Below are 288,358 nucleotides of genomic sequence, written 5' to 3' on the forward strand. Positions count from 1 at the left end.
CTGCTACATAGCAGCGATCAGCAGATCGCTGCTATGTAGCAGAGCCGATCGAGTTGTGCCTGCTTCTAGCCTCTCATGGAGGCTATTGAAGCATGGCAAAAGTTAAAAAAAAAAGTTTAAAAAAATGTGAAAAAAATAAAAAAAAATAAAAGTTTAAATCACCCCCCTTTCGCCCCAATCAAAATAAATCAATAAAAAAAATATCAAATCTACGCATATTTGGTATCGCAGCGCTCAGAATCGCCCGATCTATCAATTAAAAAAAAGCATTAACCTGATCGCTAAACAGCGTAGCGGGAAAAAAATTCGAAACGCCAGAATTACGTTTTTTTGGTCGCCGCGACATTGCATTAAAATGCAATAACGGGCGATCAAAAGAACGTATCTGCACCGAAATGCTATCATTAAAAACGTCATCTCGGCACGCAAAAAATAAGCCCTCAACCGCCCCCAGATGATGAAAAATGGAGACGCTACGAGTATCGGAAAATGGCGCAATTTTTTTTTTTTTTTTTTTTTTTAGCAAAGTTTGGAATTTTTTTTCACCACTTAGATAAAAAATAACCTAGTCATGTTTGGTGTCTATGAACTCGTAATGACCTGGAGAATCATAATGGCAGGTCATTTTTAGCATTTAGTGAACCTAGCAAAAAAGCCAAACAAAAAACCAATGTGGGATTGCACTTTTTTTGCAATTTCACCGCACTTGGAATTTTTTTCCCGTTTTCTAGTACACGACATGCTAAAACCAATGATGTCGTTCAAAAGTACAACTCGTCCCGCAAAAAATAAGCCCTCACATGGCCAAATTGACGGAAAAATAAAAAAGTTATGGCTCTGGGAAGGAGGGGAGCGAAAAACGAACACGGAAAAACGAAAAATCCCCCGGTCATGAAGGGGTTAAAGGTTTTTGTTGCAATTTAGTTCATTTTTGAGAAGTGGGCTTACCCTTGAAAATGGGTTTTTGGTATTATTTGGGCAGTAAGTTAAACTAGCATTATAGTGACTGGCAGGCAATCTCCAAACATGCGGGCTCGGGATTCAAGCTTCAAGTCTGATCACCAGCTAATGCTTGTAGAGTGCGGAGCATATCTGAGCACCCAGATACTCGAGTGATATCTGAGTATCATCGAGCACATTTGCTCATCCTTAATGCTGACGTAAAGTAGACCTGGCAAATGTTACTTGTTAACTAGTTTTGTCTGGAATTACTGTGTTTTAGAGATTATGCAGAAGAGTATATAAATCAGACGTGTGTTGTCCTATATTTTAATTGAACAGCACATTAACTCATATTATTCAATAGGGCTGTTCAGATGAATGATTTTTTTTTCTCAGTCCGAATGTCTATGAGAGACAAATTTGCAGCAAGCATTACTTTCTTCCAAGCTTCGGATGATGACTGTCATTCAAGTCTGAGCAGCTTAAAAAAAAAAAGATCCACTTGGAACATCTGAATGGCATTCAATTTTTACAGATGCATATCTATTGCAAAACTAGCAAACTGTAATAGATCATGTACATTTTCTATATGAAAACGAATCCAACATGGACGTAAAAAGCGGACAAGAATGGAAATTTAGAAAAAAATCGTTTGAATTTTCTAGATGAAATTCGGACAATTTATCATATGTTTATCTGCAGCCACCCTTAACCCCTTAATGACCACCGATACACCTTCTAACGGCGGTAGCTAAGGGTACTTAAACCACAGCGCCGTTATTTAACAGCGCTGTGGAAAGTGTATACCCCCAGATTCGGATTTTCTCTGGGGTCTCGGCTGTCGGGATAGCAGAGAACATGATTCGGGTCGGTTTTTAATGACCCCGGGGTTGCGATCGCTGTTATTAACCATATAACGGCGACAGCAGAAAAAAGTGCAATTTGCCATTTAATTTCTCCTCTGACGTGATTGCACATCAGAGGAGAGAGAAATAGAGTCCCTGATTCTCCCAGTACCTCCATTGTCCCTCCATAGCCCCCTGAATTCCACCGGGCCTCCAGCTTCTTCTGGGAGAAAATAGTGGGCGCAGTGCGCCCACCGAGATCTGCCAACCGGCACCCAACCACAATAGGGAGATTCCTATTGGTTCACTTTGGTCACTGTGATAGACCCTATCACAGTGATCAAAATTAAAAAAATAGTAAACAAACTGCCCCTCCTTTATCGCCCCCTTAGTTAGGGAAAAATAATAAAATAAAGAAAATATGTTTATTTCCATTTTCCCATTAGGGTTAGAGTTGGGCTAAAGTTAGGGTTGGGGCTAAAGTTAAGGTTAGGGTTGGGATAAAGGTTAAGGTTGAGAATTAGGGTTAGGGATTAGGGTTAGGGGTGTGTTGGGGTCGGAGCTAGAATTGGGGGGTTTCCACTGTTTAGGTACATCAGAGGGTCTCCAAACACGACATGGCACCACCATTGATTCCAGCCAATTTTGCGTTCAAAAAGTCAAATAGTGCTCCCTCCTTTCTGAGCCCTGCCATGCGCACAAACAGTGGTTTACCCCCACATGTGGAGCATCAGTGTACTTGGGACAAATTGGTCAACAACTTTTGCGTCCAATTTCTCCTGTTACCCTTGGGAAAATAAAAAATTGTGGGCAAAAAAATCATTTTTATGGAAAAAATGTGATTTTTTTATTTTCACGGCTCTACGTTATAAACTTCTGTGAAGCACTTGGGGGATCAAAGTGCTCATCACACATCTAGATAAGCTCCTTGGGGGTCTTGTTTCCAAAATGGGGTCACTTGTGGGGGGTTTCTACTGTTTAGGTACATCAGAGATGTTGCAAATGCAACATGATGCCCGCTGACCATTCCATCAAAGACTGTTTTAAAACGTCACTATTTTCCTTCCGAGCCCCAACATCTGCCCAAACAGTGGTTCCCCCTCCACATATGGGGTACCAATGTACTCAGGACAAACTGGAAAACAATTTTTGGGGTCCAATTTCTCCTGTTACCCTTGGGAAAATAAAAATTTGCGGGATAAAATTCATTTGTGAGGAAAATTATTTTTTATTTTCACGGCTCTTCATTTTAAACTTCTGTGAAGCACTTGGGGGATCAATGTGCTCACCACAGATCTAGATAAGTTCCATAAGGGGTCTAGTTTCCAGAATGGGGGGTGGGGGGTTTCCACTGTTTATGCACATCAGGGGCTCTCCAAACGCAACATGGCCTTCGATCTCAATTCCATCCAATTCTGCATTGAAAAAGTCAAACGGCGCTCCTTCCTTTCCAACCTCTGCCGTACACCCAAACAGTGGTTTACCCTCACATATGGGATATTGGCGTTATCAGGACAAATTGCACAACAACTTTAGGGGTCTAATTTCTCCTGTTACCCTTGTGAAAATAAAAATTTGGGTCCGAAATGATCATTTTTGTGGAAAAAATGTGATTTTTTTTTTATTTTCACGGATCTACGTTATAAACTTCTGTGAAGCACTTGGGGGTTCAAAGTGCTCACCCCACATCTAGATAAGTTCCTTAAGGGTACCGTCACACAGTGGCACTTTTGTCGCTACAACGGTACGATCCGTGACGTTCCAGCGATATCCATACGATATCGCTGTGTCTGACATGCAGCAGCGATCAGGGACCCTGCTGAGAATCGTACGTCGTAGCAGATCGTTTGGAACTTTCTTTTGTCGCTGGATCTCCCGCTGTCATCGCTGGATTGGTGTGTGTGACACCGATCCAGCGATGCGTTCGCTTGTAACCAGGGTAAACATCGGGTTACTAAGCGCAGGGCCGCGCTTAGTAACCTGATGTTTATCCTGGTTACCATCGTAAATGTAAAAAAAAAAAAACAGTACATACTTACATTCCAGTGTCCGTCAGGTTCCTTTCCGTCTGCTTCCCGCACTGACTTGACTGCCGGCCGTAAAGTGAAAGCAGAGCACAGCGTGCGAGAAGCTGAGCACCGGGGACAGACACCGGAATGTAAGTATGTAGTGTTTTTTTTTTTTTACACTGGTAACCAGGGTAAACATTGGGTTACTAAGCGTGGCCCTGCGCTTAGTAACCCGATGTTTACCCTGGTTACCCGGTGACCTCGGCATCGTTGGCCGCTGGAGAGCTGTCTGTGTGACAGCTCTCCAGCGACCACACAACGACTTACCAACGATCACGGCCAGGTCGTATCGCTGGTCGTGATCGTTGGTAAATCGTATAGTGTAACGGTACCCTTAGGAGACTAGTTTCCAAAATGGTGTTACTTGTGGGGGGTTTCCACTGTTTATGCACATCAGGGGCTCTCCAAACGCGACATGGCAATCGATCTCAATTCCATCCAATTCTGCATTGAAAAAGTCAAATGGCGCTCCTTCCTTCCAAGCTCTGCTGTGCGCCCAAACAGTGGTTAACCCCACAGATCAGGTTTTGGCGTATTCAGGAGAAATTGCACAACACATTTTCTCTTTTTGCACTTGTGAAAATTAAAAAAATTGGTTCTGAAGTAAAATGTTTTGAAAAAAAAAAAAAAAGTTAAATGTTAATTTTTTCCTTCCACATTGCTTCATTTCGTGTGAACCACGTAAGGGGTTAATTAACTTCCTGAATGTGGTTTTGAGCACGTTGAGGGGTGCAGTTTTAGAATGGTGTCACTTTTGGGTATTTTCTGTCATGTACACTCCTCAAAGTGACTTTAAATGTGAGATGGTCCCTAAAAAAAATGGTTTTGTAAATTTTGTTGTAAAAATGAGAAATCGCTGGTCAACTTTTAACCCTTATAACTTCCTAACAAAAAAAATATTTACAAAATTGTACTCTATGTAAAGTAGACATGTGGGAAATGTTAACTATTTTGTGTGACATCTCTGATTTAAGGGCATAAAAATTAAGTTTGAAAATTGGAAAATTTTACCAAATTTTGCTATATTTCCATTTTTTTCATAAATACACGCAAGTAATAAAGTAATACTGCACTTTACGATAACGGTAAATTCGATATGTCACAAAAAAAAAACAATCTTAATGAGCAGGATCCTCTAAAGCGTTCCAGAGTTATAACCTCATAAAGTGATAGTGGTCAGAATTGTAAAAATTGGCCTGGCCATTAAGCTGCAAATTGGCTCTGTCATTAAGGGGTTAAAGGAATAGAACTTATCAGTTTAAAAATTGTGAATTTTCAAAATTTTCACAACATTTACAATATTATAATAAACACACATAAAATACAATGATTCACAAAAAAAGCAGTCTCAGAATCACTAGGATATGGAGAGGAATACCAACTGTATTACCTTATCAAATGACACATGACCTTTCAAAATTTTGCACTGATTGGGAAATTGAAAACTGGTTTAGGCAGGAATCGGTAAGCTCATCCTAGATAGGACCTTAATTGTAACAGTGTATCCAACGCTTGCTCAATAATACTTTGACCCTGATTCATCTTTGCTTTCCTGCTTTTTTTTCTGGAATAAAAATGGTTCTAATAGTGACTTTTCTGTTTTCGAATTATTCACGATTTAGGTTGTGACTTATATTTTTTTAAAAGTTACTTTTTTGCTTGGCATTATGGAAGTGGTTTTGAATAGCAAGATGTTTTGACCTTAATTCATCATATTCAACTTATTAAAATGTTATAAAGGTTTCTGTAATTGTACTTCAATATCCTGTGGTTTACAAAATCTAATTTTATTTTTGCACTGTTGAAAGAGTAACATCCAACATTTTAATGGATCATGCAACTTTTTGCTCTAAAAGGTGTGAAGCAAAAGAAAAATATATATAATTTTGCTCAAAATTAAGCCACATGCACCATTGTGAAGAATTTGGCATAAAATCAGTAATGAAGACCACAAGACAAAAAGTAACTTAAAAAAATATTACATGTAAATGATGAATCTGATACTTTGTGTAAAATGGATAAATATTGGCCAAAACTGAATGTTAAAGGGAACCTGTCATGAGCTGATCAGACATATATATATACATTTTTGTAGTAAAACTTTCAATAAAACTTACATTTTATTTGCTGAAATCCCAAGTATTTGTAGCCTGTGTGTCAAGTGGGCAGTCCTACTCGGTGATTGACAGCCTTCCCTGTATAACCTAGCATGAACATATAGCTTCCAATCACTGAGTAGGACTAGAATCTGCATACTAACACCAGGGATTTCACTGAATTAATACAAGTTGCACTGAATCTTTTCAAATCACACCATATATCATTTTGCTCAGCTTCTCCCCTATACTATACTGTCTCTGCGATTTGTTGGTAAAACAGCTGTTTCCTTGCAAGATAAAGTGAAATCCTTGATTTGGCACAGGACTATTGTGGTTTTCAGCCTCAGCAAGACAGCTGCTTGTTAGCATAGCCATTGAAATAACTTGATCTTGAGTAAGAGAAGGATCTGTTGTGTTGGGTTTCTATGTCAGCTATTTTTGTTCTTCTGGATAGGAAACATCGGTTCAGTCAGTTGAGCAGTCCTGTGAATAGAGGCGGCAGGAGGGAATCTGTCAGCCAAATGTTCGTTCAAACAACTGCTAACAGTAAGTATGTGAAGGCCTTTAATTTTGGTTCTTCTCAACTGACTGATTAATAAAGAGTAGAGTAAGAATAAGGGCTCATACTCACTTGCGCGAGACTCGGATGAGTCTTGCACGGCAATACCCGGCACTGCACCTGGCACAGAGGAGCAGAGCGTGTGGCTGCATGTATTCCTATGCGGCTGCACGCTCCGATCTGAGTGCCAGCAGCAGCGGTGGTTATTGCCGTGCGAGAATAATCAGAGTCTCGCGCAAGTGAGTATGAGCCCTTAGGCTAGGTCTACATGGTGACTTTGCCAGCAACACCAGTGATGCAATCAAAGATTGCTAGGTATCGCTATATCACAACACACTTCAATTTAACCCCTTCACGACCTGCACCTTACTAGTACGGCGCATGTCATGTCTCCCCCCTTTGATGTGGGCTCCGGTGCTGAGCCCACATCAAAGCCGGGACATGTGAGCTGTTTTGAACAGCTGACATGTGCGCTCAATAGCAACAGGTGGAATTGCGATCCACCCGCCGCTATTCACTACATAAATGCCACTGTCAAACGCTGACAGCGGCATTTAACTACCGCTTCCGACAACCTGACGTCTCCTAGAGACCTCTATGGTTGTTGATGCCGGATTGCTATGAGCACCACCCTGTGGTCGGCGCTCATAGCAATAAAGTAAATCTACTACATAGGGGTGATCCGACGATCGCTCCTATGTAGCAGAGCTGATCGAGTTGTGACAGCTTCTAGCCTCCCATGGAGGGTATTGAAGCATGGCAAATGTAAAAAAGTTTTTAAAAATAAAAAAAAATATAAAATTGTAAATCACCCCCCTTTCGCCCCATTAAAAATAAAACCGTAAAAAAAAAATTCAAACATGCACATATTTGGTATCGCGCATTCAGAATCGCCCGGTCTATCAAGAAAAAAAAAAGGATTAACCTGATTGCTTAACGGCATAGCGAGAAAAAAAAAATCAAAATGCCAGAATTACGTTTCTTTGGTCGCTACGACATTGCATTAAAATGCAATAACGGGTGATCAAAAGAACAACACATCTGCACAAACGTGGTATCATTAAAAACGTCAGCTCGGCATGCAAAAAATAAGCCCTCACCCGACCTGAGATCCCAAAAAATGGAAGCGCTACGGGTATCGGAAAATTGTGAGTTTTTTGGGGGGTTTTTTAGCGGAGTTTGGAATTTTTTTTCACCACTTAGATAAAAAATAACCTAGACATATTTGGTGTCTATGAACTCGTAATGACGTGGAGAATCACAATCGTGGGTCAGTTTTGGCTTTTTTGCTAGGTTCACAAAATGCTAAACAAAAACAAGTGTGGGATTGCACTTTTTTTCCAATTTCACCACACTTGGAATTTTTTTCCCGTTTTCTAGTTCAAGACATGGTAAAACCAATTGTGTCGTTCAAAAGTACAAGTCCCGCAAAAAAATAAGCCCTCATATGGCCATATTGACTGAAAAATAAAAAAGTTATGGCTCTGGGAAGGAGGAGAGTGAAAATGAAAACGCAAAAACGAAAAAGGGCTGCGTCTTGAAGGGGTTAAAGGGAATCTGTCACCTCAAATTGGCGGGTTATGAAAATGCCCTGTGTCCTGTCCGATGGGTGGTGTTCCGTCGTCTTTTCTCCACCCCATCCTTCCCTTCTGTCTGCAGTATTTTCATGAATTTGTGTAGGTGTCCTCCATAGTTCACGCGTGCACAATCTTGCCTCACGCACGCACAGTATGCTTTGCCCAACTGCGGGCAAAGCCAAAATGCATTACTATGCATGCGCCGGCGCACTGTCCCGGAACACAGCGAAATACTTCCGGGACATAGCGTGCCAGTGCATGCGCAGTAATGCACATGAATGCACAAAAATATTGCGGACAGCTGGGAAGGATGGGGTGGAGAAAAGAAGACAAAACACCACGCATCGGACCGGACACAGGGCATTTACATCGCCCGCCAATTTGAGGTGACAGATTCCCTTTAAGGGTGCCTCATTCCAACCACAAGGATACCGGGTCGAGCAAGTCGCTAAAAATCTGACATGATAAAAAAAATTTTACTTGCTTGCTGTGGGCGCAGTACCCTCATGGTCATAGTGTGACCCCCCATTCCTTTGTATTGCACTGCGATGTACCAGCGACACCTAGTACTCTTTGGCAGAGTGAAAGTCGCCGTGTAGCCCAAGCCTAAGGCTATGTGCACACTTTGCAGATTCCACTGCGGATTTTTCCGCAGCAGAATTCCTAAATCCGCAGTGAAAACCCGTCGCGGTTTTTACTGCGGATTTATCGTGGTTTTTACTGCGGTTTCTTCTGCGGATTTTCATCTGCAGTTTTCTATTGGAGCAGGTGAAAATCCGCAGAAAAGAAGTGACATGCTGCGGAATGTAATCTGCAGCGTTTCCGCGCGGTTTTTTCCGCAGCATGTGCACTGCGTTTTTTGTTTCCCATAGGTTTACATTGTTCTGTAAACTCATGGGAAACTGCTGCGGATCCGCAGCGGTCAAATTCGCTGCGGATCCGCAGCAAAATCCGCAAAGTGTGAATATAGCCTAAAAGTTTCCATTGTAGGATGTAGCTGTTAAGCTGATGAAGTAATTAAGATAACCACATATTGCACTCACAGTTCTACCCAACTTTATTTAGTAATATGCTATTGGCATTTTACTCAGGGATTAATGCAGAACACAATTTTCAAAATTACTTTGGGTATTATATTTGCAATATGAAAGCAGCTGCAAAATAATTAAAGGGATCACAACAACATCTGGTCTTTAGGAACACCAGAATAATTTTAACTTTCAATATGATTTCTCCCAGTCATTAATATGGTGTCTGGGGTCTTCTCTTTATCCATGCAGCAATCTTTGGTAGCTCCTTCACCCTTTTCTTCAGAGACAGAAGATTTGGGTAATCTTTGAAATATCCAGGTTGGAAATACTCAATGCTATCACTGCTGACGTCCCAATAAAGATCAGCCCAGGTTACCTGATGAGAAACATAAATTCCAAGAATTAGAAGAATTTAGATATTTCGTGTACATATATTTAACATATATCTATATAAAGGTTGGCAATTATTGTGGAATGCATTAAATTCATATACACTATATAGAAAGTTATTTCTATTGTTTCATTTATAGCTGCTCTTTGTTTTTGCTTTAGTGTAAAAGAAGTTACCTTTTCAAATTAAAGTTTGCATTTTATAAGAAATCTTTTTTTATTTCCTTTTGTTCTAGTCCCATAGGTGGATTTAAAATGTTGATTATTTTCTTTTACTCTAAAACGATGGCATTTAGCAAGTATAGAGTGTGGTGGATGTGACTGCACCCTTAACACTGACTGACAGCAGGCTCAGCTGTCAGTCAGTGCTAGGGGCGCTCTCGTAGCTGCTGTTTTCTATGCACAGAGCGGTGACTGAAACTGTGTTGGCTCTACTCCTATGACTGAAAGAGTGAGTCTATCAGGGGGAATAAAGTTAATTTCCTCCTGGCAGTTGCACTCTTAGGCCGGGATCACACATGCGAGAGACACGTCCGTGTCTTGCATGTGAAATCCAAGCTCTGGTGCCGGCACTGTGGAGCGGAGACTGCAGCCACATAGCAACACATGGAGCCGCACGCTCCGCTCCCAAGTGCCGGCGCCAGAGCTTGGATTTCACATGCGAGACACGGACGTGTTTCTCACATGTGTGATCCCAGCCTTAATATCAGAATGCTATTAAACCTGTAGATTAACCTCAGATTAACCTGTGCTTGCCGCTTGAAGGACTAGAAGTACTATCTACTCCAAGCGAGGGCTTCTGAGCTGAGAAAGGGCTGTCTTTAAGTACAGAGCTGCAAGTAAGTACATAGTTAAAACACAATCATAGTTTAACGCAAGAGCATAGTTTGGTGTATTTTCTGCTTTTATCTGTATGGTTTATCCCCATTGAATAATAGCTCCATGGTAAATGCTACTCTGTTTGCTTCTATGAGATTTATGCATGCCTTGAACAGCCATGTGAGGGTGAATATGTCTGCACTCAATGTCAGCGAGTTACATGTTTGGAAGCCCAGGTAATGGATCTAAATGTGCCTTAGTCAGGAGCATTGCAAACTTGGAGAGGAGTTTAGAGCTCACTGAACTTGGGCAGGCTGGGGCTAGCGATATGGAGGAGGGTGGAGGTGGGGAAGATCAAAACAAAAAAGTATGCAGCTGAGTAAATGTTGCAATAAGCAGTAGGGGGAAAAGTGTTAGGGAGCTCAGTCCTGATCTGGCACAACCCAGTAAATATGCCTGTTTGGCTGATATTCGGAATGCAAGCCAAGGACTGTTATTACTACAGCAGGAAAACGATTGGTCTTTGCAGCACTCCTACGTCCCTTTTTCCTGCAGCAAACAGATGTTGGTGGCAGGGGACTCTATAGGGTCATCTGCCGCCAAGACCATGAATGCCAAACACCTTAGTAATATGAAATGAAACCTGGCACTCAACTTGTACGTGCAAGCGGTTTTATTTACCAGGAACATAAAAACGTTTCGGTCGTTAATCTGACCTTCATCAGTTACGTATAGATAGTGTTGTTTATAGTGAGTGTACGCTCCTGTGAGCGAAGGGCTATGTTTTCCCTGTTATGAGAAGAGACCGGGTATGTGACCGGTAACCGCTGGCTTGTGATGTGACGAGACACATGGGGCATGTTTAAGGATATACCACTAGAATCCTGTAGAAAACTTATACCCTCAGGTAATAAAATGTCCAGAAATAAAAAGAAACCATTGTGGATAAATAAGACACTACAAAGTTTAATCAGACTAAAACAAAGGGGATTCAAAATCTTGAAGGCAGAGAATGCAGAAATACATTTCAGGAGTATAAAGATCTACCGTATATACTCGAGTATAAGCCGACCCGAGTATAAGCCGACCCCCCTAATTTTGCCACAAAAAACTGGGAAAACTTATTGACTCGAGTATAAGCCTAGGGTGGAAATGCAGCATTTACCGGTGAATTTCAAAAATAAAAATAGATCATTATTTCCCCATAGCTGTGCTATAGTGCTCTGCACCGTTCATATTTCCCCATAGGTGTGAACCATATAGTGCTCTGCACCGTTCATTGTGCCCCCTAGCTGTGCCATATACGGTGCTCTGCACCGTTCATTGTGCCCCATAGATGTGCCATATACGGTGCTCTGCACCGTTCACTGTGCCCCATAGCTGTGCCATATACGGTGCTCTGCACCGTTCACTGTGCCCCATACATAGCTGTGCTGTGCCATATACGGTGCTCTGCACCGTTCACTGTGCCCCATAGCTGTGCCATATACGGTGCTCTGCACCGTTCATTGTGCCCCATAGATGTGCCATATACGGTGCTCTGCACCGTTCACTGTGCCCCATAGCTGTGCCATATACGGTGCTCTGCACCGTTCACTGTGCCCCATACATAGCTGTGCTGTGCCATATACGGTGCTCTGCACCGTTCACTGTGCCCCATAGCTGTGCCATATACGGTGCTCTGCACCGTTCATTGTGCCCCATAGATGTGCCATATACGGTGCTCTGCACCGTTCACTGTGCCCCATAGCTGTGCCATATACGGTGCTCTGCACCGTTCACTGTGCCCCATACATAGCTGTGCTGTGCCATATACGGTGCTCTGCACCGTTCACTGTGCCCCATAGCTGTGCTGTGCCATATACGGTGCTCTGCACCGTTCACTGTGCCCCATAGCTGTGCTGTGCCATATACGGTGCTCTGCACCGTTCACTGTGCCCCATAGCTGTGCTGTGCCATATACGGTGCTCTGCACCGTTCACTGTGCCCCATAGCTGTGCTGTGCCATATACGGTGCTCTGCACCGTTCACTGTGCCCCATAGATGTGCTCCATATACGGTGCTCTGCACCGTTCACTGTGCCCCATAGCTGTGCTGTGCCATATACGGTGCTCTGCACCGTTCACTGTGCCCCATAGCTGTGCTGTGCCATATACGGTGCTCTGCACCGTTCACTGTGCCCCATACATAGCTGTGCTGTGCCATATACGGTGCTCTGCACCGTTCACTGTGCCCCATAGCTGTGCCATATACGGTGCTCTGCACCGTTCACTGTGCCCCATAGATGTGCTCCATATACGGTGCTCTGCACCGTTCACTGTGCCCCATAGCTGTGCTGTGCCATATACGGTGCTCTGCACCGTTCACTGTGCCCCATAGATGTTCCACATAAATTTGTGCCGCCGCTGCCGCAATAAAGAAAAAAAAACACATACTCACCTCCCTTGATTGCAGCTCCCGGCGTCTCGTTCCGGCGCCTCCATCTTCCCGGCGTCTCTGCTCTGACTGATCAGGCAGAGGGCGCCGCGCACACTGTATGCGTCATCGCGCCCTCTGCCTGAACAGTCAGAGAGCAGAGACGCCGGGAAGATGGAGGCGCCGGCCGGGAAGATGGATCGGCGCCCGGCGGCTGGAACGAGGACAGGTGAATATGCTATACTCACCTAGTCCTGGCGATCCTCGCGCTGTCCCCTCCTGTCTTCGGTGCCGCAGCTTCTTTCTCTATCAGCGGTCACCGGCACCGCTGATTAGAGAAATGAATAAGCGGCTCCGCCCCTATGGGAGGTGGAGCCGCTTATTCATTTCTGTAATGAGCGGTCCCACGTGACCGCTGAAGAGAGGAAGAAGCTGCAGCGCGGAAGCCCGTGGGACGGCAGGGACAGCGCGAGGATCGCTGGGACTAGGTAAGTATACCCCAGCGCCCTCAGCCCCTCACCTGCCGACCCCACCACTACCGTGACTCGAGTATAAGCCGAGGGGGGCACTTTCAGCCCAAAAATTTGGGCTGAAAATCTCGGCTTATACTCGAGTATATACGGTAATTAAGAAATGCAAAAAAATAAATCAAGCTAGCAAAGTTATCCACAGAGAAACAAATTGCCAGTGACATTAAAATAAGTCCCCAAATATGTTATAAATACAGCAATGCCGAAAAAAAAAAGATGATAATAACAAGATAATAGAGGACAAAGAAAAGGCTGAGATATTACACAGGCACTTTTCATCCGTGTTCCCCAAGAACTAACTGTTCCAGGGATCATTCAACAAGGCAAAAATTAAAGTTGACCATGTGATATACGTAATTAGTTTAACACAAGAAGTACGCCTGAGTCTGAGCAAATAAAACATTGACATATCCCCTGGCCCATATGGCATTCATCCATGGATACTGTGGGGAATTGAGCTCAGTAATTGACAGACCGCTGTATCTTATATTCTTAGACTCTCTTGTAACAGGGGTGGTGTCACAGGATTGGAGAATTGTTGATGTCATACCGATATTTAAGAAAGGTAAGAACGTAGAGCCAGGCAACTATCATCCAGTAAGCTTAACATCAGTCGTGTGCAACATTTTTGAGGGCATTATAAGAGATGACCTGCAGCAATATATTGTACATAACAATATAATAGCTGAAAACCAGCATGGATACGTGAGGAATACGTCATGTCTAATTAACATGTTGGGGTTCTATGTTCTGGATGTTGGTAATGCAGCTGATGTAATTTATCTGGACTTTGCAAAGACATTTGATACTGTTCCACATAACAGCTTTATACTGAAGCTACAGAAGCAAGGACAGGGGGAAACTATATGCAGATGAATAAAGAATTGGCTAAGTGACAGGAAAAAAGTCAGCATAAATGGTACATTCTCTAAATGGGATATAGTGAGCAGTGGGGTAAAACGGATCTATGCTAGGGCCGATTCTTTTTAACTTCTTTATTAATAAGCTTTTGGATGGGATCAGTAGCATAGCTACCGGGGGGCAGAGGGTGCGGGCTCATTCACTGTTTAGGACATATATGCCATTATTACTCATGGCAGATGTTTATATACGGATCTTGTTTCCATCTTAGCTGTTACATCCATTTTCTCTGTTTGTTATAATTCTATAACGGCTTAGTGCTATTGGTTGATAACCTTATATGTGCTGTTCAATTGATTGTTCAAAAACATGAGTTATTCACAAAATCTTTATGCTAGTTTTTTCCATGCATTGGGAACATTGCACACTGTTTCGAATTATTTTCTCGCTACGCTGTTTAGCGATTAGGTTAAAGGGAACCTGTCACCTGAATTTGGCGGGACTGGTTTTGGGTCATATGGGCGGAGTTTTTGGGTGTTTGATTCACCCTTTCCTTACCCGCTGGCTGCATGCTGGCTGCAATATTGGATTGAAGTTCATTCTCTGTCCTCCATAGTACACGCCTGCACAAGGCAAGATTGCTTTGCCCAAGCGTGTACTATGGAGGACAGAGAATGAACTTTAATCCAATATTGCAGCCAGCATGCAGCCAGCGGGTAAGGAAAGGGTGAATCAAACACCCAAAAACTCCGCCCATATGACCCAAAACCAGTCCCGCCAAATTCAGGTGACAGAGTCCCTTTAATGCTTTTTTTTATTGTTAGTTTGGGCGATTCTGAACGCGGCAATACCAAATATGTGTATGTTTGATTTTTTTTTTATTGTTTTATTTTGGATGGGGCGAAAGGGGGGTAATTTAAACTTTTATATATTTTTTATTTTTTTCATGTTTTTTAACCCCTTCATCCCATTGGACGTAGTATCCCTTCGAGGTGACCTGGGACTTAATTCCCAGTGACTGGATAGTACGTCCAGCGCGATCAGCCGCTGACGTCCGGCACTATGTGCCAGGAGCGGTCACGGACCGCTCCTGGCACATTAACCCCCGAAACACTGCAATCAAACATGATCGCAGCATTCCGGTGTTACAGGGAAGCATCGCCTAGGGAGGGGGCTCCCTGCGTGCTTCCCTGAGACTCTTGGTATAAGGTGAAGTGCTCACCTTGTACCGAGCGTCTCCTGACTGCAGGCCCCGGATCCGAAATGGCTGCGTGGCTACTTCCGGGTCCTGCAGGGAGGTGGCTTACCAGCGAGTGCTCAGAGCAAGCGCTGGTAAGCCTGCAGCCCTGCATGTCAGATCGCTGATCTGACACAGTGCTCTGCAAAGTGTCAGATCAGCGATCTGACCCTAGAACCTGATGCCCCCCCTGGGGCAATGTTATAAAGTAAAAAAAAAAAATCATATGTGTTACAAAAATATAAAAATTCCTAAATAAAGAAAAAAAAACGCATGCGCGGTCGTAAATGGAGGACCGTCGGCAGCAAAAAACGTTACATGGAACGTTTTTTTGCTCCCGGCGGTCCACCAAAACACGGCGCAACCATCGCACGACGGTTGCGACGTGTGCCAATGCGTCACAAATGTTAGTCTATGGGGCAAAAACACATCCTGCAGACAACTTTGCAAAATGTGTTTTTTCCCATAAACGACGCATTGCGACGTATTGAAAAAAACGCTAGTGTGAAAGTAGCTTAAGGAGGTCTTTTAATTTTTGCTTTTTGGCTGTAAGTTCTAGGAGAGTTTGTGGTAGTAATGTTTTTTATGTTGAGTTTCTAGGCGAATTATTTCTCCATGAAGAGAGTCTAGTTCTTCATTTTTTATTCTATTTAAGTGGGACGCAATGGATGTGAGTTCTCCTCGTATCGCTGTTTTATGGGCTTCCCATAGTTGACATTACAGATTGAAAAACAATTTCTTGTCATTTTAGAATTCACCATGACTGTAACCTCAAAATCTTTAAAGTGCAAGATATGATATAATCCACACTGGATGAGATATAAAGAAACTTTTGGCACAATTTGAGCTAGATGGACTGATTCTCTTGGTACCCTGACCCCCTTCGGTCTAAATGAAATGCAGAGTTTCTCAGCTTTTCTGTAATAAGAAATTGACATCACCTTCCTATCTTTTAAATGTTGTTACTTTTTTATGTATGTTTCTGATTTTGTCTATTAAAACTTGGGGAGTAGAAGCCTGAAATAATCTTTTTTGGATCATGCTACATATGAAATCATGATTCAACTGATAATATATATAGCAGAAAATCTTGATTAAGATATCGGGGATAATGTTTGATATACGTGTAGTAGCTGCTAGATATAATTTTTTGCTTTTTCCTCTATGCTTCCTCCAGGCACCCTGGATAGAGAATTAGCGCCTTTCATTCTCCTTTCTGCAGTCCCGTCAATGTCCCGGCATCTCTGTGCTGTTTTGCACATGTCTGGGAGCCATAGCAATGTGTCCTCACTCCTCCACATGTACATTGACAGCTTGATGGCTTGGGGTGAATGAGGGGAGTGCTTAGCGATCTGCGCATGCACCGCTAGTCCGATCACATTGGTTGGCCAGTGGCCGTGTGATCAGGCTTACGGGGTTATAAGGTCCTGCAGGGCATATTCTTTAGTCACTGTCCCTTAAGAAAGCCATGAGATAAGAAGCGAAAAACACGTTAGGGGATGCGCAGCGCACATATTTGTGGCACCATATTTTTGGGACCATCTAGCAAAATGGGTAAGAATTGCCAAAAACTCTGGCAATACTTGGATGCTTAGTGAGACTTTTATGAGTTTTATGAGGAGATATAAATGCCAACGTGGTATATAGATCACTTATTTTGAGTCTCTCCTCCATACCTACCCACCCTTAGTAAAAAGGTCCTTATGACTCCCTCTTTTTTGTCTGTCTATTTTATAACCTATTTGGTTGTTTTAAAGTTTTTTTTATACATAAAGAAATTTTTTAGCCTTAAAACTCCATTTTGTTCTTCTTTATTCTCATGCTTAAGCAGTTGCTCTAATATATATTTGCTGATATACTTATGGTCAACTATGGGGTGAAATTTACTTACTAATATATTATTGAAAAAAAAAAATCAGAAATTTGTAAGAAAAAAAAAGTGCTTATGTCGCCATTTTCCAAGACCTGTAGAATCTCCATTTTTTTGTGGTCTGGGAGTGGATGAGGGCTTATTTTTTGCGACCTGAGCTGACACTTTTATTGATACTATTTTGGGGTAGATGCAATGTTTTCATCACCCGTTACTGCATTTTATTGCAATGTGGCGACGGTCCAAAAAACTCTGCAATTCTGGCATTTTCATTTTTTTCTTGTTACACCGTTTACCAAACCGATTACCGTATTTTTAGATTGTAAGAAGCTCCAGATTATAAGATGCACCCCAAATTTGGAGGAGAAAAATAGGAAAAAAACTTTACTAAAATGGTGGTGCTTCTTATAATCCATGCATCTTGTTGCTTACCAGGGTGGTGGCTGTGGTGAAGTGGGGTCCAGAGTCGCTGCTGGCCGAGGCTAGAGTGGAGCGTTGGTGCAGGCAGCGATGAGGGGGTGTGCAGGTGTCCTGTGCTGCGGGGGGGCTCCTGTGCTGCAGGGTTGTCTCTGGTGATGCTGGCATCTCCGGTGCTGTGGAGGGGGCTCTGCCGACATCTTGTGAAAGGCCAGAGCCCCCTAGCAGTTTGTCCATGCTTTCCTGTGTGGTGGACTTTGGAAAAATGGCCATCAGGAGGCTGCCCATGCACAGATAGAGACCTCGGCACCAAGATCTCGGGAGATGAGATTTCAGTGCTGAGATCTCATCTCTTGAGATCTTGGTCCCTAGATCTCCATCTGCGCATGCGCCGCCTCTGGCAGTCATTTTCCCACAACTACCGCATAGGAGGAAACCACAGAACTGCCGTGGGGATATGGCCTTTCACGAAATGTTGGCAGAGCCCCCCTCAGCGGCAGACATCCTGTGTAGCGGCAGACACCCTGGGCAGCAGCGATGGACACCCCCTAATCCCAGCCTGCAACGGTATCGGTAAGCGGTATATCTGCATTGTAAGATGCACCCCCATTTCTCCCCAAATTTGGAGGAAAAAAAGTGCATCTTACAAAGCGAAAAATACGGTAATTTACTTTATATTTTGATAGATTGGACATTACTGAATGCAGTGATACAATTGGGGCAAAAGGGGGTTGATTTTAACTTCTGTTTTTTTTGTAAAACTTTTTATTGTCTTCAAAAGTCCCCTTAGGAGAATTGAAGCTGTGATCATCCGATGTCTGTGCTACACATAGCAGAGCTTCAGCAAAAATCACAACCTATGAATGACAGCCCCAAATCAATGTTCATAGGAGATTCACAATGATAGGTATAGTGGTCTTGTGCAGACCTCCAGATGCTATGTGGACAGCAAGGACAGTTTTATGAGACCCCTGTATTCTTATAGCAATGTTGTACAAGTTGAAAGATTTTAGGTTCCTCACTAAAGTTATCATACTCTTACTACTTTTAACATTTTAATAGTTGTACACATTTGTTTTTTAGAACTAGACACATACTAAAATTATACTTACATATTCACCAGCAAACCACTTATTTTCTCCCAGTTCCTTCTCCAAGGCAGATATCACACTACCATTTTTATCCAGGTACTCCTTTATCGCCTAAAGAATTGAAAAATATTTCTCCATTTCAAGAACATATACATGTAATAAATAGTAATGAGAAGTATGAGATAATTGCAGTTTGTGGTTGAAAAAAGCAAAAATAAGACTATATTTATCTGGGAGGCAGAAACTAGTTAAAATTTGGTCAGAATTCTCTCATTGAATGCACACACAGGAGAGCCCTATCAGTCACTCAGAGCAAGATGAGGAGAAGCCAGAGAGACAAATGAGCCATAAATCATCTGCCATGTTCCTTTAAGTTGATTGAAAAAGTTGGAGGCAAATCAAAATGCAAGATTGTACCCAGGTGCCTCATCTAAAACAGTCATGGCCAAAAGTCTTGGTATGTTTTGTTACACACGTTTATTTCCTTTGCGTGTATTGATACAATACAAAAAAAGAGAAAAAAAAGGAAAATTGGACATAAATTCACACAAAAACCAAAAATTGGCTGGACAGAATTGTGGGCACCCTCTACTTAATATTTGGTTGCACACCCTTTGGAGTAAATAACTTCAATCAATCACTTCCTAACCATCAACAAGCATATTACACCTCTTAACTGGAATTTTGGACGACTCTTCTTTTGCAAACAACTCCAGGTCTCTCATATTTGAAGGGTGTCTTCTCCCAAGAGAAATTTTAAGATCTCTCACAGATGTTCAATGGGTTTTAGATCTAGACTCATTGCTGGCCACCTCAGAGCTCTCCAATGTTTTGATTCTATCCATTTCTGGGTGTTTCTTGAAGTATGTTTGTTATCATTGTCCTGCTGGAAGACCCATGAACTAGGATGTAAACCCACCTTTCTGACACTGCATTGCAAACCAAAATCCATTTGTAATTTTTAGATTTCATGATGCCTTGCATACTGTCAAGACACCCACCATATTTGACTGTATATACTGTGGTGTTTTTGGCAAGCAATAGTATGATGTGCTTTCCAAAAAAAAAATCTATCTTTGTCTCATCTATTCACAAGATGCTTTCCCAGAAGGATTTTAGTCTACATACATTTTGGCAAACTGCAGTCTAGCTTTTTTACAGTATGTATCTCTGGCATCAGTGGGGTCCTCCTGGGTCTCCTGGCACAGCATGTCATTTCAATCAAATGTTGATGGATAGTACGAGCTGACACTGATGCACCCTGAGCCTGCAGGATAGCTTGAATTTCTTTGGAACTTGATTTGGGCTGCTTGTCCATCATCCGGACTATCCTGTGTTGCAACCTTTCATTAGTTTTTCTTTGTCGTCCACATCCAGGGAGATTAGCTACAGAGCCATGAGTTGTAAACTTCTTGATTATGTTGCGCACCATGGACAAAGGAACATCAAGATATCTGGCGATGGACTTCTAACATTGAGATTGTCAATATTTTTCTGCTATTTTGATTCTCAAGTCCTCAGACAGTTCTCTTTCTGGTCTCCCTGCTTAGTGTGGCACACACAGACATGATGCAAAGATTGTCAACGTCTCCTTTTTATCTGGTTGCAGGTGTGATTTTCATATTGCCCACACCTGTTTCTTGCCACAGGTGAGTTTTAATGAGTATTACATGCATGAAACAAAGTTGTTTAACCACAATTTTGGAAAGGTGACAACAATTTTGGGGTTGTGTGAACTTATGTCTAATTAGCCATTTTTTTCTGGGGGCTTGTTTGTGTTCCAATATATCCAAAGGAAATAAACTTGCATAACAAAACAAGTGTAACTGCAATAATTTTCTGTGAGAAATAGTTCAATTTCTGGAACAATTTCAAGGGTGCCAACACTTTCGGCCATGACTGTATAGAGTTGTGCTTGAAAATTTGTGAACGCTTCAGAACTTTCCATATTTCCACAAATATTTCACATAAGTCCTAAAAGTAGATAAAAGATAACCAATTCAAATGTCTATGATTGGCAAAGGTATGAACCTTTAGGACAGTACATAATGTCATGATCCGCTTCTGGTAACTCCTTTTGCAATTGCCAACCAATGATGTCTCAGATGTGCTGAATGGGGCACAAGTCCAGAGACGATGCAGGCCATGGTAGCACATTTATGACCCACAGGCTGCTCACAGCAGCAAGAGCATCAGAGTTGAAAAATGGGCCACTTTGGAGATATGGTCATATCACTGATTCATTGATTGATATATTTTATGCTGCAAGTGAAATTGGATATCTGGCTCAGAAATGGCAGCAACTAGTGGGATCCGTCTACTGTTTGGAGAAATCTGGCCAAAAAAGGTCTTCATGGAAGAAGAGTGGCCACAAACTATACCTTCAACATGGAAACAAGACCAAGCGACTCAACTATGCACAAAAATAAGTGAAGAGCAGAAAAATGGCAGTAAAATGAATAAGAGCCCTATTGATATTCCTGAGCCAAAGAATAAGTCTGTGTTTAATTATTTCTATACCTTTTCATCTCCACTCCATGGAAACAATGATACAAAATCATCAATGGTGTCTAATAAGGCATCAATGCGAAGGTCATCCAAATCAGTCTTTCCTGTCAGACCTAGGGAACAAATCAGCCAAACATTTTAGGTACACATGTACTTTATATCTCCATATATTATAAGTACAGGGCTTTGAGTCTAGTTTATCTACAAGGTCCAATATACCAGCTCATTCTACAGTATAATAATAATCTTTATTTTTATATAGCGCTAACATATTCCGCAGCGCTTTACATTTTTGCACATATCATCACTGTCCCCGATGGGGCTCACAATCTAAATTCCCTATCAGTATGTCTTTGGAATGTGGGAGGAAACCGGAGTGCCCGGAGGAAACACACGCAAACACGGAGAGAACATACAAACTCTTTGCAGATGTTGTCCTTTGTGGGGTTTGAACCCAGGACCCCAGCGCTGCAAGGCTGCTGTGCTAACCACACAATATATAATACACAAAAACAGTATACATATTTATTAGGCATACCAAACAACCAGAACACAACAGGCAAAATAAAGAAGCATTTACTTTTTCACTAACTTTCTAAGAAAGATACAGATTTGTACATTTTTTTACAAGTGCAAAATTGCTAAGTTATATATTGATATAAATCCTTTATGTATCACTTGTCCATAATACTAGAGTGTGGGTGTTATATTGTCATTCATACACTATTGTAAACAATTACTTACATAAATTAAAACATCAATGGGAATCACAAATTGCAAAACACATCTGCAAATACAGGAAAATGTATACTTGGGATATGTCAAATATCAACTAAAAAAGAAGTGATGTCTTCTATATAAAAGAAGTACAGAGGTGATAAAAAAAATATATGAGCAAAATTATGGTTTACACTGACATGGAATATGTTCAAAAATGTAAGTACTTTCCTTGTATGAGTCTGACCCTTGTTGGAAAAAAGAGGAAAGAAAGGAGGGTTTTTATAAATGCATATATCTGCACGGTTAGTGCTTGTGAGAGTCAACGTATTTAACCCCTAATAAAGGTATAATTTTTCAATAGTAGTACATATATAGAGACTGATTCATTACCAGGGATAAACTAATTGATATTTATCAGACATATTCCATTATTACGATTATTTCTCCCAATATAAATATATGGAAAGTAGCCTAATCCTCACTAAAGGTAATGCACACAGATTTTTGCCTCAAAGATGCAGATTATACTAGAAGTATAGTTGGCAATGCTCAAAGATTCCAAATGGAGTTAAAGGGACACTGTCACCTGAATTTGGAGGGAACAATCTTCAGCCATGGAGGCGGGGTTTTCGGTTGTTTGATTCACCCTTTCCTTACCCGCTGGCTGCATGCTGGCTGCAATATTGGATTGAAGTTCATTCTCTGTCCTCCATAGTACACGCCTGCACAAGGCAAGATTGCAGATTGTGCAGGTACAGTATGTACTACGGAGGACAGAGAATGAGCTTCAATCCAATATTGCAGCCAGCATGCAGCCAGCGGGTAAGGAAAGGGTGAATCAAACAACCGAAAACCCCGCCTCCATGGCTGAAGATTGTTCCCTCCAAATTCAGGTGACAGTGCCCCTTTAATGACAACAACTAGTATTTGGGATTAATCCCATTGTATCAGAGACATGCATAGTACTAAAGTGTATTGTGCTGTTAGAAATGCCATCTATTCAAGTGAATGGTGAGGAAAAGCAGGGAGACATTTCATAATTACAATTATTGCTCATGAAATGAATGTATAGAGCAGCCTAATCCTCACTGAAAGGTAAGGCTAGGTTCACATTGCGTTAGGGCAATCCGTTTAGCGCATAGGCTAACGGACTGCGCTAACGCAATGTCCCAAAAGGGATCGCGTTTGCCGATCTTGCTAGCGCAGACGCCTGATCTGCGCTAGCGAGGAACGGACCTCGAACGCTGCAAGCAGCGTTCGAGGTCCGTCACTCAAATAACGGCACATCGCTAGCGCACGCCCATTGTGGGCGTGCGATAGCGATGCATTCGCCATTGCAAGCAATGGTGGCGTTAATGGACTACGTTACCCCGCATTATGCCGCGGTGTACCGTAGTCTGTTTAACGGGTTCACACAACGCAGTGTGAACCTAGCCTTATGCACACAGTTTTTTGTGACTCAAAAAATGCAAGTTATAATAGAAATACAGTTTACAATGCTCAAGGATTCCAAATGGAGTTAATGGCAACAACTAGTATCTGGCATTACTCCCATAGTACTAGAGACATGCATAGTACTAAAGTGCATTGTGCTGTTAGGCCAGGTTCACATTGCGTTAACAGCAGCCCATTCAACACATGCGTTAACGGGCTGCTGTTAACGCAAGTGCCAATATGTCAGCGCGCTAGCGCAGATAGAGCTAGCAGATGCTCTATATGCGCTAGCAGTGACGGACACGGAAATGCTGCAGCCTGCGTCCCAGGGTCCGTCACTCAATGATGGCACATCGCTAGCGCACACCCATTGTGGGCGTGCGCTAGCGATGCATCAGACATTGGACTCAATGGCGGCATTAATGGACTGCGTACACCGCGTTATGCCATGGTGTAATGTAGTCCGTCTAACATTCGCCAGTAACGTAATGTGAACCCAGCCTTAAGCATCCATCCAAGTGAATAGTGAGGAAAAACAGGGGGCTCTTAGAAACAAAAAGGGATACATGACTTGATTGCAGAGAGGGCACTATTGAAACATTGTACCTTTATTATGGGTTATATACGTTGACTCTCACAAGCACTAACTGTGCAAATATATGCATTTTTTTAAAAAACTCCTCCTTTCTTTCCCCTTTTTTTCAAAGGAAAAAGGGTCAGACTCATACAAGGGAAGTACTTACATTTTTGAACATATTCCATGTCAGTGTAAACCCTTTTTTGCTCATATATATTCTTTTATCACCTATGTACTTCTTTCATATAGAAGACATCACTTCTTTTTTAGGTGATATTTAACCCCTTTACCCCCAAGGGTTGTTTGCACTTTAAAGGGAAGGTGCCATCAAAAAAATTTTTTTTTCAGAAATTGTAAAAATGTAAAGAATTAATGATTACATTTTCTTAAAAAATATCATTTGTTTATAATTTAGTAAAATATGAAAAATAATTTGAAAAGTTTTGGAATTTCCACTTTTAAACACTAGGGGGAGCAGCTGCTGAAATTTCAGAAAAACCTAGTGTACAACTAGCTCACATTACTGCACTGCAGTAATTATGGGCGGAGTCTGCTGACGTGTGTGATGTCTCATCTCCTCCCCTTCTGGGTGTTTGCTAAGGGATAAGAGAGGATGATATTCAGGAACCCAGTGAGCAGCCATTTTGTTGGTGACTGCAGAGTATGGCTGCCGTCACACTAGCAGTATTTGGTCAGTATTTTACCTCAGTATTTGTAAGCCAAAACCAGGAGTGGAACAATTAGAGGAAAAGTATAATAGAAACATCTGTTCCACTTCTGTATTTATCACCCACTCCTGGTTTTAGCTACAAATACTGAGGTAAAATACTGACCAAATACTGATAGTGGACGGCAGCCTTAGGCTACTTTCACACTAGCGTTTTTGGCTGTACGTTGCAATGCGTCGTTCAGGAGAAAAAACACATCCTGCAAAGTTGTCTGCAGGATGCGTTTTTCCCCATAGATTAACATTATCGACGTATTGCCACACGTCGCAACTGTCGTGCGACGGTTGCATCATGTTTTGGTGGACCGCCGCCACAAAAAAAGTTACATGTAACGTTTGTTTGTGCGTCGAGTCCACCATTTTTGACCGCGCATGCACGGCAGAAACTCCGCCCCATCCTCCCCAGACCTTACAATGGGGCAGCGGAAGCGTCGTAAGACTGCTTCTGCTGCCCACGTCGGACATTTCTTTCACAGCATACGTCGGTACATCGGCCCGTACCGACGCTAGTGTGAAAGCAGCCTTATACTGACAAGTAGACAGTCACCGGGGATGGCAGGCAGCAAGGATTCTGGGAGATATGTGGTGGAGGGAGCAGGGTGACAGCAGCACAGAGTATTTCAGGAGAGCAGTGTGCTGGTCTATAGGGGCCCCCTGTTTGGTGCGCGGAGCAGCCAGGGATTATACATAGAGCGCTGTCTTTTATACACATGGATGGACCGTCTGCTCCACAGAAATCCAGGAAACATTTCTGCGGATTGATGGCCTGTTCTGATCCAGACTTTGCATGCAGACCCCATTCCCCTCCTCAGATCCTGTCTTCTCCATCCTGTCCATGTGTGAAAGCGAGGCGACAGGCGCAGTCTGGGGTGACGCTGGGAAGGAAATGTAGCCATATAGTAACAATAAAAATGAGACCCATCTCTTCAGCTACCTCACCAGCCTTCCCCTGACTACACCTAACTGGAGGTCATGCTTTACCCTCTATTACCCCAGACCCGCGTGCAGGTGCTCAGCCAAAACCACCATAGAATGGGTCCGCTTTCTGAAGATAATACTGCCATAGTGTTCTCACATAATACCGCCATATAGATCACACATAATACTGCCAGTGTTCTCACACAATACCACCAGTGTTCTCACATACCGCCATATAGATCACACATAATACTGCCAGTGTTCTCACATAATACCGCCATATAGATCACACATAATACTGCCAGTGTTCTCACATAATACCGCCATATAGATCACACAATACCACCAGTGTTCTCACATACCGCCATATAGATCACACATACCACCAGTGTTCACATACTGCCATATAGATCACACATAATACTGCCAGTGTTTTCACAATACCGCCATATAATTCTCACAATACTGATCAAGCATAATACCACCATACAGATCACATAATACCGTCATATAGATCTCACGTAATGCCATTACACAGCATGACGCCCGCAGCTCCTGTTATCGCACACATTGAGTTGTGTGTGCAATGGGGAAAGACATGCAGGGGGGAGAGGAGTGCATAGGAGAGGATTAGATACACGGTTCACCAGACAGTATCACACAGGAGAGGATTAGATACACGGCTCAGCATATCACACAGTATAGGATTAGATACACAGCTCAGCAGACAGTTTCACATAGGATAGGATTAGATACACGGCTCAGCAGACAGTATCACACAGGAGAGGATTAGATACACGGCTCAGCATAATATCACACAGTATAGGATTAGATACACGGCTCAGCAGACAGTATTACACAGGAGAGGATTAGATACACGGCTCAGCATAATATCACACAGGAGAGGATTAGATACACGGCTCAGCAGACAGTATTACACAGGAGAGGATTAGATACATGGCTCAGCATAATATCACACAGGAGAGGATTAGATACACGGCTCAGCAGACAGTATCACACAGGAGAGGATTAGATACATGGCCCAGCAGACAGTATCACACAGAAGATTAGATACACGGCTCAGCATAATATCACACAGTATAGGATTAGATGCATGGCTCAGCATAGTATCACACAGGAGAGGATTAGATGCATGGCTCAGCATAATATCACACAGGATAGGATTAGATACACGGCTCAGCATATCATCACAGGAGAGGATTAGATACATGGCTCAGCAGACAGTATCACACAGTATAGGATTAGATACACGGCTTAGCATAATATCACAGGAGAGGATTAGATACACGGCTCAGCATAATATCACAGGAGAGGATTAGATACACGGCTCAGCAGACAGTATCACACAGGAGATGATTAGATACACGGCTCAGCAGACAGTATCACACAGGAGAAGATTAGATACACGGCTCAGCATAATATCACACAGTATAGGATTAGATGCATGGCTCAGCATAGTATCACACAGGAGAGGATTAGATGCATGGCTCAGCATAGTATCACACAGGAGAGGATTAGATGCATGGCTCAGCATAATATCACACAGGATAGGATTAGATACACGGCTCAGCATAATATCACAGGAGAGGATTAGATACACGGCTCAGCATAATATCACAGGAGAGGATTAGATACACGGCTCAGCAGACTATCACACAGGAGATGATTAGATACACGGCTCAGCAGACAGTATCACACAGGAGAGGATTAGATACACGGCTCAGCATAATATCACACAGTATAGGATTAGATACACGGCTCAGTATAATATCACACAGGAGAGGATTAGATACATGGCTCAGCAGACAGTATCACACAGGATAGGATTAGATACACTTCTCAGCAGACAGTATCACACAGGAGAGGATTAGATACACGGCTCAGCATAATATCACAGGAGAGGATTAGATACACGGCTCAGCATAATATCACAGGAGAGGATTAGATACACGGCTCAGCAGACAGTATCACACAGGAGATGATTAGATACACGGCTCAGCAGACAGTATCACACAGGAGAAGATTAGATACACGGCTCAGCATAATATCACACAGTATAGGATTAGATGCATGGCTCAGCATAGTATCACACAGGAGAGGATTAGATGCATGGCTCAGCATAGTATCACACAGGAGAGGATTAGATGCATGGCTCAGCATAATATCACACAGGATAGGATTAGATACACGGCTCAGCATAATATCACAGGAGAGGATTAGATACACGGCTCAGCATAATATCACAGGAGAGGATTAGATACACGGCTCAGCAGACTATCACACAGGAGATGATTAGATACACGGCTCAGCAGACAGTATCACACAGGAGAGGATTAGATACACGGCTCAGCATAATATCACACAGTATAGGATTAGATACACGGCTCAGTATAATATCACACAGGAGAGGATTAGATACATGGCTCAGTATAATATCACACAGTATAGGATTAGATACACGGCTCAGTATAATATCACACAGTATAGGATTAGATACACGGCTCAGTATAATATCACACAGTATAGGATTAGATACACGGCTCAGCATAATATCACACAGTATAGGATTAGATACACGGCTCAGTATAATATCACACAGGAGAGGATTAGATACATGGCTCAGCAGACAGTATCACACAGGATAGGATTAGATACACTTCTCAGCAGACAGTATCACACAGGAGAGGATTAGATACACTTCTCAGCAGACAGTATCACACAGGAGAGGATTAGATACATGGCTCAGCACAGTATCACACAGGAGAGGATTAGATACAGGGGCCAGCAGACAGTATTACACAGGAGAGGATTAGATACTTGGCTCAGCACAGTGTAGTGATAGATGCACGGTCTGATGTCCTGTGAGGAGCTACAGTGAGGTCGAGCAGCACAGAGCCTCCCATCCCCCTCTGTTACCTCTCTGCAGCTCCTGATAGAGGACATCAGATGGCAGCACTCCTTCACCCTCTCAAGGGATTACAGCCACACACCAGGCAGCAGAGGACAGGGAACGCCGCTGAGTGTGAGGGGAGACAGATGGAGCTGCCCCTCTAACAGCACAGCTCTCAGTCACAGTGGAGCTCACAGATATACTCCACTGTAGGCTGAAGCAAGATGGCGCCGATCTCCTGCCTCTGCTGTGATGTGGAGACCGCCCAGGGGGCGTGGCCACATCAGAGCAGAGAGAAGCTGAGCTTATAATTGTAGCTAATGGGTCGCCTCCCGACCGCAGCCTCCTATGTCCAGGGCAGCCGTAATTTGCACAGTGTAAGTGTCGTGCTGGGACTCTTACACTGCTGCAAAGCAAAATGGCGGCGCCCAGTGGCTGCAAAAATAATTAATAATAAAAAAGATATTAAAGTTAAAAAAAATAATTTTGTATTAAAAATAATTGTTTATGTAAACAATTATTTTTAATACAAAAACAAAATTGCGGCACCTTCCCTTTAATGACCGGGCCAATTTTTATAATTCTGACCACTGTCCCTTTATGAGGTTATAACTCTGGAACGCTTCAACGGATCCTGATTATTCTGACATTGTTTTCTCGTGACATATTGTACTTCATGACAGTGGTAAAATTTCTTTGATAGTACCTGCATTTATTTGTGAAAAAAAAGGAAATTTGGCAAAAATTTTGAACATTTTGCAATTTTCCAAATTTGAATGTTTATGCCCTTAAATCAGAGATATATCACACAAAATACTTAATAAGTAACATTTCCCACATGTCTACTTTACATCAGAACAGTTTTGGAACCCAAATTTTTTTTGTTAGGGAGTTATAAGGGTTAAAAGTTGACCAGCAATTTTTCATTTTTACAACACCATTTTTTTTAGGGACCACATCTCATTTGAAGTCATTTTGAGGGGTCAATATGATAGAAAATAACCAAGTGTGACACCATTCTAAAAACTGCACTCCTCAAGGTGCTCAAAACCACATTCAAGAGGTTTATTAACCCTTCAAGTGTTTCAAAGGAATTTTTGGAATGTTTAACAAAAAATGAACATTTAACTTTTTTTCACAAAAAATTTACTTCAGCTCCAATTTGTTTTATTTTACCAAGGGTAACAGGAGAAATTGGACCCCAAAAGTTGTTATGCAATTTCTCCTGAGTATGCTGATACCCCATATGTGAGGGTAAAACACTGTTTGGGCGCATGGCAGAGCTCGGAAGGGAAGGAGCGCCATTTGACTTTTCAATGCAAAATTGGAATTGAGAGAGGATGCCATGTCACGTTTGGAGAGCCCCTGATGTGCCTAAACATTGAAACCCCACAAGTGACACCATTTTGGAAAGTAGACCCCCTAAGGAACTTATCTAGATGTGTGGTGAGCACCTTGACCCACCAAGTGCTTCACAGAAGTTTATAATGTAGAGCCGTAAAAATAAAAAAAATCATATTTTTTCACAAAAATGATCTTTTCGCCCCCAATTTTTTACAAAAGAAATTGGACCCCAAAAGGTGATGTGACTAAACAGTGGAAACCCCCCAATTCTAACTGAAACCCTAACACACCCCTATCCCTATTCCCAACCCTAACATAACTCTAACCACACCCCTAACCCGAACATGCCCCTAATCCCAACCATACCCCTAACTCCAACACACCCCTAACCCTAATCCCAATTCTAACCACACCCCTAACTCCAACACACCCCTAATCCTGACCATAACCCTAACCACACCCCTAACCCTGACACACCCCTAACCCTAATCCAACCGTAAATGTAATCCAAACCCTATCCCTAACTTTAGCCCCATCCCTAACTTTAGCCCTAACCTTAAATTTAGCTCCACCCCTAACCCTAACTTTAGCCCTAACCCTAACTTTAGCCCCAACCCTAACCTTAGCCCTATCCCTAACTTTAGCCCCTATCCTAACCCTAACCGAAAAATAGAAATAAATACATTTTTTAATTTTATTATTTTTCCCTAACTAACGGGGTGATGAAGGGGGGTTTGATTTACTATTTATAGTAGCTATAATTTTACCATATTTTGATCCACAGAGTCATTTGAGGTCTTGTTTTTTGCGGGACGAGTTGAATTTATTGGTACCATTTTCGGGCACATGACATTTTTTGATCGCTTTTTATTCCGATTTTTGTGAGGCAGAATGACCAAAAACCAGCAATTCATGAATTTCTTTTTTGGGGGGGGGGTGTTTATACCATTCCACTTTTGGTAAAATTTATAAACCAGTTTAATTTTTCGGGTCAGTACGATTACAGCGATACCTCATTTATATCATTTTTTATGTTTTGCCGCTTTTATACGATAAAAATTATTTTATATAAAAAATTATTATTTTTACATCGCTTTATTCTGAGGACTAGAACTTTTTTAAAACCACTCAGTTGGTTGCACTGCAGCTTTGCAGCGCTGGAGTCCTGGGTTCTAATCCCACCTTGGACAACATCTGCAAGGAGTTGGTATGTTCTCCCCGTGTTTCCTCCGGGTACTCCAGTTTCCTCCCACTTTCCAAAGACATACTGATAGGGAATTTAGATTGTGAGCCCCATCGGGGACAGTGATGATAATGTGTGCAAACTGTAAAGTGCTGCGGAATATATTAACGCTATATAAAAATAAAGATTATTATTAGTTTTATTTTTTCGCTTATGACGCTGTATGGTGGCTCGCTTTTTGCGGGACAAGATGACATTTTCAGCGGTACCATGCTTTTTTATATCCCTCTTTTTGATCGCGTGTTATTCCACATTTTTCACGGTGTTCACTGAAGGGGTTAATTAGTGGGACAGTTTTATAGGTCGGGTCGTTACGGACTCGGGAATGCTAAATATGTTTACTTTTATTGTTTTTTTTATTTAGATATAGAAATGTATTTATTGGAACAATTTTTTTTTCTTTATTTAGGTTTTTTTTTTTTTTTACACTTCTAAATATTTTTTTTTACTTGTATACATTGCCCCAGCGGGGGACATGACTATAAAGTGTCAGATCACTGATCTGACACTTTGCAGTGCACTGTGTCAGATCAGCGATCTCACAGGCACTGCAGGGAGGAGGAGGTAGGAGACCCCCGGAGTAACGCGATCCGTGGGTCTCAGAGAAGCATGCAGGAAGCCCCCTCCCTGCGCGATGCTTCCCTATGCCGCCGGAACGCTGCGATCATGTTTGATCCGAGTGTTCCGGGGGTTAATGTGCCGTGACCGCTCCTGGCACATAGTGCTAGATGTCAGCTGCGATAGTCAGCTGACAGCCGGCCCCAATCAGCTGCGCGCCCCCCATGAGCGTGGCTGATCGGTGATTACACACTATCCCGTCAGTGGTCATACGGGTCCATACCACCTCGACGGGATAGTACGTCATATTTCAGAAAGGGGTTAACACATCCCAAGTATACATTTCCCTGTATTTGCAGATCTGTTTTGCAATTTGTGTTTCCCATTGATGTTGTAATTTTATGTAAGCAATTGTTTAATAAAGATATTTTGTACTTTAAAAAAAACACTTTGCATTTGCTTCTCTATATTTATAGGTAAATAATTAATTGTAGAAGTGCCATTTAACCCCTTCATGACCTATTTTGACCTTAAAGACCTTGCTGTTTTTTGCAATTCTGACCAGTGTCCCTTTATGAGGTAATAACTCAGGAACGCTTCAATGGATCCTAGCGGTTCTGAGATTGTTTTTTCGTGACATATTGGGCTTCATGTTAGTGGTAAAATTAGGTCAATAAATTCTGTGTTTATTTGTGATAAAAACGGAAATTTGGCGAAAATTTTGAAAATTTCGCAATTTTCACATTTTGAATTTTTATTCTGTTAAACCAGAGAGGTATGTGACAGAAAATAGTTAATAAATAACATTTCCCACACGTCTACTTTACATCAGCACAATTTTGGAAACAAAATTTTTGTTTGCTAGGAAGTTATAAGGGTTAAAATTTGACCAGCGATTTCTCATTTTTACAACGAAATTTACAAAACCATTTTTTTTAGGGACCACCTCACATTTGAAGTCAGTTTGAGGGGTCTATATGGCTGAAAATACCCCAAAGTGACACCATTCTAAAAACTGCACCCCTCAAGGTACTCAAAACCACATTCAAGAAGTTTATTAACCCTTCAGGTGCTTCACAGCAGCAGAAGCAACATGGAAGGAAAAAATGAACATTTAACTTTTTAGTCACAAAAATGATTTTTCAGCAACAATTTTTGTATTTTCCCAATGGTAAAAGGAGAAACTGAACCACGAAAGTTGTTGTCCAATTTGTCCTGAATACGCTGATACCTCATATGTGGGGGTAAAACACTGTTTGGGCGCACGGCAGGGCTTGGAAGGGAAGGAGCGCCATTTGACTTTTTGAATGAAAAATTGGCTGCACTCTTTAGCGGACACCATGTCAAGTTTGGAGAGCCCCCGTGTGCCTAAAAATTGGAGCTCCCCCACAAGTGACCCCATTTTGGAAACTAGACGCCCCAAGGAACTTATCTAGATGCATAGTGAGCCCTTTAAACCCCCAGCTGCTTCACAAATTGATCTGTAAAAATGAAAAAGTACTATTTTTTCACAAAAAAAATTCTTTTAGCCTCAATTTTTTCATTTTCACATGGACAACAGGATAAAATGGATCCTAAAATTTGTTTGGCAATTTCTCCTGAGCACACCGATACCTCACATGTGGGGGTAAACCACTGTTTGGGCACATGGTAAGGCTCGGAAGGGAAGGAGCGCCATTTGACTTTTTGAATGAAAAATTATCTCCATCGTTAGCGGACACCATGTCGCGTTTGGAGAGACCCTGTGTGCTTAAACATTGGAGCTCCCCAACAAGTGACCCCATTTTGGAAACTGGACCCCCCAAGGAACTTATCTAGATGCCTAGTGAGCACTTTAAACCCTCAGGTGCTTCACAAATTGATCCGTAAAAATGAAAAAGTACTTTTTTTCACAAAAAATTTATTTTCACCTCAATTTTTTCATTTTCACATGGGCAATAGGATAAAATGGATCCTCAAATTTGTTGAGCAATTTCTCCCGAGTACGCCGATACCTCATATGTGGGGGTAAACCACTGTTTGGGCACACGGCAGGGCTCAGAAGGGAAGGCGCGCCTTTTGACTTTTTGAATGGAAAATTAGCTCCATTTGTTAGCGGACACCATGTCGTATTTGGAGAGCCCCTGTGTGCCTATGCAATGGAGCTCCCCCACAAGTGACCCCATTTTGGAAACTAGACCCCCCAAGGAACTTATCTAGATGCATACTGAGCACTTTAAACCCCCAGGTGCTTCACAGAAGTTTATAATGCAGGGCCAAGAAAATAAAAAATAATTTTTCTTTTCTCAAAAATGATTTTTTAGCCTGGAATTTCCTATTTTGCCAATGGTAATAGGAGAAATTGGACCACAAGTGTTGTTGTTCAGTTTGTCCTGAGTATGCAGATACCCCAAATGTGGGGGTAAACCACTGTTTGGGCGCACGGCAGGGCTCAGAAGGGAAGGCACGCCATTTGGCTTTTTAAATGGAAAATTAGCTCCAATCATTAGCGGACACCATGTCGCGTTTGGAGAGCCCCTGTGTGCCTAAACATTAGAGATCCCCCACAAATGACCCCATTTTGGAAACTAGACCCCCAAAGGAACTAATCTAGATGTGTGGTGAGCACTTTGAACCCTCAAGTGCTTCACAGAAGTTTATAACGCAGAGCCATGAAAATAAAAAATAAAAATTCTTTTCTCAAAAATGATTTTTTAGCCCGCAATTTTTTATTTTCCCAAGGGTAACAGGAGAAATTTGACCCCAAAAGTTGTTGTCCAGTTTCTCCTGAGTACGCTGATACCCAATATGTGGGGGTAAACCACTGTTTAGGCACATGCTGGGGCTCGGAAGTGAAGTAGTGACGTTTTGAAATGCAGACTTTGATGGAATGCTTTGCGGGCGTCACGTTGCGTTTGCAGAGCCCCTGATGTGGCTAAACAGTAGAAACCCACCACAAGTGACCCCATTTTGGAAACTAGACCCCGAAAGGAACTTATCTAGATGTGAGGTGAGCACTTTGAACCCCCAAATGCTTCACAGAAGTTCATAACACAGAGCAATGAAAATAATAAATACGTTTTCTTTCCTCAAAAATAATTTTTTAGCCCAGAATTTTTTATTTTCCCAAGGGTTACAGGAGAAATTGGACCACAAATATTGTTGTCCAGTTTCTCCTGAGTACGCTAATACCCCATGTGTGGGGGTAAACCACTGTTTGGGCACACGTGGGGGCTCAGAAGGGAAGTAGTGACTTTTGAAATGCAGACTTTGATGGAATGGTCTGCGGGCGTCACATTGCGTTTGCAGAGCCCCTGGTGTGCCTAAACAGTAGAAACCCCACACAAGTGACCCCATTTTGGAAACTAGACCCCCAAAGGAACTTATCTAGATATGTGGTGAGCACTTTCAACCCCCAAGTGCTTTACAAAAGTTTATAACACAGAGCCGTGAAAATAATAAATACGTTTTCTTTCCTCAAAAATAATTTTTTAGCCCAGAATTTTTTATTTTCTTAAAGGTTACAGGAGAAATTCGACCCCAAAAGTTGTTGTCCAGTTTCTCCTGAGTACGCTGATACCCCATGTGTGGGGGTAAACCACTGTTTGGGCACACGTCGGGGCTCAGAAGGGAAGTAGTGACTTTTGAAATGCAGACTTTGATGGAATGGTCTGCGGACGTCATGTTGCGTTTCCAGAGCCCCTGGTGTGCCTAATCAGTAGAAACCCCCCACAAGTGACCCCATTTTGGAAACTAGACCCCCCAAGGAACTTATCTAGATATGTGGTGAACACTTTGAACCCCCAAGTGCTTCACAGACGTTTACAACACAGAGCCGTGAAAATAAAAAATCATTTTTCTTTCCTCAAAAATGATGTTTTAGCAAGCAATTTTTTATTTTCTCAAGGGTAACAGGAGAAATTGGACCCCAGTAATTGTTGCGCAGTTTGTCCTGAGTATGCTGGTACCCCATATGTGGGGGTAAACCACTGTTTGGGCACACGTCGGGGCTCGGAATTGAGGGAGCACCATTTGACTTTTTGAATACAAGATTGGCTGGAATCAATGGTGGCGCCATGTTGCGTTTGGAGACCCCATGATGTGCCTAAACAGTGGAAACCCCTCAATTCTAACTCCAACACTAACCCCAACACACCCCTAACTCTAATCCCAACTGTAGCCATAACCCTAATCACAACCCTAACCCCAACACACCCGTAACCCCAACACACCCCTAACCACAACCCTAATTCCAACCCAACCCTAGCCCTAAGGCTATGTGCCCACGTTGCGGATTCGTATGAGATTTTTCAGCACCATTTTTGAAAAATCCACGGGTAAAAGGCACTGCATTTTACCTGCGGATTTACCGCGGATTTCCAGTGTTTTTTGTCCGGATTTCACCTGCGGATTCCTATTGAGGAACAGGTGTAAAACGCTGCGGAATCCGCACAAAGAATTGACATGCTGCGGAAAATACAACGCAGCGTTCCCGCGCGGTATTTTCCGCACCATGGGCACAGCGGATTTGGCTTTCCATATGTTTACATGGTACTGTAAACCTGATGGAACACTGCTGCGAATCCGCAGCGGCCAATCCGCTGCGGATCCGCAGCGGCCAATCCGCACCGTGTGCACATAGCCTAATTCTAAAGGTATGTGCACACGCTGCGGAAAACGCTGCGGATCCGCAGCAGTTTCCCATGAGTTTACAGTTCAATGCAAACCTATGGGAAACAAAAATCGCTGTACACATGCTGCAGAAAAACTGCACGGAAACGCAGCGGTTTACATTCCGCAGCATGTCACTTCTTTCTGCGGATTCCGCAGCGGTTTTACAACTGCTCAAATAGAAAATCGCTGTTGTAAAACCGCATTGAAATGCGCAGAAAAAACGCGGTAAATCCGCCATAAATCCGCAGCGGTTTAGCACTGCGGATTTATCAAATCCGCAGCGGAAAAATCCGCAGAGGACCAGAATACGTGTGCACATACCGAAACCCTACCCCTAACCCTACCCCTAACCCTACCCCTAACCCTAACCCTACCCCTAACCCTAACCCTACCCCTAACCCTAACCCTAGTTCTTACCCCAACCTTAGTGGAAAAAAAAAATATTTTTTTTATTGTCCCTACCTATGGGGGTGACAAAGGGGGGGGGGTCATTTACTTTTTTTTATTTTGATCACTGAGATAGGTTATATCTCAGTGATCAAAATTCACTCTGGAACGAATCTGCCGGCCGACAGATTCGGCGGGCGCACTGCACATGCGCCCGCCATTTTGGAAGATGGCGGCGCCCAGGAAAGAAGACAGACGGTCCCCAGGAGGCCAGGTAAGTATAAGGGGGGGAGATCAGGGCACGGGGGGGGGGCGTCGGAGCACGGGGGAGTGGATCGGAACACGGGGGGTGGATTGGAGCACGGAGTGGGGGATCGCTGTGCGGGCGGGTGGATCGGAGCACGGGGGGGGATCGCTGTGCGGGGGGATCGCTGTGCGGGGGGGATCGGAGTGCGGGGGGGTTTGATTGGAGCACGGGGGGTGTGATTGGAGCATGGGGGGAGCGGGCAGGAGGACGGGGGAGCGGAGCACAGGACCGAGGGGAGCGGACCACAGATCGGGGGGCTGGGAGGCGATCGGAGGGGTGGGGTGGGTGCACATTAGTGTGTCCAGCCATGGCCGATGATATTGCAGCATCGGCCATGGCTGGATTGTAATATTTCACCATTTTTTTAGGTGAAATATTACAAATCGCTCTGATTGGCAGTTTCACTTTCAACAGCCAATCAGAGCGATCGTAGCCACGAGGGGGTGAAGCCACCCCCCCTCTGCTAAACTACCACTCCCCCTGTCCCTGCAGATCGGGTGAAATGGGAGTTAACCCTTTCACCCGATCTGCAGGGACGCGATCTTTCCATGACGCATATGCTGCGTCATGGGTCGGAATGGCACCGACTTTCATGACGCAGCGTATGCGTCAAAGGTCGGGAAGGGGTTAAAAAAGCTAGGTAATTTTTTCGCTTGGTTGTACATTTTTCTACAAAGCCTCCTCATTTCAGGGACTCTAAAGTAATTGGGCAGATTAACTTTGCCATAAATAAAATGTTCATTGTTAATTTTGTAGAGAATCCTTTGCAGGCAATAACTGTTTGAAGTCTGGAAGCCATGGACGTTACCAAAGGCTGGGTCTCCTCCTTTTGTGATGCTTTGCCAGGCCTTTACTGCAGCTGACTTCAGATGTTGCTTGTTGATCTTTCTACCTTAGCATGAAATGCATACTGGATGAGGTTGAGATCCAGTGCTTGACTCAACCATTGCAGAATATCCCACTTCTTTGCCTTAAATAACTCCTGGGTTGCTTTTGCAGTATGTTTGGGGTCATTGACTATCTGTACTGTGAAGTGCCATCCAATCAACTCTGCTGCATGTGGTTGAATCTGAGCAGAAGGTATAGCCCTGTACACTTCAGAATGTATCCAGCTGCTTCTGTTTTCAGTCACATCATCATGAACACTAGTGACTAAGTGCCATTAGAAGCCATGCATGCCCAAGCCATCACACTGCCTTCACCATGTTTTACAGAAGATGTGATGTGCTTAGGATCATGAGCCATTCCAAGCCTTCTCCATACTTTCTTCTTCCCATCATTCTAGTACATGTTGATCTTAGTTATATCTGTCCAAAGAAAGCTTTTCCAAAACTGGGTCTGCTTCTTTAGATGTTTTTCGGCACACTTTAACCTGGCCTTTCTATTTTTAAGGCTGAATAATGGTACGGACATTATGATGAACCGTCTGTATTTGCTCTCTTGAAGTATTTTCTTTATGATATACTTAAACACTTCAACACCTACTTCCTGGAGCATGTTCTTCAAGTGGGTGAATATTGTGAAGGGGTTTTTCTTCATCATGGAAATGATTCTGTGATCATCCACCGCTGTTATCTTCCATGGACTTCCTGGCTTTTTTGAGATCCCAAGCTCACAAGAGCTCTTTTTTTTGCAGAATGCACTTTAAACAGTTGATTTGGCCACTCCTAACATTTCTGATTTCTCTCTGATAGATTTCTTCTTTTTATCTGCCTAATGATGTCCTTTCGGTTTCACTTCTATTGAGAGCTTATTTGATTGCATGTTGTGGGTTCAGAGCAACAGCTTTCAAATGCAAATGCCCTCTGGAATCAGACCTTTTACTTGCTTAATTGATAATCGATTAAGCTAGGTTCACATTGCATTAGCTTATCCGCTAAACGGATTGCACTAACGGATTACGCTAACGCAATGTCCAAAAAGGGATTGCATTCGGCAATCCCGCTAGCACAGATGCCCGATCTGCGCTAGCGAAGAACGGACCCTGAACGCTGCAAGCAGCGTTCGAGGTCCGTCCGAAACTAACGGCACATCGCAGACGCATGCCAAAAATGGCATATGTTTGTGATGCGTTAGGGATCCGTTAGCACGTTGCAGTCAATGGGTGCGCTAACGGATCCGTTACATAGCGTTAATTGCGACAATTGCGCCATGTAACGGAGTCCGTTAACGGACAGCCACTAACGCAATGTGAACCTAGCCTTAATGAGGGAAAGCCCATTAAAGAGCTTTTGAGATAATTGTCCAATTACATTTGGTCCTTTGAAAAAGAGACAGCTACATATTAAAGAGCTGTAATTTCTAAACCCTTACTTAAGCTAGGATGTGAGTACCCTCAAATTAAAGCTGAGAGTCTGCACTTTAAGCCGATATTGATTACATAACTGTATTTTGATTGGGTTTTATTACACATCTAAAATGCCAAAATTTGTCACTGTCCAAATATTTCTGGACTTCAACTGTAAGTATTGGTTGGGGGTTACACTAAATTGCATGTCAATGTCTAATGCAGATTACAAAATGAATTTGCAGGTCAATGGATAAAAAAGTATAATGGGGGTAATAATAATAATAATAATTTTATTGATATAGCGCCAACATATTCCGCAGCGCTTTACAAATTATAGAGGGGATTTGTACAGACAATAAACATTACAGCATAACAGAAATCACAGTTCAAAATAGATTCCAAGAGGAATGAGGGCCCTGCTCACAAGCTTACAAACTGAGGAAAAGGGGAGACACGAGAGGTGGATGGTAACAATTGCTTTAGTTATTTGGGGTAGCTAAATTGTCAGTAGCTTACATTAAATACTTTACTGAGGTTCATGGAAAAACAGTATTGTAAGTTATCTAGGTCATTTGTACTCATCTATTCTGGAACATCTGTTTCTATGGTGGTAATAGTAAGATTTACCCACTTCATTGATCCTGGACAGTCATACTAGCAATAGGTGATAAAGGTTCTATGAAATTCTTAACTTTTACCTATGATTTGTGCCTAATAGTACATTGCATGTCTATGCTTAATACAGATTACAAAATGAATTTGCAGATCAGTGGGCAAAAACATTGTTAAAAGGGGTAGCCAAACTGTCAGGTCTCATAGTCAAATCTAATATAACCAGAAATCTAAATAACTAAAAATGAAAAATAACTAAATAACTAGCTTTCTGATCAATAAAATGAATATAACAATTGTATATCAGTGATTATATGGTGATCTTATGGGGTACATGTTCTGTATGATCTCAGATACACACACACACACACACACACACACACACACACACACACACACACACACACACACACACATATATATATATATACATACATACACATATACATGAAAAGGATCTGTTACCAGATGTCAAAATATAAGGTGCATACATAATGAAACATCTCTTAAAACAGATGAGGCTGAAGTACTTACTTTAGTATTCCATTTCAGAATGGTTGCAAAATTGTTATTGAAATATATACCTAATTTCCCATCCGCATAACCTGATTAACAGCTCCTCAATGTCCCTTCTCCCTGCTGTCGCTGTACAAGCTGCAGATGTCAATAGGAATGGGGGGCTGGAAATGTAATACACTTGGACTCCTGAGTTTTGTCATTCTCTATATGGATTCATAAAATTCCTATTTTAATATCAATATTTACAGCCATTCTGCATTTTCAGAGTAAGTACACCAGCCTCATAAGGTCCGAGAGATTAATTCAATAATGTATGCAGTTTTTATTGTGGAATCTGGTGACAGATCAAATTAATGGTCAGCTATACACTAATCCTTTATATTTTCCAATCACAAATGTTTAGCATTATGTGCTAAAAGTTCTCCACAGAAACGTGAGCAAAAATATATTTGACCTCTCATGAAACTAAATCCAAAATCACTTCCTTTTCTCGGTATATATCAAGTCTTCCAAACCCTTTTCTGTCCATCAGAGACAGATTTTCCCATCAGCGTATTTTAATGCTTAAGTAAAGATGGTAAAGTGCAGAAATCTCTCCGGTGCTCTTTTCACTTTCCCGTTTCCTTACGCCTTTGCTACTTCTGACTTTAGAGCTGTGTTTCTACTTCACCAGTTTCAAGGTTAAACTAATTTTTTACATTTTACACCCACTTGTTACATTGTAGTCTGCGCATTTTCCTTGTGTCATTTTCCAGCGTGACATCAGAGATGTGACTTAAAACCCCTCTGTCCCAATGTAAAGTCTCTAACAAAGCCACGGGTGAAACCTTGATGTCTTCCTATGTCGTAGAGGAACTTTTGGATCCACACAGCCCCCGAGTGCAATTGCCGCTACTTCTATGACCCTTGACCACCATACACAACCATATATATGCATAGTAAATTATATTACCTGCTTTTTTGGCTAGAAATCTCCCAATGGCAAGGCTTTGATAGTACACAGTTCCATCAATTTCTAAAACTGGAAGTTTTCCAAATGGGTATTCTGAGGGGGGAAAAAAAAAAGGTTAAGGTGAATTCTAATGGAATTTATGCAACTATTAAAAGCTCTTACACACATTATTCATTAACCCTGCTGATGGCAATTTCTTTACTGTATGAAAAGCAGGCTTATCTTCCATTCACTGGTCCAGTGTTTTATATCAATTGCAGCAATGGTGTTCATGTAAAGTTGCCATGTAAATGAAGCATGTTTAGCCACAACAGAAAATAAGCAGCAATTTCACTGTATGAAATCTATTGTTAAGAAAATGCAGTCAGTATAAGCTAAATAATGGTGGCCGAGAATAGAAACGCAAGCTATGATTATGTAAGACAAAGCCTGACAACAAGTTAGCTTTGTCACTTGTTCTTATTGTGCCATTACTTCAGCTAATGAAAGTCAAAGGTAACATAGTCTGATAGTATGAGACAAATGGAAAGAGAGAAACAGTGAGACAGTAAGACAGAAAGAAAGTAGGAAAGTGAGCAAGAAGTAGTGATGGGCGAACCCATGGATGTTTGGGTCCAGCAAGTTCGGACAAACATCAAAAATTGTCTGATTCGGGTACCAGAATAGTAGCCGAACCCAGACCCTATTCAGGTGAATTTGGATTAGGATTAGGCATAAGGTGAGTATAACTGTGCTCTTTTATTTTTATTTTTTTTTAAAAAAAAAGGAGTCGTGTCTTTCTTTCAAATAAAATATTTTATTCTGGCTGTGTCTTTTTTACAATTTAACTATGGGGTTAATAATGGGGGTGTCTTATAGACGTGTCTCCATCTCTAACCCTTGGGCTTGATGTCAGTTGACAATACAAAGCTGACATCAACCTTACAAATATTACCCCACTTGCCACCGCACCACGACATGTGGGAAGAGTGAGGCTAAGTGCTAGATTTGGTGCATCTTGTTAATGCAACATTTCTATGAGGCTAAGTTGATATTTTTAGTGTGGGAGGGGGACAATAATCTTGGCCCTTTCCTAGGCTATTAACAGCATCCCCCAGCTGTCTGTTTAGAATTTGCTGGTTATTAAATATAGAGGATCCCCCCACATTATTTTTGAGGGGTTTCAGCCCACAGCTGTCAGTTTTGCTGTTCTGGTTATCAAGAATAGAAGAGACCCCATTTTCTTTTTTTAAATTTAGTGTGGCGGCCAGAGACACAAGGCAGGCAGTTTCCCCAGAGCTGCAACATGGGTTAAGTTTCCAAGCCAAGGGTTATGTGTTCACGAGTCTGACGCTTTTTTGAAAGACAGTCTAATTAATAAAAAAAGGCAATTTGCAACATCTGCCATACCAGCATCAGCAGGGGCAGCACAACTACCACCCTGTCCACCACCAGCATGCTCAGGTAAACGCAAGCAAAGCACTTGACTACTTTGGCTGAATGCCAGGGTCCTGAAACTGCGAGTGACACCACTGACTCTTCCTCTATTCTATGGGCTCACCAGTCCCTTGTCCATGATATAGGCGAAGATGACTCCCACCCTGTACCTGTGTTTGCACACTTGCAACCACCGTCAGCAACTATCTCCTTGTCCCAGCACAGCGTTCAGTTGTCCATACCCCAGTCCTTGGAACATAAGCGTAAATATGCAGCCACCCACCCACAGGCTACAATACTAAATGGCCAAATTTCCAGACTGCTTGCCCTGGAAATGTTGCTATTTAGGCTTCTGGAGACAAAACCTTTCTGCAACCTCATGTTGGCAGCCATCCCTCAGTAGTCGGTCCCCAGCTGCCACTATTTCTCCTGGTCTGCCATCCCTGTCTTACACAAGCACATGTCCCATAACATCAGCCGTGCCCTGAACAATGCAGTGACTTGGAAGGTCCACTTAACCACCGACATCTGGACATGAGGGTTCTGGTTCAATCAGGGTTGCTCCCACTTTCTACAGCATTTTTGGCACCTCCTCCTCCTCCTCCATTCCATAAATATGAACATCAGTCTCAAGCTGGAAGCACTGCAGGACTGCCTCAGCCAAGGGGCAACAGGCTCTGCTGAGGATAATCTGCTTAGGTGACAAACCGCACACCTCCAGAGTTGTTGAAACGTCTAACAGACCAGACTGATATGTGGTTCTCACCCCATAACCTATAATCAGGCATGGTCGTGTGTGACAATGTCTGTAACCTGGTGGTGGCTCTGAAGCTTGGCATCCTTGCACACGCACCATGACTGGCCCACGTGCTCAACATAATGGTTCAGCATTTACTCAAAACCTACCCAGATCTGCATGAGCTACATGTGAAAGTATGCCACTTTTGTGTCCATTTCATCAAGTCAGCTACAGCTGTCGCCACCCTAGCAGTGCTGCAGCGTTTCCATCACACCGACTGATGTGGGATGTCAACACGCGTTGGAACTCAATGTTATATATGTTGGCAAGGCTTTGTGAGCAGCAGAGAGCAGTAGTTGAATATCAGCTACACCATGCCCGTCGGTATTCCGGTCAGCCTCTGCATATTAGAGCTGATGAGTGGGCATGGATGTCTAACATCTGTGCTGTTCTCCAAAACTTTTTGGACTCAAACTCAACCAAGATGGTAAGCGGCAATTACACCATAATCAGCGTCACCATCCTGCTTCTCTGGCTATTAAAACATTCGCTGATCACAAAAAACATGAGGCTTTGCAGGCAGAGCAAGTTTGGATGAAGCAAGAAACTATACTGGGTGATGCTACACAGCCCAACCTCATCTCATCTTCTCAACGTGGATTGGGTGATAATGAGGAGGAGGAACAGGAGCTCGTTGTCTACTCTTCATAAGGTACTACCCTCACCACCTTCATCCCGTCTCATCAGCGTGTATGGCCTGAAGAGGAGAGGGAGAAGGACTTGGAAAACAACATGGACCATTGTCCTTTTGGTGGGGACAGGGAAGTGTAAGCTGTTGGTAGTCTGCCATACATGGCTGAGTTCACGTTCCACTGTCTTTCCCATGACCCTCACGTTCTACATATTTTGGCCAACACTAATTATTGATTGGTTACCCTTCTAGACCCATGCTTTAAGGAGAACTTTACATCTCTTCTTCTCATGGCGGAGAGGTCTAATAAAACGTTGCAGTACAAAAAGGCCCAAGTTGAAGAATTATTAAAAAAATCCCACGTGACAATGCTGGCAACAGAGGTCACAGTTAGACAACCAAGGAAGTGGAGACTAGGGAGACACACCAGATGCAAAAAAGACAGAGGAACACTCTCAAAGGTCTGGGACAGTTTTCTCAGACCCTCCCAGCACCCTGGCCCTGATGCACGGGGTACCCTGTGAATCCTCTGTGCCTTACAACTATTGGAAATCCAAGCAAGACACGTGGAATGAACTGTCTCTCTATGCCTTTGAGGTCCTGGCCTGCCCTGCCGCTAGCATTGTGTCAGAGTGGGTTTTTAGAGCCACCAGGTGTATTATAACTGATAGGTGCATCTGCCTGTCAACTGAAAATGCTGACAGGCTGACTCATCAAAATGAAGGGCTGGATTGACTTCTTTACACCACCAGATGACAGCAGTGGAACATAAACTCAAATTCAGTGTTTTTTTTTCTGGTCTATTCCCATGCACCTCTTCCCAGCCAAACATTGGTATACACTTCAGTATTTCAGCTTTTTTGTGTCCTCCTTCTCCACCACCACCATATCAACATGCTACCCTCGCTATAAATTTTGAAGGGTGTTTATGATACTTGCATTGACAATTTTTAGAGGCCTACCTTGAACATTCTTTTATATACATGTATACCCATCAGGGGCAAGTGTTTTTCACCCCATGCACTTAGTGCATGGGCATTAGCAGTCTAGGATACCCACTCCTTAACCCCTTCACGATATGGGCCGTACATATATGGTGCATGTCGGGTCTCCCCCATTGAGGTGGGCATCAGCAGACATGTGCCCCTAACAGCCGCGGATGGAATCACGATCCACCCATGGCTGTTACCATGTTAAGTGCCGCTGTCAAATGCCAACAGCGGTCTGTAAAAGTGCCGTAATACTCGGACAACATTGTTCTCAGCAACGTCATGGGACTCAGAGATGCTTTTTTTTGGAGTATTATATATTTTCAGTTTTTCATTCTCATCTCTTGTTTTGTGTCTTTTATGCCATTGCTTTCATTGCATTTAGATGTTTGTTTTAAATGTCATGTGATTCCTGAACCCAATTGAAATAAGTACCTCATGTATGTAAGATTTGTGGGTAATCCATTCTCATCAGGCCTTGAGGAAGAATAATGTCTGTGTTCGAAATGCGTCGACATGTTGTTTTCCTTTTCCTTTCTCCCCCGTTTGTGTGGTGCCCCAGTCACCACAGAGGTACTGCACCTCAGCCAGAGGTGTGGTACTCTGCTCTTGGGTAAGGAGGGGACACTACCCAGGACCCACACACTAGCATGCAACACCAGACCTCAATAGGCCTGGAGAGAACTAGAAGGGTATGGGTGGAGGAAGTAGAGAGGGGAGGAGTCAGTGACAAGATTGAGTGACAGTGACAGTGAGAGGGGTTGTCATGGAAACTAGAGGGAGGAGTTAGGGAGTTGGTGAGGAGAACAGACGGAGACAGTAGCTCCTGACAGAAAGAGAGAGAAGGGGTCCTAGGGGCACGGATAGTGAGGAATCCATCCATGGGGCCCGTATTCACGTCGACTGTAGTTGGGAGGTAGGGACCAGGTCGCAGTGGGGAAACCGGCCCTCAGACTAGTGGAGAACTACAAGACTCAGCTAGCATGCTGGAGGCTGTAGTATCTGTACGTGCCACAGCCACAACCACACACACACTCGTTGAAAAGGCAGCCACATAGGATCAAGGGGACCAGGAGGACGTTGTTCGACAGGATCTAAGGCTGCTGGCTTGGGACACTGTGCGTGAAGGTTTAGGGCAGGAGAGGCAGAAGCCAGCGCAGTGAGACGGCAAGGGAAGGCACATAAGAAGGGGGTTCTGGCAAAGTGGACCCCAAATTACCTGAGAGCTTGCTGGTCCACAGAACCAGAGGACACAGCACCTGGCTGGGAGAGCATTTAAGAACTGTGAGTAAAAGTGTGGAAACTGCACCCTGCTGTGTCCTCTGAATTATTACTGCATCACCTGCCCTGCATCACAACATTCACCATCATTGACTTTAACTATTTAACTGCCCTGGGGCCTAGCTCTACCTGTGGAGAGCTGAAACATCTCTGCTTTGTCACCATCTGCCCCAGTAGACCTGAACCAGTGTCTTGGCCATTTCCCTATTGCCGAGCACCACTGGTGGTGTCATGAACTAATCCCCTATAAACGTTATTCCCATTCAATTTCACTTTTATTGGACACCCAGGGCCACGGACTGGGTCACTGCTGCTGTGACTACCCGCCTTAAGAACTGCCCGGCCCGGGTAACCCACAGCCCTAGCGGGTGCTCCATTTGCACCTACATGTATTTTTTAATTGTTCGAATAAACTTGGATTAATTTTATTGAACAAGAAACTGGAATTCCCTTCTTCCTTTCTACATTGCCTGTTATGCCAGTCCCTGCTTCTTGGACCTGCATATACGGCGAGCTGGCTTTTCCTTTCCATACATTAGCAGAGTAGTACTACTGACTCCAATTAGGGCCTGTGCTGAGATTGACTAAACAACGACGATGAAGAGTATGAGACTGACTGTGGCACACTATGGACCAGAGTATTAGGAACAAGATGTTATACCCAACAATATTTTTTGTTGAAAAAGAAAGTAAAAAGCACTGGCGCTCCTGATAGTCCCTAGTGGGGAAACAAAATTGCTGAATGTAGCGTGCTGCTGGTGATTGTGACAGGTTCTGTGTAGACCTGTAAAGTATATAAAATGAAAAAGAGTGGTATTCACCTGCGCTGTCTACAAAAACGAACAATAAAATGAAAAATAGATGAATAAATGAATAAGAGAGCACTTACTTAATGAGTAATCATTGGTTATGCAGTGGATGTTGCAATGGGTCCTTAAAGTACTATCAGAATCTTAGGGGAATGAGGAGAGAGAAGAAAAAAAATAAAAAATAAAAAGGGGGTAAATGTTTGTATTGGTGAATATAGTGAGACTAAATAGATTTATAATATATACTCACTCAGATATTAAATGGAAATGTGCAATGAAGAGACGTGATCCCTGTGTATCTGCAATTGATGCGGGTATTGTGATGACCACGGTTGCTTAATCTTCAGAGGTTTATAGTAGATGCCCCTGCTTAGATAAATGTACAACCTTTATAGGTAATGGTGGTTTTAAATAAATGTGGTCTAGTTTTCCCAGTACACAATAAACTTACTGCTGGTGGGAGTAGCGCAGGATTCCGTTAGGTTAAGGTAGTAAGATGACCATCAGGTGCTGGCTGACAAGGATTACTGTGATTAGAATTGATTGCCCATATGTTGAGATGAGGAGAAATGCTCCCCTAGTATGTTGGAGCACTAATATGCCACAATTGCTATGTGCACATAAAATATGCTATACTCACTGTGGTGCTGAGTGCGGAGGGAAGCGGTTCCGGAAAGTCTGAGCCACCGCTAGGTGTACCACTATGACAGAGCAGTGGGTTAAGGAGAGAGTGGCGGCAGAAGCCGTGCGACCGCGAAACCTTGCGTGCCCCGGCCGGATGCAGCGCTGAGGTAGCGGTCGGAGAGGGTGGGCAGAACTGCTGGTGACGTCACCACGCTACGGGGCTAAAGAGGACAGGTGTGCTAGTATAGCTAGTCAGCAAACCAATGCATTTCAAGGGCTCAGGCCCTCTTCATCAGGGTTAAGCATCATCAGACTTTCCGGAACCGCTTCCCTCCGCACTCAGCATCACAGTGAGTATAGCATATTTTATGTGCACATAGCAATTGTGGCATATTAGTGCTCCAACATACTAGGGGAGCATTTCTCCTCATCTCAACATATGGGCAATCAATTCTAATCACAGTAATCCTTGTCAGCCAGCACCTGATGGTCATCTTACTACCTTAACCTAACGGAATCCTGCGCTACTCCCACCAGCAGTAAGTTTATTGTGTACTGGGAAAACTAGACCACATTTATTTAAAACCACCATTACCTATAAAGGTTGTACATTTATCTAAGCAGGGGCATCTACTATAAACCTCTGAAGATTAAGCAACCGTGGTCATCACAATACCCGCATCAATTGCAGATACACAGGGATCACGTCTCTTCATTGCACATTTCCATTTAATATCTGAGTGAGTATATATTATAAATCTATTTAGTCTCACTATATTCACCAATACAAACATTTACCTCCTTTTTTTTTTTTTTTTCTTCTCTCTCCTCATTCCCCTAAGATTCTGATAGTACTTTAAGGACCCATTGCAACATCCACTGCATAACCAATGATTACTCATTAAGTAAGTGCTCTCTTATTCATTTATTCATCTATTTTTCATTTTATTGTTTGTTTTTGTAGACAGCGCAGGTGAATACCAATATTTTTTGTTGCCTTGTAAGACAGAGTTTTCATTGTTAGAATTGTTATACAGTGGGAAAAAGTATTTAGTCAGCCACCAATTGTGCAAGTTCACCCACTCAAAAAGATGAGAGAGGCCTGTAATTGACATCATAGGTAGACCACAACTATGAGACTCAAAATGAGAAAACAAATCCAGAAAATCACTTTGTCTGATTTTGCAAGATTAAGCAACTCCAACCGCCAAAAAGGGTATACATTTCCATTGTAAAATACTTCTCTGCAGTCCAATAATTTGTCAATCCTTTTTAGTTCTGTATCTTAATCATCTAAACCGTTGTATTAGATTAATAAATAATCTTTGGTTAAGTTACCGTTGTGTATTCATCTTCTGCGCCATGGCATCCACGCACCTTAAGTGACGTCCAGCAAAGAATCATTTTCTTGAGTTTGTTTTTTGGTTGTAACTTCTTTATGCTCTATGTGGCTTTACTTCATTTTTCTTGCATAAAAGTTTGAACATTTTGGGATTTACAATACTAAGTGTGTTGTCTCTTTCACAAAATATGTTCTGACAAGCCAGTGAGCAAAACTAACTCCCACTGAGCATTTTGCCAGAAAATCTGGAGGAAGCAAGGCTAAAAAAAAGGCTACAAATCTATATTAAGATTGTCAACATAGTTCATAATACTTATGGCCATATGAGCAAGTTCTTAGATAAAGAGGCTTCTATATACTGTATAACAAGCTTCACATTCTGCAAGCATCTGTGAAAAAGTAATGCAACACAGTCAAAGAAGCCTTCATAGTGCAGGATGAGGGAGCACAGGCAGTTCTCTGTTCCATGGCTTCGGATTTCTTTCTTTGTACGTGGCATGCATACAACAGCCAGCCTGAGTTTGGTTTTAAGTTTGTTCTTTATCCTGTTGACTGCATTATGCTTCTTAGTTCAGATGGGAAAGTTTAATGTCCAACCCTATATACAATAAAGCAGCTGAATATTATGAATTCCTAATAACTACTGTGGCAATCAAAATGTCTTTTTATGGTTATAGTGGATTTTCTCTAAGGAACTAGTATTGTATGTTCATGAATAAGCATTTTTGTGTAGAGCTCTGCAGACTTATGAATCCAACCAATGAAGGTAACCCAGATATACTTACTTTTGCAGGCATTGAGAGGGTTATGTCACGTAGACAAGGAGGGGATTTGCACAAATTACTTCTCCAACAGGAAGCTAAGTGGATCATGAAAACACGAGCAACAGGACCGGCAGGTCTTAATGATAGGATTGACATGTCCGTCTTCCTATGAATGAGGTTGTACAAGTACCTATGCGTAATATATGGGCTCCCTTCTTGAATAGGTTTGAACATATTTGCATATTCTTGGTAAGAGGACTCTTTAATATTTTAAGATTCCTCTGATACCAAATAAATGCGCTATGAAGATATTGGTGAAAAATAATATTAATCTGGGTCTTGATCTTCTTTTCTGTATTTTTACATTGCTAGACATTATTGATTTCTCTTTATGTGCCTTGTGATAATTTGAAACTTATGTAGTCTCTGTATTGGTTTTCGGAATAAGGATTTCTTTCATTTATAATTTTTTTCCAGTTATTGTTTTTGTTAATTTGCTATTGTGTGCGATATTTGTGTGTTCATACATGGTTTTTTATGTTTTTCGTTTTCCTCTTCTTTGGTAATTTGGCTAATGTTCGGTCCATTTATAGGTGTTTCCTATCTAGCTGTTCGCCCGATTTATGTGGGAAATAATTTAAGCAATATACTATAGTGTCAAAAGAAAAAAAGAAAAAATGGATGTGATTTGGATCTGTGTGCACAGTCCTGTGTTTACCATTTAATATCGATGACAGCTCACTTCTTGCACTATTTTTGGTCAGATACATAGAGATCGTTATCGATACGTTTGTTTTTAATTATGTTTTAAGATGCAACTGTTATCTTTTGCACGCTGATTGGATCTGGTGCTGGAGGGGGCGGTGGTTTTCCACTTTTCTCCCTGGACACCACTTCCTTTCAGCATGGACCCGTAGAAGCGCTGGTTGTAGCGTGAAACGGCCGTCGTCCTTCTCTGCTCACTGTATCCTCCGTTTCTCTCCCCCGTGCCGTGAAGATGTTGTACTGGATGTTGCAATAAAGATAAGTCCCCCTTTTTTACAGGATCGGTGAGTGTTGCCGCGTTTTTCTTTCATTATTTCATATGGTTCTCCTGTTGTTTCTACGCGAGCACCTCCCGACTAGCACTGGGCTGCGGTCTCAAAGACTGATTACAGATTTGGTCTCTAACACAGGCTGTGCTACTTTGCTTTATTCTGTTGGTCAGACTTATGAATCCCCCCAGCGTACACACTCTGCACTGTGGAGATTCGTCAGTTTCTGAGCCGAGAGCGGTAAGTACTCATGCATTATGCATACTCCTGCCAGAGCTGGACTAGTGGGCGTGGCTTGCTCCACTTGTCTTGAGTGAGGCCACACCCTAAAGTGTGACACACCCATTGGACAGGTGCATCACTAGACGGGGACTGGTCTCGCTTTAAACAAGTGTATGGAGCAAGGCTGCGCCCACTTGTCGGGTTGTGGCCGAGAGTATTCATAACTCATACATACCCGCTGCTCCCGGCTCAGAAACTGGCGAATCCCCGCAGTGCACAGTGCATGATTGAGGAGTGACTGCAGAATTAGCATTTTTGACTGAACAACCGCTTTAAATATTGTGCATCTGCAATAAGCTCCCTCTAGTGGCGAGAGGATGCAGCCTAAAAATTGACATCTTTGCTGGGAATTGAGAACTCAATATCAGAAACAAAGTTGCAGTTGTTATATATTAAGAAATTGGCAAATAATTTTAAATGAACAACTAGAGTTTAGGATAAAATGTATTATTATACCAGCAAGGGTATACAAAGGTAATAAGTCACCCATAATTCTCTTGGTAATTAATGTGTATACAGCAATAGTACCTTAAAACATAACCTTTAATCAAACCAAATAAAACCCCCAATCGGGATTCAGATTAGTTAAAAGCAGACAATACATATAACACACATGGATTTAAATATATGCAGATATAACATACAGATGCTTCTCACAAAATTAGAATATCTTCAAAAAGTTAATTTATTTCAGGCCTTCAATACAAAAAGTGAAACTTATATAGAGTCATTACAAACAGAGTTATGTATTTCACGTGTTTATGTCTGTTAATGTTGATGATTATGGCTTACAGCCAATGAAAACCCAAAATGTTCCAGAGATATATATATACAGTCATGGCCAAAAGTATTGACACCCCTGCAATTCTGTCAGATAATACTCATTTTCTTCCTGAAAATGATTGCAAACACAAATTATTTGGTATTTTTATCTTCATTTAATTTGTCTTAGGCTACTTTCACACTAGCCTCGTGCGCTGCACATCGCGATGCGATGTGCAGACGCAACAACGCTAGCGTTGTTTGCACTGCACAACGGGTGCAGCGGATGCAGATTTTCATCGCATCCGCTGCCCCATTGTGAGGTGCGGGGAGGTGAGGGCGGAGTTCCAGCCGTGCATGCGCGGTCGGAAAAAGCGGTCCGTCGGCAGCAAAAAACGTTACATGTAACGTTTTTTGCTCCCGGCGGTCCGCCACAACACGGCGCAACCGTCGCACGGCGCAACCGTCGCAGGTCAACTGCACTTTTAACCCAGCTGCACCTGATAGATTGGAGGATGGGAATGACCTCTCCCATTCATCACTTACCAGTCATTCCAGACACCTTATCCCTTTGCTGCTCTACTAAATAAAAACTCAGCACACTATCAGTGCTGGACCTATTGCAGGTGTCATATCAACGAGGCCAGGTACCTCAGGGAAAAATCACTCCATCTAGGACTTGTTGGCAGCAAATGCCATCTTGCAACCTGTCTACTCTACAATATATGCAATATATATACTGTGCATATATATATATATATATATATATATATATATATATATATGTATATATATATATATATATATATACACATACATACAGTATTTAATATATTTCACATTGACATGCTTTAGCACTACAGAGTGCAACTTTTTTTGTTTATTGTTTATGGAGGTGGCTGCTCCTAGTTGGCACCAGTTCACATTAGCTTGTCAGTCTTTTTTGTCATTGTATATTAGCTTTCTGACTGAGCACTCCGCCCTTCAGCTCCCTTGGAAGGGAGGTATTCACGTCACATTTTGATTCATTGAAAGACTTTATTCTTAATGTGTGTGTATTTTTTAACCCATTCATACAGTGGGGCAAAAAAGTATTTAGTCAGTCAGCAATAGTGCAAGTTCCACCACTTAAAAAGATGAGAGGCGTCTGTAATTTACATCATAGGTAGACCTCAACTATGGGAGACAAACTGAGAAAAAAAAATCCAGAAAATCACATTGTCTGTTTTTTTATCATTTTTTTTGCATTTTATGGTGGAAAATAAGTATTTGGTCAGAAACAAACAATCAAGATTTCTGGCTCTCACAGACCTGTAACTTCTTCTTTAAGAGTCTCCTCTTTCCTCCACTCATTACCTGTAGTAATGGCACCTGTTTAAACTTGTTATCAGTATAAAAAGACACCTGTGCACACCCTCAAACAGTCTGACTCCAAACTCCACTATGGTGAAGACAAAAGAGCTGTCAAAGGACACCAGAAACAAAATTGTAGCCCTGCACCAGGCTGGGAAGACTGAATCTGCAATAGCCAACCAGCTTGGAGTGAAGAAATCAACAGTGGGAGCAATAATTAGAAAATGGAAGACATACAAGACCACTGATAATCTCCCTCGATCTGGGGCTCCACGCAAAATCCCACCCCGTGGGGTCAGAATGATCACAAGAACGGTGAGCAAAAATCCCAGAACCACGCGGGGGGACCTAGTGAATGAACTGCAGAGAGCTGGGACCAATGTAACAAGGCCTACCATAAGTAACACACTACGCCACCATGGACTCAGATCCTGCAGTGCCAGATGTGTCCCACTGCTTAAGCCAGTACATGTCCGGCCCGTCTGAAGTTTGCTAGAGAGCATTTGGATGATCCAGAGGAGTTTTGGGAGAATGTCCTATGGTCTGATGAAACCAAACTGGAACTGTTTGGTAGAAACACAACTTGTCATGTTTGGAGGAAAAAGAATACTGAGTTGCATCCATCAAACACCATACCTACTGTAAAGCATGGTGGTGGAAACATCATGCTTTGGGGCTGTTTCTCTGCAAAGGGGCCAGGACGACTGATCCGGGTACATGAAAGAATGAATGGGGCCATGTATCGTGAGATTTTGAGTGCAAACCTCCTTCCATCAGCAAGGGCATTGAAGATGAAACGTGGCTGGGTCTTTCAACATGACAATGATCCAAAGCACACCGCCAGGGCAACAAAGGAGTGGCTTCGTAAGAAGCATTTCAAGGTCCTGGAGTGGCCTAGCCAGTCTCCAGATCTCAACCCTATAGAAAACCTTTGGAGGGAGTTGAAAGTCCGTGTTGCCAAGCGAAAAGCCAAAAACATCACTGCTCTAGAGGAGATCTGCATGGAGGAATGGGCCAACATACCAACAACAGTGTGTGGCTACCTTGTGAAGACTTACAGAAAACGTTTGACCTCTGTCGTTGCCAACAAAGGATATATTACAAAGTATTGAAATGAAATTTTGTTTCTGACCAAATACTTATTTTCCACCATAATATGCAAATAAAATGTTAAAAAAACAGACAATGTGATTTTCTGGATTTTTTTTTCTCAGTTTGTCTCCCATAGTTGAGGTCTACCTATGATGTAAATTACAGACGCCTCTCATCTTTTTAAGTGGTGGAACTTGCACTATTGCTGACTGACTAAATACTTTTTTGCCCCACTGTACTATTGGATTAATAATAGATAGGTGTCTTATTAACACCTCTCCATTATTAACCAGGCTTAATGTCACCTTACAATAGCAAAGTGACATTAACCTCTTATTACCCCATATGCCACTGCTACAGGGCAATGGGAAGAGAGACGCTAAGTGCCGGAATAGGTGCATCTTACAGGTGCGCCTTTTCTGGGGTGGCTGGGGGCAGATGTTTTTAGCCAAGGGGGGGGCAATAACAATAGTCCTTCTCTAGGCTATTAATATCTGCCCTCAGTCACTGGCTTTCCCTCTCTGGTGGACAAAATTGCATGGGAGCCCACCCCAGTTTTTTCCGTGAATTAATCCTTTAATTTAACACCTACAGCTCCAAAATTTTACACACACACACTAGTAACATTATTAGTGAGGGACATATAAAAATCTAATGGGTATGCAATGGTTTACTGTATGTAAACCATGTCCCATATCCTGTTGGGTTCGGTAATGATTTTACAGAACCCGACAATTGAATTATCAGCTATTCTGCTATCTAGCTCTGTATGAAATATAAAGATATATATATATATATATGTGTCTTACTGATATATATATATATATATATATATGTTTTCATGAATATTTGAGGCCATGGATCCATTATATGTCCATTTTGCAAACCGGTGAGAAAATCACGCTATAAGGATGACATGGATACTTCGATGAGAAAAATTGCATCCTTGCATTGCACACGGATGACATACGGATCATTGTTCGGGAACATTTGTGCGATTCTTGGCAGTGAAAAATAGACCGATTTTTTATATGTTATGTGTGGCTCCAGCCTTAGAGAGGTATTCACATTAGACATGTTAGGACCCATCAGTTTTGAGACCACCTTGTTGTTGGTTGATGGGCATGCATGAATTGGCCAAATTATGTGATAAGCGTCTCATTTTTTTCCTAGTATCCAGAAGCCGTATTGCTATACATATTTTCATATATTTCACATTAACATGCTTTAGCACTACAGAGTGCAACTTTTTTGCTTATTCCAAGTACAAAAAATTATTTGGGATATCACCATGCTCTTTAGTGTTTGGTCTAAACAATGACACCTAGAACAGCTCTACGTTGTCTAGCATAAAACAAGATTTCATATTGCAATAATTAAAATAGCAATACATGTTACCAGTTGTAAAGAAGAGTAAAGCAGGGTTAGGTAAAAAAAAATAACCCAAGCTCTGAACATCTCCTAGAGCACTGTTTAATCCATCATTCAAACATGGAAAGAGTATGGCATAACTGTAAACCTAAACGGATAGACTCATGGTCATTCTGGAAGATCTACAGAGAATCATATCTCAGGTGGGAGAATTTGTCCACAGGACAACTATTAGTCATATATTCAACAAAGTCAGGCCCTTATAGAATAGTGGCAAGAAGAAAGCGATTTTTGAAAGAAAGCCATAAGAAGTCCTGCTTACAGTTTGCAAAAAAAAAAACATGTAGGGGGCACAACTAGTATGTGGCAAAAGTTGCTTTGGTCAGCTGAGACCAAAGTCAAACTTAGTGGGCTAATATCAAACGCTATGTGTGATGAACTCACACTGCACATCAGCGTGAAACACCATCCCCACCATTAAACGTGGTGGTGGCAGCATCCTGACATTCCAATAGGGCAACTACTGTGAAGATACTGCTAGATATATAAAGGAATGGTTTAGATCAAAGCACATTCATATGTTTGAATGGTCCAGTCAAAGTCAAGACCTAAATCCCACTGAGAATGGGATGCTAGAGCTAGATGTCATCATCTAGATGTGCAAAGCTGGTAAAGGCATACCCCAAAAGACTTGCAGCAGTAATTATAGCAAAAGGTGGTCCTACAAAGTAGGGGATTATATACACATAACAATTTTCAGATTTATATTTTAAAATAATTAGAAAATAATGTATAATTTCCTTTACACTACACATGTGTGGGTGTAACGTTAAAAAATTTGGAAAAGTTTGTAGGGTATGAATACTCTCGCTCTATATACAGATTTTATACAGCATCATCATATTACATAGCAGTTTACAGTGCTGTCCCAAAATGTATGTCTTTGGAGTGTAGTAGGAAACCTACAAAAAGACAGGGAGAACATAGAAACTGCTTATGTAACACCCCAGGTAACTGGTTGTCACAGTGATGTTGCCTTCCTTTATGGGAGGGCGATATCATGCTTGGAGGCATGGAGGATTCCTTTTACCAGGTAAAGCACATACATGCAACACAGTCTGAATCCAGGCCAGAAGGGGGAGCTCTGAACCCGGATTCAGGGAAGCTTCCCTCAGATTGGTATATCCTGGTCTGGAAGAGGAGCTAGCTCAGAGAGAGTGGAGGAGAGAGGAGTGTGAGCAGAGAATGAGGCCGTGCAGCCACGTGTGAGCTTCAGCTCCAGGAAAGGAAGATAACCTGAAGGGTTAGAATGTAGTGAACATCTGAGGAATGAAGCACAGGAAAAGGAAAGGGCCTAGAGGGGAACTGTGACTGGGCACCCTCTGAGCCGAAGCGCTGGAACCGGGTACTGGGAGCCCGAGGTTGTGTACTCCAGGTCGCACAGCAGAACCGGAGGGCAAAGGACTAGTTTGCCCACACCTCAAGGTGAAGCAGTACACCAGGAGCCCAGGTCGTGATACAGACCCTATAAAAAGGCTTGCACTGCCCACCATACGGATAACTGTCCCAGGACAGGAGAGAGAGGACTTTGTCAGGAAGCCACAGGCAGCAAGGACCTCGCCTATGAGCGCGAGTAGGAAGGCTTATGGACCTCACCTGGGAGAGGGATCCACCTTTGCCTCCAGGCCGGCCGGACCATATCACCACCTGTTCCTGGTACCCTGGACTGTGGCCTGATACCACCAGTAAACCAGGTAAAGACGTTACCACCTTGTGTCCTCCGTTTATTTGCGGCATTCACCACCCTTGCCATACACATTGGGAGCCCTGGGGACCCTGCTTCACCTGTGGGAAGCGTCACCATCTTTGCTGCAGTAACATCACTCCAGAGGACCCCTTTAAACAGCGTCGGTCCCCTCTGACCGAGATCCACAGGTGGCTTCACGAACACAAACTTTATTACAACTTTATTACAACTCCCTGAAAAGACTATTCCCCTTTTACTTGGGTGCCCAGGGCCATGGACCGGATCGCTGCCACCGTGACCTCCCCTTTAATTGCCACCGGACCCGGTACCGAGTACCCCACGGCCCTGGAGGGCGACTCACAGATGTAGGATTTGAACCCAGTACCTCATCTCTATGGGGCTAATCACGAGTCACTATAATGTTCATTTCAGGAGATTGTTGCAAGTCAGATATGTTATGCATTGTATCTGACACACATTGCTGACTTCTGGCTAACACAGGTTATCAAATAGTATCCTATTGTCCTGCTCAGCTGCAGTGAGTTACAACCCTGAAGTTATATAAAATTCCTACTCTAAAACATTACTTATTCATACAAAAATGTATTAAAGTATTCTTTCTTTTCCACAGCTGCTATAACATATCTTCCCAGAGGAATTTCACTCTGTAATTTCACTCTGTACTTTTTTCCCTCGCACAGTTTGACCTTGAAGGGATACAATATTTTTGAAGCACACTGTCCAAACCTCTGAGATTTCTTTCAGCGAGCTCATCCCAAATAACTACTTTATCAGTGGCTTCTGCTTATTTTAAATACAACAGAATAAAAGACCAGGCACAGCAATCAGTTACATAGCTCTGAAGTGAGAATGTTACTCCTAATGAATATCCAATGTAAAAGTAGATTTTATACACAGTGGATTGTTTTTTACTGGCCTGCATAGTCCTAAAGAATGAAAGCATGATTATAACTAGTAAATTACAGCTGACCTAGTATTACATATAGGAAAGATATATATCTTGGTACCATGTTAGCCAGTGGATAGAAAAATATTTAGAACTAGCTGTAGTACCCGACTTCGCCTGGGTTAATAACTGCTGTTAGCAAAATAGAATGTGTTAATAAAACTTTATTCTGCACACAAAAACCACAAAACAAATAGATAGAAATGTAATTATTAAAAGGCAAAAACTAAGCTAATAGAAGCATTTCACAACATATATTTCAAAACCAGAGATATTCCACACAGATTTAACTAAAGTGTCCAAGTAATGTGAAGTAATCTTCTACTACTTATTCAATAGTCTTTTGATAAACGACATTCTTAGTTTTTTCTTCAGGTGCAAAGATGAACAGATTTTTGGCTGTTCCAACTCTTGAACAGGCCACATAAAGTTGACCATGAGAAAAGCATGGAGATTGAAAATCGATTCCAACTACTTTCAAGGACTGTCCCTGAGCCTTGTTGATGGACATAGCAAATGCCAGTCGAACAGGAAACTGTAGGCGTTTAAAATCAAAAGGCAAATCAGATGGAATGAGATGAATTGTTGGAATGAAAACATTTCCTGTGGCAGATCCTGTCAAAATAGTTGCCTCAATTACATGTGGAAACAGGTTCTTAATCAAGAGTCTTGTTCCATTACACAGCTTTGGTGGATCCAAATTTCTCAATAGCAGAATAGGTGCTCCAGATTTTAGAAAAAGGTTGTGAGGAGGAAGTCCTTGTGGCTCCAAGGAATTGAGGAACTCAGTTGGATAAAATAATGATTGAGCAGGGTCTATTACTGTATCCACTGACTTATAGGTTGTGCACACACCTGGAAGCAGATTTAGAATTTGAAGATTTATCTTGTTGACGCTGTCATTTTTGGGAGCTAGAATAGCCCTTTCACACAGCCAGCCAGAATTTTTGAAGTGGAGTTGAATGTTTGGAAAAACCTTTGCTTTCAACTCCTCAATGGAAGTCACAATGCAACAAAAGTTGCTTGGGAAGGTGATCTGTCCAGTGGTTGAGTTTACTGGTGCATTGACATCTCCAATAGTCAACAGCTGGCTCGAAAACAGTCCAGCAGAAACATTGCCTGTCATGTAGACCCTCATGTTTGTGTTCAGTGACATTTTCTTTACTTTTCTCCAAAGGTATGATGCTTTGAGACAAGCATTGAGTTCGTCTGCAGGGGTTGATCTTGGAATAACAGGTAGTTTTTGGCAGGTGACTAACAAAAGGCATGTTTCAAATCTCCAACCATTTCCTGTGCCCTGGTGGAAGAAATATAAGTTCTCTTAGTGGCAAGTCAGCCTTCTCTCTGCTGAGATGACTCATTGGCCCTTGAGGAAGCAGATCTTCTCTTATCTGCAAGCCTCGCTTCCCTCTCCTTAGAAAATTAATTGGCTCTTGAGGAAGCAGTTCTTGTTCTCTTGTCTGCAAGCCTCACTTCCCTCTCCTCAGTAAGTTCATTGGCTCTTGAGAAAGCAGCTCTTGTTTTCATGTCTGCAAGCCTCGCTTCCCTCTCCTCAGAAAGTTCATTGGCTCTTGAGGAAGCAGCTCTTGTTTTCATGTCTGCAAGCCTCGCTTCCCTCTCATCAGAAAGTTCATTGGCTCTTGAGGAAGCAGCTCTTGTTTTCTTGTCTGCAAGCCTCGCTTCCCTCTCCACAGAAAGTTCATTGGCCCTTGAGGAAGCAGCTCTTGTTCTCTTGTCTGCAAGCCTCTCTTCCCTCTGCTCAGAAAGTTCATTGACTCTTGAGGAAGCAGCTGCTGTTCTCATGTGTGTCAGCCTTGTTTCCCGGTCTTCACATTTTTCATTGGCCTTGTAATGCAGCTTTTCTTTTCGCATCAGCTGACATTCGTGCCATGGAATTCTTTTTCTTATGAGGCATTATTGTGGTAAAAATAGTCTGTAACTGGCAGTTTCTATATCCTCTCACATAGAGGTAATGTCACTGACATCAGCCTTTCCACCAACACACCCTAACTGACATGCTATTACCTCACACAAGCTTTGTTATACTGAGAATGTCCTTTGTTGCCTATATTAACCAATCAGAGCTCAGAATAATTAACTATAGCAAAATAGAAGCTGAGCTGTGATTGGTTGCTATTGGCAGCCTGATAAATCCCCAGCCAACAGGAAGCCCTCCCCCCTAGCAGTATATATTAGCTCACACATACACATAATTGACAGGTCATGTGACTGACAGCTGCCCTATTTCCTATATGGTACATTTGTTGCTCTTGTAGTTTGTCTGCCTATTAATCAGATTTTTATTTTTGAAGGATAATCCCAGACTTGCATGTGTTTTAGGGCTTGTTTCATGTGTCAAGTTGTGTGTGTTGAGTTGCGTGTGGTGACATGCATGTAGCGACTTGTGAGATGAGTTTTGTGTGGCGACATGCGTGCAGCAATTTTTTGTGTGTCGAGTTGCATGTGACAGGTTAGGCTACGTTCAGACTAGCGTTGTGCGCCGCTGCGTCGGCGACGCAACGCATGACGCACGCAAAAATGCGGCAAAACGCACGCAAAAACGCTGCTTTTTGCGACGCGTGCGTCGTTTTTTGCCGAAAATCGGACACAAGAAAAATGCAACTTGTTGCGTTTTCTTGGTCCGACGCTTGCGGCAAAAAAGACGCATGCATCGCACAACGCAACAAACAAAAACGCATGCGTCCCCCATGTTAAACATAGGGGCGCATGACGCGTGCGTCGCCGCTGCGTCGCCCGACGCTAACCCGACGCACACTAGCACAACGCTAGTCTGAACGTAGCCTTAGTGTAGCAAGTTGTGTGCAGCAAGTTTTGTGCATGGCAAGTTTTGCGCGTTTTATGTGTGGTGCGTTTTGAGTATGTGCAAGTTTTTTGTGAGGCAACTTTTGCATGTATTGCAACTTTTGTGCATGTGGCAATTTTTCCGCATGTGCAAGTTTTGCGTGTGGCGAGTTTTCCATGAGGTGAGTTTTGCACGTGTGGTGAGTTTTGCGTGAGCCTAGTTTTGCATGTGGTGAGATTTGCATATGGCGAATTTTGTGAGTGGCGAGTTTTGAGTGGCGACTTTTGTGTTTTGACTTTTATGTGGCGAGGTTGGTGTATGTGTGGTGAAATGTGTGCTGAGGGTGGTATATGTGTTCAAGCACGTGGTAGTGTGTGGCGTATTTTGTGTGTGTGTTCATATCCCCATGTGTGGTGAGTATCCCATGTCGGGGCCCCACCTTAGCAACTGTACGGTATATACTCTTTGACGCCATCGCTCTCATTCTTTAAGTCCCCCTTGTTCACATCTGGCAGCTGTCAATTTGCCCCCAACACTTTTCCTTTCACTTTTTCCCCATTATGTAGATAGGGGCAAAATTGTTTGGTGAATTGGAACGCGCATGGTTAAAATTTCACCTCACAACATAGCCTATGACGCTCTCGGGGTCCAGACGTGTGACTGCAAAATTTTGTGGCTGTAGCTGTGACGGTGCAGATGCCAATCCCGGACATACACACATACTGTACATACACACATTCAGCTTTATATATTACATTGAGAGTCCTCAGTGGATGATACCTTTTAATGGCTAACTGAAAAGATGGTAACAAATTGCAAAAAAAATATTTTTGAGACTACTCCGGTCCCTTCATCAGGCATAGACTAATACAAATTCTGAAGAATCACATATTTATGCACAGTACAGCATAGAAATAATGCCATAGGTAAGACATGTGTCGTGAAGCAGAACTTCCCTTACCACATAATGGTAGTTCTGCTTCACGTCACCTGTCTTATATGGCATCTTTTCAGTTAGCCATTAAAAGGTATCAACCACTGAGGACTCTCAATTCTAAATATTTTTCTATTATTACATAGGCATATACAGGAAATTGCAAAAATAAAAACTGTAATGTAGAGTAAACATTTGTCATATAAGGCTATATTCAAAAAACGTTTTTTAGTAGTCTTTTTGGAGCAGATATTCTGAAATAATCATCTACAAAATCTCTTGGAAAAAATTCATTTATATGGGAAATCCATTTTGGTATTTATTTGAGGAGTTTAACCTTTTTTGTCGGAATAGGTTTTGAAAAACACCAGGTGGTAAAAAGAAACTACATGTCACTTATTTGAGGAGGATCCTATAGGAAACCTCTCTAAACTAAACATTGTCTGATCAAAAAGCTGCAAAGAACATTACAGTAAAAAAAACTCTTCCAAACTGTATCAAAACTAGAGATGAGCAAGCACTAAAAATGCTCAGCTGCTCATTACTCGAACCGAGCAATTCCTAATGCTCGAGTGCTCATTTCAAGTAACGAGTATAATGGGAGTCAATGGGAAATTCGAGCATTTTTCAGACAGACCCTACAAGGAGGTCTGGAGGGCAGTGAAAATATTGAAATGTATAGGAAAAGTGTTGAATGGAAGGAGAACAGCATGGGGAAGACCCTTGGAAGCATCTCTGACTCCCACATTGCTGCTGAGAACAATGGTGTCACACTTTTACTCCACTTTAAGGATTGCCAATAAAATATAAAAAATCGAACAGGACTTGTTGCTTACAGGAAAAAAAGTGTTTAGAAACATTTTTTCCTTTATTTTGACTTGTTTATAAGGCAAAACTTAAAAAGTATTTTAAAAAAAATAATTTAAGTAAACCAAAATTGAATTTTTTATAACGTCTTTTTTTTTTAATTTTAGTGTAATTTTAGTGTAATTTATGAAAAAAGCAAGAAGTGCTAAAAATTAGGGGCTTAGATTAATCCTGTATTAGACATAAAGGAGGGCCTCATACAGTCATGACCAAAAGTATTGACACCCCTGCAATTCTGTCAGATAATACTCATTTTCTTCCTGAAAATGATTGCAAACACAAATTATTTGGTATTATTATCCTCATTTAATTTGTCTTAAATGAAAAAACACAAAAGAGAATGAAGCAAAAAGCAAAACATTGATCATTTCACACAAACTCCAAAAATGGGCCAGACAAAAGTATTGGCAACCTCAGCCTAATACTTGGTTGCACAACCTTTAGCCAAAATAACTGCGACCAACCACTTTCGGTAACCATCAATGAGTTTCTTACAATGCTCTGCTGGAATTTTAGACCATTCTTCTTTGGCAACTGCTCCAGGTCCCTGATATTTGAAGGGTGCCTTCTCCAAACTGCCATTTTTAGATCTCTCCACAGGTGTTCTGTGGGATTCAGGTCTGGACTCATTGCTGGCCACCTTAGAAGTCTCCAGTGCTTTCTCTCAAACCATTTTCTAGTGCTTTTTGAAGTGTGTTTTGGGTCATTGTCCTGCTGGAAGACCCATGACCTCTGAGGGAGATCCAGCTTTCTCACACTGGGCCCTACATTATGCTGCAAAATTTGTTGGTAGTCTTCAGACTTCATAATGCCATGCACACGGTCAAGCAGTCCAGTGCCAGAGGCAGCAAAGCAACCCCAAAACATCAGGGAACCTCCACCATGTTTGGCTGTAGGGACCGTGTTCTTTTCTTTGAATGCCTCTTTTTTTCTCCTGTAAACTCTATGTTGATGCCTTTGCCCAAAAAGCTCTACTTTTGTCTCATCTGACCAGAGAACATTCTTCCAAAACATTTTAAACTTTTTCAGGTAAGTTTTGGCAAACTCCAGTCTGGCTTTTTTATGTCTCGGGGTAAGAAGTGGGGTCTTCCTGGGTCTCCTACCATACAGTCCCTTTTCATTCAGACGCCAACAGATAGTACGGGTTGACACTGTTGTACCCTCGGACTGCAGGGCAGCTTGAACTTGTTAGGATGTTAGTCAAGGTTCTTTATCCAACATCCGCACAATCTTGCATTGAAATCTCTAGTCAATTTTTCTTTTCCATCCACATCTAGGGAGGTTAGCCACAGTGTCATGGGCGTTAAACTTCTTGATGACACTGCGCACGGTAGACACAGGAACATTCAGGTCTTTGGAGATAGACTTGTAGCCTTGAGATTGCTCATGCTTCCTCACAATTTGGTTTCTCAAGTCCTCAGACAGTTCTTTGGTCTTCTTTCTTTTCTCCATGCTCAATGTGGTACACACAAGGACACAGGACAGAGGTTGTCAACTTTAATGCATGTCAACTGGCTGCAAGTGTGATTTAGTTATTGCCAACACCTGTTAGCTGCCACAGGTAAGTTACAGGTGCTGTTAATTACACAAATTAGAGAAGCATCACATGATTTTTCGAACAGTGCCAATACTTTTGTCCACCCCCCTTTTTTATGTTTGGTGTGGAATTATATCCAATTTGGCTTTAGGACAATTCTTTTTGTGTTTTTTCATTGAAGACAAATTAAATGAAGATAATAATACCAAATAATTTGTGTTTGCAATCATTTTCAGGAAGAAAATGAGTATTATCTGACAGAATTGCAGGGGTGTCAATACTTTTGGCCATGATTGTACACTTTCTGTTCGAATTGTCATGTAGTGGTACTCCTATACTCATAAAAGCTATGCACTAAGTGAAAAGGCTGCCAAAAACTACAAGCTGGGTCATCCACACACCTTTCAAGGCACCATCTGTACTAACTCATTCAAATTTTGCTAAAAAAGTGTAGTTGTGGTACTTCTAAACTCATATCAGCTCTGCACACAGTGCCAGACCCGTAAAAATTGATAAGGGGGGTAATACAGTCATCAAAAGACTCTTGAACGCACCTACTTGTGGGTCTCATTAAAATATTTTGCATTTTGAACATATAGTTGATGTACACTTACACTCATAAAGGCTTGAACATATACAGGGTGGAGCGCGGTAATTTGCTTTTTTGCACTGCATGCTGTGGCGGCACTGTCGGTCGAAGAGAGGGGAGAGTGGGTGTGGCTTACAGTGGCTGATGGGAGATTTGTATTCCTCTGCCTTTCAGTTGCCATCATGCAGTGGACACGTGAGGAGAGGTCATTTTGTGTTGAAGCGTATTTTTCAAATGCCCACTCGATCATTGCAGTGCAGCGTGCTTTTCGTTTACAATTCGCTGTTCCTCCACGCGGACGTGTTCCTGGACGGCAATCAATTGTAAATTGGGTGAATGCATTCAGAACAGCAGGGAATGCGTCATGTGTACGAAGGGGACCTGAGAGAAGGATTACAACACCACAAAACATCGAGAGAGTTAGAGCAGCAGTACTGCAATCTCCGAAACGCTCTGCTCGGAAGCAATCATTTGCTCTTGGCATTTCAAGACGTTCTCTCCACCGGATTCTTCATGATGAACTGAATTTTCACCCGTATAAAATGTGCGTGGTCCAACATTTGTCAGCATGGGACTATTTGACACGGCGGACCTCTTGTGAAGACATGTTAGCAACGATACCCCGTGACGCAATTGTGTTTTTTTCTGATGAGGCACATTTTCACCTCATTTTCACTGTGTGGTGCGCCATATCACGAGTAGGCATCATTGGTCCTTATTTTTTTCAGGATAATGGTCGTGCCATAACTGTGAACTCCGAACGGTACTTGTCTATGATACAGGATTATTTTCAGCCGGCTCTTGAGGCAATGGAACTAGAGGATACATGGTTCCAACAGGATGGTGCCACTGCACACACAGCGAGGGTTACCATGAATTGTTTGAGGCAAATGTTTCCTGGACGGCTTATCTCTTTGAGGGGAGATGTGAACTGGCCAGCACGCTCACCAGATTTAGCCCCATGCGATTTTTTTCCTTTGGGGTTACCTGAAGTCTAAGGTGTATATCAACCGTCCCAACACCTTGGAAGACCTAAGGAACAATATTGAAGCTGAAATTGGCAGAATACCAGTGGACATGCTTGTTAGAGTTCATGAAAACTTCAGAAAACGTATGCAGCAGTGTGTGGATAGCGAAGGTCGACATTTGCCAGATACACTATTTAAAACCATGTAATTTAAAAATTCCATTACTGTTCAGTATAATTAAAATATAAAATAATTTTTTCTAATTATCATAATTTTTTTATTTAATTCCCAAATCAGCAAATTACCGCGCTCCACCCTGTAGTTGATGTACACCTACACTCATAAAGGCTTTGCACAAGGGGCAAAGCAAGTAAAAATTATAAGGCAGGTCATCCATACACCCTTGAAGGCAACATTCAAATATTGAACATTAATAACACTGCTATCATCTGGTTGGGTGGAAAAGTGAAGGCTAATCCAGGCTTTGTTAATTTTTATCAGAGTGAGCCTGTCAGCACTTTCTGTTGACAGGCAAAAGTGCCTCTCTGTTATGACCCCCAGGATGACACTAAAAACCCGCTCAGACAAGATGCTAGAGGCAGGGCAGCACAACACCTCCAAGTTATAGAGGGACAGCTCATGCCAGGTGTCATGCTTTGAGACCCAATAGCTGAAGGTCAAAGAGGAATTAAGGAGTACGTTGGTTTGGTCACTCATAGCTGATAAGCATTTTTGTTACACATAGCAAAACTGCAGTCCTTCTATGTGTAACACAAGCGATCAGAAGATTGCAGCATCTAGTATCCCATAGGTACTATTAAAGCAAGTAAAAGAAAAAGGTTTTAAAACTAATTTTTTAAAATTTAAAAAACAAAACTTCAAATCACCACACTTTTGCCCCATTCAAAATAAAACCATTTAAAAAATACACATTAACGCATTAACGCCTGCTCTATCAAGCTATAAAAAGAATTAAACCGATCGGTATATGGGCGTAGCCAAAAAAAATCAAAGCGCCAGAATTAATTTTTTTTAGGTTGCAGCAACATTGCAAGAAAATGCAATAACGAGCGATCAAAACATGGTATCTATCCCACAATGGTGCCAATAAAAATTTCACCTCGGTTCGCAAAAATTAAGCTCTCATTCAGACCCAGATCCTGAAAAATTGGGACTTTTTTGTTTTACAAACTTATACATGTTTGGTATTTACGAACTTGTAATGACCTGGGGTATCATAATGGCTAGTCCGTTTTAGTATTTAGTGAACATGGTAAGAAAAAAAAACAATTGTGGAATTCCACTTTTTTTGCAATTTCATCACATTTAGAATTTGTTCCTGTTTTCCCGTACATGATATAGTAAAACCAATGGTGTCGTTCAAAGGTAAAACTCATCCCGCAAAAAACAAGCCCTCACATGGCCATATTGATGGAAAAATAAAAAAGTTATGGCTCTGGAAAGAAGGGGAGCAATAAATGGAAATGCAAAAATGGAAATTCCCCTAATCTTTAAGGGGTTAAGTAGGCACAGTAGCAGGATAGTTGTGCCTAATATGGTGTCATCACTGCTCACCATCTTTGAGTCCTCAAAGTCTTGGAGAACCACACAAATGTCAGACACCCATGCCCACTCTTCTGTTGTTATGTGCGGAGGCTGACCAGAATACTGACGGGCGTGTTGGAGCTGGTACTCAACAACTGGCTTCTGTTGCTCACAAAGCCTTGCTCTCACGTGAAGTGTTGTGTTCTAGTGTGTGGGCACGTCGAACACCAGTCAGTGAGCTGGCACTTGCATGCGCTGCTGCAGCACTGCCAGAGGGGAGTTTGCTGAAGCTGACCAGCAGTAATGGGCGTTGACACAGCATACCTTGACCAGAAGTAAGTTTATGTTTAAGTAACTCTGCCACAGAGTGTGGTTTGTCTCCTTGAGAAATTAGCTTACGCAGTGCGTGTTCCTGCTTAGCTGAAGCAGCGCTGCAAAGCTTCCAGCTTTCGGCTAATAGGGACGACATGCTCAGAGATAATACATCGGAGATGAGGGATGAGGAGGAACAGGAGGGGGTGCAAGAACTAACGCATGATGCGGAGGAAACTCTGATAGAAATAGGTCCAGCAGTCCTCGGCGTCAGGAGCACATGTGCTGTGCCAGGGTGGAACTCGGCCCCGGCTTCCACAATGTTCACCCAGTGTGCAGTCAGTGAAATGTAGCATCCCTGACCCACAAGCACAGTTCAGATGTATGTCGTTAAGTGGACAATAACAATAACTATGTTGGTAAGGGCAAGGGTGATGTTCCTGGACACGTGTTGGTACAAGGTGAGGACTACACATAGGGGCAAAAAGTGGCAGATGGGGACTGAGTACCTAGGGACCACTGCCACCATGAGTCGGTTGAAATCCTTGTATCAACACAGCAAGCAGCCTGGAAATGTGCCCGTTTATGGTTTGTGTCTTTGGGTGGGAGCAAGCTTTCTCTTTCTTTCCAAGGCATGGGATAGGGATAGCTGAACACTGTGCTGGGACAAGGATTTGGATGGGCCTGATGATGGTGCATCAGAATATGCAAGGACAGGTGCAGGATGGGAGGCATCAGCACCAGTGTCATGGACAGGGGATTGGGAAGCACCTAGCACAGGGAAAGAGAGAGTATTTGCTGGCACCAATCGTGGACCCAGGCATTCAACCTACTGAGTCGGATGCTTAGATGACATGTGCCTGATTATGCTGGTGGTGGTTAGACTCTTAGTGGTCAGGCCCCTGCTAATCTTGGAATGGCACAGGTTACAAATGACCATTTTTATGTCTCAGAGCGCTCATTAAAAAACTCCCAGACAGGGGAACACCTAACTCTTTGACGGAGTTATGCCATTTAGCGATTGGGTTAATTCTTCATTTATATTGATAGATCAGGTGATTCTGAACGTGGCAATACCAAATATTTGATTTTTTTTATTGTTTTATTTTGAATGAGGTGAAAGGGTGGTGATTTGAACTTTTATTTTTTTTAATTTTTTAATATTTTTAAAAACATTTTTCTTTTGCTTTTTGCATGCTACAATAGTCTATATAGGAGACTAGAAGCTGCAGTATTTTGATAGCCTCTCCTAAAAACAGGCGATGATCAGATTGCAATGGCAATGACAACCACAGAGGTCTGCTGATGGGGTCACTGATGGGCAGGAAGATTGACAGCAACATTTAACCATTTAGCAGCTGCAGGTGGATCGCGATTCCACCCACGGCTGTTGCGGGCACATGTCAGCTATATAGATCAGTGGTCATGTGCCCAGAAATGTGCAGGCTCAGCACCTTAGCCTGCACCAAACAGTAGGAATACGACATGTGCGTATTATTACGGCACATGTCTGAAAGGGGTTAAACTACCAGAGGGCTGAACCACTACATGAAAGGATTGTTACCATCATCTAGTGAGCATTTTATATCAATAGCACCTTTAGAAATATATTTACTTAGAAAATTGGTGATGTGCCCAATACTTATTTCACCCTCTGTATCTATATATCTATTTGTGAAAACTTACGTAATATCTTTATTATAACTTTCACATTGAAATTTAATCCAAGTATGTATAGCTTTATAATGATACATTAGGCTTCAGAACTTACCATCTTTGTGTGCAGGCCAGTCATTAAAGTCAATTCGATGGTCTTCGAATTCAGTGTTTGTGTAGTTCAGCAGGTAACGGATAATCTCTGCTCTGCCTCTGAAATTGAAATATGTCAGCTTGTAATTCGACATGATCAATCCTGCAACAGAAAAAATACATAAACATATGAGGATTGAATCCATTTTAAATACAATATATGAGAAAGTAAGCATTTTTAAACTGTAATCACCTGTGCTCTTGGGACGTAATGCTCGTATTCAAACACTGATTGTAGGGATTTTAGCTCACAGGTAAGCGCTAATTTCAACAAAGTCAAATATCTTCATGCAAATATAAAATAATTTTTATTGCCTTTTTCTGCACTTCGACTGAAATTACTTTCTTCAGCACAAGAAGACACAACATAAACAGTCTTTTCTTCGGGCAAGGCAAAACAAAGGAATGTTGTCATTTGGCCCACTGTTAAATATGAAAGGGAGGCACTGAGACAGTTGAGTTGTAAAGACACCTATACCCGACTATCTCACTTCCCCATGAGTGCATATAAATTGGAGTTGGATAAAATTTTACAGGATGCATTTGATCAGGGAACCATCAATAAAAAGATCTTTGATGGTTTAACAGTGGAATTTCCGAAAATTCCAACATTGTATTTATTGCCAAAGATCCATAAGGATCCAAAAAATCCTCCTGGGAGACCAATTGTCTCCGGGATTGATGGCCTTTGTGACCCAATCTGTAAGTACATTGATTTCTATCTGAAATCTATGGTGGAGACATTACCCTAATATAAACGAGATACCACAGACATGTTAACCAAAATAGAGGGTATGGTTTTGGAGCAGGACATGTGGCTAGTAACAGCAGATGTCGAGTCATTATACACTTGTATTGCACATGATGATGGTATGGGGGTGGTCTGCTTCTTCCTGGAGAACGGCAACAGGGATGGCCAGACTTGTGATTTTATTGTTGTTCTGTTGCAGTTTGTTCTGACCCACAATCTGTTTATTTTTAAAGACCAGTATTACCTACAAAAATGTGGTACTGCCATGGGGCAGCTTGTGCCCCAGCCTATGCCAACCTGTTTCTCGGCCTATGGGAGAGATCCATATTCCATCAGGATGGGGTCTTTGCTGTGGACCGGGGGCAGTGTTGGCATAGGTATATTGATGATATTTTTTTCATTTGGCAGAGTAGTGAGAAGAGCATTGCCGAATTTGTGGGTCAGCTCAACTGCAATCCGTACAACATTAGGTTGACATACAAAGCACACAGACAGAAAATTGATTTTTTGGATATCTATCTTGAGGTAGATGAGAGGAGGACGTTGCACACAGATGTATTCAGGAAGGCCACTTCAGTGAATTCCTTGTTGCATGCGTCCTCCTCCCATACCACACATACTATCAAGGCCGTCCCAATTGGTCAGTTTCTCAGGATGAAGCGGATCTGCTCAACTGATCAAAAATTTGAGGCTCAATCTGAGGATCTAAAAAACAGGTTTAAAGCCCGAGGATACAGCAATCGCTGCATAAAACAAGGATACATTAGGGCCAAAAAAACAGAGAGACACCAGTTACTGTATAAAAAAGAGAAGAAGACCAGATCTGAAAATAATATCAGATTTATCTCCACATACAATTGTCATTGGAAATGTATGCAGGAGATAATTAATGCACATTGGCCTGTACTTCTCACGGATTCTCTTTTAGCATCAAATATTCCAATGAGACCATGCTTTACAGCCAAACGGGGAAAAAGCATCAAAGATCTATTAGTAAAAAGCCACTACGTGGCAAAGACCATCAATCCTCTAAATCCAACTAATTGAGGCTCAATTTGGGGATGCTATCCCTGTGGGGATTGCAAGGAAAGGAACTTGATTAGGGGCACCCATTTTATGTCATCAAACGCAGAGAAAAAATTTCAAATTCGACATCACATATGCTGTAGTAGTACGTTTGTTATATATCTGGCCACATGTCCCTGCTCCAAAATATATGTAGGGCTCACGTCACGTCAGCTCCACGTTCGTGTAAGAGAGCACGTAAGGGACATTATAAATGCACGCGAGGTTGATGACATCCGTACCCTGAATACCATCCCCAAACAATTCCATATGGTCCATGGATGCGATCCCAGGGGTCTACGGATCATTGGGATTGATCAGGTACAGTGGGGCAAAAAAGTATTTAGTCAGTCAGCAATATGGCAAGTTCCACCACTTAAAAAGATGAGAGGCGTCTGTAATTTACATCATAGGTAGACCTCAACTATGGGAGACAAACTGAGAAAAAAAATCCAGAAAATCACATTGCCTGTTTTTTTATCATTTTATTTGCATATTATGGTGGAAAATAAGTATTTGGTCAGAAACAAAATTTAATCTCAATACTTTGTAATATATCCTTTGTTGGCAATGACAGAGGTCAAACGTTTTCTGTAAGTCTTCACAAGGTTGCCACACACTGTTGTTGGTATGTTGGCCCATTCCTCCATGCAGATCTCCTCTAGAGCAGTGATGTTTTTGGCTTTTCGCTTGGCAACACGGACTTTCAACTCCCTCCAAAGGTTTTCTATAGGGTTGAGATCTGGAGACTGGCTAGGCCACTCCAGGACCTTGAAATGCTTCTTACAAAGCCACTCCTTCGTTGCCCTGGCGGTGTGCTTTGGATCATTGTCATGTTGAAAGACCCAGCCACGTTTCATCTTCAATGCCCTTGCTGATGGAAGGAGGTTTGCACTCAAAATATCACGATACATGGCCCCATTCATTCTTTCATGTACCCGGATCAGTCGTCCTGGCCCCTTTGCAGAGAAACAGCCCCAAAGCATGATGTTTCCACCACCATGCTTTACAGTAGGTATGGTGTTTGATGGATGCAACTCAGTATTCTTTTTCCTCCAAACATGACAAGTTGTGTTTCTACCAAACAGTTCCAGTTTGGTTTCATCAGACCATAGGACATTCTCCCAAAACTCCTCTGGATCATCCAAATGCTCTCGAGCAAACTTCAGACGGGCCCGGACATGTACTGGCTTAAGCAGTGGGACACGTCTGGCACTGCAGGATCTGAGTCCATGGTGGCGTAGTGTGTTACTTATGGTAGGCCTTGTTACATTGGTCCCAGCTCTCTGCAGTTCATTCACTAGGTCCCCCCGCGTGGTTCTGGGATTTTTGCTCACCGTTCTTGTGATCATTCTGACCCCACGGGGTGGGATTTTGCGTGGAGCCCCAGATCGAGGGAGATTATCAGTGGTCTTGTATGTCTTCCATTTTCTAATTATTGCTCCCACTGTTGATTTCTTCACTCCAAGCTGGTTGGCTATTGCAGATTCAGTCTTCCCAGCCTGGTGCAGGGCTACAATTTTGTTTCTGGTGTCCTTTGACAGCTCTTTGGTCTTCACCATAGTGGAGTTTGGAGTCAGACTGTTTGAGGGTGTGCACAGGTGTCTTTTTATACTGATAACAAGTTTAAACAGGTGCCAATACTACAGGTAATGAGTGGAGGAAAGAGGAGACTCTTAAAGAAGAAGTTACAGGTCTGTGAGAGCCAGAAATCTTGATAGTTTGTTTCTGACCAAATACTTATTTTCCACCATAATATGCAAAAAAAATGTTAAAAAAACAGACAATGTGATTTTCTGGATTTTTTTTTCTCAGTTTGTCTCCCATAGTTGAGGTCTACCTATGATGTAAATTACAGACGCCTCTCATCTTTTTAAGTGGTGGAACTTGCACTATTGCTGACTGACTAAATACTTTTTTGCCCCACTGTACATGGTGGTAACGGGAGGGAATGTCAAACAGTTGTTGGCACAGGTGGAATGTAAATGGATTGTGACTTTAGATTCCATGTCCCCTGTGGGATTAAATGAGAAAATAAGTTTTGCCCCCTTTCTATGAGAGCCTTTGTTCTTCTGCGTCCTTTTCTGTGCTGACTGTGATAATAATTCTTGTGAATATTTTTTTAATTCTTTTTAATAAAATTTTTTTTATTTGAGTATTTTTTCTGTCATTTATGCTTTTATTTATTTTTTGCATCCCTAGACTGGGTTTCCCACATTTGGCGTTTTGTGGCTGTTATTTGTGCTATAAAATTAAAGAAACTAAGGAAGATAACATCGTTGACTTATACCAGGGAGTTCTACTTGAAGATGATGTAAATTTATTGGAAGGAGGAATGGATGGATCTATTCCTTCTCTTGTATAATATTATTATCATTTTGGTAGGTTGTTGTTTGAAAATGTTGCCATATTATGGGTGTTCTCTAGCATGGTATTAATTAATATGTTTTGTCTATCATGTTTTACATTAAGCGCCTTCATTTGTTAGTTTATTATGTACTAGTTCACATAAAACATTATAAGTATATATTTATATATATATATATACATATATATATATATATATACATAGCATGTATTAATGGATCGTATAAATGGGTGTTATTGATTTTTCAGCATCATTTTTGCACTTTTGCACTACGCACTTTATTGTATAATATTGTCATATATCATGGTATTAATCATTAATTGTTTTTAATTCACCTGTCAAAATTCCAAACGCTTTGTTTACCATCTCTGTAGCTATCCCTGGCTATTATAGTTTCCAGCGCTGAGACAGCTGTCATGCGCATGCGCCCTACACCCGCCAGGAAGTCCTCGCATCTTCGGCTTCAGTCTCCCAAGCGCGCATGTCCTTGATGTCAGCAGGGGATTTCCCCTTGACGTGCGCTCCTGGTGAACGCTGGGGAGCGAGAATTACTTCCGGCGGAAACTGTGGTGCTCCTGCGTACTATGGAGATGCCGGAAAATAGGCGCTGCTATAAAACGCCGGGTTTGGGAGACTGTTTCATTCCCTCTTTGAGAAAGCCTGTCCGAAACGCGCGTCAGGGGGTTATCCAGGGTCCCAGGCAGTTGGTTACTCTCATCATGGGTAAGAAATCTTGCTAACTAAGGCACCTTATATGTCTTTTCTCTCTTGTTTCCTTCCCGTGTGGGTGACACTTTGTCAGTATGGAAAATTTCTATTAACTGTGCAGTTTGATTGTATGGTGCTTTATACTATATAATTATATGAATCAAGCCTGTAATATATGGGGCTTACACCATACTTCACTGCATACAGGATTGGTGCTGTTTATTAATACCATGGTGACACTATGAATATTTATCTTTTTGCCTGGGACTTATGTGCTTTTTACAAGGGTCTCTTTTTTCCTTGTATGTATTTTGTATTTAATAATTTCTTTGTGATAATTGGAATTTATTTTTGTAATAAAATATTTTGGTATTGATTTTACTATATTGTATGGAACTCCATTCTTTGCTGTTTTCTAAATTGTATTGGGAATATACTTTGCTGTCCTATCATTTACATGGGTGAAATTAGAATTTAGACATCTGCCATATGGGACTCATGTTATCTCTGTGAGTTTTCTTGTAAAACAAAGAAGTATCGTTTCTCTTTGCGGAGAGTGACATGATAACCATGTCGAGGTGAGGAGACTTAAAGCCGAAATGCTCCTCTGGGAAATATGCAAATTGTCTCTTCAGAGGCTCGCTAAAGGGTCAACATTGACTGTTAGGATTGCTTCTTCCAATAGGTGGCACTAGAGTTCTAGTCCTCTTCCTCTCTGAAGAGACAACTTGTAAAACAAAGAAACTAACAGTCTCGCCGGTCTCAGTGTCACAGGCAGGATGAACTCATGCACCTTCTGAGCTATGTAAGCTGCTTTTCATCAGGCCAGTAAGATCTGGGGGCGAGTATAGGAGTGTGGCGCCCCTTAGGGTCCAGTCGCGACAGAGGTACTGCACCTCAACCAGAGGTGTGGTGCCCTAACTCTCTGGTAAGGAGGGGACACTGTACAGAACCCTAACACTTGCACCCATCACTAGACCTCTCCAGGCCAAGGAGAGATTAGGTAGAGGGTGTGGGTGGAGAAGGAGGACAAGGGGAGGAGAGAGTTAGGAAGTCAGAGGAGTTGTTGAGGAGAAGTGGAGTAGAGCAGACGTGTGAGTCTGAAGCTCCTGAAAGTCTGAGAAGAGGTAAAGAAAGGAAAGAAGCTCTCAGAGGGAACAAAGGGGTACTAGGGGCACGGGTAGCATGGAAACCACCCGTGGGGCCCGCATCCACACTGACCATCGCCAGGTGGAGGAACCAGGTTGCAGTAGGGGAACCAGTCCCTGATCTAGTGGAGGAACTACAAGTCCCAGCTAGGAACTCGAAGGCTGTCATGTCTGCAAGTGCGACAGCCACATGCACATCTATTTTGCCTAAAAGTCAGACACAGAGGGTCCAGGGAACAGTAAAGATGTTGCCCGACAGGACCCGCGATTACCGGCTTGAGACACTGGGTGTGAAGCACAGGGCAGGAGAGGTGAGAGCCAGCGCAGTGAGTTGGCCAGGGAAGGCACATACTAAGGGGGTTTTGGACAAGTGCCCCAGGTTACTGGAGAATTGGCTGGAGTACTGACCTGGAGGACAGAGCACCACAGCTGGGGAATAACATCTGAACTGTGAGTAAAAGTGTGGAAACTGCACCCTGCTGTGTCCTCTAATTTCTCTCCTGCATCACTCGCCCTGCCCCACTACCCTCCATCAATAACTTTACCATACACTTCTTTAACTGCCCTGGGGACTAAGCTCTACCCATGGAGAGCTATAACAACTCTGCTGCATCACCATCTGCCCCAGAGGACCTGAAGTGCAGCGTAGGCTATTTCTGGCCGAATACCACAGGTGGAGTCATGAACAATCCCCTTTCCTATATACACTTTATTATCTCTTTTTTATCTTTAATTGCGTGCCCAGGGCCATGGACCGGGTCACCGCCGCCGTGACCACTCCTTTAAGACTCATCCGACCCTTTTCCGAGTACCCCATGGTCATACCAGGCATTGCAGGAACGACTTTTCCCATCTAGGCTGTCTGGTCACTTCTAAATTCTAGACCTAGAAACTAATCAAACAAGCTACTTAGTAACCTAGTGTTACTGGTACAGACTTCCTGGGACTTACATTGCCGAGAACAGCTACCTTGGTGATATGTACACACTGTCAATCACTTTAACTGACGCCTTCTTATTATGCTGTGTAGGTAACATGCCATGTATGTGTGTAATATGCCATGTTTTTAACATGCAGATTATAACTCATGCAATGCTCTCCTGGGAATTTAAATATGCAAATATCCACTTCAGAGAGGAAGAGGACTGGAACTCTCATGTCACCTAATTGTAGGAATTCTTAAAGTCAGTATTGACCACTTAAAAGGCCTTGCCACACAACATAGGATAAGAAACCAAAACCAAAACTCCAAATACAGGTATTGATGATGATTCTGTGGTGAAACTTACAAAATAATGACCCTACATTTGATAAAATAAATTTACAGCCGACTGGTACAATGATGAGAAGTAAAATGGAGCCACAATACGCAAATCTTTTCATTGCTAATCTTGAAGATTACTTTTTGTCCTTGTGCCCCAACAGGATTTTGGCCTTTTACGGTTATAATATTTCAATAATCTAACCAACCAAAGGCTAAAAACATGAAGACGCAGAAAGGTATTTCTGTACCAGAAGCCAATTGACCATTCAATATACCTCTAAAAAAACTCTATTGTCTACACAGTCAAGCCATGAGGTACAATTGAATATGTTCTAATCCTATAGACAGAAATATACACACTTTTGATTCAGGGCTATCACTCAATTTTATTTATTTTATTTTAGAGCCACTAAAATACACAGGAATCATTTCCTACAATACAAAACTGAACATGAAATCAATTGGGTGCCTTGAGAAGTCAATCCAAATCTGGAAATGTTGAGGTGAGCAGCACAGACACTATAACCACGATTACAAACAGATGCCTGATTAAAATCCCTTGTATAAGAGATGGTTCCGTCACCATTTTTCATCAGCCTGTGGTCAGAGGCCAGTAAGTAAGCACCAAATGACTTAGGCTTGGTTCACATTGCGTTAGCAGCAGCCCGTTCAGCACATACACTAACGGGCTGCTGCTAGCGCAAGTGCCAGCGCTATATCACGCTAGCGCAGATGGAGCTTCTGCTAGCTCCATCTGCGCTAGCAGTGACGGACCCAGAAACGCTGCAGCCAGCGTCTCGGGTCCGTCACTCAAATGATGGCACATTGCTAGTGCACGCCCATTGTGGGCATGTGCTAGCGATGCGTTCGCCATTGCATTCAATGGCGGCATTAACGGACTACGTTATACCGCGTTATGCCGCGGTGTAACGTAGTCCGTTTAACCTTGTCAATGAACGCAATGTGAACCTAGCCTTAAATATAGTTAATTGGTGCTCATTTAACACTGTGAAATCTGCTTGTGTAAATGCACACTAAATGTTTCTGTGTGATGGTGCAATTTGTTACCATTTGTGGCTTAATTTTAAATTTTTGCCCAGGGCTATACTTTGTCTGAAATTAGCTCTGGCAGTAGCTTCTATTGAAACAAACTCAGAAAGAGGGTAGAAAAGGTCCAATAGCTGGATGATCTAATGGATAGAAATGTCCAAGAAGGATTGGAGATTTTTCTTAATAAAATCCTCACTGCACAGTCTATAACAATCCCGAAAAGAAGGAAGAATTGTAAGCATTTAAAGAGACCAGGACGGATAAACACAGAACTTAACCCCTTTACGAAATGTGCCGTAATATTATGTACATGTCGGACTCCCCCTGTTTTATACCGTCATACAGGAACCACATCACTAATCCCGCCCATCAGTGACCTCGTCACATGATTGCGGGTCACTGATGGGTCGGCATGACAACCAGAGGTCTGCAGCTTTCCTCTGTGATTATCATTGCCAGATTGCTATGAGCGCCGTTCTGTGGTCAGCACTCATGCCAAGTGAGAATTTCTGCTACACAGGCGATTTGATCATCGCCTGTGTGTACCAGAGGCGATCAATGTACTGCAGCTACTAGTTTCACATAAAGACTATTGAAGCATGCAAAAAGTTAAAAAAAATGTTTTCAAAAATATTAAAATAAAAAAAAGCTCAGATCACCCCCTTTCGCCCCACTCAAGATAAAACAATAAAAAACAAATCAAATATACAATTATTTGGTATCGGGGTGTTCAGAATCGCCCGATATATCAATATAAAAAAGGAATTAACCCAATCGTAAAACAGCATAGCGAGAAAAAAATTAAAAACGCCAGAATTACGTTTTTTGGACACCGCTATATTACAATATAATGCAACAACGGGCAATCAAAAGATTGTATGTGCACCAAAACATCATCTTGGCATGCAAAAAAATAAGCCCTCACCCAGCCCCAGATCACTGGAATGGTACAGGTCTCGGAAATTGTACCATTTTTTTTTTTACAAATTTTGGATTTTTTTTCACCTCTTAAATAAAAAAGAACCTATACATGTTTGATGACTGTGAACTCGTAATGACCTGGGGAATCATAATGTCCGGCCAGTTTTAGCATTTAGTGAACATGGTAAAAAAAAAGACAACAACTGCGGAATTGCACTTTTTTTGCAATTTCACTGCACTTGGAATGTTTTTCCTATTTTCCAGTACAGTACACGATATGTTAAAACCAATGGTGTTGTTCAAAAGTACAACTTGTCCTACAAAAAACAAGCCCTCACATGGCCAGATTAACAGAAAAATAAAAAAAAGATGACTCTGTGAAGAAGGGGAGCAAAAAAACTAAGTGTAAAAATGGAAAATGGCCTGGGGTTTAAGGGTATGTGTCCACGTTCAGGAAACGCTGCGTATTTGATGCTGTGTAGAGCCGCAACGTCAAACACGCAGCATCCAGATATTACAGCATGGTGGAGGGGATTTCATGAAATGCCGTCTCCACTATACGGTAAATCACGCAGGCGGCAGATCCGCGTAAACGGACATGCGGCACGTCTTTTCAGAATGCAGCATGTCTGTTTACAGAGCGGCGACGCTCCGTTGCTGAGCCGTAAATTTCCCATACATAATCATTAGATGCGGTAAAACCTCATCTAATGATTAGTGAAATGCGTAGGAACTGCGTTAATACAGCTTACTACGCATGTCACATGCCGGAAGCCCCGTGTCCACTGCAGTTCTCACGATAACTTAGCTTACTGCGAGAACTGCTGTGCACGTGACCGGGAATTATCTCTGGTCACAATAGGCTGGTGCTAGAATGTAGGTGATTGCTGGAGAGTTACCTCCAGCGATCATCTACAAGCTCTGTTATGTCTGGATGTCAGGCATCCAGATGTAGAGGGGGCTGGACTTGTGTTGGGACACTCGTTATAGGATATCTGCAGACAGGGAGTATGAATTTGGTTTGTTTGTTTTTCTTGCTTTTTTGCAGGATGAGGGTCTTCAAGAGGACTGAGCCTACAATAAAAATATGGTCAAAAAATGTGTGTAATCATTTCATTAAAATACTTTATTTCTAGAGTCTGTGTTTTATTTACACTTTACTAGGATTAATAATGGATAGGCATCCCACCGCTACTCGGGAGTGGGAAGAGAGAGGCTAAGCACAGGAATTGGCGCATCTTATAGATGCGCCATTTCAGGGGTGGCTGGGGGCTGGTATTTGTAGCCGGGGGGCCAATATCCATGGTCCCTCTCTAGGCTATGAATATCAGCCCGCAGCTCTATGCGTAGCCTTTCTGGCTATAAATTATAGGGGGACTCCACATCATTTTTCTTTTGGGGTTCCCCTATTTTTATAGCCAGTAAAGGCTACGCAGACAGCTGCGGGCTGATATACATAGCCTGGGAAGCTCCATGGGTATTAACCCCTTCCCAGGCTACAAATATCAGTCCCCCAGTCGCTGGCTTTCCCTCTCTGGCGCAGAAAATTGCGCGGGAGCCCACGCCATTTTTTTTTTTCAAATTTTTTTTTAAATTAAACATATTGCATTTAAGGCCGGGGTAAATACCCGACACTGCCGCGGGCACCCAGGACCAGAGCGTTAAGCTGCATAGAAATACATGCAGCCGCACACTCTGGTCCCGAGTGCCCGCAGCACTGTAGCGAGCAGTGAAGCGAGAGACTTGTGTGAGTTTCTAGCGAGTGTGACCCCGGCCTAACGCAGATTTCATGGGTGTATGTGTCTTTATTTTAGGCCGGGATCACACATGCGAGAAACTCAGATGAGTCTCACATCTTAATTGGCACTTGGGACCAGAGCGTGCGGCTGCATAGAAATACATACAACAGCACGCTCCGCTCCCGAGTGCCGGAGACAGTGCTTGGTATTAAGATGCCCGACTCGTCCGGGTTTCTCGCATGTGTGATCCATCTATCGTAGCTATCTATCTATCGTATCAATCTATCGTATCCATCTATCGTATCCATCTATCTATCGTATCCATCTATCTATCGTATCCATCTATCTATCGTATCCATCTATCGTATCCATCTATCGTATCTATCTATTAATCTATTATCTATCTATCAATATATCTATCGATATATCTATATATAGATAGATATATTTATAGACAGATATATCAGTAGATAATAGATAGATGTATCGATAGATAGATACCATAGATAAATACGATAGACAGATAGATACGATAGATGGATATGATAGATAGATATGATAGATAGGTACGATAGATGGAATACGATAGATACATACGATAGATAGATATCTATCGTATCTATCTATCTAGCTGTGTGTGTAAACATTATTCTTCAATGGAGTATGTAAATGAAGAGGTTGGACAAGAAATGACATCACAATTTTTTTGTGTATCTTTATTTAGTTTACAAAACACACACAAATCCACATGAAAAAAACGCATGAAAAACGCATGTAAAAACGCATCAAAAACGCAGGTGACCTCAGGTGCAGATTTGGTGCAGATTTTACCTGCATCAAATCCTGAGCAAATTCTGATGCAATCCTGAAAGTGGACACAAACCCTAAGGGGTTAAACACTTGTTAATAAGGAAAAAAAAATAAACTAAATGGAATGAGGGGGCATATATAAAGAATAATGTATTGCTGTTTGCAGGGAATGCAGGGCAGGCATTAGAAGAGTAAAGCCAGTAATGAAGTGAGGCTTGCAAAGAAGATCCAAAGAAGTAAAGAAGTATTAGGGGGGTATGTCAAAAGCAATAGAAAAGTCAAATATGCTATAAGATTTTCACAGGATGAAAAGGATGAAATGGTCAAAAAGGATGTTGAGAAGGCCAAACTTTTAAATTCCTAATTGGCATCTGTGTTCTCTAAGAAACCAATTGTATCATCAACTGATCTTCACACAATCTATAAACAGAGAGATGGAGAGAGAACACTTAGCTAATTTAAATAAATTTTAAATCTCCTGGACCAGATGAATTACATCCTAGAGTACTGAAAGAGTTAGAATAGGAAATGTATGAACAACTAGTCACAATCTTTGAAAAATCCTGGAAACAGGGTAAGTCCCCGTTGATTGGAGAAGGACAAATGTTGTCCTTCTCTTTAAAAAAGAAAGAAGATGGAGCTAGGATATTACAGGCCAGTGAACCTTACTTCTATACCAGGAAAGATCTTTAAACAATATATTGAACAGCATGTAGAGTGGGGAAAAAAGTATTTAGTCAGCCACCAATTGTGCAAATTCTCCCACTTAAAAGAGGAGAGAGGCTTGTAATTGACATCATTGGAAGACCATAACTATGAGAGTCAAAATGAGAAAACAAATCCGGAAAATCAGCTTTTCTGATTTGGCAAGATTTATTTGAAAATTTTGGTGGAAAATAAGTATTTGGCCACCCAAAAACATGTAAGATTTCTGGCTCACACAGACCAGTAACTTCTTCCTTAAGAGTCTCCTCTGTCCTCATTGTCTGTAGTAATGGCACCTGTTTGAAGTTGTTATCATTATAAAAGACACCTGTACACAACCTCATACAGTCACACTCCAAACTCCACTATGTTGAAGACCAAAGACAAAATTGTAGCCCTGCACCAGGATGAGAAGACTGAATCTGCAATAGGCAAGCAGCTTGGTGTGATGAAATCAACTGTGGGAGAAATAATAAGAAAAAGGAAGACATACAAGACCACTGATAATCTCCCTCGATCTGGGGCTCCTCACAAGATCTCACCCCGTGGGCTCAAAATGATCACAAAAACAGTGAGCAAAAATCCCAAGACCACATGGGGGACCATGTAAATGATCTGCATTGAGCTAGGACAACATAACAAAGTAACTCACTACGCCGTCAGGGACTCAGATCCTGCAGTGCCAGATATGTCCCTCTGCTTAACCAGTACACGGCCCATCTGAAGTTTGCTAGAGAGCATTTGGATTATCCAGAACAAGAAAATGAGAGAATGTCATATGATCTAATGAAACCAAAGTAGAACTGATTGGTATAAACAAAATTTGTCGTGTTTGGAGGAGACAGAATGCTGAGTTGCAACCAAAGAACACCATACCTACTGTGAAGCATGGGGGTGGCAACATCATGCTTTGGGGCTGTTTCTCTGCAAAGTGAACAGGACATTGGATCCGTGTACATGAAAGAATGAATGGGGCCATGTATCGTGAGATTTTGAGTGCAAACCTCCTTCCATCAGCAAGGGCATTGGAGATGAAACATGGATGGGTCTTTCAGCATGATAATGATCCCAAGCACACCACCAGAGCAATGAAGGAGTGGCTTCATAAGAAGCATATGAAGGTCCTGGAGTGGCCTAGCCAGTCTCCAGATCTCAACCCCATAGAAAACCTTTGGAGGGAGTTGAAAGTCTGTGTTGCCCAGTGACAGGCTCAAAGCATCACTGCTTTAGAGGAGATCTGCATGGAGGAATGGGCCAACATAACACCAACAGTGTGTGCCAACCTTGTGCAGACTTACATAAAACGTTTGACCTCTGTCATTGCCAACAAAGGATATATAACAAAATATTGAGATGAACTTTTGTTCATGACCAAATACTTGTTCACCATAATTTGCAAAATAAATCTTGCCAAATCAGACAAGGTGATTTTCTCGATTTGTTTTCTCATTTTGTCTCTCATAGTTGTGGCCTACCAATGATGTCAATTAGAGGCCTCTCTCATCTTTTTAAGTGGGATAACTTGCAAAATTGGTGGCTGACTAAATACTTTTTTCCCCACTGTATGTAATTACTTGAATAAGAATACAGTATTTAACCAGAGGCAGCATGGGTTTGAAGCAAGCAAGTAATGACAGGCTAATCTAATTTCCTTTTATGATGAAATCACTGACTGCGAGGATCAGGGAAATGTGGTAGATATAGTATATCTCAACTTCAGCAAAGCATTTGATAAAGTATCTAATACTATCTTAATTGAAAATATGATGAAGCATGGGATTGACAAGACTTTGTTTAGGTGGATTCAGAACTGGCTCAGTGATTGTACCCAAAGAGTGGTAATAAATGGTTGCACATCCAATTGGAAGAGTGTTTCAAGTGGGGTACCACAAGGGTCTGTCCTGGCCCCAGGGTTGTTCAACATTTTTATAAATTATCTACATAAGGGAAAGAAGATAAACTAATCAAATTAGCAGATGATGCAAAGCTAGGAGGGATAGCTAACAATAGAGAAGAAAGATAAAGGATTCAGAAGAATGTAGATAAGCTTTAACAATGGGCAGTGACTAATAGAATGGTATTTAACAGGGAGAAATGCAAGATTCTATATCTGGGCAAGAAAAGCGAAAATTACATCTTCAGATTGGGAGGAATAGAACTAAGCAACAGCATGTGTGAAAAAAATTGGGGTATACTAATAGATCACAAACTGCACATGAGACAACAGTGTGATGCAGCACACAGTTCTAGGATGTCTTAAGAGAAGCAGAGAGTCTAGATTATGTGAAGTAATTATCCCCTTCTACTACCCCTTGGTCAGGCCTCATCTGAAATATTGTCAAGTTCCAGGCACCACATTTTAAAAAAGACATTGAAAAACTGGAGTAACATAAAAGAACAGCTACCAGGATGGTGTGCAGACTGCAAAGTATGTCCTACGAGAAACAGTTAAAGGACCTGGGAATGTTTAGCCTGTAAAAAAGAAGGCTAAGAGGAGACTTAATAGCTGTCTACAAATATCTGAAGGGCTGCCACAGTATAGTGGGATCATCCTTATTCACATATGCGCATAGAAACAAGAAAAGCAATGGAATGAAATTGTAAGGGAGTAGATACAGATTAGGTATTAAAAAAAAAACTTTTTGACAGTGAAGGTGATCAATAATTGAACAGGCTGCCATGAGAGTTGGTGAGTTTTCCTTCAATGGAAGTCTTGAAATAGAGACTGGACAGATATCTCGTTTAGTGAATCCTGTGCTGCATTGAGCAGGAGGTTGGATATGGTGACCTTTGAGGTAATTTCCAACTCTAACGTTCTATGATTCTAAACTCCTCCACTCTTATGGTGTTTTGGTAATCCCATGGTACAACAACATAAATAAACCATACAGTGAACAAATTACACTGCCCAATCATTATACCAAGGAATGTTGATGGTACATCTGGAACAACTTTCTTTGCATGGGTTCAAAACCAAGTGTTGGATTACAGATAAAGACATGGATGCCCCTTCCAAAAGTGACAACTGATGTTTCTTGTGAGACTACACTGGTTACAATCCCTCAAAGTCAGTCATGAGAATAATATTTTACATTATATAGATAATTATGACAAACAAAATTCTAACTAAATTAGAACATATTCTAATGAAAAATTCTGTGATGTTTTCACTGCATATTTTTTGTTAAATATACTGTTAGTTTGGGCTGACAGACTCAAAATAAGTCACAGATGTCACTTTTGTACCATCCATTTTGCCCTATATCAATGAATGAGGCTGGTATCACATCAAATTTTTGCCACACATCCGTGCATCTGTTGGGGCTTCCATTTGAAGCCCTGAAAAACGGGATTCACGTGTACAAGCCGATGCAGGCACTGACTTTAGCTAAGAAGTTAAAGTCACTTTGTGCTCAGTCTGACTTCATTATTTGCAGTATCTGCCTTTTTTCAGGCAAGCACAAAAATGTAGCTTAGCACATTTTTGTGCCTGCACATAAAGGTAGATCCTGCTGAAAATGATGTAAACCAGAGCAAAAAGTGACTCTGCTTCATTAAAGTCAGTGGCACCACAGGTGAATATGCCTGATTCCATTGATTTTCATGACTTTAAAAACAATCATCAAAGGAGCAGCTAATGCCATGTTGACCGAATTTGAAGTTTACCTGGCCTTACATGTATTGGACATTTTTCAATAAACATTTACACACATATGCAAGTAATTACTAAAATGTTTTGGTTTGAACTCTAAACTCAAAGACCAACTTGCTGTGTATTGAATATTTGTTCAGTGTCATGTGGGCATCTTACTGTCTGTTTGGAGTATGGGGTGTAGTGGATCATGGATACTGAGAGGATCCAAAATTCTCTCCAGTATCTCGATCTTTGAAGGGGATACAGACTCAAAAGGAAACCTGGGTTCATCTGGTCAGGGCCTTTTATTGTAAGTCTTCTGGGAAACTTGGGGTCTAGTGACCCCCTTACAAGAGGGTGTAGTGTCACGGTTCCTCTTATCAGTGTGTCTGAATGCAGTGAGGAACAGTTAAGCTGTCCAATCTAGGGCTGGGGCATGCTGGGCAGTCAGTATGGTGATGGACAGCTTAGCCGTTTAATTGGAGGCTGGGGCATGCTGAGTTGTCACAAGTGACAGTCCAGCTGCCAAATCAAGGCCGTGCCATGCAGGGTTTCCTCCATTTGTCTCCTTTTTTGACTTATTACCTGGCTATTTAGATGGCTCTCTGCTTCCAATTACTGCCAGTTGCAGCTTAGCTCAAGTGGTGTGCGTTTGTTGTGTATTCTGAGTTCTTATATTCTTGCCTGAAATTGGGTTTGCATTTGACCATTCGTTTGCCTTGTCCCTATGTCTTTATCCACTTTACCTTTTTGGAATTCTGACCCCTGACTGTGATCTGACTATGCCTTTGTCTTACCACTTTGGTTATGATGAACTCTCTTGGTGTCTGACCCCAGACCTCATGGTTTGCTCATGAATAGTGACTAGCATCACAGTAACAAATTAACATGACAATCCTAATTTGCCATAAAAAGATTAAATTATACACATATATGAAACAATGTAATCCATTTATGGCAGATTGTTGTTGTGATTTTCAGTAATTACCCCATAAAATAACTATTTTAATGTAGTACAATAAAAGTTAAGTTTTATTGACCTGCCAGAGAGAGGTCATTTCTAGTGGGACTTTTTCCCCTTTAGGGCTTATTGGATCATGCCATGATTTATTTATTTTATTGTTCTATTTTATGCATTCTGCATTTTGCATTTTTGTACATTGTTATATTTTCCTTGTGCATTGAAATTTTATCCTTGTTTGTTTACACAGTTCTGCACCGCCTTACATCTCCTCTCTCATCTCTGTCTATCGCTCTCCACGTGCCCTCCGTTCTACAAATGACCTAAGACTAACATCCCCTATAATCCGAACCTCGCACCTCCGTCTCCAAGACTTCTCTCGTGCTGCGCTAGCTCTCTGGAATGCACTTCCCCAGACTATCAGGCTGATACCTAGCCCCGACCTATTCAAGCGCGCTTTAAAAACCCATCTCTTCAAACAAGCCTACCACATCAAGAACTCTGTAAACTAACTTTGCCCTGTTCCCTCCTTCCAAATATTATTCCGAATCTGCCCCCTACTATTCATCTGTCTCCACACCCTCCATGCACATAACTGCACTTGATACTTGACTATTGCACTTAAACACACGGGCTGATGACCGGAAAAAATCCCTATTTATTATAATTGCCAGACCTGAAATAACAAGCACTTTTCACCGATTGTGTCCCCTCCCCCATTTCCTTGTAGATTGTAAGCTTGCGAGCAGGGACCTCACCCCTAATGTCACTGTTCAAATTGTCTTAACTTGTATTGAATTTATTGCCTGTACATGTCCCTGCTAATTGTAAAGTGCTGCAGAATATGTTGGCGCTATATAAATAAAAATTATTATTATTATTATTATATTACTCCCTGCCATTTTTAGATGGGGCAGCAAAAACCTGGTGACAGATTCCCTTTAAGATTTTCTTGTCTCAGATTCAATGTATAAGCAAAACTTAAGTTTGCTTCCATATGAAAAGGTTCACTGCAATATTTGATGATATGGAAAAACTTCCTCAATTGTAGACAATTTTGTAAAACAAACAACCAGGCTTGCACTCGACTTTGCCCATGTTTTTAATTTTGGCCCACTGAGTATTTGAGTTTGACATCCCTGCTCTATAATGGTGAAGTAAAGGAACTGATGCTGTTCTGAAACGAGCTCTGCTGTTGCGGTTCAAAGACATTTGATATTGTCCGCTTGGTTGTCCCTGCAAAATATCCCTGCAAACTATTTATTTCAGGACATCATTACAGTTTAAAAAAATCATTTTGCCCCTATGACATCTGAATCAATATGTAATTTCCATTTTAGCATAAGGAATAAGGTTCCAGGTGAAATCATTGTGGTTTATACTGCTGAGTTTTAGAAATTGACAGTAACAGTTTAGAGTTTCTATTACAGGAGAGACTTGTGTGTGGTGTCAAAGATGAGGAAGGAAGTTATTGGCTATGCAAAACATAACCTGCACTATAGCACAACAGGAAGCCCGAGCCTATGATTCGGCATCTTGTCATTCGAGGGAAATGTTGACATCTAGTGCAGTGCAAGCATCAGTTGTAAATCTGCTGCATGATAAGATCATGTTCACATGTTGCGAAAAATTTTGTCAGAGAGTTTGGATACAAATCTGTGACAAATCCCCAACAAATCCGCAAATGTAATCCACATGTGTTACTTGAAGATTTTGTTGCGGATTTCACCCTACTCCATTCATTAAGCATTGTGTATGATGATAGCCTCAAAGAAAATCCGCACAGAGCCAAAATACTGCAGATTTTACATCCACGCTTTAACACATTTGACATCCACATGCTTTCATTTTTATGAACATACTGACTACAGAGCTAGTTATTAACCGTACTGAATCAAGAAGTCTCATTCTTTTGATTAAAAATTATAACTTTATTAACATATATACAATACACACAATTAAAATTAGTGCCTCAAAACCAAAACAATTCATCAATAAGAGGTAAGCGTTGGCACATACAGGTATCCAGAAAAAGTCAATGTGATATATTCCCTTTCATACAATATTGCTTATGGACATTCTTAAGGATTTAATCACAAAATTCCCTTGAGGTAATTCTCTTAAAGTCTCAAAGTGACAGTGCATATCAATGGATAGTAAAACATACTACCAAAAGTGCAAATGCATATTGATTGCGAATAGCTACTAATTAAGCCGCACAGAGACTCATCGCCCTAGTACCTATCTCTACCAGACAAGACAGATTCCCACTGCAATATTTCACAGTGTGGATCGCAAAATGCTACACCATTGTCCGCCTCATAAATACCGCATATTTATCATGAAAGGAGACTTAAAGCCCCTAATAGGTACATATTTCCTGGATCCGTAGTGCTCAAAATATCCTGCCTTGTGGCACGCTACACCTCTGATACCACGACGCACGTTTTGCGACTGCTTCCTCCTCACGCCCCCAAAAGTCATGTCTATATTGAGAAAATTTACTAGCCAAATAATCTGCTGTGAACAGGTAATTCAGAACCACAATGGACATTGAAGTTCAGAGCACACAAAGTGACCTGACATTTACCAAAAACATAGGACGAGCTCTGAGACGTAGAAACTCTGCTGACCGCAATCCCTAATCCTATCACACCACACTAGAGGTAGCCGTGGATTGCGCCTAACGCTCCCTATGCAACTCGGCACAGCCTGAGAAACTAACTAGCCCTGAAGATAGAAAAATAAGCCTACCTTGCCTCAGAGAAATTCCCCAAAGGAAAAGGCAGCCCCCACATATAATGACTGTGAGTAAAGATGAAATACAAACACAGAGATGAAATAGATTTAGCAAAGTGAGGCCCGACTTACTGAATAGACCGAGGATAGGAAAGATAGCTTTGCGGTCAACACAAAAACCTACAAACAACCACGCAGAGGGGCAAAAAGACCCTCCGCACCGACTAACGGTACGGAGGTGCTTCCTCTGCATCTCAGAGCTTCCAGCAAGCAAGAAAAACCAATATAGCAAGCTGGACAGAAAAAATAGCAAACAAAAAACAACACAAGCAAAACTTAGCTTATGCAGGATAGACAGGCCACAGGAACGATCCAGGAGGAAGCAAGACCAATACTAGAACATTGACTGGAGGCCAGGATCAAAGCACCAGGTGGAGTTAAATAGAGCAGCACCTAACGACTTAACCTCATCACCTGAAGAAGGAAACTCAGAAGCCGCAGTACCACTCTCATCCACAGGAGGGAGCTTGGCCACAGAATTCACAACAGTACCCCCCCCTTGAGGAGGGGTCACCGAACCCTCACCAGAGCCCCCAGGCCGACCAGGATGAGCCACATGAAAGGCACGAACCAGATCGGCAGCATGGACATCAGAGGCAAAGACCCAGGAATTATCTTCCTGACCATAACCTTTCCACTTAACCAGATACTGGAGTTTCCGTCTCGAAACACGAGAATCCAAAATCTTCTCCACTATATACTCCAATTCCCCTTCAACCAAAACCGGAGCAGGAGGATCAATAGATGGAACCACAGGTGCCACATATCTCCGCAACAATGACCTATGGAACACGTTATGGATGGAAAAAGAAGCTGGAAGAGTCAAACGAAAAGACACAGGATTAAGAACCTCAGAAATCCTATATGGACCAATGAAACGAGGCTTAAATTTAGGAGAGGAAACCTTCATAGGAATATAACGAGATGACAACCAAACCAAATCCCCAACACGAAGTCGGGACCCACACAGCGCCTGCGGTTAGCGAAACGTTGAGCCTTCTCCTGGGACAAAGTCAGATTGTCCACTACATGAGTCCAAATCTGCTGCAACCTATCCACCACAGTATCCACACCAGGACAGTCAGAAGACTCAACCTGCCCTGAAGAGAAACGAGGGTGGAACCCAGAATTGCAGAAAAACGGCGAAACCAAAGTAGCCGAGCTGGCCCGATTATTAAGGGCGAACTCAGCCAAAGGCAAAAAGGACACCCAATCATCCTGATCAGCAGAAACAAAACATCTCAGATATGTTTCCAAGGTCTGATTGGTTCGTTCAGTCTGGCCATTTGTCTGAGGATGGAAAGCCGAGGAAAAAGACAAGACAAATCAATGCCCATCCTAGCACAAAAGGCTCGCCAAAACCTCGAAACAAACTGGGAACCTCTGTCAGAAACGATGTTCTCTGGAATGCCATGTAAACGAACCACATGCTGGAAAAACAACGGCACCAAATCAGAGGAGGAAGGCAATTTAGACAGGGGCACCAGATGGACCATCTTAGAGAAGCGATCACAAACCACCCAAATGACCGACATTCTTTGAGAGACGGGGAGATCCGAAATAAAATCCATAGAGATATGTGTCAAAGGCCTCTTCGGGACCGGCAAGGGCAAAAGCAACCCACTGGCACGGGAACAGCAGGGCTTAGCCCGAGCACAAATCCCACAGGACTGCACAAAAGAACGCACATCCCGCGACAGAGACGGCCACCAAAAGGATCTAGCCACCAAATCTCTGGTACCAAAGATTCCAGGATGACCAGCCAACACCGAACAATGAACCTCAGAGATTACTTTATTCGTCCACCTATCAGGGACAAACAGTTTCTCCGAAGGGCAACGGTCAGGTATATTAGCCTGAAATTTTTGCAGCACCCGCCGCAAATCGGGAGATGGCAGACAAAATTACCCCCTCTTTGAGAACACCCGCCGGCTCAGGCAAACCCGGAGAATCGGGCACAAAACTCCTAGACAGGGCATCCGCCTTCACATTTTTAGAGCCCGGAAGGTACGAAACCACAAAGTCAAAACGGGAGAAAAACAGTGACCAACGAGCCTGTCTAGGATTCAACCGTTTGGCAGACTCGAGATAAGTCAAGTTCTTATGATCAGTCAAGACCACCACGCGATGCTTAGCTCCTTCAAGCCAATGACGCCACTCCTCGAATGCCCACTTCATGGCTAGCAACTCTCGATTGCCAACATCATAATTTCGCTCAGCAGGCGAAAATTTCCTGGAAAAGAAGGCGCATGGTTTCATCACCGAGCAATCAGAACTTCTCTGCGACAAAACAGCCCCTGCTCCAATTTCGGAAGCATCAACCTCGACCTGGAACGGAAGCGAAACATCTGGTTGGCACAACACAGGGGCAGAAGAAAAACAACGCTTCAACTCCTGAAAAGCTTCCACAGCAGCAGAAGACCAATTGACCACATCAGCACCCTTCTTGGTTAAATCAGTCAACGGTTTAGCAATGCTAGAAAAATTAGCGATGAAGCGACGATAAAAATTAGCAAAGCCCAGGAACTTCTGCAGACTCTTCAGAGATGTTGGCTGAGTCCAATCATAAATAGCCTGAACTTTAACAGGGTCCATCTCGATAGTAGAAGGAGAAAAAATGAACCCCAAAAATGAAATCTTCTGAACACCAAAGAGACACTTTGACCCCTTCACAAACAAAGAATTAGCACGCAGGACCTGGAACACCATTCTGACCTGCTTCACATGAGACTCCCAATCATCCGAGAAGACCAAAATATCATCCAAGTATACAATCAGGAATTTATCCAGGTACTCTCGGAAGATGTCATGCATAAAGGACTGAAACACTGATGGAGCATTAGAAAGTCCGAATGGCATAACCAGGTACTCAAAATGGCCTTCGGGCATATTAAATGCTGTTTTCCATTCATCGCCCCGTTTAATACGCACAAGATTATACGCACCACGAAGATCTATCTTGGTAAACCAACTAGCCCCCTTAATCTGAGCAAACAAATCAGACAGCAGCGGCAAGGGGTACTGAAATTTGACCGTAATTTTATTTAGAAGGCGGTAATCAATACAAGGTCTCAGTGAACCATCCTTCTTGGCCACAAAAAAGAACCCTGCTCCCAATGGCGACGATGACGGGCGAATATGACCCTTCTCCAAAGACTCCTTCACGTAACTCCACATAGCGGCGTGCTCAGGTACAGATAAATTAAACAGTCGACCCTTAGGAAACTTACTACCAGGAATCAAATCGATAGCACAATCACAATCCCTATGCGGAGGTAGGGCATTGGACTTGGGCTCATCGAATACATCCCGGTAATCAGACAAGAACTCTGGGACCTCAGAAGGGGTGGATGATGAGATAGACAGAAATGGAACATCACCATGTACCCCCTGACAACCCCAGCTGGACACAGACATTGATTTCCAATCTAATACTGGGTTATGGACTTGTAGCCATGGCAACCCCAACACGACCACATCATGCAAATTATGCAACACCAGAAAGCGAATATCCTCCTGGTGCGCAGGAGCCATGCATATGGTCAGCTGGGTCCAATACTGAGGCTTATTCTTGGCCAAAGGCTTAGCATCAATTCCTCTCAATGGAATAGGACACTGCAAGGGCTCCAAGACAAACCCACAGCGCCTAGCAAACTCCAAGTCCATCAAATTCAGGGCAGCGCCTGAATCCACAAATGCCATGACAGAATAGGAAGACAAAGAGCAGATCAAAGTAACGGACAAAAGAAATTTCGACTGTACCGTACCAATGGTGGCAGACCTAGCGAACCGCTTAGTGCGCTTAGGACAATCGGAGATAGCATGAGTGGAATCACCACAGTGGAAACACAGCCCATTCTGACGTCTGTGTTCCTGCCTTGCAGCTCTGGTCAAAGTCCTATCGCACTGCATAGGCTCAGGTTCATGCTCAGATAATACCGCCAAATGGTGCACAGATTTATGCTCGCGCAAGCGTCGACCGATCTGAATGGCCAAAGACAGACTCATTCAGACCAGCAGGCATAGGAAATCCCACCATGACATCCTTAAGGGCTTCAGAGAGACCCTTTCTGAAAATAGCTGCCAGCGCACATTCATTCCATTGAGTGAGCACGGACCACTTTCTAAACTTCTGACAATAAATCTCTATCTCATCCTGACCCTGACACAGAGCCAGCAAATTTTTCTCTGCCTGATCCACTGAATTTGGTTCGTCGTACAGCAATCCGAGCGCCAGAAAAAACGCATCAATATTACATAATGCAGGATCTCCTGGCGCAAGGGAAAATGCCCAGTCTTGAGGGTCATCACGTAATAAAGAAATAATTATCTTAACTTGTTGAACTGGGTCACCAGAGGAGCGGGGTTTCAAAGCCAGAAATAGTTTACAATTATTTTTAAAATTCAAAAACTTAGCTCTATCTCCAGAAAATAACTCAGGAATAGGAATTTTAGGTTCTAACATAGGATTCTGAACCACTAAATCTTGAATATTCTGTACATTTATAGCGAGATTATCCATCAAAGAGAACAGACCTTGAATGTCCATGTCCACACCTGTGTTCTGAACCACCCTGATATAAAGGGGAAAAGAAAGACAGAACACAGTGCAAAGAAAAAAAAAATGGTCTCAGAACTTCTCTTTTCCCTCTATTGAGAAGCATTAGTACTTTGGGCCTCCAGTACTGTTGTGAACAGGTAATTCAGAACCACAATGGACATTGAAGTTCAGAGCACACAAAGTGACCTGACATTTACCAAAAACATAGGACGAGCTCTGAGACGTGGAAACTCTGCTGACCGCAATCCCTAATCCTATCACACCACACTAGAGGTAGCCGTGGATTGCGCCTAACGCTCCCTATGCAACTCGGCACAGCCTGAGAAACTAACTAGCCCTGAAGATCGAAAACTAAGCCTACCTTGCCTCAGAGAAATTCCCCAAAGGAAAAGGCAGCCCCCCACATATAATGACTGTGAGTAAAGATGAAATACAAACACAGAGATGAAATAGATTTAGCAAAGTGAGGCCCGACTTACTGAATAGACCGAGGATAGGAAAGATAGCTTTGCGGTCAACACAAAAACCTACAAACAACCACGCAGAGGGGCAAAAAGACCCTCCGCACCGACTAACGGTACGGAGATGCTTCCTCTGCGTCTCAGAGCTTCCAGCAAGCAAGAAAAACCAATATAGCAAGCTGGACAGAAAAAATAGCAAACAAAAAACAACACAAGCAAAACTTAGCTTATGCAGGATAGCCAGGCCACAGGAACGATCCAGGAGGAAGCAAGACCAATACTAGAACATTGACTGGAGGCCAGGATCAAAGTACCAGGTGGAGTTAAATAGAGCAGCACCTAACGACTTAACCTCATACCTGAAGAAAGAAACTCAGAAGCCGCAGTACCACTCTCATCCACAGGAGGGAGCTTGGCCACAGAATTCACAACAATAATCCCGTAAAGTTATTATTTCAATAATGTTCCTGAATTAGATGGCAGTGTATATGTCTCAGAAAATGTTAACATTTAAGAACCAAGCACATTTGGACAAAAAGAAGCATACAGAAGTGACAATGAATAGGGTGAAATGAAAACTAGTGGTAGATTCTGGAACTGAATATGCCATGATCTCTGAGGAAATCTTTCATACCTTGTGGTTAATAAATAATTCTTCTAAAGTGCCATGTGAAGTAAGACTTATAGGTTATAATAAACAGTAAGCAAAAGTATTGGCGTCTGGTTAATGGAAAGGACATGAAAAAGGAGGAGGCAAACTTGCGCCTCATCATTACTGAAGGTCAACGTGGAAGTTTACTAAGAATGGTATAATGGTTTGGGTTGAACCTCTAGCTATTCAATGAATACTAAGTGTGTGGCCATTGTGAGGTACATATATTCATGAGTTATACGCCTGACCGTGTGTACTATTAGAATGGCTGCCAAGACTGTGATATCTGTCCACCATTGGGACCCATTTTAAAGAAATGTATCCCCCATGGTATATGTTTCTTTGCAGTGGCCCTCTGTATAGGAAAGTACAGACTGCTGAGCGTTCTAATACAGTAAAATCAACAGTATGCTGACGCATACTGGCCAGATGGAGGCTGAACACACTTTAGGCCTCTGTCAATAGAATGGTCGCCTGTGATGAAAGAGCAGTATGTGTCAGTAAAGATCTCCATGTATACTGTAGGCTAGTCTGCACCGAACCTTAAGGCATACGCAATGTAAAGCCGGCCTTTCTGCAACATGTCAATAATAATAATTTTATTTATATATTGCCAACATATTCCACAGCGCTTTACAATTATAGAGGGGATTTGTACAGACAATAGACATTACAGCATAACAATAAACACAGATCAAAACAGATACCAGGAGAATACCAGGAGGGCCCTGTTCGCAAGCTTACAAACTATGAGGAAAAAGGGAGACACGAGAGGTGGATGGTAATAATTGCTTTCGTTGTTCGGACCAGCCATAGTGTAAGGCTCGGGTGTTCATGTAAAGCTGCATGAACCAGTTAACAGCTTAAATATGTAACAGTACAGACACAGAGGGCTATTAACTGCAAAAAGCGTATGAGAACATGATGCGAGGAACCTAATTATGGTTGAAGTTTTTTAAATGGGCCACACAGGGATAGTTAAGTTAATGCATTGAGGTGGTAGGCCAGTCTGAACAAATGCATTTTTAGGGCACGCTTAAAGCTGTGGGGATTGGGGATTAATCGTATTACCTGGGAAGTGCATTTCAAAGAATTGTCGCAGCATAGTGAAAAGTCTTGGAGACGGGAGTGGGAGGTTCTGATTAATGAGGATGTTAAAGAAGAAAGTTGTGTTCAAAGAAGGTCTTGACAAATTTAAAGGGGGCTATCAGGAAGGTATTGTTGAGTTAGCACACAAACAGGCGAAAGAGGCGAGTAGCTTACCCCTACTCACCACAAGGGACAAACACAACTCTGACCCTATGACAAGGCATATCGGTACCTACGATGAACAATCTAGTGAAGTCATGGAGGTCCTTAACAGACATTGGGCAATTTTGAGAGTTGACACAGACAACAGTGACTTTATCTCCCCTAGACCATCGTTCACTTTTAGAAGAGGTAGGTCCATCAAGGATTGTGTGGTACGAAGTTTTTGTCAGTTTGTCTGTCTATCTAAGAACTTCTCTAGTTCCTACTCTAAATGGGTATATAACAGGAAATGCTTTGCCAACTGCAAAACTGCAGGTAGTATACACTTGTCCAAAAAAGAAAAGAATGTCCAGCTTCACCGAGTCCGTAAAAAAGAGTTTTCTTTATTCACAAACTTTAAACATGGAGGATACAGACTTCAGCACGAACCATATGGGTAAGAATCTCAACGCGCTTCTGGAGACTAAGCTCCCTTAATCATGACAAGTATACACTTGTACCTGCAAGTGTCCCATGGACTATGTGAGCAAAACAGAACAGAAATTACGTGTTAGGATTAGTGAATATCTGGGTGACATTAGACACGTCAGGGACATCCAATTCGCATGGCATGTAAACCAGAAACATGGGGGAGACAGTAGTAATATTTCTTTCCGAGTGATCGAATAAATTCAAACCGCAGTAAGACATGGAGATTGGGACCGCAAGATTATTCAGCACGAAACACGCTGGATTTTCTGGCTGGATTCTCTCAGCCCCAAAGGTTTAAATGAACAATTAAGTTTCTCTAGCTTTATCTAACAATATGGTCGCAGACACGTCCAGCATCCTTTATGTACTGTATATGGGCTTGTTTTTTGAGCCATGATGGTAGAATTATTGCACCTATTAAGGTTGCTTCTTTCTAAATTTGTTTTTTTAATTATACTGTGTACATACTTCCTCATGCTTATGCACTATATATATGTTTTGGTGTAGGTGGTAAATACAGAAATTCTATTGATTGGGTTAATACGTTATTGTAAGAAATTTACCATCGTCAATATATACCCCTTCCCCCTTCCTTTCCTCCCCATGATCATTTTCCCAGTTTTCTACTCAATGTAGGACAAGAAGATGGCAATGAGGGGTACTTGTGCCTTGTTTTCTAATAAGCCAAGTGGTAGCACCCTTTCTTTAATCTCCAATTATGCCCGGAAGTGCTTTAGTGGAATGCAGTCTGCCCCTCGAAACCAGAAGTGGCTTCATTTCCGGCACGTGGGTATGTGGCATGCAGTCTGCGTTCCACATATCATCCCACGGCGCAGGTAATGACGATGCCAATATGGAATGGCGCTGCAGTCTATTATTTCAACATGGATGAAATGCAATATGCATTCCACGTATCGACTTGACATGCCTTGGCGGTGAAAGTGACATCTAATGGTGGCGCCTGACATATATTTGCGGCACCTACACCTCCATCTTGCCACACACAGCATTGATCTTGACCAAAGGGAATTCGTTAGAGCCCTCAACCCTGGATCTCCTGATGAACCCTTGCATCTCTTAACAGGGAAACTCTTCGGGAAAAAGAGGGAGCTAAGTACCACAACTTTATGGGATAACTCTTTATGGCAATTTAATGTTCATCTTTATCATTGTACCCATATGATCATGTTTGGTAACAAGGGGGAATTATTTTTTGGTGTCTATGCTATAGGATTGTTATCACATTGATATTTGTAAAACACTCATCTCCGTGTTATTATAACAGTTATATGAATTACATTTAGAGATGGTTTCCATCTTTAGAGAAACGGGACTTATTATCTAGGCTATTGAGACATCAATATAAGTCTTTCTTTTGCTACATCATTGAGGATAAAAGTCAATTGTTTTTTATGTAGATTACCTATAGCACTATAAGATTTCAAGATATTTATCTACCCTCTTATAAGACCATTTGGTCTCTATTATTAGGGGTACTTTGTAAGATTTTTTTCTATGTATGTGTGTGATTTTTGTGTATTTTCAGTGTTGAGTATTTCTAGGGTGTACTAGGGCCATCAGGGCTACCGACGTTGAGCGAGGACGCCATCATGTCTACAACAAGGGTGCAAACCTCCGCTGACAGGTAGGGCGATTTCTTAGGCCTCTTCTAGGGAGAGACTAGTCCTTATATTATAGGTTACTATACTTATTCCCTGCTGGCCCATATACTCTTACACTGCACCACTTTTTAAGTAAAAATTGATTTTTAATATATCAATAAAAGTTATTTAGAGGTCTTTTTTTCCTTTGGTTCCTAACAAATTTAAAGGATCACCAATTTCTTTTAAATCAGATCCACAAGCAGTGACCTCTAGTGACACTGAGTAATAATGCAATACTACTAGAATTTATAAAATATCAGAAAATGTGTATTGAAACCTACATTTTGATCTATAACGGTCTGAGCCTGCACTACAGTTATTAATGATAACACAGCCTTTTCTGCCTTCTGTCAGTTACAGTGTTATCATGGAGGCTGTGTGTAGTACCGAAAATGGCATTAAAAGGTCTCAGTATTGCCGACTTAGGCCCTAGGACTGAAACTTAAAGTGATCATATATCTAGTGAAGGTTGTTGGCATTTTTCTTCATTGATCTTTTATTTTAAAGGGAAATTGAGAGAATGGATCTCTTCTCTTATCCAATTATCACAAAAGTTTAATGTAGAAAAAAAAAATACGAATTTTCTATCATTGATAATGCACTTTAGACTAGCGAGCAGTGTTTATAATATGAGATTAGTAGTTCCTGGAGTTCTATTAATGTTTCCTTCCTTGCAATTGTTTTCTTGTTTTACAAGATATCTTTCATATATTGCAAAGCAAGTATAGTACAAAACTTTGAGCATAATCCTTTTTCTTGGAATTTTTTCCTTTTTAAATTCTTCACTTCTGAGCACAGATGATGACTTTCTATTGTTTTGGGGGTTTTTTTCAGGACATCTGGCAAAAACAAGGACAGTTCAAAATTTTTCATTTCTCACCTCTTCAAATAGATTAAATACCCCATGAAAGCCTACTGTTAGAGGTATAGACTTACGGAATATATGTCACTAAACAGCCGATTATGGAAGACATACAGTGACATTTGTTACTAAGCTGCTATATCAATACATATATCATAAATAATAAATATATGTAAAGTATTTTTTTGGTGGCCCTCTGCATAAGAAAGCACAGTCTGTTGGGCATCCCTATATGGTTGAAAAAAGATATGCCAATCAGAGACAGACATACTATTGGTGCAACCTATCCAGCTTCACTGGAGCCCGAGAGGTAAATGGGCCACTGCTACTTCCAAAACAGGTGGAGTAGTGCACTATGATGAGCTATTGGACTGCAAAGGGCCCATATAAATTATTTTTGGACAAGGGTCCTCTGTCTGTCTCCATTCTTGATACCAATGTTTGCTTGATACAGGCTAAAAGGACACTCTTTGGGACTCCAGTGATATTTTTAATGCATATGCTATGATCTTTTCCTGGTGGACATTTTTCTTGTAGTGCTCAAATGCAGTGCACTTGACCTCTTCTTTACAGATAGTGGGTGGCTTATCATAATAACAGGATAGTAAGCATGGACTGGCTATAGTGCAGCCAGAGAGAGAAGGCTCAAAGATGAAATAATTCCCATTCTCTTCTACTAATGTAATGCCCCAAAGTTGTTGTGTTTGTGCCTTTAAGGGGGTTGTAAAAAGGTCACATGGTTAGACAACATGACCGGGTCATAGACTGAGCACTGAAGGAGGAGACAATTTGTGCAGGAGTGTAGGCGTCCCAGGGAAACTAAAGGAGCATGTAAGGGAGCAGCCATAGCTCCTGTATATAAGAAACCACAACCTCCATTAAAGACAGTTGTGTAATCAGGACTACGCATATAAGCAGAAGTTGAAGCTCAGAAGTCTCTGCACCATTTATATAATCTGCATTACTATACTGGAAAGTAACTGATTGCTGCATAGGAATGGAATCTCTGTTCAATCATTGTTTATCTTGATGTACCTGTGTATTCGTGCAACAAGTAAAAGTTATCAACTGTCCTTCTGGCCTCCCTTTTTTCTAGACTATTTGGAGTACATCACATTACATCACACTACTGACCTAGATGCAGAGGTTAATTAAGTGCTCCCTGGCGTCACAAACTTTATTTTCTTTTATTTTTGTCACCACCATAGCAAAGTGATAACGTCCACACACCACATTGTGCGTGGCCTACGGCATATTACATTGCACATGCATGACACATTGTCTCCTACCCTCTACTGCTGCACCTTTAAAAGGTCTTTTAAACTAATTAATACCTCTACAACTTGAAATCACGTCTGTCAACATACAATAAGTGTTGTGACACAATGTCATGTAACTGTGAGTTTTAAGCAATCAGCAATACAGAACCTCAGTAAGTGACTGAAAAACTGAAAAAAAAAATGGAGAATATTAGCCACAGGTTCCAACTTATGGGCATTGACTTTGTTCTAACCTATTGTAATTGTCCTTTTGTTTAGACAATGTATATATGTTGGATTGTTACACTTATGCCTAAGTTAGCCTATGACTAAGGGTGTGTATACATCTGAAATGCATCAGGTATGAGGCCTCACCTTTAAGGCTATGTGCACACGTTCAGGATTTCTTGCAGAAATTTCCAGAGCAAAGCCGAACATTTTCTGCAAGAAACCCGCATGCGTTTTTCTCGTGGTTTTGTTGTGTTTTTGATGCTTTTTTTGCGCGTTTTTGATGTGGTTTTTGGCGTTTTTTTTCCGAAGCTTCCCAATGCATTAAATAGCGGGAAAAACGTGAAAAATCCGCAAGATTAATTAACAGGATGCGCTTTTTACCACGATGCGTTTTTTTTCGGAAAAAAACTCATCATCTGCACAAAAATTGTGGAATGCATTCTAAATGATGGGATGCGTATTGTATGCGTTTTAATAGCGTTTTTATAGCGAAAAAACGCGAAAAATCCGCGATGTGTGCACACAGCCTTTTTTTTGTTTTAACTGCGTTTGAATAAAGAATGCATTTTATCCCTGGATGGTTGTGCCGGAATCTTTCCCAATTTTTAGTCAGCTTTTAGTCTTATTGCTCCACATTGATTGTTAAGAGTGGCATAAAAAACCCATTCCCCATTATTTGGGCCATAATATGGGTTGAGTGTCCATATGTTGTAATGTACCTAGTGAGTTTATTGCTATCCATTGCATCATAATGTAAGTGAAGATGACAAGCAAGTTTTAGTGGCTGTGAAAAAATTCCAAAGAATCTTGTGGGAAAAAACAGTGAAGTAATTCTCAATTTGATACCACAGACAGATTGATACAAGATCGCAAGTGTCTTCCAGCTGTAGCAAGTTCATGCGTAATAATATTACCTACCATGTATGAAATAAAGTTTAATTTGCTAATGTTGAACAAGTTGTCGGAGGTAAACCATGCAATTTATAGATTGAATGTTTCCAATTGTGAAATCTCCTTGTAAATTTACAAGACCTTTGTACTCCACATTTAACCAAATAAATATGTCTTATCTTATTTTGTTGTAAACCTTTTTCTTATCCAGTTAACCTATAAAAAAATTCACTAAATGACCATTTTGTTTTATTTGTCAATTAGATTATGCCATCAACCACAGTTGTGGCAGAGTGTAGTGCGCGACTATTCACAAGGAAAGTATTATAAAGGCAGACAGTGTATAGTAAGAACTTGGCAGTGCCTTGAAAAAGAATTCTTATGCCGTGAACTTTACCACATTTTTTTTTCTCATTACACCCACCAACCTAAATTTTATTGGAACTTTATCTGATATACCAACACTAATTAGCAAGTATTTGTGAAGTATAAAGGAAATTATACATGGTTTTCTAATTACTTTAAGAATATAAATCTGAAAATTGTGATGTGCATTTGTATTATGCTCCCTGTAGTCTGATAAACCTTAAGAAAATCCTGAGTGACCAATTGCCTCCAGAAGTCACATAATTAGTAAATTGAGTTCACCTGTGTGTAATTTATTCTCAGCCTAACTACATCTGTTTTGTTGGGTTATAAAAAAATATGCCAAGCTCTAAACATCTTATGGAGCAGTCTTCAATGCATCGCCTAAAATTGGAAGGAGTATGTCACAATTCAAAACCTATCAAGACATGACAGTCCACCAAAACTGACATCCCAAACAAGGAGAGCACTATTTAGAGAAGCCACCAAGAGGCCCATGGTCATTATGGAGGAGCTGCAGAGATCTACAGCTCAGGTGGGAAAATCTGTCCAAGGGACATCTATTAGTCATAAACTCCACAAATCTGGCCTATCTGGAAGAATGTCAAGAAGAAAGCCTTAAGAAGTCCCTTTTGCAGTTTGGAAAAGGCCATGTAGGGGCACATGTAGCATGTGGAAGAAGGTGCTCTAGGCAAATGAGACCAAAGTAGAACTTTTTGGGCTAAATGCAAAATGTTATGTGTAGCAGAAAACTAGTACTACACATTATCCTGAAAATACCAGGGAAGCTGGTCAGAGTTGATGACTGCAATTGAGAATCTGTGGCAAGACTGGACAATTACTGTTCACAGACGCTCTTCATTTAATCGTACTGAGCTAGAATTAGTGTGCAAAGAAGAATCGACCAACATTTCCGCCTCTAGATGTGAAAGGCTGGCAGAGACATACTCCAAAAGACTTACAACATTAATTGCAGCCAAAGGAGGCCCTTCAAAGTATTGACTCAGGGGGGCTGAAAGCAAATGCACAATACAATTTTCAGATATATATTTTTAAAATAATTAGAAAAATATGTATTATTTTCTTTACACTTCACAAATACTTGCCACTTTGTGTTGGTATATCTCATAGAATCCCATTAAAATACATTTTAGTTTGTAGGTGTAACGTGAAAAAATTTGGAAAAGTTCACAATATTTTTTCGAGGCACTGTATGATGCAGAACTATTTTCTAAGTATTCTGTATTTCTATCATGGGTCAAGTCAAGTTCAAAATTTCCATTCTATTCTTTGTGCCAGGATAAAGAGACAAAGACAAATAATAAAGGGCAGCACACAGCTACAAAAAGTCATTTATGTGAACTCTCTATTTGCAAAGATTTGTAGACATTATGTAAACTAGTTCCATATTAACTAAACGTGAACATTTAGGCTGAGCTTCTACTGGTAAATTCTAACATATTATTAGAACCTGATCAAATTCCAAATAAACCTGCTAATGCCAACTTTTCAAAGCAGGAAATGTGATCTGAGGCAAAGCCTTAACTTCTAATTCCTGGGACTTCAGTTACAGCACCACACTTCACTTTGTAAGCAATTAATATTTTAATATTTTCATAATACTAAACATTAGAAGTGTGACCTCAAATCAACCCACTACAGGGGGAAGAGGCATACAAAGATAACCACTTGAAAAGGATTATTTTTAAAAAATAACATGCTTTATTAATTAAATGTATGCCTCTTGTGTGAGGGACTGCACGACTGAGGAAGTTACTACAAAACGTGCGATGGGGTAGAGGGAAGCACCGTCAGACCCCGTAATAATATGGAGGATCTTCATGGCTTCCTTTACCAATAGGTACAATTTACAGTCATCTTATGTTTCTTCCATTTTCTAATAATTGAGCCAACATTTGATGCCTTCTCACCAAGCTGCTTATCGATTGTCCTGTAGCCCATTCCAGCCTGGTGCAGGTCTACAATTTTGTCCCTGGTGTCCTTAGACAGCTCTTTGGTCTTGATCATGGTGGAAAGGTTGGAGTGTGATTGATTGAGTGTGTGGACGGGTATCCTTTATACGTGAAACTCATTCAAACAGGTACAATTAATACAGGTAATGAGTGCAGGGTATGAGGACTTTTTGAACAAAAAACTAACAGGTCTATGAGAGGCAGAATTCTTTCTGGTTGGTAGGTGATCAAATTCTTATTTTATGAAATAAAATGCTAAATAATTATGTAAATATCATGCAATGAGATTTTCTGTTTTTTATTTTTATATTATGTCTCTCACAGTTGAAGAGTATCTACGATAAAAATTACAGACCTCTCCATTCTTTGTAGGTGAGAAAACTTGCAAAATCAGCAGTGTATCAAATATTTATTTTCCCCACTGTATATTTGAGAACTTGAAAAAGTACTGTACTAGGTAGCAACAATACCTGGTTAAGGGTCTATTTACACTGATTAGTAATTTGGAATGACTGTTCTTAGGAATTATTGACAATTATTGGTCTATTTAAAGGGAATCTCTCACCCGCTGGAATGCTTTTGAGCTATTACTATGGGCATATCGGTGACAGCATTGTTAAACAAGTCCTACCTGTGTGTCTCATAGCTGCGGTCTTGTTGCTGAGAAATAGACTTTTAATCTTTTTTGTTAATTAGTTCTTCCAGGCTTCGGGCATTTGGTGCCTGGAAGAAAACTCTGCTTCTAGTTTTAATTAGAAGGACGGAAAAAGCAATAATAATAGCGCAAATGCAGGGCACAGGCGTAAGATTCTAGTACCACAATTGCATGTCACATGCAAAAAAAAAACACATTGCTATATTGATACTGCAGTTCTATACATCCATTTGAAGTAGGCACATTTTACTGGCATTGTAATGCAGCATTTTTATTGAGCAATGAAATCTTATACCACATTTATTGTGCTACAGTTGGGCCTCAGAACCACAAAAAACATTTTTTGTTAAATAAATCGCATTGCTATATTGATACTGCAGTCTTATGCGTCTATCTATAATGGGCAAATTTTGCTGGCATTTAAATAATGTCTGCAGCGTTTTCTCAACAGGGATATATCATATGTAATTTAAAATGGGCAAGGCATGTGGTAAGGGACGGGGACTTGATGCTGATGGTGAGAAATGAAGCCAAGGTCATGGGCAAGGAACACCAATAATACACACATTATGTCGATCTAGCTTCCAGTCCCACTTTGTAGGGGGGTGCGGAACACCACTCTTGAAACCAGACCAGTGTGAAAAGGTTGTTGGATGGATAGCAAATAATGCTTCCAGTCAATTTACCTGCACCACCCTGTCTACCACGGTCATGTCTCAGTAGCCGTGACCTTTTCTTCCTCACCCTCCATCTCACAAGCAGGAAGTACTGCAGCACTCCCTCGACCAAGCAGCAACAAGCTCTGCTTAAGCTAATCTGTTCAGGTGACAAACCAAACACCGCTGCAGAGTTGCTGAAATGACTAACAGACCAGACTGAACTGTGGCTCTCGTCCCTGACCCTACAACCAGGCAGGCATGGTCGTGTATGACACTGGCCATAACCTGGTGGTGGCCCAGAGGCTTGACAACCTTGTACACATACCATGCATGGCCCACATGCTCAACTTAGTGGTTCAGTGGTTTCTCAAAACCTTCCCAGATCTGCCTAAGCTACTTGCGAAAGTGCGCCGTGTGTGTGCCCATTTTCGCAAGTCAGCTACAGTTGCAGTCGCTCTGGCAATGCTGCAGCAGTGTTTGCAACTTCCAGCTCACCGACTGATGTGTGAAGTCACCATACATTGGAGCTCAATGTTACATATGTTAGCAAGGCTTTATGGGCAGCAGAGGGCAGTAGTTGAATACCAGCTACACCATGCCCGTCGGTATTCTGGTCAACCTCCGCACATAAGAGCTGATGAGTGGACATGGATGTCTGACATCTGTGTGGTTCTCCAAAACTTTGAAGATATGACCAAGATGGTTAGTGGCAATGACACCATAATCAGCATCACTATCCCACTTCTCTGTCTACTGAAATGCTCGCTGCTCTGAATTAAAGAGGAGGCTTTGAATGCAGAGCAAGATGAAATGCATCAAAAAACTATACTGGGTTATGCTACACAGCCCAGCCTCTTGTCATCTTCTTAACGCAGATTGGGTGATAATGAGGAGGAGGAGGAATAGGAGCTGGTTGTCTGTGCTACAGACCGTAGTACTCACACCACCTTCATCCAGTCTGTTCAGTGTGGATGGCCTGAATATCCTGAAGATATGGAGGAGAGGAATAATGCGGAGGAGGAAAACATGGACTGTTGTCCTCTTGGTGGGAACAGGAAAGTCTTGACTGTTGGCAGTGTGGCACACATGGCTGAGTTTATGTTCCACTGCCTTTCTCGTGACCCTCATGTTGTATGTATCTTGGCCAACACTAATTAATGGTTGGTTATCCTTCTAGACTCATGCTACAAGGCGAACTTTACATCTTTCCTTCCCGTGGCGGAGAGGTCAAATAAAATTGCAGTATCAAAAGGCCCTAGTTGAAGAATTATTAAAAAAAAATTCCATCTGACAATGCTAGTGCAGAGGTCACAGTTCCTTGAACAACCAAGGAGTGGAAAATAGGGAGACACACCAGATGCAGCAGAGGCATGGGAACACTCTCAAAAGTCTGGGACAGTTTTCTCAGGCCCTCCCATCGTTCAGGCCTTTATGTGTGGGGTACTACGACAAGGAGCTAAAAGTTTTAGAAGATGCTGAAGGAGTACCTTGACAACCGTACCAGCAACATCCGTGATTCCTTTATGCCTTACAACTACTGAGTGTCCAAGCTAGACACGTGGCATGAACTGTGTCTCTACACCTTGGATGCCCTGGCCTGGCATGTTGCTAATGTTTTATCAGAGCGGGTTTTTAGTGCTACTGGTGGTATTACAACCGATTGGCGGATCCACCTGCCAACTTAAAATGATGATAGGCTGGCTTATCAAAATGATCAAGGGCTGGATTGGGACAGACTGCTATATGCCACGGGATGACAGCAGCAGAACATAAACTCAAATTGAGTGTTTTTATGTTTCTTTAATGATCTATTCCCATGCAACCCTTCCCAGCCAAACATGGGTATACGCTTCAGGATTTTGTCTTTTTTGTGTCTTTCTCCTCCACCATCATATCAAAAGGGTGATTATGCAATCTTCACTATAAATATTTTAAGAGTGTTTATGATGCCCACATTGACAATTTTCTCTAATCCCCTCAATGACAGTACAAAGGAGGTTGCCTCCCAATCATAATTAGGGATGGAAATACAAGAGGTTTAAATAGCCCTCCCCTTCCCCTATCCTCTGTGTTTTCCTGTCCCTAAGGGATGAAGAGGTATTGTGTTTTTCTCCTAAGAGCTGGGCTGGCGACAGACTTTCTTGTAATATACCTTTTAAGCTGGGCAGCCTGGGTCAATCATTGTGGACCTTCCTCCCGCTGCTCCTGCCCTGGGCGGGACGCACCATCCTCCGGTGCCTGTCGGGCAATGTTGGGTGGTGAGGAGTGGTTGGGGGGCTTCAGTAGGATCTCTCCCCTCGTTCTTGTAAGCTGGCAGTGTCTTCCAGTGATTCTCCGGTAGGCGTAGGTGAACATAAGAAGTGATGACCTGTTGTATTTGCTCCACTGTTTTATCTGCCTGCTGTTGGTATGATGATGCCACAATAAAGGATTTTCTTGCATGGGACGGTATGTGCCAATCCGCTTTCTTTTCTATAGACATACAGATTCTTTTTCTTTGGAAGTGGCACCCGCAATCCCTGGTGTGTGTGCAGCTTCATTAACCCGAGGTCATACAGCTGTGCCTTTGTCCTGCTTTTCTTCTATGGTATGTGAACATAAGAAGTGACATGCACCGCCGAGTCAGAAGGCATGGTGTCACAACCGGCATGCCTTCCATGGTGGAATGCACCACCATTTTGGTGGGAAATTTGACATTTTAAATAGCGAAAGATGCCTAGAACCAGGACCTGACGCAGAGGGGCAGAGATCTCATCCTATTGGATGAGAGGAAGTGCTAGGTCTTGGTTCTTGCATTAAAGGACCCTGACTGAAGACTCCATAAGGTAAGACTAAAGTTCTAATAATGGATGTGTCTTCACTTAGATCTGCATCTGCAGAGCCCAGCACTAACCCTGGCCCAGTGAGTATAGCTGGTAAGGGTAGGTCTTTTTGGTACAGGATCCATCCCTATGGATTTCCCCTCTCCTCTCTCCTAGCGACACAAGGAGCAGGCACCAAAATCAAAGGAAAAATCTGAAAATCACAAATGTGTCATTTACAGTAAGAAATTCCCATCCAACTATAAAAAAGCTTTATGTCCACTATGTACGGAGAAAATCATCCATGAGGAACAGCCATCCCTTATGGATGAGGTTACAGGAATGGTGCGACAGGAAATCCAGTTGTCCCTAGCTACCATCGCCTAGTCCTTTTCAGGGGGTCTCTCTGTTCCAAAATATAGAAAATGTGCCCCTGAAGATAGCTCAGATTCAGAAGCTGAAATATCAGGTCCTGAAGAATGGTTGGAAGAGGGAGAGCTTACTCCAAATCATATGGAGGATAATAAAAAATTCTTCTTTTCCTCTGAGGACATGGAGGAATTATTGCTTGCGGTCAGAAAAGAGATGGTAGTTGAAAAGGAGAAACTGTCCTGCACAGTCCAAGATAAGATGTTTGGGCATCTGAAATCTAGAAGGAAGATGGTATTTTCCATCCATGACAATGTTCAGAATTGAATCCTGAATGAATGGGAATTGCCAGAAAGGAAGCTGAACATCCCAGGTGATCTGAAGGATCGCTTTCTCCTGGACTGAAATTCCCAAAGTGGATATCCAGGTGGCTAGGGTAGCCAAGAAAACTACCTTACCCTTCGAGGACTCCTCCCAACTCGAGAATCCACTTGACCACAAGATGGACAGTCTACTGAGGAAATCTTGGGAAGCATCAGCGACCTCCTTAAGGACAAATGTTCGCATCCACCTGCGTCAAAAGAGGAGAACCCTATTTCTCTGGTGACAACAGTTGGAAGACCATATTAAGGGAGGTACTCCTAGAGAAGATCTTCTGGCCTCGTTATCCCTCTTTTAGAAAGCAAGATTTCTTGCAGATGCCTCTGCTGAATTGGTCCACATTACTGGGAGAGCTTCTGTGCTCTCCAACACCACAAGATGAGCCCTATGGTTAAAGATGTGGAGCGGAGACATCCTATCCAAGTCTAAATTATGCTCTATACCCTTCAAAGGGAAATATGTTTTTGGTTCTGCCCTGAAGAGTTGTTGGAAAAAGTGGCAGACAAAAAGAAAAATCTTCCTGAACCAAAATCCCTCAAAATGAGGCTGTTTCATCCATTTCAGATGCAAAACCCAGAATACAGAGGTAAAGGTAAATCTGGGTGTTGGAGTTACCCAAAAGGAGGTAGAGGAAGAAGTATATTTCAAAACCCACGTTCAGATAGGCAATGACGCCGAATGAGTGGGGGGCAGGATTTCAAACTTCTTCCCAAAATGGCGGGAAATAACATCAGACTGCAAAACCCTGGACTCAGGAGGTAAACAAAGATGGAGTTTTTCTCCTTTCCCCCACAGAGACTAGAAATAACATCTCTTCAGTCAACAAGGATGCAAAACATCCTGTACATAGAGCTCCAACAAATGCTAACCTCTGCAGCAATATCTCCGGTTCCAGAAGCAGAGCAAGGCCAAGATCATAACTCCTGTTTGTTCCTTATAAAAAAACAAGTGGGGGCGTGGCTATGTAGCTGAAGAAGAAGGACGCACTTAGTGAGAGCTCCGTACATCCTGAACCCATCCTGCCATTAGTACCTTGCCACCGCAGGCGGTACCGACGGAGATCGGGATCCTACAATCGTGGGAGCCTTGTGGACCCTCTGAGTGACAGCTGCGGTGATCTGAGGTGCCGGGAGCTGCGAGGGCTGAGGCGGCCAGGAGACTGCATGTGTGGTGGCGGCCATCTTTAGAGCGCGCGCTCCGAGATACAGAGCGCGGCGCCAACCTCTGTGGGAGCCGGACTTGCTCCTCCCTGGAGCCGGTGATAACCGGACAACAGCGGTGAGAGCTACGCTGATGTGCAGTGACTGTGGGGCCTGAGGGGGATGGCGGTGCCTGTGGGGAGCAGCGGCCATTAATATAGCGCGCACCCTGGCAGTAGGGAAAGCGGCGCTCCTTCTTACACCTGCGGTGCTTCTGGAAAGGAGAGCACATATCTGAGAACATAAAGGGGTGGTGTAGTGTGTGTGCCCTGAGAAATTGGGCCCTGCGCCCCCCCCTATCAGATAGATACCTTAAATACCAGCACCACAATACTAGGAGGATTAACCCCTCCTCCTGCTGCTTCCCCCCCCCCTCCTCGGTGAAGATTACCAGAACTGCTTCTATAAACCCCATTATCTGCCAGGCCAGTGGCCTCTTTGGAGCACAGTCCAGTGCCTCATTATACGGGACCTGGAACCAGGGCTCAGTTTATCCATAACTACAATTGTGACTATTTGTGGGGCCCTTTTAACTGTCTACCATGCAGCACTCTAAGGGAGCAGGAGCTGCTGATAGGCTAAAGAAATATGCCAGGGACGATCCCCCTGATAACGTGCGCTCTCTCAGAAATAACTCTGCACCGACCCAACGCAAGGGCCGTCCTTCTGATAGTAATGAAGAGGGAGACCAAGATGAACTGACCCTTAAACAGGCATCCGAGCAGCTAATGCAGGCTATTACCCTCACTAGATCATCTCTCACTGAAAAAATAGAGGATGTGCATACAGAGGTGGGTCGTTTGCGTCACGACATGCAAGCTATGAGAGGGCGTATTTCGGAAGTCGAAACCAGAGTGTCTCATATAGAAGATACCATCATTCCTATGGAGGCTAAAATAACAAAAGCTGCTGGCTCTGTAAACGCTTGGAAGCAAAAGGCAGATGATTTGGAAAACAGACTACACCGCAACAATATTCGGATTATTGGTCTCCCGGAGCGCTCGGAGGGTCAGCAACCCGAACAATTCCTGGAAGAATGGCTTAAGACCTCCCTGGGGGATGGATTCTCCTCGACATTCTCGGTGGAGAGGGCCCATAGAGTCCCAACGAGACCTCTTCCCCCTGGAACTCCACCTCGACCTTTCCTGGCACACCTCCTTAACTGCAGAGATAGAGATACTACTCTTCGCCTGGCGCGACAGAAGGGCCCCATCAGATTCAATAATGCTACTATATCAATCTTTCCGGACTTCTCCATGGAACTCCAAAAGCAGCGAGCATGATTCATAGATATCAAGAAACAACTCAGGGATAAGAATATCATCTACTCCATGCTGTATCCAGCTTGGCTCCGCATTTTCCATGAGGGCTCCACCTTGTTCTTTACAGATCCAGCAGAGGCAGCAGAATGGCTGCGGTTGCACGGGGCGTCTAATGTGAAAGACTCCTAATCTAAGTTCTTTGTCTAATGGCAATATAAATAGAGCTCTTCGAATGGGTGCGAAAGGTGGCGACAATACCGGACACTGAATTCAGTGAGGGTATCCCCTTTTTTATTTGACTGTAGGAGTATGGGAACATGCTCCCCTACTGTTCTAGTTTTGTTTGGTTTGGTTTCATATACCAAGTTTGGATGTTTAATATGCACGGTTGCCGCCAATATTAACTTTTTGCTCTGTGTGATGTCTCTGAGCTACGCCCAAATAACATACTATACAATTATTTTCTCTTTTATATATATATGGGGTCTGAAATTGTATGCATGACCTGGAACATACGGGGTATTAAGACTCCTAAGAAGAAAGTCAAGGTATTCTCGCAGATTAAAAGACATCATCCCCATGTTGTGGCATTAGTGGAGACACACCTGACCAGGGATACGGTTCGATGTATGCAAAAGCCTTGGGTGCAATGGTCTCTCCATGCATTTCATACCAGTTATTCAAGAGGGGTCTCTCTGTTGATACACAGGGAGGTTAAATGGGAGGCCAGAGAAGCACGGCGGGATCCTGAAGGCCGTTTTGTCTTTGTGCATGCATTTCTTAATTCACGTGAATATGTGATATTGTGTATTTATAACCCTCCCCCCGCTAACATGTCGGTTCTCCGTATGGCATTGGGTTTCTCCCTGAAATACCCGGATGCTGGTGTTATTTGTATGGGTGACTTTAATCTGGTCATGGATCATTCCATGGACAGATTGAGATTGGATGACACAGTGTCTGGGGAGCCTCTGTCTCAGTCCCCTTCCCAACTGTCATTGTTTATGGATGGCAGCGGTTGGCTCGATTTGTGGAGAATGAGTCACCCGGGGGTTAAGGGGTATACTTGCCACTCATCTACTAAGCGAACTTTATCCCGTATTGACTATATATTTGGATCTAGTGGCTTGGCATTATGGGTGGATAATGTTGAACATGGCAATAGGGGGATTTCGGACCACAGTCCGATAACTCTTAAACTTAAATATGGGCAGCCCAATAACAATAGATCCTGGAAATTAAATCCCTTCTGGTTGAAATTAATAGATACTAGTGATAGGACGATTGAACAGTTAGATTGTTTTATTTTAACACACCCAGAACCCCAGAATCTTGGTTTATTTTGGGATACCCTTAAGGCATATTTGAGGGGGTGCTTATCCTCTACAATTTCCTATATTAAAAGGGTGACGGCGAGGGAGGATGATGAGATAGAGCAGCGATTAAAAGATTCGGAGGCCACATATATAGCAAATCAGACCAGCAGTAACAGGGCTGAATGGCTTACTTCTCAGAGGATGTATAATCAACATTTAGACGTTAAATCGAAACGCAAACTATTTTTTACCCGCCAGTCCTACTTTGAACTGGGGAACCGGGCCAGCACACTCTTGGCTTTCCTAGTGCGCCAACATAACACCGCCAATACAATATTACAGATCCGCGCACTCGATGGCTCATTAGTCTCATCTACTGATGACATACTTCAATGTTTTCATGACTACTATAAATCATTATATAAATCCAGTAGCGGTTTTGGTGTTGGTGACTGTCTAGATTACTTATCAGATATAGCATTCCCCACACTGAGCCCATCCCAACAAGCCTTCATGGAGGCCAAGTTTACTTTGGAGGAGGTGGAGCAGGCTATAGCGGATATGGCTACTGGGAAGGCCCCGGGACCGGATGGGTTTCCCATTGAGCTATACAGGAAATAACGGGATAAGTTTGCACCGCTTCTATTGAAGGTACTTAGGGGAATATGGGAAGGAGAGTCTGTGCCTGAAACGTTCTATGATGCCAACATTATTGTGCTCAGGAAGGAGGGGAAGGATCCTCTGGATTGTGGATCATACCGACCAATTTCTCTGGTGAACGTAGATTATAAAATCTTTACTAAAATTCTGGCTACCAGACTGAACACAATTATATTAGATCTTATACATCCGGACCAGACTGGCTTCATGCCTGGGAAAAGTACTTCCATCAATATTAGGCGTGTTCAGTCAGTCATCCAATATAGTTCTCTAGAGGCAGATAATAGATGGGCACTGGCTTCACTGGACGCAGCTAAAGCTTTTGACTCCCTTGAGTGGTCCTTCCTCTCTGCATGTTTGCGAAGGTATGGTTTTGGGGACAAATATCTGAGAGGGATAGGTACAATATATGCGAAGCCTAGAGCACGTATGGTTGTGAACGGCCTGATGTCTGAGCCTTTTTTGTTACATAGGGGAACTCGCCAGGGGTGCCCTCTCTCTCCTGCTCTGTTTGCCTTGGCGATAGAGGCTGTGGCAATATGAATGAGGTCTTCCATTGACATTAGGGGGATACATATAGCGGATCGGGTTGACATTATTGGCCTCTATGCAGATGATATGGTAGTGTTTATGGATCAAACAGAGGATACGTTACCAAAAGTAATAGCGATTATAGACAAATTTAGCAAATTCTCCGGTCTTTACATAAACTGGGATAAGTCTGCCCTGATGCCTCTCTCTCATACCCCAATGCCGCGTCTCAAAACTCTCTCGCCGTTGCCCATAGTCTCCAACTTCAAGTATCTGGGAATCTATATGTCTCAACATAGTCAATTTGATTTACAATTTAATATCTACCCATTATTGGATCTGGTTAAATCCAAATTTGCTACTTGGGATAAACTCCCGCTCTCTGTGGCTGGTCGTATTAATCTGATCAAAATGATACTGCTCCCCAAGTTAAGTTACTGCTTCCAACACAGTGCTGTCCCAATACCTAAATCCCTCTTTGCGACTCTAAATTCCCTAACAACATCTTTCATATGGGGGAAGACTAGGCCTAAACTTAGATTGTCTGCTCTGCAGAGACCGAAACAGGGGGGCGGGGCGGCCTTGCCGGACTTTTACTTATATTATCTTGCCGGGCAGGCAAAAATGATAAATAAATGGATGCCCAATAACTCTCTTCCTAATTCTGAGAACCATCTGCTCCACTCCGCCCAAATCGATTGTCCATTGGGGTTTCTGGAGCTGGAGAGGGTTGGTGTCCCTCGTCTATTGCCTATGCTCCTGTTGGCACGATCAATATGGAGACAAATTAAAAAAATAACTAAATCTGTTGATTTAGCAACGGAAATGCCATTGTGGAATAACAGTTATTTTCCGGGACTATTGGGCCACCCATCCACGGAATTTTGGATATCGTATGGTGTTCTCTCAGTAGGTCATATACACAACCAGGGGATTTTCATTTCCTTTGAACAATTACAAAATTCTTACAATATCCCGAGGTCTCAATTTTTCCGCTATTTACAATTAAGGTCAGCTTTTCAATCGCACATGCGGAATATGGGTACAGGTCGAGCTATTTCATCTCTACCTTTAATAGGAATTCTTAATTCGCAAGGTCCTCAAGGACTTATTTCCTCTTTATATACCTATTTGTTTTCTATAGGAGGGGGGTCTATTATAGATTCTATTAAGGGGAAATGGGAGGGGCTTCTTCCAGATACACTAGGGGAAGAATGGGAAGATATTTTGGAATCTCCAACCAGAGTTTCCCCATCGATTAATAATAAGATGACTCAATTATACATTATATACCAATCCTATTTGACCCCGATTCGCCTTTTTAAAATGGGTCGTCTCCAGTCATCAGATTGTCTAAGATGTCATTCCAGTGACTCGGACTTTATTCATATGATTTGGAGATGTCCTGTTATTTTTCATTACTGGAAAGAGGTGACAACATTGTTGACATCCTTGTTATCGATTCCTGTCCCGCTTGAACCATTGTCCTGTTTATTTGGGGTGTGGGATGCGGAAGCCTGGGATCACTACACTGGGATACTTCTGCGAGAGACACTATTTATGGCGCGAAAGGTACTGGCGCTACGATGGATGGGTGGTCCTTGCCCATCTCTTAGAGCTTGGGTTGATCTAGTAAACTCAATTATTCCGTATGAACGGACATTATATCAGAATAGAGGGTGTCCAGATAAATTTGAGAAAATATGGGGCAGATGGAACTCCTCCCATCACACTCTATAATTTAATAATAATTTAGAATACATGTGAGAAGTAGGGTTCGTGGTTTTGGGGACATTGCTTACAGAGTGAAATTTATGCGAAATTTTATTTTGGCGGCGTTTTCTTTCTCTTTCTTTCTCTTTTAGAAGTTAGTTTAGTTAAGGTTACACAATAAGATACCAGTGATCGACATACACCATTTGTTACTCTTGTAATACTCTAGAACTGATAATGTAATGTGAGTAATTGCATTTTATGATATAATGGAAAATGATGGACACAAATGCAAATGTGTGTATTGTATGATTTATTTTGCAACTAATAAACGAATTTAAAAAAAACAAAAAAAAAAACAAGTGGAGCCTGCCATATTATTATCAACTTGAAATGGCTGAATCAATACATTGTATACCGACGATTCAAAATGGAATCCGTAAAATCTACAATCTCATTGATTGGGAAGTACTTCACCATGGCCACTATAGACCTCCAGAATGCATATTAGAATGTACCCATTCATCCAAGCTAAGATCAATATCTGAGGTTTGCCATCATTCTAGGCCAGGAATTGAGTCACTTCCATTTCATGGTCCTTCCCTTCGGCATATCTTTTGCTCCTCGAACATTCACAAAGTTCATGGCAAAGGTAGGAGGCTTTACATTCCCTTATTGCCTAATTCCCTTAACCTTCTAGTTATTACAGAAACCTGGATCCAGCATTCAGACACCACCGCCGCTGCCGCACTCTCGTTTGGTGGGTTGAAATTTCCACATACCACCAGACCTGAGAACAGACAGGGTGGAGTTGTTGGTTTGCTCCTTTCATCACAATGTGCTTTCCAGGTCATCCCCCCGGTTCCTTCACTCACATTTCCTTCCTTTGAAGTCCACACCGTCAGACTCTATAAGCCCTTCTCCTTGCGAGTGGCGGTTGTTTATCGCCCTCCAGGCCCCTCCCACCAGTTTCTAGACCACTTTGCCACCTGGCTTACTCACTTTCTATCCTGTGACATCCCCGCCCTCATCATGGGAGACTTTAACATCCCCATCAATGATCCCCTCTCCCAATCTGCCTCTCATCTTCTTTCTCTAACTTCTTAATTCGGCCTCTCACAGTTTACTAATTCTCCTACGCATGAGGACGGGAATACTCTGGACCTGGTTTTCTCCTGTCCCGGCTCGCTGCACAACTTTACTAACTCCCCTCTCCCGCTCTCGGACCACACCCTTCTTTCCTTCTCTGTCAAGAATTGTCTCCTCACCCGGGACACCCCCACTTATGACACTTATCGGAATACACATACCATTAACCCCTTTACCCCCAAGGGTGGTTTGCACGTTAATGACCAGGCCAATTTTTACAATTCTGATCACTGTCCCTTTATGAGGTTATGACTCTAGAATGCTTCAGTGGATCCCCTTGATTCTAAAAATGTTTTCTCATGACATATTGTACTTCATAATATTGGTAAAATTTCTTTGATATTACCTGCGTTTATTTGTGAAAAAAATGGAAATTTTTGAATATTTATGCAATTAAATTACAGAGATATGTCACACAAAATACTTAATAAGTAACATTTCCCACATGTCTACTTTACATCAGCACAATTTTGGAACCAAAATTTTTTTTTGTTAGGGAGTCATAAGGGTTAAAATTTCACCAGCAATTTCTCATTTTTACAACACCATTTTTTTTTATGGACCACATCTCATTTGAAGTCATTTTGAGGGGTCTATATGATAGAAAATACCCAAGTGTGACACCATTCTAAAAACTGCACCCCTCAAGGTGCTCAAAACCATGTTCAAGAAGTTTATTAACCCTTCAGGTGTTTCACAGGAATTTTTGGAATGTTTAAATAAAAATAAACATTTAACTTTTTTTCACAAAAAATTTATTTCAGCTCCAATTTGTTTTATTTTACCAAGAGTAACAGGAGAAAATGGACCACAAAAGTTGTTTCACAATTTGTCCTTAGTACGCCGATACCCCATATGTGGGGGTAAACCACTGTTTGGGCGCATGGGAGAGCTCGGAAGGGAAGGAGCGCTGTTTGACTTTTCAATGCAAAATTGACAGGAATTGAGATGGGACGCCATGTTGCATTTGGAGAGCCACTGATGTGCCAAAACATTGAAACCCCTCACAGTTGACACCATTTTGTAAAGTAGACCCCCTAAGGAACTAATCTAGATGTGTGGTGAGCACTTTAAACCACCAACGGCTTCACAGAAGATTATAATGCAGAGCCGTAAAAATAAAACAAAAATTTTTTACCACAAAAATTATTTTTAGCCCCCAGTTTTGTATTTTACCGAGGGTAACAGGAAAAATTGGACCCCAAAAGTTGTTGTCCAATTTGTCCTGAGTACGCTGATACCCGATATGTGGGGGGGAACCACCGCTTGAGCGCATGGGAGGGCCATTTGGAATGCAGACTTAGATGGAATGGTCTGCAGGCGTCACATTGCGTTTGCAGAGCCCCTAATGTACCTAAACAGTAGAAACCCCCCACAAGTGACCCCATATTGGAAACTAGACCCCCCAAGGAACTTATCTAGATGTGTTTTGAGAACTTTGAACCCCCAAGTGTTTCACTACAGTTTATAACGCAGAGCCGTGAAAATAAAAAATCTTTTTTTTCCCCACAAAAATTGTTTTTTAGCCCCCAGTTTTGTATTTTCCCAAGGGTAAAAGGAGAAATTGGACCTCAAAAGTTGTTGTCCAATTTGTCCTGAGTACGCTGATACCCCATGTATTGGGGTAAACACCTGTTTGGGCACACGGGAGAGCTCTGAAGGAAAGGAGCACTGGTTTACTTTTTCAACGCAGAATTGGCTGGAATTGAGATCGGACGCCATGTTGCGTTTGGACAGCCCCTGATGTGCCTAATCAGTGGAAACCCCCCAATTATAACTGAAACCCTAATCCAAACACACCCCTAACCCTAATCCCAACGGTAACCCTAACCACACCTCTAACCCAGACACACTCCTAACCCTAATCCCAACCCTATTCCCAACCGTAAATGTAATCCAAACCCTAACCTTAACCTTAGCCCCAACCCTAACTGTAGCCTTAACCCTAGCCTCAACCCCAACCCTAGCCCTAACCCTTACCCTAACCCTAACCCTAACCCTAACCCTAGCCCTAACCCTAACCGGAAAATGGAAATAAACAATTTTTTTTATATTTTTTAATTTTTTCCTAACTAAGGGGGTAATGAAGGGGGGTTTGATTTACTTTTATAGTGGGGTTTTTAGCGGATTTTTATGATAGGCAGCCGTCACACACTGAAAGACGTTTTTTATTGCAAAAAATATTTTTTGCGTTACCACATTTTGAGAGCTATAATTTTTCCATATTTGAGTCCACAGAGTCATGTGAGGTCTTGTTTTTTGCGGGACGAGTTGATGTTTTTATTGTTAACATTTTCGGGCACGTGACTTTTTTGATCGCTTTTTATTCCGATTTTTGTGAGGCAGAATGATCAAAAACCAGCTATTCATGAATTTCTTTTGGGGGAGGCGTTTATACCGTTCCGCATTTGGTAAAATTAATAAAGCAGTTTTATTCTTCGGGTCAGTACAATTACAGCGATATCTCATTTATATAATTTTTTATGTTTTGGCGCTTTTATACGATAAAAACTATTTTATAGAAAAAAATAATTAGTTTGACATCGCTTTATTCTCAGGACTATAACTTTTTTATTTTTTTGCTGATGAGATGATGCTTTATGGCGGCTCGTTTTTTGTGGGACAAGATGACGTTTTCAGCGGTACCATGGTTATTTATATCTGTCTTTTTGATCGCGTGTTATTCCACTTTTTGTTCGGCGGTATGATAATAAAGCGTTGTTTTTGCCTTGTTTTTTTTTTCTTACGGTGTTTACTGAAGGGATTAACTAGTGGGACAGTTTTATAGGTTGGGTCGTTACGGACGCGGCGATACTAAATATGTGTACTTTTATTGTTTGTTTTTTTTAAATTTAGATAAAGAAATATATTTATGGGAATAATATTTCTTTCTTCTTCATTTAGTTTTTTTTTACACGTTTGGAAATTTTTTTTTAAACTTTTTTACTTTTCCCAGGAGGGGACATCACAGATCGCTGATCTGAGAGTTTGCACAGCACAGCGATCTGACTTAGAGCACTGCAGGCTTACCAAGCGCCTGCTCTGAGCAGGCACTTGGTAAGCCACCTCCCTCCCTGCAGGACCCGGATGCCAAGGCCATTTTGGATCCGGGCCTGCTGCAGGGAGGAAGGTAAGAGACCCTCGCAGCAACACGATCACATCACGTTGCTGCAGGGGTCTCAGGGAAGCCCGCAGGGAGCCCCTCCCTGCGCGATGCTTCCCTATACCGCCGGCACATGTTTGATCGTGGTGTGCCGGGGGTTAATGTGCCGGGGGGCGGTTCGTGACCGCTCCTGGCACATAGTGCCGGATGTCAGCTGCAATAGGCAGCTGACACCCAGCCGCGATCGGCCGCGCTCCCCCCGTGAGCACGGCCAATCGCGTATGACGTACTATCCCGTCGTTGGGCATACGGCCCACCCCACCTTGACGGGATAGTACGTCATATGTCAGAAAGGGGTTAATACCCAGCAGTTTGTGGACAATCTGCACACATCTCTAGCCCCCATCTCCTCCCTCTCCTGTCCAGACTTAGCATTGTCACACTTCAATAATACACTGAAGAATGCCCTAGATGAAGCAGCACCTTCTACATGCAGAACGACCCGACACAGACAACGGCAGCCCTGGCACACTATGCAAACACGCTTTCTTCAGCGTTGCTCAAGGTGTGCAGAGTGGCAGTGGAGAAAATCTCTCTTAGCAGAAGACTTCATCCACTATAAGTTTGGAGCGCCCCCAGACACAGGGCCACGAGTTCTCGGTACCAGGCCTCTCTGGTTCAGTTCTGAGGCTGTCACGGTGGCTAGACCCGGTCCGCGACCCTGCTAATGGGCGTCCAATAAAGGTGGTACAGTCTGTCAGGGGTTCGTGACGCCACCTGTGGTGTTTGGTCAGGGTGACCGACGCTGCTATGGGGTCCGCTGGGGTGATGGAATGGCAGCTGAATGGTATACCTTCCCACAGGTGAAGGATGTCCCCAGGGCTTCCCAGTAAGGTGGATGGTGATGGTGTGAGGTGCAGTCAATAACGAGGACACAAGGTTGCAGTCTCTTTACCTCTTTACTGAAGACTTCAGGCTCCTCAATCCAGAGCACAGTTAACAGGGCTGTCTGAGACCGGCCGGTCCGATGGGCACATCCAGAGTTTCCTTCGCAGATGGAAATCATTGCCTACCACTAGCGCCTGTGTGTTGTAGTCCTACCCTGCTGAGCATTCGGAATAGTCCTCACAACTGCTGTTCTCGTTCGCTCTTCTCTACAGCTCTCTCTCTCTTTGGTTCCAGATGTTTCTAGTTCAACGTCCCCCAGGTATGTTATGGCTAGGACGCACCCGTATGACGGGAAGGCCTGGAGGTCTTCCGGGACCCTAGAGACACCCCTCTCCCACTGTTGCCCCCTATGTCTTCGAAGGTGTAGTAAGGTAGACAGCCAACCTATGATTAACTGTCCTGCAGAGTTCGAAGTAAGGCCTAGAGTCAGTTATTCCCATGGTGTTCCGGCCACCGGCTACGCGCCTCAGTAGGATGTTGCCTCGGTCTCACGGCACGACTCCTACTGGTACTCCTTTGTGCTTGATCTTGTTTACACTGTTCCACAATATCCTTCCCTTTGTCTCTCTCTCTTGGATACCGCCACGGGGTGTGCAGGCACGGTTCCGTTACGTTCTGCTCTGTTCACTAGGCACCTGCCAGGTTCCCACGCCTGACAGGTACCCCCCTGTGTCTTCTCCCTGCAACACCCCCTGCCACGGAATGTTGCTTGAATCCAACCCAGTCAGCTTCTGACTAACTTCCTATCCAACCCCTAGTTTTACCAGTGTGAGGAGTGGCCCAATAAATAAAGCCTTTTTCTCCCCCTAGTGGCTGAAGTGTGAAGTGTAATGTGTGCTGGTGATACCTGGTCAGTAGAATTCCTTCAGTGCCATCAGACGTACCATCACTCCCTTTAGCGGCAGAGTGTCATACTGCAACGACCAGATCTCTGGGGCGCTGCAAGTTCATGCTCAAAACCTATAACTCTGCTCTTTATCTGGCCAAACAATCCTACTTCACAACCCTCATCACCTCACTATCCAACAACCCAAAATGACTTTTTGAAACCTTAAACTCCCTCCTGAAGCTTAAAGTACAGGCCTCCATCACCAACCTCAGCGGTGAGGATCTGGCCACTTATTTCTTAGAAAGCATCAACCATATTCATCAGAATATCTCAGCACAATCTCCTCAGTGCCTGGATCCCCTTCCCTGCTGCACCTCAAGCTCACTAGACATCTTTGAGCCGGTTTCAGAAGAAGAAGTTTCCAAGCTCCTCGCTTCTGCTCGGCCTACAACCTGCAACTGTGACGCCATTCCTTCACATATCCTGCAGTCTCTCTCACCAGTGGTCACCAGTCACCTGACTAAAATATTTAACCTCTCTCTTTCTTCAGGTATCTTTCTCTCCTCATTTTAACATGCCATCATAACCCCTTTACTTAAAAAGCCATCCCTGGACCAGAACTGCACTGCTAACTACAGACCTGTCTCTAACCTTTCCCTCATCTCTAAACTCCTGGAACGCTTGATCCACTCCCGTTTAATCCGCTATCTCTCGGATAACGCTCTTCTTGACCCCTTACAATCTGGTTTCCCGCTTTTTACACTCCACTGAAACTGCCCTCACTAAAGTCTCTAATGATCTAATAACCGCTAAATCCAAAGGTCATTGCTCTCTGCTGATTCTCCTGGATCTCTCTGCCGCATTTGACACTGTGGGTCACCAGCTCCTCCTCACTATGCTCCGCTCTATAGGCCTCAAGGACACAGCCCTCTCCTGGTTCTCCTCCTATGCCTCTGACCGCTCCTTCACTGTATCTTTTGCCGGCTCCTCTTCCTCTCTTTGTCCCATTACTATCGGAGTTCCGCAAGGCTCAGTCCTAGGCCCTCTCCTCTTCTCTCTTTACACGGCCCCTATTGGACAAACAATCAGCAAATTTGGGTTAGAGTATCATCTCTATGCTGATGACACCCAATTATACACTTCTTCCCCCGACATCACCCCTACCCTTATTCAAAATACCAAGGATTGTCTGTCTGCTGTCTCTAACATCATATCCTCCGTCTACCTGAAACTACATTTCTCCAAAACGGAACTTCTTGTCTTTCTCCCTTCTTCTAACCTCACTCTACCCAACATCGAAATTACCCTGGAGGATTCAACCATAACTCCCAAGCAGCATGCCCGCTGTCTTGGGGTCATATTCGACACCGAACTTTCCTTTACTCCCTATATCCGATCACTCACTCGCTCTTATCACCTGCATCTTAAAAACATCTCCAGAATTTGACCTTTTCTCACCTTTGAAACTGCTAAGACTCTTACTGTCGCTCTTATTCATTCTCGTCTGGACTACTGCAACTCTCTTCTGATCGGTCTCCCTTTTACCAAACTTTCTCCTCTCCAATCCATCTTGAATGCTGCAGCCAGAGTCACCGATGCCTCCATCTTTTGCCAGTCATTACACTGGCTACCCATTCGCTACAGGGTCCAGTATAAACTCATCTCTCTCACCCACAAAGCTCTCCACAGTTCTGCACCACCTTATATCTCCTCTCTCCAGAGACGTAGCTAGGCTTTCAACTTAGGGGGGGTGAAACATCTGAGTGGGCCCCTAACCAGCTAACCCTGATTACAGTTACGGTTGCGCACTCTAATTGTGAATATAGTGGAACCTCAGAATATGACCGCTCTGTTATTGAAAATAAATCTATATACAAAAACGAACATTGATTTTACTGCCATATTGTGACCATATAGTGGTAGATACCAGTTCTGCAGACCATATAACAGATTACACTACAGTCATAGATGGTGACTTTCAGCTGACATTTTCTCTGATGGAATCATTCACTTTCCCATCTGGCCCACACTGACATGACAACAACACATCTGACTCTTCACATTTCCTGCACTGTCCCCATCTTTCACCAATCTGCACAAACTCCTCATCCTGCTGATATCCCAATACTGAGCCGCTGCTGCCGTATGTCTCCCTATTACTGCACCTACTGTGTGGTACAATAACGGCTCCTCTTACTGCCCCACATAATAATGCCACCACTGTGTGCCCCTTACATAGTAATAGTAATAATGACTCCTTTGTGCTCTCTAGAGAGTAAAATTGCCTCCTAGAAAATATTAATGCCCTTTGCTAGTGCCCTCCACATTTTTGACCTAGAAAGTAATAATACCCCATATGCAACTTTGATGGTCATAATTAGGGTTGAGCGAAACGGATCGTTCATTTTCAAAAGTCGCCGACTTTTGGCAAAGTCGGGTTTCATGAAACCCGACCCGATCCCTGTGTGGGGTCGGCCATGCGGTACGCGACTTTCGCGCCAAAGTCGCGTTTCGTATGACGCGCTTGGCGCCATTTTTTTCAGCCAATGAAGGGGCGTGGGCAGAGTGATGACATAGGTCCTAGGGGCGTGGACGCCTATCGCCATGTTGTCGCTTGTGCGCTGTAGCGATTTGCACTGTGTAACACCAGCTTTTCAGTTCAGGGACGGACGGACGAACGGAAGGGGGAGAGAGAGAGAGAGAGAGAGAGAGAGAAAAAACAAAACAAAAAAAAAACCATTGCCTTTGCATTGGGTTTCGTGTTTCAGTCGATCCTCGACTTTTCGCCATAATCGGCCGATTTCACTCGACTCGACTTTTGAGATAGTCGGGTTTCGCGAAACCCGGCTCGACCCTAAAAAAGTCAAGGTCGCTCAACCCTAGTCATAATACTCTGAGTGCCCCTATAACAATAATGCTTAAGTGCCCACTTAACATTTAATAATGTCCCCTAAGTTCCCCATGTACTGCTCCATTATACACAGTATGGTGAGCTCAAAGCTTCCATATACACAGTATAAGGTACCCACAGCTCCTCTATGCACATTATGCTGATTCTACAACTCCCCTATACACCGTATGATGTTCCCACTGCTCCCCTATAGAAAGTATAAGCCCAATGCTCCCCTTTACACAGTATAATGCTGACAGAGCTCCACTATAGAAAGTATAATGACCCCCAGAGCCCCACTATATACAGCATAATGGGCCAACAGCTCCCATATGCACAATTTAATGCCTTCACAGTTCACTATACAAAGTATGGTGGGTGTTGTGAATTCTGTGGCAGAGCTCCCTCCTGTGGTCACAAGTGGTACTTCGGCTGATTCTCTCTGTGAGCTTCCGTTGGTGGAGGAAAGTGGTACTGCGGCTTCTGAGTTTCCTTCCTCAGGTGATGTGGTGAAGTCGTTAGGTGCTGCTCTATTTAACTCCACCTTGTGCTTTGATCCTGGCCTCCAGTCAATGTTCTAGTATTGGACCTGTTTCCTCCTGGATCGTTCCTGTGGCCTGCTGCTCTGCATAGCTAAGTTCCGCTTTGCTATTTTGTTTGCTGTTTTTTTCTGTCCAGCTTGTCTATTTGTTTTTTCCTGCTTGCTGGGAGCTCTGGGACGCAGAGGGTGTACCTCCGTGCCGTTAGTTCGGTACGGAGGGTCTTTTTGCCCCCTTTGCGTGGTTTTTGTAGGGTTTTGTGTTGACCGCAAAGTTACCTTTCCTATCCTCGCTCTGTTCAGAAAGTCGGGCCTCACTTTGCTAAATCTATTTCATCTCTACGTTTGTCTTTTCATCTTTACTCACAGTCATTATATGTGGGGGCTGCCTTTTCCTTTGGGTATTTTTCTGAGGCAAGGTAGGCTTATTTTCTATCTTCAGGCTAGCTAGTTTCTCAGGCTGTGTTGAGTTGCATAGGGAGCGTTAGGCGCAATCCACGGCTGCCTTTAGTGTGTTGGTGAGGATTAGGGATTGCGGTCAGCAGAGTTTCCACGTCTCAGAGTTCGTTCTATGTTTTTGGGTTATTCAGGTCACTGTATGTGCTCTGACCTCAATGTCCATTGTGGTACTGAATTACCTTATCATGACAGTACTGGAGGCCTAAAGTACTAATGATTCTCAATAGAGGGAAAAAAGAAGTTCTGAGACCATTTTTTTTCTCTGCAATGTGTTTTGCCTTTTTTTCCCACTAGACATTTGGGTGTTTCAGGACACAGGTGTAGCGATGGACATTAAGGGTCTGTCTTCATGTGTGGATCAGCTCACGGCAAGAGTACAAAATATTCAAGACTTTGTGGTTCAGAATTCTATGTTAGAACCGAGAATTCCTATTCCTGATTTGTTTTTTGGAGATAGAACTAAATTTCTGAGTTTCAAAAATAATTGTAAACTATTTCTGGCTTTGAAACCTCGCTCCTCTGGTGACCCAGTTCAACAAGTGAGAATTATTATTTCTTTTTTGCGTGGCGACCCTCAGGACTGGGCATTTTCTCTTGCGTCAGGAGATCCTGCATTAAGTAATATCGATGCGTTTTTCCTGGCGCTCGGATTGCTGTACGATGAACCTAATTCAGTGGATCAGGCAGAGAAAAATTTGCTGGCTCTGTGTCAGGGTCAGGATGAGATAGAGGTACATTGTCAGAAATTTAGAAAGTGGTCCGTACTCACTCAATGGAATGAAGGTGCGCTCGCAGCTATTTTCAGAAAAGGTCTCTCTGAAGCCCTTAAGGATGTCATGGTGGGATTTCCTATGCCTGCTGGTCTGAATGAGTCTATGTCTTTGGCCATTCAGATCGGTCGACGCTTGCGTGAGCGTAAATCTGTGCACCATTTGGCGGTATTACCTGAGCTTAAATCTGAGCCTATGCAGTGCGATAGGACTTTGACCAGAGTTGAACAGCAAGAACAGAGACGTCTGAATGGGCTGTGTTTCTACTGTGGTGATTCCACTCATGCTATCTCTGATTGTCCTAAGCGCACTAAGCGGTTCGCTAGGTCTGCCACCATTGGTACGGTACAGTCAAAATTTCTTCTGTCCGTTACCTTGATCTGCCCTTTGTCATCGTATTCTGTCATGGCATTTGTGGATTCAGGTGCTGCCCTGAATTTGATGGACTTGGAGTATGCTAGGCGTTGTGGGATTTTTTTGGAGCCCTTGCAGTGTCCTATTCCATTGAGAGGAATTGATGCTACGCCTTTGGCCAAGAATAAGCCTCAGTACTGGACCCAGCTGACCATGTGCATGGCTCCTGCACATCAGGAGGTTATTCGCTTTCTGGTGTTGCATAATATGCATGATGTGGTCGTGTTGGGGTTGCCATGGCTACAAGTCCATAATCCAGTATTAGATTGGAAATCCATGTCTGTGTCCAGCTGGGGTTGTCAGGGGTTACCTGGTGATGTCCCATTTCTGACTATTTCGTCATCCACCCCTTCTGAGGTTCCAGAGTTCTTGTCTGATTACCGGGATGTATTTGATGAGCCCAAGTCCGATACCCTACCTCCGCATAGGGATTGTGATTGTGCTATCGATTTGATTCCTGGTAGTAAATTCCCAAAAGGTCGACTGTTTAATTTATCTGTGCCTGAGCACGCCGCTATGCGGAGTTATGTGAAGGAGTCCTTGGAGAAGGGGCATATTCGCCCGTCATCGTCGCCATTAGGAGCAGGTTTCTTTTTTGTGGCCAAGAAGGATGGTTCACTGAGACCTTGTATAGATTACCGCCTTCTAAATAAGATCACGGTTAAATTTCAGTACCCTTTGCCGTTGTTATCTGATTTGTTTGCTCGGATTAAGGGGGCTAGTTGGTTCACCAAGATAGATCTTCGTGGTGCGTATAATCTTGTGCGTATTAAGCGAGGCGATGAATGGAAAACTGCATTTAATACGCCCGAGGGCCATTTTGAGTATCTAGTAATGCCATTCGGACTTGCCAATGCTCCATCAGTGTTTCAGTCCTTTATGCATGACATCTTCCGAGAGTACCTGGATAAATTCCTGATTGTGTACTTGGATGACATTTTGATCTTCTCGGATGATTGGTAGTCTCATGTGAAGCAGGTCAGAACGGTGTTTCAGGTCCTGCGTGCTAATTCTTTGTTTGTGAAGGGATCAAAGTGTCTCTTTGGTGTTCAGAAGGTTTCATTTTTGGGGTTCATCTTTTCCCCTTCTACTATCGAGATGGACCCTGTTAAGGTCCAAGCCATCCATGATTGGACTCAGCCGACATCTCTGAAAAGTCTGCAAAAGTTCCTGGGCTTTGCTAATTTTTATCGTCGCTTCATCTGCAATTTTTCTAGTATTGCTAAACCATTGACCGATTTGACCAAGAAGGGTGCTGATGTGGTCAATTGGTCTTCTGCTGCTGTGGAAGTTTTTCAAGAGTTGAAGCGTCGTTTTTCTTCTGCCCCTGTGTTGTGTCAACCAGATGTTTCACTTCCGTTCCAGGTCGAGGTTGATGCTTCTGAGATTGGAGCAGGGGCTGTTTTGTCGCAGAGAAGTTCTGATTGCTCGGTGATGAAACCATGCACCTTCTTTTCCAGGAAGTTTTCGCCTGCTGAGCGAAATTATGATGTGGGCAATCGAGAGTTGCTGGCCATGAAGTGGGCATTCGAGGAGTGGCGTCATTGGCTTGAAGGAGCTAAGCATCGCGTGGTGGTCTTGACTGATCATAAGAACTTGACTTATCTCGAGTCTGCCAAGCGGTTGAATCCTAGACAGGCTCATTGGTCGCTGTTTTTTGCCCGTTTTGACTTTGTGATTTCGTACCTTCCGGGCTCTAAAAATGTGAAGGCGGATGCTCTGTCTAGTAGTTTTGTGCCCGACTCTCCGGGTTTATCTGAGCCGGCGGGTATCCTCAAAGAGGGAGTAATTGTGTCTGCCATCTCCCCTGATTTGCGGCGGGTGCTGCAAAAATTTCAGGCTAATAAACCTGATCGTTGCCCAGCGGAGAAACTGTTTGTCCCTGATAGGTGGACGAATAAAGTTATCTCTGAGGTTCATTGTTCGGTGTTGGCTGGTCATCCTGGAATCTATGGTACCAGAGATTTGGTGGCTAGATCCTTTTGGTGGCCATCTCTGTCGCGGGATGTGCGTACTTTTGTGCAGTCCTGTGGGATTTGTGCTCGGGCTAAGCCCTGCTGTTCTCGTGCCAGTGGGTTGCTTTTGCCCTTGCCGATCCCGAAGAGGCCTTGGACACATATCTCTATGGATTTTATTTCAGATCTTCCCGTCTCTCAAAAGATGTCAGTCATTTGGGTGGTCTGTGATCGCTACTCTAAGATGGTCCATTTGGTACCCTTGTCTAAATTACCTTCCTCCTCTGATTTGGTGCCATTGTTCTTCCAGCATGTGGTTCGTTTACATGGCATTCCAGAGAATATCGTTTCTGACAGAGGTTCCCAGTTTGTTTCGAGGTTTTGGCGAGCCTTTTGTGGTAGGATGGGCATTGACTTGTCTTTTTCCTCGGCTTTCCATCCTCAGACTAATGGCCAGACCGAACGAACCAATCAGACCTTGCAAACATATCTGAGATGCTTTGTTTCTGCTGATCAGGATGACTGGGTGTCCTTTTTGCCTTTGGCTGAGTTCGCCCTCAATAATCGGGCCATCTCGGCTACCTTGGTTTCGCCTTTTTTCTGCAACTCTGGGTTCCATCCTCGTTTCTCTTCAGGGCAGGTTGAGTCTTCGGACTGTCCTGGTGTGGATACTGTGGTGGACAGGTTGCAGCAGATTTGGACTCATGTAGTGGACAATTTGACCTTATCCCAGGAGAAGGCTCAACGTTTCGCTAATCGCAGACGCTGTGTGGGTCCCCGACTTCGTGTTGGGGATTTGGTTTGGTTATCTTCTCGTCATATTCCTATGAAGGTTCCCTCTCCTAAGTTTAAACCTCGTTTCATTGGTCCGTATAGGATTTCTGAGGTTCTTAATCCTGTGTCTTTTTGTCTGACCCTTCCAGATTCTTTTTCCGTACATAACGTATTCCATAGGTCATTGTTGCGGAGATACGTGGCACCTATGGTTCCATCTGTTGATCCTCCTGCCCCGGTTTTGGTGGAGGGGGAGTTGGAGTATATTGTGGAGAAGATTTTGGATTCTCGTGTTTCAAGACGGAAACTCCAGTATCTGGTTAAGTGGAAGGGTTATGCTCAGGAAGATAATTCCTGGGTCTTAGCCTCTGATGTCCATGCTCCCGATCTTGTTCGTGCCTTTCATATGGCTCATCCTGGTCGTCCTGGGGGCTCTGGTGAGGGTTCGGTGACCCCTCCTCAAGGGGGGGTACTGTTGTGAATTCTGTGGCAGAGCTCCCTCCTGTGGTCACAAGTGGTACTTCGGCTGATTCTCTCTGTGAGCTTCCGTTGGTGGAGGAAAGTGGTACTGCGGCTTCTGAGTTTCCTTCCTCAGGTGATGTGGTGAAGTCGTTAGGTGCTGCTCTATTTAACTCCACCTTGTGCTTTGATCCTGGCCTCCAGTCAATGTTCTAGTATTGGACCTGTTTCCTCCTGGATCGTTCCTGTGGCCTGCTGCTCTGCATAGCTAAGTTCCGCTTTGCTATTTTGTTTGCTGTTTTTTTCTGTCCAGCTTGTCTATTTGTTTTTTCCTGCTTGCTGGGAGCTCTGGGACGCAGAGGGTGTACCTCCGTGCCGTTAGTTCGGTACGGAGGGTCTTTTTGCCCCCTTTGCGTGGTTTTTGTAGGGTTTTGTGTTGACCGCAAAGTTACCTTTCCTATCCTCGCTCTGTTCAGAAAGTCGGGCCTCACATTGCTAAATCTATTTCATCTCTACGTTTGTCTTTTCATCTTTACTCACAGTCATTACATGTGGGGGCTGCCTTTTCCTTTGGGGTATTTCTCTGAGGCAAGGTAGGCTTATTTTCTATCTTCAGGCTAGATAGTTTCTCAGGCTGTGTCGAGTTGCATAGGGAGCGTTAGGCGCAATCCACGGCTGCCTTTAGTGTGTTGGTGAGGATTAGGGATTGTGGTCAGCAGAGTTTCCACGTCTCAGAGTTCGTTCTATGTTTTTGGGTTATTCAGGTCACTGTATGTGCTCTGACCTCAATGTCCATTGTGGTACTGAATTACCTTATCATGACAGGTGGGCCCACAGCTCCCTTATACACAGTATGATTGGCCAGCAGCTCCCTTATACACAGTATGATTGGCCAGCAGCTCCCGTATACTCAGTATGATGGGCCCGCAGCTCCCTTATACACAGTATGATGGGCCCGCAGCTCCCTTATACACAGTATGATTGGCCAGCAGCTCCCTTATACACAGTATGATTGGCCCGCAGCTCCCTTATACACAGTATGATTGGCCCGCAGCTCCCTTATACACAGTATGATTGGCCCACAGCTCTCTTATACACAGTATGATTGGCCCACAGCTCCCTTATACACGGTATGATGGGCACACAGCTCCCTTATACACAGTATGATTGGCCCGCAGCTCCCTTATGCACAGTATGATTGGCCCGCAGCTCCCTTATACACAGTATGATTGGCCCGCAGCTCTCTTATACACAGTATGATTGGCCTGCAGCTCCCTTTGTTATGACCTGGTGGTTAGGAGCACCCGACCTGATAGTTAAACTGATACAGGAGGAGCTCTGGGATGTGGGAGCTCTGCTGACCGCAACCCCTAATCCTATCGCACACACTAGAAATAGCCGTGGAGCGCTCCTGACGCTCCCTATGCACCTCGTCACAGCCTAAGAGCTAGCTAGCCCTAGAGAAGAAAATAAAGCCTACCTTGCCTCAGAGAAATTCCCCAAAGGAATAGGCAGCCCCCCACATGTAATGACTGTGAGTAAAGATGAAAGTCACAAACGCAGAAATTATTATTATTATTATTATTTATTTATATAGCACCATTGATTCCATGGTGCTGTACATGAGAAGGGGTTACATACAAGTTACAAATATCACATACAGTAAACAAACTAACAATGACGGACTGATACAGAGGGGCGAGGACCCTGCCCTTGCGGGCTTACATTCTACAGGATTATGGGGAAGGAGACAGTAGGTTGAGGGTTGCAGGAGCTCCGGTGTTGATGAGGCGGTAGTTCCGGTGTTGGTGAGGCGGTAGCTTTGATAGTGATGAGGCAGCAGCGGTGTCAGTGCAGGCCGTAGGCTTTCCTGAAGAGATGAGTTTTCAGATAGGTTTCAGCAAAGGGAGGCACGACTTACTAAATAGACAGAGGATAGGAAAGGAATCTTTGCGGTCAGCACAAAAACCTACAAAAGACCACGCAGAGTGTGCAAAAGGGTCCTCCACACCGACTCACGGTGCGGGGGTGCCACCCTGCATCCCAGAGCTTCCAGCTAGCAAGACAAAATCATGATAACCAGCTGGACAAAGATACAAGAACAATAATAACAATCAGGAACTTAGCTTCTGCAGGAGAAGACAGGACACCAGACAGATCCAGGAGCGAACTGAACCAATGCTAAAACATTGACAGCTGGCATGGAGAAACGATCTGAGTGGAGTTAAATAGAGAAGCCAACCAAAGGATAAACCACGTCACCTGTGTAAGGAACCTCAGAAGCAGCAGCTCCACTCACAGCCACCAGAGGGAGCCCACGGACCGAACTCACCGAAGTACCATTTATGACCACAGGAGGGAGCTCGACAACAGAATTCACAACATCCCTTATACACAGTTTGATTGGCCCGCAGCTCCCTTATGCACAGTTTGATTGGCCAGCAGCTCCCATATGCACAGTATGATTGGCCCACAGCTCCCTTATACACAGTGTGATGAGCCCACAGCTCCCTTATACACAGTATGTTTGGCCTGCAGCTCCCTTATACAGTACATAGTATGATTGGCCCACAGCTTCCATATGCATAGTATGATTGGCCCGCAGCTCCCTTATACACAGTTTGATTGTCCCGCAGCTCCCTTATACACAGTATGATTGGCCCGCAGCTCCCTTATACACAGTTTGATTGTCCCGCAGCTCCCATATGCACAGTTTGATTGGCCCGCAGCTCCCGTATACACAGTATGATTGGCCCACAGCTCCCTTATAAACAGTATGATTGGATACACCAAAAAAGACTACCTTCACATAAGGGCCAGTAATTAAAATATAACTTTTATTAATAAACAATAAATGTTAAAAAATTACATTGGTGAGAGAACACCTAAAACACAGGACAAAAAGGTGGGTAGTCCAGAGAGGCTCCAAGAGTAGCAGTCAATATACAACAAATTAAGCATATCCAGACATGTGTCCATGTGCAAGTAATCATGTACCAATGTATAACAATATACAGCAATTTATGAAAGAGTAGACAATAGGTACAACATGATAGGTATAGTTACCAAATAGGAGCGCTCCTGGGGACCCACCACACCCGACGCGCGTTTCGCTTGACGAAGACGAAGCATTTCAAGCGAAGCGTGCGTCGGGTGTGGTGGGTCCCCAGGAGCGCTCCTATTTGGTAATCGGTTATACACAGTATGATTGGCCCGCAGCTCCCTTATACACAGTATGATTGGCCCACAGCTACCATATGCACAGTATGATTGGCCCGCAGCTCCCTTATACACAGTTTGATTGGCCCGCAGCTCCCTTATACACAGTTTGATTGGCCAGCAGCTCCCATATGCACAGTATGATTGGCCCACAGCTCCCTTATACACAGTGTGATGAGCCCACAGCTCCCTTATACACAGTATGTTTGGCCCGCAGCTCCCTTATACAAAGTTGGATTGGCCAGCAGCTCCCGTATACACAGTATGATTGGCCCGCAGCTCCCTTATACACAGTATGATAGCCCGCAGCTACCGTATACACAGTGTGATTGGCCCACAGCTCCCTTATACACAGTATGATTGGCTTACAGCTCCCTTATACACAGTATGATTGGCCAGCAGCTCCCTTATACACAGTATGATTGGCCCGCAACTCCCTTATACACAGTTTGATCTTTGAAGCTTCCCCAGCATTGCCTAATCATCGACGTTGCAACAAGGTGGAACTCCACACTGCACATGCTTCCGAGGCTGTGCAAACAGAGGCGTGCTGTTATGTATTTGTGGGAGGATACACATACACGGGCAAGCAGTTGGATGGCAGACATGGAGTTGTCAGGTGTGCAGTGGTCGAAGCTACAAGACCTGTGTCAAGTCATTCAGTGTTTTGAGGAATGCACATGGCTGGTTAGTGCAGACAACGCCATAATAAGCATGAGCATCCCCTAATACGTCTGCTGATGCAAAGTTTGACGCACATAAAGGATCAGGCGTCTGCAGCCGAGGACGAGGGAAGCCTTGATGACAGTCAGCCATTGTCTGGTCAGGGAAGTCTACTGGACGAGGTGGCGGGCGAAGAGGAGGAGGACGAGGAGGATGATGGGGATGAATATTTTTTGGATGAGGAAGCTTCTCAGGGGGCAATACAAACTGGTGGCGTTGCAAGGCTAGGTTCAGGGTTTTTGAGGGAGACAAGTGACGTTGATTTGCCCGAAAGTGCTCCTCAACCCAGCACAAGCAGTGAATTGACAACTGGAACATTGGCCCACATGACGGATTATGCCTTGCGTATCCTAAAAAGGGACTCCCGCATTATAAAAATGATGACCGATGACGATTACTGGTTGGCCTGCCTCCTGGATCCACGCTATAAAGAGAAATTGTAAAATATCATGCCACATGAGAACCTTGAACAAATATTGGCAACCAAACTAGAAACTCTTGTAGACCGTTTGATTCAGGCATTCCCAGCACACAGCGCCGGTGATGGCTCTCACACGAGCTGCAGGGGGCAACAGGGCAGAGGTGTTAGAGGTGCACAAATCAGAAGTGGCGTTGGACAGAGGGGTTTTCTCACCAGGTTGTGGAGTGATTTCGCAATGACCGCAGACAGGACAGGTACTGCAGTATCAATTCAAAGTGACAGGAGACATTTGTCCAGTATGGTTACTAACTATTTTTCCTCCCTTATCGATGTTCTCCCTCACCTGTCATTCCCATTTGATTACTGGGTATCCAAAATAGACACCTGGCCTGAATTGGCCAAATATGCATTGCAGGAGCTTGCTTGCCCAGCAGATAGTGTGCTATCAGAAAGAGTATTCAGTGCTGCTGGTTCAATACTGACCAAAAAAAGGACTCGTCTGGCTACCCAAAATGTTGATGATCTAACCTTCATTAAAATGAACCACTCATGGATTTCTAATTATTTTGCCCCACCTTTCCCGGCTGACACCTAGCTTTCCTGTAAAAAGGTCTTGCTTTTGGACTGGTCTTACTGACTGTTCCAATTTCTCAATTTGCAGCTGCTGTATGTCCAGCATACGACATGTTTACACCTCCCTAAATGGGTTGACTCCCCCCACGGGGCCGTGGTCACCACTTAGCGCAAGCACCTGTGAGAGTGCCGTTTGTCTGAAGAGGTGGGTGTGCCCACTTTTGGGTGACGGCACTGGCACTGGGTCCCTCATAGTACGATAAAGTGTCTCTGGCGGTGGTGGTGCGCACCCAAGGTCAGACACACCATTGTAACATGAGGGGCCCTGGGCCAGTACCGCTGGCCACAAGAGAGTGTCCCCCCCAGCTCAAACAGTGCTCTACCACTTGCAAAATTATCTCTCAATGCTCCACCACTGTTTAGTCTATGCGGTGAAATCCTTCAATGCCTGGCACTGACAATACCAAATTGTTGACATGTATGATGCTAGGTAAAATATTCAGGGGCCCTGTCCTACATTTACACCAGTAAATACTTGGCGCCAAATAACAATGTCTGAAAGTCAGCAGAGGAGCCCACCCCTGTACCTAAGTATGCCGCCTGTTTTTTTTTGTTTGTTTGTTTTGCGAGACATTAACATCTCTTTATTATTTTGGAGTACTAACTGTGTCAGACACTCCTTCCAATTGTCCGCCGCTGACCACACCAATGCTGCCTGTGCACCCCTGCAACATAATTGAACCTGCATTGAGCCTAATTTTTTTTTTTTAGGCCTACTAAGTCTGTCTGCGGTCCTTCCTTCCAATTGTCCTCTGCTGACCACACCAATGCTGCCTGTGCACCCCTGCAACATAATTAAACCTGCATTGAGCCTAATTTTTTTTTATTTTAGGCCTACTAAGTCTGTCTGCGGTCCCTCCTTCCAATTGTTCTCCGCCGACCACACCAATGCTGCCTGTGCACCCCTGCAACATAATTGAACCTGCATTGAGCCTAATGTTTTTTTTAGGCCTACTAAGTCTGTCTACGGTCCCTTCTTCCAATTGTCCTCTGCTGACCACAGCAATGCTGCCTGTGTACCCCTGTAACCTAATAAAACCTGCATCAAGCCAACTTTTTTAATTTAAGGCCTAGTAAGTCTGTCTGCGGTCCCTCCTGCCAATTGTCCTCCACTGACCACACCAATGCTACCCGTGTACCCCTGTAACCTTTTTTAAACCTGCATCGAGCCAACTTTGTGGTGTAAGGCCTACTACCAGTGTGTCTGCCCAACTCAATACAGCTGTCCTCCTCTTAAAAAAGCTGAGCTGCAATTGTCAGGTTTTTGGAATTTGAAAACTGCATTGGGGCCACTAGTTTGGTTGGGTTCTATAAACGGTGTCTGCAGCTCCAAGGTGTTCTCCAGTTTGCCTTTCCTGAGCTTCTATCTTCAGGCTCTTGTTAAATAATTTTTAATCTAACAACTGCATTGGGGCTACTAGTTTGGTTGGGGCCTACTAACAGTGTCTGCCGCTCCAAGGTGTTCTCCAGGTTGCCTTTCCTGAGCTTCAATCTTCAGGCTCTCGTTAATTAGTTTTTAATCTAACAACTGCATTGGGGCTACTAGTTTGGTTGGGGCCTACTAACAGTGTCTGCCGCTCCAAGGTGTTCTCCAGGTTGCCTTTCCTGAGCTTCTACCTTCAGGCTCTCGTTAAATTGTTTTTAATATAACACTGCATTTGGCCTACTAGTTTTGTTGGCCCTACTAACGGTGTCTGCCGCTCCTTGCTGTTCTCCACTGAACAAAGCAGTGCCGCCTGTTTACTACTGTTACCAATTTTGAACTGCATTTAGCCTACTTACTGATTTGGGCCTACTCACTGTGTCAGCCTCTCATTACTGTTGTCCTCCACTGAACAAAGCAATGCCGCCTGTTTAGTCCTGTTACCAATTTTGAACTGCATTTAGCCCACTTTATTATTTGGGCCTATATCTGTTTCCTCCTCATCCTGCCCATTGCCCAGCCAGTGCTAGATGAGTCTGCTGGTACATAGACCCAGACCACTACATTCCCCTTGCACGCTACACAGCCAGAATGTCCTCACTCCTCCTGTACCAGTTATGACTTGTATTGTTTAAGATTATTGTACTTGTTTTTATTATGTATACCCCTCCTCACATGTAAAGCGCCATGGAATAAATGGCGCTATAACAATAAATAATAATAATAATAATAATGTGACCCTGCTGAAAGTCAGGTTCCCCTTCTCGCATACTATACCACCTTACACGGGGACAAAGAGGAAGGTGCAGATGAAAGTGCAGGTTCCTTCATCAGGTGGGGGGGAATACTCGGTGACGTCACTGGCACAGGGCCCATCATAGTATGCAAAAGTGTCGCTGCCGGTGGGAGGCGCCCCCGCCGTGCAAACACACCGCCGTACTTTGAGGGGCCCTGTGCCAGTGCGAACGAGTGGGCCACCCTGCGCGCTCACGATCACAGCACTTGCAAAGTTGAAATACCTACCTCTCCCTGCTCCACTGCCGTGACGTGGTCCACGTTTCCTGGGCCCACTAAATACTTGAACCAGCCCTACCCCCCACAACTTTAGCCAAATGACCCCCAATTTCCAATGCCTAACTATTATTATAAGGTAAATTAAGATTGACAAGCTTCAGTAACAAGAAAGGATGTTTTTGCCATTAAAATGGGCACTGGTGTTTTCCTGGCCTCCACTCACTGCCGACTATGCTTCCCCATTGACTTGCATTGGGTTTCGTGTTTCGGTCGATCCCCGACCTTTCGCGATAATCGGCCGATTTCACTCGACTCGACTTTTGAGATAGTCGGGTTTCGCGAAACCCAACTCGACCCTAAAAAAGTGAAAGTCGCTCAACCCTAGTGGCAACCATGTGAAACTATTAAAACGTGAAACATTTTAGATATACACCCTTGACACCTTACATCCACGTGGCTTAAACCGTGAGATAGATTGGCTAACCTAATTTTGTCTTCTATATAGATTCACTGACCACTTGCACAAACAACTTCTGCAACTTGCACATTTGAGCTGGTAAGACGCATACCCTATTAGTTCCTACATAAGTTTCATTTTTTAGTTATTTTCAATTTTTTCATTTGTTTAATTTTTTTTCATTTTTTTCAGTTTCCCCATTTCTTCAGTTTCCCCCTTTTTTTCATTCATTCTTTTCGTTCATTTTTTTAATTTTTTTATTTTATTTCCCCTTTTTTTTATTTCATTCATAGTAACATAGTAACATAGTTAGTAAGGCCGAAAAAAGACATTTGTCCATCCAGTTCAGCCTATATTCCATCATAATAAATCCCCAGATCTACGTCCTTCTACAGAACCTAATAATTGTATGATACAATATTGTTCTGCTCCAGGAAGACATCCAAGCCTCTCTTGAACCCCTCGACTGAGTTCGCCATCACCACCTCCTCAGGCAAGCAATTCCAGATTCTCACTGCCCTAACAGTAAAGAATCCTCTTCTATGTTGGTGGAAAAACCTTCTCTCTTCCAGACGCATTTCCATTATTTCAATTTCTCCCATTATTTCATTTCCTTCTCTTTCTTTTCTGCGAGTATTATCCTTTGTATTACTTGCCTTTTGTTTATCAGTTTGGACTCCTACCATTTATGTGTTAATGTACCATATCATGATTGTGATGGTTAACTGTATATTACCATATTGGTTGTACTTTTCCTGTAAAACATAAGTAACATCTTACATTGTGCATTTACTTTTAAACTCCATCATCTAAAACACACATAACATGTCTGGCAGCGCTCCACCACACAAGCGCTCAGTTCAGAGTCTCTGCACTCAATGCGCACGCGCCGGAGTACAACAGTTAGGGACACTTTGGCTTCTCCCTCACATGGATACACTGCGCAAGCACCAGCCATGATACACACTGCGCAAGCACCGACCTCAGTACACAGTGCGCAGGCGCCAATAGCTCAATGCCAAGGGACACTGGCAGCACCTCCTGCGCATGCGCCAGCGTCTTCCTGCATGTCTGGTCACATGACTGGCTGAAGAGCTACAAAAACTCCACAGCCATTACCGGCATTAGCCTACCCACTGCCTTGACACGTAAGGTGTCGGCTCCTTCCACTTGGCCACCAACGCTTGCTTCACGTACAGGAAAACGAGGAGACACGGATGTGAGACCCCAGCACATTTTTCAGATAAGTCAACCAATACCTTGCTCTGGTTTTCAGCCCTATACTATTCTCTTGCCCACAGCGCTATCGTCCCCTGCTCCCCCTGGGATATACCAAGCTACACAGGGACTATACAGCCTGACCTGTACCCCTGATTCTATATGCAAGACAGGTATTTTATTGATTTCCATGAGACCCCAGCACATTTTCAGATAAAACAACCAATACCTTGCTCTAGTTTTCAGCCCTATACTAATCTCTTGTCCACAGCGCTATTTTCCCCTGCTCCCCCTGGGATATACCAAGCTACACGGGGACCACACAGCCTGACCTGTACCATACCAGTTTTGGTTAGTATTTTTAGCACATAGCTCATCCCTATGGTTTCCTTAACCATGTACACCCATACCCAGGGCACTATTTTTGGCCCCCTCATTTCTGATAAATGAGGCCTTTTGTTCTAGCCAATCTACAGTATCTCCACATGACACCTCATCCCTGGGGGCGGATCGCTGGGTAGCATTCCTATAAGCACTGTCTATATATATAGTTGTTTCATTGCAATTTTACTTTGTACTATCCCTTGCAGGTTACACAACTGCGTCCTTTATCAGACTCACCAATCACACAGTGTTCTTACTTTAACAACAAATTCAGTTTGGGGTATGTTCATTCGCCTTATCCGTTTCAATACCATATACTCTGTTTCTTTAAACCACTCTCTCTGATCTCAAGTCCTTCTGAGTTCCATTTACCAGATATGATATATGTCTTTTGTTTTGGGTGGGTATGCCATACCATGGCTATTATCTTTTGACATGCATTCATTAATGTAAATATGTGAATATGTATGTGTATGTTTGTCTGTTTTTTAAATTTTGTTTGTTTCTCTGCTTGTTACAGCGATTTTGTGATCAAGGCCACGGGCTGGCCGAAACGTTAATTCTCGCCTATCGCTTTTTACCACAATTTCTGACCGAATAAACTTTTGATATAAGCAACTTTAAATATATGAGTGCAGTGATTCCTTTACTCTGATTTATGGGACTCCTGGCCCTGTTCACTGGCACCGTGAATCACAGTGATTGAGTGCTAGCTTTCTATGTTCTCCTTCTAATTTTTGGCAATCCTTGCACTTAGTGTATACGGTTTGCCAGTGTAGGAGACCTATTCATTAATAATAGGAAAAAATGCTTTTCTGTAAGTCCACCTTCTAGTTGAGGGAACATTTTTTGAAACCAAAAGAGCAGATAGGTTCTATTAGTATGTTATCCTGGGCCTTGTTGTGGGCTGTCAGGTGGTCGTCACATAGGGATTTCTCACCCTGCATACAGGATTTTACAGCGGGACAGGAGAGTTACTACATTAAGTACAGAAGATCCTAGTATACTCCATATCAAGCAGAGTAGATGTGAAACCCTCCATTACACTCCCCAGCAGGGTTGATGAAATAACAGTCTTTGATTCTGCTACATTAAAATTTGCTGGAATCATTAGTGGATGCCATGTCGCGTTTGGAGAGCCCCTGATGTGCCCAAACAGTGGAAAACCCCACACAAGTTACCTTATTTTGAAAACTAGAACCCACAAAGAATGTATCTAGATGTGTGGTAAGCACCTTGAACCCACAGGTGCTTCGCAGAATTGTGCAACGTTGATCTGTGAAAATGAAAAAATAATTTCCTGCAAAAATGTTTGTTTTGTCCCAAATTTTTCATTTTCCCAAGGGTAAGAGGTGCAAAATGGACCATACAATTTGGTGTGCAATTTCTCCAGAGTACACAGATAGCCCATAAGTGGTTGAAAACTACTTTTGAGGCACAGCACAAAGTTCAGAAGGAAAGAACTGCCATATTGGAGAAATCCCCCACCTCTCAATATCAACTACACCTCCCCCCAACATTTTTATAAACACAGTCTATTGATATAATTAGAGAATATATCCCCTAAATATACGATTGTCATGATATGTACTTTTGCCCTGTCCTGTATTTGAATAATATGCCATTTGATGTATGTAACTGTTCTCTGGTTTCTATTAGCTGTAGTGTTGAGCATTCCGATACCGCAAGTATCGGGTATCGGCCGATACTTGCGGTATCGGAATTCCGATACCGAGATCCGATATTTATGTGATATCGGGTATCGGTATCGGATCAATAGAAATGTGTAAAATAAAGAATTAAAATAAAAAATATTGATATGCTCACCTCTCCGGCGGCCCCTGGACATCACGCTGCTAACCGGGAGGCTTCTTTGTTTAAAATGCGCGCCTTTAGGACCTGCGAATGACGTCCCGGCTTCTGATTGGTCGCGTGCCGCCCATGTGACCGGCACGCGACCAATCAGAAGCTGCGACGTCATTCTCATTAACAAAAACTGCTAATTCTAGGAATTGAGGACCTGCGAATGACGTTGCGGCTTCTGATTGGTCGCGTGCCGGTCACATGGGCGGCACGCGACCAATCAGAAGCCGCAAAGTCATTCGCAGGTCCTAAAGGCACGCATTTTAAACAAAGAAGCCTCCCGGTTAGCAGCATGATGTCCAGGGGCCGCCGGAGAGGTGAGCATATCAATATTTTTTATTTTAATTCTTTATTTTGCACATCCCTATGGATCCCAGGGCCTGAAGGAGAGTTTCCTCTCCTTCAGAGCCTGGGAACCATGAGAATACCTTCCGATACTTGATGTCCCATTGACTTGTATTGGTATCGGATATCGGTATCGGCGATATCCGATATTTTTCGGGTATCGGCCGATACTATCCGATACCGATACTTTCAAGTATCGGACAGTATCGCTCAACACTAATTAGCTGTAATTTATGTATTTTCTTGGCTGGGAGTTCACCTGTAACAATGTCTCCTTCCCCCAATACTTGCAGCCCTAAGCTCTAATGTAATTAAGCTTTGTCAACATCACTAGTGAAAGAATAGCCATTCTTCCTCACAGCAGGTGGCTAGTCAAATGTACATACTACATAGATTAAGCGGAGCCCACCAGTCTAGAATCTTCTGGTGGACCCAACCATTGAATAGAAGGTGTGACCCCCTACCCCCTTCATGGGCGGATCCCAGGAGCTCAGACAATCCATTCTTATTTTGAGATCAGATGTGAGTTGATCCTTGAAGGAGAAGGAGTAGGGATTCTTAGCTGAGGCAAGACCCCACGCCCATCTAGGACTGTGGAAGCGAACGGGGCAAGACTTGAGCTGAGGACATATCTCGTCGTTCGTGAGATTGTTTTGGGATCCCTTGGACTAATTGTGGACTATTGCTTTGTTACCTGGCACAAGGATTATCGGGAGGTGCCCCGAACCTGTTCTGTTGGACTAATTGTGGACGCTGTAGATCTACCTGCATGTGTTGTTCCAGCGTTCTTTATAATAAATCTGTTGAATCATCCCTCGGCCTGTTGTCCCTTCTTGCTCTGCCGTACACCCCGTCACAAACTGGGGGCAAGCAGTGGGATCAGAGCAGAACGAATGGAGGACAATGGCCCAACATCGGGAACCAACACCGCAGAGTACAAGAACTGGACTTTGGGGAGCCTACAATCAAAGGCCCGTGAAGTAGGAGTCCGTTTTAAGGGACTCTCCAAGGAGCAGCTTATTGAGGCTTTGGAAGGAGTTTGCCTGCAAGATGACGCTGAGGAAGGACCCTCACAGCAAATGGAGGAAAGACTGCAGCCGGAGGTAAATACCCAAAAAAGTCAGTGGGTTGTGTGGTACGAGGAGGAGTTGGCATTGCTGGGAGAAGAGGCCACCATAGACGATAAGAGGGAGGCCATTCACAGAGCTCAGGAGAGGGAGGCCATTCACAGAGCCGAGGAGAGGGAGGCCATTCACAGAGCTCAGGAGAGGGAGGCCATTCACAGAGCCGAGGAGAGGAAGGCCATTCACAGAGCCGAGGACAGAGCTCAGGAGATGGCATTGCTGGAGAGGCAGATCGCTTTGGAAGCAGCTAGAAGCTCCAGACAGACTGTAACCCCAGCACCCACCATGAGGGAACTCCCCAGAGTGTCCCGCATAGACTTCAAGCCCTTTAATGAGGCTGCAGGTGACATTGAGGGCTTCTTTCAGGACTTTGAGCATCAGTGTCGATTAATGGAAGTCCCGGAAAGGGACCGAGTCCGACATCTGGTGGGGCTCTTAGAGGGTGGAGCTGCCGCAGCCTATAGAGCTATGGACCCTCAGGGGAACTGTGAGTATGCGGAGATTAAACGGACTATTCTAGAACATTATGCTGTTACCCCAGACACTTACAGGACTCAGTTCCATACTTTAGCCTGTGATGAGGAAGTGTCTTTCAAGATGTATGCCCACAGACTCAAACAGATATGTCATCGCTGGCTGGAGGCAGATGAGGCCTTAACCTGGGAGACCTTCCTCCAGGTTATCCTAAAAGAGCAGTTTTACTTCAAGTGCCCTGCTGAGATTCGGGAATGGGTGCATGAGAGGAGACCAGCCACTGTGGAGGAAGCTGCAGCTCTAGCTGATGAGGCTCTCACCATCAAGCCTCAGTGGAGGGTTCTGTTGGAGGATGGAGAGAGGCCTACCAGCTCCACAACACCGGTGGCCCCCTGTTCTTCTGTCCCCATTGTTCCCCGTTCCTCTAAGCCACCACCTCATGCTGATACCCGTGTAAATGTGCCTCCAGTTGCTTCTACTGCGTTTTCTGGAATACGACGAGGAGAGGAAGTAGCAGAGCGCAGGTGTTATGGTTGTGGGCATCCGGGGCATCTGCAGGCCTCATGCCCAGCCAGCTCATGGAGAAGTCGTCCTCAAACCCCTACAGCACCTTCAGGTGGAAGCCGGCCTCCAGGTTCCCTTACCCCTTGCCCAAGAGGACGCCTTGGATGGAGTGAGACCCAGCAGAGATGCTATCGATGTGGACAGCCGGAGCATCTACAAGCCTCCTGCCCAGCTGTTCAAATGAGGATTAATCCTGTACCCAGTCATATTATTAATTAAGTTTATGGTGTGTGACCCGCAGCTATGATGACTTCTGCTCATCGAGGTAAGCACTTGCAGGAGGTCGTGCTGGATGGACAGAGACTTATTGGATTTTGTGACTCAGGGGCTTTTCTCACACTGGCTGATCCCCGAGTGGTTCGGCCTGAGGCAATCCATCGAGGACCTGGGATTGTCATTGAACTGGCTGGTGGACAATGGAGGACTATTCCCACAGCCACTGTGGATCTGAACTTTGGTTTTGGGGTCAGGCGATGTGTGGTTGGGGTGATGGGTGGTCTGCCTGCAGATGTTCTCCTGGGCAATGATGTGGGAGAGCTAAGATGCCAATTTGTGGCTGCATGAAGCCACATGTAAGTTACGCTCTGCCTGTGTGTACTTAACCAGCGACCTGTAGAGGTCCCTGGTACATACACAAATTGGGAGGGGAAGGGATTGTCATGATATGTACTTTTGCCCTGTCCTGTATTTGAATAATATGCCATTTGATGTATGTAACTGTTCTCTGGTTTCTATTAGCTGTAATTTATGTATTTTCTTGGCTGGGAGTTCACCTGTAACAATGTCTCCTTCCCCCAATACTTGCAGCCCTAAGCTCTAATGTAATTAAGCTTTGTCAACATCACTAGTGAAAGAATAGCCATTCTTCCTCACAGCAGGTGGCTAGTCAAATGTACATACTACATAGATTAAGCTGAGCCCACCAGTCTAGAATCTTCTGGTGGACCCAACCATTGAATAGAAGGTGTGACCCCTACCCCCTTCATGGGCGGATCCCAGGAGCTCAGACAATCCATTCTTATTTTGAGATCAGATGTGAGTTGATCCTTGAAGGAGAAGGAGTGGGGATTCTTAGCTGAGGCAAGACCCCACGCCCATCTAGGACTGTGGAAGCGAACGGGGCAAGACTTGAGCTGAGGACATATCTCGTCGTTCGTGAGATTGTTTTGGGATCCCTTGGACTAATTGTGGACTATTGCTTTGTTACCTGGCACAAGGATTATCGGGAGGTGCCCCGAACCTGTTCTGTTGGACTAATTGTGGACTCTGTAGATCTACCTGCAGGTGTTGTTCCAGCGTTCTTGATAATAAATCTGTTGAATCATCCCTCGGCCTGTTGTCCCTTCTTGCTCTGCCGTACACCCCGTCACAACGATATCTACACCTCCCCAAATAATTTAATTTAGGAAAAGAGGATCCATTCCACGAATAATAAATTAACCAATATTTATTTCAATAATTTAGAAGTACAATAGTTTAAAAATTCAAGCAGGAATAACAAAAAGTGACAAATACAAGTCTATTCACTCATACTCCAGTTAAATCAATCCAAATGAATATAGGCTCATTATCATAACAATGTATGTATCAGGTATATTGAAAACTATCAACAGTAGTCCATTTTTTATTGTAAAACATAAATAAGGTACAACTAATAATCCCTATATAAAGTGCATGTGCCAAGTAATTACAGGGCTTAGTGTGCCTAGTGTGCCTGGACCTATATTGAAAATGAGATTGCTTACAAAGATAATATCTATATACGGTATTCATATTACAATCAAATCAATCCAAGTGGATATAAGCTCAAAAGAACCAGGCACTTTATGTGAGTACTTTAAAGGCACCTTACATTCACTTTTTGACCCACTATTGAAGAGTTATCTCTCTGTCTCACTATAGTTTTATGGCATACTAAGCCCTGCAATTGTTTGGCACATGCATTTTACATGGCGACCATTAGTGATACCTATACTTTCTCTATATAGTTAACAAAATAGGCTATTGGTGATTGACTTAATATGCTTGATATACAACTGTCAGGTGCTTTTGAGCTTGCATCCACTTGGATGGATTTGATTGTAATATGAATATATAGATATTATCTTTGTAAGCAATCTTCTTTTCAATATAGGTCCAGGCACACTAGGCACACTAAGCCCTGTAATTATTTGGCACATGCACTTTATATAGGGATTATTAGTTGTACCTTATTTATGTTTTACAATAAAAAATGGACTACTGTTGATAGTTTTCAATATACCTGATAAATACATTATTATGATTATGAGCCTATATTCATTTGGATTGATTTAACTGGAGTATGAGTGAATAGACTTGTATTTGTCACTTTTTGTTATTCCTGCTTGAATTTTTAAACTATTGTACTTTTAAATTATTGAAATAAATATTGGTTAATTTATTATTCAAGGAATGGATCCTCTTTCCCTAAATTAAATTATTTGGGGAGGTGTAGCTATCATATCCCCCCCCTAACATGTATATCATGAAGAAAGAGAAATTATATTTAACAGCTGGCACCCTTTTTTACATGATTGTTATTTTTCATTGAATAACGGCAATCACGTGATTGGGGACCGGATAATCTGGCCCTGATCGTGTTCACCAGGGTCACAGCTACCCATGGTAGCTGAGATGCCATAGATTTTTGACTCTGTGGGATGCTATAGGCTTATTTCCTCATTGCCGATTTAAAACGTCAATAAGGGAATAAGGCTCCTTAGCGGTCGCCATTTTAATGTGAATCGTTAAGTGGTTGAACAAAACTTTCAGGCCTTCACAGCCGTAGTTACACTGAGAAAAAATTACACACTGCTGGACACGATTTACTAAGAATTTTATTTAGGGTTATCAGACTACAAGGGGCTGAATACAAATGCACGTCACACTTTTCAGATTTATATTTTTGAAATAACTAGAAAACCAAGTATTATTTCCTTTACACTTAACAAATACTTGTTACTTTGGTATATCACATAAAATCCCTATAAAATACATTTAAATTTGTGAGTGTAATGAGAAAAAAATGTGAAAAAATTAATGAGGTTTGACTACGGTACATTTTCAAGACACTGTACTATACACATGAATACACTTACATACGTTTACCCGATACATGTACACACCTGCATTTACACTGAAATATAATCGTGAATGAGCATTTTGAAGGGTACTGGTTTCTCGATAATCTTTTATTGTAGACAGTCTGTTGAACCCTCAGTGAATGATCAAAACACTCATTCATCTGATGAAATTATGTTTTGTGAAGAACAAAAAATCATCAGTCTCAGTGGTACAACGTCTTGTGTAAACAGGACTCACACTGCCGAGACTCATAGCAGTCTGTGCGCATTGAACAATCTACTACAGATTGCTCTGTGCCTATCATTTACTGTGCTCTGCCTGTGTATATAAGCTATTAAAAGACCCCCTATCAGTAAAGATTCAACAGTTGTTTAGAGCTGCTGCTTGGCCCATTAACACTCGCTTACCATGCACAAGGACGCACTGATTACTCGCTTATCATATACATGGACACATTTTTGCTCAGTAAACACAAGGACACACTTATACACTTGCTCACCATACACGTGAATGCACTTTCAAAAACGTTCACGATACACAATAACACACATATGCAATTGCTCAACATTCACACATACAGTGCCTTGGAAAGTATTTGGCCCCCTGGAACTTTTCAACCTTTTCCCACATATCATGCTTCAAACATAAAGATACCAAATGTAAATTTTTGGTGAAGAATCAACAACAAGTGGAACACAATTGTGAAGTTGAACGAAATTTATTGGTTATTTTAAATTTTTGAGGAAATTCAAAAACTGAAAAGTGTGGCATGCAATATTATTTGGCCCCCTTAACTTAATACTTTGTTGCGCCACCTTTTGCTGCGATTACAGATGCAAGTTGCTTGGGGTATGTCTCTATCAGTTTTTTCCATCGAGAGACTGAAATTCTTGCCAATTCTTCCTTGGCAAACAGCTCAAGCTCAGTGAGGTTTGATGGAGATCGTTTGTGAATAGCAGTTCTCAGCTCTTTCCACAGATTCTCGATTGGATTGAGGTCTGGACTTTGACTTGGCCATTCTAACACCTGGATATGTTTATTTGTGAACCATTCCATTGTTGGTTTTCCTTTATGCTTGGGATCATTGTCTTGTTGGAAGACAAATCTCCGTCCCAGTCTCAGGTCTTTTTCAGACTCCAACAGGTTTCCTTCAAGAATGGTCCTGCATTTGGCTCCATCCATCTTCCCATCAATTTGAACCATCTTCCCTGTCCCTGCTGAAGAAAAGCAGGCCCAAACAATGATGCTGCCTCCACCTTGTTTGACAGTGGGGATGGTGTGTTCAGGATGATGAGCTGTGTTGCCTTTACGCCAAACATAGCCATTGGCATTATTGCCAAAAAGTTCGATTTTGGTTTCATCTGACCAGAGCACCTTCTTCCACATGTTTGGTGTGTCTCCCAGGTGGCTTGTTGCAATCTTTAAACAACACTTTTTATGGATATCTTTGAGAAATGGCTTTCTTCTTGTCACTCTTCCATAAAGGCCAGATTTGTGCAGTGTACGACTGATTGTTGTCCCACCTCAGCTGTAGATCTCTGCAGTTCATCCAGAATGATCATGGGCCTCTTGGCCTCATCTCTGACCAGTCTTCTCCTTGTTTGAGATGAAAGATTAGAGGGACGGCTGGGTCTTGGTAGATTTGCAGTGGTATGATACTCCTTCCATTTCAATATGATCAATTGCATAGTTCTCCTTGGGATGTTTTAAGTTTTGGAAATAATTTTGTATCCAAATCTGGCTTTAACCCCTTTACCCCCAAGGGTGGTTTGCATGTTATGGACTGGGCCAATTTTTACAATTCTGACCACTGTCCCTTTATGAGGTTATAACTCTGGAACGCTTCAACGGATCCCGGTGATTCTGACATTGTTTTCTCGTGACATATTGTACTTCATGATAGTGGTAAAATTTCTTTGATATTACCTGCGTTTATTTGTGAAAAAATTTCGCAATTTTCCAACTTTGAATATTTATGCAATTAAATCACAGAGATATCTCACACAAAATACTTAATAAGTAACATTTCCCACATGTCTACTTTACATCAGCAAAATTTTGGAACCAAAATTTTTTTCTGTTAGGGAGTTATAAGGGTTAAAAGTTGACCAGCAATTTCTAATTTTTACAACACCATTTTATTTTAGGGACCACATCTCATTTGAAGTCATTTTGAGGGGTCTATATGATAGAAAATACCCAAGTGTGACACCATTCTAAAAACAGCACCCCTCAAGGTTCTCAAAACCACATTCAGGAAGTTTATTAACCCTTCAGGTGTTTCACAGGAATTTTTGGAATGTTTAAGTAAAAATTAACATTTAACTTTTTTTCACAAAAAATTTACTTCAGCTCCAATTTGTTTTATTTTACCAAGAGTTACAGGAAAAAATGGACCCCAAACCTTGTTGTACAATTTGTCCTGAGTACGCCAATACCCAATAAGTGGAGGTAAACCACTGTTTGGGCGCATGACAGATCTTGGAAGCAAAGGAGCGCCATTTGACTTTTTAATGCAAAATTGACTAGAATTGAGATGGGACGCCATGTTGCGTTTGGAGAGCCCCTGATGTGCCTAAACATTGAATCCCCCCACAAGTGACACCATTTTGGAAAGTAGACCCCCTAAGGAACTTATCTAGAGGTGTGGTGAGCACTTTGACCCACCAAGTGCTTCACAGAAGTTTATAATGCAGAACTGTAAAAATAAAAAATCATTTTTTTTTCACAAAAATTATCTTTTCGCCCCCAATTTTTTATTTTCCCAATGGTAAGAGAAGAAATTGGAACCAAAAAGTTGTTGTGCAATTTGTCCTGACTGCGCTGATACCCCATATGTGGGGGGGAACCACCGTTTGGGCGCATGGGAGGGCTCGGAAGGGAAGGAGCGCAATTGGAATACAGACTTAGATGGAATGGTCTGCAGGCGTCACATTGCGTTTGCAGAGCCCCTAATGTACCTAAACAGTAGAAACCCCCCACAAGTGACCCCATATTGGAAACTAGACCCCCCAAGGAACTTATCTAGATGTGTTGTGAGAACTTTGAGCCCCCAAGTGTTTCACTACAGTTTCTAACGCAGAGCCGTGAAAAAAAAAAAAATTCCCCCCAAAATTATTTTTTAGCCCCCAGTTTTGTATTTTCTCGAGGGTAACAGGAGAAATTGGACCCCAAAAGTTGTTGTCCAATTTGTCCTGAGTGCGCTGATGCCCCATATGTGGGGGGATCCACCGTTTGGGCGCATGGGAGGGCTCGGAAGGGAAGGAGCGCCATTTGGAATGCAGACTTAGATGGAATGGTCTGCAGGCGTCACATTGCGTTTGCAGAGCCCCTAATGTACCTAAACAGTAGAAACCCCCCACAAGTGACCCCATATTGGAAACTAGACCCCCCCACGAACTTATCTAGATGTGTTGTGAGAACTTTGAGCCCCCAAGTGTTTCACTACAGTTTATAACGCAGAGCCGTGAAAATAAAAAATCTTTTTTTTTCCCACAAAAATTATTTTTTAGCCCCCAGTTTTGTATTTTCCCAAGGGTAACAGGATAAATTGGACCCCAAAAGTTGTTGTCCAATTTGTCCTGAGTACGCTGATACCCCATATGTTGGGGTAAACTCCTGTTTGGACACACGGGAGAGCTCGGAAGGGAAGGAGCACTGTTTTACTTTTTCAACGCAGAATTGGCTGGAATTGAGATCGGACGCCATGTCGCGTTTGGAGAGCCCCTGATGTGTCTAAACAGTGGAAACCCCCAAATTATAACTGAAACCCTAATCCAAACACACCCCTAACCCTAATTCCAACGGTAACCCTAACCACACCTCTAACCAAGACACACCCCTAACCCTAATCCCAACCCTATTCCCAACCGCAAATGTAATCCAAACCCTAACCCTAACTTTAGCCCCAACCCTAACTGTAGCCTTAACCCTAACTGTAGCCTTAACCCTAACTGTAGCCTTAACCCTAGCCCTAACCCTAGCCTTAACCCTAGCCCTAACCCTAGCCCTAACCCTAGCCCTAGCCCTAACCCTAGCCCTAACCCTAGCCCTAACCCTAGCCCTAACCCTAGCCCTAGCCCTAACCCTAGCCCTAACCCTAGCCCTAACCCTAATGGGAAAATGGAAATACATTTTTTTTTATTTTTCCCTAACTAACGGGGTGATGAAGGGGGGTTTGATTTACTTTTATAGCGGGTTTTTTAGCGGATTTTTATGATTGGCAGCCGTCACACACTGAAAGATGCTTTTTATTGCAAAAAATATTTTTTGCGTTACCACAGCTTGAGAGCTATAATTTTTCCATATTTGAGTCCACAGAATCATGTAAGGTCTTGTTTTTTGCAAAACGAGTTGACGTTTTTATTGGTACCATTTTCGGGCACGTGACATTTTTTGATCGCTTTTTATTCTGATTTTTGTGAGGCAGAATTACCAAAAACCAGCTATTCATGAATTTCTTTTGGGGGAGGCGTTTATACCGTTCCGCGTTTGGTAAAATTGATAAAGCAGTTTTATTCTTCGGGTCAGTACGATTACAGCGACACCTCATTTATATCATTTTTTTTAATGTTTTGGCGCTTTTATACGATAAAAACTATTTTATAGAAAAAATAATTATTTTTTCATCGCTTTATTCTGAGGACTATAACTTTTTTATTTTTTTGTTGATGTTGCTGTATGGCGGCTCGTTTTTTGCGGGACAAGATGATGCTTTCAGCGGTATCATGGTTATTTATATCTGTCTTTTTGATCGCGTGTTATTCCAATTTTTGTTCGGCGGTATGATAATAAAGCATTGTTTTTTGTCTCTTTTTTTTTCTTACGGTGTTTACTGAAGGGGTTAACTAGTGGGACAGTTTTATAGGTCGGGTCGTTACGGACGTGGCGATACTAAATATGTGTACTTTTATTGTTTGTTTTTTTATTTAGATAAAGAAATGTATTTATGGGAATAATATATATATATTTTTTCATTATTTAGGATTTTTTTTTTTTTTACACACTTGTAAAAATTTTTTTTTAACTTTTTTACTTTGTCCCAGGGGGGGACAATACAGATCGGTGATCTGCCAGTTTGCACAGCACTCACCGATCTGTCTGAGAGCAGTGCAGCGTTACCAAGTGCCTGCTCTGAGCAGGCACTTGGTAAGCCACCTCCCTCCCTGCAGGACCCGGATCCGCGGCCATCTTGGATCCGGGACTTTCTGCAGGGAGGAAGATAGGAGACCCCCGGAGCAACGCGATCACATCGCGTTGCTGCGGGGGTCTCAGGGAAGCCCGCAGGGAGCCCCCTCCCTGCGCGATGCTTCCCTGCACCGCCGGCACATCGCGATCATGTTTGATCGCGGTGTGCCGGGGGTTAATGTGCCGGGGGCGGTCCGTGACCGCTCCTGGCACATAGTGCCGGATGTCAGCTGCGATAAGCAGCTGACACCCGGCCGCGATCGGCCGCGCTCCCCCCGTGAGCGCGGCCGATCGCCTATGACGTACTATTCCGTCCGTGGGAAGTAAAGCCCACCCCACATGGACGGAATAGTACGTCTAATGCCAGAAAGGGGTTAAACTTCTCCACAACAGTATCACGGACCTGCCTGTTGTGTTCCGTGGTCTTCATGATGTTCTCTGTGCTTCAAACAGAACCCTGAGTAACAGAACAGGTGCATTTATACGGAGACTTGATTACACACAGGTGGATTATATTTATCATCATTAGGCATTTAGGACAACATTGGATCAGTCAGATATCCTCAATGAAATTCTGGAGTTTGCTGCACTGAACGTAAAAGGGCAGAATAATATTGCACACCCCACTTTTCAGTTTTTGAATTTCCACAAAAAATGTTAAATAACCAATAAATTTCGTTCCACTTCACAATTGTGCTCCACTTGTTGTTGATTGCTCACCAAAAACTTACATTTGGTATCTTTATGTTTGAAGCATGATATGTGGGAAAAGGATGAAAAGTTCCAGGGGGCCGAATAATTTCACAAGGCACTGTATATACACTCATTCGACATACACATGGTCACATATATACACTCACTCGACATACACATGGACACACACATTTGCACACTTAGATTCCGTGCTCATTGGTGGAGGTGTTACACTGTCAAGCACTATGATTGGAGAAGTAACCACAGGTGAATAATATCTCTGTTAAAAAAGTTGTCTGGTCTGAGAAAAAAGTTTGTAATCCCTTTATGTCACCATAGATTGCTAAATAATGACAACTTTCAATGCATACATTATCACAATTCCCTTGCATTAATGTGTGGGCAGTCACATGTTGCATGTATGAGATCTGCATACTGCAGTCACGTGCTGACTAGTGAAAAAGCAAGACGTGGTCGGCACTCCAGGTTCCAGTGTAGTGTTCGTGGAGGAAGTATAAGTGGAAAGACAAAGAATCCCGGCACTCATGTATTGAGTAGTAGCTGTTTTATTGCAATCAGAACAGCTTGGGATGGGCTTAAATGTCTATGGATTTACTCTGATTGCAATAAAACAGCTACTACTCAACATATGAGTGCCAGGGTTCTTTGCTTTTCCATGTGCTGACTATTGTCACTCAGCATTTTTTAAAAGAGTAAAATTGAGAGAAGTGCAATAGTCTAGCCACTATGCGACAGCAAGTATGAAAATCGCATACATGGGGTCACGTAACCATCTACCTGCATCGGGGAATACAGAATTGTGAAAGTGTGCACATTTTGCACACTGTCATGATTTGGCAGTTTGCAATAACACGGTAACAGTGACAGCAGACTTTTTTTTCTTGTTTTCCAGGCAACCCATCAATCTCTACCTCTTCCTCATATGCGGTCACATGTCATATAAATGTGAAGAAAGGAGGAGGGTTAGACTTTCTGCAACACATCCTGTTCTTTTCACTATAGTGAAATCATAGGCCAAGTTGCAGTGACAATATGAATACAGGTGGCAGTGAATAAGTCATTTCTTTAACACTTCTGTCAAGACCTTTAACTACCGTAACCAAAGTACTAACCTGATGGTGGCCTTGGCTGTGATTCACTGTCTGCAGCATAAAATGCAACAACCAAAAGAAGAGGCATGGAGACTGGAAGAGGATTCAGGAAGTGCTTGCAGAGAAATGGCAGGGGATTGGTAAGGTGAATATGTTTGTTGTTGTTGCTTTTATTTAATTTCAGAAGTGGAAAACCCCTCAAAGCAAAACTCCCATTACAATTTTTATTAGCTAAGCTTGTGTGAATGTATACTCACTGATCACCATTAGTGATGAGCGAATATACTCATTACTCGAGATTTCCCGAGCATGCTCGGGGGTCCTCTGAGTATTTTTTTAGTGCTCGGAGATTTAATTTTTTTTTGCCGCAGCTGAATGATTTACATCTGATAGCAGCATAAGTACATGTGGGGGTTGTTTGGTTGCTAGGGAACTCCCACATGTACTTATTCTGGCTATCAGATGTAAATCATTTGAATGGGAGTACCTCTTTAAGTTCAAAGAGGTTGTCCGCTACATTCTATACTGCGCCCACAGATTTAAACATTGTAATGAAGTATTTCTGTAAATATCTCTTCTTGCCATCTCTGCCTGTGAGCGGCGCTATCGCTGACTGCTCACTTGGCATCACGTGACCCCGACCAGTATCAAGAGCTCGCTTGTGGCTAATGAAAGCAGAGGAGAGAGGGAAAGCATGTGCTGGATACTGGGCTGTGATGTGCGGTAAAACTCCGTCCACAGTCCAGTCAATCAGGAGGGGTGTGCATGACAGTGGATGTCAGCGGCGGCAGCAGCCAGGGTCACATGATGCCGAGTGAGTGGTCAGTGATAGCGCCGCTCACAGGCACAGATGGCAACAAGAGATATTTGCAAAAATACTTTGTTACAAGGTTTAAATGGGTGGGGGCATTATACAAAGTAGTGGACAACCCCTTTAAAATGCAGAACTGAAGGAAAGAGGAATGCAGATTTGATATCTACTATGATGGAGTCATATCTCCAGCCAGGCCTATACTATGTTCTTTTACTGTTAGCAGATAAACCTTGTACATTCAAATTACTAAAATGTATTTCCCTATTTCTTGTCATGTGAAATGCTATCCATTTCCTATTCCACACAACACAATTCATTCTCTGTGAAACATTGAATCATCTAATGAAAGAGATCACTGTTTTCCATCCCAAAGCACGTATAAAGTCTGTTACTGTCCATGTTTTATAGATACAGGCTAATATCTCCATATGATTAATGCTACAATGTGTCGGACAAGCTGGGATTCAGACTGATAATACTGTATGCTATGATTGCCTAATAATCTTTTGGTGTCAAACTGAAGGAAAGGAAAACAGTACATAGTACACAGATATAAACTTTTCTATTGTGACCGTTGGACTTAGAGAGACCAGTTTTGTTATGAAATCAAGTCATACAGAGGTCTAGGAGCCCACACAAGGCTTTTCAATGTGAATCCTTTAGGGCGTTTAAGTTTTGTTTATGAGGCACTAAACATCAGTGAACTGAGCTTGTAATTGCTCACATGGCATTTAGTGTGGACTACAACGAGACCATGTATCCATTAAGACCAAATGTAATAGCTTCTCTACAACTTGCCATTTGCTCTCAGTCCCTAAGGTAACCTTGGACAGAGGTGTATCTAGGTATTCTGGCACCCCGGGCAAGAATTAAATTTGGTGCCCCCTTCACTCCTCCCCCGCTCAAGTAGTTTGCGTAATTATCATGTGACCACTTATATGCAATTTGCATATTTAAAGTCACGAGCCAGGATTGGAAGAGTGAATGGTTATGTAAACGCAAGTATGCGATTTTCATACGTCAGTCACATTCCAGCTAGATGTGTCCTGCCTCACTCAATTCACTTGTATTGAATGAGTCCACGCCTGTCTAGTTGGCATATATGTGTAAGGAGGAGAGCCGGCGTCACCGCGCCTTGTCTGGGACGAGTCCGGAACCATCGGTGCTGTCACCCAAGTTGCAAGGGGGAGTTTAGTGACCTTTGAACTTGAGATCAAGGGGCGTGAAGAGTATAAGAGGGGAGCAGTGAGCGAGAACAGGAACTCGGTTGGCGGGAAGCTGTAGTGTGAGGAGGCAAAGTGAGAGCCCTCCTTCGCTGAACAGTCAGGACACAATAGGCTTAAGTCAGAGAGGCCTATGAAGACTTACCGGAGACTGTAGGAAGAGTCATCCCCTAAGAACCCTGACATCTACTCCCCCAGTGTCACTGAGTGTGAGTGAGCCCTCCCCATGACCAGACCACAGAGGCACCGTTCGAGACTCGAGATCCCGGCCATAACCGAGTGCGGCCATCGTACGTAGACTCTCCTGCCCGTATTAGCATGGTGCCAACGCTTAAAAAGAAAGGACTGTCCTCTCCATCGTGACACATCGTGGAACCAGGACCCAAGAAAGGACCATCCAGGACCCTCGCGAGTCACCAACACAGGAGCCCAGGACCCATCTCCGCCGCATTCTTCAAATGTTCAGGCTGGAACGCCACCGCTATTTTCACAGAGACTGAATGCCAGACTATTAAGTTTGATACCTTTGTACTTTCCTCAACCCTCTATTGCTCCTGCTATACCTACGTTTTAGTATCCTTATCTCCCCCATTTACTCTCTCCCTGTGTGGAGCAACACTGTTCCATTAAAATCCCGTTAACCCTTGTTCTCCCTCCGTCCGTTACTGCATCCTGATACCTGCTCACATATGCATATATGCAAATCTCAGGTTGCATGACCTCCTGCTCTAACTGCAAGGACCTGAGGCTCCTGAGAGTGTGCAGTGAGTTTGTTGTGAGAATTCAGAACAAACATGGACAAACCCTTTAATACGTCTAACATAAATACAAATGTAGTAACCCTTAACTTGCCGGACATTATGCCAGACTGCATTATACTATGTAGAGTCTCTCTATGGGGAGTGCATTATACTATATAGAGTCTGCCTATGAGGGGAGCATTATACTATATGGAATCTTCCTAAGGGGAGTGCATTATACTAAAGACAGTCAACCTATGGGGAGTGCATTATACTATATAGAGTCTGCCTATGGAGAGTACATTATACTATATGGAGGCCTATGGGGAGTGCATTATACTATATTAAGGACTATCTGGTGCATTATACTCTCTAGGGGATATTGTACGAAGTGGAGATTACAGTATGCCTTCAATTTTGAATAAATCATCAACAGTGTCACCAGCAAAGCACCCCCACACCCTCACACCTCCTCCTCCATGCTTCACGGTGGGAACCAGGCATGTAGAGTCCATCCGTTCACCTTTTCTGCGTCGCACAAAGACACGGTGGTTGAAACCAAAGATCTCAGATTTGGACTCATCAGACCAAAGCACAGATTTCCACTGGTCTAATGTCCATTCCTTGTGTTCTTTAGCCCAAACAAGTCTCTTCTGCTTGTTGCCTGTCCTTAGCAGTAGTTTCCTAGCAGCTAATTTACTATGAAGGCCTGCTGCACAAAGTCTCCTCTTAACAGTTGTTGTAGAGATGTATCTGCTGCTAGAACTCTGTGTGGCATTGACCTGGTCCCTAATCTGAGCTGCTGTTAACCTGTGATTTCTGAGGCTGGTGACTCGGATAAACTTATCCTCAGAAGCAGAGGTGACTCTGGGTCTTCCTTTCCTGGGGCGGTCCTCATGTGAACCAGTTTCTTTGTAGTGCTTGATGGTTTTTGCCACTGCACTTGGGGACACAAAGTTTTCCCAATTTTTCAGACTGACTGACCTTCATTTCTTAAAGTAATGATGGCCACTCGTTTTTCTTTACTTAGAATTTGTATTATGGCAAGAAAAAAGCAGCTAACAGTCTATTCAGTAGGACTATCAGCTGTGTTTCCACCAGACTTTTGCACAACACAACTGATGGTTCCAACCCCATTTATAAGGCAAGAAATCCCACTTATTAAACCTGACAGGGCACACCTGTGAAGTAAAAACCATTCCTGGTGACTACCTCTTGAAGTTCATCAAGAGAATGCCAAGAGTGTGCAAAGCAGTCATCAAAGCAAAAGTGGCTACTTTGAAGAACCCAGAGTATAAGACATAATTTCAGTTGTTTCACACTTTTTTGTTAAGTATATAGTTCAACGTGTTAATTCATAGTTTTGATGCCTTCAGTGTGAATGTACAATTTTCAGAGTCATGAAAATAGAGAAAAATCTTGAAATGAGAAAGTGTGTCCAAACTTTTGGTCTGTACTGTATATCTGTGTTCGGAACAACTTACTACTGTTATCAGTTCTCTACAAATCTTATCACAAAGAGTCAACTGCGCTTGATACCGACGCAAACCTGGAAAAGTAGTTTTGAGTAGCAACATCATCAATGCCACCTAATGTCTTTTGTCTCACCAAAGAGAAGCAGCTCCAGCCATCACATTAGTGATAAGTTAATTAAATGTTTTGACTATATATACCGTATTTTTTGGACTATAAGATGCATCAGACCATAAGACGCACCTAGGCTTTAGAGGAGGTAATTAGAAAAAAAAATTGAAGCAAAAAATGTGTTCAATTCTAAGCTTTATATTCTCCATCCTGATAAGCATGGCTCCCTTATCCCTATCCTGGTATGCAGGACCCCCATCTCTGTCCTGGTATGCATGTCCCCATCCTTATCCTGGTATGCACGGCCCCCTCACCATTCTGGTATGCAGGGCACCATCCCTGTCATGGTATGCATGGCCCCATCCTTATCCTGGTATGCAGGGCCTCCATCTCCATCCTGGTATGCATGGCCTAATCCTTATCCTGGTATGCAGGGACCCCATCTCCATCCTTATATACATAGCCCCGTCCTTATCCTGATATGATTGACCCCATGCCCATCCTGGTATGCATGACCCCATCTCTGTCCTGGTATACATGGCCCAATCCTTATCCTGGTGTGATTGGCCCCAATCCCTATCCTGGTATACAGGGACCCCATCTCCATCCTGGTAGGGATGGCCCCATCCATATCCTGGTATGATCGTCCCCTTTCCTATTGTGGTATGCATGGCTCCCAGCAGGAAAAAAACTAAACATTCTTACCTTCCCTGTGCGCTCTCGCAGCATCCTGCTCTGGTGCCAGCAGCTGCTTTATGCTTGTAAGCAGCGCATGGCAGTGACGTCATGCACTGCTTACAAGCTGCCGAGGACAGCTGCCGGAATACTCACTGTTCTCCATGCTGGGACTGTGTGCATGGAGTGCAGTGAGTATTTATTGCGCTTTAGCGAGCACAGTGTCAGCCACAGCTACCGGGTTCCTGCAGCTGCTGGGCTTTCACTTATGCCACTACTAAAGTGAAGGAATATTCTTTGCATTCCACGCCTATGGGAGTGGAATGCAGTGAATATTCATTGCCTTAAGCACACTCAAATGCCCGGCAACTGCAAGAAGCCGGCTGCTGCGGCTAACACTGTGCTCGCTATTAAAGAGAAATGAATATTCACTCCTTTCCACGCCCGTGGCAATGGAATAGAGTATTAATTTCTCTTCATAGTGGGCACAGGAGTTAGCCGCAGCAGCCGGCTCCTGCCTCCAGTGACTCGCTGCTCCGCCGCTGCCGCTCCTCCACCTCCCCATCACAGCCAGATTAGGGACATCCGAACTATAAGATGCACTCCCCATTTTCCTCCACATTTTTGGAGGAAAAAAGTGTGTCTTATAGTCCGAAAAATATGGTAGATACATTTCAAGTTGATAATTTTGTATGGACCCAGAATGATGTTATAAATATCCAAATAACCATTGGCAGAAAAAAAGATGTTTCCAATGACCCTGAATGAACAAGAAAAATCAGTGAACATTTGGTGTATGAATGTGGTCATAAAAATCCAATTCATAGCTACTGTATGCAACATATACCTAAAGAGATGAACTGGAATATAAGCTTTTTGCAAATAAGGGTGTGGCCTCCATTTTGTTTGAGGTGGACATTACATTTATATTGCGCTCCATGACTGGGCGTCCATTAGTCGGAATCTCAGTCCTGCTTGGCCCTTATTCACAGTTATGTCATTTAACATATGGTAAGGTTTTAACACTAGAAGTTAGGACCATACTTAACAGGGTCACCTTGATACTGTGGGATGGCAGTTACTTTTTTAAATCAAAATTATGTTAACAAAGTACCCTATGTTATTTTTATCCACTATTGCTGTCAAGTTATTTACTTATTTTGTTTTTATCTTAAGTTTTGTCTGTTTAGTTTTCAGTGTAAACATGCGCCTATACTTTGCATGCATACCAACTTATATTCCACTTCATCTCTTTAGGATTTGTTTCAGGGTTTTGCACAATATGCAAATAAGTGTGTGTCCTTCCTTTTATTTGAGGTGGACATTACTCTTATGTAGCTCCCCATGGCTAGGTGTCCATTTGTTGGTATCTCGGTCCTTCTCGACCCTTATTCACATTTATGTCATTTAACGTATCGTAAGGTTTTAACACTGGAGGCTAGGACCGTCCCGAAAAGGGTCACTTCAATGTAGTGGGATGACATTTACGTTTCTTTGATAAAACTTATGTTAACTAAGTACCTTATATCATTTTCTTGCACTTTTGCTATCTATTTACTGCAGGGTATTTGCTCATTTTGCTTTTAATCTTAGGTTTTGTCTGTTTTATGGCCAGTGTGAACATGCGCCTAAGCATTGCATGCTCATTTTGTTTTTATCTTAGGTTTTGTATGCAACATACAGTATGCATACCATACTACTCAACACAGCATTAAATGAAATACACAATTATATTGGAAATATGCATTATAACACATTTTAATTGCAAAATATAGAACATACAAAATAGTTCTATGCTGGCGCTATAAGCCAACATTTATATTTGTGAAATTGATTAGTTCAGACACTAATATATCAGAAAATTAATTCTAAATCATGACATGTCTACTGCAGATCTCAGGAGTCATAAACATTTGGCTTAACTTCAGAATATGTGTGTGATGATTGTTTAGTTACATGTTTATTTTCTGTGAAATTAGTACTTGGATTTACCATACTTCAGGTAGAAGCACTCACTATATAGATCTGTGCTCTGTGAACATCTATTAGTGTTTCATATATCTTTTCCAAATTAAAAAAGATGTTTTACAGAGCGCATCAAAGTAATATGAGTGAATACAGTAAGACTACAGAACATTCCGCTTAGGCATTAGTATTTCAGTTTACACAATCTTATCTACTGCATTAAAATCTCAAGAGAGTTATAATCCACATGTCATAAATGACCTATAGTATATGGATAGAAGGGACTAAAACAAGGAATTTTCATTTTACCTTACAGTCTGGAGTCCTCAGAAGGAAGGAGCTGCACTAAGCCTGGCCTCACAGAGTGAAGAAATGACTTTTGAACTGCTTCTTGTATTAGTACATCCCCACCCAAAGGAAAGATCTGGCAATCATTACTTAATATTGCCCCCTACGGGACAGTCTAAGGAACAATTCATTGAACATTTTAACAATAATTTGTATAATTTGATCCAAAACTAAATAGAGAGGTTAAACAAGGTAATTCTGCAAATAAATTAGAAAAATGCGTAAAAATCTATTATACAATACTTACAAACGTTCATTTCTGAAAATTAGCACTTAGCAGACACAATTTAGCCCTAGATTAAATATATAGGTAGTAATACAAACTAGAGTCTACAAACTACATTTTGTAGGTTTGTTTGTAACTCAAATATATATATGCAAGATGGAAAAGGGCCATAAAAAAGAAAATTACTGTACTCACCTCACAGCTGACAGCTCCAGTTGCTCTGCTGCTCACCACTCGCAATCCTTTTCTCTCGACCATCGCTTGCCGCATTTATGGCCTCTTCACTACAGACCAGGACCTTTGGCTGTGTCCAGGCTTCAGACATTACTGCACATTCAGCTCATTGATGTTCCGACCTTATAACATGCAGTGACCTCCAGGACCTGGACACAACCAGGAGGTCTTGGAGATACAAGACAAGATGGCGGAAAGAAAAGGACCAGAGGGCAACAACAGAGCGAATGGAGAGTCGAGCATTAGTTTATTTTTTTAACTAACGCTCACCTTTCCAGCCACACTGCTGCTCATTGTTCGACCCTCTTCTTTCCATCGTCTGCAGACTTCATCTCCAGTTTCCTCACTATAAGCCAGGACTTCTGACAATGTCTAGGCCAGAACTTATTTCTAATACACCAAAAGACCAACCTTCACACCAAGGCCATGAGATAAAAAAAATATATAATCTTTATTAAATACAATACATATAAAATCAGATAGTGGCAGGTGAAATACCCAGGGCACAGGACAAAAGGTGGGCAACCCAGAGCAAAAGTTCCATAAATAACATCACTGGTGGATACAATATGAGACAATATAAGCCAGCAAGTGCCAATGTGCAATTGATCATATACACACATACATATAATGGAATGTAAACAGTCACATATATATTTACCAAATGGAGCGCTCCTGGGGACCCACCACACCCGACGCGCGTTTCGCACCGAAATGCTTCGGCTGGGGGTGGTTAGGTGCCGGCCAGCAATCTTATTTATATCCAGATAGTCCAATAGGAGTGGTACTGACATTATAATCTGATTATCTCATGGCCTTGGTGTGAAGGTTGATCTTTTGGTGTATTATATTTTTCCTTCATGGCTGTACATTAGGGATATCTATAGGTGTTGGTTAGAACTTATTTCTAGTCATAAGATTGCTATGATATTGCGAACTTAAGATGTGCTGTGAGCTCTGCCCCAGACGCATCTGGAAAATCTGGCCTACACTAAAGTGGCCAGAGATGTGGCACATGATGGCAGAAAGAGGAGGACTGGATGGCAACTGGAGAGGACAGTGATGGGGTGAGTATTTAGTTGTTTTTTTTTAACATCAGAAATTTGTAACTAAGGGTCTACATAAGTCGGATGTTTGTAAGTCGGGGACTGCCTGTATATAGTAAGTAGGCTATGACGTAATGTTACGATCAGTGAGATTTTAACATTCAGGACCACCATTCCTAAAAATGAGGGTTTTAAAGCTCTTATTTAATCCTGTGGCCTCTTCATGGTCACCAGAGATAGGGTGAACGAGTGAGGACAGGACTAGACTGGCCATCTGGCAATTCTGGCTTTTGCTATTTGGGCTGATTCCTGCTGAGGGCCTTTCACTCTGGTGACTCCCCTTTGAGGTTATGATCGGCAACCACAGACTTTAATAATTCATCAGCAGCAGAATGAGCTGAACTCTGAGCTCAACAAGAAGTTCCCACCAGCGTGACAGTCATTGGACAATCAGAAGGGCAGGCTGACAGAAGTAAAAGTGCAGTTGTCTTCCTTGTTTCCTTGTTTGAGTTGTGGTGAATGAGGGGGTTGAAATAGAAAAAAAAAATACAGGTGGTAGATGCCCAGCATGCCTTACACTGAAAGAGGAGTAGATTCAGGGTTGCAGAATTATTCAGAAACAAAACCAGTGTTCTGGAGCTGTGTGTGCGCAATTGTTTGCAGGCTATATACTACAATCTCAGCTCTTGTATGCTGACATTATTTTCATTCAAAGCTCTGTTGACAACATTGGAGGAAAATGGGAATACATATAGAGTAACGTGAGAAAAACGTATTTATTGTACATCTATATTTATAATTGTCTAAGCGATACTTCCGTCTGTTTGTCTGCCTATAACTAACTAACTTCCGTAATCGAAATCCCACGTCGCTGATTGGTCACGGCCGGCTGGGCGCGACCAATCAGCGACAGGCTTAGTCCGGCCGCGAATTGGCCCCTCCCTACTCTCCTCAAGTCAGTGCCCCCTCCCTACTACCCCTCTAGTCAGTGCCAGTGTGTTGCCCCATCCCGGACCAACTTTTCACTATTGATGCTGCCTATGCAGCATCAATAGTAAAAAGATATGTTAAAAATAATTAAAAAAAAATAAAAAATTGTGCTATTCTCACCTTCCGCCGTACACCGATGCGCGCAATGCTGCCGCCAGCTTCTGTTCCCAGTGATGCATCGCGAGACCGCTAAGTCATCTGGGTAAATTCGCAATGCATCACTGGGAACGGAAGCTGGCGGCAGCATCGCGCGCATCGGGACAGCTTTGGTGGACGCCGGAGGGTGAGTATATAACTATTTTTTATTTCAATTTTTTTTTAACAGGGATATGGTGCCCACACTGCTATATACTATGTGGGCTGTGTTATATACTGCATGGGCTGTGTTATATACTTATTGGACTGTGTTATATACTACGTGGGCTGTGCTATATACTACATGGGCTGTGTTATATGCTGCCTGGCTGCTATATACTACGTGGGCAGTGTTATATACTGCGTGGGCTGTGTTATATACTATGTGGCCTGTGATATATACTGCGTGGGCTGTGCTATATATTACATGGGCTGTGTTATATACTACGTGGCTGCTATATACTACATGGCTGTGCTGTATACTACGTGGCTGCTATATATTACGTGGCTGCTCTATACTACGTGGCTGCTATATATTACGTGGCTGTGCTGTATACTACGTGGCTGTGCTATATACTACATGGCTGTATGTGTTATATACTACGTGGCTGTGCTATATACTACGTGGCTTAAATCTTCATAAATAAACTAAATACATATTCTAGAATACCCGATGCGTTAGAATCAAGCCACCATCAAGTATAGTTATAATTATGGTAGCTGTCTGTGTATAGCAAGCTGATGTGTGAGTGAATGTAATGTAGTGATGTGTATAATCTTGGCTAAAAAAATTCACAATTCCACTGTCTGCATATTCTGCCATGCACACATTTAACAATATAACAATAATGCTTTTTAAGTGCCCACTTAACATTTAACCCCTTTTTGATCTCGGATGGGATAGTATGTCCGAGGTCAGACCCCCTGCTTTGATGTGGGCTGCGGCGGTGAGCCCACATCAAAGCCACAACATGTCAGCTGCTTTGAACAGCTGACATATGCGCACGATAGCGGCGGGTGGAATCGCGATCCACCCACCGCTAATAACTAGTTAAATGCCGCTGTCAAACGCTGACAGCAGCATTTAACTAATGCTTCCGGCCACGCGGCCGGAAATGCGCTCAACGCCGACCCCCATCACATGACCGGAGGTCAGTGATGCATCGGCATAGTAACCAGAGGTCTCCTTGAGACATCTATGGTTCCTGAGTCCGGCTTGCTGTGAGCGCCACCCTGTGGTCGGCCCTCATAGCAAGCTTGTAATTAAGCTACATAGGAGCAGTCTAATGATCGCTGCTATGTAGCAGAGCCGATCAGGCAGTGCCAGCTTCTTGGCTCCCATGGAGGCTATTGAAGCATGGCAAAAGTAAAAAAAAAAATGTTTAAAAAAATATGAAATAAATAAAAAAAGTAAAAGTTTAAATCACCCCCCTTTCGCCCCAGTCAAAATAAAGCAATAAAAATAAAATCAAATATACACATTTGGTATCGCTGCATTCAGAATTGCCTGATCTATCAATAAAAAAAGAATTAACCTGATCGCTAAATGGCGTAGCGAGAAAAAACATTGAAACGCCAAAATTATGTTTTTTTGGTCGCCGCGACATTGCATTAAAATGCAATAATGGGTGATCAAAAGAATATCTGCACCAAAATGGTATCACTAAAAACACCAGCTCGGCACACAAAAAATAAGCCCTCACCCGACCCGAGATCACAAAAAAATGGAGATGCTACGGGTATCAGAAAATGGCACAATTTTTTTTTTAAGCAAAGTTTTGAATTTGTTTTCCCATTTAGACAAAAAAATAACTTAGACATGTTTGGTGTCTATGAACTCGTAATGACCTGGAGAACCTGGAGAATCATAGTGGCAGGTCAGTTTTAGCATTTAGTGAACCTAGCAAAAATGCCAAACAAAAACCAAGCATGGGATTACTCTTTTTTTGCAATTTCACCACACTTGGAATTTTTTTCCCATTTTCTAGTACACAACATGGTAAAAGCAATGATGTCATTCAAAAGTACAACTTGTCCCGCAAAAGATAAGCCCTCAAATAGCCATATTGACGGAAAAATAAAAATGTTATGGCTCTAGGAAGGAGGGGAGCAAAAATGAACACGGAAAAATGGAAAATCCCAAGGTGATGAAGGGGTTAATAATGTCTACTGAGTCCACCATGTACAGCTCCCCTATACACAGTATGAGGGACCAACAGCTCCACTATACACAGTATGATTGGTCCACAGCTACTCTTTGCACATTATGAAGGGCCCACAACCGGCCAATACATAGTAGGGTGGGTCTACAGCTCTCCTATGCACAGTATGAGAGACCCACAGCTGCTCTATACACTGTATGATAGGCCCATTGCTCCCTCAAAACACAGTATAATGACTAATAGTGAGCAAACTTGTTCGGAAAATGACCGGCAAACAATTCAGCACAAATATGGCACATTCAGATTCGTAATCGGAAACACAAACAACATTTTATAAATGATGGTGTATCATGAGTGTTTGGCACATATTTGATGAGGGGAGGGGGTTTGCAGACCTCAGAGACACGACGTTCTGATAAACAGTCATTTTTTTTAATTATAATTTTTACGGTTCAAAGTTATAAACTTCTGTGAAGCACCTGAGGGTTCAATGCGCTCACTACACATTTAGATCAGTTCCCTGAGGGGTCTAGTTTCCAAAATGGTGTCACTTGTGGGTAACTTTCACTGTTTAGGCACATCAGAGGCTCTCTAAATGCGACATTGCGTCCACCAATTGTTCCAACAAATTTTCCATTCAAAAAGTCAAATGGCGTTCCTTCCTTTCCGATCTCTGCAGTGCACCCAAACAGTGGTTTTCTCCCTCACATGGGGACATCTAGATCAGTTCCCTGAGTGCTATAATTTTCAAAATGGTGACACTTGTGGGGGATTTTCACTGTTTAGGCACATCAGAGGCTCTCCAAAGGCGACATGGTGTATGCCAATTGTTCCAGCTAATTTTGCTTTCAAAAAGTCAAATGGCGCTCCTTCCCTTCAGAGCTCTGCAGTGCACCCAAACAGTGGTTTTCTCCCTCATATGGGGTATGGACATGTTCAGGAGAAATTACACAACAAATATTGGGCAGCATTTTTTCCTGTTACCCTTGTCAAAATAAAAAAAATTGTATCTGAAGTAAATTTTTTGTTAAAAAAGTTAAATGTTCTCTAATTCCCTTAACCTTCTGGCTATTACAGAAGCCTTGATCCAGCATTCAGACACCACCGCCGCTGCAGCTTTCTCGTTTGGTGGGCTGAAATTTTCACATACCACCAGACCTGAGAACAGACAGGGTGGAGGTGTTGGTTTGCTCCTTTCATCACAGTGTGCTTTCCAGGTCATCCCCCCCCCCGGTTCCCTCCACATATCTTTAGCCCCCATCTCCTCCCTCTCCTGTCCAGACTTAGCACCACAATAATAGACTGAAGAATGCCCTAGATGAAGCAGCACCTTCTACACGCAGAAAGACCCGACACAGACAATGGCAATCCTGGCATACAATGCAAGCAAGCTTTCTTCAGTGCTGCTCAAGGTGTGCAGAGAGGCAGTGGAGAAAATCTCTCTTAGCAGAAGACTTCATCCACTATAAGTTCATGCTCAAAACCTATAACTCAGCCCTTCATCTGGCCAAACAATCGTACTTCACCACCCTCATCACCTCACTATCCAACAACCCAAAATGACTTTTTGAAACCTTAAACTCCCTCCTGAAACCTAAAGTACAGGCCCTATCACCAACCTCAGCGGTGAAGTTCTGGTCACTTATTTCCTAGAAAAAAAAATCAACCACATCCATCAGTGTCTGGTTCTCCTTCTCTGCCGCACCTCAAGCTCACTAGACATCTTTGAGCCTGTTTCAGAAGAAGAAGTTTCCAAGCTCCTCGCTTCTGCTCGGCCTACAACCTGCAACAGTGACCACATTCCTTCACATCTTCTGCAGTCTCTCTCACCAGTGGTCACTGCTCACCTGACTAAAATATTTAACCTCTCTCTTTCTTCAGGTATCTTTCTCTCTTCATTTAAACATGCCATCATAACTCCTTTACTTAAAAAGAAAGCCATCCCTTAACCAGAACTGCACTGCTAACTACAGACCTGTCTCTAACCTTTCCTTCATCTCTAAACTCCTGGAACACTTGGTCCACTCTCGTCTAACACGCCATCTCTCAGATAACTCTCTTCTCGACCCTTTACTATCTGGTTTCCGCTCTTTACACTCCACTGAAACTGCCCTCACTAAAGTCTCTAATGATCTAATAACAGCTAAATCCAAAGATCATTGCTCCCTGCTGATACTCCTGGATCTCTCTGCCACATTTGACACTGTGGATCACCAGCTCCTCCTCACTATGCTCTGCTCTATAGGCCTCAAGGACACAGTCCTCTCCTGGTTGTCCTCCTACCTCTCTGACCACTCCTTCACTGTATCTTTTGCCGGCTCCTCTTCCTCTCCTCGTCCCCTTACTATCGGGTTCCGCAGGGCTCAGTCCTAGGCCCCCTCCTCTTCTCTCTATACACTGCCCCTATTGGACAAACAGTCAGCAGATTTGGGTTCCAGTATCATCTCTATGCTGATGACACCCAATTATACACTTCTTCCCCTGACATCACCCCTACCCTAATTCAAAATACCAAGGATTGTCTGTCTGCTGTCCCTAACATCATGTCCTCCCTCTATCTGAAACTAAATCTCTCCAAAACTGACCTTTTCGTTCTTCTCCCCTCTACTAACCTCACTCTACCTAGCATCGAAATAACCCTGGAGGGTTCAACCATAACTTCCAAGTAGCATGCCCGCTGTCTTGGGGTCATATTCGACACCGAACTTTCCTTTACTCCTTTATTCCTTTTATCCGATCACTCACTCACTCTTGTCACCTGCATCTTAAAAACATGTCCAGTATCTGACATTTTCTCACCTTTGAAACTGCTAAGACTCTTACTGTCACTCTTATTCATTCTCGTCTGGACTACTGCAACTCTCTTCTGATTGGTCTCCCTCTTAACAAACTTTCTCCTCTCCAAAACATTTGAATGCGGCAGCCAGGGTGATATTTCTGTCCAGCCGCTTCACCGATGCCTCCATCTCGTGCCAGTCATTACACTGGCTACCCATTCGCTACAGGGTCCAGTATAAACTCATCTCTCGCACCCACAAAGCTCTCCACAGTTCTGCACCACCTTATATCTCCTCTCTCATCTCTGTCTATCGCCCTATACGTGCCTTACATTATACAAATGACCTAAGACTAACATCCCCCATAATCCGAACCTCGCACCTCCATCTCAAGGACTTCTCTCGTGCTGCGCCAGCTGTCTGGAATGCACTTCCCCAGATGATCAGACTAATACCTAGCCCCAACCTATTCAAGCGCGCTTTAAAAACCCATCTCTTCAAACAAGCCTACCACATCAACTACTCAGTAACTAACTTTGCCCTGCTCGCTCCTTCCAAATATTATTCTGAATCTGCACCCTACTATTCATCTGTCTCCACACTAGAGATGAGCGGTGTTCGAGTCGAACTGTTCGCCAATTTCAAATTTGAGCTGTTTTGGGCGGTGTTCAAGTCGTTCGACGAACCCGAACAATTTGCTTAAAATTCGGCTGTTCGAGTTTCTGTTCAATAACTGTTCGTTCACCAAAAGCCTAGCTTGGTTTGCATATTAAAACTGTTTATCATGGTTAATAGACTGTTTCAATTTATAGTGGGCCGGGGGGGCGGGGGATAGATCTGTGCGGAAATAACGGCGATCTCCATTTTTTTTTCTTTCCCGCATTTACAGTGGGGCGGTGCAGTCTCTCAGCCTATCAGCAGTGCATACACACAGCAATGTGCCTGTGATGCACACAAGCAAGGGTATGTGTCATTGGCTGTGTATGTCACATGTCCTTGCCCTATAAGAACCAGCCATTTGCCCCATCGCCACCATTTCCTCACTGCTGCAGCTAAGTGTTAGACGGCACCGATGCTGTGGGCGCTATACAGTCTAAGAGTGTATTTTTGGAGCGAATTGTCAGAGAGATAGGTTTAGGGAGTTGGGAGGAGTCAGGACTAGTTGTAATATCAGCCCTTTTCAGGCTAGGTTACAGCAGTTCATAGCACTGTTTGCCAGGCAGGTCTGTGCCAGTGCTGTGCAAGTGTTTGTCACAGAAATTGGTGTAATCTAGCTCAGCCAATCCTTTTGGGCAAGTAGCTTTGTCTGATAGTCATCTGAGTAGCCCGCCTATGAATCTAATTACACCGCCTGTGTATCTCAATTTTTACTGCATCTAACCCAGTTAATTGTTTTGGGCCTAGGAGCAGTGTCTGCACGTCAGCAGAGTGGCTCCCCCCCCCTGTAAAACAAACTATACTGCCTGTGTATCTCAATTTTCACTGCATCTAATCCAGTTATTAGTTTTGGGCCTAGGAGCAGTATCTGCACATCAGCAGAGTAGCCCGTCTGTGAAGCAAACTATACCGCCTGTGTATCTCAATTTTCACTGCATCTAATCCAGTTAATAGATTAGGGCCTAGGAGCAGTGTCTGCACGTCAGAAGAGTAGCCCACCTGTGAAACAAACTATACCGCCTGTGTATCTCAATTTTCATTGCATCTAATCCAGTTAATAGATTAGGGCGTAGGAGCAGTGTCTGCACGTCAGCAGAGTAGCCCGCCTGTGAAACTAAGGGTACCGTCACACTATAACATTTCGATCGCTACGACGGTACGATTCGTGACGTTCCAGCGATATCGTTACGATATCGCTGTGTCTGACACGCAGCAGCGATCAGGGATCCTGCTGAGAATCGTACGTCGTAGCAGATCGTATGGAACTTTCTTTCATCGCTGGATCTCCCGCTGTCATCGCTAGATCGGTGTGTGTGACACCGATCTAGCGATGCGATCCAGTGATGCGTTCGCTTGTAACCAGGGTAAACATCGGGTAACTAAGAGCAGGACCGCGCTTAGTTACCCGATGTTTACCCTGGTTACAAGCGTTAAACTAAAAAAAAACAAACAGCACATACTTACATTCTGGTGTCCGTCAGGTCCCTTGCCGTCTGCTTCCCGCACTGTGACTGCCGGCCGTAAAGTGAAAGCAGAGCACAGCGGCTGTGCTTTCACTTTCACTTTACGGCCGGCAGTCACTGAGTGCGGGAAGCAGACTGCAAGGGACCTGACGGACACCAGAATGTAAGTATGTGCTGTTTGTTTTTTTTTAGTTTAACGCTTGTAACCAGGGTAAACATCGGGTAACTAAGCGCGGTCCTGCGCTTAGTTACCCGATGTTTACCCTGGTTACCCAGGGACCTCGGCATCGTTGGTCGCTGGAGAGCTGTCTGTGTGACAGCTCCCCAGCGACCACAATACGATTTACCTACGATCACGGCCAGGTCATATCGCTGGTCGTGATCGTAGGTAAATCGTATAGTGTGACGGTACCCTAACTCAACCGCCTGTGTATCTCAATTTTCACAGCATCTAATCCAGTTAATAGATAAGGGCCTAGGAGCAGTGTCTGCATGTCAGCAGAGTAGCCCGCATGTGAAACTAACTACACTGCCTGTGTATCTCTATTTTCACTGCATCTAATCCAGTTATTAGTTTTGGGCCTAGTACCACAGTTTGGCCACTCAGTTCTGCTCGGTTTTTATCCATCGGTTGTTGTGCCAACAACTACAGATACAGAGTTGCCAATTAGTTAAGCACTAAAATGAGTGGCAAAAGGCCTGCTGCTGGTGGAAAGGGGAATAGGCATGTTGGAAAGGGAAAAAAAGGTTGTGTCCATGGGGTAGGTGGTAAAGCAACAATAACATCTTCAGAATAAAGACCATCTTCCAGCCAAAGTAAGATGTCTACTTCTTTTCGTGGACAATCTGATATGATCCCTTTCTTACGACCATCGCTACAAGCATCGCCAAAAATTCCAGATGAGGCACAAAAACAGCAGGTGCTTGAATGGATATCAAGTGCTCATTCAAGTGGGCTCTCCTCCATGTCAACTTCAACATCACAACTTCTCCAGTCCTCAGATTTGTCACCCCAATTGCACTTGCTTCTTCACAGCTCCCAAGTCTCCAGCTGCCCATCTGAGCATGGGGTAACACACATGGTTGAGTCTGTAGAGCTGTTTACGCATACCATAGCCTGGCAATCAGAGGTCTGCTCCAGAGCTTCTGTGAATCCAGACGAGGAAATGATCTGCACTGATGCCCAGAATCTTTGTGAGTCGGATCCAGGCCCAGATGAAGAAGGTTCTGAGCATAATGTAGACCCTCGTTCCCAAACTGTAACTCCTGTTGGTGGAGACAATGAGGAAGATGATAAGACTGAGATACCTGATTGGAAGCAAAACTTGACATTTCGGTCGGGGCAGGAAGAGGTTGGCTATGAGGACGATGGGTGTGAGAACACACAGGATGATGATGATGATGATGAGGTTGTAGAACCCACTTACTGTCAACCCCCAGTCCGCCAGTCCATGAGGTCAGCAGAGGAGGTGGAGAAGGAAGCTAGTGACGAGTCTGACGACGAGGTAACGGTGTGCCTTCCTGGACAGAGACGGAGTACTGGAAGCACATCAACAACTGCATCCTCAACCTCAACTGTGCCTCAGACCAGAAGTCATGGTGGCTCTTCAGTTCGCACGGGCTCTAAGCCTTGCATAGCCTGGGCATTTTTTGACATCACAAAGGATGACCCAACTCATGTTGTCTGTAAGATTTGTCAACAAAATCTCAGTAGAGGCCAAAAAAATCACTAGTTTGAGTACTTTATGCATGAACCGTCACATGGATATGAGGCATAAGTTGCAGTGGGAAGCTCACTGTGCTACAATGTGGCCTAGTGGGCTGGGTCAACCACCCTCTGCCCCATCAAGTATCCTCTTCATCCTCTGTGACTGTGGGGACAGCAGTCGCACATGGTTTTGGATGCAGACCTTCCACCTCTTTACCCACAACAGCCAGTGTGATTGGCAGGTCGTCAGGACATTTGCAAGTGGAAACACCTGCTGCTGTTGAGCGCTCTCCGACATCGACACCTCATTTTGATCAAGGCAACATAACATCTCCGCCTGCACCTTCCTCACATACCAGCAGTTTGCCGGGGACACCCTACTCAACTCCGTTTAAGCACGGCAGCCAGCCCTCAGTCCCTCAGATGTGGACAAGTAAAAGACCATTTCCTCCTAGCCATGACAAAGCTAAGAGGTTGAATTTCTCCATCTGCAAGCTGTTGGCTACAGAAATGCTGCCTTTCCGCCTGGGGGACACAGAGGATTTTCGAGATCTTATGTCCGTCGCAGTGCCCCAGTACCAGATGCCGAGTCGCCACTACTTCTCAAAGAAAGCTGTGCCTGAGCTACACCAGCATGCCGCACACAACATCACCGCTTCCTTGAGAAACTCTGTGTGTGACAGGGTGCATTTCACCACAGACACTTGGACGAGTAGACATGGACAGGGGCGTTACATGTCGGTGACTGGGCACTGGGTAACTACGGCGACATCAGGAGAAGGGGCTGCTGTCCAAGTCTTGCCATCCCCACGAGTTGCTCGTTGATCTGTATCTAGAAGTTCCTTCACTGCTTCTGCCTCCTCAACCTCCTCTCTGTCCTCCACCTGCACCCAAAGCCTGTCTGGTAATGCCACCCAAGTTGTAACAGCAAAGAAGGAATCCTGCAAACCTCCTCACTATGCTGTCACCAGGGTTCAATGGCATCAGGCAGTGTTTACATTGAAATGTCTCGGAAATGTGAGTCACACAGCAGAGGAGTTGTGGTCAGCTCTGGAGACTGAGTTTTATCAATGGTTGTCTCCACTCAACCTGCAGCCAGGGAAGGCTGTGTGCGACAATGCTGCAAACCTGGGTGCGGCCCTTCGCCGGGGCAATGTCACACACGTGCCTTGTATGGCTCACGTTTTGAATCTGGTTGTCCAGCAATTTTTATCCCATTATCCCGGACTAGATGGGCTTCTGCAGAGGGCACGGTCGCTGTGTGCTCACTTCCGCCACTCGCATCCTGCAGCTCGATGACTTGCATCTCTACAGAAGTCGTTGGGCCTGCTAGTTCACCGGCTGAAATGCAATGTGCCCACATGGTGGAATTCAACTCTGCACATGTTGCAGTGACTGTGGCAGCACCGATGAGCCCTGGTGCAATACGTTATGATGTATAGCCTGGGCCAACGAGATCAAGAGGTGGGGCAAATCACGCTGCAGGAGTGGTCTCAGATCAGGGACCTATGCACCCTTCTGCACAGCTTTTAAATAGCAACGAAGATGTTTAGTGCTGACGATGCCATTATCAGCATGACAATTCCGGTGATTTACATGCTGGAGCACACCTTACACAGTGTTCGGAGTCAGGTGGTGGAACAAGAGGAGGAGGAGGAACAGGAGGAGTCGTATGCGGAAGGGATCATATCTCCAAGGTCAAGAAGGTTGGCAGCACCAAGGCGGCTGGCATTGGAGGCTGGGGGAGAGGGATTACCGAGGGCGCATTGTAGCAGCCAAACTCTTGAGGAAGGTGCAAGAGGCAAGGAAGAAGTGGAGGATGAACTGGCGCTGGGCATGGAAGACTCATCAGATGAGGGAGACCTTGATCAAATTTCTGTTGTGCGAGGTTGGGGGGAGAGGACAGACGAAGGAAGCATGATTCTCACCTCGCCGCCACCAAGACAACAAGGACTTGGTCCTCCTGGATGCGCAAGACACATGAGTACCTTCTTGCTGCACTACCTGCAACATGACCCTCGGATTGTCAGAATCCGAAGTAATGCCGGCTACGGGGTTGCCACACTCTTAGATCCCCGGTACGAAAGCAAATTTGGCGAAATAATTCCTGCCACAGAAAGGGATTCATGCATGCAGGAGTATCAGCAGTGAACTTGATCGACTTTCACTTTTTTCGGATCGAGTCGGGTTTCGCGAAACCCGACTTTATCAAAAGTCGGGTCGGGTGAAATCGGCCAATTATTGCGTAAAGTCAGGGGCCGACTGAAACATGAAACCCAATGCAAGTCAATGCGGAATCAAAGTCGGCAGTGAGTGGAGGCCAGGAAAACACATACAGTGCCTATTTTATTGCCAAAAACATCAATTCTTACTACTTAAGCTTGTCAATTTTAATTTATTTTATAATAATAGTTAGGCATTGAAAACTGGGGGTCATTTGGCTAAAGTTGTGGGGGAGTAGGGCTGGCTTAAGATTTTCGTGGGCCCAGGAAACGCGGAATACGTCACGGCGGTGGAGCAGGGAGAGGCAAGTATTTCAGCTTTGCAAGTGCTGTGATCCTGAGCAAGCAGGGGGCCCACTCGTTGGCACTGGCACAAGGCCCCTCATAGTACGGCGGTGTGTTTGACGGCGGGTGGCGCCTCCCACTGGCAGAGACACTTTTGCATACTATGAGGGGCCCTGTGCCAGTGATGTCGCCAACGAGTATGCCCCTACCACCTGATGAAGGAACCTGCACTTTCATCTGCACCTTCCTCTTTGTCCCCGTGTAAGGTGGTATAGTATGCGGGAAGGGGAACCTGACTTTCAGCAGGGTCAGATTCTGGCTGTGTAGAATGCAAGGGGAATGTAGTGGTCTGGGTCAATGTACCAGCAGACTCATCTAGCAGTGGCTGGGAAATGGGCAGGATGAGGAGGAAACACAGATATAGGCCCAAATAATATAGTAGGCTAAATGCAGTTCAAAATTGGTAACAGGACTAAACAGGCGGCATTGCTTTGTTCAGTGGAGGACAACTGTAATGAGTGGCAGACACAGTTAGTAGGCCCAAATCTTAAAGTAGGCTAAATGCAGTTCAAAATTGGTAACAAGACTAAACAGTTGGCAGTTTGTAGGCCGAAATAATAAAGTGGGCTAAATGTCTGCCAAAAAATTGTTCATAAATAAACAGGTGGCATAGCTAGGTACAGAGGTGGGCTCCTCTGCTGAGTAGCAGACAGTGGTAGCAGGCGCAAAGTATTAACTGGTCTAAATAGAGGCCAGGGCCCCTGTATATTTTAACTATCATCTATCATTTCAACAAATTTGTATTGGCAGTGCCATTGAAGGATTTAACAGCATAGGCTACACAGTGGTGGAGCAGGGAAAGGTAAGTATTGCAAGTGGTAGAGCACTGTTTGTGCTTGGGGGGAACACTCTCTCGTGGGCAGTGGTACTGGCACAGGGCCCCTCATATTACAACGGTGTGTCTGACGTTGGTTGTGCACCACCACCATCAGAGACACTTCATTGTATTATGAGGGACCCTGTGCCAGTGCTGTCGCCCAAGAGTGGGCCCACCCACCTGTCCTGGCAAATGGCACTCGCACGGGTGCTTGCGCCAGGTGGTGACCACGGCCCTGTGGGGGGAGTCAGCCCATTTAGGGAGGTATAAAAATGGCCTATGGTGGACATTCAGCAGCTGCAAATGGAGGAATTGGACAAGTCAGTAAGAGGAGGCTAAAAGCAAGACATTTTTCAGGCAAGCTACGTGTCAGCAGGGGAAGGTGGGGCAAAATAATTTTAAATCCATGATTGGTTCATTTTAATAAAGTTAGATCATCAACATTCTGAAGAGGAGGCAAAAGAGCTAGACGCTGAGTCAGCAAGGAAAGCCAAAACTTTTTCCTGCTGCTCCGGCTTTAAAAGCGGTTTTCCTACTCCCAGATAAGGGAGCCTTCGAGGCCTTGTGTAGCCAGACGATGATGCTGGCTCAACACCTCCAGCCTTAGGTGCTATTGTGCTTTTGCCACTACCACCAGATGCACCACCACCACCACCATCAGTACCAGCTGGCAACCCCCACCCACAGGCTCTTCCACCAGACTTCCTCATTTTTTGGAAAATCTAACCAAAATAACAACCGTTATATGGTACTGTAAAACAAGGTAGAAGGTGGATATAAACTTGTTGAGAATTTAAATCTCCCTTTTTTTTGGGAGACTGAACCAAACCTCAGGCCCTGTGCATAAAACACCACAATGTAAGTGGCAGAAAGTGGCTGGAAGACATATGAAAAAATACAAGGACTGTAGTACAATTTCAATCTCCCTACAATGATCTGAGGAAAAGTATGGCAGCAATAAAAAGGATTGCTGCACACAAAAGTGTGGACAAATAAACAAGATAACTGTGCAGAAAGGAGCAACAGGATTTTTGCTATTAAAAAAAAGCAGTTGGTTTGCACAGCAGCGTGCAAACAGCAATGCAGCTATCAGGGAGCCTTATAAGGCAGCCTAATAAGCTACAGAGCTGATGCACAAAAATATAGCCTCCACTGTCCCTGCAAAGAAAAGGTGGTGCTGGACAGTGGAAATCGCTACAGCACAAGCGGTTTGGGCGTTAATCTTCCCTCCCTAACTATATCCCTTCTTCTGATGAAGCTGCAGCAACCTCTCCCTATGCTAAGATCGGCAGAAGTAAGATGGCGGCCGGTGTGCATGCCCCTTTATAGCCCCTGTGACGCCGCAGAAAGCAAGCCAATCACTGTCATACCTGTTGTGAATTCCGCTCTTGGGCTCCCTCTGGTGGTTGTAAGTGGCACTTTTGTGAGTTCTGCTCTTGGGCTCCCTCTTGCGGTTTCTAGTGGTATGGCTGCTCCTTGGAGTTAGCTGTCATCAGCTGCCTCCACTTATCTCTTCTGCTCTGCTATTTAGGCCTGGCTCTTTCTTCAGCAAGTGCAACTTGTAAATGGTTCCTGGTTGGATTCACATCTCTTTGGAGTTCCCTGTTATCCTGACCAGTTCAGCAAAGCTAAGTTTTTGCTTGCTCTTTTCTGTCCATAGATTGTGGACTTATCCATTCTGTGCTTTCTATCTTTGTCCAGCTTATCAGTGTGAATTAATTCTGTCTTGCTGGAAGCTCTGGGAGGCAGATTTGCCCTCCACACCTTTAGTCAGGTGTGGAGATTTTTTGTAAACTCTGCGTGGATTTTTGTAGTGTTTTATACTGACCGCACAGTATTCCATCCTGTCCTATCTATTTAGCTAGACTGGCCTCCTGTGCTCATCCTGGTTTCATTCTGTGTATGTCTTTTCCCTCTCCACTCACAGTCATTATTTGTGGGGGGCTAATCTATCCTTTGGGGATTTTCTCTGAGGCAAGATAGATTTCCTGCTTCTTTCTTTAGGGGTAGTTAGCTCTTAGGCTGTGACGAGATGCCTAGGGAGAGTTAGGAGCATTCCACGGCTACTTCTAGTGTTGTGTTGAGCTTAGGGACTGCGGTCAGTACAGTTACCACTTCCTTCAGAGCTCGTTCCATGTTGCTCCTAAACCACCGTATCATAACAGTACAAGTGGCCAAAAATGAATTAAATGCATCTCAAAAGAAGGAAAAGAAATTTCTGAACCATTTTTTTTTCTGTGCTCTGGTTTGTCTTTTTTTCCCTCTTGATATCTGGGTGGTTCAGGATATATGCTTTGGCATGGTTCAGGGTTTGTTTTCTCGTGTGGATCAACTTGCTGCAAGAGTACAGAGTATCCAGGACTATGTTGTCCAGACTCCGGCTTTAGAGCCTAGAATTCCTACTCCTGATTTGTTTTTTGGGGACAGATACAAGTTTTTGAACTTTAAAAATAACTGCAAATTGTTTTTTGCTTTGAACCCCTGTTCTTCTGGTGATCCCATTCAGCAAGTAAAAATCATCATATCCTTGCTGCGTGGTGACCGTCAAGACTGAGCTTTTTCTCTTGAAACAGGGGATCTGGCATTATTGAATGTAGATGCATTTTTTCAAGCGCTCGGATTATTGTATGACGAACCTAATTCTGTGGATCATGCAGAAAAAACCCTGTTGGCCTTGTGTCAAGGTCAGGAAGCGGCAGAGTTATACTGCCAGAAATTTAGAAAATGGTCTGTGCTCACTAAATGGAATGAAGACGCTCTGGCTGCTATTTTCAGAAAAGGTCTTTCTGAAACCCTTAAAGATGTTATGGTGGGCTTTCCTACGCCTGCCGGTTTGAGCGAATCTATGTCTCTAGCCATTCAGATTGATCGGTGTCTGCGCGAGCGCAAAGCTGTGCACCATATGGCAGTATCCTCTGAGCAAAGTCCTGAACCTATGCAATGTGATAGGATTTTGACTAGAATAGAACGGCAGGAATTCAGACGTCAGAATAGGCTGTGTTTTTACTGTGGTGATTCGGCTCATGTTATCTCTGATTGCCCTAAGCGTACTAAGAGTCGCTAGGTCTGTTACCATTAGTACTATACAGCCTAAATTTCTCTTATCTGTGACCCTGATTTGCTCATTGTCGTCCTTTTCTGTCATGGCATTTGTGGATTCAGGCGCTGCCCTGAACTTAATGGACTTAGAATTCGCCAGGCGCTGTGATTTTTCCTTGCAGCCTTTGCAGAGCCCTATTCCTTTGAGGGGTATTGATGCTACACCCTTGGCCAAGGATAAACCTCAGTACTGGACACAGATGACTATGTACATGGCTCCTGCACATCAGGAAGATTGCCGTTTTCTGGTGTTGCATAACCTGCATGATGTTGTTGTACTGGGATTTCCATGGTTACAGGAACATAATCCGGCGCTGGATTGGAAAACTATGTCGGTGACTAGTTGGGGTTGTCGAGGAGTACATAGTAACGTTCCTTTGATGTCAATTTCCTCTTCCCCCTCTTCTGAGGTCCCTGAGTTTTTGTCGGATTTCCAGGATGTATTTGATGAGCCCAAGTCCAGTTCCCTTCCTCCGCACAGGGACTGTGATTGTGCAATTAACTTGATTCCTGGTTGCAAGTTCCCTATGGGCCGACTTTTCAATCTGTCTGTGCCAGAGCATGCCGCCATGCGGAGTTATGTTAAGGAGTCTTTGGAGAAGGGGCATATTCGGCCCTCTTCATCACCATTGGGAGCGGGTTTCTTTTTTGTTGCTAAGAAGGATGGCTCCTTGAGACCCTGTATTGATTATCGTCTTCTTAATAAGATCATGGTCAAATTCCAATACCCCTAGCCTTTGCTTACTGATTTGTTTGCTCAGATTAAGGGGGCTAGTTGGTTTACTAAGATTGACCTCCGAGGGGCATATAATCTTGTTCGTATTAAACAGGGTGACGAATGGAAAACTGCATTTAATACGCCCGAAGGCCATTTTGAATACCTTGTGATGCCATTTGGGCTCTCTAATGCTCCATCTGTGTTCCAGTCTTTCATGCATGATATTTTCCGCAATTATCTTGATAAATTCATGGTCGTATATTTGGATGATATTTTGATTTTTTCCGATGATTGGAAGTCTCATGTGAAGCAGGTCAGGATGGTGTTCCAGATCCTTCGTGATAATGCTTTATTTGTGAAGGGGTCTAAGTGCCTATTCGGAGTTCAGAAGGTCTCTTTTTTGGGTTTTATTTTTTCTCCCTCGTCTATAGAAATGGATCCTGTTAAGGTCCAAGCTATTCATGACTGGATCCAACCCACATCTGTGAAGGATCTTCAAAAATTTTTGGGCTTTGCTAATTTCTATCGCCATTTCATTGCCAACTTTTCCAGTGTGGTTAAGCCCCTTACTGATTTGACGAAGAAAGGTGCTGATGTGACGAATTGGTCCTCTGCGGCTCTTGAGGCCTTTCAGGAGCTTAAACGCCGATTTACTTCTGCCCCTGTGTTGCGTTAGCCGGATATTTCTCTTCCTTTTCAGGTTGAGGTCGACGGTTCTGAGATTGGGGCAGGGGCCGTTTTGTCTCAGAGGGAATCTGATGGTTCTTTGATGAAACCGTGTGCTTTTTTTTCCAGAAAGTTTTCGCCTGCGGAACGCAATTATAATGTCGGCAATCGGGAGTTGTTGGCTATGAAGTGGGCGTTTGAGGAGTGGCGACATTGGCTTGAGGGAGCTAAACACCGTGTTGTGGTCCTGACCGATCATAAGAATCTGATTTACCTCGAGTCGGCCAAGCGGCTGAATCCTAGACAGGCTCGATGGTCCCTGTTTTTCTCCTGTTTTGATTTTGTGGTCTCGTATCTTCCGGGATCTAAGAATGTTAAGGCTGATGCCCTCTCTAGGAGTTTTTTGCCTGATTCTCCTGGAGTCCTTGAGCCGGTTGGCATTCTTAAGGAGGTGGTGATTCTTTCTGCTATCTCCCCTGATTTGCGGCGGGTGCTTCAGGAATTTCAGGCTGATAGGCCTGACCGCTGTCCAGTGGGGAAGCTGTTTGTTCCTGATAGATGGACAAGTAAGGTAATTTCTGAGGTTCATTGTTCAGTGTTGGCTGGTCATCCTGGGATTTTTGGTACCAGAGATTTGGTTGCTAGGTCCTTTTGGTGGCCTTCCTTGTCGCGCGATGTGCATGCTTTTGTGCAGTCCTGTGGGACTTGTGCCCGGGCCAAGCCTTGCTGTTCCCGCACTAGTGGGTTGCTTTTGCCTTTGCCGGTCCCTGAGAGGCCCTGGATGCATATTTCCATGGATTTTATTTCGGATCTTCCTGTTTCCCAGAAGATGTCTGTTATCTGGGTTGTTTGTGACCGATTCTCTAAAATGGTCCATCTGGTACCTTTGCCTAAGCTGCCTTCCTCCTCAGATCTGGTTCCATTATTTTTTCAGCATGTGGTTTGTTTGCATGGCATTCCGGAGAATATTGTGTCTGACAGAGGTTCTCAGTTTGTCTCAGATTTTGGCGGGCCTTTTGTGCTAGGATGGGCATTGATTTGTCTTTTTCTTCGGCGTTTCATCCTCAGACTAATGGCCAAACTGAGCGAACTAATCAGACCTTGGAGACCTATTTGAGATGCTTTGTGTCTGCTGATCAGGATGATTGGGTGTCTTTCTTGCCGTTGGCCGAGTTTGCCCTTAATAATCGGGCTAGTTCGGCTACTTTGGTTTCACCTTTCTTTTGTAATTTTGGTTTTCATCCTCGTTTTTCTTCTGGGCAGGTTGAGCCTTCTGATTGTCCTGGTGTTGATTCTGTGGTGGACAGGCTGCAGCAGATTTGGAATCATGTGGTGGACAATTTGACATTGTCTCAGGAAAGGGCTCAACGTTTTGCTAACCGCCGTCGGTGTGTTGGTCCCCGGCTTCGTGTGGGGGATTTGGTTTGGTTGTCTTCTCGTCATGTTCCTATGAAGGTTTCTTCTCCTAAGTTTAAGCCTCGGTTTATTGGTCCTTATAAAATTTCTGAAATTATTAATCCGGTGTCTTTTCGTTTGGCTCTTCCAGCCTCTTTTGCCATTCATAATGTTTTCCATAGATCTTTGTTGCGGAGATATGTGGTGCCCGTTGTTCCCTCGGTTGACCCTCCTGCCCCGGTGTTGGTTGAGGGAGAGTTGGAATATGAGGTTGAGAAGATTTTGGATTCTCATTTTTCGAGGCGGAGGCTTCAGTATCTTGTCAAGTGGAAGGGTTATGGCCAGGAGGATAATTCTTGGGTTGTTGCCTCCGATGTCCATGCCACCGATTTGGTTCGTGCTTTTCACTTGGTTCGTCCTGATCGGCCTGGGGGCTCTGGTGAGGGTTCGGTGACCCCTCCTCAAGGGGGGGTACTGTTGTGAATTCCGCTCTTGGGCTCCCTCTGGTGGTTGTAAGTGGCACTTTTGTGAGTTCTGCTCTTGGGCTCCCTCTTGTGGTTTCTAGTGGTATGGCTGCTCCTTGGAGTTAGCTGTCATCAGCTGCCTCCACTTATCGTCTCTTCTGCTCTGCTATTTAGGCCTGGCTCTTTCTTCAGCCAGTGCCACTTGTAAATGGTTCCTGGTTGGATTCACATCTCTTTGGAGTTCGCTGTTATCCTGACCAGTTCAGCAAAGCTAAGTTTTTGCTTGCTCTTTTCTGTCCATAGATTGTGGACTTATCCATTCTGTGCTTTCTATCTTTGTCCAGCTTATCAGTGTGAATTAATTCTGTCTTGCTGGAAGCTTTGGGAGGCAGATTTGCCCTCCACACCTTTAGTCAGGTGTGGAGATTTTTTGTAAACTCTGTGTGGATTTTTGTAGTGTTTTATACTGACCGCACAGTATTCCATCCTGTCCTATCTATTTAGCTAGACTGGCCTCCTGTGCTCATCCTGGTTTCATTCTGTGTATGTCTTTTCCCTCTCCACTCACAGTCATTATTTGTGGGGAGCTAATCTATCCTTTGGGGATTTTCTCTGAGGCAAGATAGCTTTCCTGCTTCTTTCTTTAGGGGTAGTTAGCTCTTAGGCTGTGACGAGATGCCTAGGGAGAGTTAGGAGCATTCCACGGCTACTTCTAGTGTTGTGTTGAGCTTAGGGACTGCAGTCAGTACAGTTACCACTTACTTCAGAGCTCGTTCCATGTTGCTCCTAAACCACCGTATCATAACACATACCCTTCTCTAAGATGGTGGGGACCGAGACCTACGTCATCATGCTGCCCACACTCTGCATCCTCCTTCATTGGCTGAAAAATGGCGCTGAAAACGTCATACGAAATGCGACTTTTGCGCGCAGATCGCCGACCTCATGGCCGATCCCACACTAGGATCAGGTGGGGTTTCATGAAACCCGACTTTGCCTAAAGTCGGCGATTTTGATTTTGTCCGATCCGTTTCGCTCAACCCTAATCAGCAGAGACTGTTACAGAATCTAACATCTGCTTTTCCACAAAACACCAGTGGTGCACGTAGTGAATCTCTGAGTTCTAACTTGCCAACTGTGGGACTATCGAGTCATCACTCAAACCGTAACAGTAACATCGTATCTGGTGGTAACAGCAATTTTTTCCAATCGTGTCAAGATTTTTTTAGACCATTCTTTGCAAGGCCACAGGAGACAAGAAGTCTGATGCACAGCCAATGCCTAGAGAGGATGGTACAAGAGTATCTCCAAGTTAACATCGATGCCATCATTTTGGAACTGGACCCTTGCTCATTTTGGGCTTCCAATCTTGAAAAATGGCCTGAGCTCACCACTCACGCCTTGGAGATCTTGTCGTGCCCCGCAGCCAGCGTTCTCTCTGAACGTGTGTTCAGCACTGCTGGTGGTGTGCTGACAGATAAGTGCATGCATGGACCTTCGTCAGTAACGTACTGTAGAATAATAGAATAGACCGTATGGTCATAGGGTACAAAAAAGCAGCGTCTTATGTGTGAGTCAGATAGGAGCGGTACTGAGGAGACCGAGCTGGATGGTGGTGCTGTCAGACGCGGTGTCCACCGCTAGTCTAGTACGTTACTGACGAAGGTCCATTCAAGGACCGAAACGTTTATTGGGTACTACTACGATTAAAATTGCACTAAAGCATCAGTTGAGTGCTGGGTTCTTTTTCTTTATAGTCTATGAAGGTGTGGGAACCTAACCTAGCACCATTCTTCTCCAGTAGTGCACACGGTTTTTGTATCAGATAAGTGCATGCGGCTGTCCAGTGACAATGTAGACAGACTAACGGTCATCAAGATAAACAAATCCTGAATCCGCAAGGACTTTTCTACCCCTGTGTCATCTTGGGGAGACTAAAAGCTTGATGATTTTTGAAAATCACCTCACCAACCATTTTAAAAAACTCTGGCGAAATTAATGGCACTTAAGTTGTGTCTGTGGCCGAATTTTTGGAAAAAATGGAGACTCTTTTATTTAGTCCCCTTGCTGAGTTTTACATGATGTTGCCATAATCAATTCCAGGTGGGTGGGGTCGTCTGCAGAGTTGTTTTCTCATACTATGGCCTGGGATTCAGAGGTCTGCTCCAAAGCTTCAGTGTCTGCTAGTCAGCAGGGTATCCCGGCCACCCACCGCCTGTTTACCTAAGTACTATTTTTAACGGCATCTGGCCCAGGAAATCCTTTTGGGCCTAGTATAATTTGCTGCTACTCAGCAGTGTACCCCACCCATTAAGCAAGCTACATCGCCTGTTTACCTAACTACTATTTTGTAACGGCATCTAGCCCAGGAAATCCTTTTGGGCCTAGTAGAATTTAGTGCTACTCAGCAGCGTACCCCACCCATTAAGCAAGCTACACCACCTGTTTACCAAAGTACTAATTTGTAACGGCATCTAGCCCAGGAAATCCTTTTGGGCCCAGTAGAATTTAGTGCTACTCAGCAGCGTACCCCACCCATGAAGCAAGCTACATCGCCTGTTTACCTAACTACTATTTTGTAATGGCATCTAGCCCAGGAAATCCTTTTGGGCCTAGTAGAATTTAGTGCTACTCAGCAGCGTACCCCACCCATGAAGCAAGCTACACCACCTGTTTACCTAAGTACTATTTTTTAACGGCATCTGGCCCAGGAAATCCTTTGGGGCCTAGTAGCAATTTCTGCTACTCAGCAGAGTGCCCCACCCATGAAGCAAGCTACACCACCTTCTTCCTTTCTCAATGTAACCCCTCGGCTCTGGGGTGTCCACTCTCCCTCCAGCTCTCTCTTTCTCACAGGTGGACTACCGCGTGTTTTCACAATGTTGCGAATCTTTTGGGCCCAGGCATAAGAAGTCGTCGATGTAATGGATAATATGTGCCGCCTTACAAACGTCCATGACGACACATTTGAGGAAGCAACTAAACGCCTCAAATAGTGAGCTGGATATGGAGCACCCCATGGGCAAACAGCGATCTATGTAGTATGCTCCTTCACAGAAGCAGCCCAATGGGAGGACACTATTCGGAGCCACAGGTAGTAACTGGAACGCCTTCTCAATGTCTGTTTTGGCCATTAGGGTACCCCTTACCAACTTCTTGACCCGCCTGATTGCCTCGTCAAAGGAGGTACAGTACATAGTACTGTACTTGGTTCCGCGTCGATGTTGTCATTTACTGACCTGCCCCTTGGATATGACAAATGGTGGATTAGTCTGAATGTATTGGGTTCATTTTTTGGCACAACTCCCAACGAGGGTACCACTACGTCTTCTAAGGAAAGTGTTCTGAATGGACCCGCCGCCATTCTACCTAAAGATATTTATTTTTTTATTTTTTTTGTCAAGACGTCTGGGAGTTGGTAGAGTAAGTTTAGATTTTTATTCCAGCCTTTCTTGATTTTAGAAGGGCATGACATGCCTATATCTATGTCTCCTCCTCCTTTTACTCCTCCACCTCTTTTCTTTTTGCATGACTATATGTAGTTGTGACTTTTCCATGTGTTTGTTGTGTCTTCTGAGCAGTTTGTCAGATTTTGGACACCTTTTAAGGTGTTTTCTATGTGTTTTCCATGTGTTTGTATGTGTTTGCCTGCCATTGGTTTCAATGGGGTTCGATGGTGTTCGTCGAACATTTCGTCGAGCACGTCCCTGTTCGACGAACCGAACCCGAACACTAGGGAGGTGGCTCAACACTACTCCACACCCTCCATGCACATGATAACTGCACTTCACACTTGACTATTGCACTTAAACACATGGGCTGATGACCGCATCATGCATCTATATGAAAATCCTTATTTACTATAATTGCCAGACCAGAAATAACAAGCACTTTTCACCTATTGTGTCCACCCCATTCCCTTGTAGATTGTAAGCTTGTGAGCAGGGACCTCACTCCTAATGTCACTGTTTAAATTGTCTTAACTTGTATTGAATTTATGGTCTGTACATGTCCCCGCTTAAATGTAAAGTGCTGCAGAATATGTTGGTGCTATATAAATAAAAATTATTATTATTTGTATTATTATAATGTTCATTTTTTAATTTTTTAAATTCCTGTGAAGCACCTGAAGGGTTAATAAACTTCTTGGATGTGGTTTTCTTCACCATGAGGGGTGCAGTTTTTAGAATGGTGTCACTTTTGAGTATATTCTTTCATATAGACCCCTAAAAGTGACTTCAAATGTGATGGGGTCCCTAAAAAATACGGTTTGTAAATTTTGCTGGAAAAATGAAAAATCGCTGTTAAACTTTAAACCCTTATAATTTCCGAATCAATTTTTTTTTTACCATTATTATGCTAATGTAAAGTAGACTTGTGGAAAATGTTATTTAATAACTACAGTGGGGCAAAAAAGTATTTAGTCAGTCAGCAATAGTGCAAGTTCCACAACTTAAAAAGATGACAGGTGTCTGTAATTTACATCATAGGTAGACCTCAACTATGGGAGACAAACTGAGAAAAAAAATCCAGAAAATCACATTGTCTGTTTTTTTAACAATTTATTTGCATATTATGGTGGAAAATAAGTATTTGGTCAGAAACAAACAATCAAGATTTCTGGCTCTCACAGACCTGTAACTTCTTCTTTAAGAGTCTCCTCTTTCCTCCACTCATTACCTGTAGTAATGGCACCTGTTTAAACTTGTTATCAGTATAAAAAGACACCTGTGCACACCCTCAAACAGTCTGACTCCTAACTCCACTATGGTGAAGACCAAAGAGCTGTCAAAGGACACCAGAAACAAAATTGTAGCCCTGCACCAGGCTGGGAAGACTGAATCTGCAATAGCCAACCAGCTTGGAGTGAAGAAATCAACAGTGGGAGCAATAATTAGAAAATGGAAGACATACAAGACCACTGATAATCTCCCTCGATCTGGGGCTCCACGCAAAATCCCACCCCATGGGGTCAGAATGATCACAAGAACAGTGAGCAAAAATCCCAGAACCACGCGGGGGGACCTAGTGAATGAACTGCAGAGAGCTGGGACCAATGTAACAAGGCCTACCATGAGTAACACACTACGCCACCATGGACTCAGATCCTGCAGTGCCAGACGTGTCCCACTGCTTAAACCAGTACATGTCCGGGCCCATCTGAAGTTTGCTAGAGAGCATTTGGATGATCCAGAGGAGTTTTGGGAGAATGTCCTATGGTCTGATGAAACCAAACTGGAACTGTTTGGTAGAAACACAACTTGTCGTGTTTGGAGGAAAAAGAATACTGAGTTGCATCCATCAAACACCATACCTACTGTAAAGCATGGGGGTGGAAACATCATGCTTTGGGGCTGTTTCTCTGCAAAGGGGCCAGGACGACTGATCCGGGTACATGAAAGAATGAATGGGGCCATGTATCGTGAGATTTTGAGTGCAAACCTCCTTCCATCAGCAAGGGCACTGAAGATGAAACGTGGCTGGGTCTTTCAACATGACAATGATCCAAAGCACACCGCCAGGGCAACGAAGGAGTGGCTTCGTAAGAAGCATTTCAAGGTCCTGGAGTGGCCTAGCCAGTCTTCAGATCTCAACCCTATAGAAAACCTTTGGAGGGAGTTGAAAGTCCGTGTTGCCAAGCGAAAAGCCAAAAACATCACTGCTCTAGAGGAGATCTGCATGGAGGAATGGGTCAACATACCAACAACAGTGTGTGGCAACCTTGTGAAGACTTACAGAAAACGTTTGACCTCTGTCATTGCCAACAAAGGATATATTACAAAGTATTGAGATGAAATTTTGTTTCTGACCAAATACTTATTTTCCACCATAATATACAAATAAATTGTTAAAAAAACAGACAATGTGATTTTCTGGATTTTTTTTTCTCAGTTTGTCTCCCATAGTTGAGGTCTACCTATGATGTAAATTACAGACGCCTCTCATCTTTTTAAGTGGTGGAACTTGCACTATTGCTGACTGACTAAATACTTTTTTGCCCCACTGTATTTTGTGTGACATATCTCTGTGATTTAAGGGCATGCAAATTCAACATTTGAAAATTGCGCAAATTTTCATTTTTTTCACAAATAAGCACAAATCATACCAAATAAATGTTACCACTATCATGAAGTACAATATGTGATGAAAAAACAAACTTAGAATCCACGGGATCCATTGAAACATTCCAGAGTTCTAACCTCATAAAGTGACAGTGGTGAGAATTGCAAAAATAGGCCCGGTCATTAATGTGCAAACCACCCTCGGGGGTAAAGGGGTTAATATGACAACAACTTTCATATTGTTTATGTTGTGTCCTAGACCACATAAATGTTTGGCCACCGGTAAATGTTTTTTTATCTGTAATTGTGTGGCGATAAGACCTCATCCTTGACAGAAACTGAGAGCAAGGATGAGGTCTCATCACCACACAATTCCAGATAAAAAAACATTTATCGGTGGTCAATCACTTCTGTGGTCCAGGACACAACATAAACAATATGAAAATAAGCAAAATCCTTAGAACAGAATACATAATAATCCTTCAGACCCTATACCTAGTGGTGGAGGGGGCCAAAGTAATACAGGACACACTCATAATTTGTGAAAACACAAAAAAGAATAGAGCAAATTTGTCCCAGATAAAAGATAACAAAGTTTATTCAGAAAAATATTTTTGCGCAGAAAAAAGTAGCAATAATAAAATTGCTGATAAAGTGGACAGTTTAGAACACAGGTGTAAAGCAAAGGGTCTGATACTAATTTAGTGGATGGGAACACCAATTGATAGCAGCAAATTATATAAAGTGCGAGTGCTTATAAAGTCCATCCACAAAGCACTCCATGGCTCTGCACCACCCTACATCTCCTCTCTGGTCTCAGTCTACCACCCTACCCGTGCCCTCCGCTCCGCTAATGACCTCAGGCTAGCATCCTCAATAATCAGAACCTCCCACTCCCATCTCCAAGACTTTACACGTGCTGCGCCGATTCTTTGGAATGCACTACCTAGGTTAATACGATTAATCCCCAATCCCCACAGTTTTAAGCGTACCCTAAAAACTCACTTGTTCAGACTGGCCTACCACCTCAATGCATTAACCTAACGATCCCTGTGTGGCCTATTTATATAAAAAAAAAAAAAAACAGGTTCCTCGCATCATGTTCTCATTCACTTTATGCAGTTAATAGCCCTCTGTGTCTGTACTGCTACATACTTAGGCAGTTAATTGGTTCATGCAGCTTTACATGAACACCCGAGCCTTACACTACGGCCGGTCCGAATAACTAAAGAAATTGTTACCATCCACCTCTCGTGTCTCCCCTTTTCCTCATAGTCTGTAAGCTTGCGAGCAGGGCCCTTATTCCTCCTGGTATCTGTTTTGAACTGTATTTCTGTTATGCTGTAATGTCTATTGTCTGTACAAGTCCCGTCTATAATTTGTAAAGCGCTGCGGAATATGTTGGCGCTATATAAATAAAAATTATTATTATTATTATTAAGTTAATGCTTCCATATATTTACATGTCTCCATGAAGATACTGTCACTAACTGCCTCATATACAGATAAATACAGTAGGAAAAGTAGGAGACAAAATAGGAGTATGAAATAATAATTTTAAAAATATATCAATCTTATTAAAGTATTCTTGTAAAATAGTAATTAAGTAAGATGAAAACATACAGGACAGACACATATTACAGGGTCATGTAAAATAAATATTACATATAAAGACTATCACAAATAGTATAACAATGAGAATAGAACACAGAGTATAATCTGGCAGCCAGAAATAAACATAATAATATGGACTTTTAGGAAAGTAACAGGTGTGTACCAGGGGCAGAGCTTACCAGAAAGCAAAGGCACAGACCCTGAGCCAGATGGCAGATACCCCAACTCGCGTTTCGCGTGTTTCCAGACTGCTTTCTCAAGGGGATGCAGTGGGAATGTGTGGCAAGTACCTTAAAGTAGCCATAGTAAATGATCACATGTCAAATCACAAAGTCCAAATGTAAATATAGTAAGTCAATCTTTATAGAAAGGAGGTAAAACTCAAAGACTCATTTAAGCGCTTAGAGGCCATAGTATCCAAGGTGACAATCCATTTAGTTTCTCTTTGGGCAAGAAGTCTCTTATTGCTATCCCCTCTGATCTCCATGTGCATCGTGTCAATACCCCTTACCATAAGTGATTTGGCATCACAATTATGATATGTCTTAAAATGGGGAATAGTTTTTAGATCAGAGGGATCAGCCACTGTCTTGGCTGCACAAATGTCTCTTACATGCTGGCGTACAATTTTTTTACTTTTAAAGACTCTTTTTACCATCAGAAGCGTGGCGCAGCCATGGGGGCGGCCTGTGCACCAGCCTACGCCAACCTCTTTTTGGGTTTTTGGGAGAGGTTGGTGTTTGGGGGTGCAGGGGGTGAGGCCGCTGACCATGTGCTGTGCTGGTGGAGATATATTGATGATGTTTTATTTTTGTGGCGTGGGTCAGAACAGCAGCTCGGGGATTTTATGACTGTGCTCAATTCTAATACCTTTAACATCAAACTCACCTATAAGTCTGACCCCCGTGAAATTGACTTCCTAGATATACTTCTGAGGGTAGGGGATGATCAGCTTATAGAGACAGACGTTTTTCGCAAAACTACGGCGGTTAATGCCTTGGTGCACGCCACATCTGGGCACAGTCAAGCCACGATTAGGGCCGTCCCGGTCGGACAGTTTCTCCGGGTTAGGCGGATTTGTTCGAATGATCACACTTTCAAACAACAGGCCGATGATCTTAGAGATCGGTTTGAGCAACGGGGGTACAGTCATCGGTGTGTGAGATACGGGTATAACAGGGCCAATAACACCTCACGTAATCGGCTTTTGTACTCCAAAAAACAACGTAGGACGGATGATTCAATACGTTTTATATCTGAATTTAATCATGAATGGGAGAATATACGTGCCATTTTAAGTAAACATTGGCGGATTTTGAGTACTGAGCCCTCCCTGAGCCCTTTCCTGTCGGATCGCCCTATGATGACGTCTAGGAGGGCTAAGAGCCTTAAAGATCTCCTAGTTAGGAGCCATTATGTGGCACCAAAGATCCCCCTCTTTGGTTCAATGCGTCGAACTGTTGGTTGTTATACATGTGGACACTGTGCTGCCTGCGCCAATGTCCTGCGCAGCTCCTCATTCTCCTCGGCGGATGGTAAAAGAAATTTTGATATAAGACATTATATATCCTGCAGTAGCAAAAATGTCATCTATTATGCTACTTGCAGTTGCCGCCTTATTTATGTTGGTCTAACATCACGTGAATTGAGAGTGAGGGTGAGGGAGCATGTGCGGGACATTGGCGCAGCCAGGATGGTGGAGGACATCTCCCAACTCAAGACCATACCGAGACATTTTAAAAAATGTCACGATTGTGACCCAAGTCAGTTTATGGTTAGGGGTATTGATATTGTTCATACGGGCATACGAGGGGGTAATATTAACAAACTCCTTGCCCAGCGGGAGCTCAAGTGGATCGTTACCTTGGGCACCGTTAGACCCGGAGGCCTGAATGAGTCTCTTAACTTCTCTCCGTTTCTGTAGCCCTTTGTTAGATCTTGGGTTTCCCCTCCGTTTGTAGGTGTTTGCTTCACCTTTTTAATGTTTTGTTTTTAACTTTTTGCTTTTTGTGTTTTTATAGTTTTCTCTTATGATGATCCTGATTTTCTTCAAATTCTCGTATGATGTGCCTGATATCCTGTTAATATTTGGACCACACGTTGGCATTTTGAAGCATTGGAAGGAGTCATTATATAATTGTAATATTAATGTAATTATGTATAACTTGCTGTTTTCTGATTGGTAATATGTTACTATGATATGTGATTTATTGTTGTTCTCTTATATTATTACTTCATGCCTTATTTTGGTCTCGGCTTGCAGTGCGCGCTCGGCTTTTTGCCCTTGGCTCCACCCCTCCTGTGTCCGGTCGTTCGGCGTTCCGGGCCCGTCACTGGGTGTCATGGTTACTCCATGCTCCCATTTGGCTGGCCTGGCTGCCTGTCCGGGCAGGGTGGTGGCGCCGTCGGGGGCCATTGACGTGTGCGCCGCTGATTTGCAGCCGCAGTTACTTCCGGGTCACATGTCTTTTCATGTGACCGGAAGTTTTGGATATAAGGCCACTTCGGTGGAGTTTAGACACTTCCCCTTGAAGAAGCATAGAGACGCTGGAGCGAAACGCGCGTCGGGGGTGTCGCCCAACTCATTTGATCCCTTGTTACCGGGTAAGCGGAATGTTTAGGTGATTACTCGTGCTGTTCATTACGCTATATGCATTCATTATACTGGCAGTACCAGTGGTCTCCTATGAGTGTGCCGGGGAGCATGGATGGTTATTACGGCAGCATTAACTGCTCACCTCATTTTAGGATTACTGTTTCAGCCTTAGGGGTGTAATCTATAGCTCTGTGTGCTATATATGGACATTGTCATCCATGCTGTATCTCTCTGCGGTCACACACGTTTCGTAATGGTTTACACTATTATATGACTATATTGGTTTCAAGGGATCACTTTTAGTGTTCTTGTTCCTTTCAATTATATGTTTGTATATGTCTTTTTATGGCTCTGTAATAAAGTTTATATTTTTATTATGTTTTGAACGCTCCTAGTTTGTTCTCCCGTTCATTATATCAGTCTTTTTGGAGTAGGATTTATAGTGTCCAGGACTTTATCCTTGGACACTTTGTATTATGAGTCTGGGTTTGTGTTTATTAATATATTCTTCTGTGCTTCTCACAGCAGGTCCCAGCACCACTAGTATGGATTTTCGGGCCCGCGACGGTGCATGGCTCACACAGCTTAATGAGGTTTTTAAGGACACTAATGAGTTGGGCTCGGAGGGGAGCTATATTGGGCTGCAGGATACGATAGTTAGGTTTAAGGACTTATTGAGGAAAAGAGCTAAAATATGGTGGAACCACGCCTTTCTGGACAGGTATTTAATAAAGGGATTAATCCCGAGAGGCCTTCGAATACAAGTGTTTCCTTCTTTTCCGGTGGAGGACGCTAATATCAGAGAGAGATGGGAGGACTGTGCCAATAAATGCTCTATAGGCTTTATGGAGATCCTCAAAGAGATGAACTCCGCCTCAATTAAGGAAATTGAGAGCGAAATAGACACCTTACAAAGTACGATTAAAAAGGATATGTCTAATGAAGCTCTCAACAAATTCAATAACGACGTTGAGGCTGAGGTCCAGAAGTGGGTAGAGGAGATCCAGCAAGTTAAAACTAAGAAATTCCAACGGGACGTTAATGACAAACAAACAAACAAAATGTATAAATGGAGAAGCGGGAGTGATCGGTCACGTCCGTATTATAGGAACCAATCAAGGTCAAGATCTCGATCTGTCTCTCATAAATCCTCTATACTCTCGGACGAGAGACCTACAACTAGAAGGGGTGTCCAGGATGGGGACAATGGGGATCCTCAACCCAGTACGAAAATGATGACAAGACAAAATGTTAAAAGGGGCCCGATGAATAAACAGCTGGACGGGCGGAACCATCAGGGAGGGCTTCAGGTAATTAACCTGTCTGACCATGTCCTCTCTGAGAGTCAGCTGAGGGTATTAGAGAAGGGTTTGTCATTTGCACCTACTAATGGGTTTAATTTCTTTACAGCCCTAAAAGATCTACATTTATTCTCACGGAAGCTGATACTCAAAAAATTACATTCCAGAGGTGGACATGGATCGGAGGGTCTGGACTGCACTGAGGGGGAGGCTCTCCGAATTTTGGAGGAATTATTGGAGGAGCAGGTTGCTCCTGATAAAGGTGAGTTCCCACCGGCAATACTTCCTAAGTCTACGAGGTTTCCCCCCTTGTCTCTGTGTCCTGCCGTGGAGGTGTTTACTAAATTGGTGACTGAGGATTTTAAGGAACTCTCCACGAGGAGGCGTTTTGACAACCTCACCTGGAAAGAGAGGGAAGCTATAAAACAACTTCAGTCCCTTAATGATGTGGTGATTAAGGCCGCAGACAAGGGGGGAAACATCGTGGTCTGGCCGGTGGCGATGTATGAGAAGGAGGCATTTAAGCAATTACGTAATAATACCATCTACTCTAAGCTCACTCATAGTCCGGTCGCCTCCTTCTCAGTGCAGCTACAGGCCATTCTTTATAGGGCTTTTGAAGTGGGTACTATTAACAAGAGAGTTCTGGATGGACTTATGGTTAGGTTTCCCAAAGTACCTACTTTTTATCTTCTCCCTAAAGTCCACAAAGACCGAGTCAACCCTCCAGGATGTCCCATTGTGTCGGGCATACAAGGCTTGTGTGACCCAATATGTAAATTTGTCGACTTTTATCTTAAAAAACTGGTGGAAACATTACCATCGTTTATAAAGGACACAACGGACGTCCTGACAAGGGTTGACGGAGTCTCTGTGGACCGAGATGTCCTACTAGTTACGGCAGACGTAGAGGCATTGTATACCTGTATCGATCACACCGATGGGCTGCGAGCTGTCCGTTTTTTCCTGGAGGCCTCCGACCTGGACGGCCCACTATGTGAGCTTATCCTCGAGCTGCTGGATTTCATTCTGACGCACAATTTTTTTACTTTTAAAGACTCTTTTTACCATCAGAAGCGTGGCGCAGCCATGGGGGCGGCCTGTGCACCAGCCTACGCCAACCTCTTTTTGGGTTTTTGGGAGAGGTTGGTGTTTGGGGGTGCAGGGGGTGAGGCCGCTGACCATGTGCTGTGCTGGTGGAGATATATTGATGATGTTTTATTTTTGTGGCGTGGGTCAGAACAGCAGCTCGGGGATTTTATGACTGTGCTCAATTCTAATACCTTTAACATCAAACTCACCTATAAGTCTGACCCCCGTGAAATTGACTTCCTAGATATACTTCTGAGGGTAGGGGATGATCAGCTTATAGAGACAGACGTTTTTCGCAAAACTACGGCGGTTAATGCCTTGGTGCACGCCACATCTGGGCACAGTCAAGCCACGATTAGGGCCGTCCCGGTCGGACAGTTTCTCCGGGTTAGGCGGATTTGTTCGAATGATCACACTTTCAAACAACAGGCCGATGATCTTAGAGATCGGTTTGAGCAACGGGGGTACAGTCATCGGTGTGTGAGATACGGGTATAACAGGGCCAATAACACCTCACGTAATCGGCTTTTGTACTCCAAAAAACAACGTAAGACGGATGATTCAATACGTTTTATATCTGAATTTAATCATGAATGGGAGAATATACGTGCCATTTTAAGTAAACATTGGCGGATTTTGAGTACTGGGCCCTCCCTGAGCCCTTTCCTGTCGGATCGCCCTATGATGACGTCTAGGAGGGCTAAGAGCCTTAAAGATCTCCTAGTTAGGAGCCATTATGTGGCACCAAAGATCCCCCTCTTTGGTTCAATGCGTCGAACTGTTGGTTGTTATACATGTGGACACTGTGCTGCCTGCGCCAATGTCCTGCGCAGCTCCTCATTCTCCTCGGCGGATGGTAAAAGAAATTTTGATATAAGACATTATATATCCTGCAGTAGCAAAAATGTCATCTATTATGCTACTTGCAGTTGCCGCCTTATTTATGTTGGTCTAACATCACGTGAATTGAGAGTGAGGGTGAGGGAGCATGTGCGGGACATTGGCGCAGCCAGGATGGTGGAGGACATCTCCCAACTCAAGACCATACCGAGACATTTTAAAAAATGTCACGATTGTGACCCAAGTCAGTTTATGGTTAGGGGTATTGATATTGTTCATACGGGCATACGAGGGGGTAATATTTACAAACTCCTTGCCCAGCGGGAGCTCAAGTGGATCGTTACCTTGGGCACCGTTAGACCCGGAGGCCTGAATGAGTCTCTTAACTTCTCTCCGTTTCTGTAGCCCTTTGTTAGATCTTGGGTTTCCCCTCCGTTTGTAGGTGTTTGCTTCACCTTTTTAATGTTTTGTTTTTAACTTTTTGCTTTTTGTGTTTTTATAGTTTTCTCTTATGATGATCCTGATTTTCTTCAAATTCTCGTATGATGTGCCTGATATCCTGTTAATATTTGGACCACACGTTGGCATTTTGAAGCATTGGAAGGAGTCATTATATAATTGTAATATTAATGTAATTATGTATAACTTGCTGTTTTCTGATTGGTAATATGTTACTATGATATGTGATTTATTGTTGTTCTCTTATATTATTACTTCATGCCTTATTTTGGTCTCGGCTTGCAGTGCGCGCTCGGCTTTTTGCCCTTGGCTCCGCCCCTCCTGTGTCCGGTCGTTCGGCGTTCCGGGCCCGTCACTGGGTGTCATGGTTACTCCATGCTCCCATTTGGCTGGCCTGGCTGCCTGTCCGGGCAGGGTGGTGGCGCCGTCGGGGGCCATTGACGTGTGCGCCGCTGATTTGCAGCCGCAGTTACTTCCGGGTCACATGTCTTTTCATGTGACCGGAAGTTTTGGATATAAGGCCACTTCGGTGGAGTTTAGACACTTCCCCTTGAAGAAGCATAGAGACGCTGGAGCGAAACGCGCGTCGGGGGTGTCGCCCAACTCATTTGATCCCTTGTTACCGGGTAAGCGGAATGTTTAGGTGATTACTCGTGCTGTTCATTACGCTATATGCATTCATTATACTGGCAGTACCAGTGGTCTCCTATGAGTGTGCCGGGGAGCATGGATGGTTATTACGGCAGCATTAACTGCTCACCTCATTTTAGGATTACTGTTTCAGCCTTAGGGGTGTAATCTATAGCTCTGTGTGCTATATATGGACATTGTCATCCATGCTGTATCTCTCTGCGGTCACACACGTTTCGTAATGGTTTACACTATTATATGACTATATTGGTTTCAAGGGATCACTTTTAGTGTTCTTGTTCCTTTCAATTATATGTTTGTATATGTCTTTTTATGGCTCTGTAATAAAGTTTATATTTTTATTATGTTTTGAACGCTCCTAGTTTGTTCTCCCGTTCATTATATCAGTCTTTTTGGAGTAGGATTTATAGTGCCCAGGACTTTATCCTTGGACACTTTGTATTATGAGTCTGGGTTTGTGTTTATTAATGCTGGCGTACTTGTAGTTACCTGGAGGTGAGATCAACATAAATCTTGGAGCACCCACATGTTACGTAATAAATCACATCAGTACTGCAACATGATATACTCTGTCTAATGTTGAATTGTTGGGAACCGTCTGAGATATGTGTATGGTCAAACAGAGCAGGACATTTGTGCAGGCGAGACAGTGGTCACGAGGGATGGAACCAGGAACAGGACCCCTTGTACCAAACCGGTTGGTAACTTCAGGGATAAAATGACTTTTAACCAAAAGGTCATTGAGATCTTTTGACCTCCTAGAGATTATAAATGGAAGATTACCAACTTAGGTCCCAGGAAGGGTTTGGCACTTAGGATGGCCCATTGTTTGGTGAGAATTCATCTCATGTTAACCCATGTGTGGGTTAACACAACTTAAGTGCCATTAATTTCGCCAGAGTTTTTTAAAATGGTTGGTGAGGTGATTTTCAAAAATCATCAAGCTTTTAGTCTCCCCAAGAACTGTATTTTGCACCTGTGACTATATCCACGGGTCTCAAACCGTATCTTGAGGTCCAAAGCTTGTGCTTCAAATCTGTTCTCGGAGGAGATTATCTGCTTCATCCTTAGGAACTGTCTGACCAGGACAGCCCTATTTGTGTAGGTATTGTGTGATGAATCAGCATGTATAAGAGCATTAACCGAAGTTGACTTCCTGTAGATGTTCGTCTGGATGTGCCTGTTGGCATCAATCTCCAGAGAAACATCCAGGAAGTCTATTTTATCAGGATCAAACTTGTGGGTCTGTCTGATGTTAAATGAGTTATGGCTAAGAGATGCCATAAATTCCTAAAGCTGATGCACCATCCAATCCCATAAAAACAAAATGTCATCAATATATCTAAGCCAGCACAGCACATGGGAGGCGGCCGGCATGCCCACATCACCAAAAAGGGATCTCTCCTAGAAGCCTAGGAAGAGATTAGCGTATGAGGCCACGCAGGCCAAGCCCATGGCCGTGTCGTGCTTCTGTAAATAAAAGTTGTTCTTGAAGACAAAAAAGTTGTGGCTAAGGACAAAGTGCATTAACTCAAGGATGAGGTCATACAAATGGTCATCCATGTCGGAGGTCCCCTAAGAAGAGGTGGATCGCATCCAGAACATGTGAGTGGTCAATATACGTATACAGAGTTTCTATATCTGCGGTGACAAAAAAGTATTTTTGTCCACAAGGACGGCGTCAACCCGTGCCAGGACATCCGTTGTGTCACAGAAGTACGATGGCAACATTTCAACAAGGGGTTTAAGATAAAAGTCAATAAATTTACAAACAGGATTGCAAAGTTCCTCGATGTCTGACACGATTGAATGCCGCGGGGGTGTGTGTGTGGGGGTAAAGGGCGTCCTTGTGGACTTTGGGCAAGAGATAAAAGGTATGAGTTTTAGGGGACCTGACCGTTAGACCCTATAGAACCCCCTTAATAATTTCAATCCCCTCAAAAGCTCTGATTAGGATCTATTGGAGTTCAACTGAGAAGGAGGACACTGGATTATATGGTAATTTAATATAGGCATTGAGATCCCTCAATTGGCCGATTTTAACACAACGTCCAAAAGTGACTGTAATTCCATTATAACCTATCACTACTTAACTGTTAGGTTGTCAAACTTGCGTCTTGAGGAAAGTTTTTTAAAATCCTCAAATACAAGCATGTTGAAAATTTCAATGACTGGGCTGAGGGACAAGGGGGAAAACCTCATCGATCTAGGCAGTATGGAAGGTGGAAACTTATGTTGGTGTGAAACGGTTTGTTCACCAAGGAGATCCTCTGAATTGCGTAATGACTCCCTCTCAATGTCACTCATAGATTCCTGGGACTGATTTTTGCTGTGCAATTTTCTCAGTACAAGCTTACTGGAAAAAAAGCAGGTCCTTTAGAGCTGAAAAATAATTAGAGGAATTAGTGGGGTAGCAGGTCAGGCCCCTACCCAAAACCTCCAATTGTGTGTCAGTGAGGACATGAGTCGAAAGATTCAGTACCTGAAGCGCTCCCTGGGCACCACCAGAAGCAGTCCTCCCACTAGGGGGTTTATTCTTGGAAAATTGCCTAGTAATAATCCACTTGGCAGAAGGGTCGAGAGAGGATTGCCCTCCATGTTGGGATGTCTGAGGTAATGGATCCTCATCAGTAGATTTAGTAGAGGTAGATCTTGACCTAGAATGGGAGGAGTTTCTGTACTGCTGGTGAGATCGATCATTGGGGTTACGCCATCTGTAGACTCTAGATGATATTTTATCCTGGACATCTCTTTTAAATTTTTTAGATTTAGTGGCTTGAATTTCATTGGCCCATTTTTGAAGCTCTGCATCAGTATTTTCTTTTAACTTTTTAAGGTCATCACCTGTTATGTCTCTATCAAATAGTTTGCAGGGCTCAATTTCTGTTTCAAGAGACTCCAGGGAGTTTTGATTCATTGCTTTAAGCACTTCCATAAACCATTTTGAACAGGTGTTCGGGAATTCCTCCCACTTGTTAAATAATTGGTAAATAAAGTAGTACAAAGACGGTAACTGGCATTGAGATACATAAGTGAGGAACCAACAATGGAGAAGTGTATATCACTAACAGAAGTGATCAGATGTACAGTGTGAGGTTAATAAATATTTGATCCCTTGCTGATTTTACAAGTTTGCCCACTGACAAAGACGAGAACAGTAGGGTTGAGCGAAACGGATCGGTCATTTTCATAAGTTGCCGACTTTTGGCAAAGTTGGGTTTCATGAAACCCGACCCGATCTCTGTGTGGGGTCGGCCACGCGGTACGCGACTTTCGCGCCAAAGTCGCGTTTAAATGACGTGAAAAGCGCCATTTCTCAGCCAATAAAGGTGGACGCAGAGTGTGGGCAGCGTGATGACATAGGTCTCAGTCCCCACCATCTTAGAGAAGGGCATTACAGTGATTGGCTTGCTTTCTGCGGCGTCACAGGGGCTATAAAGGGGCGTTCCCGCCGACCGCCATCTTACTGCTTCTGATTTGAGCATAGGGAGAGGTTGCTGCCGCTTCGTCAGAAGCAGGGATAGTGTTAGGCAGGGTACATTAACTCCCAAACCGCTTGTGCTGTAGCGATTTCCACTGTCCAACACCACCTTTTGTTTGCAGGGACAGTGGAGGCTACATTTTTTTTCCTCAGCGTTGTAGCTCATTGGGCTGGCCTAGAAGGCTCCCTGATAGCTGCATTGCTGTTTGTACGCCGCTGTGCAAACCAACTGCTTTATTCAAAGCACAAATCCTGTTGCTCCTTCCTTTCTGCACAGCTATCTTGTTTGTTTGTCCACACTTTTGACTTTTTTGTGCAGCAGTCCACTCCTTGTAATTGCTGCCTGCCATATTTTGCTGAGATTACTGCAGGGAGATAGTAATTGTAGGACAGTCCCTTTTTTTTTCTTTTTTCCGTTATATCTCTTCAAGCCACTTTCTGCCACAGAAAATATACTCTAATACAGTGGCCCAGATTTATTCACTAGTCTCCCTGAAGAAAAAAAAAAGGGTGCAGATTAAAATTGGCAAATCTGTATCAGTGGCAGTCCTGTGTGTGGCATCTGTGTCTCATTTTCTGGCACAGAAAACATACAGTCTAACAGTGGGCCTGATTTCTTGCCAATTCTCCCATAAATAAAAAAAAAAATAGTGGGAGATTAAGATTGGCAATTTTGCCTCAGTGCCAGTCGTGTGTGTGGCATCTGTCTTTAATTTTGTGCCACAGAAAACCTAGTGTGTAACACTGGGCCTGATTTCTTGACAATTCTCCCAGAAAAAAAAAAAAAAGTGGGAGATTAAGATTGGCAATTCTGCCTCAGTGCCAGTCGTGTGTGTGGTATCTGTCTTTCATTTTATGCCACAGAACATATACTGTATAAGAGTGGGCCACATTTCTTCAATATTCTCCCAGAAAAAATTAAAAGGGGGAGATTTTTATTGGTAGTGTCTGCATCTGCGTCAGTCCTGTTAGTGGGAAATCTGTATGACACTGAAGCTGTGTACTGTTATACATTGGGCCTGATTTTCCCTGCAGTCTCACCCACCTATAAAGGGATATATAAATCCAACAGAAGTTTGAGTTCACCTTGTAACTGGTTTTACAGTAACAAATACCGTTAGTTTGGTTACGTTTTTCAAACAATGAGGAAGTCTGGTGGAAGAGGTCGTGGCCGTGGGCGGTCATTGCCAGCTGGTAATGATGGTAGTGGTGGTGGAGCATCAGGTGGTCATGGGAAAAGCAATATAGCACCTAAGTCTCGAGTTTTGGAGCCAGGTTCGTCGTCTGGCTACACAAGGCCTCGAACGCTCCCTTTTCTGGGAGTAGGAAAACCGCTTTTAAAGCCGGAGCAGCAAGAACAAATTTTGGCTTTCCTTGCTGACTCAGCCTCTAGCTCTTTCGCCTCCTGTTCCGAAACTGCTAAATGTAAAAGCAGCGCGTCGTTAGTGGATGTTCACGGTCAGGGACAAGTCGCTTCCTTGACTTCTTCACCAAGAACAACAGAGAAGGATGCGTCAGGCGACACAACGGGTTACTCCATGGAACTCTTTACACATACCGTTCCTGGGTTAGAAAGTGAAATAGTTAACAGGCCATGCCCATTACAAGTTGAATCGGACATGGAGTGCACAGATGCACAGCCACAGCCAGATTACTATGCTGTTCCTTTGACTCAGACCAGAACATTGCCCTCGCAGTGTACTGATCCAGAATCAGACCCTGATGAGACTATGGTGCCCCGTCACGAACGCTATACCACCGGCTTACACGGTGACACAGACGAAGTTGCACACGAGATAGAAGAGGAGGTCATAGATGACCCAGTTGTTGGCCCCGATTGGCAGCCATTGGGGGAACAGGGTGCAGGTGGCAGTAGCTCTGAAGCGGAGGAGAAGGAGCCTCAGCAGGCATCAACATCTCAACAGGTTCCATCTGCCAGGCCCGTATCAGGCCAAAATCCCGTGGCAAAACCAAAACCAGTTGTAGGACAGCGTGGCCATCCGGTTAAAGAAGCTCAGTCTGCAATGCCTGAAAAGGTATCCGATAGTAGAAAGAGTGCAGTCTGGCATTTTTTTTAAACAACATCCAAATGATCAGCGCAAAGTCATCGTCAAAATATTCAACTACCTTAAGCAGAGGTCAGAATCTTAACAGTCTAAATACAAGTTGCATGCATAGACATTTAACCACCATGCATTTGCAAGCCTGGACTAACTACCAAACGTCCCTTAAGGTTGTAGCACCCTCGGCCAATGAAGCTAGTCAGCAATGCTACATCCCTTCCCTCACTGTAAGCCCACCATTTCCCGCACCACCTGCAGTAAATGTGCAGGTTTCGTCGCCAGGCCAAAGCAGTCAGGGAATCACCAGGTTCATGGTAGGAAACACTGCATGTAGGGCACCAGCAAGAATACCATCTCCAACCCTCTCTCAGTCTGCCATGTCCACCGACACCCCCGCTAGTTCCACAATCTGCAGCTCTCCAGTCCAGCTCACCCTACATGAGACTCTCGTTAGGAAAAGGAAGTACTCATCCTCGCATCCGTGTACACAGGTTTGAACACCCACATTGCTAGACTAATCTCGTTAGAGATGATGCCCTACCGGTTAGTTGAAAGCAAAGCTTTCAAAGCCCTGATGGACTACGCTGTACCACGCTACGAGCTACCCAGTCAACACTTTTCGAGAAAAGCCACCCCAGCCCTCCACCAGCATGTAAAAGACCGCATCGTCCATGCACTCAGGCAATCTGAGAGTTCAAAGGTGCACCTGACAACAGATGCATGGACCAGTAGGCATGGCCAGGGACGTTACGTGTCCATCATGGCACACTGGGTGAATGTGGTGGATGCAGGGTCCACAGGGGACAGCAATATTGGGACAGTTCTGCCTAGCCCACGGTCTAGGAAACAGTTGGCTGTAGGCGTTCACCCCCCCTCCTCCTCTTCCTCCTGCAGAAGCGAGAGCTCGTCCACAGACCGCAGTTGCACGAGCAACCCATCCACAGCTGCCACTGTTGCACACGAGGTGTCCCATTATGGGACAGCTAGTGGCAAGCGTCAGCAGGTTGTATTGGCAATGAAGTGTTTGGGCGACAACAGACACCGCGGAAGTTCTGTCCGAGTTCTTGCAGCAAGAAACTCAGTCATGGCTGGGCAGTGTACATCTTGAGGCAGGCAAGGTAGTGAGTGATAATGGAAGGAATTTTATGGCTGCCATAGCCCTTTCACAACTGAAACACATGCCTTGCCTGGCTCACACCTTAAACCTGGTGTGCAGTGCTTCCTGAAAAGTTATCCGGGGTTACCCGACCTGCTCCTCAAAGTGCGCAGACTTTGCTCGCATATTAGCCGTTCGCCCGTACACTCCAGCAGTATGCAGAACCATCAGCGGTTTTTGAACCTTCTCCAGCATCGCCTAATCATCGACATTGCAACAAGGTGGAACTCCACACTGCACATGCTGCAGAGGCTGTGCGATCAGAGGCGTGCTGTTATGTATTTGTGGGAGGATACACATACATGGGCAGGCAGTTGGATGGCAGACATGGAGTTGTCAGGTGTGCAGTGGTTGAAGGTACAAGACATGTGTCAAGTCCTTCAGTGTTTTGAGGAATGCACACGGCTGGTTAGTGCAGAAAACGCCATAATAAGCATGAGCATCCCCCTAATGCATCTGCTGATGGAAAGTATGACGCACATAAAGGAGCAGGCGTCTGCAGCCAAGGACGAGGGAAGCCTTGATGACAGTCAGCCATTGTCTGGTCAGGGCAGTCTACAGGACGAGGTAGCGGGCGAAGAGGAGGAGGACGAGGAGGATGATGGAGATGAGTATTTTTTGAATGAGGAAGCTTCTCCGGGGCCAATAGAAACTGGTGGCGTTGCAAAGCCGGGTTCAGGTTTTTTGAGGGAGATAAGTGACATAGATTTGCCTGAAACTGCCCCTCAACCCAGCACAAGCGCAGATTTGACAACTGGAAGTTTGGCCCACATGGCGGATTATGCCTTACGTATCCTTACGCATTATTAAAATGATGACCAATGACGATTACTGGTTGGCCTGCCTCCTTGATCCTCGCTATAAAGGCAAATTGCAAAATATCATGCCACATGAGAACCTCGAACAAATATTAGCAACCAAACAAGCAGCTCTTGTAGACGGTTTGATTCAGGCATTCCCAGCACACAGCGCCAGTGATGGTTCTCACACGAGCTGCAGGGGGCAACAAGGCAGAGGTGTTAGAGTTGCACAAATCAGAAGTGGCGTTGGACAGAGGGGTTTTCTGACCAGGTTGTGGAGTGATTTCGCAATGACCGCTGACAGGACAGGTACTGCAGCATCAATTCAAAGTGACAGGAGACAACATTTGTCCAGTATGGTTACTAACTATTTTTCATCCCTTATCGATGTTCTCCCTCAACCGTCATTCCCATTTGATTACTGGGCATCCAAAATAGACACCTGGCCTGAATTGGCAGAATATGCATTGCAGGAGCTTGCTTGCCTAGCAGCTAGTGTGCTATCAGAAAGAGTATTCAGTGCTGCTGGTTCAATATTGACCAAAAATAGGACTCGTCTGGCTACCCAAAATGTTGATGATCTAACCTTCATTAAAATGAACCACTCACGGATTTCTAATTATTTTGCCCCACCTTTCCCGGCTGACACCTAGCTTTCCTATAAAAAGGTCTTGCTTGTGGACTGGTCTTACTGACTGTTCCAATCTCTTAATTTGCAGCAGCTGTTTGTCCAGCATACAACATGTTTACACCTCCCTAAATGCGCTAACTCCTCCCACGGGGCCATGGTCTCGCCACTTGGCGCAAGCACCTGTGAGAGTGCCGTTTGTCTGAAGAGGTGGGTGTGCCCGCTTTTGGCCGACAGCACTGCCACTGGGTCCCTCATAGTACAATAAAGTGTCTCTGGCGGTGGTGGCGCGCACCCAACGTCAGACACACCGTTGAAACATGAGGGGCCCTGGGCCTGTACCGCCGGCCGCAAGAGAGTTTCCCCCCCAGCTCAAACAGTGCTCTACCACTTGCAAAATTATCTCTCACAGCTCCACCAATGTTTAGTCTATGCGCTGACATCCTTCAATGCCTGGCACTGACAATACCAATTTGTTGACATGTATGATGCTAGTTAAAATAGTCAGGGTCAGTGTCCTATATTGACACCAGTAAATACTTAGCGCCAAATTACTATGTCTGAAACTCAGCAGAGGAGCCCACCCCTCTACCTAAGTATGCCACCCTTTTGTTTTTTGGTTTTGTTGTTTTGCGAGACATTAACATCTATTTTTTTTGGGGGGAGTACTAACTGTGTCAGACACTCCTTCCAATCGTCCTCCGCTGACCACACCAATGCTGCCTGTGTACACCTGCCACATAATCGAAGGTGCTTTGAGCCTATTTTTTTAATTTTAGGCCTACTAAGTGTGTCTGCGGTCCCTCCTTCAAATTGTCCTCCGCAGACCACACCAATGCTGCCTGTGTACCCCTGCAAGATAATTCAAACTGCTTTGAGACAATTTTTTAAAATTTTAGGCCTACTAAGTGTGTCTGCGGTCCCTCCTTCAAATTGTCCGCCGCTGACCACACCAATGCTGCCTGTGTACCCCTGCAAGAAAATTCAAACTGCTTTGAGCCTATTTTTTTACATTTTAGGCCTACTAAGTGTGTCTGCGGTCCCTCCTTCAAATTGTCCTCCGCTGACCACACCAATGCTGCCTGTGTACCCCTGCAAGAAAATTCAAACTGGTTTGAGCCTATTTTTTAAAATTTTAGGCCTACTAAGTGTGTCTACGGTCCCTCCTTCCAATTGTCCTCCACTGAGCACACCAATGCAGACCATGTACCCATGTAACCTTTTTTAAACCTGCGTCGAGCCAAATTTGTGGTGTAAGGCCTACTAACAGTGTCTGGCAGCACCACTCAGTACAGCTGTCCTCTTTAAAAAAAGTACCTGCAATTATCAGGTTTTCAGCCTATCGGAATTTTACAACTGCAGTGGGGCTACTAGTTTGGTTGGGGCCTACTAACAGTGTCTGCCGCTCCAAGGTGTTCTCCTGGTTGCCTTTCCTGAGCTTCTATCTTCAGGCTCTTGTTAAATAGTTGTTAAATGGAACAACTGCATTTGGCTTACTAGTTGGGTTGGGGCCTACTAACGGTGTCTGCCGCTCCTTGCTGTTCTCCTGGTTTCCTGTCCTGAATTTCCATTTTCAGGCTCTCGTTAAGTAGTTGTTAATATTACACTGCATTTGGCCTACTAGTTGGGTTGGGGCCTACTAATGGTGTATGCCGCTCCTTGCTGTTCTCCTGGTTTCCTGTCCTGAACTTCCATTTTCAGGCTCTCGTTAAGTAGTTGTTGAAACAACACTGCATTAGGCCTACAAGTTGGGTCTTGGTTGTAGAGACGGTGTCTGCCGCTCCAAGATGTCCTCCAGGTTGCCTCTCCCTAGCTTCTATCTTCAAGCTCTCGTTAAGTAGTTGTTGAAACAACACTGCATTAGGCCTACAAGTTGGGTCTGGGTTGTAGAGACGGTGTCTGCCGCTCCAAGGTGTTCTCCAGGTTGCCTCTCCCTAGCTTCTATCTTCAAGCTCTCGTTAAGTAGTTGTTGAAACAACACTGTATTAGGCCTACAAGTTGGGTCTGGGTTCTACAAACGGTGTCTTCCGCTCCAAGGTGTTCTCCAGGTTGCCTTTCCCTAGCTTCTATCTTCAGGCTCTCGTTAAATTGTTTTTAATATAACACTGCATTTGGCCTACTTGTTTTGTTGGCCCTACTAACGGTGTCTGCCGCTCCTTGATGTTCTCCTACACTGAACAAACCAGTGCCGCCTGTTTACTTCTGTTACCAATTTTGAACTGCATTTAGCCTACTTACTGATTTGGGCCTACTCACTGTGTCAGCCTGTCATTACAGTTGTACTCCACTGAACAAAGCAATGCCCCCTGGTTAGTCCTGTTACCAATTTTGAACTGCATTTAGCCCACTTTATTCTTTGTGCCTATATCTGTGTTTCCTCCTCATCCTGCCCATTGCCCAAACAGTTATAGATGAGTCTGCTGGTACATTGACCCATAACGCTACATTCCCCGTGCACGCTACACAGCAAGAATGTGACCCTGCTGAAAGTCAGGTTCCCCTTCCCACATACCATACCACCTTACACGGGGACAAAGAGGAAGGTGCAGATGAAAGTGCAGGTTCCTTCATCAGGTGGGGGGGAAAACTGGTTGGCGACGTCACTGGCACAGGGCCCCTCATAGTACGCAAAAGTGTCGCTGCCGGTGGGAGGCGCCCCCCACCGTGCAAACACACCTCTGTACTTTGAGGGGCCCTGTGCCAGTGCCAATGTCAACGAGTGGGCCCCCCTTGCTTGCTCAGGATCACAGCACTTGCAAAGTTTAAATACTTACCTCTCCCTGCTCCACTGCCGTGACGTGGTCTAGATTTCCTGGGCCCACTAAATACTTGAACCAGCCCTACCCCCCACAACTTTAGCCAAATGACCCCCAATTTCCAATGCCTTACTATTATTATAAGGTAAATTAAGATTAACAAGCTTCAGTAACAAGAATGGATGTTTTTGCCATTAAAATGGGCACTGTACGTGTTTTCCTGGCCTCCACTCACTGCCGACTATGCTTCCCCATTGACTTGCATTGGGTTTCGTGTTTCGGTCGATCCCCGACTTTTCGCGATAATTGGCCGATTTCACTCGACTCGACTTTTGAGATAGTCGGGTTTCGCGAAACCCGACTCGACCCTAAAAAACTAAAAGTCGCTCAACCCTATTGAAAAGTCTATAATTTTAAGGGTAGGTTAATTTTAACATTGAGAGATAGAATATCAAAAATAAAATACAGAAAATCACATTGTATAAATTATATAAATTTATTGGCATTTCGCAGTGAGAAATAATGGTTGATAGGGGATCAAATACTTAAGAGTTCTGGATCTTACAGACCAGTTAGACACTCCTAATAAACTCGCTACTTGCATTTAAGTTAGATGTCTTACATGGTCACCTTTTTAAAAGACTCCAGTCCACAGACTCAATTAATCAGTCAGACTCTAACCTCTACAACATGGGCAAGACCACAGAGCTTTTTAAGGATGTTAAGGACAAGATCACAGACCTGCACAAAGCTGGAATGGGCTACGAAACCATAAGTAAAATGCTGGTGAGAAGGAGACAACTGTTGGTGCAATAGTAAGAAAATGGAAGAAATACAAAATGACTGACAATCAACATCGATCTGGGGCACCATGCAAATTCTCACCTCATGTGGTATCCTTGATCATGAGGAAGGTGAGAGATCAGCTTAAAACTACAAGGGGGAACTTGTTAATAATCTCAAGGTAGTTGGAATCACAGTCACCAAGAAAACTATTGGTAACACATTATTACACCGTAAAGGTTTAAAATCCTGCAGTGCCCGCAAGGTCCCCTGCTCAAGAAGGCACATGTGCAGGCCCATCTTAAGTTTGCCAATGAACACCTGGATGATTCAGTGAGTGATTAGGAGAAGATACTATGGTCAGATGAGACAAAAATTGAGGTATTTGACATTAACTCAACTCGCCGTGTTTGGCGGAAGAGAAATGCTGCCTATGACCCAAACAACACTGTGACCACTGCCAAGCATGGAGGTGGAAACATTATGTTTTAGAGGTGTTTCTCTGCTAAGGGCACAGGGCTACTTCACTGCATCAATGGGAGAATGGATGGAGCAATGTAACGTAAAATCCTGAGTGACAACCTCCTTTCCCTCCGCCAGGACATTAAAAATAAGTCCAGCAAGAAAATGACCCAAAACATACAGCTAAGGCAACAAAGGAATGGCTCAAAAAGAAGCACATTAAGGTCATGGAGTGGTCTAGCCAGTCTCCAGACTTTAATCCCATAGAAAACTTAAGGAGAGAGTTGAAGCTCCGAGTTGCCAAGTGACAGTCTCAAAATCATAATGAATTAAAGATGATCTGCAAAGAGGAGTGGATCAAAATTCCTCCTGACATGTGTGCAAACCACATAATCAACTACAAAAAATGTCTGACTGCTGTGCTTGCCAACAAGAGTTTTGGCACAAAGTATTATGTCTTGTTTGCCAGAGGGATCAAATACTTATTTCTCACTGCAAAATGCAAATAAATTTATAGAATTTATACAATGTGATTGTCTTGATTTTGCACAGAGATCCATCCTCACATCCTGCAGTCACATTGCACCCATGTACATTGGTGGCAGAATGTTATGTCACAGTAGCTTTCTAGATTGAATCTAACTTCTGCTGTTGCAAGAGCTTCAATATGTTCTATTTATAGTAAAATAGGGCTAAATTGACACGTTGCAGAAGTGTTGTGGATTTGTGATGTGGATTCTGCATTGTAAATCCATAGCAATTTATTATGCAATAAGGATAAATCAATTTTTTAAAATCCCATTCACGTACTGTGTAAAAAAAAAATCTGCATGATAATAAAAGTAAGGCGTGGATTTCAAATCTGCTGCATGCTCATTCTTTTGAGGATTTTCATTGCAGTTTTTAATCTATTTAAAGCTTTGTAAAAGAAAATATGCAAATATCAAAATATCACATGTGGATTTTGTCTACAGATTAGTCTCTAATTTGTGACCAAATCTGCAAAGGGAATTTTCCACAACATGTGAACCTGGGCAAAAGTGCACTACATAGACTGAACAAGAATATTTGGGCAACTACACATTGCAACTACATAAGTTGATAGGAAATCTAATTCAAAATCTCACTATGAATGTGGTCCACCCTTTGCGGTTTTAAAAATTCCCATACTTCTACAAGAATTTGGGGTGTGTCTGTGGGAACTTTTGGCCTTTTCATCCAGAAGAGCATTTGTGAGTTTGAGATTTTTTTTTGTGCCATTTTGGGGTACAAAACATTTTTAATTACTTCTTATTCAGACTTTCAGAGGCAGAATGAACAAAAAAACAGCAATTCAGTTATTGTTTTTATACTTCTTCTTTGCGTGGGTCACTGCGGTAAACATAATAAGACCAATTTGTTCTTTTGATCGGTACGATTACATAAGTATATTTCTTATACTTGAGTGCTTTAACACATTAAAAGCGATATTTTACAAAAATGAATTTGTTCTTGCATTGCCATATAATGTAACTTTTTACATTTTTTTGCTGAATGAGCCTTATTAGCACTTGTTTTTTGTGGGCCAGTTTGCCGTTTTCATTTATACCATTTTTTTCATATGACTTTTTGATCATTTTTTTTTTAAATTCATTTTTCATGTGTGAGGCCGCCGTCACACATGCGAGTTTTACGGACGTAAGAGCGCAGAATCTACGTCCGTAAAACTCGCAAAAAATACGGCACAATTATTCTCTATGCCCCTGCTCCTATTTGCCGTATTTTACTGATCAGTATTATACGGCTTTCTACGGCCGTACAAAATCGCAGCATGCTGCGTTTGTCACCGTACTGCGCAAGAAATACGCCAATGAAAGTCTATGGAAGCGTGAAAAATACGGATTACACACGGACAAGCAGTGTGACTTGCGAGAAATACGCAGCGCTGTTAGAGAGAAAAGCCGGTAATTCAGTGCGGTGTACAGTAAAATCACACTGACAGCTTACAGTAGAATAGGTAGAATAAATGTGTACACATAGAATAGGTATATATATATATATATGTCAGTGAAACACATATATGTATATATATTAATATTTATTCCAGCGCTAGACAGCTTGAAAGCCGGTAATTCAATTACCGGCTTTTTCCTTCTCCTTCCTAAAACCCGACATGATTTGAGACATGGTTTACATACAGTAAACCATGTCTTCTCTCCATTTTTTTTGCAGATTCCACACTACTAATGTCAGTAGTGTGTATCTGCAAAATTTGGCCGTTCTAGCTCTTAAAATAAAGGGTTAAATGGCGGAAAAAATTGGCGTGGGCTCCCGCGCAATTTTCTCCGCCAGAGTAGTAAAGCCAGTGACTGAGGGCAGATATTAATAGCCTGGAGAGGGTCCACGGTTATTGGCCCCCCCCTGGCTAAAAATATCTGCCCCCAGCCACCCCAGAAAAGGCACATCTGGAAGATGCGCCTATTCTGGCACTTGGCCACTCTCTTCCCATTCCCGTGTAGCGGTGGGATATGGGGTAATGAAGGGTTAATGCCACCTTGCTATTGTAAGGTGACATTAAGCCTAATTAATAATGGAGAGGCGTCAATTATGACACCTATCCATTATTAATCCAATACTAGTAAAGGGTTAAATAAAACACAAACACATTTTTTTAAATTATTTTAATGAAATAAAAACAATGGTTGTTGCAGTATTTTATTCAACGCCCAATCCAGTCACTGAAGACCCTCGTTCTGTGAGTAAAAAAACATAATAAACCAACAATATACTTACCCTCCGCAGATCTGTAACGTCCAACGATGTAAATCCTTCTGAAGGGGTTAAAACATTTTGCAGCAAGGAGCTGTGCTAATGCAGGCTGATCCTCGCTGCAAAACCCCAGGGAATGAGGCTAAAAATAGATCAATGATCTATATTTAGCTTCATTTGCGGTGAGGCGCCCTCTGCTGGCTGTTCATAGATCGTGGGAAATTACCTAGAAAGCTCCCTGGCTTTCTAGGTAATTTCCCACGATCTATGAACAGCCAGCAGAGGGCGCCTCACCGCAAATGAAGCTAAATATAGATCATTGATCTATTTTTAGCCTCATTCCCTGGGGTTTTGCAGCGAGGAGCAGCCTGCATTAGCACAGCTCCTTGCTGCAAAATGTTTTAACCCCTTCAGAAGGATTTACATCGTTGGACGTTACAGATCTGCGGAGGGTAAGTATATTGTTGGTTTATTATGTTTTTTTACTCACAGAACGAGGGTCTTCAGTGACTGGATTGGGCGTTGAATAAAATACTGCAACAACCATTGTTTTTATTTCATTAAAATAATTTTAAAAAATGTGTTTGTGTTTTATTTAACCCTTTACTAGTATTGGATTAATAATGGATAGGTGTCATAATTGACGCCTCTCCATTATTAATTAGGCTTAATGTCACCTTACAATAGCAAGGTGGCATTAACCCCTTCCAGATGTGCCTTTTCTGGGGTGGCTGGGGGCAGATATTTTTAGCCAGGGGGGGGCCAATAACCGTGGACCCTCTCCAGGCTATTAATATCTGCCCTCAGTCACTGGCTTTACTACTCTGGCGGAGAAAATTGCGCGGGAGCCCACGCCAATTTTTTCCGCCATTTAACCCTTTATTTTAAGAGCTAGAACGGCCAAATTTTGCAGATACACACTACTGACATTAGTAGTGTGGAATCTGCAAAAAAAATGGAGAGAAGACATGGTTTACTGTATGTAAACCATGTCTCAAATCATGTCGGGTTTTAGGAAGGAGAAGGAAAAAGCCGGTAATTGAATTACCGGCTTTCAAGCTGTCTAGCGCTGGAATAAATATTAATATATATACATATATGTGTCTCACTGACATATATATATATATATACCTATTCTATGTGTACACATTTATTCTACCTATTCTACTGTAAGCTGTCAGTGTGATTTTACTGTACACCGCACTGAATTACCGGCTTTTCTCTCTAATATATGTGTCTACTGACACACACATATATATATATATATATATATATACATATATATATATATATATATATATATATAGACAGTATATATATATTTTCTTTTCTTTTTGGGACACATGGATCACTTCTATAGCGGTATGTTGGTTTTGCTAGCCTGCGAGAAAACCACGCAGTACGGATGCCATACGGATTACATACGGAGGATGCCATGCGCAAAAAACGCTGACACACCCTGCCTACGGAGGAGCTACGGACCACTTTTTTCGGGACTTTTCAGCATATTACGGCCGTAATATACGGACCGTATTGTTTTACGCTGTGTGTGACGCCGGCCTGAGTATGTTAAGAAAGCCACATTTTGGGCTTGCATTTTATTTTTTACTTTATACACCATACGGAATAAATAACATGACAGTTTTATAGCTGAGGTTGCTCTTGATGCGGCGTTACCAATTATGTGTACTTAACTTTTTTGTGATTTGTGTGTTTTTTTTTGTATGTGCTTTTTTTTTAACTTTTTTACCCATTTAAATTTTTTTTTTTACTTTTCACTTAGTCCCAGGATTTAACAGACCACAGCACACTGGAGTTATCAAATGACTTTGGGGTATCACGGCAACAACTGGCATCCACAATTATTATTGGGCAGGGGTAATCCTGTCAAAGCGGAATATTTTAACCCCCTTTTAATTACTTAGATACCGCTATCACAAATACAAGTGGTATTTAAGGGGTTAATCGGCTCAGATTGGTTCCAAAACCATTCCAGGATGATGCAGCAGTGTGTCCGCTGTTATTTACAGCTGTTACCTGCAGGATTTTTTGCCCATTGTCGGCTGCTATTCACTTATTTCTCAGCACCGTGAAAAAGTGGTGCCTAGGAATAAGGTCCCTCATCAGTCGCCTTTAAAAGGTGTATCGGCAGTCATTGAGGAGTTAAATGTGGCCAAAAAATGCTTATAATAAACCGCTGTGAAAAAAGTTGAAAAACATGGCATACTTTTTCCAGTCATTTAAAACTGTGTGTGAAAGAGCCCTTAGGGGGTTAAAACCATTAGATCACATATTTTCAGACTCTTTCTGAACACAGCTGCAATTGATTTGATCCAATAGCCCAATGTAATTATTTTCCAGCTTGTTTCCTAGACCCACACATTGTAGGAGTGAGAAGGGGAATACTTTCACTTAATAATCTTTACAGAATATACCATATATTAACAATTCAGTGAATCAATCTGAAAGCAAAAAAAGTTTAATGTTAACAGCATGACTAGTAATCGCATTAAGAAAGCATAGGATGGTGCAGTAAGAACAAATCAGATAAATGCTACCCAATATAATGGGAACTTGCTGTATATATGAGAACATTTACATGTTATAAGGAGACAGTATGTGCACACTATTTACACATCAATGTAATGTATTTTATATCTTTATATAGCATCTGACCTTTCCGAATATCTTCCTGCTGATTAAATGCTTGACCTACTGTTGCAATGATGTCTATTAAATGAGACATAATCAATTACTAAAAAGCAGCTAGTGAAAGCTCTGGGAAGCTACACAGATCAATGGAGGCTTATGGAAAGTCAAATGAATGCTACATTACAGACTTCATAACTCCAATTAATCAGCTCATTATCACATTTCGGAGCGAGCACATTATGATCTCAAGGATGAGCAGTGATGTACAACTTACTGAACTGCATTTACCTTATCGGTTTTTATTTGTCAGAAAGTGCAAATTCCCAGTTGTCAATCTTTTCCTCTGAAAGGCTATGTTAACACATTAACATGTGTGCAATGTTTGAACTCATGAACTGAGTTAAAATGCTTAGTTTGGGGATAGTAACTGGTTAGCAGTCTGCACAGAGCTATTAGCAAATCCCTCAATAATAACTATGGCTCAATTCATTAATTAGAAGCTCAACTTAAAAAAAAAAAAATGTTATGTATAAAATAATTTAAAATGATAAATTTCATAATGTACGCAGCTCTAAAAGACAGCGCGGGGCAACGCACATCATGATGTCAGAATGCACATCAAAGCCTAGCTGGCAACTTAATTGTTGGTGAAAGTGAAGAGAAGACAGGTGCCAGAGAGGATTGACGGCCCAGAAACCAGCAGAGGACCTGCGGGAAGCTGCGGTGGCAGGGACAGGTGAATATGATTTTATAACCAACTCCTGGCTCATCCGTTTATAATGTTTTTGGAGTCAGGAAACCTAAAAGCATAATAAAGAGATTTTTTTTTTTAATGGCAATCAGCGCCCATTCAATTTGCATTGAATAACATCAATACAAATTGAATTTCCCATCCAATTTTGAGCAAATCTACCTAATTTGAATTTCAGAAGATTTGCACAGCTCTAGTGTGTATGTGTAATGTTTATATGTGCATGTGTTATGTGTAATGTGTTTGTGAAATATGGATTTCTATATAATACAACTGTAAAAACACATGGACTGCATAACCAAATATTATACACTAATCTACTGCTTTTATGCAAAACTTCCTAAAAAGAACATGGTTTTATTTAAGTTTTATTTCCAAAATTATCCAAACTCCCCTGTCATGGTTTTATTGGTAAATCATAGTAGAGGTAGGGTTTTGGGGTGGGGGACAATAAGGGCTAATATTGCAGATATTTCACCGGAGGATCGTTGATACCAGTGTCATGTGATTTAAAGAGCTGTAATAAATGTTCTTGTTCAGTAATAAAACATACGTGCCTTTTCTATGGGGACTTCAACTGTCTCTTACAGCCAGATCCCCAATTCTGCATCTACGTGATCGCGATCCTATGCAGTTGTGTTTTTATAATGTGTCACACAGTAGAAGCAGAGCTGTCGAGAAGTTTAACATCTATGGGCGGTCAGGACACAGTTGATGGGGTTATCTTTGTTAATTATTTTTTATTCATTGGTTTTATTCTGTTTCAAATGTCCTCTGCTACAGTCAATCATTATGATTAGCAGTCTGATGCAGACAACATCATTATCACCATTATAAGCTGCAGCATTTACGTAATGTATATGTGTGTAATGTGCATACTTATGTATAATGTGTATGCACTGTGCAATGTATTTGTAAGTGTAATCTGTGTTTGTAAATTGTGTATACATGTGTGAAATGTGTAATATATAAATGTGTATGTAATGCATTTACAATGTGTGGCATGTAATGCATATATTGTAACTATTACCATATATGTAGATTTTTCGAGCCCTGATCCTGCCGCCATGTTAATACTACTTAGTTACCGGAGAAGTGCACTGTGAAGCATCCATCACGTGATACATCCTCTGCATCTCTCTGATTAGACCCCGAAGCATTTATATGCTGTGAAGAAATGCACCTATGATGTTGCAGGGTCTTACTAATTAGGAGAAGCCCCGGAGATGTACGCAGTTTGTGGTTGCCTGTCCACAGCTTACTATCGATGTTGCCGCTGGACCAGGCTCCTGCAAATCTTTTTGCTCAACTCTATTTCCTTCATTACATAATGAAATATATATTTTTTTCACTTTTTTGCAGTGTTGGCACTAGCTTGAAAACTAAATTGGCTTGCAGCATGGAGAACTCAGTTCAGACACAGAGTAAGTTTAGATTTTTACATACCAGAAATGCTGTGGATTTTACCCAAGAATTTGTGCAGGTCAATTTCACAGTGACTTACAGAATATGAATGAGATTTTACAAATCTTTTAACGCCACCTCATGTAAATTTCTCTTCTACTGTGAATTCTCCCTCCCCCCCATGTACAGTATTTACACATGCAGATATTACAGCGAGCATGCTACAGATTTGCAGTAAAAATGTATTGTATGTTGTATGTTCATTTACCCTGAAGGTTCATTGCCATGTTTAAAATTTGCCCAGTCTTTTCTTCTTAACCCGCTCAGTAGCACTTGCCATTTTCTTTTCTTGAAAAGATACAATATTCATTTAAGCTACATTAAGTATAGAATTATATTTCCATTTAAAGAGGTTGTCCATTACTTTTATATTAATGACCTATCTTCAGATATGCACCTAATTTATTTAAACCACTTTTGGAAAAGATGGTTAACATCCTCTCTGAAGACCTGCTTTTTTATTGTTTGCAAATAGTATTTAACTTTGTGTTTATCTCCATGTTGGCTGTAGTTTCCTGTTAGGAAGAGACAGGGTTAACTGTAGGGCCAGCCCAGAGTTGGGGAGGAGTAATGTGTGGTAGTTCCTGGTTTTATAGGTAGTTGATAGTGAGCTACAGATAAGGAAGGACACCCTCAAAGGAGAATCTTCATCACTGGGTGTGTGTGGAGGCAACAAATTGGCAAGAGAGCAAGTTAATCAAAAAGTAATCCTACAGTGGCGGTAGTTCCTCACAAAAGGCAAGTTGAGGCGCCTAATCTGGAAGAGATTAAGAAGATTGCTGTGTTTGAGACAGACCTGGAGATCAGCCATGAAGGAATTTAGGGTCAGCCAGGCTGGAGCACATCAGTAAGGTGGTAGCTAGTTAGAGCTCCTTTACAAATGTAGTTAGAGTGCAGTGGGCACAGCGAAATATATTGACCCGTGTAGCCCTGTACCAGGAAGATGGAGTTGCCCAATTTGTCCTTTTTTTCCCTCAGCAATGTTCATCACAAGTATTGTGCTGCAGTCCAAAAATCACATTATTTCCTGCTACCATTTGTTCATAAGTTCTGTTGTCAGTAAAAAGATTTTTTTTTTTTTTACAAACTTGTCTGGTTTCTTGACCAGGAAGCAAGGCGTCTGGCGCTGAATAAATTGTACCAGTGCATAATCTGAAGGTGTTCGAACCCAAAATGCAACTGCACACACCCCCAGGGACCCGTATGTAATATGTTTAGATGCGCAAAAATAGAAGCCGTGCAATTTCCCCCCTTACACACTGTTGAAGGAGATAAGCTGATTGATGGAGGTCCCATTGTTGTACACCCACCAATATCATATTTATGAAATATCCAAGGCTATGTTTACACAGCAGTATTTTGGTAAGTATTTTTTATTTCAGTATTTGTAAGAAAAAACCAGGAGTGGGTGAAAAATACACAAGTGTTGAACATGTTGCTATTATACTCTGTTTATTCAACCTCTAATTTTGGCCTACAAATACTCATGTAAAATACTGACCAAATTACTGCCATGTGAATGTGGCCATAGGATAAAAAATAAGTAATGCACATCCTCCTATAACAATCCAGATAACATTGAGTTTTACAAAATTGTTCTTGCTGTGTCTCTCTTTTGGAACATTTTGCACTATTACACTAAAAATGTCACCTTATAGTGTCAAAGGGTTTTGGGACTTAGCTGTCTAAAATTGAAGAAGTAGTATGCTACAGGCACTATGCAACAGCTTAAAACCATGGGATTTAAAGGTGCAACATGGTAAGTTGGTAAATATGCCTGTTATTCCCTTTACGCTAAATGACCGTTATTTCAAGTTGAAGGACACTTTTTTTGGTCTCCTGCAAAAACATCCTTCAAACCAAATGAATACCATTTTTTTCCTTTTTAAATATAGTCGTAAAGGCTTAAACTTAAGGATTCTAATAGGAAGCACATATTATTTTACTTATATAGTATACATTTACTATTTACACTGTAATGGTTTAAGTGCAGCTGCTGACAAATAAGCATGTATTTCATCATACTGTAGAAGAGAGCCCTGAGATGTAAATCACTCTGGTCATAAACCCTCTCATGCAATATACTTCATTTCAGAAATTCCCATAAACCTGATGAAGCATGAAAACAACAAATTGATTTTATAACAAGCTATGACAGCAACTGAAGCCCAATGGTGTTCAGAGGTATGAGTGTCCAGTCCTGTTAGCTTCATTTCAGCAGCTCTTTTTTCCAATCAAGACTTCACTTACTAAGCCAATCACACAACAGAAACCTGAGATTATTATTTTAAATACTTTAAGAAAAATAATTATTAAATATATTCTTGATAATGGGCAGTAAAATTAAAAAATTCCCTAGACCACCCAACAAGCTTTTGAGGATTTTGGTTTCTAGATGAACTTGAATCAACTAGGTTCAAAAATAGCTATAATTTAAGATGATAAGCCCTTGAAAAATAGTCTAACTCTGTCTCTTCGTTATAACCTCTGTCTATAAATTTTATTAGGGCATTAAGATATCACAGAATAAGATCCCTTACTAGACATTCTCTACATGAGCCTGATCAGACGCCAGTCTAGTGTATAAGAGATGTCCATGAATTATAGTAAATGGACACCAATTTAATCTACTGCTTGGCAATGTCTCTTCCACCAACAGTTTACTTGAATTGCCAGCAGTCAAAAATCAAGGCAGCTCCAATATGTGAGACATTAGACATAAATACCTCCTAAGTGTCCTAAATCCAGGGCAGTCCTGAACTTTGGGAGCTATCACACTATCATAGTAGGATGAGGGCATGTCCAGACTTCAACTGAATCTGTGTATTCAGGACATAGAAACAATAGAATATAATAGTACAGCAGAGAGCCATCAGATCCCTGCTCCACTGTTCAATGTGGGTAATGACTGAAGCACTTGCAAGGATCTTCATGTCATGTAACATTTTCATGTTAAATGACTGGCAGCAGAGCCCAGCTCAACATTAACCCCTTCACTCTGAAGCCTTTTTTCACCTTACTGACCAGGCCAAATTTTACTATTCTGACCAGTGTCACTTTAAGTGATTATAATTCTGGAACATTTCAAACAGATCTCAATGATTCTGAGAAAGTTTTCTCATGACGTCTTGTACTTCATGATAGTGGTAACATTTGTTCGATATGACTTGCATTTATATGTGAAAATATTGGAAATTTGGAAACTGTTACAATATTCAAACTTTTAATTTTTATGCTCTTAAATGTTAGGTGTCGAGTTCCCGCCTCTGCACAGGGGGAACCTCGAACCATCTCCACTGCGGTCTCCCATTCTTCTCCAGCCGCAGTGGAGTCTGCTCAGCAGAGACATCGGTCCCGGCATCTGGCTCAGGCTGATACTGGGCAACTGGTTACTATTGCTCTTCCAGGCTCTGTCCTTGTAGTAAGCAATGTTCAGCAGTGAGCAGGTCTTTCTGGGACTAAGTCCTGCTTTTCCCATACAGAGCATGCCCATGGGACCACCTCCCATTGGAGGTCGGTGGTCACATGCTCAGGTCCTGTTGCGGCTCCTATTGGTCCATCTGGAAGGTCTTGTACCACTTCCTCTATAAGAGGTTTGCATGGCCACTCGGCCATGCGCTAGTGTTCATTTGAAAACATGCTTGTGTTGATGAGTGCAAGTCGTTCTTTAAACATCCCCTCCCTTGTGTATGACTGCTCGCATAAGGTGGATGTCTGCTGTCTAGCGCCCAGCAGAGCTATCAGCATTAAGCACATGCAACAGCATCTAATTGCTGTGACCGCCAGTGCTGCGACGTGCGCTATTAGAGCGCTTTCCTATCCCAAGTCTGGGTGGTTAGTGGCGTCCGCCAGAGCGGCACAGCACGCACTCTTGTGCATTTACGTTATATTTACAGTTACTCTGACACCCCAGTTGCAGTGTCGAGCGCAAGTGGTCTGAACGTACTCTAATCCTGTGTCTTGGGATAGAGTCCTGAGACACCTTGCGTGCGGTACCACGGCCCTGTGACGCAACAGTTTGCTTCCTTCACACTGGCTGAAGTTAACCCGTGTGGGTATCCACATTGTACCGCCATATAGTCCATCATTACTCAGCAGCAGGTTCCATCTCTGCACGGTGGACCCAGGGCTGCGAACGCACCTATACCATTTCTCTTATAAATTGGTGCGTTCCGCCAGCCCTAACATTAAATCTGAGAGCTATGTGGCACAAAATAGTTAATAAATAACATTTCTCACATATCTACTTTACATCAGTACACATTTTGAAACAATTTTTTTCTGGTTAAGACGTTATAGGTGTTTAAAGTTGACCAGCAATTTCTCATTTTTACATCAAAATTTACAAAACCATTTTTTTTTGAGACCACATCACATTTGAAGTCACTTTGAGGGCACTATATGACAGAAAATACACAAGTGACACCATTCTAAAAACTGTACCGCTCAAGGTGTTCAATTCCACATTCAAGAAGTTTATTAATCCTTCAGGTACTTCACAGGAATTAATGGAATGTGAACGAAAAAAAATGAACATTAACCCTTGTCCATATCGCTCACCTGTCCGTCGTTCTGTCCCACGCCATAATCCATGTCTGGGGATAAACAGTTTTCAACCTGGACGGTGCCAAAATGCAACTGTCCAGGCTGAGAACCACTGGGGAATGAGCTACTGCAAGTGCAGCATCAGTAAGCAGCATTGTCATCGAGGTCACCGCTGGTCACTGAGGCTGCATTCCTAGCCAGGCCCCTGAACTGCAGGGACCTCAGCGAGATCACCGCTAGCACATTAAGAAAGTCTAATGGTGAAGAGGTGAGTTCACTGGGAGAAATGTCACGTTAAAAAGTTCAGGGAGCGTCGGCTAGGCCAAATGGCATGCGGTTGAACTCGTATAGACCCATGGGAAGAATGAAGACAGTCTTTGCTCGATCTTGTTCAGACATGGGGACTTGTCAGTAGCCACTGCCGAGGTCCAGTGTAAAGAAGAACTTGGCTTTCCCCATAGCAGACAGGGACTCCTCAATCCGGGGCATTACTTTTCCCAAGAAACAAGCTCCCTGATGGGAGTGATTTCTCTTCGGACACCTATAGGGTGACTGAATCAGATGGGAGAGAAAATGCCCATGCTTGCGGGTCCCCTTGCAGGAGCTAGATAACAATCTCCACCCATTGCTTCTCACTAGACGCATCCAGAAATAAAGTATACAGGCCTCACGAAACACAACAAACTTGTCCCACCTGCCATGGAACCTGTCTGACAATGTGACCTTGGGCTCCACAATGGTTTGCCTGAAGTGCGAGATCCCCACACCAGATGTAACAGAGTGCTGTGAAACCAACGTACGTAAATCCGCCACCTCCAAACTGAGCTGCTCAACCTGCCCTGTCAGTGCTGTGATAGGATCAATCATGGATCAGAAAAGGCTTTTGGTCTGAGTTAATGTCACGATAGGACTGATGAGTAAATTGGGACCAGGGGCACCTTTCCAGGCCCTAGCACTAGGAGCACCCTACGTCGCTCTGTTCCCTGGGATACCTCAGATAGCAAGGATGCTGGGGTTTCTGCCCTTGCCCTGTCTCCTTACTGCAGCCCTGTGTCCATCCCCTTCCTCCACCTGGGGAAGAGTGAAGAAAATAAGGCAGGTAAGGATGAGGGATTTCCAAGTGTACAAACCAAGAAAAAATCGCATAATAAACTCCTCCAGCTCTCCAGACACCAGCTCTCCAGCCTCCAGCAAGTGCTAACTCAGACAAGGATCTGGCCAGAAGGCCTAGCTTTTATAGGAGAGAGGAGTGGTTAACCGAGCACAGCTTTATTTTTTATAGCGCCAACATATTCCGCAGCGCTTTACAGTTTAACAGTTTCAATCACAATAGTCATAAGTAACAACGTTAACAATACAATAATTAAAGCAAAATAAAACGACCCTGCTCGTGAGAGCTTACAATCTACAATGAGGTGGGGGAGATACAAAGCACAGGTGTGTATTTACAATGATGTATTTACAATGATGGTCCAGCCATCTTCAGGGGGTGGGGGATAGATGGAGATAATGAATGGGCTACACACACACAAACATAAAATGACTTTGATTAGTGAACGTGGTAGGCCGCTCTGAGCAAATGTGTTTTGAGCGAGCGCCTAAAACTATGCAAATTGTGAATGGTCCTAATATCTTGGGGTAGAGCATTCCAGAGGATTGGCGCAGCATGGGAGAAGTCTTGGAGTCGGGAGTGGGAGGTACGGATTAGTGCAGAGGTTAGTCAAAAGTCATTTGTAGAGCGCAGCGGTCGATTAGGCCGATAGACAGAAATGAGGGAGGAGATGTATGGGGGTGCCGCATTGTGGAGAGCTTTGTGGGTGAGAACAAGTACTTTGAATTGTATCCTGTAATGAATGGGCAGCCAGTGTAATGGCTGGCGAAAAGCGGACGCGTCCGAGTAACGATTAGCCACATGGACGACCCTGGCTGCTGCATTAAGGATGGACTGGAGAGGAGAAAGTCGTGTGAGGGGGAGGCCAATTAATAGAGCATTACAGTTGTCCAGGCGGGAGTGGATCAGGGCGACAGTGAGGGTTTTTGTTGTTTCCATGATTCCAGATTCTTGAGGTTCTTAATGAAACTAATACAATACAGAGACAATTTATCATAGTTACTAACCAACATACTATAGTACTCGATTACCTGACAGCAAAGGAAGGAGGAATGTGTCAAATAATTGGTCCCACCTGTTGCAATTATATTGACCCTGCTGGCAATCTCCAGATCAGGGCCAGTATGGATAAAATAGGTGAACTTAGAGACCGATGGTTAAACCAAAACAGTGCAAACAGACTCCTAGTGGGGGAACACATTCTCCTTTTTAAATCCAGCAAATTGGTTTAAAGGCCTAGCAGGATGGATTTCTGGCATTATACAGACTTGCTTGCAAATTTTGTTGCTTTGCTTATTGTTTTATGTAGCCATAAAAGCGCTAATATATGTATTACCTAAGCTATGGAATAATGTAGGTGTAGAAAAAAATCTAAGGCTGAACCTTCTGTACTGTATCATAGGCCCCGTGTAGCCACTGCTGACAGGGGAGGTGAGTGTCTACACTGAGGGTGGATGGGCGAAGGGTAGGAAGTCCCCTTGTTTGTACTAGACCCATGAGACAGTAGCTCCCTTGTGGACATCAGCTGACCCCGTAGCAAAGGTTATACCATTTACAAAAGGGGGAAATTGATATAGAAGGGTTAATAGTCTGCCTTTAAGTGCCTTTTGCCTTTAATTGCTAGAATTACTAGAATCTGTTGATGCAGTAGTCTGATAGTTTCCGCTTCAAGGAGACTACATTTCTTATCATGTATGTTTTCAATAGTCAGCCACAACATGCTCCGGGTACGTGAGAGAATAAAGGTCAGTATGACCCTGGGTGATGGTGGGGGCTACATGAATTACATTGAGAATTACATTTGTTGTAAATGGTATAAAATATTGCTTCTTGCTCTATTACTTCAGATAAAAGTGAATTTCACACAGAACAATGTGTGTGATTCTTTTGTCTCCAAGCACTTGTCAATTTAGGGCATAATTTCACAATTTGGCCTCACTGGTAATCTGGCTATCTGACCCTGGGTCAGAATGAAAACAGCTACGACAGTGAGAAAAGAGCGGATTCTAGAGATGTTCTTTAGGTGTAAGCGGCACGAGTGGGCAAGAGATTCTATATGGGATGTGAAGGAGAGATCGGAGTCAAAGGTAACACCCAGACAGCGTGTCTGCTGCCGGGGTGTTATTATGGTGCCAACCACGGAGAGGGAAACTTCAGGTTTAGGGAGGGTAGTAGATGGCTGGAGCATAAGAAGTTCAGTTTTGGAGAGGTTGAGTTTCAGATAGAGAGTGAACATGATGTTGGAGACTGCAGACTGACAGTCAGTGGCGTTCTGTAGTACAGCGGGGGTAAGGTCAGGGGATGACGTGTATAGTTGTGTGTCATCAGCATAAAGATGATACTGAAAGCCAAATCTGCTGATGGTCTGTTCAATTGGGGCTGTGTAGAGGGAGAAGAGAAGGGGGCCAAGGACTGAGCCCTGAGGTACCCCGACAGTGAGAGGAAGAGGAGAGGAAGTGGAGCCAGAGAACAGAACACTGAAGGAGCGGTCAGAAAGGTAGGAAGAGAACCAGGAGTGAGCAGTATCCTTAAGGCCTAGTGACTGGAGCCTAGAGAGTAGGAGAGGGTGGTCAACAGTGTCAAAAGCTGCAAAAAGGTCGAGAAGAATGAGCAGAGAGGTCACCGTTACGTTTTGCTGTCACAAGGTCATTAGTCACTTTGATGAGTGCAGTTTCAGTCGAATGTAAAGGGCGGAAACCGGACTGTGGAGGGTCTAGGAGGGAGTGAGTGGAGAAGTAACGGGTAAGGCGGGAGTATATCAGGTGCTCCAAGAGTTTAGAGATGAAGGGGAGATTGGAGACCGGTCTGTAGTTATTTGGGCACGATGGGTCGAGAGCTGGTTTCTTTAGTAAAGGAGTAATGATAGAGTGTTTGAAGGATGAGGGAGAGATTAAAGATTGTAGTTAGGTGAGTTGTGACGGCTGGAGAGAGAGACTTAAGGAGGTGTGAGGGAATGGGGTCGGTGGTGCATATAGTCGGACAAGAAGAAGAGAGGAGCCTGGAGACTTCTTCTTCTGTGATGGGATTGAATGTGGAGAGTGAGCCAGGGGAAATGCAGGGAGGGATGGGAGTCACTGAACTTGGTATTGGGAGAGGATTTCCTGATGGATATTGTCTATTTTCTCTATAAAGTGGGAGGCCAGCTCATCAGTACAGATGTCTGTGATAGGGGCTTGTGCTTTTGGCCTGAGGAGGGAGTGAAAGGTGTCAAAAAGTTTCTTGGGGTTGTTGGCTAGTGATGAGATCAGGGTGGTGAAGTAGGTCTTTTTGGTGAGGTGAAGGGCAGAGTTATAGGTCCTTAACATAAATTTGAAGTGTATGAAGTCTTCTGGTGTGCGTGTTTTCCTCCATAAGCGTTCGGCACACCTAGAGCATTGCTGGAGAAATCGGGTTTGCGATGTGAGTCAGGGCTGTTTCACTCTGTGTTTGGAGGTTCTGAGGGTGAGCGGCGCTACTTGATCAAGGGTGCTTCTAAGAGTGTCATTGAAGTGATGTACAGCCAGATCAGGACAGGAAAAAGAGATTGGGGACAATGATGAGTGTAGGGAGTCTGAAAGTGTATGAGGGTTAATGGCAAGTAGATATCTGAATGTGCGGTAGGTAGGAGTGTGCTGGGGTGGGCGAGGATTTGTGAGTGTGAAGGAGAGAATGTTGTGGTCAGAGAGGGGAAGTGGTGAGTTATCTAGGTAGGAGATTGAGCAGAGTCGGGCGAAGACCAGGTCAAGGGTGTTAAAGTCCTTGTGTGTCACAGAGGTTGAGAGCTGTGCGAGGCCTAGAGAAGTGGTTAGTGATAGCAACTGGGATGCAGATGTGGAAGTGGGGCTGTTTATGGGGATGTTGAAGTCTCCCAGGATAAGGGTTGGTAGTTCTGAGGACATGAAGTGCGGCAGCCAGGCAGAGAAATGGTCCAGGAAGTGGTTGAGTGAGCCTGGGGGCCGGTATATGACCACTACTCTGAGGGAGAGAGGACGAAAGAGCCTGATGGTGTGGACCTCAAAAGAAGGGAATGAGAGTGATGGAGCTGGGGGGGGGATGACCTGGAAGGTGCATTGTGGGGAGAGAAGTATGCCAACTCCACCACCATGTCTGTTTGTGGGTCTCGGGGAATGTGAGAATTGTAAGCCACCATGGGAAATGGCAGCAGGAGAGACCGTGTCAGAATCCTGAATCCAGGTTTCCGTGAGGGCCAGCAGATTCAGAGAGTTTTTCAGAAAGTAATTGTGTAGGAAAGGAAGCTTGTTGCATACAGACCGTGGATTCCAAAGGGCACAATTAAAAGAAGGACATGAAGGAGTGCAAGTAATATTAGTAAGATTATTAAGGTTTCTATGTGAGGTAGGGTATGGGTTGAGGTTGGTGGATGGTGGACTGGGGTTGGGGGCAGATGTCCCCTGAAATCAGTAGGAGTAGGAAGATAAAAAGCAAGTAGTTTTTGGAATTGTATGAAGTTTTTTGTGCAGAGTGTTTGGGCAAGATGGACTGAGGTTTTTCAGGAAGGTGAGAAGTGCATGGGTGCTGTACATGGGAGAGGGAAGGAGAAAGGAGTTGCTGTATATGAGTCGTGATGGAGGGGGGATTGGTCAGTGAAAGTGGATTCCAAGGGAACATAGGAGGATAGGAATAAAGCACATGGATAGACTGATGTGCAGAGTGTGGGTTACCCGACTCCTGCCATGGAATAACTGCTGTATTACGACGCTTAGCTTCGTGACGCTTTGCTTCTGGGACGCTTGTGTGCACCCCCACATGCATGCACCCCTAAGGATGTTTCTAAATTTATAGTCCAGACTGCTGGGTCAGAAGAGATGGATTGTGGGAACTGGTTGAGGATAATTTGGCAGCTGAGGTGTCACGGGGCTACCGCGACAGAGAGGTTCCAGAGAACCGCAGCGCTCTTGGCCTCGTTCACACACAGTGAACAGAAGCTCTTCACCTATATTCTGACCTGGCTGCTTTGTGCCAGCAGTGGAGGAGTTAACCTTATTGCTGAGAACTGGGTATCTCTCAGTTGAAGTGGATTTTGTAATCTGGTCCTCTATATAGACCCAGTCCTGACTTCAGCTATTGTCAGTGATCAGTTCTACTGCCTGGCTTGGAGGTTGAAGGAGCGTAGTGTTAGTGTGGGAGGTTTATTTACAGAGATTGGCATTTGCGGTTTTGGTTGCATGTTTAACCTGTTTTCTTTCCTAGTTTATTCCTTCTCTTCCCTTCTCTGTGTTTCCTCTGTGGTTGTATGAGCATTTGGTGAGTTTGGGACTTTACTGTCACGCCGTAAGCGGCGTTAAAAGGGCAGGACGGCGTACTGGGACCCGCACCTGTCCCTACCACTTTAATGGGGCCCTGGCTTTCCCTTATCTCGGGGGTACCTATGATGGTTAGGAGGCCTGAGCCGCCAGCGTATCCCTGTCTCCTGTGCAGGCCCTATCAGTGGCCCCCTCTCCCCCCAAAGGAGGTGGACTGCACCAGTATAATAATGCAACAAATAACAGGGTATACAGACAAGGTAACTAAAAGTCTCAAACTCACCAAATGTTCACACAACCACAGAGGAAACACAGAGAAGGGAAGAGAAGGAATAAACTAGGAAGGAAAACAGGTTAAACATGCAACCAAAACCGCAGACACCAATCTCTGTAAATAAACCTCCAACACTACGCTCCTTCAACCTCCAAGCCAGGCAGTAGAACTGATCACTGACAATAGCTGAAGTCGGGACTGGGTCTATATAGAGGATCAGATTACAAAATCCACTTCAGCTGAGAGAGACCCAGCTCTCAGCAATAAGGTTAACTCCTGCACTGCTGGCACAAAGCAGCCAGGTCAGAATATAGGTGAAGAGCTTCTGTTCACTGTGTGTGAACGAGGCCCAGAGCGCTGCGGTTCTCTGGAACCTATCTGTCGCGGTAGCCCCGTGACATGGGGCCAGCACACCAGGGATTTTTTTTTTTTTAAGATGATCAAAGACATTCAGCCTTGCAACATCTATTTTGACACCTTCCACCTGATAAGATCTACACTGATCCCAGTCATGGATATGTAATAGTGAGTTTTAAGTACAATGCACCAAATGAATTATACCAATGAATTAGCAAACACATTAAATTATGTTTCTAGATGGTAAAGCAGCAGATGACACAGCAGACAGCAAGCATGGGAAGTGCTTCTTCTCATTGGCAAAGCAGGAGCCATCAGACACTGCGGTCTTCTGGCACTGCTCTGTCGTGATAATTCCATGACACCCTGCTTGTTTCATTACTGTTCTTATACATAAAGAACTTGTTAACCCTTGTTCTGCCTCCTGTGTGTCACTGCATCCTATGCCCATGCTAGCATACTACATGCCCTCCATAGCCACATATCAAACCCAGCACCTCTAGTATATCAGGCGACAGGTCTTCCTTTTGAGCTATTTCAGCTCGCTTGACAGTTCCTTGCTAACCCAGATGTTCGTTCCTATGTAATTCCCAATCAGTGCCAAAGAAACAGGTAGCCCTGCACATCTGCTGAGGGAGTGGCCCGGGTCCTCTCGTGTCCTGGTCGTGAGTGGGCCCCCCCCATTTGTCCAGTACCACGGCACTTGCCCAAGTGCACTGGGTGCTGATACCGACCCTGGTGTCAAGTCACATGATCATGAAACAGCCAATCACATCATATAGCCGAGTCAAAGCATGATCAAGCATGCACAGCAGTGCTTAACGGTTTGCTCATACAAGTAATGACAAGTTCGTACCTGTATGGTATAATTTCTCTTTAGGCAGTCATCTTTTTTACAATGGGACAAAGATTCCTTTTTACCGTGCATGATTTGCATTATTTTACAAGAGATTTATATACCTAAAATGAGTATTATTCACCCCATGGCCAATGGCAAAATTCATTTCAACCCATGGTTTTATATTATAATGGTTTTGGGAAAACCATCATGTTTGCATACATCATCCTGACCAAGCACTCCAAAATTCCCCCAGTGGTCAAGGCATTTTCAGATGCCTGTGATCATACTTTGACCCGGCTGTGATATGAATGGCTGTTTGGCAATCACAAGAATTGACATATAGATGCCGATATAGGTGCAGTTTATGAAAGTAATATACTCTGTGACAATACTTATGTGGGTGAGTCATATGCAACTCTAACAAACACATAACTCAATCATCAGATCATCATATCCATTATGTATATATGCACAATAGAATCTTGTTTATACACTGCATATGTCTTATGCACTTTGTAACACTGTTTTTAATCTTATTTTGTAAATTATTTGTAAATTGCACACTGGACATTGGACACACTGGGGGCAGAATGCTGGACAAACTGGGGGCAATACGCTGGACACACTGGGAGCAATACGCTGGACACACTGGGGGCAGATTGCTGGACACACTGGGGGCAGAATGCTGGACAAACTGAGGGCAGAGATGCTGGACACACTGGGGGTAGAGATGCTGGACACACTGGGGGCAGAGATGCTGGACACACTGGGGGCAGAGATGCTGGACACTGGGGGCAGAGATGCTGGACACTGGGGGCAGAGATGCTGGACACTGGGGGGCAAAGATGCTGGACACTGGGGGCAGAGATGCTGGACACTGGGGGCAGAGATGCTGGACACTGGGGGCAGAGATGCTGGACACACTGGGGGCAGAGATGCTGGACACACTGGGGGCAGAGATGCTGGACACTGGGGGCAGAGATGCTGGACACACTGGGGGCAGAGATGCTGGACACTGGGGGAAGGGATGCTGGACACTGGGGGCAGAGATGCTGGACACTGGGGGCAGAGATGCTGGACACACTGGGGGCAGAGATGCTGGACACACTGGGGGCAGAGATGCTGGACACACTGGGGGCAGAGATGCTGGACACACTGGGGGCAGAGATGCTGGACACACTGGGGGCAGGGATGCTGGACACACTGGGGGCAGAGATGCTGGACACACTGGGGGCAGAGATGCTGGACACACTGGGGGCAGGACTGGAGACAGATGGGGCAGGATTGGAGACATGGGCAGAATTTAGATACGGGGCATGATTGGGGACACGGGGCAGAATGAAAGACATGGGGCAGGATTGGAGACAGATCTGGCTAGATGAAGTGATGGCGGTCTGCGCTGGATGAAAGATGAAGGATTTCACCTAGAGACGTCACTGGCGAGTCAGTGTTACCTATACACTGACACTATACACTGTATACTATATACAGAGGTCCTGTGTCTAATGTCACTGGTGATCACTATATTACTTCCACACAGACACTGCATACTAAGTACAGATCTCCTGTGAATACTGGCACTTATGGTGATAGTATTGTGGGTATTTTTGTTTTTTTTTCTTCCTAACTGAAGGGTAAATTGACTAGATCAATGGATGTTTGACAGGTTATAGTTTCACACAGCAACTATTTTTCTGGAATAATCTGGTTCAGGTATATGATGACCCGGTCACATGACCGGGGGGCCCACAGTGTCTGAACAGCCCGGGGCCCTGGCTACCCTTAATCCACCCCTGATGGTGGTGTGGTTTGATGCACGTCTGCACCACCTGGAATGTTGCAGTGTATTGCCTTATTGATTGATATTTATTCTGCCACCGATGTACGTGAGTGAGATGTGTCTGAAGGATGTGACCACGGATCTCTCTACACGCAATAATAAATAAGTTACTCGCTATTCTTGCCTCTCTAGGTCGATCAGCTGCATGTGGATGATCCAGGAACGAAGATGCAGTGAACAAACATTTAGGTAAATTATTCACAGTACATTTGCAAATGATAAAGTTGAGATGTCAGGGAAGATGAAGGGTTGAGGATGAGGGGGAAGATGGATGTTGGAAAAGCGAGGTAACATGAAAATCCTCTCTTCAGCTATGATAATTACTTTTGCCAAGATGGCACTACCCATAAAGAAAGGATGTGAGGGACAAATACAGGAGGAGTTACAGAGAGAGAGGTATGATGGGAGTTAAAGATACAATGCGTGAGAATACATAATAATGGCCAGTCGATGGCAGCAAAGGGCAACGAATAATGCAGAATAATCACTTCAATGGAATCAAAATATTATGCATAAATCCTTGTAATAGTTGTAAACTGAGAATAAGATAGCTGGACAACACAATATGACTAATCTCAACAATACTTCCAGAAATGAGTCTGGAGGAATCCAGGGGAAAAAAAGGGGCTAATGGATAGAGAAATTGAAGGGACTGTCAAGTTCAGTGGAGGAAGCCTGATGATATGGGGTTGTTTCACAGCCAAAGGCATTAGATGCTTTCCCAGGATCGGTGGTTACTTCCATTTATGCAGGAGGCATTTATACAGATTTTATCCAAGTGCCATCTATTTCAAAGGGCCAGGACAGTTAGACATGGCAGTTGGCCAGGGCAGGACACAGGTAAAACATTCAAACAAACTTCCTTCGAAGTCATCTGGTTTGCAAAGAATATTCATCATATGTATTTGTGCCATTTATGTTCTGTCTGCTGCAATCAATCACATCTACCGTCCTTTCACAAACTCGGCACACTCCATCCATATCAACCCCTTTCTCCTCTGTTCTCCTATGTACAGCTCTCATGCTCTCTTCACAATGTTAATCCGCACAGATCCAATCATTCCCACTATGCAACACAAGAGATTCTTACACAAGTCACTCAACTATCTGCTCAATCTATTTTCCTTCTCCTAGTTGCAGGAGATATCTCTCCTAATCCAGGCCCTTCTTGTAATAAGACCAACTTCTTCCCCGCTACCCTCAGAAACCCTGCTAATCTCATTAATATTCCTTGCATGCCTTCTGTCTCTTTTAGTTGTGCTCTTTGGAACGCTTGGTCAGCTTGTAATAAACTCGCCTACATCCATGACTTTTTCATTTCAAATTCACTTAACCTTCGGACTCTTACTGAAACCTGCATGCAGCAGTCAGATGCCACCGTGCTGCTGTTCTCATATGGTGGCCTACACTTTTCTCCTTTTCTCTCTCAGACCCCTACCATCGCTGAGTGGTGATTGTGCATCGCCCTCCAGGCACACCCGTCAGTTCCTGGATCATTTTGCCACATGGCTTCCAAATTTTCTACGCAACATGGGGGACTTTAAACATCCTCACTGGTGATCCCCTCTCCCCATCTGCCACCTACCTTTTATCTCTAACTTTATCCATTGGCCTTTCACAGCTTCTCAACTCTAAGCATGAAGATGGTAATTCGCTGGACCTTTGCTTAGTGTATGACTTCATTAACTCCCATCTTCCACTCTCTGACCACAACCTTTTTTCATTCTATCTCCAGAATTGTCACCTCGCTCAGAACATCCTAACTTTCCAAACATATAGAAATATACGTGCCATTAATAATCAGAAATTTCTGAAGAAATTGCAGTCATCATTGGCCCCAATCTCATTCCTCTCATGTCTTGATTCTGCACTGAAACATTATAATGTAATGAGAATTTGCAATGTGCCCTGGATGATGCTGCATCTTTTACATTTAGTGCAACTCTGAACAGATGGCATCAACCCTGGCACCCCCTGCAAACATGTTTACTCCAGCGTTTCTTCAGGTGCACCAAAAGTCTGTGGAGAAAATCTACTCTGGCTGAAGATTTCATCCATTATAAATTTATGCTTACAACATACCACTCCGCCCTTCACATTCTCAAACAAACCTACTTCAACACCCTCATCACCTCACTGTCCAATAATATTAAACAACTCTGACAGTTTTCACTCACTCCTCAATCAAGCAGTACAGGCCCCCACCACCGACCTCAACACTGATGATCTGGCCAATTATTTCAATGAAAAATTGACCATATCCGACAAGAAATTTTCTGCAAATCCCCTAATGTTGTGCATTCTCCCCTCTCCTGCACTGTATTTTGCTCACTTTCTGTCTTTGAACCAGTCACACAAGAAGAAGTGACCAGGCTCCTTGCATCTTCTCGTTCTACTACCTGCACCAGTGACCCTATTACCTCACATCTCCTCCAGTCCCTTTCCCTGCTGTTGCCATTCACCTAACTAAATTTTTTAACTTTCCCCTTTCCTCTGGTATTTTTCCCAACTCATTTAGATACCCTAGCATACATTTATTACTTAAAAAAACTATCCCTCAACAAGAACTGTGCTGCTAACTACAGACCTGTCTTCCATCTTTCCTTCATCTTTAAACTGCTGGAACATTTGGTCCACTTCAGTCTAATCTGCTATCACTCAGAAAACTTTCTTGTTGACACTTTACAATCTGGTTTCTGCCTTTTAGATTCTACTGAAACTGTCCTCACTGAGTCTCTAATGATCTACTAACAGCTCCTCCTCACTTTGCTCCACTCTCTCGGGCTCAAGGATACTGTTCTCTCCTTGATCTCTTCATACCTTTCTGACCACTCCTTCACTTTGTCTGTTGGTGGCTCCCCTTCTCTCCCTTTCCCCTTTCCCCGGGGTTCCTCAATGATCAGTCTAGGCCCCCCCATTTCTCCTTGTACACCGCACATATTGGACAAGCAATCAGTGTATTCAGTTTTCAGTACCATCTCTATGCTGATGACTCAATTATATACCTCTTCACCTGATATAAACCCTGCATTACTACAAAATACCAGTGATTGTCTTTCTGCTGTCTCTAACATTATGTCCTCCCTCTATCTAAAATTGAATCTGTCAGAAACTGAACTCCTTGTGTTTCCCAAAATTGTCATTTCCATGTGTGGCTCCACCATTACTCCCCAGCAACATGCCTGCTGTCTTTGATTCAGATCTTTCCTTCACTCCCCACATCTGATCACTGCAAGCTAAATGTCACCTACACCTCAAAAACATATCTAGAATTACACCATTTCTTACCTTTGACTACACAAAAACCCTTATTGCAGCTATTATTTATTCTCGTCTGGACTATTGCAACTCTTTACTAATCTGTAAACCGACTATTAGGGCAGGTACTATATACGCTCCGCCATAATACATATACAGAAAACCAAAAGAAAAAAATGGACACGAGCTAAAAATTTAGAATTTTTTTTTTTTAAATTGTAGAACAATAATGAATAGATAATAATAAACGATACACAAGATAAGTGAAGGCAACACACTAGTGCCACGTACAGATAGCCACAAAGATAATACACAATCTATATATATAATTGTCTAAGGGTTTTTCCATCTGTCTGTCTTTCTGTCTGTCTGTCTTTCTGTCTGTCTGTCTGTCCTGGAAATCCCGCCTCTCTGATTGGTCGAGGCCGCCTTCAATATATGGGGCCCATTATACAGTATGGAGCAATATATGGAGCCATTATTCTGTGTGGAGCAATACATTGGGCTATCATACTGTATGGAGCAATATATTTGTCCATTATTCTGTATGGAGCAATATATGGGTCCATTATTCTGTATGGATCATTATATGGGGCCAATATGCTGTTTGGAGTCTTTTAAGGGGCCCATAATACTGTATGTAGGGCAATGTGGTGTCCATAGTACTATTTGGAAGACTATTTGGTGCCCATAATACTGTATGGATGACTATGTCTACGTCGTGCGCATAATGTTGTATGGAGGACTATGTGGTACCCATAATACTGTATGGAGGACTATACTGTCCGGTCTTAAATGATGGGTTTGAAGTCACTCTGTGTGCTGTGCACTGCGAGGATTTGACGTTTTCTGAGCTATTGTTGAATTTACAAAGATATCACTCATGTAATTTAAGAAGTAAGTGAAATCTTTGGCATTGCACAACACCTATATTTCTTATATGTGCATCATGAATTGTGGTATGTGTTAAAGGGGCCCACTGAGAGTCTTTCGCCCGTGGCTCACGAAAACCTGATACCAGGCATATCACTCTACACAAGGAGTGTGATCCCTGCCATAAAAACAAATCCCCAAAAAGCAGTTTGCATTTTCTTTCCTGTTTAGCACATTATAGAGTAAAATTAATGGTGTCATTAAAACTACAACTCGACTCAAACAAATTCCCTCATATGGTTATGTAGATGGAAAAATAAATAAGTTGCTCTTTGAAAAAGAAAAGGGAAAAAAAATGAAAACTTAAATATCAAATAATGACTGTCATTTAGGAGTTAATTGAATAATGACTAAATTTGCAAATTGGAGGATATTTAAGCTCTTGAATCAACTGTTTTTTATGCTTAACAATGATTAGTAATATACATTTATTAACATGCTCCTTCCTGGCAAGTCACACCACTTTGCTAGGTAATGCTTTCCTAAGTGTATAAACACATAAATCACGTACACAAAATAAACCAGAATTATGACACATTTAGCTTAGTGAATTTTGCTTATTGTTTTAGCTTGAAAAGCAGTTTTAAAGTAAGAAACATTTAGGTCTGTTCTTGAAGTAGCGATGATGTAAATGTATAAAATTATGTGCGTGAGGATATGGGGGTCTGCCACACTGAATTTACTTGGGCATGCAAATCATAAGACATAGAATACTACTACTACATTACTGCCACAGATGCCCCACAACAGTGTTATCCATTCACTCATGCTCCACCAATAGTTTGTGCGTCACATATTTTCCTATAATAGTTTGCCAGCCATCCCATCATACAATGTAATTTAAAATTGAAGTATTTGTGATGTATCCTTATGGCATGTCAGCCACAGATACCCCTAAAATAGTATCCGAGCCCAATGATTAACAACCGTACATCTGCTGGTGTGAAGGAGGTCAATGTCTGTGCTTTGTCACTCTATTTCACTCACAAGATATAGAATTTCATTAGGAATCAGTGGGAAAGGGCTACGCCCTATACAGGAGTTTTTCATACTCATGACTATGATCAGTAGATGTGGATACACCAAGATTGGCAATTAATTTTCGTAAGGGTTCACAGTAGAGACCATGACCTAAATGTCTTACCGTGGCCTGCTGTGTCTCTGGACTTGTCTTCGATTGAGCACATGTGGGACATCATTGGTCAGCAATTAGAAATGGAGCTACCAGCAGCAGATCTTCATGACTTGTGTGCCAAAGCATATTCAGTGTGGCGGAAAATTCATCAGAGAAAAATGAATAACCTCATTGAAAGCATGCTAAGATGTCTAAGTGCATATGTTTGACGCTTATACTCGATACTGAATAAATTGAGTTGTTTTGAAATTTTAGTTTAAATTTTTTCATCACTAACTTGTCTATTGTCTGTGATTTTCAGAATTCCATGACATTTACTAATTTCAATTTCAATGTCGAGCAGTATATTTTACAATTTTTCTTTGCAAAGTTATTTTCTATGTATTTTATATCTACCACTTTTACAATATAACAGTGACTCGGAAAGCTTTTCTCTGCTGCTAGATCCTTCAGCTAGCGTGCAAGTAGCCAAATAGTCAAAATGACTCCATTATAAACAGATCATGACAGAACGTAAAAATGTCAAAGACCAACCCAAACAACAGGTTTAAAAATGCATTGGAATATCTTGTTTCTGGACTTAAAATAACACCAGATGCCATATACTGTAACTCAAAAGAAGTTCTGAAGTTGTGTGGAGAAATATTTCAGAATTTTCATATTTCTACACATGTACAAATTGAATAATGTGTCAATGTAATAAGCCTGGAAATATATACATAAGCTGATGTATAGCAATAATTACATTTATCATATTTAAATGTTGCTTATCATTGCGTGTTGCTTACCACAATATAAACATGTAAACAAATCACAGAAATATCAGCAAGGAATGTGACCTCCAAAAGACTCTTCATATATTATAATGCGCATTCCCAAATATTTCTGTTGCATGTAGGTAACAGATTGTTAGTGGTTTTGAAGTAGTATATTCTTGCAGCATATCTAAAGCCCATGTAAAGTATTATTTTTTTGTAGATATGCATTAGCTGGGCCAGTTCTGCCATAAGGAAAGAGACGCTGTTACGCTCAGCCCTGATTGGATGGCACGAGCGTGGGGATTGTGGCCCCACTGTGCCACAAACCAGACTACCCTGGATGGGGCGTGATTAAGCAGCTACCTGGTGTTCACTGGAGCCTCTGACAATTATGTCAGGCTTGTGAGGCAGGTATCTGCCAGGTACCACTCCAGGGCACTGACTGGCTGTGGCAGCTGCTCCCACTGAGGGACTGAACACTATTAACAGGTGCAAGCAAGTACGGATGAGCATGACTGGTACTCTGGCGGGCAAGACTGGCACTCTGGCAGGCAGGCAGGCGAGCACGGCTGGCAGGCAGGCAGGCGGGCATGGCTGGCACTCTTGGCAGGCAGGCGGGCATGGCTGGCACGGCTGGCACTCTTGGCAGGCAGGCACGCTTGGCAGGCAAGCACGAAACTGAAGGAATTGGGATGTAACAGGTAGGGCAGGAACACAGGCAGGTACGAGTAGGGAACAGATAAAAAACAGTTCAGACTGGAGGGACAGGAACTGCTTCAGAAGAAACGGGAACACAGGCAGGTATGAGTAGGATAAGGGAGAAGGTAGGAACCAGTACAGACTGGAGGGACAGACTAGAAGGACAAGAGCACACAGGGCACGAAGTGGGAGCAGAGCAACGCAGAACTGCAGGAGGCGGAGCATAGCAGAAACATAGGAGGCGGAGCAGAGCAGAAGCGCAGGAGGCGGAGCATAGCAGTACCCCAGGAGGTGGAGCAGAGCAGAACCACAGGAGGTGAAACAGAGCAGAGCCGCAAGATGCACAGCCAAGAGCAGAGCGGCAGGACTTGGAGCAAAGAGCAGAGCTGCAGGACGTGGAGCAAAGGGCAGAGCTGCAGGATGCGGAGCAAAGGGTAGTGCCGCAGGCTGCGGAGTAAAGAGCAAAGCCGCAGGATGCGGAGCAAAGAGCAGAACCGCAAGACATGGATCAAAGCGCAGAACCGCAGGATGCGGAGCAAAGGGCAGAGCCGCAGGACGCAGAGCAAATAGCAGAGCCGCAGGTTGCAGAGCAAAGAGCAGGGCCACAGGCTATGAAGCAAAGAGCAGAGCTGCAGGATGCGAAGCAAAGGGCAGAAGGAGTGAACACAAGGAAACACACAGCGGGATAGGAAAGGCTACAGACAGGGATACAAATGGACACAGGTATAGGACTTAGTTCAGACAGGGTCAGGTACAGGACAAGGCACAGAAACAAGGATTCAGGCCAGGGTACGAAGCCCCCTGGGTGGCAGAAAGGAGAGACACGGCACACCTGTATGGGCCAGGGTATGAAGACCCCCTGTGTGGCAGGAACGAGAGATAAAGCAAGACAGGACCTGACAACTCAGCAGCAAGAATCTAACTGAGAAAGTACGTTGCTCAGGCATCCCCCTAGGGGTGGAGATGTCTTAAGTACCTGATGCCTCTTGGCAATTAGCAGGGGAAACCTTAGGAAGGTGCAAACAGTCAGTACAAGAAACAGGAAGTGCCAGGGCTGCCGCCCTAAGCATACAGCCAGGAAGTATACAGCAAGCAAGGACATGAGGCCCAGAACATGGAGCTGGGAGAGGACAGAACTCACAGCATGGCCCGGAGTAGTGAGTAAGAGAGGAGATAGAAAGCCATGCAGTGATGCCGGCAGGGATGTTACATAAGCATCTCAACTAAGATGTTGGTCCGATGTGTTTTTCAGGGGTCAGCATTTTATTAATTCCCAGGAATGGAACTTGCAAAGTTCTCCAAAATTGTTGTTAAAGGGAACCTGTCACCGGGTTAGGCCGATGCAAGTTATGGCCACCCCCTTTCAGGGCTTATGTACAGCATTCTGTAATGCTGTATATAAGCCCCCAATCCGACCTGTAAGAGAAGAAAAATAACGTATACTCACCAGGGGGTGGTCTGGTCTGATGGGCACCACTGATCTTGGTCCGGTGCCTCCCTTCTTCTACGATCCCCGTCCTCATGCTTGCTTCATGTGGATGACGCATCCCTGCATCATCCACACAGGCTCCCCGGAATCGCGCTCATCCGCAGGCATACTTATCTGCCCTGTTGAGGGCAGAGCAAAGTCCTGCAGTGCGCAGGCACTGGGCCTCTCTGATCTTTCCCAGCACCTGCACACTGCAGTACGTTGCTTTGTGATCAACAGGGCAGATAAGTACACCTGCTCAGGAGCGCAATTCTGGAGAGCCTGTGTGGATGATGCAGGGACGTGTCATCCACATGAAGCAAGCAGGAGGACAGGGATCCGGAGAAGGTGCTGGACCAAGATCAGCGGCGCCAATTGGAAAGGACTGCCCTGCCGGTGAATCAGCAGCGCCGGTGAAAGTACCGCCCAGATCCAACCTCCTCTTACAGGTTGGATTGGGGGCTTATATATAGCACTATAGAATGTTATATATAAGCCCTGAAAGGTGACGGCCGTATCTCATATCGACCTAACCTGGTTACAGGTTCACTTTAAACTGGCAGACATCTCAGAGAACAGGTATATTACTTATTCCCTGCTCTTTGCATTTCATGATATTCGTGTCTTTCAAATGTGAATGTAATTGAATATATAAGCAGTGCACCAGCACTTCCTGGGTCAAAGCAACTTGCAGCAACTTGATGAGTTCAACTGATCATGGTGTTGATGTTTTTATTTTCAAATGAGAAAATAGAAGACAGCGGCACTCACCAGTTTGCTGATTCGATGTGTTTAATCCATAATGCAGATTATCTCAAACACATACTGAGAAATAGCGAGGGTGCGGGGAGTGCAGGAGGACTACGGCAGTTTCGTGCAATCAGCACTTCTACGGGTCCATGTGGGATAAAATGATGTAATTTCCTTTTATACAGGCTATATGCGCATCAACAGAGAAAACACAAACAAAATACTGACACATTGTTATAAATAGTACGGAAATTATACTCCAACTATCACGTCAGTATAAATTATCGTATGCTAACCAAAGAGCGACGAAAATTTAGAGGAAAACGGCCATGTCTAATTTATCGTTCAGACCCAACGGTCCCTGGGCTTTTGTCTTAATAATCCATTTCCCCTCCTCCCTTAGTAAGAGTCTGTTACGATTACCTCCTTGAGGTGGGAATTTGTTATGAAAGGCAATTCAGTATCACAATGGACATGGAGGTCAGAGCACATACAGTGATCTGACAATAACCCAAAATAATAGAACGAGCTCTGAGACGTGGGAACTCTGCAGACCGCAATCCCTGATCCTCTCCAAACACAACTAGAGGCAGCCGTGGATTGCGCCTAACGCTACCTATGCAACTCGGCACAGCCTGAGAAACTAACTAGCCTGAAGGTAGAAAAAATAAGCCTACCTTGCCTCAGAGAAATACCCCAAAGGAAAAGGCAGCCCCCCACATATAATGACTGTGAGTAAGATGAAAAGACAAACGTAGGGATGAAATAGATTCAGCAAAGTGAGGCCCGATATTCTAGACAGAACGAGGATAGGAAAGATAACTTTGCGGTCTACACAAAACCCTAAAGAAAACCACGCAAAGGGGCAAAAAGACCCTCCGTACCGAACTAACGGCACGGAGGTACACCCTTTGCGTTCCAGAGCTTCCAGCAAAACAAATAGACAAGCTGGACAGAAAAAATAGCAACAAATAGCAAAGAAGCACTTAGCTATGCAGAGCAGCAGGCCACAGGAATGATCCAGAGAAACACAAGTCCAACACTGGAACATTGACTGGAAGCATGAATCAAAGCATTAGGTGGGGTTAAGTAGAGAAGCACCTAACGACCTCACCAGATCACCTGAGGGAGGAAACTCAGAAGCAGCAGTACCAGTTTCCTCCACAAACGGAAGCTCCCAGAGAGAATCAGCCGAAGTACCACTTGTGACCACAGGAGGGAGCTCTGCCACAGAATTCACAACAGGAATTTGACAATGTCTAGGCCAGCGAATTGCAATAATTTGAGGTTGCTATTATGCTGTTCCCGCATTTGCTTTATAAGCCGTATGCAGCCCCTGCCTGACGTTATTGAGTGATAATGCTCTCTAAATCTAGTAGCCAGGGGACGTATTGTTTTTCCAATGTAAAAATAATTACAGGGACAGAAAATCACAAAGACGACAAATTTACTTTTACATGTGATAAAATCGCGTGTGTAGTGGGATATACTTCCGATTTTTAATGGATTGTCTAGTTTGTGCAAGTGACAAAATCTGCAATTTTTACATTTAAAATTTCCCTTTGGTATATCTCTTGTTAACCAGTTATTTTATGCTGTTGATAATCTATTATGCACTAATAGGTCTCCCAAGTTTTTAGTACTTTTATACGCAAATTGGGGGTCTAATGTTATTTTTACTAGATCCCTATCATTTTGCAAAATATGCCAATGCCAAAGATGCTATAGGTCTATGAGAGCCAGAAATTTTGCATGTTTTTAGATGACTAAATACTTATTTTCCACCATAATTTGCAAAATAAATTTTGCCAAATCAGACAAGGTGATTTTATGGATTGGTTTTCTCATTTTGACTCTCATAGTTGCGGTCTACCTATGATGTCAATTACAGGTCTCGCTCATCTTTTTAAGTGGGAGAACTTGCTCAATTAGTGGCTTACTAAATACTTTTTTATACTTTTGATACCTGTGTGAGACATGTAATGGCTACTCTCTGCGCTCCTGATCTCACTGCAGAGCTGTGTGTAATTACCGTATATACTCGAGTATAAGCCGACCCGAGTATAAGCCGACCCCCCTAATTTTGCCACAAAAAACTGGGAAAACTTATTGACTCGAGTATAAGCCTAGGGTGGAAATGCAGCATTTACCGGTGAATTTCAAAAATAAAAATAGATCATTATTTCCCCATAGCTGTGCCATATAGTGCTCTGCACCGTTCATATTTCCCCATAGGTGTGAACCATATAGTGCTCTGCACCGTTCATTGTGCCCCCTAGCTGTGCCATATACGGTGCTCTGCACCGTTCATTGTGCCCCATAGATGTGCCATATACGGTGCTCTGCACCGTTCACTGTGCCCCATAGCTGTGCCATATACGGTGCTCTGCACCGTTCACTGTGCCCCATAGCTGTGCTGTGCCATATACGGTGCTCTGCACCGTTCACTGTGCCCCATACATAGCTGTGCTGTGCCATATACGGTGCTCTGCACCGTTCACTGTGCCCCATAGCTGTGCTGTGCCATATACGGTGCTCTGCACCGTTCACTGTGCCCCATACATAGCTGTGCTGTGCCATATACGGTGCTCTGCACCATTCACTGTGCCCCATAGCTGTGCTGTGCCATATACGGTGCTCTGCACCGTTCACTGTGCCCCATAGCTGTGCTGTGCCATATACGGTGCTCTGCACCGTTCACTGTGCCCCATAGCTGTGCTGTGCCATATACGGTGCTCTGCACCGTTCACTGTGCCCCATAGCTGTGCTGTGCCATATACGGTGCTCTGCACCGTTCACTGTGCCCCATAGCTGTGCTGTGCCATATACGGTGCTCTGCACCGTTCACTGTGCCCCATAGCTGTGCTGTGCCATATACGGTGCTCTGCACCGTTCACTGTGCCCCATAGCTGTGCTGTGCCATATACGGTGCTCTGCACCGTTCACTGTGCCCCATACATAGCTGTGCTGTGCCATATACGGTGCTCTGCACCGTTCACTGTGCCCCATAGCTGTGCTGTGCCATATACGGTGCTCTGCACCGTTCACTGTGCCCCATAGCTGTGCTGTGCCATATAAGGTGCTCTGCACCGTTCACTGTGCCCCATAGATGTTCCACATAAATTTGTGCCGCCGCTGCCGCAATAAAGAAAAAAAAAACACATACTCACCTCCCTTGATTGCAGCTCCCGGCGTCTCGTTCCGGCGCCTCCATCTTCCCGGCGTCTCTGCTCTGACTGATCAGGCAGAGGGCGCCGCACACACTGTATGCGTCATCGCGCCCTCTGCCTGAACAGTCAGAGAGCAGAGACGCCGGGAAGATGGAGGCGCCGGCCGGGAAGATGGATCGGCGCCCGGCGGCTGGAACGAGGACAGGTGAATATGCTATACTCACCTAATCCTGGCGATCCTCGCGCTGTCCCCTCCTGTCTTCGGTGCCGCAGCTTCTTTCTCTATCAGCGGTCACCGGCACCGCTGATTAGAGAAATGAATAAGCGGCTCCGCCCCTATGGGAGGTGGAGCCGCTTATTCATTTCTGTAATGAGCGGTCCCACGTGACCGCTGAAGAGAGGAAGAAGCTGCAGCGCCGAAGCCCGTGGGACGGCAGGGACAGCGCGAGGATCGCTGGGACTAGGTAAGTATACCTCAGCGCCCTCACCCCCTCACCCGCCGACCCCACCGCTACCGTGACTCGAGTATAAGCCGAGGGGGGCACTTTCAGCCCAAAAATTTGGGCTGAAAATCTCGGCTTATACTCGAGTATATACGGTATAACTGACACATCTGCAGGTTTCCCAGCAGCCAGGCTTTTAGTGCAGTGGCCTCATGGTGTCTGAACGCTATTATCCTGCAGATTAACCCTAAATTTACAGGTTAATAGCTTTTTTTCACATTACAGATTGTCTTTAAAGTGCTCCGTAGCAATTGTAAACAGTCATTACCTGGTAGTGGGCCCAATAAGAGATGTTTTACTGTCCATGGGCTGAATATATAGCTACATCTCTGCTATCAGCGCATTCTCAGTCTCAAAATTAAGTCTTCACTTCATGTAGTCTGGCCTAGAAAGTAATTCTGTATTCAGAATGTCAAATACCTGGCTATGTTATATGTGAGATGTGTAATGCCTGCTGCAGTGCAGTAGTACACAACCTCCATGCTTTACAAAAAAGGAAAAAAAAAAGAGCATGAACCGCACATCCCAAAATCATACGTTGATCTAAAGCCGCTAGGCAAAAATTAATATAACTGAATATGAGGTTTTCAGTTTAACATTCTGATCAGACTGTATGAAGCCCACTGCCCCTTCACGGCAAACCTCGTAGTGGGTCCTATCGCCCTAACGGAGCGGAGCCGTGCGGCGCCCACCGCCACAGCGGCCATGCACCAGCAGGGCGGACGGCCTGTTGCCCCACAGCACCCATGCTGCAAGACTGAGTCCCCAAGACTCCAGACCGCGCCGCCCCACCAGCACAAAGCCACAGCAACAATGGCCGCCACACAGCACCAACACCAAAATGAAAGGAGCACTTAAACTCACCTTCCTCCAGCTCTTCAGTGAGAGCCAAAATGGGCTAGACCCCTTACTTTGCAGTCTCCTGCTAATTAAAATCACCTGAGCCAAATGGGAGGAGTGCTGGTCCAAGAAGAAGACTAGAACATGCTTTACAAAAAAGGAAAAAAAAAGAGTATGAACCGCACATCCCAAAATCATACGTTGATCTAAAGCCGCTAGGCAAAAATTAATATAACTGAATATGAGGTTTTCAGTTTAACATTCTGATCAGACTGTATGAAGCCCACTGCCCCTTCACGGCAAACCTCGTAGTGGGTCCTATCGCCCTAACGGAGCGGAGCCGTGCGGCGCCCACCGCCACAGCGGCCATGCACCAGCAGGGCGGACGGCCTGTTGCCCCACAGCACCCATGCTGCAAGACTGAGTCCCCAAGACTCCAGACCGCGCCGCCCCACCAGCACAAAGCCACAGCAACAATGGCCGCCACACAGCACCAACACCAAAATGAAAGGAGCACTTAAACTCACCTTCCTCCAGCTCTTCAGTGAGAGCCAAAATGGGCTAGACCCCTTACTTTGCAGTCTCCTGCTAATTAAAATCACCTGAGCCAAATGGGAGGAGTGCTGGTCCAAGAAGAAGACTAGAACATGCTTTACAAAAAAGGAAAAAAAAAGAGCATGAACCGCACATCCCAAAATCATACGTTGATCTAAAGCCGCTAGGCAAAAATTAATATAACTGAATATGAGGTTTTCAGTTTAACATTCTGATCAGACTGTATGAAGCCCACTGCCCCTTCACGGCAAACCTCGTAGTGGGTCCTATCGCCCTAACGGAGCGGAGCCGTGCGGCGCCCACCGCCACAGCGGCCATGCACCAGCAGGGCGGACGGCCTGTTGCCCCACAGCACCCATGCTGCAAGACTGAGTCCCCAAGACTCCAGACCGCGCCGCCCCACCAGCACAAAGCCACAGCAACAATGGCCGCCACACAGCACCAACACCAAAATGAAAGGAGCACTTAAACTCACCTTCCTCCAGCTCTTCAGTGAGAGCCAAAATGGGCTAGACCCCTTACTTTGCAGTCTCCTGCTAATTAAAATCACCTGAGCCAAATGGAAGGAGTGCTGGTCCACAACCTCCACCAGGGTGTGAGGGTAAAGGAAAACAGGTATACTCTCAGTGAAATCGCCAAGCAGCAGGAAGGAGCCACTAGGTGGCGAAAGAGTAGTCAGACAAAACCAGGTCAGCAACAGAGAGTGAATGAAGTGCTAGAGGCCACAGCAATACACGTGGTCAGAAACAAGCCAAAGAAGTCAGCCGAACGGGAGCAGGAAAGCCAGAAATGCAAGACAGTCAAACAGGTCAGAGAACAAGCCGAGTCAAATACCGAGTCAAATACCAAGGGTTCATAATACGGAAAGCAAGTACAACAACGAGCAAAGTCACAGGGTAAAACAGGAACTGGACCTAAGTAAACGGGCAGAGGATAAATAGAGTATAACAGGGTCAGCTGCTCAAGCCAGAGACAGGAACTATAACTGACACTGCTTGGAGGTAACAGCGGACTGAAATAGCCAGACAGATCCCAAAATGAGGCAAGGAAGATTAACCCCGCATGACCATCCCGAGGAACGAATAATCAGAAACAAACCCCGAACAGAATCATGACAGTACCCCCCTCTCAATGGGGGTCACTGGACCCCCAGGTTTCCCCAGATACCATGCATGAAAGGTGCGGACCAGCCGATCCGCATGGACTGAATGAGCTTGTACCCAAGACCGGTCCTCCAGACAGTAACCTTTCCCATGGACCAGATACTGAAATGAACAGCGGAGCATCCGAAAATCCACAATCCGTTCCACCTCATACTTGGTCTGATCATCCACCAGAACAGGAAGCCGATGAGATGGAGAGTCCCCTGAGAATGATACCCATGGTTTCAATAGAGCCTTATGGAATACATTGGGGATTCACAGCGATAGGGGCAAGTACAGGCAAAAGGCAACAGGGGAAAACAGGAATGGGACCTAGAAAACGCGCAGAGGATAAATCAGGTATAACAGGATCAGCTGCTCAAGCCACAGATAGGAACTATCACTGACACTGCTTGCTGGTAACAGCGGACTGAAATAGGCAGACAGATCTCAAAACGAGGAAGATTAACCCCTGCATGACCATCCAGGAGAGAGAAAAAACAGAAGCAAACCCCGGACTGGATCATGACAATATGATAATAATAATAATAATAGTACTATTATTATTATTCATTTTTATAGCGCCATTTATTCCATGGCGCTTTACATGTGAATCGGGCAAATATAGACAAGTACAATAAACATGAGTAAAACAAGGCACACACAAGTACAGGAGGAGAGAAGACCCTGCCCGCGAGGGCTCACAGTCTACAGGGGATGGGTGAGGATACACTAGGTGAGGGTAGAGCTGGTCATGTGGTGGTTTAATAGACTGGGGATCACTGCAGGTTGTAGACTTGTTGGTAGAGGTGGGTCTTCAGGTTCCTTTTGAAGGTTTCCGTGGTAGGCGAGAGCCTGATGTGTTGGGGTAGAGAGTTCCAGAGTATAGGGGAAGCACGGGAGAAGTCTGCGGTTGTGGGAGGAAGAGATGAGAGAGGAGTAGAGTAGGAGATCATGAGATGATCGAAGGTTGCGTGTAGGTAGGTAACGGGAGACCATATCACAGATGTATGGAGGAGTCAGATTGTGAATGGCTTTGTATGTCATTGTTAGTGTTTTGAACTGTAGCCTCTGGGCAATAGGAAGCCAGTGAAGGGCCTGGCAGAGAGGAGAGGCTGGGGAGTAATGGGGAGACAGGTGGATTAGTCAGGCAGCAGAGTTTAGGATGGATTGGAGTGGCGCCAGAGTGCTAGAGGGGAGGCCAGAGAGTAGGAGGTTGCAGTAGTCGAGGCGGGAGACGATGAGGGCATGTACTAGTGTTTTTGTGGTTTCATGGTCAAGGAATGTACGGATCCGGGAAATGTTTTTGAGTTGGAATCGGCAAGAGGAGGCAAGGGCTTGAATATGTAGCTTGAAAGAGAGGGTAGAGTCAATGATCACCCCGAGGCACAGAGTGTGCGGGAGCGGGAAAAGTGAGCAGCCATTGACATTGATGGATAGGTCAGGTGGAGGGGTAGAGTGAGGTGGGGGAAAGATGATGAATTCTGTTTTGTCCATGTTCAGTTTTAGAAAACGAGCAGAAAAGAAGGATGAAATAGCAGACAGACATTGTGGGATTTTGGTCAGTAAGGAAGTGAGGTCGGGTCCAGATAGGTAGATCTGCGTGTCATCAGCGTAGAGACGATATTGTAAACCGTGGGATTCTATGAGCTGTCCCAGGCCGAAGGTGTAGATGGAGAAGAGTAGGGGTCCTAGAACTGAGCCTTGGGGAACACCGCCAGACAGGGTGCGAGATGAGGAGGTGGTGTGGGAGAGGGAGACACTGAATGTCCGGTCTGTTAGATATGATGAGATCCAGGATAGGGCCAAGTCTGTGATGCCAAGAGATGAGAGGATCTGTAACAGGAGGGAGAGTGGTCCACAGTGTCGAAGGCAGAAGACAGGTCAGGGGGAGGAGGACTGTTATGTTTGCTAATGACAGGTGTTATGAAGGCAATCCAGAAACACAGTGTGCTTAGCGATCAGAGCGCACACAGTGATCTGACAAATACCCAAAAATACAAGAACGAGCTCTGAGACGTGGAAACTCTGTAGACTGCACACCTGATCCTATCCTAAACACAACTAAAAGCGGCTGTGGATTGCGCCTAACAACTACCTAGGCAACTCGGCACAGCCTAAGAAACTAGCTAGCCTGAAGATAGAAAAATAGGCCTGACTTGCCCCAGAGAAATTCCCCAAAGGAAAAGGCAGCCCCCCACATATAATGACTGTGAGTAAGATGAAAAGACAAAACGTAGGGATGAAATAGATTCAGCAAAGTGGGGCCCGATATTCTAGGACAGAGCGAGGACAGTAAAGCGAACTTTGCAGTCTACAAAAAACCCTAAAGCAAAACCACGCAAAAGGGGGCTAAAAAAACCCACCGTGCCGAACTAACGGCACGGCGGTACACCCTTTGCGTCTCAGAGCTTCCAGCAAAACAAAAGACAAGCTGGAGAGAAAAAAAGCAACAAAAAAGCAAAAAGCACTTAGCTATACAGAGCAGCAGGTCACAGGAACAATCAGGAGAAGCTCAGATCCAACACTGAAACATTGACAAGAGCAAGGATAGCAGCATCAGGCGGAGTTAAGTAATGAAGCAGTTAACGAGCTCACCAGAACACCTGAGGGAGGAAGCTCAGAAGCTGCAGTACCACTTGTGACCACAGGAGTGAATTCAGCCACAGAATTCACAACAGTACCCCCCCCTTGAGGAGGGGTCACCGAACCCTCACCAGAGCCCCCAGGCCGACCAGGATGAGCCGCATGAAAGGCACGAACAAGATCGGAAGCATGAACATCAGAGGCAAAAACCCAGGAATTATCTTCCTGAGCATAACCCTTCCATTTAACCAGATACTGGAGTTTCCGTCTAGAAACACGAGAATCCAAAATCTTCTCCACAATATACTCCAATTCCCCCTCCACCAAAACCGGGGCAGGAGGCTCAACAGATGGAACCATAGGTGCCACGTATCTCTGCAACAACGACCTATGGAATACATTATGTATGGAAAAGGAGTCTGGGAGGGTCAAACGAAAAGACACAGGATTGAGAACCTCAGAAATCCTATACGGACCAATAAAACGAGGTTTAAATTTAGGAGAGGAAACCTTCATAGGAATATGACGAGAAGATAACCAAACCAGATCCCCAACACGAAGTCGGGGACCCACACGGCGTCTGCGATTAGCGAAAAGTTGAGCTTTCTCCTGGGACAAGATCAAATTGTCCACTACCTGAGTCCAGATCTGCTGCAACCTATCCACCACAGAATCCACACCAGGACAGTCCGAAGACTCAACCTGTCCTGAAGAGAAACGAGGATGGAACCCAGAATTGCAAAAAAATGGAGAAACCAAGGTAGCCGAGCTGGCCCGATTATTAAGGGCGAACTCAGCCAACGGCAAAAAGGACACCCAATCATCCTGGTCTGCAGAAACAAAACATCTCAGATATGTTTCCAAGGTCTGATTGGTTCGTTCGGTCTGGCCATTAGTCTGAGGATGGAAAGCCGAGGAAAAGGATAGGTCAATGCCCATCCTACCACAAAAGGCCCGCCAAAACCTTGAAACAAACTGGGAACCTCTGTCAGAAACAATATTCTCAGGAATGCCATGCAACCGAACCACATGCTGAAAGAACAAAGGTACCAAATCAGAGGAGGAAGGCAATTTAGCCAAGGGCACCAGATGGACCATTTTAGAAAAGCGATCACAGACCACCCAAATGACTGACATCTTTTGAGAAACGGGAAGGTCAGAAATGAAATCCATCGAAATATGTGTCCAAGGCCTCTTTGGGACCGGCAAGGGCAAAAGCAACCCACTGGCACGAGAACAGCAGGGCTTAGCCCTAGCACAAATCCCACAGGACTGCACAAAAGTACGTACATCCCGTGACAGAGATGGCCACCAGAAGGATCTAGCCACTAACTCTCTGGTACCAAAGATTCCAGGATGACCAGCCAACACCGAACAATGAAGTTCAGAGATAAATTTATTAGTCCACCTATCAGGGACGAACAGTTTCTCTGCTGGACAACGATCAGGTTTATTCGCCTGAAATTTTTGCAGCACCCGCCGCAAATCAGGGGAGATGGCAGACACAATGACTCCTTCCTTGAGGATACCCGCTGGCTCAGATAAACCCGGAGAGTCGGGCACAAAACTCCTAGACAGAGCATCCGCCTTCACATTTTTAGAGCCCGGAAGGTACGAAATCACAAAGTCGAAGCGGGCAAAAAATAACGACCAACGGGCCTGTCTAGGATTCAAGCGCTTGGCAGACTCGAGATAAGTCAAGTTCTTATGATCAGTCAATACCACCACGCGATGCTTAGCTCCTTCAAGCCAATGACGCCACTCCTCGAATGCCCACTTCATGGCCAGCAACTCTCGATTGCCCACATCATAATTACGCTCAGCGGGCGAAAACTTCCTGGAAAAGAAAGCACATGGTTTCATCACTGAGCAATCAGAACCTCTCTGTGACAAAACCGCCCCTGCTCCAATCTCAGAAGCATCAACCTCGACCTGGAACGGAAGAGAAACATCTGGCTGACACAACACAGGGGCAGAACAAAAACGACGCTTCAACTCCTGAAAAGCTTCCACAGCAGCAGAAGACCAATTAACCAAATCAGCACCCTTCTTGGTCAAATCGGTCAATGGTTTGGCAATGCTAGAAAAATTACAGATGAAGCGACGATAAAAATTAGCAAAGCCCAGGAACTTTTGCAGACTTTTCAGAGATGTCGGCTGAATCCAATCCTGGATGGCTTGGACCTTAACTGGATCCATCTCGATAGTAGAAGGGGTAAAGATGAACCCCAAAAATGAAACTTTCTGCACACCGAAGAGACACTTTGATCCCTTCACAAACAAAGAGTTAGCACGCAGGACCTGAAAAACCATTCTGACCTGCTTCACATGAGACTCCCAATCATCTGAGAAGATCAAAATGTCATCCAAGTAAACAATCAGGAATTTATCCAGATACTCACGGAAGATGTCATGCATAAAAGACTGAAACACAGATGGAGCATTGGCAAGTCCGAACGGCATCACTAGATACTCAAAATGACCCTCGGGCGTATTGAATGCAGTTTTCCATTCATCTCCTTGCCTGATTCTCACCAGATTATACGCACCACGAAGATCTATCTTAGTGAAACAACTAGCCCCCTTAATCCGAGCAAACAAGTCAGATAACAATGGCAAGGGATACTGAAATTTAACAGTGATCTTATTAAGAAGGCGGTAATCAATACACGGTCTCAGCGAACCATCCTTCTTGGCTACAAAGAAGAACCCTGCTCCCAGTGGTGATGATGATGGGCGAATATGTCCCTTCTCCAGGGATTCCTTCACATAACTGCGCATAGCGGCGTGTTCGGGCATGGATAAATTAAATAATCGACCTTTAGGGAATTTACTACCAGGAATCAAATTGATAGCACAATCACAATCCCTATGCGGAGGTAGAGCATCGGACTTGGGCTCTTCAAATACATCCTGATAATCAGACAAGAACTCTGGGACCTCAGAAGGGGTGGATGACGAAATCGACAAAAATGGAACATCACCATGTACCCCCTGACAACCCCAGCTGGATACCGACATGGAATTCCAATCCAATACTGGATTATGGGTTTGTAGCCATGGCAACCCCAACACGACCACATCATGCAGATTATGCAACACCAGAAAGCGAATAACTTCCTGATGTGCAGGAGCCATGCACATGGTCAGCTGGGCCCAGTATTGAGGTTTATTCTTGGCCAAAGGTGTAGCATCAATTCCTCTCAATGGAATAGGACACCGCAAAGGCTCCAAGAAAAACCCACAACGTTTAGCATAATCCAAATCCATCAGATTCAGGCCAGCGCCCGAATCCACAAACGCCATGACAGAAAACGACGACAAAGAGCATATCAAGGTAATGGACAGAAGGAATTTGGACTGTACAGTACCAATGACGGCAGACCTAGCGGACCGCTTAGTGCGCTTAGGACAATCAGAAATAGCATGAGTGGAATCACCACAGTAGAAACACAGACCATTCAGACGTCTGTATTCCTGCCGTTCAACTCTAGTCATAGTCCTATCGCACTGCATAGGCTCAGGTTTAACCTCAGGCAGTACCGCCAAATGGTGCACAGATTTACGCTCGCGCAAGCGTCGACCGATCTGAATGGCCAAAGACAAAGACTCATTCAAACCAGCAGGCATAGGAAATCCCACCATGACATCCTTAAGAGCCTCAGAGAGACCCTTTCTGAACAAAGCTGCCAGCGCAGATTCATTCCACTGAGTGAGTACTGACCATTTCCTAAATTTCTGACAATATACTTCTATATCATCCTGACCCTGGCACAAAGCCAGCAAATTTTTCTCAGCCTGATCCACTGAATTAGGCTCATCGTACAGCAATCCGAGCGCCAGGAAAAACGCATCGACACTACTCAATGCAGGGTCTCCTGGCGCAAGAGAAAATGCCCAGTCTTGAGGGTCGCCGCGCAAAAAAGAAATAATAATCAAAACCTGTTGAATAGGATTACCAGAAGAATGAGGATTCAAGGCCAGAAATAGCTTACAATTATTTTTGAAACTTAGAAACTTAGTTCTATCTCCAAAAAACAAATCAGGAATAGGAATTCTTGGTTCTAACATAGATTTCTGATCAATAGTATCTTGAATTTTTTGTACATTTATAACGAGATTATCCATTGAAGAGCACAGACCCTGAATATCCATGTCCACACCTGTGTCCAGAATCACCCAAATGTCTAGGGGAAAAAAAAAATTGAACACAGAGCAGAAAAAAAAAAAAAAAAAAAGATGATGTCAGAACTTTTTCTTTCCCTCTATTGAGAATCATTAGTTAGGCTCCTTGTACTGTTATGTTTGCTAATGACAGGTGTTATGAAGGCAATCCAGAAACACAGTGTGCTTAGCGATCAGAGCGCACACAGTGATCTGACAAATACCCAAAAATACAAGAACGAGCTCTGAGACGTGGAAACTCTGTAGACTGCACACCTGATCCTATCCTAAACACAACTAAAAGCGGCTGTGGATTGCGCCTAACAACTACCTAGGCAACTCGGCACAGCCTAAGAAACTAGCTAGCCTGAAGATAGAAAAATAGGCCTGACTTGCCCCAGAGAAATTCCCCAAAGGAAAAGGCAGCCCCCCACATATAATGACTGTGAGTAAGATGAAAAGACAAAACGTAGGGATGAAATAGATTCAGCAAAGTGGGGCCCGATATTCTAGGACAGAGCGAGGACAGTAAAGCGAACTTTGCAGTCTACAAAAAACCCTAAAGCAAAACCACGCAAAAGGGGGCTAAAAAAACCCACCGTGCCGAACTAACGGCACGGCGGTACACCCTTTGCGTCTCAGAGCTTCCAGCAAAACAAAAGACAAGCTGGACAGAAAGAAAGCAACAAAAAAGCAAAAAGCACTTAGCTATACAGAGCAGCAGGTCACAGGAACAATCAGGAGAAGCTCAGATCCAACACTGAAACATTGACAAGAGCAAGGATAGCAGCATCAGGCGGAGTTAAGTAATGAAGCAGTTAACGAGCTCACCAGAACACCTGAGGGAGGAAGCTCAGAAGCTGCAGTACCACTTGTGACCACAGGAGTGAATTCAGCCACAGAATTCACAACAGAGGACAGAGTAGTGTCACTTGCTCTTGGCGGTTAGTAGGTCATTGGTCACTTTAGTTAGGGCAGTTTCAGTTGAATGATGTGTTCGGAAGCCAGATTGTAACTGGTCAAAGAGGGAGCCGGAGGAGAGGTGGGAGGACAGTTCAAGATGGACATGCTGTTCCAGCAGTTTTGAGGCATATGGGAGAAGGGATATCGGGCGATAGCTGGACACAGAGGATGGGTCGAGGGAGGGTTATTTGAGGATAAGTATGATTGATGCATGTTTGAAGGAGGAGGGGAAGACGCCGTTTGTAAGTGAGAGGTTGAAGAGTTGTGTTAGGGTTAGGATGAAGACTTTTGCGAGGTTAGGGATGAGGTGGGACGGGAGCGGGTCAAGAGTGCAAGTGGTGAGATGGGATCTTGATAGAAGGATGGACAGCTGATCATCTGTCATGGTGGAGAAGCTGGCTTTGGAACAGGGCTGAGAAGTCAAGAGGAGGGGCATTGGGGGCTGAGGGCCAAAGCTTTGTCTGATGTTATCTATCTTCTGCTTAAAGAAAGAGGCAAATTCATCAGCTGAAATGAGAGAGGGGAGGGATGAGATGCTGGGGGACGGAGTAGAGAATTGAAAGTGTTGAAGAGCTGTTTAGGGTTGAGACACAGGTAGGATATGAGAGATGAGAAGTAAGTTTGTTTTGCGGCAGTGAGCACTGCTGATCTCAGAGGAAAGAGCATGTCTTTCACATTTTTAACAGTGAACTTCTGAATTGTGACATTGTCACTAGATTCCTGCATTATGCACCACATAGAAATCCTTTTGTTTTGACTGTGCAGAGAAAAGTCTGGATGAGAATAAAACTATAGCTCTTAGCTTTCAGACCCTCATCAAAATTGGAAACATGCCTCCTTGTTTATATACAATGTAGACTTCAAATTACTACTGTTTTCTCATTTCAACTGTCCCAATCAGACCTTAGCTGCTACTGGAAATTTTGCACCCCCTATAACTATGCAATTGATAAATACAAGGGATAATCACATTTTTCTTTAGAATTTAATTAGTCAGGTTCAACAAATCTTTCCTAAAAATTTGATGTGCAGTTATTATTTATAATTATAGAGCCATTTATTTGTTGGTGCTTTAGATGTGAAAATGGGCATACATAATAAAATCAAGGCCATTCTGGCTTTTTGTATCGGGGAAGAGCATCACAGATGTTATCTGACCTGACGTTCCTTTCAGACCCATTCTTCCCGCAACACTTTCACCTTGTTTTGATTCCACCAGGTTCTGCTTGAGCAGTATATGGCAGCCTCCGGTCTCAAATATTGCACAATGCTGGGTAATCTCATCTTCTATGGTACACTCTCTTACAGTGCAGTGGTATAGTGGAGCGAAGATTACTGGAGGTTGTAGGCTTGTCAGAAGAGGTTGGTCTGCAGGTTCCTTTTGAAGGTTTCCATGGTAGGTGAGAGTATGATATTTTGCAGTAGAGAGTGCCAGAGTATGGGGGATGCACAGAAGAAATCTTGTATACGATTGTGGGAGGAGGAGATAAAAGGGGAGTAGGGAAAGAGATCTTGCTAGAATCAGAGGTTGGGTGCAGGTAAGAACTGGGAGATAAGGTTGACTTTGTATGTAATGTTTAGGGTTTTGAACTGGAGTCCTTGGCCAATGGAGAGCCAGTGAAGGGATTGGTAGAGAGGAGAGGCCGGGGAATAATGGGGGGGTAGGTGATTTAGTAAGGCAGCAAAGGTGAGGACAGATTGGCAGGGTGCCAGAGTGTTAGAAGGGAGGCCACAGAGCAGTTGGTTTCAGTAGTCGAGGCATTAGATGATGGCATGTACTGGTGTTTTTGCAGATTCTTGGTTAAGGTATGTATAGATCCGGGAAATATTTCAAATTTAGTTTATGTTTAGATTAGTTATTTGATTTGCCATATATTGAAGTACTGCAAACCCTCCGATGTTCTAAAATGATTTGTCTAGCACTCTGAGGCCTCTTATGACTGCATCAAAGACATTAAAAGCTCTAACTTAAAAACATATGGTAACCCCTTTAATAACCAACAGCCTCTTTATGAACACAGTTGGTGCAAATTGATTCACAGAAACTGGTTCATTGACCACTAGTGATAAGCAAACATGCTTGGTGATACTTAGATATCACTCAAGCATCTGGGTGCTTGGATATCCTTGGCATTCGTCGCGCATTGGCTGGTGCTCAGATTGAATGCTCGAAGCCTTGCCTGGAATTCCGGCCCCACTGACCGTCATTTATCAGCAAAAATTTTTTACTTGACCTACACCTCCTCAATGCTCATTTGAACTTCCTCCCAGACCTCCCCCAACCGATGAATGGCAGGATTGCCTGCTAGTTACTGTAATGCCATATCCAAGATCTTGGTAGTGGCATTACTGTGATTGGCTGACCACATTACCTCATCAGAGGTTATAAAAGGACTGGCGTTGCCACACATGGCACAATGATGCCATTGCACAGCTCAAGGACTGATTGGAGAAAAGTAGTTGTCCACGTCGGTATGCACAGTTTTAGGAACCTGAGTCCTCTAGTGCTGATACATTGCTGAACTATCATCCTAAAAGTCCTTCTAAGGACTAATTGTATGCTTTACTGTTTGTATCAGATACAATCTGTATTTAGCCTACGAATATCTGATGGAGCAGGGAGAGTGGCTGAATACAGCCTCTAGGCAGGGCTTATGGCTTTGCAGTCCAGTGCTAAATTTATAGCTGCTGCTTTTTTTATAAAAGAAAATGGGTTTCAATTAATCAGGGAAACTTGGTTTCCAGAGACCTGACAATTAGACAATGGCTAAGGTGTTTGGTAAGGGACGGGGAAGTGCTGATGATGGTGCATGCAGATGGCGAGGACAAGAGGCAGGTGCGACTGCACCTGTTGTTGGTGGAGCACAAGCTGCACTCCCATCCACAACACATAGCTCCCTATCCCAATGTGGAGAGAGGAATGGGACACCATTTATGAAGCCACACCAGTGCAAACAGGTGGTTGGTTAGATAGAAGATAAAGCTTACAGAATGCTTGCCAGCACCACCCTGTCTTCCTCATGGTCCAGTCTCACAACCCAAGAGTCTGGATCACTTAATCCTCACCTTGATCCTCCTTCCTCCCACCATGTCAAGTCCCAGGATCCCACACTAGGACACTCCAATTAGCTCTTTACATAATCATTTCTTGATTTTGGCCTCTCACCCTGCATCTTGCAAGAGGGACAGGAATACATACTGTTTAGTGAGCGCAAAATTTGGAGCAGTCACGGTCACAAGAAGATGATGTTGGGGAATGGCAAATTATGTGTAAGAAGATAGATGAAGATGAGACACAGTTGCTGATAAGTCAGGTTGTTGTCAAATTACAAAGTCAGGAGGGCCAGGATGTGGCGGTGGAAGATGTAGCGGCGGATGACAAAGTCATTAACCCAACCTGGGAAGCTGGCATGCAGAGCAATGTCAGCAGTGCTGAGGAGGAGGGATCACCAGCACCGAAACAGGCAAGAATAGGCACTGGTGTAATAAGAGGGAGATGCCGGGCTAGAATTTCTCTGTCAAAGATTTAGGTGTTCCCCTTTTTGAAAGAGCATTTTGAGACAAAAAAAATATGGTTATTTGCAACCTGTGCCATGCAAATAACAACAGGGGCTGACCACTGAGAGACTAACCACCACCAGCATGGTTAGGCACGTCAGCTAAGCCCCCAACTCAGTGGGCCAAGCAACTGGATCCACAATTTGTGTTAGAAGGTGACACTACTGCCTCTTTCCCTTGTGCTAGGCGCTTGCCAAGCCCTGTCCATGACATTAGCGCAGGTACCTCCCACCCTGCATGTGTCCCTGCACATTCTGAGACATCATCATCAGCTACTTCTAAATCCTTTTACCAGCACAGCAGTCAGATGTCCCTACCTCAGGCCTTTAAACTGCAGTAGTGCATGCAAGTGCCAGCTCATTGACTGGTGTGAGACATGACCACATGCTGGTCCTCATATCGCCCATGCTGACAAGGCTTTATGAGCAGCAGAGGCCAGTTGTGGAATACCAGCTCCAACACGGCTGTCAGGATTCTGATCAGCCGCCGCACATAACAACTGAAGAGTGGGCATCGATGTCTGACATTTGTACAGTTCTCCAAGAATTTGAGCACTCCACAAAGATGGTGAGCCATAATGACACCATCATCAGTGCAACAATTCCCCTTCTATGCCTATTAAACCATTGCGGCTGGCAATTAAACATGAAGCTTTGCATGCGGACCAGGTGGAGATGGAGGAAAACATGAGACAGGGAGATACTACCCACCCTTTCTCATCTGCTCAGCGTGGATTGGTAAACAATGCAGAGATGGAGGAGGAGCAGGAGCTGGTGCTGGTTGGTAGCACAACAGAGGCTAGTACCCACACAAGCCTCATCCTCTTTCTCTTACTTGGATGGGTTGAGGAGGGGAATGAGAAGGAAGAGAGGGAGGAGGATGAGGGAAGAGAAGGAGGAAATGGAGTGTCATTTCATGGTGGAGACAGGGAAGTGTTGGCAGTAGTGAGTTTGGCACATATGGCCGTCTTTATGTACTGCTGTCGTTCCTGTGACCCTCACGTTATTTTCATCTTGGCTAAAAAAGTGTACTGGTGGATCACCCTGCTAGACCCACACTACAAGGAAAACCTTGCATCTCTCCTTTCTGAGGCGGAAAGGTCTATTAAAATGGTGCTGTATCAGAAGTCAATTGTGGAAAATACAGGTATGTTGAAAAAATTCCCATCAGACAACACTAGCAGCAAGGAGCAAGCTTCCTTGCCCAATCGAGAAGGATAGCGGAGGGAGATATACACCATGTACAGCAGAGAATTGGGTACACTGTCAAAAGCCTGGGACAATTTCATGACACCCTTCCAGCGTGCAGGCCCTGATGACAGGCTATTTTTGGCAAAGAGGGAAACGTTTTTAAAGATGGTCAAGCAATATCTGGCCAGCATACTTACTAAATCCTTTGCAACCTTCCACTATTGGGTTTTAAAGCTGGACACATGGCATGAGCTGTACCTCTAAGTTTTGGAGGTGCTGTGCTACCCAGCTGATATTGTCTTGTCTGAGCGGGTTTTTAGTACCATTGGGGGAGTCATAAAAGACAGCTGCTTTTGCCTGTCAAAAGAAAATGCTGAGAGGCTCACCCATAAAAATAAGCAAAGCCTGGATTAGCTCTGATTTTCCCCACCTCCGGATGACAGCAGCACATAAAGAATTTTTAATCTTCAATATTTGAATGCGGTCATACTGTTGTTGCCTTTAAGGCTGTATGAATGACCCAGCTTATAATTTTTTTCTGGCTTTGCACTATGTGCAGTGCCTTTATGTGTGTAGAAGTACCACAACTACCCTTTCTTATTTTTTAAAAAGACATTCCAGTTGGTGCATTCATGGGTGTATGGATGACCCTCCCTATAATTTTTTTTATGGCTTTGCACTGAGTGCATACCATTTGAGTATAGAAGTACCACAACTACATTTTCCTAATTATTATTGTTAAGGCTAGCGGAACGCACCAAATAATAAGATAGATTAAGGTGCGTTCACAGCCTGGGGTCCACCGTGCAGAGGTGGAACCTGCTGCCAAGTAATGATGGACTATATGGTAGTGGAAGCGAACCCTGTTAAGCCACAGGACCACAATATCACACTAAAGAGTGCAAGCAAGGAGTCAGCGAACTCAGTCCCAAGACTCAGGGTAGAAGTCTGTTCTGACTACTTGCGCACAACACTGCAACTGGGTGAAATAACTAGTTTGAGAGCACCGAAGTGCGAACTGTGCCGTGCTGGCAGACACCAGACACCCGGACGTGGGTAGGAAGCGCACTACTGGCGCGTGGCGCCGCACTGGCGGTCACAGCAATGGATGCTGATTCGGGTGTAAGACGTAGTGAGGTTAGTCGGGCACTAGATAGCAGCCATACACCTTACGCGAACAGTCATACAATAGGGTAGGGGTATCCAAGGACGACTTGCACTCACAACAAACACACGTATGGAATTGTACACTAGCGCATGGCCGTGTGGTCATGCACAGCTTATATAGCTGCAGCTCATTCAGGACCTTCCAATAAAGGACCAATGGGAACCGCTGCAGCATCTGAGCATGTGACCCTCGATCTCCAACGGGAGATCTCACCCTGGGCATGCTCAGAAGGGAAAAAGCAGGACTTAGTCCCAAAAGCATCTGCTCACCGATGCCCAGCACTGGCTTCAATGGCAGAAGCAGGAAAAGCAGCAGTAATCCTATGCACAGAGTGAGACTGAGGAAGACGCTGGGAAAGACGTCTCCGCTGAGCAGACTCCACTGTGGCTGGAGAAGAATGGGAGACCGCAGCAGAGATGGTTCAAGATTCCCCCTGTGCAGAGGCGGGAACTCGACACCTAACAATTATGGGGCAATATAGTTGGTGCCTTCAAGGATGTATTGATAACCTTGCTTGTAATTTTTGACAAGCTTTGCACTGTGTGCAAAGCTTTTATGAGTGAAAGAGTGCCACAACTACACTGTTCGCAATATTTGAATGAGGTACTACAGTTCTTGCCTTTAATGGTGTATAGATGCCCCTTCTATTTTTTTAGCGCCCTTTCACACTTAGTGCATAGCTTTTATAAGTCTAGGAGTACCAGTACACAACAATTTGAATAGAATGTGCATGAGACCCTCCTTTTATGTCTAATACAGGGTGTAGCTGAATCCTTCTTCCATCAAATTTTTGGAATTTTCGCTTCATTCAAAAATTATACAAAAATTACCGTTTTTTAAATTGAAGTTTCATTTTTGGTTTTCTTAAATTGTTTTTTTTTTAAATCCTTTCTGAATTTTGCCTTAAATACATGTTATTATAAAGGAAAAGTGTTTATCCTTTTTTTTCCTGTAGACTCAAATTTCTCTTCGATTTAGAATGTTTTCTTGTCAGTCCTTAAAGTGGAGTAAAAGAGTGACATTGTTCTCAACAATGATCTGGGAGTCAGAAATGTTTCCAGGGGTCTTCACCATGCGGTTTTCCTTCCATTCAGCACTTTTTCCATCCATTTCAACATTTTCACTACTTCTCAGTAGGGAAGCACGAACAGACCCTGCTGCAGTTCACAAGACTTCCATTGATTTTATCAACATTAGATAATGCTTTGTTAATTTATAAATCCACTTTTGGCTTTCAACACTGTTTAATCCTTCTGGACATGCTCTAAATTCCAAATGAAATATGTCTCAACTGAAATCTGATCCCAGGTCTCTTCTATACATTCCCAAAGTTGGTACATACTGGTCAACTCATTTGGGTATGTATACAGATTTTTCTTCAACTCTACCCACAAGTGTTCGATTGGGTTGAGGTCTTGGGAGTGTGGGGTCCAGTCCAGCACTCTACTTCATTGTCATTGAACCGTTTCTTCGCCAATCTCAACATATGATTCGGGTCGTTGTCCTGCATGGAACACTGTTATCCTTTTCATACCCATAGTATTCTAATTTATGAAGTAACTCGCCTTGCAGGATACTCACATATAGCTCAACACTGAGACTGCCATCAACCCTGGTCAAGTATTCAATTCCTTTGGCTGTGAAACAACTCCATATCATCACGTTTCCTCCATCACCTTCAATTTCTTGATCCATTGGCCTCTTTTTCCCTTGTTTCATCCAAAACCATTTGCAACCATCAGAGCCTAATCTTTCATCTCATCGCTCCAAATCACCTATTTCTTCTACTGTTCACTTTTCACACTTTTTTGCAAACTTGAGCCGACACCTCTTATGGCGATATTAAAGTCGAGGCTTCTTCACCTTTTTTCGAGCCAGCATTCCAGACTTGAGTAATGTGTGTCGCACAGTGCTTGCATGGACGTCTGTCATCTCACTATTACGAAGCATAAGGGCCACCTTTAATGCTGTGTTTGTCCAGTCAGAACTGATAGGCCTTGTGATGAGCAGACATATTGACTCATATTTTGCCTGGATGTCCACTTCTTGGCTTTTGATAGGATGGGCAGACATCTTTTTGTATTCTTTCAGCTGTCATGGCACTCACATGATGCAGTTGGGCAATTTTCTTGGCCGAGAGACCGCTATCGATTAGCTGGATGATATTTCTCTTTTCTTGGAAATTCTTCTTCATGACTGCTCCTCGATTCAAACCAATGACCTTTTGCTTGGAAATCAACCTAATTACACACTATTAAGGAATGTGAGAACAAGTTGCATTTTGCATTCCACAGGAAGAAAACATTTATCCACCACCAGGAACAAAGCAGGATTAATGCAGTGACATGACAGGTATCTGCAAGTCAAATTTATGTATGAGATAGCCAAGATGATTGCCTATAAAACGATGGTAGTCTCACTTTCAAAGCAGTAGTGGATGGTGAGATCAAGGAGTCTGAAAGGTAAAATTTCAAAACATTGCTACCCTTTTGCTAATCACTGTATATTTGATCTGATATTTGAACTACCAGAGTGAGTAAGATGAGGCTGTTCACACTGCTATGCACCAGGTGTATCTGATATAATACTGGAGATACCAGGGTGCTGAGGTGAGACTAGGTAGCTCACATTGCTGTGCACCATGTGTTTCTAATCGAACACTGGAAATACCAGGGATGCTGAGGAAAGAAAAGGCTGCTCACACTATTCAACCTGTCTTTCTGATCTAATACTTGAGATACCAGAGGTACTGAGGTAAGAAGAACCTGCTCACACTGCTGTCTACTCCTGTCTATCGGATTTAATACTGGAGCTACCCAGGGTGTTGAAGTAAGAAAAAGCTGTTCACATTGCAGTCTACCCATTAAATTTGACATAATACTGTAGCTATCAGATTGCTTAACCCATTACTTGCCAAATTAGAAATTTTCATTTTACGGATTTTTCAGAAAAGGGCGTCCCAATATTCAATTAAAAATGACAATGACATGATTTCCTATTTTGAAAACATTCATTTTACAAAACACAACACAAAAAATTGGACCTAATTCTAAAAATGATAAAATCTTAGTTGCTAGAAGCAAAAGATTAGGCGTCCCCAAAAAAAGGGCATTGGTAGATAATGGGTTAATTAAAATAATGCTGCTCACACTGCTTTGCCCCATGTCTTACTGATTTAATACTGGAGATACCAGGAGTGCTGAGGTAAGAAGAGACTGCTCACACCGCTGTTCACCCTGTCTATATGATCCAATACTGGAGATACATGGGGTACTAAGGTAAGAGAAGGCTTCCGAAGTGAAACTGTGTCACATACTATTTCCAAATAACAACAGAAACACTTATCCACTGCCAAAGGTCAATGGAACTTATCATTCTAGAACAGGTTTCAGTAATTGATCTATGACAGGTTTCTGTCAAAGTAAACACTTAACATTTTACTGTATTATACTGGATACCTTGCTAATTAAAGGTAATAAGGAACTTATTTACAGTAACATTTCCTTAAGCTACATCCTCCTTAACCTTTTCCCATATGACTTACTATCCCGTCGAGGTGACCTGGGACTTAATTCCCAGTGACAGGATAGTACGTCATATGCGATCGGCCGCGCTCACGGGGGGAGAGCAGGTGATCGCGGCCAGGTGTCTGCTGACTATCGCAGCTGACATCTGGCACTACGTGCCAGGAGCGGTCACGGACCGCTCCTGGCACATTAACCCCCGGAACACTGCGATCAAACATGATTGCAGCGTTCCGGCGGCATAGAGAAGCATCGCGCAGGGAGGAGGTTCTTTGCGTGTTTCCCTGAGACCCTCGGAGCAACGCGATGTGATTGTGTTGCTCCGAGGGTCTCCTACCACCTTCTCCCTGCAGGCCCCGGATCCAAAATGACCACGGGGCTGCTTCTGGGTCCTGCAGGGAGGTGGCTTGCAAGCGACTGCTCAGAGCAAGCGCTTGCAAGCGTCCCTGCAGTGCCTGTCAGATCGCTGATCTGACACAGTGCTCTGCAAAGTGTCATATCAGCGATTTGTCACTATATTGTGATGCCCTCCCTGGGGCAATGTTATAAAGTAAAAAAAATATATATATATTCACATGTGTAAAAAAAAAAAAAAAAAAAAAGAAATTCCCAAAAAAAGAAAAAAATATTGTTCCCATGAATACATTTCTTTATCTAAATAAAAAAATAATAATAAAAGTACACATATTTAGTATCGCCACATCCGTAACGACCCGACCTATAAAACTGTTCCACTATTTAACCCCTTCTGTGAAAACCGTAAAAAAAAACAAAGCAAAAAACAACGCTTTATTATCATACCGCCGAACAAAAAGTGGAATAACACGCGATCAAAAATACGGATATAAATAACCACCTCTCGTGTCTCCCCTTTTCCTCATAGTTTGTAAGCTTGCGAGCAGGGCCCTCACTCCTCTTGGTATCTATTTTGAACTGTGATTTCTGTTATGCTGTAATGTTTATTGTCTGTACAAGTCCCCTCTATAATTTGTAGAGCGCTGCAGAATATGTTGGCGCTATATAAATAAAATTATTATTATGGTACCGCTGAATACGTCATCTTGTCCGGCAAGAAACGAGCTGCCATACAGCATCATCAGCGAAAAAATATAAAAGTTATAGACCTCAGAATAAACCGATGCAAAAATAATTATTTTTTCTATAAAATATTTTTTATTGTATAAAAGCGCCAAAACATGAAAAATGATATACATGAGGTATTGCTGTAATCGTACTGACCCGAAGAATAAAACGGCTTTATTAATTTTACCAAATGTGGAACGGTATAAACGCCTCCCCCCAAAGAAATTCATGAATAGCTGGTTTTTGGCCAAAAAATGTCACATGCCCGAAAATGGTACCAATAAAAACGTCAACTCGTCCCGCAAAAACAAGACCTCACATGACTCTGTGGACCAAAATCTGGAAAAATTATAGCTCTCAAAATGTGGAGACGCAAAAACAATTTTTTGCAATAAAAAGCGTCTTTTAGTGTGTGACAGTTGCCAATCATAAAAATCCGCTTAAAAAAAACCCCTTCACTCACTTAGTTAGGGAAAAATAAAAAAAAAGTATTTATTTCCATTTTTCCATTAAGGTTGGGGCTAGGGTTAGGGTTAGGTTTGGGGTTAGGGCTAGGTTTGGGGCTAGGTTTAGGGTTGTGGCTAGGGTTAGGGCTAGGGTTGGGGCTAGGGTTAGGGTTGGAGCTAGGGTTAGGGCTAAAGTTAGGGTTAAGGTACCGTCACACTTAGCGACGCTGCAGCGATACCGACAACGATCCGGATCGCTGCAGCGTCGCTGTTTGGTCGCTGGAGAGCTGTCACACAGACAGCTCTCCAGCGACCAACGATCCCGAGGTCCCCGGTAACCAGGGTAAATATCGGGTAACTAAGCGCAGGGCCGCGCTTAGTAACCCGATGTTTACCCTGGTTACCAGCGTAAAAAAACAAACAGTACATACTTACATTCAGCTGTCTGTCCCTTGCCGTCTGGTTCCTGCACTGACTGCTGGCCGTAAAGTGAAAGTGAAAGCACAGCACCGCGGTGAGTCACACAGCGGTGACTCACCGCTGTGGCTGTGCTCTGCTTTCACTTTACGGCCAGCAGTCATTGCAGGAACCAGACGGCAAGGGACAGACAGCTGAATGTAAGTATGTACTGTTTGTTTTTTTACGCTGGTAACCAGGGTAAACATCGGGTTACTAAGCGCGGCCCTGCGCTTAGTTACCCGATGTTTACCCTGGTTACCAGTGAAGACATCGCTGAATCGGTGTCACACACGCCGATTCAGCGATGTCTACGGGGAGTCCAGCGACGAAATAAAGTTCTGGACTTTCTTCCCCGACCAGCGATCTCCCAGCAGGGGCCTGATCGCTGCTGCCTGTCACACTGGACGATATCGCTAGCGAGGACGCTGCAACGTCACGGATCGCTAGCGATATCGTCTAGTGTGACAGTACCTTTAGGGTTTAGATTACATTTACAGTTGGGATTAGGGTTAGGGGTGTATCAGGGCTAGGGGTGTGGTTAGGGTTATGGTTGGGATTAGTGTTAGGGGTGTGATGGATTCAGGGGTGTGGTTAGGGTTGTGATTAGAGTTAGGAGTGTGTTGGGGTTAGAGGTGTGGTTGGGATTAGGGTTAGGGGCATGTTCGGGTTAGGGGTGTGTTTGGGTTAGGGTTTCAGTTAGAATTGGGGGTTTACACTCTTTAGGCACATCAAGGGCTTTCCAAACGCGACATGGCGTCAATTCCAGCCAATTCTACGTTGAAAAAGTAAAACAGTGCTCCTTCCCTTCCGAGCTCTCCCGTGCGCCCAAACAGAGGTTTACCCCAACATAAGGGGTATCAGCGTACTCAGGACAAATTGGACAACAACTTTTGCAGTCCAATTTCTCTTGTTACCCTTGGGAAAATAAAAATGTGGGGGGCTAAAAAACCCTTTTTGTGGGAAAAAAATATTTTTTATTTTCACTGCTCTGCGCTTCAAACTGTAGTGAAACACTTTAGGATTCAAAGTTCTCACAACACATCTAGATAAGTTCCTTGGGGGGTCTAGTTTCCAATATGGGGTCACTTGTGGGGGGTTTCTACTGTTTAGATACATCAGGGGCTCTGCAAATGCAATGTGATGCCTGCAGACCAATCCATCTAAGTCTGCATTCCAAACGGCGCTCCTTCCCTTCTGAGCTCTGCCATGTGCCCAAACAGTGGTTCTCCCCACATATGGTGTATCAGCATACTCAGGACAATTTTGTTAACGAAATGGATAATCTTCATCTTTTTAACCCCTTTACCCCCCAAGGGTGGTTTGCACCTTATGGACTGGGCCAATTTTTACAATTCTGACCACTGTCCCTTTATGAGGTTATAACTCTAGAACGCTTCAACGGATCCCGGTGATTCTGACATTGTTTTCTCATGACATATTGTACTTCATGATATTGGTAAAATTTCTTTGATATTACCTGCGTTTATTTGTAAAAAAAAAAATGGAAATTTGGCAAAAATTTTGAAAATTTTGCAATTTTCCAACTTTGAATTTTTATGCAATTAAATCACAGAGATATGTCACACAAAATACTTAATAAGTAACATTTCCCACATGTCTACTTTACATCAGCACAATTTTGGAACCAAAAATTTTTTTTGTTAGGGAGTTATAAGGGTTAAAAGTTGACCAGCAATTTCTCATTTTTACAACACCATTTTTTTTTAGAGACCACATCTCATTTGAAGTCATTTTGAGGGGTCTATATGATAGAAAATACCCAAGTGTGACACCAATTCTAAAAACTGCACCCCTCAAGGTGCTAAAAACCACATTCAAGATGTTTATTAACCCTTCAGGTGTTTCACAGGAATTTTTGCAATGTTTAAATAAAAATTAACATTTAACGTTTTTCACAAAAAATTTATTCAGCTCCAATTTGTTTTATTTTACCAAGGGTAACAGGAGAAAATGGACCCCAAACGTTGTTGCACATTTTGTCCTGAGTACGCCGATACCCGACATGTGGGGGTAAACCACTGTTTGGGCGCATGACAGAGCTCGGAAGCGAAGGAGCGCCATTTGACTTTTCAATGCAAAATTGACTGGAATTGAGATGGGACGCCATGTTGCGTTTGGAGAGCCACTGATATGCCTAAACATTGAAACCCCCCACAATTGACACCATTTTGGAAAGTAGACCCCCTAAGGAACTATCTAGATGTGTGGTGAGCACTTTGACCCACCGAGGGCTTCACAGAAGTTTATAATGCAGAGCCGTAAAAATAAAACAAAAATTTTTTCCCACAAAAATTATTTTTCAGCCCCCAGTTTTGTATTTTCCCGAGGGTAACAAGAGAAATTGGACCCCAAAAGTTGTTGTCCAATTTGTCCTGAGTGCGCTGATACTCCATATGTGGGGGGGAACCACCGTTTGGGCACATGGGAGGGATCGGAAGGGAAGGAGCGCCATTTGGAATGCAGACTTAGATGGAATGGTCTGCAGGCGTCACATTGCGTTTGCAGAGCCCCTAATGTACCTAAACAGTAGAAACCCCCCACAAGTGACACCATTTTGGAAAGTAGACCCCCTATGGAACTCATCTAGATATGATGTGAGTGCTTTGAACCCCCAAGTGTTTCACTACAGTTTTTAACGCAGAGCCGCGCAAATAAAAAATATTTTTTTTCCACAAAAATTATTTTTTAGCCCCCAGTTTTGTATTTTTCCAAGGGTAACAGGAGAAATTGGGCCCCAAAAGTTGTTGTCCTATTCGTCCTGAGTATGCTGATACCCCATATGTTGGGATAAACCCCTGTTTGGGCACACGGGAGAGCTCGGAAGGGAAGGAGCACTGTTTTACTTTTTCAACGCAGAATTGGCTGGAATTGTGTTCGGACGCCAAGTCACGTTTGGAGAGCCCCTGATGTGCCTAAACAGTGGAAACCCCCCAATTATAACTGAAACCCTAATCCAAACACACCCCTAACCCTAATCCAGATGATAACCCTAACCACACCTCTAACCCAGACACACCCCTAACCCTAATCCCAACTCTATTCCCAACCATAAATGTAATCCAAACCCTAACCCTAACTTTAGCCCCAACCCTAACTGTAGCCTTAACCCTAGCCCCAACCCTAGCCCTAACCCTAGCCCCAACCCTAGCCCTAACCCTAGCCCCAACCCTAACCCTAACCCTAGCCCTAGCCCCAACCCTAGCCCAAACCCTTGCCCTAACCCTAACCCTAACCCTAGCCCCAACCCTAACCCTAACCCTAGCCCCAACCCTAGCCCTATCCCTAGCCCTAACCCTAATGGGAGAATGGAAATAAATACATTTTTTAATTTTTCCCTAACTATGGGGGTGATGAAGGGGGGTTTGATTTACTTTTATAGCGGGTTTTTTAGCGGATTTTTATGATTGGCAGCCGTCACACACTGAAAAACGCTTTTTATTGTAAAAAATATTTTTTGTGTTACCACATTTTGAGAGCTATAATTTTTCCAAATTTTGGTCGACAGAGTCATGTGAGGTCTTGTTTTTTGCGGGACGAGTTGACGTTTTTATTGGTAACATTTTTGGGCACGTGACTTTTTTGATCGCTTTTTATTCAGATTTTTGTGAGGCAGAATGACCAAAAACAGCTATTCATGAATTTCTTTTGGGTGAGGCGTTTATACCGTTCCGCGTTTGGTAAAATTGATAAAGCAGTTTTATTCTTTGGGTCAGTACGATTACAGCGACACCTCATTTATATCATTTTTTTATGTTTTGGCGCTTTTATACGATAAAAACTATTTTATAAAAATAATTATTATTTTTGCATCGCTTTATTCTGAGGACTATAACTTTTTTATTTTTTTGCTGATGATGCTGTATGACAGCTCGTTTTTTGCGGGACAGGATGACGCTTTCAGCAGGACCATGGTTATTTATATCTGTCTTTTTGATCGCGCATTATTCCACCTTTTGTTCGGTGGTATGATAATAAAGCGTTGTTTTTTGCATCGTTTTTTTTTTCTTACGGTGTTCACTGAAGGGGTTAACTAGTGGGACAGTTTTATAGGTGGGGTCGTTACGGACGCGGCGATACTAAATATGTGTAGTTTTATTGTTTGTTTTTCTTTTATTTAGATAAAGAAATGAATTTATGGGAATAATATTTTTTTTTTCTTTCATTATTGTTTTTTTTTTTTTTTTTACACGTGTGGAAATTTTTTTTTAAATTTTTTTACTTTGTCCCAGTGGGGGACATCACAGATCGGTGATCTGACAGTGTGCATAGCACTCTGTCAGATCACCGATCTGACTTGCAGCACTGCAGGCTTCACAGTGTCTGCTCTGAGCAGTCTCTGTGAAGCCACCTCCCTCCCTGCAGGACCAGGATGCCTTGGCCACCTTGGATCTGGGCCTGGAGCAAGGAGGGAGGTGAGCAGACCCTCGCAGCAACGCAATCACATCGCGTTGCTGCGGGGGGCTCAGGGAAGCCCGCAGGGAGCCCCCTCCCTGCGCGATGCTTCCCTGTACCGCCGGCACACTGCGATCATGTTTGATTGCAGTGTGCTGGGGGTTAATGTGCCGGGGGCGGTCCGTGACCGCTCCTGGCACATAGTGCCGGATGTCAGCTGGGATAGGCAGCTGACACCCGGCCGCGCTCCCCCCGTGAGCGTGGCCGATCGCGCTGGACGTACTATTCCGTCTTTGGGAGGTAGGGCCCACCCCACATGGACGGAATAGTACGTCCATTGGCAGAAAGGGGTTAATATCTGAAAAATAGCTGAAAAAAACAAGTCGTACACAATGTTATCATCTGAGTCTGATTTAGTACGATTTCCCGGTATCTTATATAACATTGGTCAATTCCCAGAAAATGTCAAGGATGTCTGGATGTTGTTGTCCAGACTCTGTATTTGTCCGAAAACACCCAAAAATGCTGAGTTTCAGCCAGCATCTCATAAAACCGAGGACATGTGCAATTCTTTCACCTAATCTATCTTGTATCCCAGGATGTGTATGTGCCAATTTATTATGTAACTCTACATTTCCTTTTGATCTTGGGCACTTATAAGCCCAGCCCTAAAAATAAATACCAGAGACTATTTGGACAGACAACGAGCGTGTGTCTCTGATTATTGCTTCATTGCGTAGGTACCTAAAGACAGAGCACCTGAGTAGGTTGGAAATGCCTTCTCTAACAATTTGCGCAACAACTTTTGGGGTCCAATATCCTCTGTTACCCTTAGGAAAATACAAAACTGGGGGTAAGAAATAATTTTTGTGAAAAAGAAGAATTTTTATTTTCACGGCTCTGCATTATAAACTGTAGTGAAACACTTGGGGGTTCAAAGCTCACACATCACATCTAGATAAGTTCCTTAGGGGGTCTACTTTCTAAAATGGTGTTGCTTGTGTTGGCTTTTAATGTTTAGGCACATCAGGGACTCTGCAAACGCAACATGGCGTCCCATCTCAATTCCAGTCAATTTTGCATTGAAAAGTCAAACGGCGCTACTTCCCTTCCGAGCTCTGCCATGCGCCCAAACAGTGGTTTACCCCCATTTATGGGGTAACGGCATACTCAGGACAAATTGCACAACAACTTTTAAGGTCCAATTTATTCTCTTACCCTTGGGAAAATAAAAAATTGGGGACAAAAAATCATTTTTGTGAAAAAATATGATTTTTTATTTTTATGTCTCTACATTATAAATTTCTGTGAAGCAGTTGATGGGTCAAAGTGCTCACCACACATCTAGATAAGTTCCTTTGGGGGTCTACTTTCCAAAATGGTGTCACTTGTGGGGGGTTTCAATGTTTAGGCACACCAGGGGCTCTCCAAACCCAACATGGCATCCTATCTCAATTCAAGCAAATTTAGCATTGAAAAGTCAAAAGGCGCTCCTTACCGTATGAGCTCTGCCATGCACCCAAACAGTGGTTTACACCCACATATGCTGTATCCGCATACTCAGGACAAATTGTACAACAACTTTTGGGGTCCATTTTTTCCTGTTACCCTTGGTAAAATAAAACAAATTGGAGCTGAAATAAATTTTTTGTGAAAAATAGTTAAATGTTCATTTTTTTTTTAAACATTCCAAAAATTCCTCTGAAACACCTGAAGGGTTACTAAACTTCTTGAATATGGTTTTGACCACCTTGAGGGGTGCAGTTTTTAGAATGGTGTCACACATGGTTATTTTCTATCATATAGACCCCTAAAAATGACTTCAAATGTGATGTGGTCCCTAAAAAAAAGGTGTTGTAAAAATGAGAAATTGCTGGTCAAATTTTAACCCTTATAATACCCTAATAAAAAAAATTTGGTTCTAAAATCATGCTGATGTAAAGTAGACATGTAGGAAATGTTACTTATTAAGTATTTTGTGTGACATCTCTGTGATTTAAGGGCATAAAAATTCAAAGTTGGAAAATTGCCAAATTTTCTACATTTTTGCCAAATTTCAGTTTGCTTTTTTTTTCACAAACGCAGGTAATATCAAAGAAATTTTAACAACAACATGAAGTACAATATGTCATGAGAAAACAATGTCAGAATCATCAGGATCCCTTGAAGCATTTCAGAGTTATAACCTCATAAAGGGACAGTGGTCAGGACTCAGAATTGTAAAAGTTGGCCTGGTCATTAACGTGCAAACCACCCTTGGGGCTTAAGGGGTTAAGTATTCTCACCCTATGTACACTTTTCAAAAGAAGCAAAAAACCCCTTCAAAAGACTAGATTATATGCCATGAACTTTTATTTTTCAGATTTATCTACCACCCACATGGAGCTTTCAGAATATAACCTTGCAAAATTAGAGTACGAGAACTAATTGACTAATTGGTCTTCCAGAGTGCTACCAATTAGTTGTGTTCTATTGAAGTTGCAGGACAAATAATGGATGTTTGCTCATCTCCTGTAGTCACTACTTATCACATATCCATCCATCACTAAACTTGTTGTTTGTGACCTGGACACGTAGGGTGTTTGCTTCTTGCACAAATAGAATGCTTTTAATTACAATGTATACACACATTTAGATATAGAGAGGAATTAGGCAGTCAGTGTGGTGATTTTGCATTAAAAAAAGAACTACTCAAAGTAAATAAAAACATACAGTTTGGTAAGTCTATTACAATTTTCTGAATATTAGGAATATTAAGTTTAGTTCAGCCAAATTTTTTAAATCAAATGTCAATGTAGAAAAACCGGACGCACTGCCATATAGAGAGTACAAAAGCAGGGGTGCAATCAGTAGAAAGACGACAATGGAAAAGAAGAAAAAAGACACTACTGAAATATATGCACACCACCGCAATGATTCAAATATAGAATCATTGCGGTGGACCATATGGATCAATGGGTGCTTCAGGATCTCTTACATCTGTTGCAGGAAATCACCACAGACAATGGTAAGAATCGTTTTCCTCACAAAAACAAATCTGTTACAGCTCGGCCCTTTTCATTGGTGCCTGCGATCAGGGTGTTTGAGCTTGTCAAAAAGGATATCCTACTATTGCGTCCCTTTTCATCTGTATCAGACAATCTCAGACCTGATGCGAAACAGGCAATTATGGGTCTTAAAGCTAATACGGCATTTTTGATTAGGGAGGCCGATAAGGCGGGGGGGGGGGGGGGTAAATGTGGTCTTGTGGCCGCATTCCCTCTACTTGGAAGAAGCTCGCCGACAATTAGACAATATCCGGTTTTATAAGAAATTGTCATCAGACCCTACGGGAGTGTTTTCGGTCAAGCGAAGGAGTCTTCTTGAGAAGGCCAAAGATTTGGGCATTATCAGGAATTTGACTTCTTGTGGGTGGAGCATCCAATAACAGCTACTTTATACATGCTCGCAAAGGTTCACAAAGATCTCCACAGATCCCCGGGAGACCCTATTGTGGCTAGCATTGGTAGTCTGTGAAAAAATCTGTATATATTTAAAATACTTTTTGCAGCCCTTTGTGAAAAATTTGCCATCGTTCATACAGGATTCTTCTCATTTAATCAGGAATTGCCGAGACTTTACGTTGACATCAAAGGTATTTTTTGTCACATGTGACGTGGAGGCCCTTTATTCTAATATTGATCATGGTGATGCGATTACGGCTATCCTATACTTTTTTGACCAACTAGGGCATTCAGATAGAATGCATGACTCCATGATCATTGACCTATTAGAATTTGTGCTAAAGCACAATTATTTCATTTTTGATAGGTCATATTACCTTCAAACGTCGGGAGTGGCTATGGGGCTAGATGTGCTCCATCCCTCGCCAACTTATTTTAAGGTTGGTGGGAGGCCATGAAAGTATATCAACTAGACCTATTCAGGGATAGAGTGCGCCATTGGCTGCGCTTTATCGACAATGTTTTTTTCGTGTGGTTGGGGACAGAAGAGGAGTGTAAAGGGTTCATCGATTCACTGAATGCTAACCCATATAACATTTTTTTGACATATTCAATATCTTCCTCTTCAGTTACCTTTCTGGATTTGCAAGTTATGGTGAATTGTGGTTCAATTTCTACTAAATTGTACCGGAAGCCAACAGCAACTAATAGTCTACTGGATTTTAGAAGTTTTCACCCCCGACACACCAAATATGGGGTACCAACTGGACAGTTCTTAAGATCTAGAAGGAACTGCACACGTGATGAAGACTTCCGTTCTGAGGCTCTAAAGCTCACTTCTCGCTTCAAGGAAAGAAATTATCTTCGGAGGAGTATATCCATGGCATTTCAGAGGGCTAGAGCCCACACACAGGAGTCCTTATTGAACACGAAGCAGAATGTACGGGATTGTGGCCCCAGGTTTATAACCAACTATAACACCCATTCGGTACAGATGAGGAACATCTTGCAAAAACATTGGGGAATTTTGACCACAGATTTAAACACGTTCAAGGTTGTTGGTGAGCGGCCCCTTCTTGTGGCAAGAAGAGCTCCCAATTTGAGGGATCTCCTGATTAATAGCCACTACAGGAGGCAGAACACTAGGCTCAATCATGGGATATCACTTAGGGGGTCTTGCCTGTGGTGACTAATGTTTGTCCTCATATGAATGCAACCCGGGATCACTTTAGCAACCCCATTGATAGTAGGAAACAGACTAAAAAATTATATCAATTGTAAAACCAAATGTGTTATTTATGCCCTAATCTGTCCATGCCAAAAAGTATATGTTGGTCAGACATCCCAGGAGTTACGACGTAGGGTCCAGAAGCACTTTTCAACTATAAATTTAGCATCAAGTGATCTTCTGAAGGGCAAGACATTGACTCCTGTGGCGGACCATTTTTTGGCATGCCACTCAGGCAGTATTTTCAATATGCGGGTGGTTGGGTTGCAAAGGATAACAGTTTCGGATAGGGGGGCTCTTCTAAGAAGCTTCAATTACAATCCGAATCACGCTGGATTTTTTATCTTGGATATGTTACCCCTACAGGATTAAATGAAGAATTACTGTTTACTGGATTCCTGGGGTGAATAAGGAATTGACCATGGGTCGGAATAACTCATCTGGATCCATATTTTGAATAAGGACTTGATGTGTCAGTGACGTATGGGCCGTACATCTTTGGACTACATCATAGCCAAGAATTCTCCTTCAGTACTACCAATTGGTTACGGTTTTGAGAGAATTGGATTAATTTTATTTTTTTGAATTTTTTCGTTTGGTATCTACAGTCATGGACAAAAGTATTGACACCCCTGCAATTCTGTCAGATAATACTCAGTTTCTTCCTGAAAATGATTGCAATCACAAATTCTTTGGTATTATTATCTTCATTTAATTTGTCTTAAATGAAAAAACACAAAAGAGAATGAAGCAAAAAATTGATCATTTCACACAAAACTCCAAAAATGGGCCAGACAAAAGTATTGGCACCCTTGGCCTAATACTTGGTTGCACAACCTTTAGCCAAAATAACTGCGACCAACCGCTTCCGGTAACCATCAATGAGTTTCTTACAATGCTCTGATGGAATTTTAGACCATTCTTCTTTGGCAAACTGCTCCAGGTCCCTGATATTTGAAGGGTGCCTTCTCCAAACTGCCATTTTTAGATCTCTTCACAGGTGTTCTATGGGATTCAGGTCTGGACTCATTGCTGGCCACCTTAGAAGTCTCCAGTGCTTTCTCTCAAACCATTTTGTAGTGCTTTTTGAAGTGTGTTTTGGGTCATTGTCCTGCTGGAAGACCCATGACCCCTGAGGGAGACCCAGCTTTTTCACACTGGGCCCTACATTATGCTGCAAAATTGTTGGTAGTCTTCAGACTTCATAATGCCATGCACACGGTCAAGCAGTCCAGTGCCAGAGGCAGCAAAGCAACCCCAAAACATCAGGGAACCTCCACTATGTTTGACTGTAGGGACCATGTTTTTTTCTTTGAATGCCTCTTTTTTTCTCCTGTAAACTCTATGTTGATGCCTTTGCCCAAAAAGCTCTACTTTTGGCTCATCTGACCAGAGAACATTCTTCCAAAACCTTTTAGGCTTTTTCAGGTAAGTTTTGGCAAACTCCAGCCTGGCTTTTTTATGTCTCAGGGTAAGAAGTGGGGTCTTCCTGGGTCTCCTACCATACAGTCCCTTTTCATGCAGACGCCGACGGATAGTACGGGTTGACACTGTTGTACCCTTGGACTGCAGGGCAGCTTGAACTTGTTTGGATGTTAGTCGAGGTTCTTTATCCAACATCCGCACAATCTTGGGTTGAAATCTCTTGTCAACTTTTCTTTTCCATCCACATTTAGGGAGGTTAGCCACAGTGTCATGGGCTTTAAACTTCTTGATTAGGGTTGAGCGAAACGGGTCGAACATTTTCAAAAGTCGCCGACTTTTGGCTAAGTCGGGGTTTCATGAAACCCGATCCGACCCCTGTGCGGGGTCGGCCATGCGGTACGCGACTTTCGCGCCAAAGTCGCGTTTCAATGACGCGAAAAGCGCCATTTCTCAGCCAATGAAGGTAAACGCAGAGTGTGGGCAGCGTGATGACATAGGTCCTGGTCCCCACCATCTTAGAGAAGGGCATTGCAGTGATTGGCTTGCTGTCTGCGACGTCACAGGGGCTATAAAGAGGCGTTCCCGCCGACCGCCATCTTACTGCTGCTGATCTGAGCTTGGGGAGAGGTTGCTGCCGCTTTGTCAGAAGCAGGGATAGCGTTAGGCAGGGTCCATTAACCACAAAACCGCTTGTGCTGCAGCGATTTGCACTGTCCAACACCACCCTCGGTGTGCAGGGACAGTGGAAGTTTTTTTTTTTTTTTTTCCCCCTCAGCGCTGTAGCTCATTGGGCTGCCCTAGAAGGCTCCCTGATAGCTGCATTGCTGTGTGTACGCCGCTGTGCAAACCAACTGCTTTTTTCAAAGCACAAATCCTCTTGTTCCTTCCTTTCTGCACAGCTATCTTTTTTGTTTGTCCACACTTTTTATTTGATTTGTGCATCAGTCCACTCCTTATTGCTGCCTGCCATACCTGGCTGAGATTACTGCAGGCAGGGAGATAGTAGCTGCCTGCCATACCTGGCTGAGATTACTGCAGGCAGGGAGATAGTAATTGTAGGACATTCCCTGTTTTTTTTTTTTTTTTTTTTTTTTGGTGGGAGATTAAGATTGGCAATTTGGCATTTCTGCTAGAGTGCCATCCCTGTGTGTGCCATCTCTCTCACATAGTGGGCCATAGAAAGCCTTTTCATTTTTCTGTATTTTTTTTTGTGGGGTGTATAAATTCTCCCTGATAAAAATACAGTGGGAGATTAATATTGGCCTTTGGGCTTGTGTGCCAGTCCTGAGTGTGCCATCTCTCTCACAAATAGTGGGCCATAGAAAGCCTATTTAATTTTTTTTTGGGTTTTATAAATTCTCCCTGAAAAAAAGGGAGATTAATATTGGCCTCTGGGCTTGTGTGCCAGTCCTGAGCGTGCCATCTGTGCCAGCCCTGAGTGTGCCATCTCTCTCACAAATAGTGGGCCATAGAAAGCCTATTTAATTTTTTTTTTGGTTTTATAAATTCTCCCTGAAAAAAAGGGAGATTAATATTGGCCTCTGGGCTTGTGTGCCAGTTGTGAGCGTGCCATCTGTGCCAGTCCTGAGCGTGCCATCTCTCTCACAAATAGTGGGCCATAGAAAGCCTATTTAATTTTTTTTTTGGTTTTATAAATTTTCCCTGAAAAAAGGGAGATTAATATTGGCCTCTGGGCTTGTGTGCCAGTTGTGAGCGTGCCATCTGTGCCAGTCCTGAGCGTGCCATCTCTCTCACAAATAGTGGGCCATAGAAAGCCTATTTAAATATTTTTTTGGTTTTATAAATTCTCCCAGAAAAAAAGGGAGATTAATATTGGCCTCTGGGCTTCTGTGCCAGTCCTGAGCGTGCCATCTGTGCCAGTCCTGAGCGTCCCATCTCTCTCACAAATAGTGGGTCATAGAAAGCCTATTTTTTTTTTTTTTTGGGTTTTAGAAATTCTCCCTGAAAAAAAAAGGGAGATTAATATTGCCCTTTGGGCTTGTGTGCCAGTACTAAGCGTGCCATCTCTCTCTCTCTCTCTCAGTCAGTGGGCCATAGAACGCCTATTTTTGGTTTTATTTGTTTTCTAAATTCTCCCTGAAAAAATCATTTTATTTTATTTGGTTTCTAAATTCTTCCTGATAAAATCATATTTTTTTTATTATTTTTTTTTCTAAAGTCTCCCTGAAAAAAACAAAACAAAAAAAAAAAACAAACAAAAAAAACAGTGGGGGATTAATATTGGCCTTTCTGCTTGTGTGCCAGTCTTGACTCCTGTGTGCGTCATCTCTCACTTAGTGGGCCATAGAACGCCTATTTTTTGTTTTATTAGTTTTATAAATTCTCCCTGAAAAAATCATTTTATTTTATTTGGTTTCTAAATTCTTCCTGATAAAATCATATTTTTTTTATTATTTTTTTTTCTAAAGTCTCCCTGAAAAAAACAAAACCAAAAAAAAAACAAACAAAAAAAACAGTGGGGGATTAATATTGGCCTTTCTGCTTGTGTGCCAGTCTTGACTCCTGTGTGCGTCATCTCTCAGTCAGTGGGCCATAGAACGCCTATTTTTGGTTTTATTTGTTTTATAAATTCTCCCTGAAAAAATCATTTTATTTTATTTGGTTTCTAAATTCTTCCTGATAAAATCATATTTTTTTATTATTTTTTTTTCTAAAGTCTCCCTGAAAAAAAAAAAAAAAAAACAACCAAAAAAAACAGTGGGAGATTAATATTGGCCTTTCTGCTTGTGTGCCAGTCTTGACTCCTGGGTGTGCCATCTCTCTCTCTCTCTCTCTCTCTCCAATTGTGGTCCATAGAAAGCCTATATTTTTTTTCCTTGATTTGGGTTCCAAAATCTACCAGAGAAAATAACTACATCAATCATTGGTAGAAAAATATTGGCCTCTGGGCTTGTGTGCCACTCCTGACTCCTCTGTGCGTCATCTCTCAGTCAGTGGGCCATAGAACGCCTATTTTTGTTTTTATTTGTTTTATAAATTCTCCCTGAAAAAATCATTTTATTTTATTTGGTTTCTAAATTCTTCCTGATAAAATCATATTTTTTTTATTATTTTTTTTTCTAAAGTCTCCCTGAAAAAAAAAAAAAAAAAACAACCAAAAAAAACAGTGGGAGATTAATATTGGCCTTTCTGCTTGTGTGCCAGTCTTGACTCCTGGGTGTGCCATCTCTCTCTCTCTCTCTCTCTCTCTCTCTCCAATTGTGGTCCATAGAAAGCCTATATTTTTTTTCCTTGATTTGGGTTCCAAAATCTACCAGAGAAAATAACTACATCAATCATTGCTAGAAAAATATTGGCCTCTGGGCTTGTGTGCCAGTTGTGAGCGTGCCATCTGTGCCAGTCCTGAGCGTGCCATCTCTCTCACAAATAGTGGGCCATAGAAAGCCTATTTAATTTTTTTTTTGGTTTTATAAATTTTCCCTGAAAAAAGGGAGATTAATATTGGCCTCTGGGCTTGTGTGCCAGTCCTGAGCGTGCCATCTGTGCCAGCCCTGAGTGTGCCATCTCTCTCACAAATAGTGGGCCATAGAAAGCCTATTTAATTTTTTTTTTGGTTTTATAAATTCTCCCTGAAAAAAAGGGAGATTAATATTGGCCTCTGGGCTTGTGTGCCAGTTGTGAGCGTGCCATCTGTGCCAGTCCTGAGCGTGCCATCTCTCTCACAAATAGTGGGCCATAGAAAGCCTATTTAATTTTTTTTTTGGTTTTATAAATTTTCCCTGAAAAAAGGGAGATTAATATTGGCCTCTGGGCTTGTGTGCCAGTTGTGAGCGTGCCATCTGTGCCAGTCCTGAGCGTGCCATCTCTCTCACAAATAGTGGGCCATAGAAAGCCTATTTAAATATTTTTTTGGTTTTATAAATTCTCCCAGAAAAAAAGGGAGATTAATATTGGCCTCTGGGCTTCTGTGCCAGTCCTGAGCGTGCCATCTGTGCCAGTCCTGAGCGTCCCATCTCTCTCACAAATAGTGGGTCATAGAAAGCCTATTTTTTTTTTTTTTGGGTTTTAGAAATTCTCCCTGAAAAAAAAGGGAGATTAATATTGCCCTTTGGGCTTGTGTGCCAGTACTAAGCGTGCCATCTCTCTCTCTCTCTCAGTCAGTGGGCCATAGAACGCCTATTTTTGGTTTTATTTGTTTTCTAAATTCTCCCTGAAAAAATCATTTTATTTTATTTGGTTTCTAAATTCTTCCTGATAAAATCATATTTTTTTTATTATTTTTTTTTCTAAAGTCTCCCTGAAAAAAACAAAACAAAAAAAAAAAAACAAACAAAAAAAACAGTGGGGGATTAATATTGGCCTTTCTGCTTGTGTGCCAGTCTTGACTCCTGTGTGCGTCATCTCTCACTTAGTGGGCCATAGAACGCCTATTTTTTGTTTTATTAGTTTTATAAATTCTCCCTGAAAAAATCATTTTATTTTATTTGGTTTCTAAATTCTTCCTGATAAAATCATATTTTTTTTATTATTTTTTTTTCTAAAGTCTCCCTGAAAAAAACAAAACCAAAAAAAAAACAACCAAAAAAAACAGTGGGGGATTAATATTGGCCTTTCTGCTTGTGTGCCAGTCTTGACTCCTGTGTGCATCATCTCTCAGTCAGTGGGCCATAGAACGCCTATTTTTGGTTTTATTTGTTTTATAAATTCTCCCTGAAAAAATCATTTTATTTTATTTGGTTTCTAAATTCTTCCTGATAAAATCATATTTTTTTTATTATTTTTTTTTCTAAAGTCTCCCTGAAAAAAAAAAAAAAAAAACAACCCAAAAAAACAGTGGGAGATTAATATTGGCCTTTCTGCTTGTGTGCCAGTCTTGACTCCTGGGTGTGCCATCTCTCTCTCTCTCTCTCTCTCCAATTGTGGTCCATAGAAAGCCTATATTTTTTTTCCTTGATTTGGGTTCCAAAATCTACCAGAGAAAATAACTACATCAATCATTGGTAGAAAAATATTGGCCTCTGGGCTTGTGTGCCACTCCTGACTCCTCTGTGCGTCATCTCTCAGTCAGTGGGCCATAGAACGCCTATTTTTGTTTTTATTTGTTTTATAAATTCTCCCTGAAAAAATCATTTTATTTTATTTGGTTTCTAAATTCTTCCTGATAAAATCATATTTTTTTTATTATTTTTTTTTCTAAAGTCTCCCTGAAAAAAAAAAAAAAAAAACAACCAAAAAAAACAGTGGGAGATTAATATTGGCCTTTCTGCTTGTGTGCCAGTCTTGACTCCTGGGTGTGCCATCTCTCTCTCTCTCTCTCTCTCTCTCTCTCTCCAATTGTGGTCCATAGAAAGCCTATATTTTTTTTCCTTGATTTGGGTTCCAAAATCTACCAGAGAAAATAACTACATCAATCATTGCTAGAAAAATATTGGCCTCTGGGCTTGTGTGCCACTCCTGACTCCTGTGTGCGTCATCTCTCAGTCAGTGGGCCATAGAACGCCTATTTTTGTTTTTATTTGTTTTATAAATTCTCCCTGAAAAAATCATTTTATTTTATTTGGTTTCTAAATTCTTCCTGATAAAATCATATTTTTTTTATTATTTTTTTTTCTAAAGTCTCCCTGAAAAAAAAAAAAAAAAAACAACCAAAAAAAACAGTGGGAGATTAATATTGGCCTTTCTGCTTGTGTGCCAGTCTTGACTCCTGGGTGTGCCATCTCTCTCTCTCTCTCTCTCTCTCCAATTGTGGTCCATAGAAAGCCTATATTTTTTTTCCTTGATTTGGGTTCCAAAATCTACCAGAGAAAATAACTACATCAATCATTGGTAGAAAAATATTGGCCTCTGGGCTTGTGTGCCACTCCTGACTCCTCTGTGCGTCATCTCTCAGTCAGTGGGCCATAGAACGCCTATTTTTGTTTTTATTTGTTTTATAAATTCTCCCTGAAAAAATCATTTTATTTTATTTGGTTTCTAAATTCTTCCTGATAAAATCATATTTTTTTTATTATTTTTTTTTTCTAAAGTCTCCCTGAAAAAAAAAAAAAAAAAACAACCAAAAAAAACAGTGGGAGATTAATATTGGCCTTTCTGCTTGTGTGCCAGTCTTGACTCCTGGGTGTGCCATCTCTCTCTCTCTCTCTCTCTCTCTCTCTCTCCAATTGTGGTCCATAGAAAGCCTATATTTTTTTTCCTTGATTTGGGTTTCAAAATCTACCAGAGAAAATAACTACATCAATCATTGGTAGAAAAATATTGGCCTCTGGGCTTGTGTGCCACTCCTGATTCCTGTGTGCGTCATCTCTCACTCAGTGGCCCATAGAAAGCATATAGTTTGTTACATTTGTTTTCTAAATTCTCCCTGCAAAAATCTATTTTTTTTTTTTGGGGGGGTTTCTAAAGTGTTCCTGAAAAAATTAAAAATAAAAAAAAAATAATAGTGTGACATTAATATTAACATTTGTGCTTCAGTGACAGTCCTGCGTGTGGGGCATCTCTCTAATTTGCAGCCACCAAAAACAGAGTGTGTAACATTGGGCCTGATTTTCGCTGTGGTCTCACCAACCTGTAAAGGGGTAGCTAAATCATACTGAAGTTATAGCTCACCGTGTAAGTTGTGTGACTGCAACAAATAACGTTAGTTTGGTTACGTTTTTAAAACAATGAGGAAGTCTAGTGGAAGAGGTCGTGGCCGGGGGCGTTCATTGTCAGCTGGTAATGAGGGTAGTGGTAGTGGTGGAGCATCAGGTGGTCGTGGGGAAAAAAATATTGCACCTAAGTCTGGAGCTGTGGAGCCAGGTTCGTCGTCCGGCTACACAAGGCCTCGAACGCTCCCTTTTCTGGGATTAGGAAAACCGCTTTTAAAGCCGGAGCAGCAAGAGCAAGTTTTGGCTTATCTTGCTGACTCAGCCTCTAGCTCTTTTGCCTCCTCTCGTGAAACTGGTAAAAGTAAAAGCAGCGCGTCGTTAGTGGATGTTCACGGTCAGGGACAAGTCACTTCCTTGTCCTCTTCAGCAAAAACAACAACAGAGAAGAATGCAGCAGGCGACACAACGGGTTACTCCATGGAGCTCTTTACACATACCGTCCCTGGCTTAGAAAGTGAAGCAGTTAACAGTCCATGCCCATTACAAGTTGAATCTGACATGGAGTTCACTGATGCACAGCCACAGCCAGACTACTATGCTGGTCCTTTGACTCAGACCACAACATTGCCCTCGCAGGGTGCTGATCAAGAATCAGACCCTGATGAGACTATGTTGCCCCATCACGAACGCTATACCACCGAACGACACGGTGACACAGACGAAGTTGCGCAGGAGGTACAAGAAGAGTTATTAGATGACCCAGTTCTTGACCCCGATTGGCAGCCATTGGGGGAACAGGTTGCAGGCGGCAGCAGTTCTGAAGCAGAGGAGGAGGAGGGGCCGCAGCAGGCATCAACATCGCCACAGGTTCCATCTGCCGGGCCCGTATCTTGCCCAAAACGCGTGGCAAAGCCAAAACCTGGTGGAGGACAGCGTGCCCATCCGGTTAAAGCTCAGTCTGCAATGCCTGAAAAGGTATCCGATGCTAGAAAGAGTGCAGTCTGGCTTTTTTTAAACAACATCCAATTGATCAGCGCAAAGTCATCTGTCAAAAATGTTCTACTTCCTTAAGCAGAGGTCAGAATCTGAAAAGTCTCAATACTAGTTGCATGCATAGACATTTAACCACCATGCATTTGAAAGCTTGGACTAACTACCAAACGTCCCTTAAGGTTGTTGCACCCTCGGCCAATGAAGCTAGTCATCAACGCAACATCCCTTCCGGCAGTGTAGGACCACCATTTAGCGCACCACCTGCTGTATCTGTGCAGGTATCTTTGCCAGGCCAAAGCAGTCAGGGTCAGGGAATCACCAGTTTCGTAGTAGGAAACACTGCATCTAGGGCACCGGCGGCAACAATACCATCTCCCACCGTCTCTCAGTCTGCCATGTCCACCGGCACCCCCGCTAGTTCCACGATCTCCAGCTCTCCAGTCCAGCTCACCCTACATGAGACTATGGTTAGAAAAAGGAAATACTTAGCCTCGCATCCGCGTACACAGGGTTTGAACGCCCACATAGCTAGACTAATCTCGTTAGAGATGATGCCCTACCGGTTAGTTGAAAGCGAAGCTTTCAAAGACCTGATGGACTACGCTGTACCACGCTACGAGCTACCCAGTCGACACTTTTTTTCCAGAAAAGCCATCCCAGCCCTCCACCAGCATGTTAAAGAGCGCATCGTCCATGCACTCAGGCAATCTGTGAGCACAAAGGTGCACCTGACAACCGATGCATGGACCAGTAGGCATGGCCAGGGACGTTACGTGTCCATCACGGCACACTGGGTAAATGTGGTGGATTCAGGGTCCACAGGGGACAGCAAGTTTGGGACAGTTCTGCCTAAACCACGGTCTAGTAAACAGTTGTCTGTAGCCGTTCGCACCCCCTCCTCCTCCTCCTCCTCCTCCTCCTCGTCCTCCTGCAGAAGCAAGAGCTCGTCCACAGACCGCAGTCGCACAAACACTCCATCCGCACCTGCCACTGTTGCACACCAGGTCTCCCATTATGGGGCAGCTACTGGCAAACGTCAGCAGGCTGTATTGGCTATGAAGTGTTTGGGCGACAATAGACACACCGCGGAAGTTCTGTCCGAGTTCTTGCAGCAAGAAACGCAGTCGTGGCTGGGCACTGTAGATCTTGAGGCAGGCAAGGTAGTGAGTGATAACGGAAGGAATTTCATGGCTGCCATCTCCCTTTCCCAACTGAAACACATTCCTTGCCTGGCTCACACCTTAAACCTGGTGGTGCAGTGCTTCCTGAAAAGTTATCCGGGGTTATCCGACCTGCTCCTCAAAGTGCGTGGACTTTGCGCACATATCCGCCGTTCGCCTGTACACTCCAGCCGTATGCAGACCTATCAGCGTTCTTTGAACCTTCCCCAGCATCGCCTAATCATAGACGTTGCAACAAGGTGGAACTCAACACTGCACATGCTTCAGAGACTGTGCGAACAGAGGCGGGCTGTTATGTTTTTGTGGGAGGATACACATACACGGGCAGGCAGTAGGATGGCAGACATGGAGTTGTCAGGTGTGCAGTGGTCGAAGATTCAAGACATGTGTCAAGTCCTTCAGTGTTTTGAGGAATGCACACGGCTGGTTAGTGCAGACAACGCCATAATAAGCATGAGCATCCCCCTAATGCGTCTGCTGATGCAAAGTTTGACGCACATAAAGGATCAGGCGTCTGCACCAGAGGAAGAGGAAAGCCTTGATGACAGTCAGCGATTGTCTGATCAGGGCAGTGTACATGACGAGGTACCGGGCGAAGAGGAGGTGGAGGATGAGGAGGATGATGGGGATGAGTATATTTTTAATGAGGAAGCTTTCCCGGGGGCACGGGAAATTGGTGGCGTGGCAAGGCCGGGTTCTGGTTTTTTGAGGGACACAAGTGACGTAGATTTGCCTGCAACTGCCCCTCAACCAAGCACAACCGCAGATTTGACAACGGGAACTTTGGCCCACATGGCGGATTATGCCTTGCGTATCCTCAAAAGGGACACACGCATTACAAAAATGATGAACGATGACGATTACTGGTTGGCCTGCCTCCTTGATCCTCGCTATAAAGGCAAATTGCAAAATATTATGCCACATGAGAACTTGGAACTAATATTAGCAACAAAACAATCAACTCTTGTTGACCGTTTGCTTCTGGCATTCCCTGCACACAGCGCCCGTGATCATTCTCACACGAGCTCCAGGGGCCAGCAGACCAGAGGTGTTAGAGGGGCAGAAATCAGAAGTGGCGTTGGCCAGAGGGGTTTTCTGACCAGGTTGTGGAGTGATTTTTCTATGACCGCAGACAGGACAGGTACTGCAGCATCAATTCAAAGTGACAGGAGACAACATTTGTCCAGTATGGTTACAAACTATTTTTCATCCCTTATCGACGTTCTCCCTCAACCGTCATTCCCATTTGATTACTGGGCATCCAAATTAGACACCTGGCCAGAATTGGCAGAATATGCATTGCAGGAGCTTGCTTGCCCGGCAGCTAGTGTCCTATCAGAAAGAGTATTCAGTGCTGCAGGTTCAATACTAACAGAAAAAAGGACTCGTCTGGCTACCCAAAATGTAGATGATCTAACCTTCATTAAAATGAACCACAACTGGATTTCAAAATCTTTTGCCCCACCCTGCCCGGCTGACACCTAGCTTTCCTATGAAAAGGTCTTGCCTGTGGACTATTCTGAATGACTTTTCCAATCTCGTAATTTTCTTCACCTGATTGTCCAGCATACGACATGTTTCCACCTCACGAAATGGCCAAACTCCCCACACGGGGCCGTGCTATCGCCACTTTGCGCTTGGACCCTTGAGAGTGCTGTTTGTCTGAAGAGGTGGGTGTGGCCGCTTTTGGTCGACGGCACTGCCACTGGGTCCCTCATAGTACAATAAAGTGTCTCTGGCGGTGGTGGTGCGCACCCAACGTCAGACACACCGTTGTAATATGAGGGGCCCTGTGCCTGTACCGCCGGCCACAAGACAGTTCCCCCCCCCAGCTCAAACAGTGCTCTACCACTAGCAAAATTATCTCTCACAGCTTCACCAATGTGTAGTCTAGGCGCTGACATCCTTCAATGCCTGGCACTGACAATACCATTGTTTTGACATTTTTGTTATGTTAGGCCTTCGAAGCCTGTCTGCGGTCCCTTCTTTCTACAACTACTACACTGACCAGGCCACTGCTGGCCGTGTTACCCTGGAACCAATTTAAAAGTGCCTACAGTCAGCCCAATTTTGTTATGTTAGGCCTTCGAAGACTGTCTGCCGTCACTCCTTCCACTAGACTTCCACTGACCATACACTGCTGCCCATGTACCCCTGGAACCAATTTAAAAGTGCCTACAGCCAGCCCAATTTTGTTATGTTAGGCCTTGGAAGCCTGTCTGCGGTCACTCCTTCCACTAGACTTCCACTGACCAGACCACTGCTGCCCGTGTACCCCTGGAACCAATTTAAAAGTGCCTACAGCCAGCCCAAGTTTGTTATGTTAGGCCTTGGAAGCCTGTCTGCAGTCACTCCTTCCACTAGACTTCCACTGACCAGACCACTGCTGCCCGTGTACCCCTGGAACCAATTTAAAAGTGCCTACAGCCAGCCCAAGTTTGTTATGTTAGGCCTTCGAAGCCTGTCTGCGGTCACTCCTTCCACTAGACTTCCACTGACCAGACCACTGCTGCCCGTGTACCCCTGGAACCAATTTAAAAGTGCCTACAGCCAGCCCAAGTTTGTTATGTTAGGCCTTGGAAGCCTGTCTGCGGTCACTCCTTCCACTAGACTTCCACTGACCAGACCACTGCTGCCCGTGTACCCCTGGAACCAATTTAAAAGTGCCTCCAGCCAGCCCAAGTTTGTTATGTTAGGCCTTCGAAGCCTGTCTGCGGTCACTCCTTCCACTAGACTTCCACAGACCAGACCACTGCTGCCCGTGTACCCCTGGAACCAATTTAAAAGTGCCTACAGCCAGCCCAAGTTTGTTATGTTAGGCCTTGGAAGCCTGTCTGCGGTCACTCCTTCCACTAGACTTCCACAGACCAGACCACTGCTGCCCGTGTACCCCTGGAACCAATTTAAAAGTGCCTACAGCCAGCCCAAGTTTGTTATGTTAGGCCTTGGAAGCCTGTCTGCGGTCACTCCTTCCACTAGACTTCCACTGACCAGACCACCGCTGCCCGTGTACCCCTGGAACCAATTTAAAAGTGCCTACAGCCAGCCCAAGTTTGTTATGTTAGGCCTTGGAAGCCTGTCTGCGGTCACTCCTTCCACTAGACTTCCACTGACCAGACCACTGCTGCCCGTGTACCCCTGGAACCAATTTAAAAGTGCCTACAGCCAGCCCAAGTTTGTTATGTTAGGCCTTGGAAGCCTGTCTGCGGTCACTCCTTCCACTAGACTTCCACTGACCAGACCACTGCTGCCCGTGTACCCCTGGAACCAATTTAAAAGTGCCTCCAGCCAGCCCAAGTTTGTTATGTTAGGCCTTCGAAGCCTGTCTGCGGTCA

The 288,358-nt window shown here is 43.5% G+C and overlaps 1 protein-coding gene across 1 annotated transcript; it reads right to left on the reverse strand.

Annotated features, from left to right (window-relative positions):
* Window positions 1–9,130: 9,130 nt before the first annotated feature.
* HPGDS (hematopoietic prostaglandin D synthase) lies at window positions 9,131–161,809 on the reverse strand. Its single transcript, XM_069743579.1, has 6 exons — window positions 161,708–161,809; window positions 70,002–70,142; window positions 41,413–41,505; window positions 21,273–21,373; window positions 18,774–18,863; window positions 9,131–9,498 (listed from the first exon to the last, which is right to left on the reverse strand). The coding sequence occupies exons 2-6, from the start codon at window positions 70,132–70,134 to the stop codon at window positions 9,334–9,336; spliced, it is 582 nt and encodes a 193-aa protein (XP_069599680.1). The 5' UTR covers window positions 70,135–70,142; window positions 161,708–161,809; the 3' UTR covers window positions 9,131–9,333.
* Between the last annotated feature and the right edge of the window lie 126,549 nt (window positions 161,810–288,358).

This window comes from Ranitomeya imitator, chromosome 1 (assembly GCF_032444005.1).
Source record: "Ranitomeya imitator isolate aRanImi1 chromosome 1, aRanImi1.pri, whole genome shotgun sequence".
Classification (NCBI taxonomy): Eukaryota; Metazoa; Chordata; class Amphibia; order Anura; family Dendrobatidae; genus Ranitomeya; species Ranitomeya imitator.

Excerpts from the sequence above, each read along its gene's own strand:
- HPGDS (XM_069743579.1), bottom strand. The coding sequence starts at position 70,134 with ATGTCGAATTACAAGCTGACATATTTCAATTTCAGAGGCAGAGCAGAG. Across the intron at positions 41,506-70,001 it reads CTGGCCTGCACACAAAGATG|AATACCCATTTGGAAAACTT; the intron begins GTAAGTTCTGAA and ends TTCCCCCCTCAG. Across the intron at positions 21,374-41,412 it reads ATTTCTAGCCAAAAAAGCAG|GTCTGACAGGAAAGACTGAT; the intron begins GTAATATAATTT and ends TTTGTTCCCTAG.